This window comes from Mesoplodon bidens (genome assembly GCF_964165515.1).
Source record: "Mesoplodon bidens genome assembly, chromosome: 7".
Taxonomy (NCBI): Eukaryota; Metazoa; Chordata; class Mammalia; order Artiodactyla; family Ziphiidae; genus Mesoplodon; species Mesoplodon bidens.
Window position 1 is genome coordinate 108845181 of NC_138164.1, and position 255324 is coordinate 109100504.

The 255324-nt window shown below is 56.7% G+C and overlaps 8 protein-coding genes across 48 annotated transcripts; all 8 read right to left on the reverse strand.

The window, feature by feature from the left end:
• Positions 1–213: 213 nt before the first annotated feature.
• Positions 214–100591, reverse strand: NRXN2 (neurexin 2; the record flags this gene model as incomplete). Of its 15 annotated transcripts, none has more annotated exons than XM_081239324.1 (22): positions 214–938; positions 14014–14092; positions 16600–16925; positions 20404–20493; positions 24727–24898; positions 29462–29643; positions 42654–42773; positions 43153–43326; positions 45001–45191; positions 45799–46180; positions 46519–46638; positions 48101–48127; positions 54295–54498; positions 54662–55048; positions 58850–59288; positions 59976–60137; positions 67646–67669; positions 75850–76151; positions 80921–80989; positions 83373–83402; positions 88286–88303; positions 99868–100591. In XM_081239324.1, 22 exons carry the CDS (start codon positions 100589–100591, stop codon positions 634–636), a joined length of 4527 nt encoding a protein of 1508 aa, XP_081095450.1. In that variant the 3' UTR covers positions 214–633. The 15 variants fall into 15 exon arrangements, with proteins under 15 accessions (XP_081095450.1, XP_081095449.1, XP_081095446.1 ...); XM_081239323.1 differs by having other exon boundaries at positions 80921–80992; XM_081239320.1 differs by having other exon boundaries at positions 214–1520; positions 80921–80992.
• Positions 100592–114095: 13504 nt separating this feature from the next.
• RASGRP2 (RAS guanyl releasing protein 2) lies at positions 114096–129583 on the reverse strand. 5 transcript variants are annotated; one of them, XM_081238679.1, is made up of 17 exons: positions 129488–129583; positions 126763–126903; positions 126014–126116; positions 125406–125468; positions 124947–125078; positions 124029–124179; positions 123692–123865; positions 123416–123532; positions 121389–121670; positions 120368–120445; positions 120039–120161; positions 119593–119708; positions 116389–116530; positions 116085–116121; positions 115330–115506; positions 114387–114451; positions 114096–114223 (listed from the first exon to the last, which is right to left on the reverse strand). In XM_081238679.1, exons 2-16 carry the CDS (start codon positions 126833–126835, stop codon positions 114393–114395), a joined length of 1827 nt encoding a protein of 608 aa, XP_081094805.1. In that variant the 5' UTR covers positions 126836–126903; positions 129488–129583; the 3' UTR covers positions 114096–114223; positions 114387–114392. The 5 variants fall into 5 exon arrangements, with proteins under 5 accessions (XP_081094805.1, XP_081094804.1, XP_081094802.1 ...); XM_081238678.1 differs by lacking the exon at positions 129488–129583 and adding an exon at positions 128955–129146; XM_081238676.1 differs by lacking the exon at positions 129488–129583 and adding an exon at positions 128745–128864.
• An 897-nt stretch (positions 129584–130480) lies between these two features.
• Positions 130481–141698, reverse strand: PYGM (glycogen phosphorylase, muscle associated; the record flags this gene model as incomplete). 2 transcript variants are annotated; one of them, XM_081240639.1, is made up of 20 exons in its annotated part: positions 130481–130854; positions 130968–131034; positions 131245–131379; positions 133319–133526; positions 133968–134109; positions 134237–134295; positions 134607–134754; positions 135096–135197; positions 135755–135869; positions 136166–136329; positions 136490–136636; positions 136883–136975; positions 137310–137453; positions 137870–137952; positions 138039–138150; positions 139434–139565; positions 139943–140046; positions 140131–140209; positions 140298–140399; positions 141456–141698. In XM_081240639.1, the coding sequence occupies 20 exons, from the start codon at positions 141696–141698 to the stop codon at positions 130705–130707; spliced, it is 2529 nt and encodes an 842-aa protein (XP_081096765.1). In that variant the 3' UTR covers positions 130481–130704. The 2 variants fall into 2 exon arrangements, with proteins under 2 accessions (XP_081096765.1, XP_081096766.1); XM_081240640.1 differs by lacking the exon at positions 140298–140399.
• A 4485-nt stretch (positions 141699–146183) lies between these two features.
• On the reverse strand, positions 146184–160096 carry SF1 (splicing factor 1). 14 transcript variants are annotated; one of them, XM_081239176.1, is made up of 14 exons: positions 159322–160096; positions 157837–157965; positions 155045–155120; positions 151869–152021; positions 151581–151670; positions 151044–151227; positions 150840–150955; positions 150628–150735; positions 149723–149903; positions 149190–149463; positions 148796–148855; positions 148492–148671; positions 147544–147748; positions 146184–147110 (listed from the first exon to the last, which is right to left on the reverse strand). In XM_081239176.1, exons 1-14 carry the CDS (start codon positions 159707–159709, stop codon positions 146981–146983), a joined length of 2274 nt encoding a protein of 757 aa, XP_081095302.1. In that variant the 5' UTR covers positions 159710–160096; the 3' UTR covers positions 146184–146980. The 14 variants fall into 14 exon arrangements, with proteins under 14 accessions (XP_081095302.1, XP_081095303.1, XP_081095304.1 ...); XM_081239177.1 differs by having other exon boundaries at positions 159679–160095; XM_081239178.1 differs by lacking the exon at positions 147544–147748.
• An 8723-nt stretch (positions 160097–168819) lies between these two features.
• On the reverse strand, positions 168820–180998 carry MAP4K2 (mitogen-activated protein kinase kinase kinase kinase 2). 3 transcript variants are annotated; one of them, XM_081241184.1, is made up of 32 exons: positions 180840–180998; positions 180659–180716; positions 180343–180433; positions 180192–180256; positions 179831–179886; positions 179465–179512; positions 179336–179378; positions 178882–178954; positions 178672–178803; positions 178534–178596; positions 178115–178196; positions 177917–178024; positions 177419–177497; positions 177182–177240; positions 176504–176547; positions 176381–176419; positions 176253–176286; positions 176009–176114; positions 175830–175918; positions 175717–175752; positions 175517–175601; positions 175343–175422; positions 175196–175256; positions 174990–175107; positions 171385–171443; positions 171202–171305; positions 170938–171115; positions 170111–170179; positions 169906–169992; positions 169589–169659; positions 169434–169489; positions 168820–169330 (listed from the first exon to the last, which is right to left on the reverse strand). In XM_081241184.1, exons 1-32 carry the CDS (start codon positions 180933–180935, stop codon positions 169243–169245), a joined length of 2457 nt encoding a protein of 818 aa, XP_081097310.1. In that variant the 5' UTR covers positions 180936–180998; the 3' UTR covers positions 168820–169242. The 3 variants fall into 3 exon arrangements, with proteins under 3 accessions (XP_081097310.1, XP_081097309.1, XP_081097311.1); XM_081241183.1 differs by having other exon boundaries at positions 175711–175752; positions 180840–180997; XM_081241185.1 differs by lacking the exons at positions 179336–179378; positions 179465–179512; positions 179831–179886 and having other exon boundaries at positions 175711–175752; positions 180840–180997.
• A 209-nt stretch (positions 180999–181207) lies between these two features.
• Positions 181208–187623, reverse strand: MEN1 (menin 1). Of its 2 annotated transcripts, none has more exons than XM_081241188.1 (10): positions 187569–187622; positions 186710–187170; positions 185520–185728; positions 185197–185325; positions 184870–184910; positions 184707–184794; positions 184024–184160; positions 183463–183598; positions 182849–183013; positions 181208–182629 (listed from the first exon to the last, which is right to left on the reverse strand). In XM_081241188.1, coding segments are annotated over exons 1-10 (1851 nt in total). In that variant the 5' UTR covers positions 187571–187622; the 3' UTR covers positions 181208–182146. The 2 variants fall into 2 exon arrangements, with proteins under 2 accessions (XP_081097314.1, XP_081097315.1); XM_081241189.1 differs by having other exon boundaries at positions 181209–182629; positions 187557–187623.
• Positions 187624–196538: 8915 nt separating this feature from the next.
• On the reverse strand, positions 196539–215481 carry CDC42BPG (CDC42 binding protein kinase gamma). Of its 6 annotated transcripts, none has more exons than XM_081240130.1 (38): positions 215242–215481; positions 212606–212697; positions 212441–212524; positions 211660–211755; positions 211190–211338; positions 210575–210668; positions 210121–210321; positions 209747–209995; positions 209209–209288; positions 208292–208389; positions 208118–208198; positions 207758–207849; positions 207477–207656; positions 206968–207060; positions 206706–206830; positions 206556–206628; positions 206265–206371; positions 206064–206178; positions 205702–205850; positions 205533–205621; positions 205169–205221; positions 204986–205081; positions 204834–204893; positions 204418–204523; positions 203972–204105; positions 203750–203889; positions 203574–203655; positions 202792–203008; positions 201764–201826; positions 201041–201640; positions 199925–200022; positions 199759–199843; positions 199543–199663; positions 199288–199405; positions 199007–199130; positions 198800–198888; positions 197712–197815; positions 196539–197283 (listed from the first exon to the last, which is right to left on the reverse strand). In XM_081240130.1, exons 1-38 carry the CDS (start codon positions 215399–215401, stop codon positions 196809–196811), a joined length of 5172 nt encoding a protein of 1723 aa, XP_081096256.1. In that variant the 5' UTR covers positions 215402–215481; the 3' UTR covers positions 196539–196808. The 6 variants fall into 6 exon arrangements, with proteins under 6 accessions (XP_081096256.1, XP_081096255.1, XP_081096254.1 ...); XM_081240129.1 differs by having other exon boundaries at positions 198800–198885; positions 204986–205084; XM_081240128.1 differs by having other exon boundaries at positions 204986–205084.
• A 5860-nt stretch (positions 215482–221341) lies between these two features.
• On the reverse strand, positions 221342–242209 carry EHD1 (EH domain containing 1). The gene is made up of 5 exons (XM_081241025.1): positions 241565–242209; positions 237909–238006; positions 226302–226714; positions 223831–223995; positions 221342–223390 (listed from the first exon to the last, which is right to left on the reverse strand). The coding sequence occupies exons 1-5, from the start codon at positions 241966–241968 to the stop codon at positions 222866–222868; spliced, it is 1605 nt and encodes a 534-aa protein (XP_081097151.1). The 5' UTR covers positions 241969–242209; the 3' UTR covers positions 221342–222865.
• Between the last annotated feature and the right edge of the window lie 13115 nt (positions 242210–255324).

The following is a 255324-nucleotide window of genomic DNA, read 5'->3' on the forward strand; positions in this document are numbered from 1 at the left end:
ATGGCTCTCGGGGCCATCCAGGCCCCGCCCCCGTTGGGACGCTCCGCCCACCCTCCCGTCCTTCTCCCACCGACTCTGGAAACCCAAAGGGAGGAAAGGAAGGGGGAAACCAGACACACACAAAAAGGAGCAGTGGGGAAGGAGGGTGGGGACAGAGAGACACAGCAAGCCTGGGGTGGGGACTGGAGGGCTTGGGAGGAGAAGGAAGGCTGGGGGAACAGAGGGAGGAGGAAGAAAAATGGAGGAAAATGAACAGGACGAGTAGTTGACACTGTACAAAACCCCCAGTCTTCCTTCCCTCCCAACCCCACCAAAATAAAACTACCCCCCTTAAAAAAATAAATCAACCCAGGGCTGTGAGCACGTGCCCTGCCCGATGGGCGCAGAGCTGAGAGGGACAGACAGCCCCAGGACGCACGATGACTCCGCGCCGACGGACGGCAGGAGGAAGGGGACGAGCACGGGGTTTTCCTTTTTTTTTTTTTTTTTTCATTTTTTTGCGTTTCCTCTTCGCGAGAGAAGTCTGAGGCAGCCAGGGAGTGGGTCCCCAGGGCCCCGGCAGGGAGAGGGCCGCACCCTCCTCTCGGGCCCTCCCGGGAGGGGCAGCTGGCAGTGGGGCGCGGTGCCGGGGGCTCAGACATAATACTCCTTGTCTTTGTTCTTCTTGGCCTTGCTGGGCGTCTTGGGGGCAGCCGGGGCCTTCTCCTTCACTACCGCCCCGTTGCTCTGCGCCGAGTTACTGATGTAGTTCCGGCTCTGGTCCACCTGGTAGGAGCCCTCGTCGCGGTTGCGGTACTTGTACATGGCATAGAGGAGGATGAGGATGCAGAGCGCCGCGGCCGCCACGATGCCCACCACCATGCCCGTGGTGCTGCTGGACTCCCGGATCACCTCCACTGCGCCCGGCGGGCCCCGCTCCCCAGGCCCCGTGGGGTTGGCTGTGGGCAGACGGGGGAAGCCGGGGGCGGAGGTCACGCCGGGGCGCAGGGGAGGGGGCCTCCGCGGCTCGAAGGACGTGGGGGCCCCGGGCCCCAGGGGTGGGTTCTCCAGCAGGGGCTGCAGCGGGTCTCGGTGGTTCATTTTGCCCGCTGGCAGGTTGGGGGCCGGGGCGGAGGGGGCGAGCAGCACCCCAGGGGCGCCCGTGGCCCCATCTGTCCTGAGGTTGGGCCGGGGAGCGGGTTTGCGGGGGGAGAGGAGGGTGGTGCGGTCCGTGACCAGGGGAAAGGTGGTGTAAAAGTCCTCGTCGTCCGTCGGGGGGAGGCTGGAGTCAAAGACCTCCCCGGAGGCAAAGCCCGAGGCCTCGATAGGCTCCTCGCAGTCGCTGTCGTCCTGCTCGGCCTGGCATGGGCCCCCGGCGGGCGGGCGGCGGGCCGCGGGCGGGGGCAGGGTGTCTTGGGTGGCACCCACGCCCGTGAGGAAGGGGTAGAAGGTGGGGGGTGGGGGCACGAAGGGGGATCGGGTGGCCACGGGAGGGGGGTCTAAGGAGTCCTCCGTGATAATGGGCAATATTAACTCTCCTCCTAGAACAAGAGAGAGAAGAGAAAAGACAGGGCGTCAGCGAGGGCCGGGGTGCAGGCGGCCGGCACAGAGAGAGAAACAACAGCCTCACACACCCAAATCGGTTCCAATTGGCTTTGGCGGAGACTAGAGCGGGCTGGGCCCACCCGCCAGCCGGCCGGAGCACTGCGCTTTAAGCGGGCAGCGGCTCGGATGCCCTGGGCACCCCACGCACGGGCTCTGTGGCTCTCTGGGTTTTGGTCTTTTGTTTGTCTTAAGAAACCAAAAGGAAAAGAAAGGAAAGGAAATAGAAAAGAAATGGAAAAAAAGAAAAGAACTCTACTGGTTTAAGGCTTTAAAAACAGATACAAGAGCAGCATTTAAACAAACCTAACAACAATATCTTTTAGGGTTTTTTCTGGGTTTTTCTTTTTTTTTCTTTTGTTTTTAAAAAAGAAGATAGCATACCACGGAATTCAGGCAACTTACATCAACAAATAGGCCGTGTGATTTTAGCATGAAGAAAAAAATTACAAACAGAGCTGTGTAAGCGGGTTCTCCCGGAAAAAATAAGAAAAAAACAACTTTTCCGTACAACGTTTCCTTTCTATCTGTTTGGTATCTCCCTCCCTCACTCTTCTCTCCCTGAACAACTTGCTTCCTCCAGAATACTCTCCTCCCTCACTTGTGCCCTCTCCCCCTCATTAAACACAAAGCTGAAATCTGCACAGTGAAGGCTGGCGTTGAGGAACTGTTACCACCACTTGGTGTCAGCGTGTGGCGGGGGAGGGAGGGAGCAGTGGGAAGGAAGGCTTGGGGAGGAGGCGCGTGACAGGCAGCTGTGTAGGAATTGCCTCATGGGTGAGAGGACTTGGGAGGGGATGATCATGCAAAGGGGCTTTGAAGGCTAAGTGCAGGTTGGTCATGGGGAGAGGAGAACTGAAGGTGGGAGGTGACGAGGTCCAGGAGGAAGAGCTGGCAGGGACACACAGGCGCATTGGAGGAGGGTCCTGTCCTATAGGACTTTGGGAGTGGTGGTGAGAAGCCATGTTGAGGTAAGAGGTGAGGAAGGACAGGGAGTGAGGGAAGGAACTAGGCAGCGACACATGATTCTTGCGCTAACCCTAAACCCCCAACTTTCTCTTTCTTCACCCTCCACCTCTGACCCCCACTGACTTCCCCCCCTCCCCCTCCCCAGAACCCCCATGGGCCGCCAGGACCTGGCCAGGACTTGACGGCCTCTGGCCGTCTTATTATTGTTAAAACAATAATAAAACAACGGAAAGAAGATGAAAGCAAAAAAAGAAAAGAAAATACATACACAGCCATCTGGGAAGGATGCACTTGCTAATATAGGGCCCAGGAGAACTACTGGGGAGGGCCTTTGGGGTGGGGGTGTAGGTCTCCTCACTCCCTAGGTCGGATAACTGGGGTCCCCTGGGCCAAAACTGCAATTCCCATCGGCCCCAGAGGGTGAGAATTACAACTCCCATTAGTCCTTACAGGGGTGTGGACCACAATTCTCATCAGCCCGTGGGTCAACAACTACAACTCCCATCAGCCCCCCGGGCCCCCTCTGAAACAAAAAGCACTGCAACCCACTGGTCTGGGGTAGAAGAGAGCTGCAGCCCTGGGTCTAGGTGGCTGGTGGAAGGGCTCCCTCCTCTTGGAGGGGCAGTTCTGGTCCTGGTAGGGGCAGTAGGTTTCCTCTCTAGCTCTCCCTCCAGCACAGCTCAAGCCCCGCCCCCACCTGAGTGCAGCTCCCTGGTCTCTCTGCAGGGCTTGATCTTCAGAGATCACACCACAAGCCTCCCACCCACTCCATGGGAGGCTTCTCAGGGTTTCACTGACAGACCCCTCTGCCCCCGTGCATCCAGGCCAGCCATGTGCCACCACCACCACACCTTGGCACCTCTTCTCCTCCTCCCCCCACCCAAAGCGCTCTGGCCTCCACCCTGCTGTTCAGACACCTCTGCTGATCCTTCAGATCGCCAGCTCCAGCAGTTTGGCAGAGCTGTCCTTGGCCACACTAGCCAGCTCAGCCAAGATCTTGCTATTGAACTCACAGCCAGCCTTGCTGAGCTCCTCAGGCTGCTCTCCCCACCAGGCTCCAATCTCCCCCTGGACAGGGGCTCACCTGCCCCCCAGATTGAGAAGCCTCGGGGCACCTGGGCTTCCACCTGCTCAGCCACACTGGAAAACTGAGCCAAGAGCAGAGAAGCATGTTTTGTGGGGCTGGGACTGTCCAACCCTGGCTTTTTATGGAGGATGCTGCTGAGGCCTGGGGTGGGCAGGACTTCCAGGGTCTTCCAGGTGTCACTGTGAGACTACATGAATGAATAGACTATCCAGTCCCTTCTGTAGCTCTCAGAGGCCAGGTGAGGGCCAAGTCTCACAAGGAGCCCCGGAAGGCCTGACTCATCCTCCCCACGCCTGCAGGAATCTGCTAGGTTGCTTGACTCTTGGCTTGGATTTTAATGTGGGAGGCCAAGACCTGTTCTGTCACTAATTCCTGTGTGACTGTGGGCAAGTTTCTTTTCATTTTCTGGGCCTCAATTTCCTCATCTATAAAATTAGGATATTGGGCTCCAGGCCCAAGGTGAGGCCAAGGCCTGGATCCCAGCCTATGGATGAACATACTTTGTCCTCCCATCCCTACTGAGCCCTAGACCCACCAAGGATGGCCCAGCAACCTGGCCCCTGGGTAAGTGGCAAACTCAGCTGTTAGGTCTCAGGAGGAGGCTGGTAGCCCTCCGAGTGGTAGGATCTGGGCCCAGCCATGACAAGGCTCCCTTCCCTGTGTGGACCCTGAACACATCTGGGGTCCTCACTGCTGGCCCACACCACCTGCCCCCTTCCTGACCTTTGCCTTCTGTTCAGAACACCTTTCCCCTGCTGATATCTCATTCATCCTTTGAATCCAACCAAATACCTCCTCTTTCAGGCAGACCTCCAGAGGCTCCTCCCTGCCTTGGGTGCCTCTGACACCTTGTCCCTATTTTGTCCTGGAGGCACAGGTTTGGACTCACTGCCAGGGAAGCCCCTTGCTGGGGACACATCATGGCCCAGAGGAGCTGATCAGGCCAATCAGGGCACAGACTTTGGCTTTCTATCCTTTTGCTCACCTCCCCAGTAGATGAGGGTGTATGGGGGCTTCAGGCCTTGGACCACAGACAAATCCTGCTCAGCCTGAGCTGCCCCCCGCCCCCACCACCCACAACCATTTGCCCCAACTCACTGGTTCCTTAGGTCCTTGGGACACACAGGCTCCCAGGGTCCCCCTGTGCAGCCTCCTGCTTCCCCCAACCCTGCCTCCAGAGCCCTCCCAGTCCTGGTCACATTGACTTCTTGGCCCTGCCCTTCAACCCCGGCCAATTCCTGGCCTCCATCTCTGGGTCTCCGTCCTGTCCCTGCGTCCCCAACTCCTTTGGGGACTTTCCCTGGCCCGAGGCTTTGACAGCACCTCCTGAGGATACCCTGCCGTCACTCACATCCCCCCACACTGCCACAACTGCCCCTTGGTGTCCGCTTCTCCTGGCCCTGAACATCAGCCTCCACCTCCCACGCCACTTCCTCCCTGGGCCCTACACCCCTCACCACAAGATAACACACTACTGAGACCCCACGCTGCCTTCCTTCCCCAACTCTCACTCAAGTCGGCCTGGGCTCTGTGGCAGTGAAGTCACACACAAAGTAGGGTACCGTATTTTCCTGGGGTCATGCAGGAAGGGTCAGGCAAGCTTGTGCCAATGAGGAGTTAGTGGGGCCTGGAGGAGGGGAGGAACCCTCAGACACTTCTCACTGCAGAAGTCCAACTGGGGGCTCCCCAGGCCGCCCCTCCCGCTGGGCTTTTGGGGGTGCAAACTCATGAAGACTCATGGTGCCTGGGACCCTGGGTCCAGCTCTATGCCAAGGGTGCACATTGGGATGGGGTGCCCCTGGGGGTCTGATAAGGACCCTAGGCAGCCTCCCTCCCCTCCCCCACTTCAGGCAACTGCAGCATTTGGGAAATATTCACAAGAGCACTTATCATAGACGCCACCCACCCTCTGCTCCTAAATTGAATTTCAGTGCATGTCAGTTCCGCTTACTAAAAGGAATTCCATTCTGGCCAAGGAGACCACAAGCCATTCCCGAGCACCCTCCTCCCCCAGCTCCCCGGTCTCTGGGGGCTGCTGGACAAGCAAGCTGGAGCCCTTTCTGCCTTTAGGGCAAAGAAGGCCCTTGACTGAAAATCTACCCAAAAACCCCATTCCCACCCAAGCAAGATGTGCCCACCCCCAAAGAAGCATCTAGAACTGAGGCTGAGCGTCAGAGACTAAGCAATCATCTGCCAGTGCTGGGTGCCCTGCCCAGGCTGTGACGGCAAGGAGGCCACTAGTCCACAGGGCACTTCGTGTGGATTAGAAACACGGCAGACCCTCAGTGTGGCCACAGCCCTGCAGGTGCACCATTTGGCAAACAGTATCTCTGTGCAAAACTGGAAAAAGGCATTCTGTTCTCCTGGTGGGCACAGCCCCGCTCCAGGGCGCAGGACACACAGCTTGGCAAGCAAAGCACTGGCTAGATTTCAGCCCTTACTCACCTGTTCCAGCAGAGAACAATCTGTGCAACTGTGTGCAGTGGACTGAAGGGTACCACCCCTCCCCACCCGGAAACCCACACACAGCAAGGGCAAACGCCAAGGTGGAGTCAAGGTCAGAGACGGTGAAGCGCCTACTGTGTGCACGCACATGCACCCACCCCTTTGAGGGTCTGTTTCTGAGCACCTAGGCATGTGTCTCTAAGCGTGTGTGTGTGTGTGTGCATGTGTGCACGCGCACGAACCTCAATGGATCCAAGCACGTGAGCCTGCGTGTCAGCGAGTCTTAGGGGATGTGTGTGCATGTGAGTGAGCCTGTGCTCTGTACGTGGTTTGTGTGTGCTCCGCCTGCCTCTAAGCCTGGGTCTGAGCTCGTGTGTGCATGTGAATGCATGAATGTGTCGCTGAGAACATGTGAGCGTGCCACCATGGGTCTGAACACATGCGGTTGTGCCTCTGTGACCACCTCTTTCCCTTGGGCAGTGAGACTACATTTCCCAGCATCCGTTGCAATTAGGTGTGGCCACAGGAGTGAGCAGTGGGCAGTGCCAGTACCGCCCAGATCCTCCGCACTCCTTCTCCTCCTTCCAGTGACCTTGCAAACCACGTGTTGAAATGGAGGAGCCACAGATGGGAGGACTCTGGATTCCCCAAGCACTCCTTGGGGCAGAGCCACCTGCTGGTCAGGAGCACCCAGGTGGGGCTTCACCTGAGTCAGAAACTTCCCTTGAAGGACCCACTGAGATTCGGGGGGGAGGTTATCTGTTACAGAAACACATGTTACCTTAACTAATACAGACACAGCCAGAAGTGGGTGTCACATTAACAAAAACCTGTGGCCCTCAGGTAACAATTCAAGGAAATGGATTTGGAAGCTGGAAAGATGCAGAACCACATAATGCAGCGGCAGGACACCTGGTACCAACCGTTGCTTGGGACGGGCCACGTGCTTACCGAGGCTGAGGCACTAAGGGAAGGTGCCAGGAAAGTCAGGACAATGCCGCCTTTTACTTTCTGTGTTTGGTAACGTATTACAAGAAAGAAACAACGTTAGACAAGAATTGGTGCGTTTGCAACAGAGATGAAGGGACCAGAGAGAGCCCACAAATGCGGGGCCGGCAAGTGTCAGAAGAAGCACTGCCCCCAAACCCCAAATCTTAAGAAAGAAGACTGGAAACGGCTTTCAGGGATAGTGGCCCAGTGACACTTCCACCTGAAAAACGGGGTTCAGCCTTGCCTCAAGGATCACTCTAGGGCTTCCCTGGTGGCATAGTGGTTGAGAGTCCACCTGCCGATGCAGGGGACGTGGGTTCGTGCCCCGGTCCGGGAGGATCCCACATGCCGCGGAGCGGCTGGGCCTGTGAGCCATGGCCGCTGAGCCTGCGCATCTGGAGCCTGCGCTCCGTGACGGGAGAGGCCACAACAGTGAGAGGCCCGCATACGGCAAAAAGAAAAGGATCACTCTAAGGGTGTGGCTCCCCACCCATTGTTTCAAACGCCCTCAAGATAGTCACCACTAAATTAAGAGATAGGGCAGAGAAACAAGGAAATAAACAGGCTTGAGAATTATGTCTAGGAGAGAACTCTGCGTGTTGTTCCGTTGACCGTTTGAGCCTCAAAACCACCTTTGGGCCTTAAAACAACCTTTGGGCCCCCAAATATGCATGAGCAGGAAGAGGGCTGTCAAGGCTGTGAGACCTCCAAGGAGGTCATTTTCCCGACACCCACCCAGAGATGGCCATGGAGGATAAGGACTGGGAAGGGCCTGCCAGAGGGCAGCACCAGGGCCCCAGACAAAGCAGAGGGGAGTTTCTCCCAGACAGCAGAGGTGGGGTTTCAGGGAGAAACTTCCCCACTACTGAGGGCAGAGCCTCAAGCTGCCTGCATCTTCCCAACACTAGGAACTACAAGCTGCTGTGCACCCTCCATCCTGCCCTCTGGACGCAGGGTTTTATGGTGGTGGTTTTCTCTGGCCCATCATGGTATTCTGGGTGTGTGTTGGGCTGTATGGGCAGTGAGGTCAATTCTCCTTTTAGTTCATGGGTATCCAGACCTCTAATGGGTACCCAGGAGCCAAGTCCGGACCCAATGGAGTGGGTCCATCTCCCAGACATCCTCACCTCTGAGATGACTATCCTAACCGGGCAGGGCTTCGGGTGTCTCCCCTGGGGAGGGGTGGGTGTGTTCTGTCGGTGGGGGGAACAGTGGACTGGATCGTTGGTGACCCAAAGCCCAGACTGTGGCAAATAAATGGCTAGCTGGTCACCAAATCTGTTTTTGCTTCCTCCTGGACTGCCTGGAAGCTAGGTCGTGCCACATGACCGAGCTCTGGAGAAGAGAATCAGTAGGGCCCATGCACACCTCTTCCTCCCAGGCCTGGCCCATAAGCCCTCCCCTTCATGCCCCGCCCTGCTCATCCCCTTCCACCACAACTCGGGAAGTCACGGTGAAGACGGTGCAGCTTCAAGGTGGAGACAGACCAGCCCTGAATCAGCGCTCTCAAAAGAGATGCTCACCTAAGTGTCCATCGACAGATGAATGGATAAAGATGTGGCACATATATACAATGGAACATTACTCAGCCATAAAAAGAAATGAAATTGAGTTATTTGTAGTGAGGTGGATGGACCTAGAGTCTGTCATACAGAGTGAAGTAAGTCAGAAAGAGAAAAACAAATACCGTGTGCTAACACATATATATGGAAATCCAAAAAAAAAAAAAAAGGTTCTGATGAACATAGGGGCAGGACAGGAATAAAGACGCAGACGTACAGAATGGACTTGAGGACATGGGGAGGGGGAAGGGTAAGCTGGGACGAAGTGAGAGAGTGGCATGGACATATATACACGACCAAATGTAAAACAGATAGCTAGTGGGAAGCAGCTGTATCGCACGGGGAGATCAGCTCGGTGCTTCGTGACCACCTAGAGGGGTGGGATAGGGCGGGTGGGAGGGAGACGCAAGAGGGAGGAGATATGGGGATATATGTATACGTATAACTGATTCACTTTGTTATACAGCAGCAACTAACACACCATTGTAAAGCAATTATACTCCAATAAAGATGTTTAAAAAAAAAAAAGAGCTGCTCACCCATCAGGAACAGTGTTTATAACTTTACGTGAAGGAGAAGTCAATGTCTATGTGTTTAACCATGGGTGTTGAGAGTTTCTGTTACAACTAGTGTTACCTTAAGACACGTTGGGACCTGAACATGTTTGTGCCTCTGTGATTCTGAGCTAGATGTGTGGGTCTGAGCAAATGTGTCTGTGCCTGTGGAATTAAGCATGTGTACGCCTCTGAGGGTCCTGGGTATGTGTGCACGGGGGCAACGCCTCGGTAGGGATGTGCACATGTAGGCTGAGTGCATGAGGCTGCTTCTCTGGGTCTGAGCACACGTGGGCTTATATGAAGCCGAGCGTGTGGGTCCTTGTGGGTCTGTGTGCTCACCTGGTGAACATGGAAGCACGCATTTTACTGTGTCTGAACATGTGTGATTGGCCTGAGGGTCCACGGATATGTGGGTGTCCTTCTATGTGGAGCTGCATGTGTACCTCTAAGCATATGAGTAAGTACACCAGCAGCTGTGAGCTCCCGTGTCAGTGTTGGCCTGACTCTGTGTGTGTGTGTTCACGTGTGTGTACACCACCGTGGGACTGAATACGAGTATGCATGCCTTGAGGGGTCTGAGCACGTGTGTGTGTGTCTGAGCATAAGGCATGCACATCAGAGTGAGCCTCAGAAGGTGTGAGCTGAGGTGGGCCTCCGAAGGTCTCCTTTCCTGGGGCGGTGGGGCAGGGGTGCAGGTCTGTGAGTCTGAAGAAATGTGTGCGTGTGCGTGGACCCCTGGGTCTGGGCACACACAGCCTGCCTGAGGATGCACACACGTGCGCCCTCATGGCCCTCAGCATGAGCACACACGTCGGTACACGAGGATATGCCTTTGAGGACGTGTGTGTCTTAGAGTACGTGAACAGATGTGCAGGCGACTGTAGGTCCGAGCCCAAGTGTATGCGGGGGTGGTGCTGTGACACTCACGCACCTCTGTGAGCCTGGGCGCAGACGTGTACATCCCTGAATTCACACGCCCACGTGCGCATGTGTGTGCCTGCATCTCAGAAGGTCTGTGCATGTTGTATACGTGCCTGCTCTGAACACGCACACACGCACCTGTGATTCTGAAACATCTGTGAGCGTCTGTAAGTCTGAGCTCACGTGGAGGATTCTGTGGCCTGAGCACATGTGTGAGCATGTGTGTGATGCAAGTGGATTTGTACGCGTGTGTCTGCTTCTGTGAGCTGAGTGTGGATGTGGAATTCTGAGAGTCTGAGGATTCGTATATGCCTGGGCCTTGAGGGTCTGAGCACATAGGTGTACGTGTCTCGGGAGTGTGTGAAATATGCAAGTGCTTCTGAGCACGTGCATGCGATTCTGAACATCTGGTCTACCCCTCGATAGATGTGCGCACGTGCGCTTCAGTGGGTCTGTGTGTGCATGGATGTGCAGCTCTGAGCGCATGCAACTGCCTTGGTGGGTTGAAGACATGCTGTGTATGCACCCTTGTGCAGCTGAGCTCGTGTGTAAGTGTCTAAACAGGCAGACACCTGTGAGTCCACATCTAGGTGTGGAGCCCTAAGCCCACACATGCAGGACCGTAGCTCTGAGCACACGTGTGTACCTCTGTGAAAATGTGCACATGTGTATGGGTTTGTCTGTGTTCCTCGGACTTCCGGGGCTCTGAATACATGTGTGTCTCTTTAGATCTAAGCACCTGGTGCCTCTTTTGCTCTAGGCACAAATGGTGTGTGCCCTTTAGGTCTGAACATATGAGTACCTGCGGAAGTGGATGTGCGTGAGCTTGCTGGTAGGTCCATAAATGTTTGTGCCTGGATGTGGGTGTGCCTCTGGTCAGACACGAGTGTGCATGTAGCTGGGTACCTCTGTGGGTCTGAGTCTGCGTGTGCACTTCCTATGTGCCTCAAGGGGAGCAATTCCTACAGGGGCCAGGCCCATAACACAAGGTGTGGGACAGGCTGGCTAAGGCAGCGAGGGGCATTGGGTCACATTGCCTACTACGCAGGGCAGGTCCCCATAAAGGCACTCCCATTCAAAAGAAGTTAAACACCGTGTCCATCAACACAATACTTTTGGCTGGGCTGCCAACCTCAGGTAAAATAACTGTTAGATGATGGGCTCTCCAGGCTGGGGAGGCTGGGACCTGGGGTCTGTGGAGGGGTCCAAGTCAAGGGAAGGTGTGAAACGTTTCAGGGATGACCCGAGGCTTCACACTTGGACCCAGGAAGGAAGATCTGGCAGATGAGAGGGGTGCAAAGAGCCTGCGGTCAGCCCCTGGGTAGCTGCTGTCTCCAGCCAGGCTGCCTCCACCTCTGACACTGACCTTGGAGCCCAAGGAGTCCTGCTCGTCTGCTAGGGAAAAAGCCTCCCTGCACTGGGGGCACAAGAGGGCTCTGGCTTGAGTCCCCTCCCTCTCCAGGTGGGGTGTATCACAGTCTAAATCAGCCTGAGGGACCCTGGAGTCATCTTGGTCATTGTCTGGCCTCCCATCAAGATAAAAATCCAATTTAAGCATTTCAGGCCAGTATGAGCGTGGAGGTGCAAACATACGCGATGCACACCTGCGGGGGAGCCTGTGGGTTGCGTTGGTTTTCTCTGGGGGCTCAGGCATGCACTCTGCCCTCCCTCCCTCTTATTTTTAAAGCTGTGTGCTGGGCTGGCCCGCCAGCCTCTCCCCATCCCCCAGCTTCCATTCCTCCTCCACCCTCCTTGTCCCCTCACATACTTGGCCCTTCGATGCGGGGAGGGCAGCTGACCCGCCCACTTCAGCTCCTCCTCACTCCGTGGTCCCAACACAGCCTAAAAGAGCTCGGTCCACCTGTGCACGCGCTCAGCATCACACCCAGGACCCTGACAAGACCCTGGGCTGGGGCTGGGAGGCCAGAATTTTGGTGGACAGGATGTGGCCTTGGGGTAGCCCAGTGTGCGCTTCCCGTCCTTGCATCATGGCCTCTGCAGGGTCCAGGGAGAACAGAGGCTCCTCCTGTCACCTGGCGGTTCCCACCCCCGAGTGTGCAAACACGTGCGGTGGGGCCAGGCCGGGCCCTTTTCTCGTGACCGTACAGCCCTTTGTCCCCAGAGTCCCATCCCGGGGCTCTCAGGGGACCATTTGTCACAGGCACTCCCCGCAGGCCTGGGCTTGAGGTACTGCGTCCACCTATAGGAAAGCCCCACCAGTGACTAGGTAGGGGGAAAAGCAGGGTGCAAGGAGAGTGCTGTGTCGAAGCTGCCAGATTCCCAGAGCCTCCCAAAGCAACGGTGGGGTGTGAGGGTGCATCCCTGAGCCGAGATCACCCAGTGAGATGGAGGGGAGAGCCCCCAGAAGAGGAGACTCCCCACAGTGGAGGCTGTCTGTCCAGAAAGCACTGGTCCTTGGCTGCGGCTGAGGCGGCCTTTCCAGCCCAGCAGCCGGAGGCTCCCCCAAGGACCTCAGGGCCCAGGACTGTCAGAACAACACCCTCAGCTCTGACCTACTGGGGGGACACGGAGCAGTCAGGCTTCAGCCTCTGGGCCTGGCGGCCTGCGCCCCAGAAGCCTCTCTGCCCTCGGTCTCTGGAACCTGAGCCTCTGCTCCAAGGCTCCTCACCCTCCTTCCTTGGCTGCAGCCCACCCCCACCCTCAGCCCCAGAGTGTCTCTTCTGGGGCTGGCAGACCCCCTAGGCTCATGCCCAGGCCAGATTCACAGGATATGCCCAGGTCACACTACCCACCTCAGCTGACCCCATCACCCCCCGCCCCGACCCTGTGCACCTGCCCCAACCTCCAGCCTTCCAGTACCAACAGCCCAGGTGCCACACACTGCAGAGTAACAGAGAGAAGTCTCTGGAAACCCAAGCAAGGGATGAGGCTCCCAGGGGGCTCATCCAGGACACCACCAAGCCCACGCACTCCCACTGGGAAATCTGGCCACATCCAGTCTCCTTCCATTCCCGCTGCCAGCCTCAAGCACCAGGACCTCAGCTCCTCGGGCCCTCCATCCCCTCAGCTCCTCCCAGCCACCGCCCACCTGTTCAGAGGCACCCCCTGTGCTGTTCCACACCCCACACTTCTGAGTCAGCACCCAAGGCCCACCCCTGTCTTGCCAATCTGGTCTCTCTCTCTCTGGGGCTGCACCCTTCTCTCCAGCTGGAAGCATCAGACCCCTGGAATGCCTCCCCCAGTAAGCCTTCCCTCCCAGCTCAGCTCTCCTCTTATAGCAGCTCCCCAGCTAGAAATCTGGACCAGACCCCAATCTCCCCAGGGGACCTCATGTCTGGCTGGGGCACCTCCTACCCAGCACGCTGCCCGACACTGTGTAGTAACTGCCCCAGCTTGGCCTGGCAGCCCCGGCAGTGTCTGGCCACCTCCCTGACTCTGGGAATGAGGAGGGTTCAGGAGCCAGCAGAGACCTCCTCTTCTAGCGACCAAAAGAACACCAGGCCTCGGGGACTGATGGGAGTTGTACTTCTGGACCCAGGAGTCGATGGGAATTGTAGTTCCTAGGCCTGTGTTCCCCATCCCCATCCCCCACCCACCCCGCCCCTGACACACACACCATAAGGACTCATGGGAGCTGCAGTTACTCATCTTTCTAGGGAAAAGTCTCCCTCTTTCCCTCCCGGCATCCCTTGGCCCTCAACCCCAGGACCCCAAGCTAAGGACCTCACTATCTCTGAGGGACACCAAAACGCCAGAAACTGCCTCGCCAGGGGGCGTTTGCGGGACCTGGGGCAATGGCAGGAGGGGAAAGGAAGCTATCAGGGAAAGTTAAGGCCTGGCAGCAGGCCCCTCGGGCTTGGGCCAGGTGGCAGGGACAGTCGCCCCCCTCCCATCAGTGCTGCAGCGGGCCCGGGGCAGGGGAGGGGGGAAAGGCACTCACCAGTACTGGGCTCACACTCCTCCAGGTCCTCGTCATCACTAGGGCACTCGGCTGAGGCCACCAGGAGGTCATCTGTGTTCTTGGGGGCGAGAGGAGGGTGGGGGGAAAGAAGAGGGTTCCAGGCTGGGTCAGCAGGCCCCGCAGCCACCTCTTGAGGCACAGGGGATGAGCCCTGGGCTGAGACACACACCCTGGTCCACACCCCAGCTCTCTCATCGCTTGCTGGGTGACCATGGGCCTCCACCTCCCTTGTGCAAAGGTAGACTGAACAGCGCCTGCCCTGCAGTGGTTCCCTCGCTCCTGGGGATCAATGAAACAGCACACGCTGTGCCTTTTATTTCTGGGAAGTCTGGGAGACTGGACCCCAGAACTGGGACTGCAGGGCCAGAGCGAGGGGGCCCGGGGCAGCAGGGAGGTGAAGCACAGGGGCCTCTGGAGGCCAGCACGGGCAGACACGGAGCAGGACCTGGGAGGTTTCTTGGCTCCAGCCTCACCACCCCACCACCTTCATCTCTCTCCCAACCCCCTTCCTGGAGCCTGGAAACCGGGCTGCATACAATAATTAGGGCTGCGGTTGCCGTGACAACAGGAGTCGACTTTGTCAGCATTTTCTCTCCTCCTGCTTGCAAAGAAAGAGAATCCCCAAGATGAGTGACTGTTAAGGGGTGGGGGGAATTCTCAGGGGGTGCTAGGGAAGAAACTCAAGGAGGGAAACCCAGAATCCAAGCAGGAAGGGACTCTGAGAGACTTCGGGTGCAGGGAGAGGGCCAGGCTGAAGGCCAAGGATGGGAGGAGTCTGGGGTGGGTAGCGGGTGAAACGGTCACATCTTGCTTCTTCCCCACCCCCTAAGCTTCGGACACTGCAGCCCTCACCCAAGGGCAAGGTGGGACCTGGAAGACTAATTTTCCTTCTGCATCTCTGCCCCTCTGCGCCAGTCTCCCCTGTGCAGGCTCCACCAGCACAGCTATGACCCCTAGAACCCCACCCTCCTCTTCTACCTGGATGGTCTGCCCGTCACCTCACACTGAGACTGGACGGCCGTTCTTGCCATTGGGCACTGGGCATGGCCGGTGCCCAACCTCGGCTAGAGCCAGGCCTTTCTCCCAGGGCTCCCCGCTCCCGAGGGCAAGGCCTGGCATTCAGGTCCCCTCGATTTTCTTGGCATTGAAGGCAGAACGGAAGGGGGTCCAGGCTTGACTCTCTTGCCTGGACAAGGCTGTCAGCCAGACCCAGGCCCCTGCAGCACTGACTGGCAGGGATGAGGGGACTGGAGCTCAGAGAACCCAGCCCTCATTTACAGAGGCTGAAGGCAGGCTGGCAGTGGAGGTAGGACACGTCCCCATGGCTGACCCAGCCCCTCCCTCACCCTGGGAGGACAGAGGTCCCTCCAGGCCCAGAGGCCCACAGCCATGTGTGATGGGGGCCAGAAGTAGCTTGGGCAGAGGGAGCAGGGTGACTAAGCAAGGTCCAATGTGCCAGGTGTGAGCCCTCCCCCCGCTGGCCAGGCAGCAACAACTAGAAAACTCAGCTGCACTCCAGGGCTGCCTTGGTAAGTCACATATACTCAGTCGGCTTTGGCCACCAGAAAAGCCAGGCCTGTCCTTCCCCAGTGGAGCCTCATTCCCAGGTACAGCCCCCTCCGGTGCTCCCCTGGGTGCGAGAGAAGATAAATTCAAACCTGACACAGGGAGAGCACCTGAGCAGGTGGGGCAGGCAGTGGGGAGGGAGGGTAAAGCACCAGGGGACTGTCTGTACCAGCCCCGGCTCTGAGCCACAGGCATGGAGGACACTGAGGCCTGCTACACGGTGGCGTCTACTCAAGGTCACACGGGGAGGACGTGTGACGGCAGTGGGCCGGCAGTCTCACTGCAAGGACACCAGCCGTCAGGGAGAGGCTGCTCCTGCTTCCATCAGCCTCCGGAGAGGGGCTGCCACCATCAGGTGAGCCACTAGCCCCTCCAACGCTGTCGTCTCTGTGCCCTGCGCAGAGCGATGCCATCCTGGCTCCCTCCGTCTCTCCCTCGATGCCCACACGACACTGGGCGTGGCCTTCATTATGGGGCAGGCAGAGGGGGTCATTCCACCCTTCACCCCCAGCCCGGACTTCCTCTCTCATAAGTGGGGTGGTCTTCCCTGGTCTAGCTAGGGTACCAAACTCCCCCTCAACTCTGGGAACGGTCCCCCTAGAAATAGTAGTCACCTCCACATCTACAACATCCCTGGTCATCAGGGTGACAACCGCTTCGAGAAAGGAGACCTTGGGGACTTCCCTAGTGGTGCAGTGGTTAAGACTCCATACTCCCCATGCAGGGGGCCTGGGTTCGATCCCTGGTCAGGAAACTAGATCCCACATGCATGCCGCAACTAAGGAGCCCGCCTGCCACAACTAAGACCCGGCACAACCAAACAAACAAACAAACAAATAAATAAATATTTTTTAAAAAAGAAAGAAAGGAGACCTTGCCAGCCCCACCTAAACCATAGACCCCTCAGACCCTTCCTGAGCGCCACAGTCACTATGCAGACATCAGCCCTATTCCCCACCTGGAGCCCCGTCCCTCGTGCACCAGCGGAGGGGCCCTCACCTGGGTGGTGCTGTCCCTCAGCGTGGGGGAGCGGCCCCGGCGCGTGGTGGTGGTGGCCATGGTGGTGGTGGTCTCCATGATGGTGGTAGCCATGTCGGCCAGCAGGGTGGTGGCCGTGGTCTCCGCACTGAGCAGCACGGACGGCCCCTCCCCCACCAGGCGCAGGTGGCCCTCGGTCCGCACGTTGGGGTCGCTCTCGGCGGCCAGCGCCAGCACCTTGAGCCCATTGTAGTAGAGGCCAGACACCTGGCCCTGGAAAGGGCGGCCCTGATCCCGGCCCCCAATCTTGATGGCAGCCTGGCTGTTGAAGATGGTCAGCTGGCGGCCTGGGGGGGGAGGGAAAGGGGCAGGAGCGACAGACAGAGGGGGGACAGGCAGTGGTGTGGGGGTGGGGGGAGACCGGAAAGGAATAGGGAGAATGGAGGGAGATCCAAGGGAGGGAAGGAGGGGTGGAGGTGGAAGCCAGCAAGCGGGGGTGGGGTGGGGAGGGAGAAAGGAGCAAGGGGCAGACACCACAGGGAAAGTCCTTGTCAGCCACTAGCCCAGCCCAGCCGGGTAGGGACCCTGGACAGGAAGGGTCCCCAGGGCACACTTGGGCTGGGAAAGGGGGCCCAGCTCCCCACTCTCCCCGCCAGGCTCATGCCTCTGGCCTTCCCGTCCCCCCTCCTCTCCTGCTCCAGGGGCATCGCTCCCCTTCCCTCAGTTTGACCCCCCATCTTCCCTCTCTGCTTCCCCAAACCTCCCACACCCAGTGTCCAGCCCCAAGCCACAGAACCCTCGGAAGCAGCAGGTAGAGGAGACAAAAAGGCAGAGACCGAGCAGCGACTGCCAGGCCGCATGGTCAGTGCATGTCAGGGCTGGGATGGAGATGAGACCGAGGGGTGGACAGCGCGTGGGAGGAGCGCCAGCACGAGTGGGGCTGGGAGCAGCCGCGAGGACGTCACTCCACCCTCCCAGCCACCAGCAGGCCCTCTGACCTCTGGCCAGGCCCCCCTCTCTCCTCCGCCCCTCCAAGGCCCAGCCACTGCCTGGGGATCAGGCCCTGGAGCGCAGAGACCTTCCTTCCCCGCCAGGACGTGGAAGCACAGAGATGGAAAATGTTAAAGGGACCTTTGCTTCGCTCGCTGACAGCCAGAGAAAACCCACTCCAGCTCCAACCTCGCTCTGTACTTAGCAGTTACACCTCAGAATCCCCACCTGGGTGGGGTTTGGCTGTTCTGCTTGGTTTTAATGGATCTGGGGGTCAGTTTAACCCTCTGAGTTTGTTGCTTTGGTTTGGTTTTTAGAAAAGATATTTATTGTGTTTAAGTTTAGATTTAACTTTGGTTTTGATGTTGCTTATTTTGGGGGGAGAGGGTCAGAGGAACTACTAAGTTGCCCTCTGCTCCCCTGGACCTTCAGCTGCTGGTGCTGGGGGCGTTTAAGACCTGGCTTAGCCCTTGTTAGCCTCTGGTTAGCGCTTCGTTAAAGATCTGATTTAGAGTTACCTGCCTGTAAGCCCTGCCCCCGAAACCTGGGCTGAGGACAGTCCAACTTGTGAAACCCACACCCTCATTGGCAACACGGGTTCCCTGGGACACCCAGGCCTCTGGGGCAGCCAGCCATCTGTCTGGCCTCTGGCCAATGATCAGCCAGGGGTGTGTCTGCTCGGCCCCTCTGCTCAACCTCTGTACCTCCTCCAGCTCTCCCTCCGCCCAGCACCTCCCTCAGGCCTGGAGCAGGGTCACCATCTTACAGATGGGGGAGCCGGAGCCCTCAGAAGCGGAGAATTAGTGGGTGGCAGCTGGACGCCAGACCCAGAGAGGCCCTTGAGGAGCACTGTGTCCAGAGTTTATTCCCGCACGTGAGAATTATGAGAAAAACGAAGGGGAGAAGGCTCGCAGTGGTCAAATGAGTTTGGAAAACAAACATTTCACAATTACACAAGGGGTTTCTCTCTCACAGGACCTCTCAGAGCCTTTATTAAAATCCATGCCCATATGCATCTCCAAGAGGAAGAAACAGGATTCAGATTTCTCAAGCTCATTTCACCACAAATCTCTCTCTTTTTTTTTTTAACCACAAATCTCTTTATTGTGAAGCATCTCATGGGACTTATGCTTCACAGGACATGTTTTGGAACTGGAAAATGGATTCACTCAATAAATATTTATTGAGAACCTACCACACGCCAGGTGCTGACAGTAAAGTAATCCCTCCAAGAATGCCCAGCCTTTGTTCTCAAATACTCTCCTGCTCCTCATTTCATCTCATCCTCACAGCACCCCGTGTGAGGCAGGCTGAGCCGGGATCACCATCCCTGTCTCCCCAAGGAGGGAACTGAGACTCGGGAAGGGGAAGCCTTGAGCAAGGCCATGCAACGAGTGAGCTCCTCCAGCCACACTCTGGGAAATACTAGAGTATGTGGCCCAACCCTTCACTTTCTAGAAGAGGAAATAGAGGCCTAAAGAGAAGATGTGACCCTGCAGCTAGTAAAGGATGCCTGGGGTTCCAAACCACCAGCAGGAGCTCTTCCCTCATCTGGACCACAAGTCCCGCCACCCCCACCCCCCTACCGGGCCTGTCCGGCTCTCCCTACCCTTGGGGTCACAAGTTGTCCCAGCCTCAGCCCAAGCTGCTCCCTTGGCCTCTCTGATTCCGGGAGAAGGAGGTGGGTAATGGAGAGGAAGCTACATAGGTGAGCCAACTAGGCCCCTGGGGCCCCACCCACCATGAACTCCTCAAAGGGTTAAAGTTCACCCCGCTGGAGAGAGCAGCCCAGTGTGGCTGGGGGCTGTAGGTTTTAGCGATGTCTGTTAGTCCCTTTAACTTTTTATCCTGTTATGGATTTATCACATCTGGTTATCAGCATGTTTAGTCCCCGCTGGCCGTGTTGGGGGCTGGAAGTGACATTGGGGGTTTTAGTTGGGGCAGGCCCCAGTGGACATTTAAAAGCACAGTTATCAGCTGGTTAGGTGGAGGTTTAACAGTTCTACTTCCCCCCTAGAGTTTAGCCTTAGAGGTACAGAGCTCGCCCCCTCTCCAAAGGGAATGGGATGGCTTTGCCCTTGGCCCCAACTTCCCTTGGTGACAAGTGGCCTTCTCCCTCACACCCAGAAGCGCCTCACACATACAGCCACTTAGCCAGCCTGTTCTGTCTTCCTCATCAGCTCAGCAGGCACAAGAATCCCCATGGGATGGCCACCTCTTCCCCATCTCCTAGTCTCCCTGCAACCTCCACTGCTTCTAGGAGACCTTCTGGACCAAGGTGGGCCCGTTCCAGAGATAGCAGCCCCACAGACACTCTCTCAGGGTGGTCGTCTTTCCAGTAGGATCTGAGCCCCCGACTCTTCCCTTTGCTCCTCAGATGACCCTGGTGGACCCTTCCTACCCCCCTTTGGATCCTAGGACCAGCACTTGCTGCTTCCCAAAGCCTTCCTGCTTCTCAGTGTGCTGTGGCCCTCAGCTGGCCCTTGACAAAACCTCTGAGCCAACAGGGCAGCTCCCTCCCAACCTGCACTCCAGCCTGCTTTCCTGGAGGGGTTCCAGAATCTCCCCTATGATCCTAGTACCTTCCCAGGTCTAGAAAGAGACTGAGGACTCTCCCTCTTCTAGGAAAAGCCCCACCCCTGCCCAAACCACCACTCTAAAAGACAGGGACCCTTGACAACAGAGAGGAAGGGAACAACCTGGCCGGACAATTGTCCTTTCACTAGGGGGTGGGCGATGGGGAAGGCACGGATGGGGAAAGAGAGAGCTCTGCACCTTTAAGATAGTGTTTTTAAAGTTAATTAATTAATTAATTAATTAATTCTGGTTAATTACCTTTGTCGAGCAGCCATTCATCTACTACTCGACCAAGCCGGTAGGGGATTCTCTGTCTAGCAATCGCCAGGCGCTCGTTATCAAAGTTTCCTTGGAAAAGTTTAAAAAGACAGTAGGTTTCTCAGGCGGCGAAGTCCAAAGGAATTAGAAAAGTAATTATGCATTTCTCAGGAGACTCAGAGTAAGCAGCGACATTCAACGGAGAGGGGGCCAGGTCCACCCAAGGCGGGAGAAGAAACGCGGGTCCCTCGTCCTCCCTCCGGTCCCCCTCCCTAGGCTGCCATGCAGAGCCAGCCCCACCCTGGGGGCGGGAGTGACCCAAAGAAACAGAGAGGGACAAAGAAGAAAAGGAAAGGGGAATGGAAGGAAAGGCAGCTGGAAGGTCGAAGGTCAGAGGTTAAACAACAGGTTTGTCTGTGCTCTCCCTGTCTGCCCACTTCCTTCCCCATCCCAGAGAGGGGCAGAGGGGCGGGGAGGGGCGTTTAGCGGGTTTAAGTTAGGGGGTGGGAGGCCTCAGTGGGCCGGCTGGTTACTGCGTTTAGAGGGCTGTTTAGAAGTGGGAGGGACGGGTTAAGCGGGGGGGTTTATGCGGCATTTAAGGGGTGGCCCAGCACACGCATTTAACAGTGAGATTTAATCCACTTCTCGAAGCCCCCTCGGCTCCCTTTACCTTCCGTGCTCAACCCCCAGCTTCCCCTCACCTCCCACCCCACCCCACCCCCAGCTTCCACCTGAATCCCCCCAAGCCCCCCCGCTGCTCTCACTACAGGCACTTCCGGCCTTCTCACCCTGGTCACAGGTGCCTGCTTGTGGCAGCTGGATGTCACCCAGCTGCCTCGCCCACCCCTTGCATCTCACCTCTTCCACCCATGGCCCACCCCACAGGCACCCCAGCCCTCCTCTGCCTGGCGGCACCTTGCTCTCTTCCCCCGCTCTCTCAACTTCATTCCAAGACCCTCAGACTCCTCTCGGCTCAGGTCCCCTCTCCTTCCGGCCCTGGGGAACCCAGTCCAGCTCCCACTTGAGCCTCCCTCCTTCAGGCTCCTCCCCCTGCAATTCCTAACCTCCGCCCCTCCTCTCAATCCTGTCTGCCCATCCGGATACACACCTGTTCCTCTCTCCACTCACAGGGAGGAAGGAGGATGTGTGTGTGTGTGTGTACGTGTCTGTCTGTCTGTCTGTGTCTGTGTGTCCTGTGAGCTCTTCCCCAAGGCTGTGGGTGATCCCAAACTGCAGCCGTGGAAATGGAAATGATTTCCTTTGGGAATCTGGCCACTCTACCCACTGAAACCACTTACACGATCTTCAGTAACATGCATGCCAAGGGCATTCTCCCTCTCATCTCCCACTGCACAGCTGCACTACCTGCCCAATGAGACCTGGGTCTGGGCCTGCCTGCGTACACATCCCGCAAATGAGCCCATGGTGTGTCCACGTGAGCATGGATGGGGCCCCCCTAGGTGCTTACGAGGCAACGAGACCCTGCCTTCCCACAGATTCCCCAGGTTCTGAATCCACAGATTCAGGTCACTTGTGTTTCGGACAAAAATGGATCATCCATTTGTTTAGTCACTCAACAAACATTTCTTGAGTGCCTGTTCTGTTCCTAGTGCTGGGTACTGGAAACGCAAATATGAACGTCCGGCCCTTGACCATGGGGAGCCCCAGCCAAGCAGGAGAGACCGGCAAGTGACCAGCAGTGTCCTGTGTTCTGTTAGAGATAGCACAGCCCTGGGGACGAGGCTGAGAGGGGCCCTACAAGACACTGGAGGAGAAGTATAGTAGCCAGAAGAGTGTCAGATGGCGGAAGGGAGGGAGAGGGCACACACAGACAGAGGCAGAGAGGCAGGAGGGCAGGAGGCATTCAGGGACCTACCTGCACTAGGATAGCTGTGGGTGCATCTGTGTGTCTGTGTGTGGCATGTATTTGTGTGTGGGTCCTGAGAAGGAGGGAAGAATGTATGTGTGTCTCACTGGCACACATAACAATTCTAACAAAAGCTCCGTTTACACAGCACCTCTGAGCACCTCTGCTACACCACGCCATTCTAGCACTCTCCTTAGGTTATCTCATGGAACTCTCACAGTACGGATATGAGGTAGATATCCCCAACTTTCGCAGGTAGAAACTGAGATCCGGAGGAGCTAAATGACTTGTCCAAGGTCACACAGCTTGTCAGTTGGAGATCCAGGATTTAAAGCCAGGTCCTGCTGACTCGGAGTCCCTGGGCTGTGTCTCTGTGCTTCCTAAGAGTCTGGGCCACGCACACTGCTAACCTGGCCTGCTGGTGTTGCTCAGGGTGACTCTCAGCTTTCGTAAGGGATCTGCTGTCACAGAGCACACAGGCAGCCACCAGGTCTTCAGGTTGCTCTGCGTGGCAGGTAAGGGGGTACCCAGTGGCCTTCTGCACCCCAGCCAGGGGTCCCTGAGCAGAAGAGAGAAGGCGTGACTCCTCTAACCTCGCATCCAGCCTACTGGGCTCCAAGGGGAGGAGCTCTGGCTTGACATGGTAAAGGCTTCATGCTCCCCAAGTCCAGCCTTGTCCAGTACAGGCTGGTGCCTTCACTGCTACAAAGGTTGCCCTGGTGTGTGTGTCTAAGACAGAGCAAAGTCTGATGCCCACAGAGCCTGGCCTGTCAGTGTCTGCGCATCTGTGGTACTCAGCATGGGAGCATTTATGTGCCTGAGTTGCCCTACACATGCCCAGGCCCTGGTGTAAGCTGGCATCCCTCTGTAGGGCTTTTTTTTCCTTGTGTCTGTCTGACCATATGAATATTTGCAGTTGTCTGTGTGTCTGGGGCTGGCCTGTGTGTTCATCAGCCTCTGAGTTTCTTAGGGGGCCGTGTGGTTCTCTTTATTTCCAGGGGCGGCCTGAGAGTGTCTCTGGGTACAAGCCTACATGACTGTGAGTCGTGAGCCCACACTGGCATTTTCATCCCAGCATAAGCTGGTCCATGAGGGTTTGCACACTTGAACCTCTCACTGTCCTTCTGCCCACGGCCCTCTCAGCCAGCACGGGGCAGCTTCTCTGGGCATCACTTCTGCCAGGAGAGGGGCTGAGCCCGAAGACGCTCTCTCTGCTTCTCAGGGGCTGCTTCTCAGTCGGCACCCGCGCGTGTGACTCTGCAGTGTTGCTCAGCCTGTATCTCCACATCTCTGTGTTTCTGCGGTTCTTCTGCAGTACCTCCACTTCCCCTCCCTCTTCATCTCCCGCACTGGGGCTCTCTTCCTCTCCCTCCCAAGGCTCTGGCCACCTCCTCTCTCGCCGGCTGGGTCTGCACGACAGCGGCTCCATATATCTCCCTGCATCCCTCTGGGAGCTGCCTCCGTCTCCGCTTCTGTCTGGGTGACTATTTCCATATCTCTCCCTTGCTCCTCCTCTGGTTTCCTCTCACTCTGAGGCTCTTTCTCTGCCTCCCTCAGATTCTTGCAGAGTCTCTGCCTCCTCATTTCTTTCAGGTCCTCATTTCTGCCCCTCCCCTGTGCTCCTCAGACCTTGGTTTGTCTTCGGCCACCACAGCTGTCACACTGTTGAACTGGGTCTCTCTGCATCCCCATGCTCCCCCACCCCCCAAGACTGTGAGCTCCCTGCAAGCAGGGGCTGTATGCTGTGTCCTCAGGGCCCAGCACAGGACCTGATACTAGTAGGTTGTCAGTGAAGGTTTGTTGAAGGCACTTGACCTATTTTTCGCTCTTGTCACTTGTCGCTCTCTCCTTTTCACCATGTCCCTTACTTCTTGAGACCCTGGGGTTCCTTTTCTCTGGGTCTCCATGGTTACTTCTCTTCCTTTATCGAGATCACCTAATATGAACCTTTGACTTGCTCTTTGTAAAGACCTGGGTTCTTGCCTTGGTTCTATCCTTGGGAGCAGCCCTGCCTCCTTGCCAAGATCCGTTTTGGGTTACTTCTGGATCTTCTCTCTTTGGTTTCTGCATCTGCCTCCCCATTTCCGCCTGTCCTTCTTTTCTCAACTCATGCTTCCCTCAATTACGACAGACTCTCCCTACCTCTGCCTTCCTTCCCTCCTCTCCTCCCCCATCCACAAACTGGACCCTGGCCTTGCATCCTTCCCTGTTCAGCTGGGCCGCCTCCCTCCTAGCTGACCCACTCCCACAGTCTCGCCCCCACCCTACAAATCCCAACTTTTCCCTTTAGCCCTGCCCGGTCATCGTCCCGCCCCTACAAGCCACGCCTTTCCCGCAGCCGAAAGCCTCGCCACTGAACCCCGCCCCCGGTGCAGGCAGCTCTCCTATCAGACGCCGCCCCGCCCGCCCTGCCCCGCACCTCCCGCCGCACCTCCTCTGCGCCCGGCGCCGCCTACCTGCCGGGTACCGCTCGTTGACCGGCCAGCTGTCCACCTGCAAGGTGGCATTGCCGCCGCTTCGAGTGAAGCGCACCACGTGGTATTTGCCGTCGCTCACGATGGCGTTGGGCTCGTCGATGGTAATGTCGTCCGTGCCCACGTTAAAGATCACCCCCACGGTGCCCTGGTCCTGGGGACAGGGAGGTAGAGGTCAGAGATCCGGAGGGAGAGACCGTTCACTCCTTCTAGAACTCCACCTGTGAGCACCACCGGTCCAGCTCTGCAGCATTTAGCAGCTTTACAACACACCTCTCCCAGCCACGTCTTTACTGGACCTTTTCACCTGCCCAAGGAGGTGGGCAGGCTTGCCCCCTCACCGCCTCATATGCAAGCAAGGGAGTAACTGAGGTTCAGAGAGGTTGAGGAAGCCACCGTGGGGTGCACAGCATGGACCTGGAGCACTTCCACTGACCACACCTGCCTGTTGCTTTTTGGTTCAATCAAAATGTTCACAGGGCACCTCCTCCATGCAAGGGCCACTGAGCCTCCAGGCCCCAGACAGGGACGACCAAGAGGAACCCAGGACCAGTGGGACCACAGAAGGTGGAGGCTTCACCAAGGCACAGCCAACAGAGGAATCCACAGAAGCCAGCCCTGTGCCTGAGGAGGGTGTGGCCTCCCCACTCCTCACACCTCCAAGCTCAAGCCTCGCCTCCCCTGCATGTTCAGCACTGGGCAAGTCCCTGGGGGCTCTGGCACCAGGGCATTGGCAGGTGTCAGCCCATGGAGGTCAGGCCTGAGTGCGGGGGCAGCCCCTCTGCAGTCAAGGGGGCACAGGTGCGGGGTCTACACTGTGTGTTTTGGAGGGAGTCAGGTACAGAAAGAGATCAGGAAGACAAACCATGTTGGGCTTATTAAGGGAAGGTGAGCTTGGGGGTGTAATGGTAGAGGATAGGGCCGGCAGCTGGGAAGGAACAGGAAGAGGAAAAGACAGGGACTGAGGCCCGGAGAAGGGGAGCAAAGAGTCAGTCTGAGCAACCTCCCCCAGGCCCAGGCTCCAGAGAGGACCTGCATGGGGAAGCCTGCAGAGGCCACCCAGGATCCAGCCCAGGAAGAGTTCTGTCCATGGCGCCAGAGTGAGAGGGAGAGCCTCACTGAACCCCTAAATGGTGCCAGGTCCTCTGTGGGTACTGTACACACATGCTGTCCTCATCCCCACAGCAACCCTCTGAGGAACAGACAGCAACCCATTCTACTGAGGGGGAAACTGAGGCTCAGGGAGGCTAAGCAACCTCCCCCAGTCTCACAACTCCTAAGAAAGGAACCCCAGATTTGAACCCCAGTTGGCCTGACTCCAAAGCCAAGTGCTCTCTCCCGCTTTGCCCGCCAGTCTCAGGAGACACTGACTCAGAGTGCTGGAGGCGGGGGTGATCTGAGAGGCTACTGAGGCCAACCTTCCTTCAAGACCAAAGACGTCTAAAGAAGCCAGTGGAAGGCCCACTCGGCCCTAAACCTGAGCCCCTATTCCATTCCCCTGAACTACCCAGCAGCACCCCTGAACTCGGCCTCCTGAGTTCCTGCACCCCTCCTCCCACACAGGACAGACACTCGCACAGGCTCACACAGTCACGGGGACACTACACTCCTGGAGTCTTCCTGAAAGACTGTCGCAGTCTGGCCTGGGCATGAGGAACCATTTACTTGCCACCTCCAGCACCCAACAGGGCTGAGAGGCTTGGTGGCAGTGGGAGTGGGGATGGGGTGACTCACAGACGGGGTAGGGACTGGGGTTTTGCAGAGAGAGCTGGGGGGCAGGATGTGCAGCTGTGGCCCACTTGAAGATCCACGCCCTATCCCTTCCCCACTGTGGGTCCAGTTCTCCCCCTCCTAGAACCTGGGAAAGACACGCACACACACACACACACACACACACACACAGAGTCATACGCACACACTCACACACACACACACAGAGTCATACACATGCAGCCTCCCTCAGATGCAGCAAAGCAGGGAAACTGAGGCTGAGCTTGCCTAACAAAGGGTACTAGCAAGCCGCACTCATCCACCACCCACAGGCTGACGACATCCAGGGAGAAGGGGTGATCTCTGCTCCCCACGTGAGAGGAACAGACCTCAGTACTGTTGTTAGTAATAGAACAGCATCAGCCCCCTTGGGTGCCTCTGAGGGTTTCTCCCCACGAGGCTCAGCTGGGTGGTGATAACGGTCAAGGAGCAGAAGTGGTCTGGGAGCCGGGATGGCAGAGGGCTGTCCAGGGCAGCTGGAAGGCAGGACCCCTGCGTTTCCTAGGAGGCAGCCGAGCCCAGAGCCCAGAGCCGTGCACTCCGGGGGAGAGGCAGCTCCCAGAGCTGCTCCTGATGTGAAGTCAGTTGTCACTTCTGTTAAAGTCATTAATTCCTAATTCCCCAATTACCTCATTAGGCGGCGGTGGGAGCACGAGGCCGCTCCTACAGCAGATCATTATGGGAGTCAAAATTAATTTGGCAAAGTGGAGCGACGCTTTATTAGAAACGTCAAATTGCTTTTCTCTTATTTTGCTGCCGCCTCCCCACTCTCTGAGAGCTGCTAATGACGCTGTCGTGGGAGCGGATATATCACCAGGGGAGGAGGGGGCTTGGGGGCTGCCCCAGGGGGCTTCAGCCCGTCGGGTGCCCAGCTCTCCCCTCAGAGCTGACCTCTCTCATGGCTCCTACGCTTCCTCCAGGGCCCCCGGCCCTCGCCAGGCTCCTCATCCCAGGGGCGGCCCCGCCCCGCCGTCTACAGCACCAGGCACCAGGAGAGGGCTGTGGGCAACTGCTGGGAGGGGAAAGGGGACTCCTCCTCCCTGCACCCTGACCCCCCTGCCCCTTCTCCTCAGCACTGGGGGAACCCTGTCCCCTAAACCTACAGGCACAGAAACAGAAGTTGTCAATGAGGCAGACACCGTACACCCACAGATCGACTCACCCAGGTGGATGCTCACAGATGCTCAGGATATGAGTGGACACAGTGCTTCCTACGGGCTGGGCAATGTCCTCAGTGCTTTATATACAGGATCTCGTTTATTAAACCTGCGAGCATCTCTGTCCTCTTATCATGCCATTACACAGATGAGGACACTGAGGCTCGGAGAGACAAGGTGACTGCACTAGGACAGAGCAAGGACGGGGCAGAGCTGGGACTCAAACCCAGGCATCTGCTCCAAAGCCACACACCACCTCTCAGGACTAGGGGATGAGAAAGCGGCAGCCCTCACTCACGGAGAGGGACCCGGAAACACACTCACACCGGCCACGCAGTCAGGAGACTGAAACAGCAGCCACCACCACACTGCCAAGAAATACAAATATAGAGCGACACACCCGATCAGAGGCCACGAGACTGTCCCCCACGGCGCCCCCCCCACCAGCACTCCTGACACGATCAGCATGCACGGGGCCCACACTGTCACGTACAGTCACCGTCCGCACCGCCTCTCACGCAGGTGGAGACGCTCATACGCACGGAACTTCCAGGCCTTCTCCCCAGGCTACTCCTTACTCTGCTTTCCTTTCCCCCTCGTTTCCCTGCCCGGCCTCCCAGGCCCGGTGTCCCTCAGCTGCCACTTCTACTCCAGCTCCGCTCTGCCCATGGTCCATCTCTCCTCAGACCTCCTTCCTTCCCTCCCTCGTGTCGGGGAAGGGGTGTGCAGGCTGGGGACCCTGAAAAGCTGTCGTGTAAGGAGGGCCAGAGCCCAAACGAGCCTTCTCCCCTGGCTCCCTCGCTCCCCAGAAAGCTCAGGGCCCCCCACTCAGACCCTTCCAGCACACAGAGCCTGGCCAGCCTGTTCGACCCTCCCAGCTCGGGGTCCTGGCCAGGGTCACCATGTGGGATGCGGGCAGGGAAGGGAGGGGGCCGTAAGGGGCTGCATAGGTGGAAAATGGAGACTGAGGTCAGAGGCCCAAGGGTTAAGACAGTGGGCAGGGGGCAGGGGAGAGGCTAAGAGCAGAAATGAAATGGAGCAAGGCTTGAGGCCACAGGGATGTGTGTGGGGCCAGAGCAGAGAGGGGGAAGAAAAGCGGCCGCCCGAAGACGAGAGTTAGGATGGAAACTGTGAGAAGAGGAACCACAGGCGTGGCGGGAGGCCTCGAGGAGGCAGTGGGAAGCAGCAGAGGGCGAGGAGGGGAGCTGGGCTGAGAAAAGCAGAGCTGAGCGGGACCGGAGGTCAGAGCAGAGATGTGGGGTAGGGCCGAGGTCAGAGAGGAATGAGCAGGGCTATGGCCAGAAAGGCTGTAAGGGAGGCCGGGTAAGGGGGCGGCTGGGAGGGCAAAGGTCATGGGAACAGTAATCAAGGGCAGGGAGGCCCGAAGGAGGGGACAGGAAAAGGTGCAGGACACAGTGGGAGGCATAGGTGGTGTAGGAGTGAGCAGGCAGCAACCCAGGGCAGTCACAAGGTGGGGATGTTCCCACAGGCTGCAGGAGAATGGCCGGGAAGGACATTCCGGAAGGTCGGAGACACCGATGGCCTCAGGGTGGGGAGCTGGGGAGCTTCAGGACAGCGGAGGTGGCTCTGGGGGCCTCAGTGAACAACCGGGAGGAGAACGGGTCTCAGGAGCAGAACCACAGAGAGGAAACCCCAGCACTCAGGGAACAGAGGTTCTGAGCGCTCCACGGGAGGGAAAGATGCGAGGTGCTGGTCCCGTGGCAAGAGAGGACTGAGTGGATTCGGGGTAGAAAGCTGGGGGGTCGGGGGCGCCGGCCCCGCGTCCTTACGATGTGCAGCTGCAGGTAGTCCCCGAGGCCGGAGGCACTGTCCACCCGCACCAGCACGGCGCTCCGCTGATGCGTGCTGAAGCCCACGGCCAGGCGGTCCATCCTCGTGCTCGGCCGGTCATTGGGGGGCCATGTGTAGGTGATGAGCGCTCCCCCCTTCCCAAAGATGTATGTGGTCCCGGCTGCAGAGAGAAGGAAAGGGAGAGAGAGATAAGAGGTCAGGAGGGTGAGATTAGTGGGTCCTTGGGGCTGTGACCAGAGCACTGGGACACCAGGTTTAGGGTACGGGGCTTCAACTGTGATACCCACAGCGGCCACCAGGCCCTGCCCTCCTAGGGAACAGTTGACAGGCGGGTGCCTGGGTGGGAGCCCGTGCAATCGCACAGACAGATGTAGCTGCCTCATCAAGAATTCTAGTTTTAATTACAGCAAAACAGAGAGGTAATAGAGAGAGTGACACAGAGAGAGAGAGAGAGCCCGGAGAGAGGCTGGCTGCAAGGGGACAGAGAAGATCGCCAGGGACAGGCAGGACCCAAGGGGCCTAGGCCTGACCCACTGGGCTGCTCCCAGGGCTGGCAGAGGTGACAGGTTCGAGGTATGTGCTTCTGTGGGGCCTGAGCTGAGCAGGCACCAAGGCAAAAGGAGCCCCAGGCGATGGCGGGCGGAAGAGCAGGGGCTGTTTGCTGTGACTCACAGCCTGCAGGCTGGCCCGCTCCAGCACCTGCTCCCCACCCCCTCTCAAGCCCCTGCAAATCCTGGTCCCACTTTGCCCAGACTCCCTGCTTCTACTCCCAGCTAGGGGGCTGCCTGGGTGCCAAAACGGGGTGGGGGGGAGGGGGGTCCTGGAGCCCTGCCCAGAAAAGAAGAGACAGACAAGGGGGTGGGGGGGTAGAGATTGACAGCCAGAGGAGGAAGGAGGCAGAGAGACAGATGGACAGAGAGGGACAGAGAAGGGTGTAGGTGAGAGAAGGCGGGAGAGTGGGAGCCAGAGATGATGAAGGGATCCCTCCCTCTCCCATCCCACCCTCTCTCCCCCTCTGTCTCCTCTTTGCCATCCGGCTGCTGCCGGGGCGGGTGTGAGGTCCCTAACGATCTCAGCCCCAAAATAAACCCTATTAGTCGCCTTGTTCCCTCCTGCGGCTGCCTGGGCTCCCTGGGGGTGGGGGCAGACCGATGGCCAGGGTGGAGGCAGGGGCCAGGGCCGGTCACCCAGTTTCCGGGAAGGGAGCTTTGTCCTGGAGGCCTAGAGGACTAGTACTCTGGGGCCTTCAGAGGAGGGAAGACAACAATCTTGCATTCTTTAGAACATAAATGGAGCAGATGAGATTCATAAAACGCTTAATTAAATAATTAGCCACTAACAACTCCTCTCAAAGCACTTCTTGAGGGGAGAGGGGTTCAGGGGAGGACTTATCCAGAGAGAAAGAGAGAGGCAGATGGGGCCTGAGGGCAAAAGCCTGGAGTAGGCTGGGAGAAAAGCATGGCCTTGGGGGTGGGAGAGCTCTGGGTGGGATGGGAAGTCCTGGTCAGGGAAGGCCTGGGGTATTTCCCCGGAGCAAAACTGCTCTGCCAAGATGGCAGCCAAGCTGGTAACACTAAGGCCAGGCCTGTCAAGCACCTTGGGGTCTCTCACCTCAGGGACTGGGAACCCCACTGTAGTTTGGGCAATCGGGGATCAGGGGTCTCTATCCCAGGAAGCTCCTAGGCCCCCAAAGGAGAGGGGACTCCTGAGTGCCTTGGAGGGAGGCACCATCTGCCAGCCCAGGAGAAGCTGAGAAGGGAAGGCTGTTGCCTGGGTCCCAGAGAGGCAGTGAGGCCAGCAGGGGGTTGGGGCTGGTGGGGCAGGAGCTGTCACCCAGAGCACTTGTCATCAGTGCCCTCCGTCTCCCCAGGCAAGGCCAGAGGGGAGAGATGACTCCCGGGGGGCAAGGCAGGTGGGAAAGAACCACCTTGATGTCAATTAACTGACATCGTGCCACAGCACATTGCAGGGAAAGCCCCCCCGCACAGAAGATAGAGGGAGCTCAGCTCTGCCCCTCCAAACTGAGGTATGCTTCCTACCTGAGGGCCCCGGAGGCTCAGTGGTGAGAGCTGAACTCTCAGGATGGGGTCCCAGGATCAGGGTGGAGAGCTGGATTGGGGCAGTGAGCCACACACCCCCCTCCGGCAGGTCACTGCCTGGACAGGGCAGGGCCCGAAGGCTAGGAGCAGGGTAGGCCTCAGTCAGCAACGGTCTCTCCACTCCCAACACTGCAGCATTCTGGAAAATCGGCTGTTTCCGTGGTAACCGTAATAGCCAGGGTCCTCCCTTCCCCCTCCACTCACTCACAAGCTGCATGTACAGAATTTGGGGGGTGAGGAGGGCCAGGGGAGCTAAGATGCTGACCCCTCCCTGCTTCCCAGACCAGAGGCTGCTGCCCCTCACCCCCTGGGCTCCAGGGCCTCCCAGTCAGACGCAGGAGGGGCTTACTGGGTTTCTTGATCCCTCAGACCAGCAAAGGAAACTCCATCTACCTGGAGCCTCCCAAATCTCCCAGGTCTAGGGGAAAGGAGGCCCCTTCTCCTCACTTTCCCACCCCAGGAACCCAGACAGCACATCAGGCTGAGCCCGGAGAGGGCGCGAGGAGCGAGCACGCCCAATGCCCCATAGGGCAGTGAGGCCGGAGGGATCAGAGGCGGGGCGGGTGCTCCAAAGCCCGCAGACCCCACACCCACACACAGGCCACGACGCAGCCCGCTGCGCACAAAGAACCAGTGTGGAGAGGCAGACCCCAGCCAGGAGACAGCCGGGAAACATGGCGGTAAGCGCACAAAGACAGGCCCTGGCAGGCGGCGAGGGCAGCGGCTGGCACCGCACAGGACGGGACAGGCGCACGGGTCCCCGCCCCCGAGGCCCATGGCGCACGGGCCGCACACCCCCGCCTCAGCCTCCCCCAGTCCCCAGCCAGGGCCCTGCTCGGCCGGGCCTCCCCCGGGATTTATTACACAGCTGCTCTCCCACTGCCGCCAGCTTTTTACACGGGGCTGGCCTGTTAAAGCCTAAGGGCGTTTATTACACGGTGGGGAGATCGGGTGGAGAGACACTTGTTGGGCCTAAGAGGTGAAGGATGAATGGTTTATCGGACTGGGGCGGCAGTAATTACCCTGGGGAGACATTTCTCTCCCCAGCACCCCGCTCCAGCCCTCGGGCGCAGACGGCTCGGGCCTGGGAGAACGCGGGCGGAGGGGCGGGACTCCGCCTGGTCCCTCCCCGTCCCTCCCCGCCGCGCTGCGTAGGCGCCTCCCGCCTCTCACTCTGCAAGCCTTCCTCTGCCCTGGCCACTGGAAGCCCTGGGTCGGGGGGCGAAGGCACGTGGAGCCCAGGACACCGAACCACAGCTAGAACCTCTGAAAGGTTCCGGACAGGGCTCCAGAGAAGAAAGGGGCCAAAGCCAAGGCCCATTATGTTGCCCTAGGGTGGTCCAGACCCATTGTTTTTGACCTCCCCAGGAAAACGCTAGTGAGCTACATAGTATACAACATCGCAGGGTGGAAGGGTGGGGAGCAGCCCTGAAGCCCAAGGCAAGACAGCCTCTGGCCAGACACAAAATGCCACAGGCCCAAGTGGCCACCACCCAAAGGCCCAGGCCTGGAACCTTCTGCCCACACCCAACATAGTCCCCTCAATGCCTCCTGGACCCAGAAATTCACTGATCCAGTAGAACACTAAATGATCAAGAATCTTCTGTACAATTCCCACACACCTGCATTCTAGAAAACAAAGAAAAACCCCAACCAACCATTAATAATGGTTAGCTTACCCAGACCCAAACAGCATAATCACCCCATGTGAAAAACCACCCATGCAGTGCTGCCCTGTGGTTAAAACTACACGTGCAGACCCTCTGTCTGCCTGTCCCTGCCGCATCAGAAGCCATGACAAAAACCTTCTGGTAGATCTAGAATCATGGGAGGATAAAACGTCCTGCACAATCCAGAAAAGCTGCAGTCCTGGGTGCCCACAGCCCATACCAGCTCTTTGTATACAGACCCGCACAATCCAGGGGGTTATCTCTCCAGATCCAGAGCCATGGGCTTAGGTCTCTCTTGATCCCAGAACAATATCCCCTCAATTCTTAAGCCTATTCTTGGCCATAAGACATCCAGTCAGAAATTCAAGTGAACACACCCATATCCAGAAAACCAAATTAAATGCCAGCCCCCTTTATAAGCTGGAGTGATGAATCCAGAACCCCTGGAAGCTCCTGACTCAGAACCGAACTGGGATTGACCCCTCTATTCCTGGCCTCAGAGGGTACAAGAAATGAAGGTCAGGGGTTGTAAGGCTCGTAAAGGGCTCTGAAACTAGAATCAGGGTCAAGGATCAGGAGAGTGTCACCCCCTCAGGCCATTTTTAGGACCCAGGTGTACTGGTCCTCCCAAGCTCAGACTGACATCAGGTGCAGGAGTGTCACTGAGTGTCTGGCAGGTCAGTAGGGATATTATGTAACGGGTGGGGTTGAGGGTGGAAAGGGAAAGGCAGTAAAGAGCGAAGAGAGGAGGGAAGGAAGGCAAGGAGGAAGGCAGGAAGAACCCAAAGAGGAGGGAAGTGGAGACACAGGTGCAAGAGAGAGAGGCTTCTCACACTGCGGGAAGCCAGGGAGATGTTGGCACAGAAGGGAAGGGTCTCCCCTGGCCTACAAAGGTCTCCCAAGCTGGCCTCTTCCTCTAGCCAAGCATGGGGTCCCAGCAGAAGCCCATCCTGTCGCCTCCCCCCACATCTGAGGTGCGCCCAGGTGGGGTTCAGCCATGACAGCTGGCCTCCTCCCTCCTCTTGTATCTGTCCTTTGACCCTCTTCCTTCCTCTTAACTGCCTGACCGTTCTTGGGCTCCTCCACTCGGTCTCCCCACCACCTTCCATCACTGCGCTGCAGCGCCCTCCACCTCCTCTACTTCCATGTGGTCCTCGGCAGCCATTGGCCCTCTTGGGGCTGTTTTTCTCCTCTGCACAGCAAGGGAGTCTCTGAGGCCATCCCAACACCAACATTCCATAGGTTTCCATCCCCCAACACCACCCCCCCAAGCTCTTTCCTCCATTTTCTCTCCCTCTCCCCCAGCTCTTTGCATCCCGAGTCCAACTCCTTCACTGAGCCTTCTTCTGGCACTTTGGCTCCCAGGGCCCTCCTTCCAATCTGCTCAGCTCCCCTGGGCCAGCCCCTCTCTCCTTTCCTTTCCCCTTTCACCTCCTCTCCTCTTCCCCCCACCATGATTTCCCCCAATAGCCTTTCTTCTCTTGTCCTTTCATGCCTCTCCTCATTGCCCAGAAAGACCATGTCCTATCTGGGTGTCTCCGGGGACTGAGCCTCAAGGGAGTCAGAAGGGACGATGAAGAGGACGGTGAAAGGCAAAGAGGGCCAGATTGCTCTCGGGGAGAAAAGGGGAGTTAAAATCAGGTGCAAGGTGTGTGGGGGGAAGTGGAGCAAGGAAAAGAGCCTAGAGAGCATTGCACAGAGAGGACCCCAGCTGGGACAGAGGTTAGCCAGGGACACTCTGCTGGGCAAGGGAGAGGAAAGGAATGAAGAAGAGTGTCGGAAGAGGCCGCTCCTGGGAACTGGATGAAGAGAAAGTAGAGACATGAAGAAGATAAAGGTGAACTAGGAAAAAAGGGGGAAGGAGAGCAGAAAAGGTGTGGAAGGACTGAAAGTGATAAGGGGGAAGAAAGATTGGGAAGCAAGGATGGACAGATGTAGAACCATGATGGGGAGGCAGAGATGAGTGCAGAAATAGGAGGTCATGAGGGCAAAGATGGGAAGTGAAGATACATGAAAGATGTATCATGAAATGCATGAAAGGTTAGGGCAGAAAAAAAAATGGAGTTAAAGAAAATGAGAGGGGATGGATGAACAGACATGGAAGTGATGGGAATACAGAAATTAGAGGCAACAAGGTACAGAGTGAGAACTGGTGAAGGCACAGTGATGGGAGTCAAGATAAAAGGTGATGGAAGCATGGAGATGTCAGAGTACCAAGACGGGAGGTGATAGGGATTCAGAGAGGGGATGTGATGGGAGGACAGGTATAGGAGGTGATGAGCACATAGGGATGGGAAGTAATGGACGTACAGAAACGGTGGGCGTTGGAGGGGTGAGATGGGGACCGAAGATGAAAGGTGATGAAGTACATGGATGGGAAGTGATGGAGGTACAGAGATGGCAGGTGACGAGTTGCACCATATGGAAGGTGAAAGAGGTACAGAAACGGTGGTGCCCTATGGAAAGTGACAGCAAGGTACAGAGATGGGAGGTGATGTGGAGTAGAGAGAAGGGAAGTGGACTAAAATGGGAGGTGATGGGGGTCTCTGGGATGGTAGGTAACAGGAGCTTTGAGATGAAATGTGAAGGAGAGACTGAGATGGGAAATGATGGAGTCTGACATGGAATAAAATGTGAAGAGGGACAGGCACGGGAGGTAGTGGGGAGGGCAGAGATCGGAAGTTATGGAGATGCAATAATGGGAAGAGATGGAGGTACACATAACATGGAAGACAGAGATGGAAGGTGGCAGGTACAGAGATGGGAAGAGAGGGCATCCAGAGAACCTTAGAGGTCTAAGGTATGAGGTGATGAAGGGACTGGGCTGGGAGGGCCAGCAAACCCACCAAGGGCAGAAACCAGAAGTGACAGAGGTCAGAATGGAAGGTGATGGAGTCTGAGAGGGAAGAGGAAGTAGGTTTTGAGATGGAAGGTGATGGATGGGAGGGGGCGCTGAGATAAGAGGTGATCGTCAGTGTAAAGTGACAGAGGACTGACTCGGAGGTGATGGGGAGACTGGGATAGGGGAACAGAAATTCAAACAGTGGGAGGTGGGAGAGGCTGAGGATCAGAGGTGGAGGTAGGGCAGAAATGAAGAGGTGTGGAGAGGAGAAACCAGAGATTCAGGGAATGAGGCTGGGAGAATAATGGGACAGTGGAGCGAGTTGATTGCTTGGGAGGTGGTGGAAGGACAGTAATAGGGGAAAGACAGGACAAAGACGGGACAGTTGCTAGAGGATCAGAAGTAAAATAGAGACAGATATGAAGAGGTGAAATGAGGCAGAGACGGAACACGTCTGAGCCAGAGGTGGTAGATGGGACAGAGGTGAGAGGTTGGTGGGGGACAAAGATAAGGAAATAATGGGTACAGAGATGACGGACCAGCAGTGGGAAGGCGATGGTGAGGCAGAGGTGGAGGTAAGCCAGATGGAGAAATGATAAGGGGCAGGGACGGAGGGGGTGAAGAGCAAGAGAAACGGAAGGGAGAGCCGGGCAGAGAGGATGAAAGGACAGATGGGGAGGTGGTGAGGGGACCTAAACAGGAGGGTGATAACAAACCAGAGATAGGGATTCGGAGGTAAAGGTGAGGCGAGGAGTGAAAGTGATGAAGACAGAGATGAAGGTGATAAAGGGACGGGGTTGGGGGGACTGTGATGGAGAGGCGAGGGTGGGGCTGAGATGCTGGGAACCGAAGATGGTAGGTGAGGGGGCGCGGGCCCGCAGAGCCGAAGGGCCGGGCCTCGGCGCTCACGGGCTGGGGTGTGGCCCGCGGGGGCCAGGGCCGCGCACACGGGAGGCCCCGGGGGCCAGCCGGCCGGCCGGCCGGTATCAGCAGCGCCACTTACCGTGCCCGCCGCGGGTGAGGAAGGGCATGCGGTTGATGGCGATGGGCACGGTGCCGTGCTTGCTGTGGAAGTGGTGGACGTGGTGGGTGGTGCTGAGGCTGGAGGAGACCCGGGCCCCCTCGGCCGCCCCCAGCAGCAGCAGCAGCAGCAGTAGCGGCAGCAGAGGTGACGGCGGCGGCGGCAGGGGCCCGGCCAGGGCGGGGGGGCGGCGCGGGCACCCCCCCGGCCCGCTCCCCCCGGGGGGCATTTCGGCCCGGGGGCGGCCGCCTCACAGTCCCATGGCCGGGGGCAGGGACGCGGGGTTGCGTAGCCCCGCGAAGCCCCCCTCCGGCTCCGAGCCCCGGGAGGGGGGTAGGGGTGAAGAGAAGGAAAACCAGAACCCAAGCCTCGGTCCAGAGCCAACGAAATCAACTGGATCCCGCCGGGAAATCCGGGGTCCGCGGAGTGGCAACGCCAAGGTCCAGGACGCCTGGGTCCATCGCGAGGAGCTAAGGGTCTCCCCGCATCCCGGCGGGGTCGGAGAGGCGCAGAGGGCCGTCAGAAACCCGGGGGAGCGCCCGGGGGAGGGGGCATGGTGCCGGGTAGAGAGGTAGGGGAGGAGCGGGGGCCAAGCAGGGAGGGGAGAGCGGGGGAAATCCTGCAGAAAAACCAAGCCGGAGAGGAGGGGGACTGGAGGAGAGAAGCGGGAGACCGACGGAGGCTAGGGCCGCTGCCGCTGCCGCTGCCGCCCGACGGAGACAGGGGAGGGGAGGGAGGGGCCGGGGGAGGGGGGGCGGGAGAAGAGGAAAGGGAAGCAAATCCGGGTGAGGGGGGAATGAAAGGAGAGGAGAGGAGGGGAGAGGAGAGGAGGGGAGGGGGAGAGGAGAGGAGGGGGAGAGGAGAGGAGGGGAGCGGGGCTGAGCAGAGGAAAGGCGCGAGCCTGCTAGATTCCGGCGGAGAGATGGAGGCAGCGGAGTGTTGCTGCAGAGGCTGAGAGGGCTGGAAGGGAGAGGGAGGGAGAGAGGAGGGAGGAAAGGAGCGGAGTGGAGAAGGGAGGCGAGGGGAGGGGGAGCGCGGGAGAAGAAGGCGGCAGGGCGGAGGGACCCGGGCGGCTCCCGATCTGCGGGCGGCGCTGGGCAGCTCCGCCGCGCGGCTCCCGGCTAGCCCGCTCGGCGCTCGCCTCTCCTCTGCGCGAGCCCCGCCCCTCCCCCGCGCCCTGGCGCGCGCTCCCCTCCCGCCCCCTCCGGAGAAGGGGCCCTGCTGAATAATTGAACAGGACTGAGGCTAGCAGAAGAGGCCGCTCTCTCCCTCCCCCCACACCTGGACGAACCCCAGGAGTGCTCGCTGGTCCAATGCGCAGAGATGTGGACACCGCCACCTCTGCACGCACGCCTCGGAACACACGTGCGCGCTAGGATGTGGATGGGCTCGGGTATGGAGACACCCACGTGCCCATACAGGCATCAGTGTGCGCGCACGCACACATAGGCTCAGATACATACATGCAGACATGTGCTCATAGACACTGGCACACGAACTCACACTCAGCCGAGCGTGTACACATGCTCACGGAGGCAATACATGCACACACACATACATGTTTGGTCACAGGTAATGAATCAACAGCCAACGTACACACAGCTCCCTCCAGCTCACCCTCCAAAAACAGGGTCACCCATACGCATACAGACAACGCACCCAGAGGCTCAAAGGTACTCCAGAGTAAGACATGTCACACACACACACAGTCCCTCGCCACCTCTCCAAAAGGGTGCTCCCCTCCCCCCGCCCACCCTCCTGGACTCCTCCAATCCTTCCTCTGCACTTCCCCTGCCCCTCCCGCTGCCTCAACCTCTCCCTGTGGGGAGGGGGGTTTCCAGGATACTTATCCACTGAGTGGCCCACTTGTGACAAAACCCTTCCTGGGCCACTTATGTCCAGCTGAGGAAGTCACTTCTCCTTCTAGGGGCCCCTCCACTGAGATCTGCCCCCTCCCAGACTTTGGGACACCTCTGGGAAGCACGTGTCACAGGCCAAGAGGTAAGTGCAGGGAGGCTTTCTTCCCTTCATCTGGATGCCACCTCTGCATGGGGCCGGGAGGGGGGGGACGGGGGGGGGGAGATGCTGAAGGTAGAGAGGGAGGGAGGTAGAGATGGGACCTGGAGGGAGGCAAAGAAGGAGTGTCATAGAGTGAGAAGGAGAGGTGGTGAAGAAAGGGCAAAAGGAAGGGGGTGCGAAAGGGGAGGGAGGGGCTGGCTCCTGCTTATTGATTCTGAATTCCGTTTTGGAGCAAAAACTGCTACCAGGAGCCCCACAAGTTCTGCACCCAGGTCCTGGGTGCAGTCAGAACCTGGGACAGCTCCTCTGCCACAGCTGCCACCTCCCCAGCCCTGCTAGATGCCAGGGCCCCATTTGGCCCCCAGCCCTTCAGAAGGGAAGAAAGAGGTCCTCAGAGGCACCTGGGAGGAAGTTTCCAGGTGGTGCGTGGCCCCATGAGGGAGGAGAGATTGCAGGCTGGGGAGCAGGGCTGAGGCCCCCAAAACCTTGTCCTCCTGCCCTCTCATCCCATGCACGCTCTTGGCCCTGGCGCTGAGGTAGAGACTGACATTGCTCTGAGCAGGCAGAAAATGTATGGTCCCGGAGGGAGGAGCCGGTGGCAAGAGGAGAGGAAGGGAAACCGCCTAGAGGCCAATCAATACCAGTGAGTGGGAAGTGGAGAGCTGGAGGGGGTGATGCTGGGGATCGAGGGGGAGACACAGAGGGTAAAAAAGAAGGGAGAGACAGAGGTGTGCAAGAGATCAATAGAGGCCACGGAGCAAGTGGAGAGATGAGAAGCACACAGAGGGGCAGAGATGGGGAAGAAGTGACTGCCCTGGCGAGCCTGAGACTGAGCTGCCAAGGGGAGCTGTCCTGACCTCAGCCCTGGGACTTCAGGCCCTGCCAGGAAGCATGCCTCCTTCCAGCTTCCTTCCTCTCTCATTTCATATTCTCTTTTTCATTCTCTCTCCGCTTTCCTCTCTCCCATCCTGGAGATGACTTCTCTCCCTCTGATCTCTCTCCTGCCTTCCCAGGGCAGACTCCTGAGCCTCACAGAGGTACCTTCAGCCCCAGGTGTAATGCCCATATCCCAGATGGAGAAACTGAGGCCACACAAGGGGAAAGGATGTCCTGAAGGTCGGACTCCTCCTCATTCCAGTCTCTTTACCACCACACAGCTCCACACCCCAGGCCCAACCTTCTAAGGACACCTGGGCCATTCCCACCTGCCTCCCTCTCTTCAGGCACAGGGGCCCTTAGTGCCCAGTGGTGCCTCCGGGGCCTTCACACTTGGGGGTGAAGCAAACAGGCCTCTGGGCCAAGTTCCTGCTTGACAGTTGTGCATCAGTGGATCCTCAAGACCCGCCACAGAGAGACAGCACGAACATGAAACAGCCAAGCCTGGAGAAGCGGGAGGAGGCACAGCTTCAAGAGAAAAGGGGGTTGTGGCTTGACCCAACCTTTGGGTCAACCTTTGGGGCCAGAGATCTCAGAGGTAACCCAGGCCCAGGGTTTGGAGGCTCCCAGATTGCAACCACCTTGTCCTTACCTCCATGGCTTTGCTCAGGCTCTGCCACCAGACACACAGACCAGTGATCGGGGACAGTGACACTTCCCAAGACGTGCCCAGCCCCAACTCTCCCTGCCTCCCACCTGCCCCCAGAGAAGTTGCTCCAAGCTCCCTTCCCACCCCTGCTGAAAGATGGATTGACTCCCTAAACCACCATCCCTCTCTACACTCCCTTCCAGAAAGCTCCATCGTGTGGGAGTGTAATAGTGATGACGGGCAGCAGCTCTTCTCGGTCCTGATGCCCTGCAGCCCGGGCCAGCCATGCCCACCGTCGGCACCGTCTCCACCTCCGCCACCGCCCCCCACCCAGGGACTAAATGAGCAGCAGGGGCAGCAAGCTTTAGGGACGCCTAGGTTCTAGCACCCTGTGATTTAGGGCAGGGAACTGCCTCTTACTGAGGCTTCAACGTCCTCAGCACCTAAATCGGATGGTTGGTCTCCATCCTACTGCCTTCTCTGAGGACAAATTAAAAGGGCTTTGCAAGCTGCAAAACACGAAACAATCAGTGGGGAATGTTACTGTTAAACAGCAAAGTTACCACCGTCCCCAGATCACCCGTGCAAAGCTGAGTGAGCTGGAGAGGACGAGGCCCAGCCCCGTCTTTATTCCCCGGCAGCCAGGACTGGAGCACCCCTGAGCTGGCCATTGTCTGGGGGCTGGAAGGTACAGAGAGTGGCAGGTCGGACAAGAAAAATCCTGGGGGACAGGAGGGGATGTGGAGGTACCGAAGGACAGGCCTGCCTGAGAGCACCAGGAAAGCGCTGAGGGAGATTGGTGGGCATTCTTACAAAGTAGAAGAAAAAATCAAGATCCACGCAAGAGCCCAATCCCTGAAACCGGTAGGTTATCTATCCCATAAGAAACTCAGGACTCTGCCCAGATGACCAAGGCTCTGCGGTGTAGCACAGAGGCAAAGGCCCTGACCCCCATTCTCAGCCCAGATCTACCGTTCACTCCTCCAGAAATCCACCCACCCCTCCAGGCCTCAGCGTCCATGTTTGTAAAATGGAGAAGCCCTATCCTCCTTTGTGTGTGTGTCTGTGTGTCTGGGTGTGTCTGGGTGTTTTCCCCAGGCAGCTGACTCTTCATGTCCCTGGTCTCAGCAGGGCTACCCCAAGGAAGACCACTCAAATGACACCTGAAGAGGCTGGGTGCTCACCAGCCCGCCCCCCGCAAGCACGAGGTTGGCTCTCCCCCACTCTTGCCCCACTGCCCTCCGTCTGCCAAGCTCAACCAGCTGCTGGCCACCAACCACTAGGGACTGGAAACTGCTGCTGAAGCTGCCCTCTCTGGGAAGGGGCCTCAAACAATATGCGAGCTGGAAGCAGATACCCAGCCAGGGAGGAGAAGAACCAGGTGAGGACACTAGGGAGTGTTCTTGTGGCTCCAAGGGACACCCTGCAGCTGGGTGGAAAACCAGGGAACTGCACCACAGCTGGCTTCCAGGGAAGCCAGCTCCAGAGGCCTGCCCTCCTGAGCCCGTCCTCTGGGGCGTGGGCCTACTCTGGGCAGGAAATCCCAGGCTTCCACTGCACGTTTCTGAGGGCACCAGAGGAAAGGGGGTGCAGGTCGACAATTCCCGCCCCCCCACCCTGTGCAACAGTGTGTAGGTGTGAGCTACGACCTGTGAGACCATCGCCAGAATCGCATGGGGAGAGCGACAGAGGCTGACGCCCTTGGTGAGGGGTGAAGGGAGCGGTGTCCCACCAGCTCAGAAGGAAGAGGAGAGGCCGTCTATCAACGATCTGCCCCAGACATGCAGGCAGCAGCAGTCCTGCACAGGCCCGAGAGGGGACTCCGGGAGAGGACCGCAGCCAGCAGCTCCCTGGGTCTCTCGTGACGAGAAGGGATGAGAAGGAAGCAAGCAGCACGGCTCTCAGAGACCCTCCCTCCTCCGGAGCATCCCTGGGGCCGGGAACGGGCCAGGGTCTCCCCCCAGCACCCCGAACTCTCCCAGTCCTGCACTCACGGTCGTTGCAGACGGGGCCTCCGTAGGAGGTCATGGTGCAGTCGCAGGTGAAGCCATCCCACTGCTGTAGGCAGACACCCTGGTTGGCACAAGACTCTTCGGTGCAGGTGGTGCTGGGGCCTGGAAGAAGCAGGAGGAAGGAACACCCCCTGCTCAGCCAAGCCCCCTCCAGCCTCAGGAGGTATGGAAGCTTCGGGGCCAGGCCAAGAGGTCTTGCTCTCCGTTCTGCTGGGCAGAAAGGGCCAAGAACTGATGGGGGTGGGAGGGGGATGGAGAGGAGCTCAAGGACTGCTAGTCTTGGCCTGGAACTGTGATAAGTAGCCAGGGTGGGAGGCAACAGGGAGGGCAGGTGACCCCCCTGACTCCCCCATACACTGCCCCAGAGTGGCAGCTCCTGCGAGGCCTGGGAGGAAGGCCACTCAGCGGCCCTGGTCTGCCTCTACCGCTGGCCCCCCTGCAGCGTGCAGAGTCACACCTGACTTCTGTGCCCCACACTCACCGTCACAGCCCCTCTCCACCTGCCCGATGCGGTGCAGGGCATCAGCGATGAGGTCGGGGAGGCGCCCATTGAGGTCCACCGAGGCCAGGCAGCCCTGAAAGCCATCCCGGGAGGCCACCAGTTTGGGGAGGTTGTTGAACATATTCTTGCTCAGACCGCCAATGTACAACTCCCCTGCAAAGGGAGTGGGATCAAAACCTCGGCATCCCGCTCCCCAGGTCCCCATTGCCCTCCCAGGACATCGGCATCCAGCTGTCAGGTCCTGCAGCCCCCCAGTGTCCCATCCTGGACTCCAGTTTCCTCTCAGAGATGCAGCAGCCCGCAGATGCCCACCCCCCACTCTTCTTTCTTCCTTCTCCACTTTGCCATCTGTCTGCTCCCCTCCCAGAGAAGCCCAGATGCCCGGGAAGGGGGGAGCAGCTGGAGGAACCTGCTCCGTGCTCTCTCCCACACATCTGATTCCAGTTCCGGCCTGTAATCAGGGCCTTTCATAGATGTGCAGCCCGATCCCCTCCACCCCCGCTCCTTCCCTTCCGAAGTCTCCCATCCTCAGAACTCCTTCAGGCCTCTGCCAGCCTCTCCCGACTCTGAGTTGTCTCCTGGGGGTTCTAAGCCCAGCACCTTCCAACAACAACTAGGGCTTGGCCTGGGGACTCTGGGTGACACCAGGAAGTTCTCCGCGGGGACACATCACTGCCTGGCCACAAAGACCCTAACTCCCTGGAAATCATGGCTAGCCCACAGCAGAGCTCCAACAAGACATGGGTCAACCCTGCTGCCCTTACCCTGAACTCAGTGCAATGCAAGACCAGCCCAGACCACCCCGGGTTTGCTGCCACTGAGGATTATCCAAGACACAGCGCCCCCTTCTGGCATCAGGGAGGATTGTCAGCACCGTGCCGTTCGTCGGGCCCTGGATCTGACCAAAGCTTCTGGTTCCAACTCTGCGGCCTGCGCTCACTTTGTGACCTTGGGCAAACCGTGCAGCTTCTTGAAGCTTCCATTTCTGTCTCTCCAAGAGGGGGATGAATAGTCTCTAAGGACCCTCCCCCAGCTCGGACAGTCCGAGTCTCACTGACACCAGGGGTCCCTAAGGGACTGAGGGCTGCTTTGGGCGTGTGAGGGTCGCTCACATTACCCCAGTGGGCTCTGGAGAAGCCGCAGGCCTTGTCCTCACTCCTGTTCCAAAACCCCGGTCTCTAAGCTCATCCTCCTCTTCCCTCCTCTCTCACCCACCCATTCTGGGGTCAGGCAATGACTGTTTCATTAGCTACTGAAGAGACCCTGGGGAATGTAGGTCCCTGGTATGACGCTGAGCCCACCAGGGAGGCCCTGAGTCCAAACAAGTTCCCAGACCTAGTCCAGCCAATGCCCAAGGGCTATGACCAGGGCAGCCTGTGGGGACCCGGAGATTGTCCCTCCTTCCTCCCCACACCACTGCCCCCTCCTACCCCAGCAGGGAGGCATCTGCCAGGACACTATTCTCTCTCCAGCCCCCAACCAAGGCAGACTTCTCAACCCTGGAGGGCCAAGAGGTCTTCAGAAGGCCCAGCTGCCTACTCCTAGCTCCAGAATGAGGCCACCAAGCTCCCCATGAGACAGACACAACCTGCAACCAGGCTTTCAGTGTTGAGAGGGCAGCCTCGCAGGGGGGGCCGAGCAGAACTTTGACGGGAAGGTGTCAGGCCGGACACAGTGGAGAACAGGAAAGAGCGAGGGAAACCATGGGGGTGGGGGCGGGGGAGAATCACGCGCGTGAAAGAGCATCCCAGGTCAGGGGTGACCTTGCTGGGGCCGAGGGGGCATCTGGGGTAGGGCCAGGCCGGCTGCAGAGGCCCCAGGCCCCACCTTTGAGATCGAGGTTTCGGGCACCGTTGGAGTGCTGAGTGACGGTGCGGGAGTCAACCTGGAGCGTGTGCACATTGCCGGGGTCCCTGGACACCACCACGTCGTGCCACTGGTTGTCATTGACTGGTTTGTCTGAGTTCCCCTTCATCAAGGACGGGCCATTCCCCAGGTCAAACACGTAGTGGATGTACCTGCCCCACAGTAGGGAGGAGACACTGGGTCAAGGTGGGGCCGAGGCTGGGAAGGCGGGGAAAGGAGCTACGGCTGCTGCGGGGCTGGGAGCTGCAAGCAGAGGCGGTGGAGAGGGGGACCTCATAGTGGAGGGACCCAAGCCAACGACACGAGGACTCTGGTGTGAGGTCCCATCATGGGCGGATGCGGGCAGGGAAGGACACAGAGGACCTGGCCCTGGGGGCAGGCTCAGAAGAGAAGCTGGTGCGGGGAGAGATCTGTGAGGGTAGCAGGGTCCTCTGGGGGCAGGGACGGAGCTGCTCTAGGGCGGGGACCTCTCAGGCAAGAGGGACACAGCCCTGTCTTCTGCCTGAGCCAGGACAGCGAATGGAGGACAGATATGACTGGGAAATCCCTGGCAAGGAAGTAATGGGGGGGTCACCAGGGTGGAAGACAGGGTGCTGCTTCTCCATCTTGGCTGGTGGGGGGCGGACCTGAACCTTGACCTGTGGTCTGGGGGGATTGGACATCTCAGCCAGTGGCTGGGGGAGCTGCATCTTGGTCATGGTGGCGGGGGAGGGGGTGGGAACCACGTCCTTGACAGCGGTGTAGTGCCCAGCACCTCACCCCTTGACCAGCTCGATGACAATGAAGTCGTTGCCGTTGCCCGAGTTGAACAGGAGGAGCCCGTCGGGGGCTGTAGTCTTGAACTGGAAGAAGAGGTGCATGGAGGCGTAGGCTTGGAGCGTGGCGAGTGCCAGGTAACTGCTGCGACTCTTGAAGGTGACAGGGTCAGCCACGATGGCACGCAGGCCAAAGCGAGCATTGAGCTCGCAGTAGGTGATGTCGCCGTCCTTGCACTGGTCCATGTAGGGCTGGCCATTGAACACCAGCCCGCTCAGGTGCCCGATGAAGTTGGAGGGCACCACAGAGATGAAACGCCGCTCCGTCATGATGCCCGTCTCAATGTTGTGGAACTCCAGCCGCGTGTGAGCTCCTGCCATCTGTCCTGCTCGGGACAGGAGACAGAGATGGGGACGTGGCTTTGGAGCCCAGATCGTAGGATCATTGGGTCCCCAGGAGCCTCCCCTCCACTCAAGGGCCACATGGGAGAGACACTGGCAAACCCTCGCAGGTAGGTGCTGGCAGCAAGCACAGCTCCTGGGTCTGGGGGAGCTGTGGGACTCTTTAGGCCAGGGCCGACAGGCTTGCGGGGGCAAAGCTGCCTGCGGGGAGTTGAAATGGTCCCTGGGGTCCAGGAGCCCATGATCTCTCAATGGCACTGGCAGCTTGCCAGAATGCTGCCCCAGGTAGTGGTCACCAAGAATGGGGCCGCAGACCACCTACCCTCCACGGTCACGTTGTCCACTGACAGCTGCAGGCTCTTGCCACGCCGCACCACCCGCACCGTGTGCCACTCATTGTCATTGAGCTTGTGCCCCGCAAAGAGCGTCTCGGGGCCTTTACCTGCGGCACCAAGGGGGGAGTGAGCATGGCACCTCCACCCGCTCGCATATGGCTTCATGTACCACCCTGGGCACACAGAGCCTCACCACTGCACACACCCATGCACACAGGTACACATACCCACACACACAGAGCTTTTACACACCCAGTCATAAACACAGACATGCTCAGTATTGCCACACTTCGCGCAACTCCCAAGGGTGCTGTTCGAAAAGAATACGGTGTGAATGGCGCGGTGCCTCTGGAGCTATGCCCTAAGACTCTGCACGCAGAGACTCACACCTGCACCAACATACTCCTCCCCACATCTCCTAAGGACCTTCCGTCGTCAGTGTGTGTAGCCAGCAGCTAAAGTCCCAGCATATATACATAGGCCTAAAACTTTCAAAAATACTGAGCCTTACCACGCACCCAAATGTGAATGTGCACCCACAGACTCACTGCTGGCAGTGAAAACACACATTCACACAGCTCCCCCATCCAGAGGAATCCAACGTACCTTTCTGCACATGTCTGGTTAATTCCACACACCCAGACACGCAATCATATACACAGCACATCCAGCCTGGCCGGAGAACAGAATGTTTCTTAGGAATTAGGGCCATTTATTCAGGACCTGGATAAACCACTCCCAAGACTAAAAACATGCAGCTTTAGAATGGTGATGCAGTCCATTTGCAGCACCCCCAGGTTACACCTGGGCCCCCCAGTGCTATTGCCAGAAGGGACAGGGTTCACCACGCATGCGCACACACGTGCCAAACACACACCGGAGCCACGGTACATACACACCCACTCTGCCTGTGGCTGCCATGTCCCTGTGCTCTCTTACGTGACCTCAGGGCACGCCATGCAGAAACACTCTCAGAGACAGAGCATGGAATCCAGGCACACTGGGATGCTCAGAATTGTCCACACCCGCTCCCCATCTCACCCCTGCCGCGAGCCTGTCACCTCTGAAAAAGCCCCCATTTGGCAGAATGTCGCCCCCCACCCCAAACAGGGGCTGTGGGGGGCTGAGCTTTGAAGCCCTGGCCAAGCTCACCTCCCGCCCTCATCTTCTTTCCTGTGTGCCCCGCCCTCCCCCTTGTGGCCACCTCTGGAGGTGCAGCAGGATGTCCCAGCCCCTCTCCGGCTGCCTCCGGCCATCCTGCTGTAGGCGTGCCACCGAGCCTTTGCCCCACCCTCCAGAGGATGTGAGGTGACTTGAAGTTTCTGGGCCTATCTTCTCAGACCCTCCACCAGCTGCCCCCCTGGGTCAGCTTCCCCGGGCTCATCCTGCCCTCCAGGACCGTACCACCCTCACCCCCACCACTCCAGCTCCCCTCTCCACACCCACTGCCCAAGCCCCACACAAGCTAGCCATGAAGCCTTCTCCTCCCCCCACCATCCCTCCCCAAATCCCAGAGTCCAGAATCCCAGGCCCCTTGGGGCTCTGCAGAAGAAGAGGGAAGCCACTTACTGGGTGCGCAGCCGACGCGCAGGCAGTCTGGGGGGGCCATGGGGTGGGCAGAGGGGGAGGGGAGACAAAAAGGCAGAACAAGTTTTTTTGTTTGTTTTTTTTTTTTTTACATCCTTCACAGGGAGGGGTGTCTGCGGGCGGGGGTTCCCCCCAGGGCCACTTTCTGGGGACCACGCGTGCTGAGGTGCCTTCTCCCCCTCCTCAGTTGGACCCCTCTCCCTCCTTCCCCCAAGAGGGCTCCAACCCTCCCCAGAGCTGGGAGGCGGGGCAGCCAGGTGACGGGAAGAAGGTTTACATCTCCCTTCTTAGAGGGGCCCAGGCCTCTCATGTCTGAGGGAGATGGGCACCTTGGGAATCCCAGTCGTACAGGGGATCAGTGAGGGGGGCTGAGGGCTTGACCAACCCGACATCTCCCCATCTCTGAGAGGGAGACGGGTGGGGAGGGCCAGAGCCCCTGCACCCCCTGCTCTGGGACAACTCCCTGCTCAGAGCCCAGGCTGTGACACACCACCCCGTGTCCTCTGGGCTCTGAGCTAAATGGAGGAGTCTGCCCCAGGGCCCCCTTCCCGTGGCCACACACCTCCCAAAGTCCCAGGGGGCTAGCACCACCCCTACAGGAACCTTCTTGCTACCCTTCCTAACCTGGAGGATGCCAGGCTGTCCTTGGGGACCAGGGTGGTCCTTCACCCTGAAGAGGAACTAGTATTAATCCATTTTCCTAGGGAAGGGCCAGGGGCTCACAGGTGAAGACACCGAGGCCCCCAATGTATGACTCCTGAGGACTTCAGGGACAAGAAGTTACCATAAGCAAAGTCTCCGGCCCCCTCCCCAGCCCCAGCATTTCTATCCTGCAACTCCAGGCTCGGAGGGCCCCATGTGCTCAGAAAGCACACTGTCTACACAGAGCTGCAGCCCTGAGCCCCGGGGCCTCTGGCCACACCCCTGGTGGGATACATTACCCACCCCATGTGAGTCAGCCAGCCTTGCCGAGGAAATAGAGCACTAGAGTCCTGTGCAATTGGGGCTTAGGGCCCTTTGGACGCCTGTCCTGCTCCATCAGACCCAGACAGCTTGGGGCTGCAGAAGGTCCTGCAGGAAGAGGCAGAAATGCTGGGTCCTAATCTCATCATGTGACTGCGGGCAAACCTCTTCTCTCCGAGCCTCAGCTCCCCTCCCTGTGAGCTGAGGGGCCTGAACAAGAGGATCCTAAGCTGGGAGAAAGAAAAGGTGTCCACTGGGCTGGCCCTTGCCTCTCAGACAGGGGCAAGTTCCAGGCCTCTGTTAACAGCAATATCCTGCCATCCTGTGGCTCCTCCCGGAACAGGCCCTGCCCACAAGGCCCAGGAGGCAAAGAGGGGTGGGGGCACCTGGCATCCCCTGGGCCCTGAAGGTTCCTGCAGCGGAGGTGAAAGATTCCCCTGTGGCTCTGGGGGCATGGGCCCCTCGGGCAGTACAGCTGAGCCCCACACGCGTTGTCAACCGCAGCAGAAGAGTGGGGGGAGCAGCCGGGACCTTGAGCCACAGCCTGGCACCGAGGGAGAGGCAGAGGGAGGTCAAGGGACAGATACAGAGGCAAGTCAGAAGTCATAGGGAGAGGAAGGAAGTGGAGAGGATGCAGAGAGAAAAGAGGAAGAAAGGGCGAGCAGAGGGAGGGAGGAGCTGGACAGAGGGGGAAGGGGAGGATGTCGAGGTGAGGGCAGGGGTGCCAGGCCTGGAGTCAGGTCACGGGGGCTCTCTCAGGGCCAGCAGAGTCTTCACCAATGAAGGGTCCAAAAAAGAAAAAAGGGGGCTGGAAAGGCAGGCCGATCCCCTGTTGGAGAAGAGGCCTAGAGACGAGCACAGTTCTTCCCCTCCCCAGCAGGGGAGCACCAGGAAGGGGGGGTCCATCTGTCCAGAGAAGAGGTGTCAGCTCCAGGCCCACCCCCTTGCAGTGACCCCACCCACAGGAGCCCCTACTCCAGTGGGGCTTGAGGGGAGTCAACTCCCCTTGAAGATGGGCCCCCAGGAAGCAGCCAGCACCATCCCAGGGGAAAGCCAGGAATTACGAGTAAGTGGGAGAAACTGCCCTCTGGTGCCCACACCCACCCAGAGTGCAGCTCAGGGAGCTTTAACTGCTAACCTGTTGACTAGTAACCTACGCCTCAAGTTCAGCAAATGGACAGAAGCGATTGGTCTGCAGAGACCCACCAAGGTCCTGGCAGGACATGGAGACCAGGGTGATGGTATGAATGTGTGATATGACTGGTGGGAAAAAGTCATCTGCATGGAAAGGAGCTCAGGAAAAGCAGCCAGGCTTCTCTTTCTGCAACCCACCTGCCCCCACCCAGGCCCCGAGGACTGGAGGTGGGGGAGAGAGAACGAAGGCTCCAATGCAAGGAGCCTCAGGAGCCTGCTGGCTGGAGTCTTGGAGGTGACACCGCAGAGTGGCAGCATGCACTCCGGCGCAGCCCTCGTTCACAGCCATCTCCCCAGCAGCCCAGCCTCAGAAGGAGCTCAAGACCTACTGAACAGCCCCCCATGGGAACAAGGCACCGTCCCATGGTCCCAGAGATTAAAGGGCTTTGGAATGTAATGTGCATTTAGCCTGGCTTACAACACAAATGAGAATCAGGCTTGCTCCGTACAGCTCGAGAGGGCAGAACTAGGTCCACAAGTAGGAGTTTCAGAAAGGGGAGGTGCCACCAGGGAAGAACCCAGTGATGAGAAGCACTGAGGTGGCCATCTCAGAGATGGGACGCTCCTGACACGGAAGGCCTCTGAACAGAGGTGGAGAGCCTCCCGTTGGTGGGGGCAGGCACAGAGGATGCACCCACGGGCGCGGGGCTGAAGGAGGTGCCTTCTGAGGGCCCCTCCAGCTTGGAGATTCTTCAGTTACAATGCGCCGTTCATGTCATCCTCACTAGGAGCTGGGATTGCCGACGGGCACACCTGGAGAAAGGCAACTCCGGGGGGGTGATGAGGGGCAGGCCAGGCTGGGCACTGGCCCCAGAGGCCACGCCCAAGGTAGAAGGAACCCAGGAAGCCAGGTCACACTGGAACAGGGTGAAGAATCCAGGGACTCTACGGTCCTCTAGGGACAGAGACCAACCACCCTGCTCAGGGCCTGTAGACAGCAGAGCTCCTGGGACTGGCTCAGTGTCGGCAGAGGTGGTGGAGGCCGGGGCCGGGGCAGGAGGCACAACTGGCTCCTCTGGCATCTCTGCCTGGATGGAGGCAGCAGCCTCAGGCCTTCTCGGCCCTCTCCAGCCCAGCAAACACCCAGGCGCCTGAGCTGGCACTGAGCGCCTCCTCCCGCCACATGGCCAGGGGCAGCTCCGCTCTCTTCAGGACCAAGTCTGCGTCATTCCAGTGAGCCCCTGACATGCTGTGCAGCTGCCTGTGGGAGCCTGGCTTCCCTCACTACAGGATGGGACCACGAGGCCAAAGACCAAGCCCGCTGGGCTCCTCTCCATCCTCCAGCAGCAAGTCCGGACCAGGACCAGGGCCTCAGTGGAGCAGGCCCTGGGTAGCAAGCAGGATGGGGATCAGAATGGGGCTCCTGAGGTGGGGCCAGCTTGGGTCATGCAATGTGGAAGCAAATCCCAGGCCTGGCTCTAAGCTTAGGTCCCTGTCCCGGTACGATTTCCCTTGCAGTCGGCTGGGTCTGTCTTTATGTGTGTGTCTTGCATCTATATGACGTCTTCACTCCCACTATTCCATTTGAGCCTCAAAACCACCACAGAAAGGAAGCAGAGTGAGGATCCTTGTCCCCACTTTACAGACAAAAAAACAGAGGCTCAGAGAGGGGAAATGACTTACCCAGCAGTCTAGGAGACCAGGGCTAGAACCCAGATCTTCTGGCCCCAGGCCCAGTGCTCTTCCCATCATAGCCTGAGGCTGGTGGCTGGGTGTGTGTGTTTGTGTGGTTCACAGAGAGGTCACACACCTCCCTGTACACACATCACTTGGTGTCTGTGGACAGATGTGTCTGCAACAAGCATTTGGTCACGGCTTGTCATGCGCTGTTGGAGATGGCATCTCTGTGGATGGAGGCGGGCACAGCAGGCAGCGAGAGATGTGGGAGGACTGTCCTGCTGGCCACCTTGTTCCTTAACTTCTAAATACTTATGTGACACAGACAGAAAAGCATATCCATGGGAAGGAGAGGGTAGATCCTGAGGGTGAAAGGTCCCGAGGGCCCCCCAGAGGGCACTGTCCTGGCCAAGGCTGCCGCCTCCTGTCGAACCTGCAGGAACCCACGCTTCTTCACAGGGAAACTAAGACAGTCCAAATGAGGGAGAAGCATCTGCTTTCCCTGCAAATAGAAGGCCCCAGATTTCCCCTGCAGTGTCCCCACCAAGTACAGAGCCACGTGCTTACCACACCGAGAACACACACGTGCCAGGGTGAAGGGGTACCTCACCCTGGGTACACAAACCTGGGCAGTCTGAGAACCGCAGGGCCATGCACGGGGTCCTGGGCTGGAGCCTTCCTCCTGTGACCGTTTCAGGGGTGCCAGGGGCCGCTGTACAGACCCGTGGAGCGCTAGCCAAAGGATGTCTCCCATTCCGCTTCCCACTGCCACCCACCCCCCACCCACTCTGTAGGCTGTGATTGCGGTTAGAAGCTGAGCTTCAGGGAACCCTAAAGTTCCCCACCTCCGGGGCCCTGGCCGCCTGCACACCTCCCCACCTCCAACCCCCGCCTCACTCAGCAAATCTTTGTCCTAGGAGTACAAAGGCCAGGTGGCCAAAAGGGGAAAGGACACAGTATAAATTTATTAGCGAGGTAATGGGTCCCCAAAAGTCTGTCCCCCAAATGCCCTGGAGACCAATGTTAAGATAGACTCCAGATAAATATTTAAAGCTCAAAGCTCCGTGTTCTCTCCAGTTGAGCATTCTAACCTGCTCAGAAGAGCCCAAATTCTCTTCCAGGCCCAGGACACAAGAAGCAACCCCAGGGGCCTGAACTTCCCACATGACAGGCCCTTGGGTGCTACAGCTCTATACACTCAAAGGCTAGCCTGAAAGGGACAGATGTGACCCCAGCCTGGGCAGCTTAGGCCCTCTAGCTTCCAGGGTTCCCCTGACTGAAAGCTCCATGATGGTGGGACCTCGCCTTCGTCACTACTGTAGCCCCAGGTTCAGAACACACTAAGGGCACTAAGAAGGTGTCCCATGAATATCTGCTGAGTGAGTAGCCCTGCAGTTTTCCTTCTGACCCTGCCCACAAGAGCTGAAGCCCACGGAGAGTCCAACAGGTCTCACGGTCCCACCACAGGGATGCCCCAGGGACTGCCAGGTGAAGTGGAGCCGTGCCTCCTCTGGGCAGGGGCAGAGGCATCGAGCCTTCAGGTGGCAAGGGCCCCTGATGCCCCTCCACCCCCCAGCTCTGTTAGAGGCAATGAGGAAAGCACCGAACCTCGGGGCAAATGGCCTGCATTTGAGTCCAGGGTCTTCCCCGACCATCACTATAGCTTTCTGATGTTGGACAGGTCAGTAGATGGATCTCACAACCTATAAAACAGGGGTAGCTATGGGGACTCACATGTGAAAGCAGATAAGGGGAAGATGACATGTCCCCTTGTGCAACACACACACACACACACACACACACACACACACACACACACACACACACACACACACACACACACACACACACACACACACACACACACACACACACACACACACACACACACACACACACACACACACACACACACACACCCCCCCCCCCCCCTCTCTAAACGCAGAGCAGACGAGGGCGGCTGTGTGAGGGCTGGGTCCTCCTGTCTCCGGATCTGCCACTGCACTGAGCTTGGGCTGAGCACCAGTAGGCGTCTGCAAGTGCTTCACGAATGAATGAACCAACGTATGAGCAAGCGGATGAGTCGACAACCAGGAATGAGCTATGTCCTTACATGTGCGTGCGCGGAACAGATGCCTCCGAGACCCAGGAGCGCCCCGGGAGGGTGGCTGTCACACCCCAGACACATTCTGGGTCCCCCTCCCCACAGTGCCGCCGAGCGCGAGGCATCGCCCTACACTGTGCTTCCTCGCTGGGACGAAGTTCTCAGGGGCTCTGACCAGGGCTGGCGCCTCCCCACCACCAATCTCTCACTGGCACCACCACCAACTTCTCCAGACAGAGGGGGTGTGGCTGAGAGGCAGGGTCGGGGAAGGGGCCAGGGGCACGGGCAGGGCGGTTACCGAGGTTGACGGTGAGCTTCATCTGGCCCCCGTCCAGCTCCAGGCGCAGGGTGTCAGCTGACTCCCTGGAGGTGGTGGCCATCATGAGCCCGTAGGCCCGCTGGGACATGAAGCGCAGAGACACGTCCTCCGCCTCCGTGTGCATGGCGTTGGGCAGCATGATCTTCATGTACATGGAGCCATCGTAGCTCAGGACTGTGGCCTCTGCCCCAGGAGTCGGGGGAGGGGGAAGTGGGGGGAGGACAGGCAGAGGCCAGTGGAGGGAGAGAGAAGACCGAGAGAATCAGTGCAGGGATGGCAGGCCCAGGGCTGGTCTGCGAGGGGCACAGGGACGGGCAGGGGGCCCCGGGATGACAACCAGCCTCACCTCTCTCACAGACCCGCCCCAGAAAGCCGGTCCCGACGCAGTCACAGACGAAGCGGTTCCAGCCCTCTCGACAGACGCCACCATTGCGGCAGGGAGCGGAGGTACACTGCTTCAGCGTCTCCCGGGAGCAGAAGGGGGCGACGCCCACAGCCGCCTGCGCCTCAGCCAGGCCCCGGAGGTCTCGGCTACGCCCATCTATGAAGAGGTCCCGCACGCAGCCCACGTAGCCAGCCCGGAGCGCCGCCGTCCACACCTCCGGGGGCAGGGGCAGGTCCACCCGCCCGCCTTCAGGTAGGCCGCCCAGGTACAGCTCGCTCTCCAGGTCCAGAATCTCGCTCTCCCCGGTGGCCAAGAATGGCGTGCTGCGGCTATTCACCGAGATGGAGCCTGAAGATGGAGAGAGAGTGGGCTTCAGTGGGGAAGGCAGGACCGAGAGACCCCACAGGCCAGAAAAGGATGTCCTGCCCTCACACCGCAGGCAGCCCTGGGCTGCAGACACTGCTTGACAAAGGTGCCAAGTTCAGGAACCAGTGTGAGCCCGCCCCAGCCCAGCTACAGTGTGCAGTGGGCCTCTGTCCGGACTCCTCCTTCCCACCTGAGCAAGTCCTCAGAGGATGTACAGGAGGTGGACACACCCCCAAAGGGCTGGATCCTTCACATGTCCTTCCCCCAGCCAGCCCCTTAGACCAGGAGTCAGAGGCAGAGACCCCCAAGGAAGCTGAAAGGCTTGAATCCAAAGGGTTGCCCCCACTAACATTTATTGAGCTTTAATGACTATACGCCAGGCACTTAGCACTTCACGTATATCATATCTCTTAAGTCTCATGGTAACCCTATGAAATTGGTCCTTTACGATCCCACTTTGAAATGGCAGATGAGGCTTAGAGAGACTGGGGAAGCTGCCCAAAGTGCCGCAGTGAGTAAGGCCCAGAGCCAAAGTACCACCCAGGTGGCAGGACCCCAGAACCTGCATCTCCCACCCCCAGACCTGGAGAGATAGTCAAGCCGATCAGCTCCTGGAGCCTGTGAGACAGGATGGCAGCCAGGAAAGGGAAACCAAGCATGGCTCTTCTGAGTTGTAAGAGTTCTTTGGATGGAGAGGCTGATTATCTCAGAAAAAAGATTTGGGATCAGGTGCGAGCTTCAAACCCTTTCCTGAGATCTCAAGAAACCAAAACCTATACATCAGAAGCTTTATTCCGTTTGTAATTTTTATTCCATGCATTCTCCTTCCGCTCTCCTTTCTCAAGTTTGGAAGAATTCTTTAAAAGATAAAAATAAAAAGTCCGCCTATCTCAGAGGGGCTAATAAAGAGAGGTAAGGATGGTTTGATCCACGCTAGGCCTGATCGGGCAGAGATCGGGGGTGGGGAGTGGTAAGAGACAGAGTGCAGGCACCAAGCGTGGAACTGCAGGAGCTGGACCAGGGCCTCCTCTGCACACTTGGCTCCGCATCTGGAGCACGTGCTCCTCTGTGCAAACGCTTCCCTGTGCCAGAGAGGCCCTTCCCCTGTGCCCCATTTTAACACCATGGTCCCTGGCTTGTCCTCCCCGACAAGGTGTCAGATCCCCACTGCCCCTCCCGGCCCCCCAAATGTGGCCCCCAATCACCCACACTTCTACTTGTAGCAGGTTCCCCAGGTGCTTCCACCCACCCGCTGTGGGGCCTCCTGGACACGGACACCACCCAACTGGACTCTCCACAGACGAACAGAATATGAAAGAAGGAAGGGGGAGGAAGGCTATGGTGGGGAAAGGGTGTATAATGGAGACTCAGCAAAAGGAAATTAAAGTGAATACAGGTCTTGTTTCAAGGTCACTCTAAAACATGGAAAGGGAACAAACCAAGTGTCCCACGACAGATGGGTGGATAAACAAAAGGTGGTCTATCCATACAATGGAACGTTATTCAGCTGTGAAAAAGGAAGGAAATGCCATCACATGCTACAAGGTGGATGAACCCTGGGGACGTTATGCTAAGTGACATAAGCCACACACAAAAGGACAAATATTGTGTGATTCCACGTATAGGAGGTCCCTAGAGTAGGCAATTCATAGACAGAAAGTGGGATGGTAGTAAACAGGGGCTGGGGGACGGGGAGTTAGTATTTATGTGGACGGAATTTCAGCCTGGGAAGATGAAAACATTCTGGAGATGGAGGGTAGGGATAGTTACACAACAGTGTGAACGCCCTTAATGCCACTGAACTGTGCACTTAAACATGATTAAAATGGCAAATTTTATGTTATGTATAAATGACCACAATCAAATTTAGAAACATGGGGAAGGTCAAAGAGAGCTTTGTTGGAGTGACTGTCCCAAGTCCGTGCTGGTGTACACGAACAAATGTCGGCCATCAGAAATGGTCGAAGTGACCCAAGGACTAGCCAGGGCTGGTGTGTGGGCTCTGGAGATGGAGCGAGGCTAAGGAGACCACTTCCTGAAGACAGAGAAGAGCAGAAGGCCCTGGGGTTCTATGCAAGGCCTGAGCAGATTTCCAACCTAGAGAGTTACAGATCCCCTGTGTGGAAACCCTGGGAGGCAACGAATGCTCTGTGAAGACTCCCTGGTACCATCATGACACAAAACCAGGGGACGAAGCCATTTACCGCAAAGCCTGGGGAAGGCAACATTTCCCTGAGGAAGGGAGAGGAAGAAACAAGCAAGCCCACGAGAGGCCAACACCTCCGGGAGCCATGGCAGCCCCTTCCTCCCTGTGTGTGCGGGGACGCTCACTCCACCCAGACATGAAAGCCCCGTGCGGCAACAGCTGGGGGAGCATGAAAATTTAGCTGACGTTGATAAGAGCTTAAATTGGATAATGTGTCAGTTCTCATTTACATCAATTCTTTCTCTTATGTCCAACAAGATGGAGAAGAGTAAAGAGAAACAGGCAGAAAACAGTAAGAGGATGGGAAAGGAAGACTGAAAAAGAAGAGTGGAGGAGGGGTGGCAAGAAGCAGCAGAAGATTCAAGAACAGCACCTGCCCGGCCCCAGTGCCCTCCGCCCCGCTGCTTTATTGTGCAAGAACCTCACCACGCAGAGCGTGGTGTTTACTGTCTGTGTCTCCCCACTGGAACACGAGCTCCGGGACAGCCGAGACTCCAGCTCACCACTGCCCCATCCAGCACCCTGGACAGCGCCTGGCGCACAGTAGGCGCTTGCTAAATATTTGAGTGAGTTAATAAAGAAGGTTGGATGAATCTAGATAGAAAGGAGGCAAGGTTGGGAAGTTTTTTTAAAAGAACAAGATAGGGACTTCCCTGCTGGTCCAGTGGTTAAGAATCTGCCTTCCAGGGCTTCCCTGGTGGTGCAGTGGTTGAGAATCTGCCTGCCAATGCAGGGGACACGGGTTTGAGCCCTGGTCTGGGAAGATCCCACATGCCACGGAGCAACTGGGCCTGTGAGCCACAATTACTGAGCCTGCGCATCTGGAGCCTGTGCTCCGCAACAAGAGAGGCCGCAATAGTGAGAGGCCCGCGCACCACGATGAAGAGTGGCCCCCGCTTGCCACAGCTAGAGATAGCCCTTGCACAGAAACGAAGACCCAACACAGTCATAAATAAATAAATAAATTAAATTAAAAATAAATTAAAAAAAAAAAAAAAAAAAAAAAAAAAGAATCTGCCTTCCAGTGCAGGGGACGCGAGTTCGATCCACGCTCAGAGAACTAAGATCCCACATGCCGCAGGGCAACTAAGCCCGTGCACCACAACTACAGAGCCCATGCACCCTGGAGCCCACACGCCACTACTAGAGAGAAGCATGCACACAGCAAATAAGACCCGACGTGGCCAAAAATAAATATAAATAAATAAATAAATAAATGTTTTAAAAAGAGAGAGAGAACAGGATAAGCACTGTGTCAGGCACTGCACTAATGCTTTACGGGTGTTCTCGTGATTTTCCCTCCTGAGGACCCCAGTTTAATGACCCTTTCATAAAGAAGGAAACCGAGGCTGCAGGGGGTTGAGTGACTGCCCAGAGTCACACATGCAGGAAGTGGGAGCGTGAGGTGTGTGCCCGCGTCCGACTGACTCCATTCTTTCCACCAAGGCACCACGCAACAGGGACAACAGAGGGGCTGGGAGGGCCAGTGGAGGGTGGGAGGAGAACAGCCAGAGAGGCCGTCAGGGTGGGTGGAGGGGGGCAGTCAGGGGAAAGGGGAAGGTCCAGAGGCCTCTGACCTTTGCGCCCGTCCCTCTGGAAGTCCACATGGCACCACTCGCCGTCGTTGACCTTGCGGCTGGACGCCCGCAGCTTGATGCCCCCAGACCCCATGTCCAGCAGAAGGTAGAGGTAGCCGTCCAACAGCTCCATGGCAAAGTAGTCAGCCCGCTGGGCAGCGCTGTGGCCGCCGGCCCCGGCCCCGGCCCGCCGGCCCTGGCTGAAGAGCAGCAGCCCGTTGGGCTCGGTGGTGCGGAAGTCTAGCGAGATGGAGCCGGTGCGCTTGGCGCTCCAGCGGGGCAGCGCCACAAAGGCCTCAGGGCTCTCGAAGGTCACAGGGTCCAGGGCAGCCACATCCTCACAGCGGAACGACAGGTCCCCCTGCAGCTTCATCTTGGGGTCTCCTTCCTTTGCCAGGCGGGAGAGCTCCAGCTTGAAGTCATTATTCTTATAGACCACCTGCAGGGAGGGGCGGGGGTGGGCGGTCCAGGATGAAGAAGAGGAAGCAGTTTAGGGCCTGGCCACTGCTGCCCGGCAGCATGGGCCCCTGCCACCCAGCCCCGGGGCCCCACTCCACACCCCAGACCGTTGGTCTAGAACTGCACGAGCAGAGGCTGTGAACGGCACCTCCCTTGCCCCACTTATTTCTCTGTCCTGTCTCCCTGCCCAGCACAAGCACGGCAGCCCTCGGGGCTGCTGAATTGCAGTTCATCATAACCGCAGGACAATCGCCACTGACGTTTGGTTGACATTTACACTCTCATCTGCTCCTCACAGCCGCCTTGAGAAGTAGGTACTGACCACTCGTTTTACAGACGAGGAAACTAAGAGTCAGACAGGTCAAGGGACCAGGCCAAGGTCATGGAGCTAGTGAGTGGGCCTTAAACTCAGGTCTTTAGTGTTCACGTCCACCACTCGCCTCTGTACGCAGCTGCCTCGAGGGTCCTCTGAGAGGATGGGGGCCTTTGGGGCTCAAGGAGCCAAGAGAGGAGAAGCCGGAGTCAATGGGCCTTAGGTTTTGAAGAGAGGAGATCTCCCACCACTGACTTGAAGAAACAGAGGCCCCAGGCAGCTGGCGGGTCAGACCGAATCACACGGCAGACAGGGTTCCCGGGATGCCCCCGGCCCCCTCCTGGCCCTACTCACATCCTTGAGGCAGCCCATGAAGTTGTTGCTGACAGGCGAGCCCGGCAGGTCCGCCGTGTTGGGGCTGCCGCCAATGTAGAAGAAGTCGTCAGAGCCCAGCATGGTGTAATCCTCCTGTGTGTAGCCTGTGGTGGTCAGGATCCCGTCCACCGAGATGGTCACCTGCCCAGCCCAGGGAGGGAGGGGGAGAGACAAGGAGACAACCGGCATCAACTCCCTGGGAAGAGCCTCGGGCTGGGCGAGGGAGGGGCCGGGGGGCAGCAGCGGAGGGGGACCCCCCCATTTTTATGTCTGCTTGTCTCAGAGGAGGAACAGTGGGGGCGGGGGGAGGGAAGTGGGGGAAGGAGGCAGCACAAGATTTGATGGTTTCAGGGTGGGCTAAGGCCCAGCTCGGCAGGCAGAGGCCTGAAGGGCACTCGAAGGGCTCACTGTGAATAGCACCAAGAAGTGGCTCCGGATGGGGGTGGGAGCTTCAGGAAGGGCCCCATCAGGGCAGGATGCAAATGGCGCCCTCGATTCTCTCCTCTTGAAGGGGTCTCTGGACCCTCATGTGATTTCAGAGCATCTTTCATAAACAAGGCAGAGAACACCCATTCTCCTGGGGTTCTGGAGGCTTGGACTCCCCTGCAGCTCTCCCTGCAGGGCGGGGAGGAGTCCTTTCAGTCTTAGCCAGGAGGGAGGTGGACAACAGCAAAGGCCTGAGGAACAGGAACCCAGATATTCCTGGGGAGACTTGGAACTTCCTGGGGGACCCTTGAGGGCTGATTCCCACCAGCACCCCCTAACTGGTCCTAGCCCCCTTGCTGAGTCTGTCTCAGACTCCTCTCCCTTCCTCAGTGACTCTCCGAGTCACTCCCTTGTCCCCCAAGGAGAGGGCAGCCATTGGCCTATTCATCAGTCTGCCTGATTCATTCACCACCACCATGATCGGGGCCAGAGTAAGGAACAGAGGGGGACAGGCTAACCTCATGTTACCTTGACCCTGGGCTGAAAAGTCAGGTAAGAAAGCAAGATGGGTGGGGATGGGGGCATGCCTGGTGCTCTGAGGAGGTGAAAGGGGCTCAGTAGTGGCCTGGAGAAGGCTGAAGTGACCTTGGGGGGCAGTGACAAGTACAGGGAACTCCATGATTCCCTGCTCCCCAGGCAAATGTCCACCTAACCCCTGAAAAGCCTAGCCGTAGGAGCATCCCACACCCAGCCAGGTTGTGCGGAAGAGCCGAGGCCGGGGGACCATAAGCCCCCACTCTCTGAAGGCTGTGGATTAGGACGGTCAGGCTCCTGCAGGGGTGATCAGGAAGCTGGCTCGCGGCGAACCTAACGCTGTGCTTCTGCAGGCCACAGCTCAACCCCATTCCCACACTCCAAACATGCCTCAGCACCCCCTTTTTGGGCGAAGTCTGGAGATTGGGGCCGTCCAATCACAGCCCGTGATGTCCTCCCCACATCAGTCCATACCCACATGCCACCAGCCATCTTCCAGTGACTGGTCGCCAGGCTTCCACTGTCGCAGGGCCGCAGAGTGGGTGCTAGGAACACCTAAGGGACGTGGGCCGAACGGGGCCAAGGGGAACGTCCCTCACAGGTCCCTCAAGTCCCCCTCGTGCTGGGCTGGAGCCTCCCAGTGAGAGGGGAGGGGCCCAAGGGGCCCCCTCCTGGGAACCATCAAACCTTGTGCTGGGGGGACTAGGGTCAAGGACAGAGGTAAGGGGGTGTCTTTGTGGAAGCGGGCACTCTGAAGCTTTTGAGTCTTGTTTCGAGGGGAGGGTTGGTCATTCTTGTTTATTTCTTCTTCCCTCCACCCCACCCGAGGCTAGGAAGTGGAGATCTGGGTGGAAAAGGGAAGGGTCAAAGTATTAGTCACAAAAACATGCAGACAAGATTAGAACAGGCAGAAGGGGGCTGGGACACAGAGATGGGGGTAAGACAGGGAGGCAGGGGGAAGGGGCCTCCATCCTGCCCTCCACCTCCACTCCCGGGGCTGCTCTGAGAGACCAGGAATTGGGCCACTATTAGTTCCTGAGCCTGTGTCTGGTCACCCCAACTAGAGAGTCAGCTCCTGAAGGCCGGGCCCCTGGCCTGATGTGTCCCTGTAACCCTACTAATCCCAGTACAGTCCAGGGGACACGTCTCCATCATTAAAATGAATGTCAAGTCACCTTGCGACCCAGGGCCACACTTGGCTCTCACTTGCCTGTGTCTCATCTGTGAACCCAGCGCCTCGGGGGCCTTTGGTGGACAGAATCTCAGTCCTCCAAGACAGCTCTGATGGGATGACCCTGCTCCTGTGCATGGGGAGGGCCCTCCCGGCCCCCAAGCTCCCCCGGAAGAGGCTCTCCCTCGCTCTATATATACGTCAGCCTACCAGCAGCCTGAGCCACTCAGCTGTCTTCCCTCCCCAGCCCCAGAGGCCAGGGCACCAGCTACTGGCATCTTCCTCACTCTATGGGCCCTCTTCCGCCAGTCCGTTCAGCCAGCTCACCTGCCTTCGCCCTCAGAGTTAGAAGGACCTGACTTGGGGGGGCCCCTCCTCAACTCCCCTCCAGACTGGGCACAAATCTGACCTTGCCCGCCATGGCTTTACGCAAATCACCACCACGTGGTGCCCCCTATTGGGAAAGGGCTGACTTAATCCCTTTTGTATCTGTCCCTATTTTAGAGCCACCCTGGCCCAGGGGGTGGGGAGAGGGTAGCAGGAGGCAGGGTAACACAGGGTGCACAGAGGAAGGGGGGGTGGTCAGCCTGGGGGTGGGGGAAGAAGAGAGAGAAAGGGGGAGACGGGCACTGGGTGGAAAGGAAGCCAAGGGTCGGGGGAATGGAGGAAGGTCTCTGGGGAAGGCAAGGAGGGAGATGACTGAGATTAGTAAAACCCGACTGTTCCCTCAGACAAATCAAAGTCCAGACACAAAAATGGCAGGTTCGTTAGTAAAAGCAGGAAACAGGGGAATAATTCCCCCGGTCCCCCTCCACCCCAGGGGTTCATGATGCCCCTGCCCCCCAATCCCCCCGCGCAGCTTCTGGAAGGGGTGGGGCCGGCAGGGGAAGAGGGCAGAGCGGGGGCATGCGACACAGAACAGCCACCACAGCTAGGACGCGTGCAGGTTAGAGGGCCAGGGTGGGGGGCCTGGCCCAGCAGGACAGGCGAGAGAAAGGCAGCCACAGGTGGGAAGGCGTGCGGGACCGGGGGGCATTGGGAAGAGCCGAGATGGAGGCGAAAGAGCTGTAGGGGTGCAGGAAGGAGAAGCTTCCTTTCAACGGAGGAAGGGAGAGGAGCCACCACTAGAACAGAGACACGTACAGGTTGAGAAAGAAAGGGATGGGACATTAGACTCAGACCTTCCTCCCCAGAGGGTGACCCAGACACTCATTCCCCCCACCCATTCACCACTGATCACTGACCCCAGACACGCCTGCTCACACACCACGTCTTACTGAAGGCAGTGGGAGGGAGTCTTGAGAGGCTCATTTCCAAGCAGAATCCTTTTTGTCGTCAGGACCACGGCTAGCACCCCAAGACACAGCAGGTACTCTGCACCCAACCCACACCAATCCACGCAACACAGACAGACTGGGCCCTGAGCGGGGCCGAGTAGGACTAGAGGAATGAGCCATAGCTCTGCCCTGGAAGAGCCACGCGCAGCCAGGGATGAGGGGAAGGAGCACAGAAGACTCAGGAGCCCAGCGCCCAACCCCCGCTGTTCCCCAGGGACGGGGGGGGTGTGGAGGTGGCTGCGGGGGCAGCCTATGACCTGGGCGGGCTCTCAACCCTCCCTACCGGCCCCACCTCTCTTCTGCTCTGCCTGCTCGTCTCCCTTAGGCAGGCCGCGAGGATGTGAAAGGAGGTCTTGGCCACATGCATCTCCACTCGGGCCTTCCAGGCCCACCGCAGCCCCGGAGGGGGGCTGGGGAAGAGGAAAGTACCCCTGTGACATCGTCCAGGGCCTTTCCCAGCTCCCTGCTACGATCACAGGGCCGCTGGCCTTCCTGGGAGGGGCATTATTTGGGGGAGGATAAGACTGTTTTTAACCTGTAGGTAGGCTAGATGGGCTTTGGGGAGTCATGACAGCCCTTGGCATTGTATGCAAACTGCTTCAATGGGCTGCTTTTTCCTGTGAGAGTCCACTGCTGCCACCAAGTTCTCAAAAGGCTCCTGAGCCAAAGACGGGTAAGGACAACCAGTTTAGGAAGAAGGTCCTGGCCTGCCCTTGGGACTGTGGACGTGGAAGCATGAGGGCATGAGGGCATGAGGACGGAGGACAGCCGAGGGAGCGTGTGCAGCCCTGTTACGTATTTGAGTTTAGCCATCTGCTTGGGGTGGGGAGAAGCTGCAGAGAGAAACAGGTTGGAAAGACACACCAGGAAGATGACCGACCTAACCAGCAGTGGTAGCCCCACGGTGAATCCTGACGACTGGATTTAATAAAGCTTGGGAACAGAAACTTCAGGGCACAAATCCTGAGTTCTCCTGTGGCCTTCACCACCTTCCAGAACAATCTCTCTGACTCTCGTCTGTAAAAGGGGTTTAACAACTTCCATCACTCCTGCTTCTCCCAGGCTTACTATGAGGATCAAATGGGATCCATAAAGTGAAAGCACTGAACTCTTCCACTACTTGCTACGTGACCCCAGGCCTTCCTGGGCCTCAGTTTCCCCATCTGTTAACCGGGAATAATCTCTGCCTGCTGCCTGCAATCTAGGCATGCGTCGAGTTTAAATGATATTCAAAAGGTGAGAGCTATTTAGAAGGAGCAAAGCCTCCAGTGTCACGAGCAGAGAACACTTCTTTCAGCCTGACCACACCTGACCCAAACATCTCCACTGGTTGGCCTTTTTGATCCGGATCCACCTTCTCTCCCAAGGAGGAATACTCAAATAACAAAAAGGTCCATATAAAGAAGTTAGTAAAAATAAATACAAAACCAACCAGAGCCCGGCTGAGGAATGCTCAGGAATCAGAGCAGGTTGAGCCCTGTCTCTTTGGGTGCCCGGTTGTCTGACTCCATTCTTGGCTGAAAGAGCCGATCCCTGGGACAGGTATCTGAGGGTTTATGAGGCGACTCAGGCCCCCCACGGGCACCAGCTCTGGTTGTCAAGCAGTGGTGCTCACGCTAGAAAGCGTGGACTTTGGAGACTCAGAAATTCACAGGGACTTTCCTGGCAAGGGCTGAAACCAGACAGGGTTGTTTCCTTCTTGACCAACTTAACCAAGTCATTCCATCCTCCCCAGGCCCGATTCCTGGGGCATTCTGGGGTTTCATGTAGTTATTTTGGGACTGATTCCCCAGAAAGGACGGTAATAGGATCTCCAATGGGGCCAGATATGCTGTATTCTCCAGGGTTTGCTATGAGAAGGGAATCGCTTCTTTACAAAATATCCCCGCCCTGGAAACACGGAGATAATCAGTTAACATCTCATAAAGCTTATTAATAAAATTATAATTCCCTTTACAGAGTACAGACACTTTCACTTCCACTCCCCTTCTTGATCTTCACACTGATCCCATGACATAGGCAATGCAGGTATATCAGCAGCTCGTTTGGTAGCTGAGGAAACAGCTTTAGCCCCAGTTCACACAGTTTTTAACTGAGTTGAGACTAGAAGGAAGGGGAGGTCTGTAGGGCCCTGATTCTCAGATGGTATCCCCAGGGGTTGGCTTTACCTTGCCTCCCTTCTGTCCCCAAAGTCACAGTTCAGCTGTCTAGTGAAGCTCTGTAAAGAAAGAGCTCTAAATGCCCAGCTCCTAACAGGTACTCAGTGGCCTGGCCTGAGGTGTGGGCAGCAGCGAACTCCTAGCAGCAGCAGCTGGAGAACAAGGCCCGTGGAGGGGCCGTGCTGGGACCACCACATGGCTCCACCTAAACACTGGGATGACAGAGTGGCCCAATGAGGTCTTGGACTGGGGAGGGCTAGGCTGGCCGTGGCCACGGGCACTAGCTCAGGACAGGGCAAAGGACGGGACCACCACAGGTCTGTGGGTGCAGGGAAACACAGACCTGCAAGAGTATCAGGACAGGCCAGATGTGGCCTCAGAGGTACATCCTCCTGGGGAGGTGGGGGAGCCACTCAGACAGGGAGCCTCAGCTCTCATGCTTCCCTCCTCTGCAGACAGGCAGCTACGCAGACCTGGGAGGCTGGGAAGGCCAGGCAGCTGCCCCAAGCAGCGTGGGCCCCGTGGGAGCAGACACGTCCAACTGCAGGGTCCCCAGCCTGGTGCTCAGTCACTCTGCATTATTAATAGGCAATGACTAACCCCGCCTGCTGCTGCAGAGCCAGGACAGGGCAGGCAGGAGGGAATCCCGGGGGATGGCGCACAGCAGGGCCTGCAGGCGTACACTCCAAGGTGAGTCGAGGAGCAAAGGGCCAGCCTCAGCTCCTCCCCTGCTCCTGCCCTCCCTGTCCCCACAGCCCACCCCCTAAGAGGCCTCACCAGCTCAGAAGCACACAGTCACGCAGCCCCCAGCTCACACCGGCGTTTACACTTGTAGAATCACCAGCAGAGAATCACAAATACACAGTACAGTCTCCCACTAACACCCCCTAAATGTCACACCAACATTTACACACAGTCGCACCCACACACCAACACACACCAGCTGTGTCTACACAGACACCCACACCAACACTCACCGGGACAGAGCCCAACCCAAACAGAGGAGCTTGGCGACAAGTACCCCGACTTCACCCCAGCTGGGCCTCCTCCTCTCACCCCCTCAACAGGGAAGGGAACCAACCCCGGTCAGAGGCCATGCGGGACAGGCAGGGGGCAGACAGGGGACAGGAGATGGAAGGGAAGGAAGGAAGACAGTGTGAGACACAGTGTTAGTCACAGCAGCAGAGTGGTGGGGGAACTGGACGCTGTCCCTGGTGGGGGGAAAAGACCATTCATGCCATGCAAGATGTCGGGGGAGACGGAACCAGGACCCCTCAAGACTGAGAAGTGAGGGAGGGGATGCCGCTTCTTCCCTGGCAGCCAGCATGGGGCAGCTCCTAAACTGGTATGAATAGTGATTTGAAGGAGCTCTGGACCGGCCCCAGACGGCTCTGCATCCCCCAGGGCCACCTCCCTCGCTGCAGCCTGTGGAGCTGGCTGCCACTGGAGGCCTCACCCCCAGCCCCCTCCCCCAACTCAAGGGGCCTGTCCGGGAGCTGAGAGTCAGCAGAGCGTAGCATGTCATGGGATGGTGTTTTCCATGGATTTTCAGGAGACCAAGAAAGAAACTAAGTCAAAGAAAAGAAACAAGGGGCGGGGCAGGGGAGGAAAGGAACAAAATAAAGCAATAAAATAAGCAGCCTGGCATCAGGGCTGGTCTAACCAGAGCCGATGAACATGGGGCCTGCCCCAGGTCTCTCTGGCCAGGAATCTGAATTCAGAAGTGCGGGGGTTAAGGCAGGGACAGACCAAATTCCTCGATTTCCGTTTGTCTTTTGGATTTGAGTTTGAACCAAAAAAAAAAAAAAAAAAAAGAAAGAAAAGGGAAAGAGGAAAACTAAAAGAGAGCAGCAAAATCTAAAGATTGTCCAGGACGCAGAAAACAATTGGAAGAGCAAAACAACCAAAACCAAACGGGGAAAGGAAACGAAAGAGGCAGAATCGAACAGTTAAAAAAACCCACGGCAAACCAAACGGTAAGACAATTAGAGTGATATCTACCAGATAATGCAGTTTGTTTACCATAGCGTGTCCAATGCCTGCGTGCTTCACCGGAGATATAGGGGAGGGGGTGGGTGGGGTCAAAGAAAACAACAAAGACAACAACAAAAGAACAGAACGAAAAGAAAAGAAAAAGAAAATGACCAACTGTGAAACTCAAGGAAGGAGGAAAAATATATATCCATATATGTTTGGTTGTCTGTTCAGACCCTCCCACCTTAAGCTCAGCTGAAGTATTTTGTTTAAAGAAAATTAAATTGTAATGGGAGGGAGAAATAAAACACACACAAAAATTAAATCCCTTCTCCCAATCCCCCCCCGCCCCCCGCCCCGCAACCCTCCTCTGGATTCCTCTCCCCGCCACCATCCCCTCCGGGAAGAGCCGGCTGCAGAGAAGGGGAACAGTTAAAGACCTTGGTTAGTAGAGAAGAAAACAACAAAAGAACTGGACCAGGAAAGCAAAGACTTAAAGATGGCGACATTCCGCAGATGAGACAGAAAGGTTAGTTCGTTTTTTCACTCATACCTTGCCCCACCTGTCCCTGCCCATCCCTTGGTCCCCCAGGTTATAAGCGTGTTAGTCACACACACAGAGTTGGCAACGGGGTTTTCCAACAGAAGGTGAGAGAGGGAAGGCAGGCGGTTAAGAAGCAGACCCAATTATGCAGTATTAGTAAGTCCTACGGGCTGAAATGTTAGGGAGTTGAGGGGAAGGGAGGGAGGGGAACAGGGGTGTGAGAAAGGGATGGGCTATTGACTCAGGGAATGGACGGATGGGTTTGTTGGCTAACTGGTCAACCAGATGGCTTTCCAGAGAACTGGCTAAAGAGCAAGTTGATACTGGCCAACTGGCTGACCAGTGACCATGTCGAGTTAATGGGTTAACTGGTTGGTGATGGGCCAGCTGGCTGTCAGACTGGGAGAAGAGTGGCCAAGGCCCCCAGAGAATCCCAGGACTGGCTCAAACGAGAGGCAATTTCATTTGGAGGCAAGGAGAAGGTGTTCCCAGGGAGCATAGGAGGGGATATGGGTGTCTGCTTTTCCTGGGGATGGAGGATAGCAAATAGATCCAGGGAGTCATGGTGGGGGGAGGGGCAGCTCTGTTTTTCGCGGGGGTGGGGGGGAAGGGTTGGGTTTTTTTCTTCCCATTTCTGTTCCTTGAGAAAGTTAGAGAGAGCAAGTCACCACAAGAACAGGGAAAAGGAAACTTGCCCTCCATGGGCTGGCAGAAAGCTCACTCTCACATCAGAGCTAATCATCCCAAAACCTCCTCCCTCCCCTCCCCCCTCCCCCCTCCCACCAAGAACTGACTCCTCCTTCCTGCCTAAACTGACCTTTCAGAGCCCATATTTCCCCCAAATTTCCCCCAGTTCTTCAATCACCCCCTATTCTCTTATGCTCCTCTGGGCAGCTGTTCCCCCCAGAATGAAGTACCCCCTCACCACCACCACTCCTATAAGTCCCTGGAATTGGTCAGGCTTTCCCAGCAGCCCAGCCTCCTTCCACACACACCCACAGACCCCCGCGCCTCCGCTCCCCACAGCCAGCAGCAAAAATTCACTCCCCCCACATACCACACCATAAAAAGGAACAGAGAGGCCCACCTCCCTCTAAAATCCCTTACTCCTCTGTAAACTATAAGCCAGCTTCTTCTACCCCAGACTCTAGAGGCCCCGCCCCCATGTGGCTTTATGTTCATTTCCTCTCCTCATGGTCAAAGAACCACCTTCAGAATTACCCTTTGAGGAGGAGACGGCAAAGGGGCTGAGGCAGCTTCACTTAGTGTATCAGAGATATTGGGACACTACTGCTTGATGTCCATCAAATACTAAACTGTGCGCCCGAGAGTGTGACTGTGAGAAGGAGAGGTCTTCTAGAGACAGATCCATTAGTTAGAGAGTTACTATAACCAGTGGGCACAGGACTAATTCAGTAAGACAATTAATAAGGGCCTTGTATCATTAAAAATAACAGAATTCAATATTAAGCAGCGAGAAGAAGCGCTAAATAACCAATATTAATTATTAGTGATGCAGAAACAGTTTACATAGCAGAAGACAAGAGTCTAACTGCAGATGCAGAGACTGGAACAGGGGATAACACGTGGTACAGGATTGGTCCTATCAGCCAGTAGGACCGTTGGGAAATGAAGAGGCCAACTAGTCAGGACAAGGAACCATTAGCTTCAGGGCAGCTAAACCCATGGCACCAAAAAAGGTACAAGTGCTCTGGTATCACTGCACTAGTCAAACAAGATAGGGGGGAAAAGGCATGGGAGGTAAAAATCCAGCTACTACTCTTTTTTAATTAGAACTGGTTGTGGAGACTAAAACAAGGAAAAAATAGTTTTCGACTTTCATGGACAACTTCAATTTTTTTTTTTTCTTTTTGCGGTACGTGGGCCTCTCACTGTTGTGGCCTCTCCCATTGCGGAGCACAGGCTCCGGACGCGCAGGCTCAGCGGCCATGGCTCACGGGCCCAGCCGCCCCGCGGCATGTGGGATCTTCCCGGACCGGGGCACGAACCCACATCCCTTGCATCAGCAGGCGGACTCTCAACCACTGCGCCACCAGGGAAGCCCAACAACTTCAATTTTTAACAAGTACAAGAGTGAATTAAGAAACAAGATTGAGGGAATTCCCTGGTGGTCCAGCGGTTAGGACTCCACGCTTTCACTGCCAAAGGCACGGGTTCAATCCCTGGTCAGGGAACTAAGATCCCGCAAGCCGTGCAGCACAGCCAAATTAAAAAATAAGAAAGAAAGAAACAAGATTGAGAGGGCCTTCCACTGATGTGTCAAGAGATCTGGGCTTCCTCTGATAAATAGCAAGGTTGTGGTGGGCGAGACGGGGCCCCTCTAGACCTAGGTTGCAGATCCAGAACCCGGTCCGTGGTGATCATGCCCGAGGGGGCAATTGTGGCCAAATACTAGAGTGGAGCCTCCACTGGAACCCATCCTGGCACCTGTGACGCAGCAGCCCACGCCTTCCCGAGTGCCAATGCCGGGATCGGGAGGGCTGAGGCTTCAGACTAACAAATGAGCAAGGAAAGCTTTGCCCCACCCACAGAAACAGCTAGAGGGCTCCTGGAGCCCAGGAGCACAAGGAAGACAGTCCATGATGAGGGAGGAGGGCATCAAGTCACAGAGGGAAGAAGTCAGTCATTGTAGCAAGTATAACTTACCATGGCCAAGGGCCTTTGACAGAACTTTACCCCATCTTCACCTTGATCTATCGGCATAGCTCCAGCCCTTCAAGAAAGCCAAGAAGGGGATCAAACGCACAAATCACAAAAGTCTGATTGAAGGCATCTCTGTGGAGCTTGAGCAAGAGACGCTCAGGACAAAGAAAAGAGGATTCAGAGATAAGAGGGGCCCATTTTTCCAAGAGACAAGCAGAACATTTAGATGTTTCGAGATTTCGGAACACCCAAGAATGCGGTACCACGAGACGAACGACAGGCACCTTAGCGGTGCGCACCCAGGCCGACAGCCAGGCCCTCCAGGGAGGCAGAAAAATGGAGTCAGACTCCCGTCCTCCCACTTCCTGCGGGACAGCCTTGGACCAGCTCTTCAACCTCGCTGGTGAAATAGGAGTATCTCCCACTTCACAGGATTGTTCAAAAAGTTAGGTGAGATACAAAAGAGAAAAGAGACCCTTGAACTTGGGGGTTCCGGAGGAGGAGAGATGTGAGGGTGCAATCTGAACAATGCTGTAAGAAAGGGACAGGTCCTGAGGAGACTCTGCGGGGGGTGGGAGAGTAAAGTGAGGTGGAGCTTTTCCCAGAGGACAAGAGATATTTCTGGGCTCGTATGAAATAGATCTGCTGGATCCTCATGTCCAAAACCTCACCAACTGGCTTCAAGAAAGAGCCCAAAGGAACCAGCAAAACCACTAGAAAAACAAATAAAAACACTCAGTAGCTGCTGGTATTAAGCTCTCAAGGAGCTTACCATGTAGAAATAGAGAAAAGAGGTGAACACAAATTACTGACCATGCAGACGGAGTGTGATGATAGGGCCAGAACACAGCAAAGAGGGAGACTGGCCAGGGGACCCGGAGGATCGAGGAAGGCCTTACAGAAAAGGTGGCGGTTCAGCTGGGCCTGAAGGATTGGAAAAAAAAACCCCACAACTAACAATAAGGATGGCAGCAAGGCCTCAGCTGCTCACGCGGCGCCAGGCACAGGCCACCACCTCAGTTAGTCCTCAAAGGCCCCTCTCACTTTGCACAGAGAGGTTACGTGACTTGCCTCAAGTCACTCCAACTAGCGGCAGAGCTGGGATTTGAACCCAGTCTGTCCGACTCAAACCCCAGCTCTAGGGTTTCACCCGGTGGAAAGGAGGGTGAACGGTGGTGTTGGCGGGGGCTCTGTGGGAATGAGGTGGGCAGCTCGGGAAGCCAGTATAGACAGGCTGTGTACAGCACCACAGTTAGGCCCTAAGATGGGGCATGTGACAGGCCGGAGAGACAGGGCAGCCCGGGCCGGAAGGGGAGGGAGTCCCAAGTGCCTGCCAGGCCCCAGCCTTGGGGGATGTCCCTCCTTGGGGCCCAGGGGGGCTCCTGAAAATCTCCCCATTGAGGAACGGCCTCATGGGAGCTGGGCGGGTGGAAGCTCCACATGATATTTTGGGAGCCAGCTTGTCTTCCAGAGTTCGTGCTGGCTAGTGATGAAATGGGTTGGCACTCGGCTTGCATGGTGGGGGGAGGCATACTGGGTGTGGGAGGAGGGTGGGCCCAAGATTAAAAATAGGCCTCAGGGGGCTTCCCTGGTGGCGCAGTGGTTGGGAGTCCGCCTGCCAATGCAGGGGACACGGGTTCGTGCCCTGGTCCGGGAAGATCCTACATGCCACGGAGCGGCTGGGCCCGTGAGCCATGGCCACTGAGCCTGCGTGTCCGGAGCCTGTGCTCCGTAGCGGGAGAGGCCACGACCGTGAGAGGCCCGCGTACCGCAAAAAAAAAAAAAAAAAAAGGCCTCAGGGAATCCTCAGAGGGAATTATTCCTGCAAAGATCCCCCAACAGACACCACCAGGCACAGGGTCCTCAAGGCTGGGCTCGGAGGGAGAGGAGGGCGAGAGCGGGATGTGGTCTCAGTCAGGTGTCCTCTGGTCCTGACTGCAATGTTCTAGGGGTCTCTGGATGATTCCGGGGATCACTATCTGGTTCAGGGGAGGGGGTGAAATTCTGCCTCCTTCCAGTCTCCCAAAGCTGCAGGACCAAGAGGAAGGGAGACCCCTCAGTGCTTGTCCTGGGGCAGGCTCTCCCCAGGAGGCAGTCTCCCCGGCTGTTCTAATCACTTGGGGAAAACAACGTGGATCCCAGTGTCCTCAGATCCCAGCCATCTACCCTAAAGGCAGAAGCAGATGTCATTTCTTACCTCACCCCCCCCACCCCCGTCTTTGCTCCTGGCCACTCCCAACCCAACGTCACTCCTAAGATCATAAAAGGATCTTTCCAATCCCAGGACACCACGTGGCCCCTGTATAAATGTGTCTGCACCGGGTTTCTCCCCTTCGTCGCACTACTGACATTTGGAGCCAGATAATTCTTTGCTGTGGGGCTGCCCGGTGCATTGTGGGATGTTTCGCAGCATCGTGGCCTCTACCCACTACATGCCAGTAGCACCCTCCCCGAGTTGTGGCACCCAAAATGCTTCCAGACATTGCCAAGTGTCTCCTGGGGGGCGCTCCGCCCTCGGTTGAGAACCACTGCTCTAGGGACAACAGGACCCGATAAATTATTAGAAGCCCTGAAAGGCAGGCACTCAAAGGGCCTGGTGAGGATGGACTTGGTCACAGGCTAGGCCCTGAGCAAGGGCAATGAAGCCAGAGCACAGCCTCAGGGCTGCCCTTCCATCCCCCTGATGGTCACAATGACCAAAAAAGGGCTGCAGCTCATATTTACAGATGTGGACTGGAGTCAAATAAATCTCTCCAGAAACCCTTTCTAAGGAGACCTCTCAATCGAAGTCTTAAAGCAGACACCCTCTTTGGCCCCGAAGGCTTATGTTCAGGTCAACATGACCTGACTCTGCTCTGACCCATCCGGTACAGCAGGCCAGGGGGACGTGGTCACCAGTTACCAGCTCAGACCCAGGACTCTGTGAGCCCCGGGAAGAGGCTACTATGGGTCCCTGTCCACACTCAGTACTGATGAGGGCAGGCCTCCCCACCTCCGTATGGCGTTCCCGCCTTCCCTGGTCACAGACCTCTCCCTCCTCTCTAGGTCTCTCGAGTTCCTAGAACGTTTGAGATTCCTGCCGCTCAGTTGGCCCTTGTGTGGCTTTGCCCTGTTCACTTTTAACAGACTCATCCTGTGTCCTCAAGAGCCGAAGGGCTGGGAGGGCGGGGCCCATGTTTTTTTCCCCTCAGTACCCAGTATAGATGGACAATATATTGGCCAAAGGACACGTGGATAGGGACTCTGGGCTTGCAGTGTGTTGCCAAAGGTGGTACCAGGTGACAGCGCTGGTCCTGGGGAGGGAACATCAGCAAGAAGCCAACTCCGCCCACCCCTGCAGTAAATGTGGGTGGCACCTAAAAGTATGACAAACAGCGCAAACACTCAGGTTTGCTCAGACGGTGGTGACAACACAAGACAGCCTTCCTGCAGGGTCAGGGGATGATGCGACATGAAGGGGGCACCACCCTGCGGAGGAGTGCCGCTCTTCAGAGCTCGGGGCGCACTGAAAGCAGGTGCCTGGGTGGGAGCCCGACTGCAGCAGGGAGCAGCGGCTCGGAAAGAGCAGGCGGATTAGTCACAGTGTCCCTACAGCAAGGGGAAGGCGCCAGAGGAAGGGGACTCCCCGTTAGATCCTCATTCAGTGGGTTGAAGAAGAGCAGGTAAGAACAGTGTGAGGTCAGCCGGAATCCCGCCGCCGGCCACCACGAGCCTTTCGGGGGACGAAGGGGAGGAGGAGAGGGCAGTTGACAAAGAGGAGAGACATCGGAAGTTCAGCCACCAGGAAGCTCAGCTAGAACCAGGAAATACAGAGCAGATACCTAGTAAGAGAAGGGCTGCAAACCAGCCAAGACAGCACCTCCCAGGGCATAGAGGCTCTGTGTTCCTGGTTGCACTGAGCTTGCTGGGGGTGGAGCTGGAAAAGGGTCCCTGCCACCAGCTACAGAAACTGGTGGACCCAGAGAGAAGGACCAGCAAGAGTCTGGGCACCACCTGGGCCTCAGGTGCCAAGCGATCAGGGCACGGAGTCAGAAGGTGGAGCCAGGAGCCACTGAGGATGCACAGCGGCTTCTCCTGCTTTGGAAGAAGGGTCTGGCTTGGACTCTGCTTGAGGCGGGAACTTCTCAGGGCTGGAAACAAGCTGTGGAGGCTGCTGTCAAGCAGAAGCCCGGCCAGAGGGAATGCTTCGCCTGCCATAGCCACCCTGTGCCTTGTGAGAGGCAAAGAGGCCACGGCACTGAGAGAACAGCGCCGATGCCCAGAAGTATCAGCTCCCGGGGTGGGGGAGAGTCTGGGAGATGGAGCTGAGGGGACGCTGAGGACACTGTCCCGCCTGCAGGGGCTGCCCCAAGAGTCTCCTGAGCTCCCGCATGGGCTGGCCTCGAAGCCACGGAAAGACAGCCACCGACCCGTGGGAGAGCCTGCGCCCCTTCGGAGGGACAGGAAGGGACAGGAGAGAGAGGGTACTGCCCAGACGAGAGGCAGGACCAAGCACCTCGCCAGTCCGTTCCCCTCTCAGGCCTGCTGCCCCGACCTTGCTCTGAGCCCAGGCCTGCCTCTGCCCTAGAAAGGCCCCGTCTAAGGGCAGGCCACACCCCACCCCACATGGCCCAGTCTTCCTGCCCTAATGGGACACCGACTCAACCAGAGTCTGGCCAGAGTCTCCCCATCCCTTAGCCCCCCAGGGCCCCGCCAGTTCAGGTTCCATCTTATTCCTCCCAGCCCCCCAATCGCCCTCCTGCCAGATTACCTGATTCCTCAGCCCCAACCCTTGAACCCAGCCCCTGGCACCAATCGGAGCCAGGCTCCGGGCTCCGGCCCCGGGGCAGCCTCCTCCCTAGCGCAGCATCCTGGTCCTTGAAGCCTGCTCACTGCAGCTGCGCTCCTGGACCCTCCCAGCCCACCCACGGCCTAAACCTTCTTCAGAACCACGCCTTGCTGCTGGCCCTGACACCTCGCCCCCGCACCCCAGGCAGCCCGCTCTCCCCACTCCCGTTCTGTCCCAGATACAGCTGGCCCCTAGCCTTCTTCTTGCTCCCCCTACCTGGCGCAGGTTTCGAGTGACCCGGACGTCATGCCAGGCGTTGTCGTTGAACTTGCCGTTGACGGGTTCCACAAGGGCCTCAAAGGCTCCCGAGCCCAGGTTGATGACGAGCCAGACGGCCCCAGATTTGAGGGACAGGTTGACATAGTCGGCCGACTTGCCCGTGTGCAGCATCAGCCCGTTGCGCTGCAGGGTGCGGAAGGCCAGCGTGATCTCGTCCGTGCTGCTCTGGATCGGGTTGTGTGACAGGTCATAGCAGAAGAACTCATTGCCTTTGAAGGTCGCCACAAACTCCTCCTTGCCTGGACGCCGCGGTGGGGAAACGGGAGAGGGCTGAGTGGGGCAGGGCACTCCAGACCCTCCCTCTTCCCCTCCAGCCACCCAGGCGCAGGTCCTGGACACCGGGAGCCCCTCAATCCCAACTGCAAGCTTTAGGCTCTCTCCCCTCCCCGTGCTGTCCACCCTCCTCTCTGGACCCTGCCGTCTTTGCTGTCAGAAGTCAGCTTCCCCCACGTCTGTCTCCAAAGCAGGAGGCTGCTAAGTGGCTCTCACACTGACAGCTGACAACTAAGCTGCCACACGGCCAAGCGAAGCAGACGTTCTCACTGTCTCCTCCCGCACTGGCCCTCCATGGGCCACCCCCTTAACAAAAGGATGTGGTGGAGCAACAGGAAACTGCACCGGACGTCTTCCCGGAGTGCCCCCTATGGCGGGGCACCAAGGGTCTCCTGAGTGCAGCCCACCTCCCCCTCCCGCCTCTTCTTCAGTGATGGCCATTCTCCGTGCCTGGGGACAGTCTGAGGCCTCACCACATGGGATGGGACTAGTAGGCCTACTTCGTAGCAGTGAGCAGATGAGGAGAATGGGGTGGAGGAGGCAGGGGGAAGACACATGGGAGGGCGATGCAGGTGGCAGGGATGTGCGTCAGGGAGCAGTGGGCCACTGGGCAGGGCTGACACAGGTGGCCACCATGCCAGCTGTCACCGCCCCCCCAGCTTCCTAGTCCAACCTGAGAGGAAGCACAGACAGGTCCTAGGCAGAGAGCCTCCAAGGGTGCCCAGAGGGCAGGTGTGGGACCCTGTGTGCCAGGAGATGGCTGGGGGCAAAAGTGCACGGGCAGGTCCGGCTCTCGTGCGTGTGTGCGTGAGTGTGCGTGCACGAGTAAGCGCCCTGCATGGGGCTCCTTCCACTGGCACGCTTTAAACAGGAGTGGAAACAACTGGGAGGGCCTTAGGGACTTTTAGTGTTCTGTAAGTGGGCGACAATGGCTCCGCGGAAGGAAGGTGGGTCCCAGCCCCACACCTTCACAGGCCGGAGCCCACACAGAGGGAAGAAAACAGGCCATAGAGTCAAGGGAGCACAGAGGACCTGGACTCTGACAGTGACTCATTTCTCCTCCCAGCAGGCGGTGGCACAACGGCTGGGCCCACCCACCTTGCAGGGTGGATGGGGGGCGAACAAGACGCTGGCCAAGGGCCTTCATGGAGTGCAGAGATTCTCAGCACAGGCCCCCAGGCCCAGGAAGAAGCAGGGCACGATGCCGGTGCGGGGGGCACACGCGGCCTTCAGAGGCCCCTGCCCCACTGTGGGCCGGGCCCCAGCAGCAGGCGCCACGTGTGGAAGCCGTGGCTCTCCGGGTGCATCTCCTGCAGATGCCTCTCCCCTGCACAACGGCCCCGCTCTCCCCCTCCGGGCAGTCTGCCCACAGACTCAGTCCTCACTGCTTCCGGATGCCAAGGGACCAGCTGCTGCCCCAGAGCCTGGCACCGCACTCGCTGCAGCTGGCCAGGCCCGGTTTCCTGAGGTCACAGGGCAGCGAGGCTGGTGGGGCATGGGCCACATGGGGACAGCCACAAGCCCCACTCTGCCTACCTTGGGGCTCCAGCGGGAAGGGCCAGAAAACAAAGAGGAGGAGTCAAGGAGAAACAAGAAGGGAAAGACTGGCGATGTGGAGGGAGGCCATGTAGAGAAGGAGAAAGATGGACCATGAGGGACAGAAGGGAAATGGGAGACAGCGCAGAGCTGTGACGGAGCAAGAGGTGATGCGGGGAAGCAATCTGGATAAAGACGATGGCAAGCTGGGAGGGGACAGGTAAGGGTGATGGGAAGAGGGCCCCCAAGGAAAAGGGGACAGAGACCTCCCAGGAAAGGAAGCCAAGGGTTTCTCGGGGTCTTGCTGTTTCCATAGCAACCAGACCTGCTGCCCAGGCACTGGCAGAGCAGGGGGGGGCTCAAGGACCAGAAAAGGGAATGTGTTTGACCTTGAGTTTGCTCTGCATCCTACTCCCTCCCTGAAGCCGGGCCTCCCCTCCCACTCCCTCACCTTCACTGCAGTCAAAGAAAATATTAAAGGGAGAGTCAAACAGAAAGAAAGGAAAGAATAAGGCAACCACGTGAAAAAGTGATTGGAACAGAACAAAAGAGGCCAGTAAAAAGGAGAGAGGCGGGTCTAAGGCTGGACCACGGCTGCCAAGGCAAAGTGGAGAAATGAGGCCATTCCTCGACTCCTCTGGGCTCTGGCTCTGGTCTCCTAGGAGAGAAGGCAGAGCCAGACACTCTGGAGCCAGAGTCTCCATGTTCTCCAACGCCCGTCGCCGCCACGGACCCAGGTAGGCCCAGGGATGGAAAGAGGCTTGGAGCAGCCAGAGGGAACCTGAAAGAATTGGGGGAGAGCGACAGAAAATAGATGAGCAAATGCGAACAAGAAAACCCAAGGTGGTGGGAAGGACAGAGATAGTCCCTGAGTGGGGAGGAGGCGGTAGGACCTCTAGGGATTAGTGTGTCAGGTAAGCACGTGGCGGCTGCCCTGCCAACCGCGCTCAGAAGAGCACCAACCAGATCTAAGAGGAGCGAGACCTGAAACAGCAGGGGGCGCTCTCCCCCACCTCACCGCACGGACGACCCCGGAACTACAACTCCCAGCAGCACTTGAACAGTTACCCGCTCCCAATAGCCCCTGGCACTGGAAGGGGGTCATTGATGATACCTGTTTATCTCCCAGGGTCGGGGAACGTGGAGCCCCACAAGTGTCCGCAGTCAAGCTGAATGTGGCTAGAGACCAGTTGCTGCGGTCCTGGATCTCTAATGGCCATGGGGGCGCAGAGCAGCTGCCTCCTTTCCAGGCCCAGCTCAAAGCCCTCCTCTGGGAAGGTCTCCAGCCCCCGCAGCCCCTCCCTGCGCTGTCTGTTCAGCTCGTTTGGCATTTACTGCCTAGTAACATCTTGTACTGCTCCCTTGAGAGGAAGTGTGATGTGAGAAAGAAGACCTGGGCACTAACGCTGGCTCTTGCACCAGCTTTGTGACCTTGGCCAACAGGCAACATCTCTAAGCCCCAGCTTCCTCCTCAGGACAAAGGAACTCAGCATCGGCCTACCTCACAGGTCGCCGTGGGCATCTAGAAAGAGACCAGACCAGGTGAGGCTTCATAAACTGTAAACCATTCCACAAATAAACGACTCTCACGCTGGGATGTAACTTTCTCTGTGTGTATGTGCTGCCTCTCTCTCTAGATCAACGAATAAATTAACTCCTCTGCACAAAGTCTGCACTTTCCCTATACTTTGCACATACCACACTTTATTGTAGTTCTTTGTTAGAACATCAGTGAGCCCCTTGAGAACAGAGCCCATTCACCCATTCAAAATAAATCTGCTGAGCGCACACCTACATATGTGCCAGGAGCTGCGGAAAGCACCAGGGGTATACGAACGAAAATACCCAATCACTGTCCTCAGGGAGCTCGGTCGAGTTGGGGAGGCAAACAGGTAAAGTGACAGTTACTCGCCATGTGGCGAGTGATGTAATGGATGTGTAGACAAAGGGAACGCCGAGCAGCTTCTGGGTTTGCCTGGGGAGTTTGGGGGAGACTTCCAGTGTGGTGGCCTGGCTGCTTTTTCGAGAGTCAGCTGAAAGAGATACATACCAAATGGTTGGGGAAGAGGGCAGGGATGGAAGAAATACAGGCCAACAGAACAGCAAGTACTAAAGGATGGGACTTGATAGCCCCAGGGCTTGGCACCCACTGGAACTCCTTGAGGGGTTGCTACACTGCCCTGTAAACTTCTTAGGGAAGAGAGTCTCTTAAGAGAGGCAGCCTCACACAGGTTCGAGCCCTGGTCCGGGAAGATCCCGCATGCCGCGGGGCAACTAAGCCCACGAGTCACAACTACTGAGGCCGCGTGCCACAACTACTGAAGCCCACACGCCTAGAGCCCGTGCTCTGCAACAAGAGAAGCCACCGCAGTGAAAAGCCCGCGCACCACAACGAAGAATAGCCCCCTCTCGCCGCAACTAGAGAAAGCCCACGCACAGCAACGAAGACCCAACGCAGCCAAAAATAAATAAATTTATTTTAAAAAAGAGAGAGAGAGAGAGAGAGAGGCAGCCTCAGTGTAGAAAAAAAAAAAAAAAAAGGAGCTTGAAACCTACAGCCCTGAGATGGGATAAAGGGCCCCGGGCTGGCCTCAGGGGCATTGGCAAGCGTCAGTTTCCTCATCTGTAAACCAAGGGCAATGAGCCCTTCCACAGGGGGCTGTGAAGGGTCATTTAGATGACGCAAGTGATACATAACTTATTATAAGTGCCACATCTCCCAACCAGAATCTCCCTGGGCTGACACCTATCGTGCTTGCAGAATTTGATGGTTACATGGGGGGCTGACCCTGCTGCCTAGCCACTCTCCCAAAGAAACAGATACTTTCTAGTCATCCCTGTTCTTTGGCCTGAACAACTGCCACAAAAAGACATCTGTGGGGACTTCCCTGGTGGTCCAGTGGTTAAGACTCAGCACTTCCACCACAGGGGGCATGGGTTCAAGCCCTGGTCGGGGAACTAAGATAAGCGCGGCCAAGAAAAAAAAGACATCCATGTTCTAGAAAGAGGTCATCAGGACAACTGGGCTTTGGGAAAGAAATGGAGGTTTGTGGCCTTTTACACCGAGGCAGGTACTGCGGGTGGACCTCAGAGGGGGTTGAAGGGGACATGCCTCTGTTGACTCAGCTGCCCTCCAGAAAGTAAAGTTGGCCTACAGAGGGTGCGGGCTGCGCTCTCTGGGGACCGTGGGGCCACTGACCTTTTGTCGGCTGGTGCACATCGCTGGCTCCTCCTCTCCCGGCCCCCCCCTCGGAGAACAGTAAGGACCCTACTGGAGAAGCAGAATTGGGGAGTCAGGCACAGGGGGGCTACCCAGGCAGTCCCACCCCAGCCTTGAGGCGATGGAGGGCCCTGTCCAGGGCAGAGGGCCGGCTTGGAGGTACAGGGTCGGGGTGGGGTGCTGCTCTGGGAACTCGCTCGCTTCAGGGCCTCTGGGGTAGGAGCCAGTTGACAAACCGGGAACCATCAGCCCCACAAACCCCGTCAGACTCACGACCACTGACCTCCCCCTTCTTGCCCAGGGGTGGGGGGTGAGCGGAGGAGCAGAGGCCTCGCTGCTGGTGCAGGAGCCCCTTCTGCCCAACAATGTGCAAACAGGCCAGACCTCTGGCCCTGGGGGCCCTGACCTCCAGGCCAGATTCTCCCCCACTCTCGGCCGCGCTCTGCTGGGCCAGGTTCCTCTTCTTCGACTAGTCCAACAGCCTGACAGAGCACCCCTCTTCCAAAACCGCCCCGTTCCCGCACCAAAGCCCTCTTCTGTTTGCCCATCCTCGAGGCAAGCTGGTCTACCTCTACACCTGTTCCTTTACTGCAGTGAGTGCTCTCAACGTTGCCTTCATCCACTTCTTGGCCAGTTAGGCCGCAGGGCTTCCCAGGGGCAGGGCCACGTGCTCTGTTTGCTCCTTGTCCCTCCACTGTGCCCTCAGCAGGGCTGCGCACACCAGGAGGTCCTGCCTGGCTAAGCTCACAGTGGATGTGGGAAGGCCTTTCTCGGGGAGGACTTCCTGCTCGCCACCGCCCAGCAGCCCCAGCCCAGGCCTCCAGAGTCCCGCAGGCACGCGTCACCACGTCTGGCCTCCAGGCTGCCTTAAGTTCTCCACCCAGCCCTGACCAGCGGCTCCCAGGCACCACACCTGCTGCCAGACCCCACGAGATGGTTCTTAAGGGGAACCCAAGAATGGAGTTTAAAAGTCCTGGGGGCTTCCCTGGTGGCGCAGTGGTTTAGAGTCCGCCTGCCGATGCAGGGGACACGGGTTCATGCCCCGGTCCGGGAGGATCCCACGTGCCGCGGAGCGGCTGGGCCCGTGAGCCATGGCCGCTGGGCCTGCGCGTCCGGAGCCTGTGCTCCGCAACGGGAGAGGCCACAACAGTGAGAGGCCCACATACCGCAAAAAAAAAAAAAAAAAAAAGTCCGTGTTTGGGCCCTTACTCCAACCCCAATCCCCAGAACTGAAGCTAGAATAACACCTGGGCTGTGGCCTTTCGGGAGGTGGAGGGGTGGCTTTAGGGATCCTTCAGGGCTTCATCTAGGACAAAGGTGAGCCACAGCCAGCAAACCCAGAACCAGGCACTGAGATGCAAGAAGGATGTGAGTAAACCCACCAGGCCCTGACTCCCCACTCGGAACTTCCTCTTTCCCCACATTTCTTACCATAATTTCACATCCCTGCAAGAATCCCAGGCCTCTACCTCCCCAGACCTAAATCCATCCCAAATTCCCGATCTGAGTCTCTCCCCACAGCCCAGCCTTCATCCTGTAGGCTTCTCCTGCCTACAGGCTAAGGACACCACCCTGTCCCTATGGAAGATGAGCCCCAACAGAGGACCACCGGGGCAGGGAAGCAGTGCCTGAGGATCTGGGAGGGAGTCAGCAACAGGGAGGTCAGAGCTGGGGGATCAAGTCAGGACTCCTGGGGTCTGTCTCCAGGTTTGCCGAACACCAGGGCTTTTAAAGATGGTAAAGACTCGGTGGAAGGGAGGCTAAAAATAGATGAGCAGTCCCAACGGAACCACCAATTAAACGCTGCGTAATCACTAGCAAGTCACTTCATCTCTCTGGACCTAAATGTCCTCATCTGTCAAATAGGGTCAGGAAACATCCAAAAGACACAAGGGTGAGGGTGTACGGGGGTGGGGGGAACAGCTGTGGAAAGGGGGAATCCCACAGCGGCAGGGTGAGGGGAATGAGGCTGCCTAAAATCCACTTCCTCCAGCCCATGCTTTTCTCTTTTTATTTGGGTTCACAGAAAAGAAAGAATGAGCAGAATGAGCAGAAGGAAATAAAACACCACCATGAGAAAGAAAAAAAAAAAAAAAAGCAAGATACACTATCAGGAAAACGCAAAAAGGTGACTGGAGACAACGGCAGGAGTTCAAACATCTCTTGATGTCAGAAACCAAGGTGGGATGAGGGTGGATGGCGTGTGTCGGGGGAGGTGGGAGAGGGGAGAGCACACACGGGGACCAGCCCCCACCCACCCCAGCGCCCAAATAAAATAAAGACAAGGCAGAGGAAGGGGGTAGGAAGGCAGGAAGGAGGCGGGACAAGTGGAGGAGGGGGAAGGGGGGCAAGGGGGGGTAGACAGAAAATCCAGGTGCAGGTTGGGGGCCATCCAATCCAATCCAAACCAAGCCAGAACTTCAAACCATACCTTCGCTGTTTAACGTCAGGTGAGCCGGACCTTGGAAAGGGAAGGAGAGAAAGAAAGAAAGGAGACAATAAAAGAAGAAAAAAGAAAGAAAAGGGGAAAGAAACAAAGAAAACACAAGTCATCAAAATCAGCCAGAGAGAGGGGAGAAAAAAGCTTTTGCTGCCACAATTTAAAAACCCTTTTTAACTTGTGACAGACATCGGGGGAAAGCCCCCAGCCCAGAGCTGAGGAAAGGGGCCCGATGCCGAAACAGAGGGTGGAGGGCACGAGAAGCAGGGCGAGAGAGAGAGAGAGAGAGAGAGAGAGAAGGGGGGCGCCGGAGAGGGTGAGGGGGGTACAGGCAGAGCCAGAGGAAGGGCTGGGGCAGGGAGGCACTGCAGGGGGAGAGGAGACTTTGGTTTCTTTTTTTTTCTTCTTGCCGGAAAAAAAAAAAGGAAAAGGAGGAGAAGCATGAGGCTGGGAGGGCTGCTTTTTCCTTTTTCTTTTTTTCTTTTTTTTTTCTTCCGGGAGGCGGAGAGAAAAAAAAAAACGGTCAACGAGAAAAACGATTCAGATGGAGGAGAAAATAAAACACGACACAAAAATCAAAGCCACCTGGAGAGAGAGAGAGTGTCCTGTTAGCGCGGGATTGAGCAGACAAGAGGGATATCCAACCCCCCCCCACACCCCATCCCGTTACCCCACGAGCCTGGCAGAGACCGGGGAGACGGGGGTATGAAGAGCCTGGGCCTAGAGGGAATCTCCCACCAAAGGGGGCTGTGGAAAGGCATCTGTCCAGGTCCACCCCTCCCAACAGCCTCCGAATGGGTAACAGGCACCCTGCCCACCCGGATTCTACGAGGAAACTGGGATTCAGGAGGACAAAGTTAGAGAGACAGCAGGTTGGAGGAAACAGAATCTAGGGAAACACTGGAGCAAGGATGGGGGCCTGGATCCTTCCATAGGGAGGACTGGGGGTCCAGGCCAGCACTCTTGGACAGCAAAGACCAAAGAGGGCAGCCAAGACCCATGGGCGGGAGCCCCAGCTCTCTGAGAGGTCGACACACCTCATTCGAAACTATTCTACGGACCCCCTTTCTCTGGACAGGCCCTCTCTGAGGTGACCCAAAAGCTGAATTTTGAAAAGGGAAAACAGAAGCCCGACAGCCAAGACTGAGAGCAAGATTGTCTGGGATTTTTTTTCAGGGGTGCCTTGGTCCCTTGAGAGAGCCTGGTCAGCCCTGATTTGGGGCCCCCCTCAGCCTTAGGGGGAGAGACTTTGGCCCACTGGACCAGTACCCCAGTCCCCAGAAGGCATCAGCCAAGGAACAGTCTCCCCCAGAGAGGCTGGCAGCACCATGCCCCACAGCTGAGCTGAGACCCCAGGGCTCCCTGAGATGACCAGCCCCACTGAACCTCAGCCCTCCCTCCCCCATCCCTGCACCCGTGGTGTCTGGCCAAGAGGATGGGGAAGGAACAGCCCTGCAGCACCACCTCACCCTTGGACACCATCCCCGCTGCTGAGGCCGTGAGAGGTGGGCCCTGGGGGTAGAAAGCCGGGACCAGGACGCAAGATAGGGAAAAGCGCTCCAGGTGTCTCTGGGGCAAGGCTGAGGGCCAGGATGCCTGGGTTCCCGAAAGAAAGGCAGCAAAAAGGCCAGAAGGGCATGGCCGGGGGCCAAGGGCCTGGATCCTGTGGAAGATTTGGGTAGATGGTCCGTGTTGCCCCCTTCTTGTCTCGGGCAACACTGGTTTCTCCCCAGTGCTGGGTCTGAGGCCAGTCGGGGGAGGGGGCCACAGCTAAGGGCTGCCTCAGGACAAAACAGCTCTTGGGAAGGCACAGATTTTATCCACAAAACCCGAGGGAACCCAAGCATTTGGACCAAGTCTTATTCCTTGCTCCGAACGCCCCCCACCCTCTCCCCCAAAACTACCAGCATCTTCCAAACCCCCTAAATCCAGGACCCAGACCCAGAGCCCTAACCCCTCATCCAACTCTTCCAGGCCCAGGAGCCGAGGGACCTGTGAACCTGCCTCCTGTCCCCGCTGCCGCCTGTACCACTGCTGTGTAGGAGTGGCATCTCTGCCTCGTAGACCCTTCCACTGCCCAGCTCCCAGCCAGCCGCATTAGCATACGGCACTCTCCCTCTGTCGCCACGGCAACCAGCTGCTCAGCTCCCTCAGGAGGGACAGCACCAGCCATCCTGGGGGAGGGGAGGCCGGTTCCCTGCCCCGCCTACCCGAGGCCCAGCCCAGCCTGGCCCGGGGGTGCTCTCCCTAAAGCCTGCCTCACCCCCTGGCCTGAAATCTCTGCTCTCCCCATGCCCCGGCCCCCCTCCTTACACCCCTCCCCACCTCTACCTGTGGCATCAGTCCCTCCTCCAGCCACTGGAGAAGAGGCTGGTAGTGATGGATGGCATTACCAAGGGTCCTCTCCTAGGGCACTTTATCTGGCTGCTTCTGGGTCTTCTCTCCCCGCTACAAAAGGCTAGGGGGAAGGGGGTGGGGCTACCAGGATCCCCAAAAGGAGATGCTCGGCAGGGGCCTGTGGAGCAGGATGGCTGGGTCCCTGGGAGAAAGCTAGGCCTGAGGCACAGCGTCGAAGGGCCAGACAGGAGGGTGAAGGAACGGAGGACTCAGAGACCTGAAGAGGGACCTGCAGAGTCCAGAGCGTAATGCCACCAAGGAGTCCCCCAGCCCACCCCCCGTGAAGCCACCACCTACCAGACCCACCTCCCCACTCTCAGTCTCACACAGTGGAGGGAGGGGCAGAAAGGGGAGAAATGGGGAGGGGGAAAAGGCCAGCCCCCTTCCTCTCCTGACAAAACCCCAGGGAGGACCAACATCGAAAGAAGGAAGAAGGTTATAGGGGACAAGACTGTGAGACACACAAGCAGCCATGACACAGAGACACACAGATGCATCACATCCCTGGGTGTGTATACACACACACACACACACACACAGCCTCAGACACACAGCCCTGCACAGCCACTGACCTCAAGCACATGAAGGGCCACATCCAGACCAGCAGGCCACCATGGTGCCCCCAAGAGATGGCTAAGTGGTCTCTTTCCCCACTTGTCCCCAAAGCCCAGCTTCCCATCTTGTCCCTCTGTTCTACGATTCTACTTGTTTGGAGAAGACCTGTGTCCTTGTTCCTCCCCACAGCAGCCCTCCGGTTTTTCTTCTCCTGGGCTGGCCTTTTCCCCCTCCCCATTTCTCCCATTTCTGCCCCGCCCTCCACTGTGTCCTTCCTCTTCCCGCCTCTACTTACCCCCTCTCCTTCCTCTTGTCTGTCTGCCCCCTGTTCCCTCCCCCCGAGCCCCTTTCCTCCACCCTTTTCCCCTCTCTTTCTCCTCCATCTCTCCCTTTGTTCCGGAGGAGACATGACATCAAGAGCAAGTAAAAGTCACATCAGCACTAAATCTTATCTCCAGCCCTCAGAAGGCTGCGTCCACACAGACACGCAGACTCTCACACACGCACAGAGGTAAACACTGACGCACGGAGAGGCAGACACAGACAGGACAGATGCAGACACAGATGCAGACGCTCCTACAGAGGCACACGGAGATGTGGGCCATGCCACAGGAGACACGGTGCTGGAGGGGCACACACCTCCACACACACTCAGACACATGTACACAGGCATACGTGTACAGACGTGCACAAAGACACCCAGACACAACAGAGCAGCAGAGCTGCGTGAACAGTGTGCATGCAGATTCACACACACACACACACACACACACACACACGGGTGCCTGCCCAGAGGGATCGGGAGACCTGAGGACACCCAAGGAGAAGGGACATTAGAGAGAGAGACAAGCCAAAGCATGGACACCCCCAGGGAAAGTGGATTCCAGCCCCTTCTTTCCTTCTCCGGACTCCTGCATCCAGGGCAGGGCCAGGCCCGGGGAGCTCCCAGCCTGGGGCTGAGCACATGCTTCCCACACCCGCTATTCCAAGAAGAAAGTGTGGGGCAGGTTTGGTGACTGGGGTCCTATCTCCCTCCCAGCCCGCTGCGTGCCCGCCCTGTACGGGCCACATGAGCTCCCCTGCAGCCCAGCTGTCAAGCCTGGACCATTCAGCCCCGTCTTCCCTCCCTGACGTGGTCCACCTCAAAGAAGGAAAAGAAACAGGGAAAAGCATGGTGAGAGAAGGTTCAGACAGGAACACAGAGAGAGCCTGGGGAAGGACGGAAACAAAGAGAGAGGTCCAGGGACAGAACCCTGGAGAAAAGGAGAGGCAAAGACAAAAACCAGAAAGAGCGAGAAGGCAAATGAAGCACAAGACAGGGAAAGAATGGACAGAGAGACCCCGAAGCGAGGCACGTTCCCCGCCCTTCCCCGGGCCTGGGCTGAAGGAAGAAGCAGACCACCCCTACCTACCTAGGCCAGCCCGTGGGACAGGGGACAGGGGACTACAAGTGTGTCAAAGAGGAGAAGCTGCCACCCAGCCCACATCCCCTGACCCAGGGACCCGACCCCCCCGCCTCTGCCTGCACTCTTCAGACCCCGGAGCGGATTCCACCCAAGCACCAACCCCGACCACACCCCATCCCTTGGCAGCGTGGCCTTTCTAAGCTTCCTCAGCTGGGCTGGGCAAAAACACATCTCCTCAATCATTTCTGGACACTTCTGAAGGCTCCAGCCCCATCCCTCCAGCTCCACCCTCAGTCTGGTCTCCTCCCAGGAAAGAAGAAAGGCCAGTGGGCAGATGTGCTGAAGACAGGCAATGCAGGGACGGCCTCTACCAGGCAGTTCTCCCCAGCAAACCAGAAAGAGGGACCAGGTGAGAGGTGGGCCGAGGCAGCCAAGAGGACATCCAGACATCCTTCCCCGGGGGCCCCACACATGGGCGGGGGAGGGAACCACCAGGCCCCCCTGGCAATTGATCTGCCACCCCAGCGACCGAGAGGTACCACTCACCTTCCATGGGATGCTCCTCTACAGGCCGGCGAGGTTCAGGAAGCGGAATGCAGAAAGAGAGAAACAAAGGAGGACAGTTAGAGAGGGTACCAAGGACAGGGCTCCGGGGGGAGTGATGGAAGGTGGGCCCAAGGTCCCCTAGCACCCCCAGGCCCAGACCCAAGTCACCCAACCAGGAAGGCCCTGCGGGGATGAGACAGAGACCAAGCTGTTCCCTGAGTCAGAGCCTCACACACAGGGTCACACAGTCCAAGGGGACATGAGCCTCGAGTTACACTTCAGGAAACTGAGGCCCAGGACAGGGAGGTAACCGCTCAAGGTCACATGGGAAATCAGAGGCAGAGCCAGGAGCAGCAGTCAGGCGCCCAGACTCCCCCAGCACGCTCCCCCCACCCCCGCACTCCATCGCGTCTCAGAGACAGATGGGGACACGCTCAAGCCGGGCTCACCCTCAGTGACACACTGACACACATAGGCACTTAATGATGCAGAGACATGCATAATCTCTCACACGACTCACACCTGAAGCCTTGCACACTCGAACCCAAGCACTCCCCACCGCCACCCTGTCGGGGGAGAAAAGTCAGCGTACTCAGAAAACACAGCTTCTGCCTCAGAGTGCCGTGTGACTCCCATCCCAGTCGCCCAGTCTCTCTGAGCCCCCATTACTTCCTCTGCAAAAATGAGACGGGTGGACTAGAGCTCCTCTAAGGACCCTTCTGGCTCTGGTTCTGTGATTCTGGGATAAATGCCTTCTCAACAGCTGGGTGTGGCAAAGGGTCCCCAGGCCAGACGGGCCACTTCAGGGGGCCAGACTGGGCCCATCCCTCTGTCGTGCCACAGCCTTTGGGCAGTCAGCCCTCACCTCTCAGGGCCCTGCCTGGGCCTGTCCCTGGGGCTCACCAAAGAGATCAAGAAAGAAGGAAGGAAGGTAGGAGAGAGGGTTCCTTCAACTAAGCTCAAGCAGGCTGGGCTCCGGCCTGCTCTATAAGAGGGCCAAGAAGGCCCCTCTGCAAACATTTCTGACCTGCCCACCTACGGGGAGCCTTTAGAGGAGGCAACAGGGGGAAAAGGAACAGCACAACCTACAAACAAACAGACCCATTGGGCAAACACACACGCACGCAAGCACACCTATGTGGACCCGGGATACACACGTGTACACACAAACAGCTCTTCAGGATACACTCATGCCCGTGTGCACACACCATCTCCTACCTCCAGCCTCACTTTGTGTTCTCTTCTCATCCGCTCTTAGGGGGTTAGCTAAACTCCAGAAACACACACTGTCATTTGTCACACCTTATAGCACGCCCACAATACACACACACAGGCTGAATGCAGAATCAATACGCACGCTGTGACCTAATACATAATATGAGATGCACACACTACACCACCCCACACTCCCTCCAGGGGCTAGAGACACACCCCCCAGGAGGAACACAGCCCCCTTTTGCTATCTATCCATCTATCGGTCTCCTGTTTTCTAAACCTACACACACAAGCCTTTACATATCCATGTGTGTTACAAACACACTTCTATACAACACAGAGCTTCTTTTACCTGACAGCTGCATCCCCCAAAAGCCATGCATACAATGATTTCCTTAAATAAACTGAATCACGTGACATTTATGGTGGGGAGGGGAGCTGGCTAGGAAGGGACCCTCAAGAAAACCCTTGGGCTCCTGAGAGCAGCCCTGTGTCTGGATCTCTTTGTCGCAGTGTGCTGGGGCCCTGGTCGGTCAGCACACTCATCTCTCCAGCTCCTGCACAAACAAGGAGGCACATCACCCGACATGGCGCGGATTTCAAACCCTATTCCCACCTGCCACAAATGTGGGTCGTGCTATGCTCAGGAAGGTCAGACGACCAAGTACAGCCTGCTGCCTGCGTGAGTCTCCCCTCTCCTGGCTTCGCAGAGGGGCCCCTGGGGACTCACTGGCCTCTCTTTTTCGGCTGCCTTTCACTTTCTGCTGATTCATCTGTGCCCCTCACCTGCCATCACGGGCCCCTCCAGGCTCAGCCCCGGGCCCTCCACACTCCTCTCTCTTCTCCCGCACTCCTCCATGAGAGTGCACTTTCGTGGCTAAGGGACCCCCAAACCTGTATTTTCATCCCCGGCCTCTTCCCTGGGGGCCAGTCCTGCACCCCCAGCCGTGCGCTCTGCAATCACTCAGCTCCTGACACCCAGTCCACCACTAAAGCCGCATTTGACATCTCCACCCGCTGCAACAAAACTCCCGTTTCCCTGCCTTCAGCAAAGGCACTGCTTTCAACCAGCGCTTCTTGAACACACAGCATGTGCCCCACACTCTGTCAGGCTCCAGAGAGGCCAAGAGTTAGCCACTTGCCAGACACCGTACAGACCCTCAATGTGCGTTGTCCGCATCAGCTCCCCAGCAGCCCTCACAAGCTTGGTGTGTTACCTACCTCCTTTGCAAAGAAAAGGACACTTGCCCAGGAGCGCAAAATCACCTCTGCCTTTGTCCACTGTGCTCCTAGGTTATCAGAGCCCCCACGCTCACCCCTGACCCCCGGTTTCCTTCATTAGCCTCCTGCTGTTTGGTCCCCCGGCCCATGCCCAGCCTCGCTCTTGGGCACATGTACCAGATACACCTGACAAGTACTGCCATGATCAACACACATGCACATGCACACACACACGGTCAGAACTTTTCAGTAGCTTGGGTACAAACCTCTCTTCTGTGCTCCTGATCTGCCTTCAGAGAAGCTTGACCTGAGTGTCTCACGGGCTGAATGTCCTCATGTCCAAGATGGACCTCAAAACCCTCGCCCCTGTAAGCCCGTTCCTCCTGCCTGCACTCCCGGATCAGGTCAGACACCCAGAAATCAGCCTTGCTCTTTTTTTTTTCACACCAATCACCAGGTCCTATCAGTTCCAACTTGTAAAACTCTAAAAGCTCGACTCGACTCCTAGAAACACTTTTCATCCCTCCATCACCATCAGCAAAGCCCCAAAGGCCAGACCCTCATCAGGTCCTCTCCTCGGAACATTAATAAGCCTCTTAAAGGATCTCCCCCTACAGCCAGTCTTCTTATCCTGCAAGTCACAGTCCAAGCACCACCAAAGTGGTCCAACTGAGTCACAACCCTGCTTAGAACTCTTCAAGGCTTCCCAGGGCCTACAGGATCAAGTCCAATCTTCTCAGGAAAGTCCCTTTGGGTTTGACCATGCCTCCCTCCAACCTCCTTTCCTGCGACAGTCCGGGCTTCAGTCACACCCAATTTCTCCCCCTTTCCCTAATACGCCGCGTCTCTGCACATACTATTCCCGCGGCTTGAAACACCCTTCTCCATCCTCATTCCTCTCACCCTCAGCTGCCTGGGAAAGTCGACTCCCGCTTTCAGACCAAGTCAGTATACACTGGTCTGTGTTCTGAACTGACCTCCTAGCCATCCTTCTTTTGTGCCAGTTCTCGATATGTAGCTCGGGTTGTTATTTCACTTATCGCATCTCTATTGCGATTGTGTTTCCACGTCTGCTTCCTGGCTGGACTGTGAGATCTCCAAGAGGAAGGACAACGTCTCATTCATCTCTCTATATCCAGCTGCTTACACAGCTCCTGGCTCAGAAAAAGGCATGCCTGTGCTTGTTGAATGAATAAAACATAAGAGGTGAGCGCTTCTCACTTACCCAGCACTTCAAATGTGCCTGGCTCTTTCCGCGCTACCTCATCAACAGATACTACTGTTACTCCCTTGTAAAGACGGGGAAATCGAGGCTCAGAAAGTGGAAGAAACTTACCCAAGGTCACACTGGTGGTGACGGACAGAGTCAAAATCTGAACCAAATCTGTCTGGCTTTAAAAGTTTCAATGGGCTGCATTCTTTTTTTTTTTTTTTTTGCGGTACGCAGGCCTCTCACTGCTGTGGCCTCTCCCGTTGCGGAGCACAGGCTCCGGACACGCAGGCTCAGCAGCCATGGCTCACGGGCCCAGCCGCTCCGCGGCATGTGGGATCTTCCCGGACCGGGGCACGAACCCGTATCCCCTGCATCGGCAGGCGGACTCTCAACCACTGCGTCACCAGGGAAGCCCTCGATGGGCTGCATTCTTGGCCTGAGGTTCAGGACTTCTAGAGGCTGGCTTTAATCTACAGTTCTGATTTTATTTCCCATAAAGCACAACCACCTTGGTCTGATACACTCGACTCACACCCTCTGGACTCCTCATTTAGACCATTTTCCTGGCGGGGAAACCCTGGTCTTTCCTTTACCTCCACAAATCTCACTCAGTCATCCTTCAAGATCTATAGCCAAGCCCCACCTCCTCCTTGAAGCCTTCTCTGACCACAAGGGTTAATAATAATAGTAGCATTTATTGATCACTTAGAATAGTGCCTGGCACATTGTAAAGGATTTCCATGTATTAACTCATTTAGTCCTACAACAACACATGACCTCCATTTTACAGAGCAGGACATTGAAGAACAATGCAATTCAGCAAACTGTCCAAGTTCACACAGCTAGCAAGTAGCAAAGCCGGGATTAAACCCGTCAGCCCATGCTCTTAACCCTTCTGCCACAGGAGGCTTTCCTTGGGAGCATCTATCTCATCTCTGGGATCTACAGCAGTCGCTCTCTGCACAGCTCTCTCTCGAGCTGTCCATCCCATTCTGCCCAGAGCCGTTTCCAACAGCAGCAACTGTCAGGACCACAGGTATGAGATGTTAGAGCTGACGGAGTGAGTCCACATATGTGACTTGATTTACTCAACTTTCATACACACAGGTCTTGAGTGCCTCCCCCGAGGGCATAAATGGCATTGTCTTGGCCAACATGAACAGGGGATTCCAGCAGATTCATTATCAAGGACAGGGATGAAGACCAGAACCAAAGAAACAGTTCTGAGCAGCCAAAACTGACATGATAACAGTTATGCATTAAAAAACGGTTATTTTGGGGGCTTCCCTGGTGGCACAGTGGTTGAGCGTCCGCCTGCCGATACAGGGGACACGGGTTCGTGCCCCGGTCCGGGAAGATCCCACATGCCACGGAGAGGCTGGGCCCGTGAGCCATGGCCGCTGGGCCTGCGCGTCCGGAGCCTGTGCTCCGCAACGGGAGAGGCCACAACACTGAGAGGCCCGCGTACTGCAAAAAAAAAAAAAAAAACCAAAAAGAAAAAAAACTGTTATTTTCTCATAGGAGAGCCTCTCAGACCCAATCCAGAATCCACTCCCTCTTAGCAACATACAATTCTAACATGCTGGGAATGCTGATTTCCCAAGTTCACAAATAGAGAGAGAGAGAGGGATATGGATTGTTACCTGACAACTCCTCCTCAGGGCAGAGGTGGAAAAACTAGAAAAAGCTAACATAAGAACTCAAAAGTCAGGCATCACTTGAGCCAGGGACAAACCTCAACAAAGGAACCACTGTGTGACAGTCCGGTGCAATACCTGAGGGGAATAGCGACATCCTGAGTCACCCAGAAAAGGTTCAATCACATTCCAAATATGCTTAGGGAGGCCGAGAGGTGTGCAACATAGTTTTAAAAGATTTCCATCTGAAATGTTGTAAATGCTAGTGAGCTGTGTATTTTAATGGGATAATGCCCCCACTTTCCAGGGTGAGTTCCTCCCCGCGGGCTCCGGAAGCCTGTGAGTTTCCTGATCGATTTCCACTGCCCTCTCTCACTGCTGGGACGACAAATACAGGAACACCCTCATCACACAGTGGCTGAAAGGAGAAGCTGTGGCCCAAGGAATCTGGGGTGGTTGCTGGTTTCTAATGAAACGCTGTCCCTAGGCACCTCCAGTAAGCCAAATGCAGGTCATCCACGGACACAGCTGACTGACTGACTCTCCTTTTCGGAGGCAGCATGGAGAAGGTGGGGGGCCCCGGAGTCAGCTCGGTTCAGATCCCAGCTCTTACATCTCACGGGGTGGTCATGCCTTCAAGGCACCCAGCAAATGCCCACTAGCTGTGAGGCCCCGCTCTCTCCTCCCTTGACTGTGTATCCGATTTACTTTTTGTTCTAACTGCTCCTTCCCTGAGTCTGCAGCCACTCCTCTCCCTCCTCCTCCCAAATGAGCCCCCCTGAAGTCTCTTCACCTTCTCCTTGGCCACTTCATCTGACCCCAAAGCTTCAAATACTCTCTCTCCACACACGCGGCTCCCAGGTCTCTACCTGCAGCCCCATCTTCAACTCAAAGCTCTGGTCTCACACTTCCAACTGTCTGGATTCCTCTGTCCAGGAACACCAAGACAGGTGCATGACCTGTGGCTCAAACCTGCCCCCCCCAACTTCTCCCTCCCCGCAACTCCCACCGCCATCCTTCCGAGCAAGCAAACCTGAAACCTCATCACCTCTGCCCCTCCACGTGCGAAAGGCAGAGTCCTACAGCTTCAGTCTCAGCAACAGCTCTCAGCCACTGTTGCTGCTACTGCCACGACTGCCCCCGCCACCATTCCTTGCCAGTCCCCAAGACAGCCGAGGGTCAGGGCCCCAATATCCCTTTCCTGAACCATCTCCCACTGATCCTCCACCGCATGACTCTGCCCTCCATATTCCATTCTACCCTTCACTCCCAGCTTCCAAAACACAGTTCTTCTTACTCACGTGCCTGCTCAAAATTCTTCTGCGGCTCCATTTACCAATACTCTATACACAGCATCCAATAAATGTTGGGTGAATGATTTAAGTCAAAATTCCAAGACCTGAGGAATTCTCTGGTGGTCCACTGGTTATAACTCAGTGCTTTCACTGCCAGGGGCCCAGGTTCGATCCCCAGTTGAGGAACTAAGATCCCACGAGCCTCACGGCACGCCCCCAAAAAAGAAAAACTCCAAGACCTGGCCTCATCCTGCTTCTCCTGCTATAGATTCCACTGTTTTCCCTGTACTCCTTGGTGCCCCTCTAAGGACATGATGTACATTTCCCCCTTCCACGCCTTTGTCCTCACTAGTTCCATTGCGTAGTGTAACCTCCCCACGCCAAGTTTACTGATCAACATTCAAGGCCAGTCTTAAATAGTATGCCTTTTGCTATTAACCCCCGACTTGTAAATTCACCCCGTCTTCAAAACCCCAAGAGCACTCTGCTTATAATGACAACTACCATTTACACCACTAATTATGTACCAGACACTCATTTCATTCCCAAAACAAACCTGTGAGATAAGCATGCTTATCCCCATTTTACAGGTCAGGAAAAATTAGTCTGAAGGTTAGTACTCATCTGACTCACAGGCTGAGTGAGTAGAGAAATCAGATTTAAACTCAGATCTGAGCCTCAGGAGACTATGCTTTAATCACTAAGCTACACTGCCTCACTGCATCTCTTTGCATCTCACTGCATATGCCATGCTGTTCTTTTGTTATTATTTATTGAGCACCTTCTATGTGCTGGGAACTATTCTAAGCACTTTATATGAATTAGCCAATTTAATTTCCAAAACAACTCTGTAACGTAGGTACTATTACTGTCCCCATTTTACAGATAAGGAAACCGGGGCAGAGAGGGCTTAAGCCCAAGGTCACTGCCCAGACAGCCAGACTACAGCATCTGTGCTCTTAGCCACACCCTGGACTGCTTTTTTATCTGCTTCCCCAATTAATCAGGCAACTCCCTGGGCAGTGTCTTCTTCGTGTCTGACTCACCTTCAGCCCCCAACACAAGGCTTATCACCAAGGAGGACCTGACAACAATCTGTTGAATTAAATTGCCAACAAACCTACAAAATATGAGACCCACGCGTCTATCTCCCTGCCAACACACGCATTACCACTGATTTCATTTCTCCCCCAAGCGAGGTACGCACCTGACATTCCATCGTAGACATCTACATCCCCACTCCACTCAACGTATTCCACACACACCTGTACACTCTTCTTCCTTGATCACTTTTCAGCCCTTTCTCCCCACACATGAGTGACATGAGGCGGAGTTCACATGTAAACCAATGCAAAATCCCAGTCTACTTGATCCCCACTTTGGCAGACAATCAGCAGCAGTACACACACTCAGTGACTCATACTTAGCTCTGTCTTCAGTCACCTGTGGCCAGAGCCCCAGAGAAAAGAAACAGATTTCCTAGCATGGAGGTTCTCAGTCAGCGGGTAGGCCCATACCCAGGAAGGCACTGGCAGGGCAGGGTCGGGGGGCGGGGGGCGTGGTCCAAAGGATCCACAAATCCATATGCACGCCAAATATCTGAAGGCAGATTGGCATGTCTTGCATATAAAGCTAAAACTATTTTTCCGAATGTATATTTGATTAACCACAATGGCAAATATAACATCAAAGCCATCTAAAAGCTTTCCTGAATTCATAGTAGCCTTGAGTCATGTTTTCACAATAAACAGATATAAAAATAACTACTATTTGGAAGGGGTACTGTGAATTACTGACTTTCAAAAATGTCCCCAATCTCAGGGCTTCCCTGGTGGCGCAGTGGTTGGGAGTCCGCCTGCCGATGCAGGGGACACGGGTTCGTGCCCCGGTCCGGGAAGATCCCACATGCCGCAGAGCGGCAGGGCCCGTGAGCCATGACCACTGAGCCTGCGCGTCCGGAGCCTGTGCTCCGCAACGGGAGAGGCCACAGCAGTGAGAGGCCCGCGTACCACAAAAAAAAAAAAAAAAAATTCTTCCAACCCTAACCCCAACACCCAAGGGTGGAAGCTCATTCCTGTCCTCCCTGGCTGGATGGGAATGTACTAGACGAAGTGTAATGAGCACAGGATATTACAAAAGCTGCCCAGGAAATAAGGAACAAATATAAGGGGAGGGAATGAGGTCATGGGTGGGGAAGAGAATCAGTAGAGTTGTCACTGTGCCTGTCATCGCCAGATGTAATCAGTGTTTATCAGTGTTTATAACCACCATGGCCACCTACAACATATATCTGAAAATACACACATACATCGTTTCCTATACACATACAGCCTTACCCCAAGCCTTTATTCTATCAAATACTTGTTAATATCTCTCCAGTCATTCCACAGATCTTTATCAAACACCCACAAAGTGCCAGGTACTACATTAGGTGCAGGGAACTCAGAGATGAATATCCCTCCCTTTTTATCATAGACAAAGCACAACTCCTTCCACAGATGTCACACACACACACACATACACACACACACACAGTGGGTCAGATACGCAACTGCCTCTCACAGCTCCAACACAGCTGCCACAAACATTCAACTGATACACATCAAGCACATATACACATGATACAACCATCCCTGTCACGCACAGGGACCCAAACACATCTCAGACACAAAACCACACAATGTGCGTCCAGAAGCACACATCTTGTATGGCTTACTGGGAGCCTCTGGCCGATGAATCCTTTCAGGGAATTAATACAAAGGCTCTGGTAGACCAAGGGGGGCTCTGGTTGACCCGGGGGCCTCTGGCTGCATTTTTCATACACCCAGGCCAATTCTGCCACAGTGAGACCATGGACCAGTAGCCTCTCTGTAGCTCAAATTTCCCTTCCATCAAGTTAGGAGGGTGGTTCATCCTGTTTTCTTAGGAAGGCTTGGAGGGGAGGGGTCATAGGGACCAGAGAATCAAGTTAAAGGTCATGAAAGATTCCTCATAAAGTCCAGGTGTCTTACTGAGGTCTCACATGAAAATGCACGCACGTGGATACCTACACAAGCACCCGCACCCTTACACTTGTGTACTACTCACTCTACTAGGCACAGGACTTCTATTTGCAAACACTACTTTTCAAACAGACCATTCACACGTAACATACACACTGCCAGACTCACGCACCACTGTGTGCAAGCAAACACGCACAGACACACAATTTCACAGTTTAGGGAGCACCTGCACTCCTTGGAGAAAAGGTGAGAAGGTGTCAGATTAACTTAATACACATAGTTCCTGAAGATACATCACCGAACCCTGTACAAACAACTCCCAAGAGCCATCCAAAACCTTCATTATATATTTCTCTACCACAACTGCAGATACATAATCAAAACACAGACTTCCCAAGCCCAGAGCCACACCTGCAGATGTGGCCCCTCCCATGGCTGTAGGCAGGTCCCAGCCAGTAGGACACCATCCCCAAAGCAGTCCAAGGGCCGTGCTGCTCTGTGGGCACACACACTCCTCAAAGACCCTACCTCTTGAGGGCAGACACACACGCAACTGCTAAGTACTCCAGCTTCTAGAGGTGCCGGGGGAGCAGAACGCTCCATCTGTCTGCACACATCTGCTAGAAGACGGCTGCCACAGACCAGGAGATGCACGTGCCCCGTCCCCAAACTGATGGGGAACCTCTCCCCGACTCCCCAGCCAGACCAAAGTACAACAGGGGCCTCGAAATCCCTCCTTCCCCTACCCCCTCTAAAATCACAGCCCACCCCAGGCCTGGCGCCACCCTCGACCTTGTCCCCCCACTTCGCCCACTGCAGCCTCCTGCAGCCCGGGAGCCTGCGGAACCTCTCCCTCCCTTAACCTCCTTTTCAAGTCCCAATTCCACATCCAATTCCATATTCCAGAGTCCTCACCACCCCTCGCCAGCCCTCCAGTCACCCTTCCACACCCCACGCTCGCAAGGGCTCCAGTGTTTTAAACAGAGGCCTCCACTTCCAGTTTCTCACCCGGGAGAGACGACCAGCCATTTTTTTTGCCCGTCAACAAAACCAGCAACTCTAGTCACGAGCCTGAGAGGCCTCAGCCACCCTGTCCCTCGGGCTTCCTTCACTCTCAAAACACTCGGTTCCCGCCCTCCTGGCGCGTGCGGTCACCCTGGCGAACCCCACTCGCCCTCATCCGCCCTCGCACGCGCCGCCCTGGCCTTCTCGCCGCGCCCACCGCCCTCCATCCGGGGCCCTCATCCTCTGGTCCAGTGCCGGCCTCTCAGACAGTACTTCCCACCCACGCGCTGACCCTCAGACTGCGACCCCGCCCTCCTGGGCCGACCACGCGCCCGCCTCCTAGGCCCCGCCCATACCGACCCCACCCACGGCCCACGCAGGCCCCGCCCACCCCGTGCTGACCCTCTCCTTCACAGCCCTACACAGCTCCCAGCGGTACAAGCCCCACAGCACCGTCTTCAGGACTCCTTCACAGGACTCCCACCGTCCCCGCCCACAAGGCCCCACCCACTGCATCACATAGGCCCCGCCCACACAGATCACATCCACCAGCCCTCACGGGCGCCTCACAGTCAGTCACCCACCCGATCCACACGCCCTCAAGGGCCGGCCCTCACCCTCTCGCTAGTTGGACCTGACTACACAGCCCTACCCACAGGTCGCCACAGGACCTTCACTAGGGGACAGGGAGAGGGGCACTGGATGGGCTCACGAGGCCGCGCCCACACTGGCCGCGCCCACAAGGGACCCGCGGGCCGGCCACGCCCACGCCAAACCTCAGCACCCCTCAGCTCCTGCAGCTCACTGGCTGACCGTGCGCGCCCTCTCTTCGGGACAGGCGTCCTCACACGCCCCTCCCAACTCGCGTGCTGGTACACACTCACTCGCCCCCGTGCCTGAGCCCGCGGGCCGCAGGCGCCCCTACAGGCCCAGACAACTGTCCCGCCCCTCACTCCGCGCCCAGGCACCTAGCTGCGGCTCCCCCCAGGCTCACCTTCGCTGCAGAACTTGCCGCCGAAGCCCGTGTGGCTGCAGTCGCAGCCCACCTCGCCGGGAGCCAGCACGGTGCAGAGGCCGCCGTTGGCACAGGGGTTGCGCGCTGGCGCGCACAGCGGGTCGGCTGCGGCGCCGCGCAGGCCCTGGCTGCCCAGCAGCGCCGGGGGCCGCTCGCCCAGCTTCAGGTTGGCCAGGAGGCCGCTGAAGGGTGGCTCGTACTTGACGGTGCTGAGCGTGAGCGCCGAGAGTCGCACGTCGGGTGGGATGCCTCCCACGAACAGGTCGCTGGCCACCTGCATCTCGCGCCGCTTCGAGCGCACCTCGGCGGCGCGGGCCTCGCCGTCCACCGCCAGGGCCGTGCGGCGCGCGTCGCGGGTCAGCAGCACCATGTGCCAGCGGTCGTCGGCCACCAGCGTGTCCAGCTGCAGCGTGGCGGGCTCGGCGCACGAGAGCGTGAAGCGCAGCCGCAGGCGCCCTTCCACCAGCAGCAGCTCCAGGAAGTCGCAGTCGCCGCCGTCGTCCAGGTAGAGCAGCAGCGCGCGAGTAGCGTTGGTGCGCAGGCTGAAGCTGAGCTCGCCGCTGCTCGCCGCTCCGGCCCAGCGCGCGTAGCGCGCCCACTGCCCCGGGCCGCCGCCGAACTCCAGGCCGCCCGCAGCCGCCGCCAGCGTCAGCAGCAGCAGCAGCGGCAGCGACGGCGGCCGCCACGGGTTCCCGGGCGCCATGCCTCCGGCGGCCCCGGCCCCGCCCGGCCCCCGGCCCCGCTCAGGCTTCAGAGCCGCGGGCGCATGGGGCGGGGAGGGGGCCGGGCGCCCCCCGCGCCGAGCGGGGCTCCCTCGCCGGCTCACAGTGCCATGGGCCCGGCCGCAGGGCGAGGCGAGCAGAGGCCCAGGTGCCGGCTTCCACGGACTGAGGCGGAGGCGGAGGCGCCCCTCCCCCGCTGCGGGCTCCGACGGAAGATGGGGGAGGGATGCCTGCGGGGAAATGGAGAGGAAAGGGTTAATGAGGGGCTCGGAGGAGGGGAGGTGTCGGTGTCTGGCTCCCCCCTCACACCAGCAAGAGCTCCACTGTTTCCCTTTAGGACTGGAGGAGCCACCTGACCTGGAGAGGGTCTCAAAACAAGAGGCACCACCATGACGGGAGTACTGGGGGCTCAACCCTGGGGGTGGGAGATGACACTCGCCTGGGGCATTATTGGTTTAAGATGTAGACAGGTAGGGAGGTAACACCTTCGAGTCCAGTAGGAGCCCAACCCAGATGCCCTCACCCCCGCCTCCCATCAGGACCAGGGCCAGCTCCTGTGGATGAGGCCTAAAGACTCCTTCAGCTGGTGACCACAGCCCCTTCCTCTTTGACACCCAACCCCTGTGCGTGGCTCCCACCACCAGCCACGGCTCTCTCATCAGTTCCTGATGCTGGATAATGAAGTTGCTAAATAATTCATTAGGATCAATTAAATGCCAATTTGTCAATGGTATCACTGGATAACCTGGCTGGAAGGGGGCAAGGGAGAGAAACCAGCCAGGACCCAGGCATCCAGACCCCAAGCCCTCTCCATCCATGCAAAGAGACAGGCATCTGATTCCGTGTCTCCACTTGCCCCAAGACCACACTCACCCCTTCCTGGGCCCCAACCCCCTGCTCACCAGCCCAGGTCGTTCCTGAACCTAAATGTCTGTCACCCTCAACCTCCAGCTCCCAGTCTTCAGCCTGAGACCTGCGCCCGATACCTGGGTTCTCTTCACCCCTCAGTTCCACCCTCCTCCTCATCCAGGGCTGGGGGAGCCACCAGGAGGCAGGCAGCCTCATTTGCATAAAATTGCCTTTCTGAAATGATTACCCTTGTAACGGGCTGTCAGAGAGCAATTTATACCCCACGCCAGGGAGGGGAATTTGCATCTCGTTAAACTCTGAGTCGTAATTATTTATATCCAACAACCCTCCTGAATATTGCATTGATTTTATTTTGGGGAGGGAGGAAGGGAAAGAGGTGGGGAGAAGCCTGAGAGAGAAGCAGAGAAGGACCATAGTTTAGGAAGAGACAGGGAAAGACTGAAGGGGAGCGTGGAGAGGAAGAAGAGAAATCACATGAAAAGGAAGAGTAATGGAGGAGAAAGGTGGCCTGATGGGGAGAAAAGGAATGAGAAGATAGAGAAAATTAAATTCCAGATTCCAACAGCATTTGTCAAGGCCCTGGATGCTGAGCATTTTTACAAATGTCATTTTACTTAATCAGTCTGGGATGTCTCATTATTCCCATTAACCGTCGGGGAAGCCCACATAGAGAAGTCTAGGGACTTGCCCAAGGTCACACAGCCAGTCAGCAGGGAACTGGGACTTAGATCCACGTAGCTCTGACTCCAGCAACTCCACGAAAGAGACAAAGGGCAGGGCAGCCACAGGTGTGGTTCAGAGAGGTGTGAACCAAAAGAAGAGAAGAGGGGTGACTTGGAGAGAGAGAAGGTTGGATGGGTGTGGTTCCTCCCTACCTGGGAGGAAGCTGGAGTACGAAGGGGGAGAGAGAAACCTAGGGACCCCCTAAAAGGCCAGAGTGAGGGAGGTGAGCAGAGAGTCACGGGAGGGCAGGATGGTTGGAGTGATATGTATGCAGAAAAGACGGGGCAGAGAAGGCCTCAGGAGGCTGGCAACAAAGAGAGTTTGGGGAGCCATCTCCAAGAGACCCTCCAAATCCAGCCCTCAGGTCCTTCCATCTGGCTCCTTCTGACTGCTGCCCACCCCCAGTCCTACAGGCTCCAAGAGGGTCTCAAGTGTCCTACCCCAGCGCCCCTCCAAGGGCTGCCCCAGGGAGGGAGGTGTTCCAGGCAAGCAGCCCCTTCTCTCTCCAAACACTATTGCAGTTATATATAGCTTTGCCACTGCCTCTCCTCACTGGGTAATAGAGATAATTAACATGCGCGGGCTAATTAGCCAATCAAATTAAATGCAGCACCTGCTCCCAGCCTGATTGACGCCCTTAACCCCACACGCATGCACCCTCACCCCAGCCCAGGGCAGGGGAGAGGGACCCTCCGGCTTGGGGGAGGGAAAGGCCAAACTCCCCCTCTTCTTCAGAAGGAGCAGCCAGAGGCCCCCAGCAGAGGCACGGCTCTGGAGGCCCGGAGAATGGCATCCTCCCTCCCTCCCCGACCCAGGGTCTCAGTCTCAGTCTGGCCTTGCCTCTGAGCAAGGCCCGCACCCCCTCCTCCAGACACTATTTTGGGGAGGGATTAATTCGCTATTGATTTCTGCTGGCAGAGGGAACAGGATTTCCTGCTGCAGTCCGGTCACGCCTCCGCTCAGGAAAGGGAGGGGATTAGTTCCCCTGCCCCACCCGCAGCCCAGTCCCTCTGTCGTAGTCACATCCCCCACCCTCTAGAGGGTGGCAGAGGGGTTCCTGCCGGCAAAGCCAAGGGTCAGGGTCTCCCTCATTCAGGAAGTTGGCAGAGGACAGAAAGAGTGAAGGCTGGTGAGGCGGCCTCCAGAGGCTGGGAGGCAGACGCCCAGGTCCTAAAAGCCGGAAGGCATGTTACCTGGCTGGGGGATGGGAGCGGCAGTGGCAAAGTGGGTAAGAGTCCAGGAGGGGATGACTCTATGGGTCTTTGTGTGCCCAGATGTGGAGGAAGAGTGTGGCAAGGGAGGGGGTGCTGTGCGCAGGCACGTGCCTGCTAGCGGCTGCCAGGGCAGAGGCTGGGCTTCTGCGGTGCCTCCGGGAGGGGCCGGGGCAGGGTCTGGGCCTGCCGCCCCTCAGAGCTCATTACTCATTCTCCCCACAGCCCGCAGCTCTGCGGCACAGGCCTGCCTAGCTCAGCGCCAGGGGCACAGGGGCTGCAGAGCTGGCCAGGAGGAAGCCCCGGCCCGCCCTGCGTCCTCTCTCCAGGGACCCAGGGACCAATGAGGCAGCTTCAGGCTTGCGAGGCAGAGATAGCCCCAAGAGGAGCGTGAGCTAAGCGGACACCTGGGTCCTTTCCACCCCACGCCACCCTACAGTTCCCGGGAAACCTGCTGTCTTCACCATTCCTGTCCCCTCCCTTCAGACTGCCCCCCACCCCCAGGACCAAGCTTCTGCTGACCCAGCCTTCAACGCACCCTTCCTCCCAGGACGCAGGGGCTTCCTGCTAACCTAGGATGCTCCATCCTTCCTCAAGTCCTGGTACGCAGCTCTCTGGCCTCAGGTCTCCTCCCCGTTGGCCAGGGCCATGGCCTTGCACAATTACATCAGGTAAACCGTGTCCCTGGAGTTGCACATGGCTCCTCCCCAAGGCTCATGCAGTACAGTGGAAGCCCCCCTGCACCCACAGTGTCCAGGTGCTGCTCCCCAAGATTGATTCTTCTCCAGTGCCTACTGCCAGTGCAGGGACATTGCCAGAGCAGCCTCGGGATATCCTGCCTGCTGACTGATGTCAGTGAAGTGCACGCTGCCAGCCACTGCTGGCCCAGGGCCACTGCTCCTCTGGGGAACAGACCTCTTCCCTGTAATCGGGGATTCTGCACCCAGTCAGCTCCCTAGCATGCCCTACCCACAGGTGGACTCTGCAGCCTTGAGCCAGCAGTGATGGGAGTTAGAGAGGGTGGGAGTGGGGTGACTCAGCTGCACTCAGGACCTCAACCCACTCTCTTCCCCCACGGTATCCTGTCCCACAGATTCTTTCTGGGTCCTCCTAGGCTGACAGCTTCCTCCCCATCTTCCCATGGCCAGGCCAGTGCCAGTGTGGCATCTGGGCTGCAATTTTGGGGCTTCCCACTGTGCATCGGGTGCCAGGCTGGACCACCACATGCACTGTCTTACATATCCTCCAGTTCTAGGAGGTAGTTTTGTCACCCCAGGCTTACAAACAGGGACTCTGAGCTTCAAATGATGGATTCATTTGCCCAAGTGCAGGTAAGGGGCTGGCTGGCTGACTCCAGCATCTATGGCCTTCCTTCTACCCTGCACTGTGCACAGGCCACAGAGCTCGCCCTTCTCCGACCCAACCTTCACAGGGGCCACTGCCCTCTTCAGACAATCCAGACTCTGAGTCTGCCCTGGGGGCTGAAAGACACAGACCTCAGAGCTCATGGAGTTTACCCCTCTCGTTTTTTCTGAGGTAGAAACGGAGTCCCAGAGAGGGGCAGTGACTGACCCAGGGCCATAGAAAAGAGCAAGACTAAAATCAAGGTCGCTGGCCTCCGATTCTAGATGCTTCCCCTATATCCACTATTCCACTCCTGGGCCTTCTAGCCTGACCAAAGGCCTAGCCCCACACCACCAGCACAAACTGAGTGAATGGATGTGAATTCCAGGGTGAGATTGTCTGTACCCATCCCGGCAGAGCCCCTGGTCTGGGGTCTTCTCCCAGCATCCACTCAGCCCCTTCTCTGGCCACATCTACACCACACACACACACACACACACACACTTCCAGTCATGGGAACACCAGCCTCCCTCTGGCTCTCCTCACGCCAGCTCCCTCTCTCGCCAGCTGGGAGTGTGACAGCAGGGACCTCCCCCAGACATCAGGGAGGAAGAGCTGGGTTTACACACATTCTGGTGGCCCCAGAAGGCAGCCCGTGGACAGGTGGGAGAGTACGTGTTATGGGGAGGGAGATTTTGGCTCGAGCTAAAGAGAAACTTGCCGGCAATCCAAAACAGCCAACAGTGGAGTAGGCTGCCTCCGGGAGGTGGGGCGGCGGGGGGGGGGGGCGGTGAGTTCCCCATCTGTGGAGGTGTGTGAGCTGAGAAAGGATGACTACTGCTCAGACATGCTCAGGAGGGGGCTCTTGAATCATACGGGAGGGGGCTTCGAAGTCCTTGAGCTCTGAGGGCCCTTTCAGTTGCAGAAGGTGTTTTTTGGAGGGTCCTGTTTCCTCCCTAAAACCTCAGGCAGGATTGGTGGGCTGCGTATAGGTCCCACCCCCTCTTCCTCCTCCCTTCCTCCAGCCCTGATGACCTAGAAGTGACAAGGGAAGACCTTGGGCAAGTCCAAGTCCAGCCACACGTCGGCAGAGGGCAAAAGCAAACGTGAGATATACTACAGTGATTAGAGACACTGACTCCGGGGCCTGGGTTCCTTCCAGCTCTACCCCTTTCTAGCTGTGTGACCTCGGACCAGTTGCTTGGCTTCTCTGGGCCTCAGTTCCCTTACGTGTAAAATAGAGATGTTAGTAGTGCTGTCAAAGTTAAGAGTTAATATATGTAAAGCATTTGAAACAGTGCCTAATAGCAGAGTCTAAAGTGGAAAAGTATGTATTGTATTAATAACCACTTTTAAAACGCCTCATCTCATCATTTTACAGCTTGCAAAACTCCATGTGTCTCTTGTTTCCTTTGGTTCTCACCAAGGCCAGATGAGAGAAGTACTGCAGTCCTTATAGCCACCCCCTTTGGCAGATGAGGAAACTGACACTCAGAGACACTCTGAGTGCCCCTTTCTATGGGACAGGATTCTGTGGGGGAAGAAAGAGTTGAGACCCTGAGAGCAGCTGAGTCACTCCCACCCCGACCCCCTCCAGCTCCCATCACCACTGGCGCAAGGCTGCAGAGTCCACCTGCGGGTAGGGGGTGCTAGGGAGCTGAGTGGGTGCAGAATCCTCAAGGTCACACAGCTTGTCAGTGGCAGAGCTGGGACCCAGATTTTGCCCGCTGAGACTTCCTCCACTCTGCTGAGCACCTCCTCCTACCTAGGAAGGTGGGAAAGGGATGAATGGGTCTGGAGACTAGTGGAGAGGTCCCACAGCAGCACGGCTGGGAGTGGGCAGGTGTGTGCGAGGGTCCCCCTGAGCAGGTGTTCGTGAAGGGGGCTGAGCACAAGAGCGGCAGCTCAAGATGTGCATGACAAGGCTGTTGCCAGGTGTGGGGGGCTGAGGAGACGGGTGGGCTGGGGACCGAGGTGCAAATGAATGACTCGGCAGAGTGGGAGCCGGAGCACAGGTGCCTAGGAGCTTGGGGGTAGTCAGTGAAAGGAGTGAGCTCACCCCCCTGCCCACCCTGTGCTATGCACAGCTGAGGGATGATGCCACAGGTGGGTACACCCCAGCGATGCAGAGGGGATAGATGGTTTCCAGGGGTAGACTTGTGAGTAAGCAGGAGGTGCCTGGGAATTTTCCTAAAGGTACCCGTGACAGGTGTGTGCACGCGTGTCCTGATGATGCTGGAAATAGCTGCCGTTTACCGGGGGCATGACAAATACATGACAAAGTTCACAGAGTGCTTGGCACAGAGCCAGGCTCACAGTAGGTACAGAGTACAGGCCGACCTCGGAGACACCGCGGGTTCAGTTCCAGACCCCCACAATAATGCGAATCTTGAAATAAAGGAAGTCACACGAATTTTTTGTTTCCCAGTTACACTGTACCGTAGTCTATGATACTGTAGTCATGTGTGCAATAGCATCGTGTCTAAAAAGCCATGTACATACCTTCATTTTAAATTACTTTATTGCTAAATTACGCTAACCATCATCTGACGGCACAGTGTTGCCGCAAACCTTCAATTTGCAAAAAACACAGTATCTGTGAAGTGCAATAAAACAAGGTATGCCTGTAAATACAGTTGTTACTATTATTAGTGTCAGCATAATCATCTGGCCTACTCCTCAAAAGAACCCCAGGAGGTAGGTATGGGAACCCCCATTTTACAGATGAGGAAACTGAGGCTCACAGAGGGCAGAGCTGAGCCCAGGCAGCCTCACTCTCACCCCACTCCACCGTGACGGCAGCAGAGACAGCTTTGTAAGGATCAAGGATCAGCAAGGTGTCATGCAGATGACAGATTATTTTGTTGAATGAGTCTCTGAGAGCCATAGCCCGCCGGTGTGGACGGGGCCAGGCCGGGAGCCGCCCCAGCAGACGGAGGAGCAGGGTGGGTGGCGTGGGCTCGCACTGTGGGTCAGGGTGTCCCCACGAGGGCTGGGAATAAATGGACAGCATGGCTCTGGCACCAGGCAGGGTGTGAGTGGGAGGATTAGTGCTGAGGGGTGGAGCGCCTAGAAACGGGAAGGTTCTGAGGACGGCAGGTGTGGCTGAGTGCTGGGCCAGACCCGGAGGGGCTGTGGTCGTGCACACCAAAGCCTGGGGCAAAGAGCTTAGGACCAAGAAGAGAACTTGGTGCTTAATGATGGGGGTGGGGTGCAGCTAGGAGGAGAGGGTGTGTCCCAGGGAGTGAAGGTATGTTGCAAGCATACAGATGTGCCTGAGATGGCTGTGTGAATCTGGGGAGGTGAATGGTTGCATGGGGGGCTGTGTGCACCTGAGGGTGTGGGCTGACAGTGCAGTGTTGGGGCTCTAGGGGCAGGTAGGGGCCATGAGCGTGTCATGAACAGGAGAGCAGGGCGCCTGGGGGAGGTCTCTGAGGCAGGCAGTGAGGTGGCAGTCTCTCTGGGCGGGGAGTGTAGGCGGTGTGCAGCCGGGAGGTGTATTGTGTACGCAGGTGTGTGTGCCTGTGTAGGTGTGTGTCTGGATGGGTGCCACTGAGCATATGTATCAGTGTCAGCTTGTCTGTGTCACTGGCAAGGGCGGGCGGGAGGGAGCAGCTGGACCTGGATAGAGACTGAGGGCCTGGGAGGGGAAAGAGGTCCCCAACAGTCCCTCTGGAACACAGCCCCCTCCTCTCAGGAACCCATAGTGTGGATTCAGCCCAGGCTGAGAAGCCAGCAGAGGTCCCGGCTCCTGGAGAGAACTCCCCAGCCATCCTCTGATGGCCGGCCTCTGCCTGTCGGTCAGTCCCGCCCGCCCTGTGGGTATGAGGACAAGATGGATCTGAGAACACCTCCTCTAGCAGGAATGAAGGAACCCCCGAGCCTGACCCTTCTCCCCTGCCCCTAGAAAGATCCAGCCGAGCCTCAGATGCCAGCATCCCTGGAGGCATCCCTGGAGGCAGAAGGAGTTAGGGACCTGTGTGGCCAAAGCACCCACAAAACAGAAGGCTTTACGGTTAACAGATCAGCCGACCTCCCTCCTCTCTTTCTTCCTCTGTCTTCCTTCTCTCTGTCTACTTCTCTGGTGAAAGATAGAGAAGGCAAAGCCCTGAAGTCTACCCTGCCCCAAAAGGAATACCCAGACACTGGGAAGGTGGACAAGAGAGTGAGGCAGGAATGAATGGGAGGTCCTCACCCACCTGACCCCACCCCCCAACACATAAAAAACCAGAAGTGTATGGAAGCCCCAAGGCAGCCAAGAGGACTGGAGACCCAAGACCCACACCCTAAGATTGATTTCATCACTCCAGGTCTGGACAGCTTCCCCCTTCACCTCCAGGCACCAAGAAAGAGCCCCCTCCCAGCCCTTGCTGGTTCAATGAGGCACCGAATGCCTTCACCCAGGACTCAGGTGGGGGCTGAGAGTAAAGAAGACAAGAGCCGCCCACAGCCAATTTTTTCCTCTAAGGACCCATCAAGGCTTCAAGGGCCCATACCCCAACCCAGAGGACCCAGGGCAGATGGCTCCTTCAGCTGGGGAGGAGGCTGGGACATGGGGAATGTTCCCCTCCTCTTTGGGGGGCAGGGGAGCAAGCCCCGGGCCCTGCAGCTTCCTCTCCCTGCAGCACTCTCTGACCATAACCCTGTCACCGCCCCCAGCGCATTCCCACCCCAGCACAGCCCCCTCCTACTGATTTCCCAGTCTCCCTCTCTCATCACCTCCAACCTTCCCCCGCAAGCTTCTGCTCCTCTCCCTCGGGCCCCCCATCTTTCCCGGCTTTCCACCAACACATGCCCATCTCTGCCTCTAGCACCTGGGCGCCTTCCCCTCTGCTCCCTTCCCATAATCTCCTCTCCCCTTGGCTCCCATCCCCCAGTAAAGCCTGGTCCTCCGTGATGCCCCCCAGTATGGAGCCCTTGGCCTGGCCCTGCTCCCTGCCTTTCCACTTCTCTCCTTTCCCCTCTCCAGCCCCCTCTGCTTTTCCTAGGAAGGCCAGTTCCTCGCTGGTTTCTCCCCTGCAGACCCTTCAGAGCACAACAGCTCCTCATCCCCTCTGGACGAGCACTGCTTCCAGCCCTTGGGGCTAGCATAGGCTAGGGACCCCCCTTCAGAGCCTCCCTCACAAGCCTTCCGGATGCCCCTCCTTCTCGCCCCATTCCTTCCCCTCAACGACCATCCCTCCCACCCCCCTCCATTCACCCCAGCTCAGGGCCAGTGCCCCTTCCACAGGGAGCCTCCGACCCCCAACCCCCCAAGCCGTTTAGCCGCCTCGCTGTCACCCAGCCAGCCCTCTCAGCGCGGCAGCGCCCCCGCCCCCCAATCCGCCCTTCTTGCCTCCCCCGCCCCTCCAATCGTTCCCTCCCCCGATCTGCTCTCGCCACCCCCCGTCCATCTCCGCCGCAGCACCCCCCCCCGTACCTGGTTCTGGGGGCGCCAGGAGCAAGAGGGTGGGGATCAGAACCCCAGGGCCGCCCCGTCTCCGGCGGGCGGCAGAACCAGGGCCAGTGGTGTCTGCCGCCTCGCGCCTCTCTCGCTCCCCGCCGCGTCCCCGCCCGCCTGCCGGTCCGCCCGCCCCGCCGCGGTGCCGCTCGGAGAAGGATGCTCCGCGAGTCAGGGCGGCTGCTCCCGCCGCCGCATCCCTGCAACACCGACTGACGGCAGCATCAGCACCAGTTTCCGCCCCCCAGACGCGAGCATTGGATCACGCTGCGCTAACGGACGAGCTGCGCAGCCAATGCGAAGGCGCAGAAGCCGCCAGTCCCGCTGCTCCACAGGCCCACGCCCCGCGAGGGACCCAGGCGCCCCAGCCTCCCGGCCTCCGAGCTCTTCCCAGCTTCTCGAGGTCCTTAACCCTGGCGCCTGGGCCCCCAACCAGGCAGACCCCCAACCCAACCCCAGTGACTTTTCCGGAAACCCAGGCGCCCTAGCTTCTCGGCCTGGGATCCCGCTTCCGCCGGCCAGCGGGCCCAGGTGGCAGCGCCCAGGGCTGGGGCGAGCCGAAGGGGAGGCTGTGGGCCCAGACTTGGGGCCCCGAAGGAGCAGGACCTGTGCGGAGCCCGGGCCGCAGCGCCCTCTGCTGGCAACGCCTTGGAGCGGGCCCGGGCTGCCCGGAGCCTAGGGACGCGGGCTCCTGGGGGCCCTTTCCAGCCCTTGCCTGGCTTCCGCCTCCCACTACCCAAAGGCCGCCCCTAGAACTGAGGAGGGCTCTTTCCTGGGAAAAGAACAGAGGCGCGGTGGGGGAGGGAAAGGCAGAGGTGGGGGCGGGGTAGACCTAGGGGCTTGGGTTTTCCCAGCCCTGCCTCATGGGAATCCCAGAGTTTGAAGCCTGATTTCCAGTCCTGCCTGGAACTCTGGACTGGGATAGGAGTAGGTTGAGGGGCAGGGGCGTGGATGCACACTGCCCGGACCACAGAAGGGAAGCTGGCAGCAGCTCACTTCAACCAGAATTTTCGGAGTGAATGTGGTGCTGGGGTGAAGGTCTTCCCTGTGAGGGCGTCTGCATCACAATGCGTGGGTATGAGTTTGGAAAGAAGGGGACCCCCTTCACTCACTCATCCAACCCAAGGTGGACCTGGCACCTAGTGTGTGTATCACAAAGTTGGACACTGGGCTTCTGAATGAGGGAGGCAGTGTGTGTGTGTGTGTGTGTGTGTGTACGTGTGTGTGTGTGTGTGTGTGTGTGTGAAAGACCATTCTGCCAGCTCACTCCAGGACCCTGATTTCTGTTGCAGGGTCCGTAATCTGCACAGCCAGTGGTAGTTGGTGCTTCCCTAGCCAGAGGCAACATGCAAGAACACTCTCATTCGACCACTAATGCATGCATGGGCACTCGGAGGTGTACTCACAGCCATGCACACCTATCCATGTGCACATAGGCGTTCCCAAGGGGACACACAGGGACACCTGCAGAAATGCCCCCCCATGGCACGACACCCACAAGAAGCAAATACTTGCTCAAGAACATACACAAACTTGTGCACACAGGTGCCTGAGGCAGATGCATGTCTTCGGGGGGAACAGGTGTACACAGAGGACCTGCCCACGAGGTCATCCTGCCCCCCGAGGCACTTTGCACAGAGTGGTCAATTACTGAGTAGATGCGTGGGGACACCCCCCCCCCACCAGAGAGCTCCCTCCCGGCCTCTAAGGGGATGAGAGGGGGACCCAGGCTGTAGAACCCTAGAGGTTGGGAAGAGAGATCCCTGAGCCAGGTTCTAGACTTGGGGCGCCTACTCTGACCTTGGAGAGACCCTCAGGATGGCCCCACCAAGGCCACTAGAAGAGCCAGAGAATGGGAACTGCTGAGTCAGGGCCTGTGAATGTGAAATTGCCTCTCTGACCCCAGAGCCCACTGCCCTGCCCATCCCCCACTGCTCCTCTCCCTGCAGGCTACACACACACACACGCACACGCACAGACACACACACACAGACGTGTCCAGCCAGGCAACAGGGCATAGATGGGCACACAGACAGGCGCAGTGACTCACAGAGACTTTCTCTCAGACCATTATAGATGGGTGTGGGAAGGGGTCGGGGGAGGGTAGGGGCAGGGAGAGATGCAAGAGTGAGCACTTGTCTCTGGTCCCCACCCCCAGCTCCCTGGGCCACCTTTGCCCATCAAGGGCAGGAAAGGTCACCTGGCAGCTGCTGCACCTCCCTGCCCCTCCCCCAGCTACAGTGATGTCTCCCCCCACCCAGGTCCAGGCTTCAGAGTACCGGATGTAGGTGGGACCCACCACTTCAAGACACCCCCCCAACAGGCACCCACCCAACGTGGCCCTTCTCCCATGCGCAGTCCAGTGAGGACACACGGAGGAGGAAAAATGCAGCAAATACAGTATGCATGCCTGTGCACACACATGCACACACGCACACAATGTGAAGCTCATCTGCCAAATTCACACAGGCAACCATGAAAAGGCAGTCACACGTCACAGTCCCAGGGGGAGCAGACCTGGGCACACATTTGCAAACACACACACTGGGAAGAGGCCAGGCTGGGGCTGGGGGTGGCAGGGAGGGGAGCCAGCCGACCGGGCTGCAGGGATGGAGGCAGCGCAGGGAGCGAGCTGCTCTTCACAGCACAATCGCCCGTCTGTTGTTATAGCAACTCAGCCCCCAAATCGTGAAACGGATATTACAGCCTCCAGAGGAGGAAGGCAGGGAGGGGGCTGAAGATGGAAGGAGGGGCAGTGTGGGGGACCCAACGGGGGACAGGGCTGGGGGTGCCCAACAGGTGGCAGAGCTGCAGCTGAGAAGTAACAGGGTGGGAGGAGGAGGTACCCCAGATGAGGAGTAGGCCGGGGGGAGTGGGGTCTCAAAGGGAAAGATGGGCATGGGGTCAAGGAACTTTGAGGGAGCGGGCTGAGGCCATTGCCAGGTCCTCAGATATTGTGCTTTGCAGGTAGGAGTTGGGGTGCTCAGGCCTCCACTCCCAGGACAACCTGCAGTTGCTGTAGGACATGCCTCAGCTTGGGGGAGGGGGGCTGGGGAGGTAGCTCCCATTCTCGGACTGCTGTCCAGAGCCTCCTGACCCCAGAAGCAGCCTGGCTCAGCTTCAGAACCTTTCGAAGACTCCCAGTCCACCCTCCTCACCAAGACCAGCCTCTGAAGTGGGCTTAGCCTTCCTCAGGTAGTCGTGACCCCCAAAACCTCCATGCTGCAAACTCGGGAGGGAAGAGCTGGGTCGGGAGAGGCTGCCAGAGGCTGACAGCAGGATCAATATGCATTTCCTCTGGAAGTCCCTGTCCTTCCGGCTGGCAGCAGCGCCAGGCCAGGAGGCTGCAAGCCCAAGGAGTGTAGCCCCCCCTCGCTCCTTCCCCCACATCCAGCACTCTGGGCTGCCCCCTCCCTCCCATGATTCTCTGTAGTGAGCTCCCCGTTGCTGGAAGTATACAAGCAGAGGCTGAAAGACCACCTGTCAAGCAAGGGAAATTCAGCTGTGGGCTGAAGCCTATGGCTATACATGACCACCAGGCTCAGCAATTCTACTTTCAAGTTTTAGGCCCCCAAGATTCTGGACTCCTAGAGATTCTAGACCTCCCCCCCAAACTCTCTGTTCCACTGTTTCCTGGTTCTAAGGCTCTATCCCCCACAATTCTACCTCCCCCCAAGATTCCAGACACATGAGATTCCAGATCTCCCAAGATTCTCTGACTACAAAGTTTTCGGCTCCACAACTCTAGTCCCTGTGATTACGGACCCCTGCCCTCTGCCCCCGGCAAGGATTCTAGGCGCTGATAGTCCAGGTTAATTACTTGGGCCTTTATTCCATCTGGAAAATACAAATATTCACAAGAACCTGTACAACCTTAGGGACACCAGCCCTGGCCCTGCCCTCAGACGCATGCCACCCCCACACCCCGCCCCCCAGCCCCAGCCTGCTGCCGCAGCACCCCAGGCTCCCTGCTCTGGTCCAAGTCTTTTCTCCAAAGCAGGCATGAGTGCTTGATCCAGTCACAGCTGGGAAGAAAAAAACAGAGGTTGTGAGGAAGACCCTCCCCCCTCCCCAAAGAGCAGGATTCCACCTGGCCTGGGCCATTTGGCCAGAGCACCCGTCCCACTCATCCCCCCATTGCCCCAGCCCTGAGTGGGGAGGCTCTGCCCAGGTTGCAGGGGGGCTCACCATCAATTACAAGTGGATGTCAAACACGCCGTCCTCCACCGTCTGAACCTCCTCCTCTCGGATCTCTGCAGGGAGGGGGGTGTCACAGGACCAATTCCTGGGTCCCTGTGCCCTCAGCAGCCCTTCTCCCCATCACCGGAGGCACCCTGCCCCATCCCAGAACCAGAACCATCCACCAAAAATCAATTCACTGAATGACCAAAAGGCCCAATTTTTGAGGCTCTTTTTCTAAGTTTTCATTTTGCCACAGCTTTTTTGCAGCCACAGATTTATCGGTGCAGTTTGCTTAAATGTCAGTTTTGTGTGTGTTTTACATTTTAGACCCCAGCACTTCTGGAAGGCTCAATGCAAATGGTTTCAACTTTTCTGTATTTGAGAACTTATGCCCTGTGCCTGCCTCTATTTTTGAGGACTTATGCCAGTCTGAACAGTTGTGGTCAACTGCCTTAGACCCCAGTTTAACATGGTTGTTCAGAGTGTTCTCAGCAAAATAATCATTTGAGGAATTGTCACTCAGAAAACTGACCTAGAACCACCAATGGCCCCAGGAGAGCTGCTGGGAGCTTTGGGGGGCAAGGGACTTTTCTCAGAATAGCCTCCAAAGCAGCCAAAAAGGGAAACACAGGCAAATAGCTCGCAAAACTCCCTCTCCAATCCATCGTCAATCCCCCTAACAAAATAAGAGTGCAAATTGAATCTTGAAGTCTCTTTCACTTTTACTCTTTTTTATTTATTAGTCTCTCTCCTCCTCAGCCTCAGAGGGTTGGGGGCTCCCTGGTCACCTTCTGACACCCTTACCTGTCCAGCCCTTCTCCATCACCCTATCAAAATAAGACAATTACAAACTCTGCAATAGTTTCCATCCTGGAGAAGGTAATACTATGCCACCATGGCCTTGCCTCCCTCCCTCCACAGGCCAGAACAGAAAGAGACCCCTTCTTACCTGGAGGCCGGGAGCCTCGCCTGCCAGGGCGGGGCAGGGAGAAGCTGAAGGCGCGATGGTGGGTATGTGTGGGTGAGGGTGAGGGTGCAGACCCCTCCAGACTCACACTCTGGGCCCGGCGCCGGCACTCAACTGACAGACGATCCTTGCACTGCTTGTGGCAGTTAACACCACAGGCTGGGGAGGCAGATGGGGAGCCCAGCCAGATCAATTGATCAGAATACCCTTCACCCCATTCCGCAGGCCTGCACCTCTCCCCAGGTCCCTTTGCTCCTGAGCAGCTGCCCCACCAAGACAAGAGCCTCCTTTCCAAGTGCTCCCTTCATCCTACTTGGCAGTCTGTGCCCTCTCCAAAGCTCCCTGTTCCTGGGCAGCTGCCTCACCAAAATAAAGGCCCTGGTTTTTGTTTGTTTGTTTGTTGTTGGTTGTTTTTTGGGTTTTTTGTTTGCTTGTTTTGTTTTTTGGTTTTTGGGGGGGTTTCTTGGCAGCACTGCGAGGCAGGGGGGATCTTACTTCCCAGACCAGGGGTCGAACCCACACCCCCTGCAGTGGAAGCGCAGAGTCTTAACCACTGGATGGCCAGGGAAGTCCCAACAAAAGCCCTGTTAAAGGCTACCCCCTTCACGTCAATCAGCATGCCTCTCTGGCTCTAAGGTACTGCACTCCTTGGCAATTACCCCACCAACATAAGAATATTCACCCAGATAGTAACTTCCCAAAAAACTCAGCCCAGCAGCCTTGCAACTCCATCTCACCTCGGCATTTGAGGCCCTGCTTGTAGATGCCCAGGATCTGAAATAGAGGAGGGGGCCGTCGTAGGGGGGAGGGGTTTAGAGGGGATGACTCTACTTCCTTTCCATGGGCAGGGAGTGGGGCTGACCCTTTCTGGAGCCTTAGGGCCCCCTCAGGGTTTTGTTCAGAACAGCAAGAGGAGAGGCAGGTGGAATTAAGGTTTGCCTAGGCTGAGAAGGCTCTGGCAGGGGCGGGGCCAGAAGGGAGGGCGGGGCATGGATGGGGCGGGGCCGGTGCTGGAGGGGTGTGGCTTGGGCGGGGGCTCACCAGGGCCTTGCAGTGGCGGCAGGCGACCGGGCGCAAGGAGTTGCTCTCGTGGAAGTTGTGTACGAAGCCCATGCGGCCACCCAGCACAGAGCTGGAGCGCAGAAAGTAGGAGACCATCTCCTCCTTGCTGATGCAGCCATCCCTGTCCGGGAAGGGGGAGGGCCTCAGCTCTGGGGGCCTCCCTGGGACCACCCACCACCAGCTTAACCCATCCCACTGGGAAAAACCCCTACCAAGTTAAAGGTCCTCACCGACTCCTGATTTTGGACCCCTGGTGCAGGAAAGAGAAAGAGCACTAGACTTGGAGTCAGGCAGATGTAGTAGCTGCTACTAACTAGTTGTGTGGTCTTGGGCAAGTCACTTGCCCTGGGTTTCCTCCCTGGAAAAATGGGGATCATAATTCCTGCCCTGCTCACTTCACAGGGTTGGTGTGTAAACTAAAATTGCTCTGCACTTTCCCATGGGATTATCAGCTTCTGTTTCGCAAAGTGAGCTCTGTGGAACACCAGTCCGGAGCCCTGAGAATTAAGAGATCTCTGATGAGTTTGGGGACCAGGTAAGATTGGAAAAAGCTGCACCTGTCTCACTCTTGCATAATCCTGCCAGAAAGGTAATCCAGGGCTTCCCCACGGAGCCCTTTTTTTTCATCCATTCACATATTTTAGGGAAAGAGTGAGCACGTGCTCTGGAGACAGAACTCAGTTCAAATTTAGGCTCTAATTCTTCTCTGTGTGACTTCAGGCCCCATCCCTCGGTTTCCTCTTCTATAAATGGGGATGATGATAGTTCCTACACCTCAGAGGCCTTTGGGTAAGGATTAAATGAGATAGTGCACATGGAACATTGACAACAGCGTCTGTAATGGTTAATAGATGCTGGGCCCCTGGGAGCTATTTCCACCAGGGGTGGCCCTTGTCGGAAACGCCTGCGCATTGTATTTGGGTGATCCAGGTGGTCCTTCACATCAAGGGTACATTGGGACAACTGATGGTTTATGAAAATTTGTAAACCTAAGCTCCTATCTCACACTGTTCATGAAAACTTAATTCCCACTAAATTCAGAACACTAATGTAAAAAATAAAATTTTCAAAGTATCTGAAAAGGTATAAGGGAAGAGTTTTGTAATCTTGAGGGGATGAAGGCCTTTCTACGCATAACACAAATCCGAGAAGCCATAAAGGAAAAGACTGACATATTGAGCACACATTTTAAAAAAATTTTATATGGAAAAGGCAACATAAATGACAGACTGGGAGAAAATATTTGCAAACATATTCAACACCAAGGGTTAATATCCATTAACAGAGATTCTAGAAATCAATGAGAAAAAGACTCACAAACCCAGTGGAATAATGGACAAAGAACATGAACAGGCAATTTACAGAAGAAATAGAAGTGGCCAATAAACATATGAAGATATCCTACCCCCACTAGTGTTAAAGAAATGCAAATTTAACCAAGACACCATTTGCCAATTAGACTGGCAAAATTGTAAAGCTTATTATAGCATCCACTGTTGGCAAGGAAGTTGGGAAATGGGCACTCGTTCACTGCTGATGGGAGTGCAAGCTGGCACAACCTTGCCTGAGGTCACCTTGGCAGTCTCCCTTCTAATTTAGAATGTGCATATCTTTTGATCCAATTATCCCACTTCTAGGAATTTCTCCTACAAAAATAGTGGCCTGAGTGCATGGGTACAAAGATGTTCACAGTAGCATGGTGGATATTAATAGCGAAAAACTGGGAACAGTCTACATGTCCATCAGCAGGAGAATGGTGAGGCAAATGACGGCCCAGCCACACAGTGTAATACTCTGCAGCTGTTCTAAAGAATGAGGTAGTTCTGCATGAATCGGCCTGGAAAGATGTCCACGATGAGGGTTTAAGTGGAAAACAAAAGTAAAAAAACACAAAGCATGCAGTTCTGTCAAGACAGTGATTTAAAAACAAAAACAAAAACAAAAAACCCTGAAAACCCTACTGCCACAAATACCCAGATGCTGGTTAAAATATATCAAAAATTGCTTTAAATGCATAGGTGAGTTTGTAAGACATGGAAACCCCCAAGTTTCAGAAACAAAGAGAGATCTTCGAATTGAGGCAGTGAGCTGTGGCTGCCCCAGGAGCCGGGTGCTGGATTTTGATACCTGCCTGGGGCCTGCAGGAGGTGGGGAGTTAAGGCTGAGACGCCTGCACGAAGCTGATGCCTTGAAGGTCTCCAAGGGCTGCACCCTCCCTAAAAGTGTGGCCTGGAAAAACTCCACCCTAACGCAGGGAGGTGACAGGGAACTGTTTTCAACTCAGAGAAAACTCTGTTTTCAACTATTTGTTCCCAACGCTGGGAGGAGAAACAAAGCAACTACAATGAACGCCACTGGCGGAACTAGATTTATACCATCATCCTGTTTGTCTATGAAAGAGACACAGACAAATTCTCTAACAATTTGCAACATGCATGAAAAAAAGACTGGGAAGATACAGGCATTGCCACGCCAGTAATGTTACTAATGACAACCTCTGAGTGGGAAAGGAGGGAGGGAATTTTCACTTCTTACCTTATACACTTTGCTCACTGTAAATCTATTTTACTACCTGGATTTTTTTTTAACCATGGATTTTTATAATATGGGAAAAAACCCAGCTTTTTGAAATATGGATAACATTAAAAAGTAAATCGACCTGGGATGGACTATAAATTTTGATTGGAATTTTGTCCGCTCAGCAAAACCAGGGTGCGAACATGGTTGCAGGGGGCATGTTTAACCTACTCCAGAGAACCAGCTGTTTGTCCAAATTGTCAGCGTGTGAATTGTGAATTGTTGATAAGCAAGTGGGTGCTGCTAATTACAGGCCTTTCTTATCTATTCATTAAGACAGGCTACCCAGGAGTTCAACGTGCCCACACTTTTTGCCAGCTGTGAGCTCCACAAATAAAATGGCATTTATGTAGCAACAGTCCCCAGGCCACCGTCTTTGCAAGACTCAGGTGGAGTCCCCCCACCCCCTCTTCGGTCTGAATAAGTGAGGTAACCCTGTACCTCTGCAGCTGGCAGCCTCCCCGAAAATAAGAGCCCCTCCCCACATGGGTGGCTTCCTCCCTCAAGATCATCTGGTTCAATGTCCTCATCTTGCACGGGAGGAAACTAAAACCCAAGGGGAAGTGAGCCTGCCTTCCCTCTCCCCCTGCCCCCAGGCCTCCTCACTGGTTCTGGTCGAGGTCCCCAAAGGCGCTGAGGTAAGGAAAGTTCCCACGGATGATCTGGAACTCCTCCTGTGAGATGTGGCCGTCCCCATCGACATCGAAGTTCCGGAAGACAGACTGGAGTACATAGAGGGACACAAGGGGGAGGGGAGGATAAAAGGAGCAACGGCCCCACCCTGCCCACATTCCCAGTCCAAGTGATGATGGGCGGGCGTCTCAGCCGTGGGCAGCTATCTGTCTCCCCCACCACCTCCCTTCTCCATACCCCCATCCCAACCCCACCCATTAGCTGTGCCCCGTGCCTTCTGGAGACTGAGTGTTGGCCCTTGAACCTGGCACTGGTGGTGGCTCCCAGGGCAGTGCCCTGGCAAAACGAGCCTTGATTGACCCCTATGGACCTGTCCCCCCACCCCACAGACTCCAGAGCTGGCTGCCACGGAGTCTCACCTCCACCATCTTCTCAATGTGCTCCACCATGAGTGCCTGATCCAGCTTGGGTTTGGCCGCTGAGGTCCACTCCTCCAGCACCGGGGGCCGGGGAGGCGGCGTGCAGCTGGTGGGGCTGGTTGGCTGTGGGAATGGTCGAGGCTGAGAGAGGGCCAGCGGTGAGGAAGCCCAGGGCCCAGTGGAGGAGAGAGGGCAAGCCCTGGGGACAAGGAAGCCTGCCCAACGAGCAGGATGGGTGAGGTAGCCTCTAATCTTGGAACTCCCGGGAGGGCAGACGTGGGGGAGGAAGAGGATGGGCCGAGTGGGTAAGCAGTGATTCCGTCCCTCACCGAGGACTTGGAGCGCGGTTCCCGCTGCAGGGACAGCTGGTAGAGCTCATCCTCTGTCTGATACTGATCCAGAGACACCTGGGACACACAGGTCTGATCACGCCCACTGGCCTCCGCTGCTCTCAGGAGCCCACTGCCCAGAACTCAGACCCACAGGTCCACCTAGAGGTCGCAGCCCAGCCCCAAGCCTGGCCCAGAAGCTAGACTCAGGACAAAGGCCAGCTTAGAACACATCCCAGCAACCACACGCCAGCCTAGCACACAGACCAGAACCTGTATCTTGGCCCCAAACCTTGAACACAATGCACTGCCAAGATCTCAGCCAAGAATCCAGGTCACAACCCAGCTGAGAGCTCTGAAATTCCCCCCGAACACAGAACCCCACCCAGCAACCAGACTCCAGCTCAGATTTCAAGCCCCATCTCAGTCCAGAACCTAGAAACAGGTAAGACTTCACACCAAACCTTAAAACCTAAGCCCCAGCCCAACAATTAGAACCTAGTCCAGATCTGGACTAGAACCCAACTCCTATGCTAGGGCTCAAAACCAAGTCCAAGACCAAGCCCAGAACCTCAGAGCTCAGGGCCATGTTTAAAAGCCGCCCCTGGGGAATTCCCTGGCGGTCCAGGGGTTAGAACTTGGCCTTTTCACTGCCGAGGGTGCGGGTTCCATCCCTGGTCAGGGAACTAAGATCCCACAAGCCACGAAGCACAGCCAAAAAATAAAAATTAAAATTAAAAAAATAAAATAAAAGCCACCCCTATACCCAGAATCCAGAGTTTGACCCCAAACCTTGAACACAGCCCACTGCTAGGAACTCAACCCAGGGCCCAGGCCCAGCCTCAAGTCCACATGCCAGCCTCAGGGGCCCACAGCCCCATCTGGAGCCTAGAACCCTTCTCCAAGTTCACCCCAACCTTGGGGCCCAGGCTGGGTCTCAGTTCTTCGATCATAACTGAGAACCCAAGGCCAAGCCTGCAGGACCAGGTGCAGCTGTCGACCCTGCTGCCTGGCCCCTCACCGTCAGCAGGCTCAGCAGGTCGGGGTTGGCTTGCACTGGGGGCTGAAGGCTGGTCACCATGGCCAGCTCCTCCAGGATGCTGAAGAGCTGCTTCATCTTGGCCCCATTAAGTCGGGTCCGGGTGGGGTCCAGCCAGTCAGGCAGTGCCAGCTGCAGGGCCACCAGGTCCTTGAGGTGCACACCCAAGATGGGGAAGCGGAAACCCATGCAGGCTGCCAGCCGGCGCCGGTAGTTGCCATAGTTGCCAGTGGCCGTCACTAGTTCTGTCAGACCTTCCCAGAGCTGGGGGACAAAGGGAAGAGGATCACACACACACACACACACACACGCGCGCGCGCGCGCACACACACACACACACATCACATACACATCACATATCTCAGGCTCATCTCTCCTTCCCCTGCCCAGCCCTGGAAACGTGGGAGAGGATGTTGAGTCAGGGTCAGGGATGGGTGAAAGGTCAAAAGCCTCCCTCACTATCCCCCAACATTGGGTCCCTTAGCCCCTGGAATCAGAATTCATAGGTCATGAGTTCAAAGGGACACCCACTACCAAATACCACACCTCTACACCAGGCCTGGGCACAGATTATCATCAACATTTAACAGAAGAGGGGACTTCCCTGGTGGTCCAGTGGTAAAGAACCCACCTTCCAATGCAGGGGACACGGGTTTGATTCTTGGTCAGGGAGCTAAGATCCCACATGCCGCCGGGCATCTAAGCCCCCGTGCCGCAACTACTGAGCTCGTGTGCCTCAACAAGAGAGCCTGCGTGCCGCAAACTACAGAGCCCAGCACTCTGGAACCTGTGCGCGACAACTAGAGAGAAGCCCGCACGCCGCAATGAAGAGCCCGCGCCGCAACAAAAGATCCCGCAAGCTTCAGCGAAGACCCCACGTGCCGCAGCTAAGACCTGACGCAGCCAAATAAATAAATAAATAAATAATTTTTTAAAACCCATTTCACAGGAGAGGAAACTGAGGATCACAGAGGCAGAGCAGCACAGGACGATGATTTCGAAGAACATTCTTAGTGGTATCATTCGTAACAGCCCAAACTGGAAAAACCCCAAATGTTCAATAGTAGAGGAGATACACAAATCAGGGTGGACTAAAATATTATACAGCAACGGAAGTGAATGAACAATTGCTCCACATAACAGAACGTAAGAATGAAAGAAGCAAGAAGTAAAATCACATATACAACACAATTCCATTCATAGGAGGTTCAAAAACAGGAAACAAGAAACCCACATGGTTTTGGGATGCATGCATAGGTGGTAAAGCTATCAAGAAAAACAAGGTCAGGAATTCCCTGGTGGTCCAGTGGTTAGGATTCTGAGCTTCCACTGCAGGGAGCACGGGTTTGGGGAACTAAGATCCCACATGCCGTGCAGTACGGCCAAAATAACTGAATAAATAAATAAAAATTGTTTAAAAGAAAGAAAGAAAAGCAAGGTCATCATCCTTAGGAATGTCATGACATCGTTTGCCTCTGATGAGGAGGGAGTTATGCTCTAAGGTGCTGGGGGCTTCGGGGGCCGGCAGCGTTCTACTTCTTGACCTGAGTGGTAGTTACAGAGGCGTTTTCTAATTTTTTTTTAACTGTACATATGTTTTATAGACTTTTCTATATGTATGTCACCAGTTATGTTTTTTAAAATAAAATAGGGACTTCCCTGGTGGTCCCGTGGTTAAGACTCAGTGCTTCCACTGCAGGGGGCACGGGTTTGATCCCTGGTCAGGGAACTAAGGTCCCACATGTGTGTGGCACGGCCAAAAAAATAAAATAAAATAAAATAAGCAGGGGAAGAGTAAAGCACGAGCTTTGAAGTTCGGCAGACCTGTGAGACTCCCCTCTGCTGCTTTCACTGTGCAACTGGGAAAGGATTTAACCCCCAGACTCAGTTTCCTCATTTATCAAATGAAGAGGGAGTGCCCAGCCCCCAGCGCTGCTGGGAGTTCTCAGCGAGGCCAGCCCTGGGAAGGCTGACCAGGCCATTCCCCTGACCCCCCGAGTCTCAAGCACCTTGATGGTCTCTGGGCTCACGTGGCTGTGGGTCTCCTTGAGGCGGGAGATGGAGCTGTGGCTCAGGCCCCCGACCACCGCCATCAGCGTGTTGAAATTCTGCAGCTCCAGTAGTTTCTGGGGAATAAATGGAGAGAGATGAGGCAGTGAGCCACTGAGTGGGTCCAGAATTTGGCCCAGCTTTTCTGGAGAAGGCCTGGCAGTGGGTTAGGGGAAAGGAGGGACTCAGCCCTACTGGCAATTTGGGAGGTTGGGGGGAAGGGGAGGGGCAGGCACCTCTGCAACGTGGACGAAGTGTGTGATGACCAGGGCCCGCTGCGGGGCTGTGGGCTTGCTGAGAATCATGAGTTGCACCCACTGCGAGACACTGTTGAAGAGGGAGATGAAGCGCTCCAGGACAGGGTTGTCCACGGTGCAGCCGTGAGTCACAAAACTGTGATAGTCCTGGAACTGCAGGCAGAGTGGCCTCAGCACCCTGTGGCCCCTCCCCTCACCCTCCAGCAGCCCTTTGGTGGTTACACCCTGTGACCCCACCTACCCCAGAGACCCTGCCCCTCCTGGCACCCCCTCCCCAGCCCACACCCGCTCCCTGACGAAGGCCATCGGGCCTCACCAGGATCTTGCAAAAGGAGCGATATTCCAAGTAGGTGAGATGTGCTGCCAGCGCCATGGGGTCCAGGTGGTCAAACAACAGGGACGTCTTGCGCCTCTTCTGTTCCACAGGGTTCCTCTGGGTCACCTGCCGATTCCACTTGTAGGTGGGGCTGGGGAGTGGGGCGGGGCAGTGAGTCCTTTGCTGGAGATGCCCCACCCCTCATGGCCCTACACTCATGCCACTCACGCTGACCGCGAGACACTGTGCAGAGCACGAATGTCCCCAGTCCCAGCACCTCCTGCAATCTCCCCCCTCGTCATGCACTCAACACAGATTTATGGAAGACCTACTCTGTGCCAGGCACTGTGCTAGGCGCTGGGGGTACAGAGATGAGCAAGACACGGTTCCTGCCCCCGAGGAGCTCACAGTCTACTGAGGGAGACAGACACAGAAACAAACAATCACGAAATAGCGTGGCACAAGTGCGGAGGTCTTTGGGCAGAGGTCTGCACAAAGTGTCATGGAGGAACAGAGGCCAGAACGACAAATTCTGCCCTGAAAGAGTCCACAGACACTCCACACTTGTGCTGAGTTTTGATAACATGGAGGAGGGGGCAAGGGGACATGAGCAAAGCGCCATGGTGGGAAAGGATGCAGGGGCTGCAGAATGGTGAGTGGACCCGTGCAGCTGCAGTATGAGGTGCCTGGTATAGGGTGGTGGGCTGTGGAAGATGAGGCAGGAATGCCAAGCTGGCCTGAGACTATGAAAGGCCTTAATCCCCAGCCCAGGCGTTTTGGAGACGCTAGGAAGCCATAGAAGGTTTTTAAGCAAGAGTGACATGACCCTCACCCATTCAATTCAACAAACATTTATTAAATGCAGATGGTGTAGGATGCTGAGTGCCCTGCCCAGCCCTCCGAGCTCCCCCCACGCACACGCTCTCGATGTCGATGAGGCTGCTGTGCCTGCGGTTCCCTTCTTGGCCTAGCAGAGCCTTCAGCTCCTTGATCTGCTCAGCGAGCTCAGGATTCAAATCAAACTCCGCTGGGAATGCTGAGATCCAGTACCTGGTGGAGGTTCAGAGTCACCCAAGGCAGCCCTTCCCCCACCATCCCCTAGGACTGTAGTTCCCCAGAGAGGGGGAAAGAGCCTCAAACTGTGGTTCCCCTCACCCAGCTCTTTCCTTCCCCACCCGCACTGGGCAGATCAGAAAACAGGGACCGGGCCAGGACCAGGAAGGGGCAGGCCTGCGGCAGCACAACCACCACGGACAGAGCCGGGTTCAAACCCACATGACCAGCTTCCAGAACGAGCTATTTCCACTCCTTCAGGCCAGTCTGATGCCTGAGATAAGGGAGCAGAGAAGGGGACAGAGCCCCAGGAGGAAGACTCACCTGACCAGATGGCATGTTTTCACCTGAAGCGAGCTGGAGTTGTCCTTCCGGGATTGTTGGTAGGTGAAGCAGAGTTAAGGAAAACAAGGATGGAGACTTACTCTAGAAGAGGAGGCAGGGGATGGGACCCGAGTTCTTGGGGGAGGCTGAGGGCAGGGCCTGGTTCTAGGAGAAATTCTAGGGGTGGGGTTTGGGGTGGGCAGGGCCCAAGCTCTGGAAAGGGGCTGAAAGCAGAGGTGAGGTGTGAGCTTTGGGAGGGTGCCTGGATGGAATGGGGGCCAGATTCTGGGAGAGGCTGAGAGCAGGACCTGGGTTCTGGGAGAGAAGCAAGAGGCAGGACCTGCGCTGGGAGTAGGAACAGGTTCTAGGCTGTGGGGAGGGGAGAGCAAGGCCTAGGCTGGGGAGAGACGGGGGACGGGGGCCTTTGTTCTAAGGGGAGGAAAGGGGTGGAGCTTAGGCCCTAGCTGGAGCCTGGGCCAATCCAGATTTCTGTGATGTGGGAGTGGCCCACGCTCTAGGAGCAAAGCCCATCCTCTGCCCCCGCTGGGCAGCGGGGCTCCCTTATGGACGCGGACTGCAGGGCCCTTGGCGAGGCCGGCGAAGGATATATGTGCAGCAGTTTTGCCGCCAGCTGAGAGGAAGGGATGTACCAGGGGTGCATCATGAGGAACATGCGCACCAGCTGCGGGTCCCGCACCTTCCCGGAGTCATCTAACTCCGAGGGGTCAAGGAGAAGCGGGTTGACCCTACGTCCCGCAGCTGCGGTCCCTAAACCCTACCCCGCAGCCTGCCAGGTTTCTGGCTCCCGGCCGCCTCCGGCTTTCCCAGGGCTCCGAAACCAGGAGGCAGATTATAAAGTAAAGGTAGGGTGGAAGAGGGATAAGGCAGGATCCGAGGAACTAGAGGAGAAGAGCGTCTGAGTCGGGCCTGTAGTCTGGAGGGGAACCAGCTGGGGCGGAAGGAGACGGGTTCCGTGGGGTCAAGAATCCAGAGGTCATTTCCTGAGTGCCTGGGGAAGGGGCACCCCTTCACCAGATAAGCCACCCCCCATCAGCCGGAAACAGCTTCCAGGCCGCAATAGCGAGTTCCTCCGGATCCCCCGGGGAGACAGATAACGGTCCTCATGGGTCAGAGTCTGGGGACCCCGCCGTCCCTCCCTTCAACGCTGGTATACTAGGGAAGGGAAACCTTTTTTCTTTCTGCACCGTGTGGATCTCTCTACCCCGGGATGAAGAGGAGACTTTCGCCAAAGAGGCTGCAGGATGCGAGTTGGGCAGAGGTCTGCCCTGGGAGGCAGGGGTCAGGGTTCAGGCTCCCGGCTGGTCTCAGGCTGGGCGTGTCCTCCCGTGCCACTCACCGAAGGCTTCAATGCAACCACGGAGCAGCTCCTCCACCGTGCAGCCCTTGTCCAGGTCCAGGGTGCCCGCCATGGCCTCCGGCGCGGGTAGGCTGGGCCAAGCTGCGCTCCGAGAGCCTCCGCGGGGTTTGGACCGGACCCCTGTCCCGGGAGAGGCAGAGCGGGAGTCTGCGGAGGCGCGGGCCGGGGGAGCGGCCCGCGGACAGAAATGGGGCGGGGCAGGCACGCCCCCTGCTGGGCAGGGGCGGAGTCGTCCGCCGCGGCCACTCCTGGGGTTAACTGGCCCGGGATGTTGCAACCCACCAGTTGGGAAACGAACTGACCAAGAAGCTTCCGGCCCACCCTTGGAGTCGTGGGAGGGCTGAGGGACTCCCCGGGGATGGGGACGAGCCAGAACTCCGGGGGCTGGTTAGTGTCCCAGCCCCCCTCCCCGCAGGCCCTCTCCTCCTCACGTCCTCTCCCCAGAGGCACCTGCAGCACCCCGCAGCTCAGTTCTGCGCCCCTCCCGCTTCCCTCCCTTCACAGCTTCCCTTCCCCCGCAGGGTTATTTTGGGAACCCAGAGCCTGAGGGGACCTCGGAGGAATTTCTCCCTGGGATGAGAGGGGGGAGGAACCCAGGCGTCCTGCCCGCGTCGCCCCCTCCCGGGCTCCCCGGAAAGGGGGGCGCTGTGGCAGCCCCCAGGGGCCTGCCACTGGGGAGGCGGGCTGGAGCGGAGAGGAACATTCCTGGGGGGGGTGCGGAGAGGGCGGAGCGGGGAGCCCACTGCGGCCCGGAGGCGTCAGCGGGAAGCCTGAGCCTGGGAACCGCGCGCTCCCAAGCCACCTCCTCCGTGAAGGCCCCAAGGGTCCCGGCTCAGCCCTTCCGCAGGCTATCTTCATCCCCAGACCCTGACGCAGGTCCCCATACTGCACAGTCGAACTGAGTGCACACACAAGCCATCCACACTCGAGCACAGAGTAGGGTGCCCAGAAGGGGGCGCTAGCACCGTGCAGGGTGGAGAGTGCCTGTACGACTCCACCAGCAACTCCAGTCACTGGCGGGAATATACGCACCCATGCAGAGACAGACACTCATTCCACACCCGAGGCCAGGGACCCACATCGGGGTGCAAGAATGCCTGAGGCTCCCAAATAGCCGAGCCTCAGGCAATTACCTCCCATACTCTCTCTCACACACACAATGGCACCCACACCCCTCGCACACCTGAACGAAGGAAACCTCGGACACACATACCCAGCTCTCTACCCCAGAATGCAAACCCGTTGAAGGGGCCGGCTTCCGGCCCTGCTGCTCACTAGAGCCAGGCCAGCCTGGAGTTCCGTGGCCACAGCAGCTCGACATCCGCACACGTGTGCACACACGCAAGGCAGTGCACCTACACGCATGTACACTCTCCCACACATGCACACACCGGTGGGTACGCACACACACCCATTCCGCCCCCGCCCCCTTCATCTGCGATCCAGGGCCAGCCCTGCGGCCCCAGCGACCTGACATCCCGCACCCACGGATGCTGGCAAAGCCTTGCCCCACAGAAGGTACCCCGCCCCTACACATACTCCCCCGGGCTGCAAGCGGGGAGCGGGGGTCTCCTCTATGGAGTTCTCTGGTAGACTTTTCCTAGGAGCCACCCAGAGTCATCGCCGCCCGGCTCTCCCGCTTCCTCGCTGTGTGACCTTGAGAGTCACTTGGCCTCTCGGAGCCTCAATTTTCTCATCTGTCAAATGGGGGCTTCGCCGGGGAAGGTCCCGCTGAGACGTGGCTAGGAAGAGCCGGGTGCGCCCCGGATGCCGCCCCCTCCCGCGCTTGTCCAGGGAGCTTCGGGTCTCTCGGCAGGTCCCTCCTAGCCCGGACCCGGGCCGCAGATTCCCCACCCACCAACCCACCCCCCGCCCTCGGCCCGTCTGCGCCGCCCTCGAGGGCCCCTAGGGGCCGGGCCTCCCCTGCCCTGCACCCCCGCCCCCGCCCCGTGCTCACTCACTCACACTTGGGACCCGCAGCAAGAAGCCCGCACCCGGCCCGGCTGGCACCACCTCCGTGCTCTCCCGCCCGCCGACCTCGCTGCGGCTGCGGCTCCCGCCCGCTCTCCGCGCCGCGGCCCCGCTCCCCGCCGCCCCGCCCCCGCGCCGCGGCCGCCCCCTCCTCTCCTCTCCCCTCCCCTCCCCTCCCGCCTCTGCGCCGGGCTCCGCACCGGCGGCTGCGCCTCCCCCATCGGGGGCTCCCTCTCGCCCCGCACGCGGCGGTCCCTGCGGCAGCTTAACCCCTGCCCTGCCGCGCCGCCCGGGAGACCAGGGCCGCGGGCGGGGGGGCTGCGCCACGGGCCGCGCCGAGGGTGGGTGAGGGGAGGTCAGGCCGCGCGGGACATGGAGCGGGGGAACTAAACCACCGGTCCTCTCCCTCCATCACAGACACCCCCCTGCTCCCCGCCCTGCCTGGTGTGGGGCAGAGGAAGCCGGGAGGGGCAGGAAGCAGACTGCGGTGGGGAAGGGGCGCCCCGCCCAGCCCCCGGCCCGGGTTCCTGTTTTCGAGACAAACCGTTCCCACGGGGCTAACCCGGCCTGGGGCCGGGCGTCTTCCTGCGGGCAGCGGGGGGCACAGGTTGAGTAGAGATCGGGGGCGTGGGCGCGGCGGGTCCTTGTGATAGCCTGGGGGAGGGGCTAGGACAAGGTGGGAACACTTGGGGGAGAGGGGCTTGTGGGGAGGGAGGAATGAAAACGCGGCTACCTGGAGAAGGGGCCTCGAGGTCTGGGGATAGAGGGAGCTCCAGTTCACACAGGAGGGACTGGGGCCCCGGAAGCCTGGCTCCCCATGAGGCCAGATGAAAAGGGGCAGCTGCAAGCGACGGGTGGGTTCTCCGCAGCTAGAAAACTGGAGCCTGGAGGCCTGGCCAACCTCCCCGCCCCCTCCGGCAGAGAGGAACTTGGGAGGGGAAGCCGCAGACGGTTGGGGTCCCCACAAGCCGGGCCTAGGGGAGCCGGTAACAGTTTCCGGCTGTTCAGGTTCAAACACACTCACTGTGAAACCATCGGGCCCCAAACAAATCTTCTGAGGCTTGCCCCGCCCTGCTACCCGGCTGCGGAGGCAGGACCTCCCCCACACCTCAGTCTCGGTAAAACGAGACCTACAAACAGGCCCCTTCTGGTCCTTAGTTTCCCCAAGTGAGGAGGGGCAACACCGGCCTAGCCTAGACGGTCTGTGTGTGTCCCCCGCCCTAACACTCTCCTTACTTTGGACCTAGCGCAGCCACCTGCTGAGAGACCCTTAAACGCCGCAGTGGGGCGGGGCTAAGGGCGGAATCAAGAAGGCGCCAACCACCCAGAGGCTCCTCCCCCTTTTGAGTCCGGCCCCCCCCCCCCCCCCGACCGCGTGGATCTTCAGTAGTCCTGGAGGCCTCTGCCTAAGTCCCAGCTCCCGGCCCCGGGTGGGCCCCACCCGGGCGGATGCCACGCCCCCGGCCAGCCTAGCAGGCAGCTGACCTAGTATGGACACAGCACTGGGAAGAGAGGCGTGGAGGGTGACGCTTGGAAATGGGCAGGAGAGTCCGGGCCCCGCCCCCACAGGCCGCCCCCCCCCTTCTGAGGGGACGCACCTGACACGGGTGGGGGTAAGGCACGGTGACTGCGCAGCTGCTATGCCGCCCAGAGCTAAAAATATTTCCCAACAGAGAGAGGAGTAAGGAGGCTCCCAAGGAGAACCAGTTTATTGGGGAGTGGGTGAAGTTGGTCAGACCCATAAAATAGGAGCGGGCGGGGAGCCGAGGACAGGACGGGAGCAGTGGCCTTAGTCACGCTGAACACTGGGATCTCAAGGCTGATGGGAAATGGGGTTCCAGGAAGAGGTTTAGAGATCTAACTCCAGTACCCCACCCTCTGGATGAGGAGCTGGAGCTGGCCCAAGGGATTGCCAACAGACTCGGGCAGGTTTGGGTCTGGTCTAGAGGCTCAGATCTTCTCATCAGGTGCTGGCAGGCGCTGGCGGTTAGGCTCCACGCCCCAGATCTCCCTGGCGTACTGGGCAATGGTGCGGTCACTAGAGAACTTGCCAGAGGCGGCTATGTTCCGGATCACCATCTGCGTCCACTCTCTCGGGTTCTACAAGCCAAAAGGGAGCTCTGGGTTTGCTCTGCCAGTGGGGTCCCCACCTACCACCTCATCCCAACCAGGGCCACCAAAGCCCTGCCAACCCCTGGCCCAGGACCCCTCACCTTGTACAGCTCACTGACTCTCTCCTGGCATTTAACGTACTCTTCATAATCTGCAAAGACTTTAAACCTGGAGGGGAATGGAGAAGCAGGAAGTTTCATGAGGTCAAGGGCCAAGCCCATCCGGTCCCATTGGATTTCTGGGGACCTGAACAGTGATGCTGCTTCCAAAGGAATCTAGTCCCAACTGCCCAGAAGCCCTGTCCAGCCTCCGCACCGCATCTGAGCCCTACTGAGCCCAGCAGCCCCACGTGCGCAGTTTCCTGGCCGGCCAGCTCACCGGTCATGGTGCATGAGCATGTTGACAATGTCCTTGAACAGGTCGGGCTGTTTGGGGGAGAAGAAGCCACTGCTCAGCTGGTCAATGATGTGCCGAAGCTCTGGAATTCGGTCATAATATTCCTGGGCATTGTACCTGTTGGGGAAGAGCCGTAGTCAGTGCCCTGGAAATAGGTTCCTGGCTCCTCCTCCTCCAGCAAAAATCCAGCAAGTTCCAAGCCCCAGGGTCAAAACCCAGGCCCAGCCTGCTACTGCCCTGCCCCCAGCTGCCACACTCCCTCTGGAGGTCTTTCCAAGAGGCCCCCTCCCTTCTCAGCTCAGCTTTTCATCCCCCACTTTGTGGATGAGGAAACTGAGGCCTAGAGAGGAGAGAAAGGTAGTGTCAGAAGCAAAGGCCCCAAACCAAGCGCTCTTCTTCCCACACACCACCACTGTCTCCCAACAGGTTTCTTTCCTCCGTGAATGGCTTTTCTCCCCCACCATCCACAGCCCATCCCTGGCCTCGCTTTCAGGCCCCAGGAGGAGCGAACAGGTACATCCTGAGGAACATCCTTAAATTCAAACCATCCAGCCAAGCTCATCGCTGTGTCTGGCACCAACTTTCCTCCAGGGTCCCGCTTCCTAAGGCAGCACAATCCATTCCTGAGCCACCTGGGTTCAGATCTCTCAAGACCAGTCTCATCTCTTTCCTCCCTTTCTCTCTTCCAACCAGAAACCAAGTCTGCCTCCTCAACAATGTCCCTAATCCCCATCCCCAGCACTGGCCTGCTGCAGGGGACTCCCCCTGCCATCTGGTGTCAGCCCCACACTGGCCCCCCACCTAGATATTGTCCCCTCCAGTCAAGCCTCCCTCCTGCAGCCAAAAGTGTCCATCTGGAGCCTAGTTCTGAACGTGCTGGACTTTGCTCAAAACATTTCACACTTCCTTCCTGTCCAAAGGACCAAGTCTGCCACGCTTCCAATGCAGGGGACGCGGGTTCAATCCCTAGTCGAGGAACTAAGATCCCACGTGTCACACGGTGCAACCAAAACAACAACAACAACAACAACAACAACAAAGGACCAAGTCTAAACTTTCTAGTCAAGCCCCACAGGAGAAATTCCTATCAATATTCAGTGACAGCTCTTGTAAGCTGTTGGTGGGAGTGTACACTGGTACCAACTTTCTGGAAAACAATTTGACAATGTGTATCAGGAGCCTTAAGAACTCATACTTTTGACTCAAATATCCCCTTCTAATAATTATCTTAAGGAAATAATCAGAGATGTGGACATCAATGTAAAAGGTTAGTCATCACAGGGACGTTTATCCTAACAGACAGGGGAAATCAACCTTAATGTCCAACCATATGGAACTAGTTAAATAAGTTATGCCATGTCCATAGGATAGAATGCTATACAAACATTGAAAATATCTTGAAGACTATTTAATGACATGGAAAATGCCTCACCAATGTTAAGATAACAGGATTCAATATTGTACCTACATTATTCCCAACTTTTAAAAACTATACACACACACATATAAATACACGAAGAAAAAGAGAACCGTGGCTTTAAATCCGGGTGATGAGATTATGGATGACGGTTGTTTTATTCTTTGTGGCTTTGTGTTTTTCTAACCAGTGAGCATGTACTGCTTTTATGATAAGAAAAAATCATATTTTAAAATGTTAAAAATATAATGCCAGGAAAATGTCTTCTCTGAAGATCTATGTTTCTGACCACAAGCACAGATATAACTACTGTACTCATATTTCCCTTTTTGCCATGGCTGCCAGGGAGCTAAGAATTTCACTTTACTTCCAATTCCAGAAATAATACTATCTCTTAGGGTTGATATTATTTTCTCTTCCTTTTCCTTCAGTTCTATGTTACTTCTTTCTTTTCCCATTTCATTAACCTGATTTGTTATAAGTTACCTCAAAAGTTTTCTAGACTCGTGATGGCCGTAAATAAGACCCTTTGCAGCCTGGACCGGACTTTCCAGTCATGCCACTTGCTCCTGGCTCTACCCTCCAGCACTCGCACCTTGGTGCCTCCTGCCCACAGACTGTGAACTTTGCAGCCCATACCCTCTCTGGTCAAGCTTTTCCACGTCCTCCACCCGCATGCCGAAGATGAAGATGTTCTCCTCTCCTGCCTCTTCTGCCATCTCCACATTGGCCCCATCCATGGTGCCAATGGTCAGAGCCCCATTGAGCATGAACTTCATGTTGCCAGTGCCTGAGGCCTCAGTGCCCGCAGTAGAGATCTGCTCGGAAAGGTCAGCAGCCGGGATCACTGTGGGGGGGTGCAGCAGGGGACAAGCTCAGCTCCAGGAAGAGCCCCAGACCAGCTAGAGACTCTGGAGTTAGTGTGGCCCTAGGCCTAGCCAGATTCAGAGTCCCTTCCACCCCAACGCTCCAGTCTTAACCAACTAAGTCTCTCTCTCACTGCCCCCCACCGCCCCGCCACCTCTTGTTGATTCTTGAACATCTGGGACCTAACCTGGACTCCCCCCACCCCCCAGCTCCATCGTGTGATCTAAAGGGCACCACTGAGGCCCATCTCCCCTATAATTTCACCCCATACCACTATTAAAGGGACATCTTCATGATTTGAGTATTGTCCTCTCCAGATTCTTCCTTAAAGTGCAAGCACCCTAAGAAGAGGAGATTACTATCTCTTCCTGGGACTGAACTAATCAGAGCTTCCCTAGGGTCCCCAGTGGCGGCATTCCACCTTTCTCGGCCAGTGAGACTCGGTAGTTCTCCAGGAAGATCACGCGGAGGCGGTCTCCCACCACCGGGTCGTGGTTGACCACATCCCCAATGGCTGTAATGAGTTTGATGATCATCTTGGCCATGTGGTACCCGGGTGCAGCCTGCGGGAGCACAGTCTGGGGTCAGCTCCACAGCCTGACCTCCTACCCCCATCCTGTAACCCAGCCAAGCTGACCTCAACCTGGATATCAAAGAACCACAGCCGTGGTCTGCAGCCCGGCTTCTCACCTTCCCTCCAATCATCACAGTCCGAGGCACAAAAAACTTATTGGGATCCTTCTTGATGCCTGTGGAGAAAGAGAGGGATCCAGCGAGTGGGCCAGGTTTTCCCTCTGGGCAGTAACACCTGACAGCACCCATCCAGCCAGGGCTGGGCTGGGAGACAGTAGCCCTGACTTGGGCAATCACTTGCTTTGTGACCTCAGATCTGTCACTTCCTCCCCCTCTGAGCCTCAGTTTGTCCATCTGTGAAATGGGGATAATTCCATGTCCCAAGAGTTATCCTGAGGTCAAAGGAGAGGTTGATCAGGAAGTATATAGTATCCTGGGAGGTACACAGAGGGGGTAACCGAGAGCCAGAGGGAACCCTGCCACTCACGGTTGTACATTGTGATGACATGGAGGCAGTTGAGGAGCTGGCGTTTATATTCGTGAATCCGCTTCACCTGGATGTCGAAGAGCGAGTTGGGGTTGATGTGGACTTTGTATTCCCTCTCTAGGTACGCAGAGAACTTTAACTTGTTTTCCTGAAGGCAGGGGAGTAGAGAGAGCTCACCAATAGGCCTCAGCCTCAGGAAATCCTACAGTCTCATTTCTTTCCCAGGAAGGTGAGGATAGAAGTCTCCCTTGCCACCTTCATCCACTCCTGCATCAGGGCAGACATTGCTAATCAATGTCAGCACTCTTCCAGTGAGGTCAGATGATGCCTTCCCACCGTGGACTGACTCCAGGCAACTTCTACCAATGGCCTGAGGTTGCAGAAGAGATGAGCTCTATCGGCCATTCCTGACTCAGACATCCGGCCCCTCCAGCACACTCCACTCAAGCCCCGGCACAGGGGTCTGTCCCAGGTTGCAGCGCTCCTCACCTGCTTCACTTTGGCCACATCCCGGATAAAGGCTTCATCGTCCACATAGGAGAGCAATTTGTGCAGCTGGTCCAGGTCTGCGATGTAGTCCTCTCCGATGCGCTGTGGGAAGATAGCTCTCAGTTAGGCCCATGTCCCTCCTCCGTCCTCCCTCACAGAGGGGTCCCTTTCCAGGTCAACAAAGCCCCACCCACTGCAGACAGCTCCTTCCTCTGCAGCCTCCCAGCTGGGGGGTGGTACATGTATGTGCATCTTTCCTCCCCTCCTGACCTTGAGCTCTGATGGCTGACCCCCATCTGACCCCACAGGCCTTCCTCTTGGCCTTTTCCTCTGACAGGCATTGACCTCAGGGCCCCGCTCCCACTCTCTGCCCCCTTCTGGTCTCACTCCAGATGTGACCTGCTGATAACCCCTCCATTAGACTGTGAATTCCACCAGGTTGACCTTCACAGCCAGGGCCTCCATTTGCCCACAGGCACCCTCATGCAAGGAAGAAAATGGTTCCCCTCCTCCAGACAGATGCAAGGCTTGGGGAACGCAGTGCAGGATGGACTTCAGCCCTCAGATGGGTGCCCTACAGTGAACCACATACACAACCACACCCAGATGCTCGCTGCGGTGACCGTGTTGACCCCTACTGGCCACACGTGAACACTCACCTCAGCAATGACCTCTGCCAGCCCAGGGTTACACATAACCAGCCAGCGCCGAGGAGTGATGCCGTTGGTCTTATTCTGGAACTTATAAGGCTCTAGCTCATAGAAGTCCTTGAAGCTACAGGATGGGGTCGGGGGATCACCAATCACCCCTGTGGGATGAAGGCCTCCTCCCTGGGGCCCCTACCCTGGTTTCTTGATGAAAGGGGCCTGGAGGGGAGGGGGAGGGTGCTGTGTGTAAGAGGGGTCACCTGGGGACAGGACTGGACTGGACGGCAAGGCTATGATGCTTGTAAGAGCGGTGCCACCCGTGGAAGGGGCCAGCTGAGGGCGACTGTGAATGGCCGGTGCCGGGCAGTGAGGGGGTGAGCGGGGGTCCAGCGGGAGGGGCGGAGTCTGGGGAGCAGGTCTTACGTGGTCTTCTTGAGGATCTCGGAGTGGATGCGAGCCACGCCGTTGACAGCGTGTGAACCGGCGATGCACAGGTGCGCCATGTTGATGCGCTTCACCGCGCCCTCCTCCACCAGCGACATGCGCCTCAGCCGGTCTATATCCCCTGGGAATGCAGCCGCCACCCGCTGTGCCAGGAGAGCCCAGAGCTAGGACGGGGACCCAGGACCCAGGTTTCCAGCCCCTACCCCCAGATCTCTGTCCACAGTCCTCCCTACCAGAGTCTCAGGAGCCATGCTTTCCATGCCCTCCATGCCCCACCCTCCACCCCACGCTTCCTCCACTCACATCAAGGAAGCGCTGGTTGATCTCATAGATGATCTGGAGGTGCCGGGGCAGCAGGGTCTCTATCAGGTGCACGGGCCAGCGCTCCAGGGCCTCGGGCAGCACCGTGTGGTTGGTATAGGCACAGGTCCTCACAGTCACATCCCATGCCTGACAGATGGGATGGGGAGGAAGGACCCCCAGGCTTAAGCCGGACGGCTCTCCACACACAGTGTGCAGCCAAGAGCCCTGGCCCTGCCACTGCCATGTCAGGTTCTAGGACACCTGCCCACTGGGCCTCACACTGCCGTCTGTGCAGTGGGGGCTCCACCCACATCTTTCCACTCCCCAGACTGGGAGGGGAACCCTGAGATGCAGAGGGTGAGGCAGGGGTGGAGGAGGGGCCCTGAAGCCCACCTTGTCCCAGTCCAGCCGCTCCTGGTCCACCAGAATCCTCATCAGCTCGGGGATGGCCAAGGAGGGGTGGGTATCATTGAGCTGGATGGCCACCTGGGGGCGGAGGGGGGCACTGGAGTCAGTCTGGACTCCAAACCAAGGCTATGATCGCTGTCCTTTGCCCCTTCAGAGCACCCTCCCCCAGGGCCCCTCATGGTTCTAGGGTTGAGCTGGGGGTGGAGGCCCTCACGGGGGCAGGTATGGGGCAGGAGGAAGAGGGGAGCGAGGTTATATTGAGGACCGCGAGCAGATCCCCCCACACCCATCCCCAACGCCCAGCCTCCACTTCCTCATCTGTAAAATGGGTGGTTCAGGCTGAGACTGGAGGGAGGAGGCATGGCACCCATCACAGGAGGTGTAGAGGCCGGCCTTCCCTGGGGCCTGGTACCTTATCCGGGAAGGCGTCGAAGCTCGTGCGCACAGGGTCTAGGCAGCCGAACTTGGAGGATTTGAAGCGGCGGATGATGTCCTGGAGTGTGGCAGCCACTACGAAGTACTCCTGCTTCAGCCGCAGCTCTTTCCCCTCAAAGAACTGGGGACAGTGCCAGGCAGGGCGGAGTCAAGGTGGTGGCCTAACACTGCTGTGGGTGTGGCCAGGGGAGACTCCCACCCACACCAAGATTCCTGAGCCCTGAGCTGCCCCACCTCAGGGACCCAGGGGTCTTTCTCCCACCAAGAAGCAGCAATGTGGATGGTAGCAGGAGGCAGGGCTAAGGACCAGGAATATTGTGGGTCTTACCAGGGAGCTCATCCAAAGTGCCCCACCCTAACCTGCTGCCCCCAGGACTCAGGCATCCTCCCACTTAAAGAACTTGGGGGAAGAACAGGACACACAGGGGCCAGCAATATGCCTTGGGTGTGACTAGGGCACCGGCAGGTGTCACTCCCCTTCTCCTGCCCTCTCTCATGCACTCTGGCTTCCTGTCCCCAGCCCAGGGGGTAACATACGTTGTCGTTGGGGTACAGGACACGGGAGATATTCTCAGCCAGGTTGCGGTCCAGCACAGCCTGGATGTAGCCACCGACGTTGACTGAGGAACGAATGTGGGGACAGGGTCAGGCTTGAGTCGAGTGTGGGCAGGGGTGGGTAGGGGCTGCTGACTTTGGCTGAACTCACAGTCCTTGAGGTTGAAGTCATTGGGGGCCTTGGCAGACCACAGGCGCATGGTATTGACGATGTTGTTGCGGTAGCCGGGCACGGGTGTGTCGTAAGGCATGGCCAACACCACCTGCGGGGCACCCGGTATGGCATCAAGAGGTGGGCATCTGCCATGCCCGAGAGGCCCTGAGAGCCGGACTCCGTGCTCCGTCCCCGCACTCCCCCAGCTCCCCACGCCGGGTTCTAGTCCCAACTCTGGGTGACCACAAGCAACCCCGCCAACCTCTCTGGACCTCGTCCATAAAGAGGGGACTTCCCAGTGCCTCCCCACACTCCCTTGCCCCTTCTTGCTGGGCTGTTGTGAGGATTCCAGGAGGAGGCGGGGATGAGCTCGGAGCCCAGGGAGGGGCCCTGTTGGTAGCCACTCTGCCATGATGGCGATGAGCTGGCCGCTGGCCTGAGCACAGTCTAGAGGACACTCTGGACTCATGGAAGGGCTGGGGGGAATCATGGGGCCTGGCTGAGGGGGTCACGGAGGTCAAGGCCATCCAAAGGGCTTACGCCTGGTTGACCACAGGGCTAATTAGCAGTGACTAATGCTGGCCCCACATCCCACAATTAGCAAACATCAATAATTGCTGCCGATAGCTGCCTGCTACCACGGGGCGGGGGCACACCCACGCCTCCCTCCCCAACATTAAGTAGCCCCTGACTGGAGCAGAGTGAAAGCTGCAGCTCAGAGAGGGAAGGGACTGGCTCAAGAGCATAGAGCTAGGTGGGCAGCCAGAGCCCTGCTGGACCTTAGCGTGGATGACAGCAGAACAAACTCTCAATTCTGAAAGCCTAGAGGTTGCTGTGCAGCCATCTGGAGGCCGATGACCTGCAGCCACAGCAAGAGGACTGGCTGAGCTGGGATGTGGACACCTCGTTTAGCTTTCGGTTCCCTCTAACTTGCTCCGTGACCTTGAACAAGTCAATTGCCCTCTCCAGGCTTTAAGTTTCTCCCCTGTCCCCCTTTCTGGGCTGTGGCTTTGTTTCCCATCAAGCCCCCAGTTCAGATGTGCAGGGGAGTCAAGACCCCGTGATTATTCTTTGATGAGTCTTGTGGGTGGTGGCAAGGAGCCAGGTCAGGGGAGAAGCATTGGTACAGCAGGGGGGCCTCTCTCCTCCTCCCAGGCTCTGCACCTGGTCTGGCTGCCCTGTGACCCTGTCACCAGCCTCTCCTGGTTCTAGCTGTGTGACCTCGAATAAGTCACTTAACCTCTCTGAGCCTCGGTGGCATCCATTATAAAAGAGCACTAGGTCCAGTAGCCTCCAGGCTCTTTCCTTGTTTCTGTTTCCTCTAGAACCTCCTCCCCTCTCCCTCACTAGATTTCTCCACCACCACACCCCACTCCCTCGCTTCCCCCTCACCTGCGTGTCCACCCACTTGGCCCCCTGGCTGGTGTGCTCCACTCGGCCATAGAAGTGCACAGGCAGTGTGAACTCGGGTCGGGCCTTCTCCCAGGGGTTGCCGTAGCGAAGCCAGTCATCAGCCTCCTCCATCTGAGCCCAAGGCAGGTCAGGGGAGAAAGGAAGGCAGTGTCAGAGCCAGGCTCACACCACAGCAGGTGGTGAGTAGGGAAGGAGCAGTGGCCCTAATGTGCCCTATACAGGGAGGGTGTAAATGAAGGGCTTTCGGGTAGGTGGGCCCCTGGTCTGGTGGCATATCCATGGGGACACGGTGTGTGTATGAGAGTCTGAGACATTCCACAGGTGTGGACCTCCTATCCCCGGAGCTAACAACTGGCTTGGGGCCAGGGGGAAGGGGCAAGGATGTTTTCCACCAAGGCTGGGGCTGGTTCTGGATCTATGTGCAGATGAATGAACAAATAGGGGTCTTCTCCATCATAACTACAAGGTCAGGGCCCAAGGTCACTCACCTGCCAACCCCCAGAGATCTTCTGGTTAAAAATCCCAAACTCATAGCGGATCCCGTAGCCATAGGCAGCCAGGCCCAGTGTCGCCATGGAGTCCAGAAAGCAGGCTAGGGATGTGCATGGAGGTGGGTGTCAGAGACGCAGCACAAAGGAACCCTTCTGGCCAATCCCCTGCCACCCTGCTCACTTACCCGCCAGCCGGCCCAGGCCCCCGTTGCCCAGCCCTGCGTCCTCCTCGACTTCCTCCAGCTCCTCCATGTCCAGGCCCAGCTAGAGGCAGGAGGGTATGGCAGGCATCAGGGCCAAAGGCCAGCAGGTCAATCTCCCAAGCCCCAAGGCTTGCCCCACCCCTACACACCTGGTAGGTGGCCTCATCACAGGCATTCTCCAAGGCCAGGTTCACCATGGTGTTTTGTAGCGTCCGGCCTATGTAGAATTCCAGAGACAGGTAGTAGATCCTCTGCCCGGGGAGACAGGTGGGGAGGTGGAGGGGAGGACGTCAAGGCCACCCACTAACATTCAGCCAGGCCCAGCTGGGCCTGCACCTCTCATACTTCCTGCCCCACTCCTAGGTCCCAGCATGTTCCAGCCCTGCCTCCATTTTTCCCCCCTTCTCAGGCTTTGGGACCCAACAGGCAAGATTCTGCTCCCAGCATTTCTTCTGGCTTTGGACAAATCACTTTTCTTCTCTGAGCCTCAGTTTCCTCATCTGGAAAATGGGGCTGGCCATATCTACCTCAGGGGCCAGGAGAGGTGCCGAGGAGAGGTAGGAACTCCTTCCATTGTATGCAATCCTGCTAACAGCCCATCAGGGAGTCAGGACATAGGGAAGCCCCTCCAAGTGCTCCCCAAAAGGGAAAGCCAGGCCCAGAGAAAAACGTCATTGGCTCAAGGTCACACATGACTCAGGGCTAGAGTCGGCCACCTCCCGTCCTTGCAGAAGGCCCCCTGGCCCTCAAGCCTCAGTCCCAAGAAGGGGACGGAGAGCTGGCAGGATCCAGGACGCTGATGGTGCCTGGTCTTCTGGTTCCCTGGGTCCCCTCCCTGGCCCTCCCCCACTCCTGCCCAGAAGTGTCAGGTTGCTGACATTTACCAGTGACCCCAACAGACATTTGATCTCACCACCCCAGCTGCGCCCCATGCGCTGCACCAGCACACACACCATGCACGCATTCAATGATATGTCCTTCCACTTAGGGTCCAACCCAGGCCACAGGGGTCTTCCTGCCCCCCAGAAGCCCCTCCATTCTCTTGAGTGAGCCCTGGGCCTTTGCAACCAGCCTACCTGACCCGAGCCCCCTGACCTGCCCCCGTCCCAGATTTCTTCCCCTGGTTTGCCCCAGCAACCCATTGCACGTGGCACCCCTGGATCCTCCAACCTCAGGAACCTGGAGTGACCCTTTAGTTTGCTGCAGAAAGCCCTGACCCCAGGGAGGGGCTGCCACTTGGTCAAGATCTCCCAGCCCCCAGGCAGGGCACCCAGCCCATCCCCCTCCCGGGGTGCCCCAAGCAGCACCTTGGGGTCCGTCTCGTAGTAGTGCTGCTGCGTGCGGAGCCAGCGGCCCACGAGGTGGTCACGCACGGTGTAGGCCAGAGCAAAGTAGTAGTCTTGAGGGGTGGCCACATTGCGGTCTTTCACGAGGGTGAAGTGTAGGTGCCGGTTGAAGCTCTTCTTCAGCTCGGCCACATTCTCCACGCCGGCCAGGCCACGCACGCTGATCTGCTTTCTCTTCTCCTGGTCTGTCAGGGGCCGGGACATGGCTGCGGGAGGGTGGGCCGGACTGACCGTGTGGACGGGTGGGCGGCCTGAGCAGTGCCTCCAGCCAGGGAGTGGAGATCCCCAGCCAGCTGGTGCTTTAAAGCCTGGCTCTGGGCAACGTGCCCCGCCTCCTCCCTCAATGGGTCGGTCTTGGCTTGGCCGCTCGGGGAGCTATTTTGGGGTGAGGGGAGGAGAGGAGAGGCAGGGAGGGCCGCCCTGGCTCATTCGCAGCCCTGCGTTGACCCACTTCCTCCAGGCCTCACACACTGGGGTCTGCTGTCTTCTGTCCCCGTCCCTGCCTTTTGCAGTGTCAGAGACAAGATGCAGCAGGCAGAGCGCTGGCTTGAGAGGTCTAAAGCTTGACTGGAGCCTCTGGGCTGTGACTTTGGCTGAGGTCGCCCTGATCTGGGCCCCTCTCCTGGTTATAGATGAAGGATGCAGCCTGATTGCGGGCCCTCAATCAGGACTCCTTGGAGAGGCCAAGGGGGCTGTCAAGGAGGACAGGTGACAGGAGGCCCAGCCTCCATCGGAGCAGCTTGACTTCAGTTCTAGATCTTCACCCAAGAGGCTGCAAACCACAGGCAGGATGACCTCTGGTCAAGCTTCCACGGTGGCCCTGGACCCGGGTGGGGAGGACACATGTGGCAAGAGGGGCCAGGACTCCCCACAGGCTGAAGGCCCAGGCGCTGAGGATCAGGGTACCCCGAACATTAGAAGGGCGGCTAGCAGAGGACACTGGGTGGCTGGGAGAAGGGGGACCAGGCCCCCGGGTTCCAGGGGTGGTATGGGGAGGTTGCCTGAGGCAGGGCCCCTCCCCGCCCCACCCCCCTACAAAGTCAAGTCACTCTGAGCTCCCCCTGTTGCTGTCCCTCAAGGACCTCTGAAGTGACCTTTTGAGAGGGACGGTCAGATTACAGGCCAGCTTTGGCTAGAGGCCACCAGCCTGGAGCACGGGTCCCTGGGAACTGCAGTCCGGTGGCCCACAGGGGTAGAACTGAAGCACCCCCTACACAGACACACACACACACACAACATTGGCCAGTGGCATTAGGTCTCCCCATGACGCAGCTGCCAGGTGAGTGAGTGAAGGCCTTCTCCCATTCATCTCTCCCACCTGGGGCCACACACTGGACAGGCCTAAAGAGTGGGCCAGAAACGTATGGACACCAAGGGGGTAAAACTGTGGGAGGGGGGATGGGGATGGTGGTGTGCTGAATTGGGCGATTGGGATTGACATGTATACACTGATGTGTGTAAAATTGATGACAAATAAGAACCTGCTGTATTAAAAAAAAAAAAGAGTGGGCCAGGTTCACAAATGTGACTTCACCCGTAAAATGGGAGCCCCTGCACCCCGGGAATGTTACACCATTCCTCCTCATGGCCTGGCAGCTACAGATCCTTCCTTCTGTGGCTTTGGCTGCCCCCAATTCCCTGCTGGTGTCCTGGCCCCAGCACTGATTTGCTGTGGGAACTTAGGCTGGTTGCTTTACTTTCTAAGCCTTGAATTCCTTCAAGAAATGTATACTCTCAAGTGAGAATATAAATCCCTGCTTCCTCCAGCCACTGCCTCCTAGTCTTGTGGAGGCTGACCTCAGATCCTGCTTTGTTCTTTGAGCAAAAGGAGCCCAGGGCCTGGTGCTATTTCAAAGGAGGCCTGGGCTTCCCGGGGCAGGGCGGTGGGCCGGTGGAAGGGGAGAACTGGGTGCTCTGGTCTGAGGGCCAAGGAAGCAGGTCAGAGACCGGGACAACCGCAGGATGCTATGGAGTCTGGTTCAAGGAAGGCCAAGCTGTTTCTGAGGACTCTCTGAGCCACAGCCGACCCAGCCCTGGAATTACCACCCTAGTATGGGGGCCAAACTCCAAGTCTTCCAAAGGCCAAGCTCTGCTCTACCCCTGCTCCCAAAGGGTGTCTGTTCTGGTCTTTCATAGTGCATGCTTCAAAGCAGAGAAAAAAGACCACGAAGAGAGCACCAAAACACATCTGCACAGATGCCATGAGAACGTGGAAAACTTCCTCTTAAAGCTTGTTTGCATTTTAAGTTTTTTACACCTTGTATTTCAAAAGAATGCCTGGTGGCTCTCAGGTCTCACAGTTCCCACCCTCAACCTTTCCTCCCGGGCTGTGCATCTGGGGAGGTTCACCCCACCCTCCACCAACCACCTGGTCTCTGGGTTTGGCCAGCATCTTGGGCTGCCTGGCCTGTGGTTCCTTGTGGAGGGCCGGGTAGAGCTCAGAAGCTTCTTGGCACAGTTGTCAACAAGGTAGCACCAGTTACCCATGTTGTCACCTCATGCCCCAGCTGTGGCTGCATGCTCTGGCCATACAAACCTTTGCACGGACCCCTAATTTTCCTGCCACTATGGACCTGCTCCTAACAAGAGCATTCCTAGCTTCTTACCCTGCTGCCCAAGTCAACTCAATCCATGCCCCCTCCCTGCTCATCAACTCAGTGCTCACCCTGCCCCTGCACTCAAGGAACTTGCTGAACTGGGACACATCCTGTTTCTCTTGGGAAACAGATGTACTTTGAACTGGTTTCTCCAACTACCTTTCTTGTGGGTTCTTTTGGTCTTTGTTGCGTCACTTGCACCCACTCGAACTTTCCAGTCTTTTCCAAAGGTGACGCCACCTCAGGAGCCCATTTTGCATCCCCCAGCCCAGCATGATGGAAACTTGAAGGCTGAAACTGACCTGTTTCCCCAAGTCCTTCTCCCCTTTCACCCCCATTAGTGTTGCGTGCATAGATTTTAAAGAACCCTGAGAGCACACTTTCCCAACCTGAAATAACTCAAGGTTGTTTACGTCCGACTGGATTTCTAAACAGAAATCCTGCCTCCTTCCTGGGACCAATCTCGGGTTTCTCCAGAGCCCTTGGCTGGGTCTCAGTAACAGAGCCCTAACAGTGACCTTTCCCAACCTAGCTTTGAGGGGGTGGGGAGACACTGCTGCTGCAGCAGAACAGAAACAGGGTCAAGTAGAGGGCTCTTCTCTACCCTAGGTGTCCAAGGCAGGTGGGAGAGCACTTCTCCCTCCTGTTCCACCACAAAGGCAGGTGCTTGCTGTGGTTCCGAGGGCCAAGCCTTGTTGCTCTCTCTTCCATTTCAGGGCCTTGAGCTGCTTGGAGAAAGGCCAACGCTGATGCCTCTTCAGCCACTTGTTACCCTCCAAAACCTTCACAAAAGCTGATGGCAGGGAGCAGAAAGGGAGTGAGCACAGGAAGGGAGCTGGCCCCAGGGGAGAGAAACGGAGATAGCTGGGCTGTGGTTAAGTCATTTATTGATTTTATTTCTAAAACCCACATAGCGCCACTTTGCCTCTTCCAGAGCTTCAAAGAGCTAATTAACTGCCCAATGAGCCCACCAGGGAAACCAAGCTTGTGGGGGGAAGCAATGAGTTGAAGCCGAGGTCAAAGAGGGTTGCCAGGCCCCAGGCCCTGCCCCCATTCTGTCAGCTAAGAACAAAGAGAAAAGATCTCCCCTCTCCCTTTCAGTCAACTGAAGTTTAGGGCTTGCTTAGGAAGACCCAGGGAACAGGTCTGGGTTCTAAGGCTTCATTAACCCCCTGCGGGCCTACAGCAAACACAGGTACCCTGGATGGGGCCCAGACACCCAGGCTCTGCTCCAGATAAAACAGCAGCGGCCAGCCCCAGCCTCAAGCTGGAAAGCAGCCCAGGCCAGCGCTGTGCTGTCCCCACTGGCCAGGGGCCGTGGGCAACAGGAGCTTGCTGTCCCTCAGCCTCCTGGAAGGAAGGAAAGCTAGGGGGAAAGGGCAGGCCCCAGCACAGCTCTCCCCAGGGGAACTATAGCAAAGCAGCAGCAGCTGAACAAGACCCTCACTGCCCCATGTGATGTCCTGAGGTGGATTTTTCTGGTGTCACCACGGGCCCTATCTACTACCCCAGACACGGAAGACCGAAACAGCCTGAGACCCTCTGCGAAGTGCTTACAAAGCACAAGGTGGGGCCCCTCCTCCTACCCCACCTCTCCCCGAAGCCTGCAGTGCTGGCAGACTGCGAGTCACCGGCAGAGAGAAAAAAAGCCACTTGGCGGTTTTAACTTTAGCAGCTCTGAGCCTGACAGGCAGGATTAGTTGGCTTGACCTTTAGTGCCGATGCCTCCCTAGGCCCAGGACCTCACAGTCAGGCGGCAGCTTCCAGGCACAAATCACAACTGGAGCTCATCGCATGTGGAGGTCCAAGCCCCAGGGAAAGGCCTTCGAAAGGACAGAGACCAGGGAGGGGGTCACCAGGTTCTCAGCCATTAACTACTAAGGCAGAGGGAGGAGGTGGGGCCGCCCACACACCAGCTTCCCCCAGCGAAACTGCACATGGAGGTAGACAGGGGGCTTCCTTAATGAAGGTCCCAGAAGCTCTCCAGAAGAATAGGACAATTGCGGCCAAGAGCTGAACTCAGGTAAGGTAACTGGTTCTGGTGCTGATGGTGGCAGAGAAGATTTAAAAGAAAAGGAAATAAACAGACCCAGAAAACCACACTGGTCTTTTATTCAATGCAACATCCCCCTTTAACGCAGTGTTGATTCATACACCAAAAAAAAAAAAAAAAAAAAAAAAAAAAAAGCCCAGAGAAATTTCTGCAGATAAACCAGTGAAGAGAACGCGCATTATACATTACTGTCAACATAATCACTCCATGAAGAGGAAGGAGGAAAAAAAGGAAGCAGAACAGAAAAACAAAGGGCTCAAACCCCTAGACACTGCAAAACACTGACATTTGGGACTAAAATAAATTTGAAAAGGAAGCCTTCCAGGAAAGAGAGAGACAAATGGAATCTGAGGCAGCTCAGGTGCTCAGGGGCGTGGAAAGGGTGCTCCTGGCTGGCATACAAGCCCATGGCGGCGTAGGTGGCCCCGACTGCTGGCAGGGATGCCAGGACGGATATGGACCCTGGACCTGGGGGTCAACCTGCTAGTCTACAAAGGTGGCAGAGACAAAACCCCACGCTTAAAATTAGGAAAAAAAAAATCTCAGGGCGACTATGGCACCTTGAAAATCTTAGAACCAAAGGAACCCCCCACTAGCCTGACACTGACGGCCAAAAGCCTCTGCCTAAAAACCATTTGTTCCTCTCTCCTTAGAAAGAGAACGAGGAATAAAAAAGGGAAAGGAATCTAATTGCAGCAGAAGACCGGGGAGAGCATCTCCTTGGACGGAGTCTGAAGAAAAGAAAAGATAAGGAAATAACAAAGGAAAAAGAAAAAATTAATAAAAAATTTCACAATATGGAGCCAGCGTGTTCCGATTCCGTCCATAAAAATAACTCAGGCTGCTTTGCCGAACCATCCTGTCCACCAGGGGCGCTGCTGAGGCTGTCTGCCTGGAAGGGTCACCAATGGGCGCGGAAAGTCCTCACTCTCATGGCTCGGGCCATCGCCGCCGCGGGGAGGGATCCTGGCGGCCCGGTTTGGGGAGAGGCAAAGGGATTTGGGTGAGGAGAGAAAGAAGACAAAGAAGACACTCGATGCTACGGGGCGCCAGGAGAGCCCAAGCTGGCGCCCCTACTACCACCTGCCCGTTCCTAAGCGAGGCCTCAGTCGCTTGGCCCAGCCCGGTGCGTGCACACACACACATGCGTGCACACAATCACATGCGTGCGTCCCAATGTCTGGCTCCATATGGTGAGGTTCGGCGTGTGTTTAAACGAGACCAATTCTCTCTCTATATAATATATATTTTCTTAAAAAACCGAGTCTAGTTCTGTGGTGGAGGCGGTGGGGGAGCTGGAGGCATCCCGAAGGGTGGCATGCCCGCCACCCCCATGCCCATCATGGTGACAAAGTTAGAAGGGTCCATGGGAGGCGGAGGAGGAGGGGGCGGGGCATACATCATGCCGGCGGAACCAGGCGGCGGAGGCGGCGGAGGGGGAGGGGCCCCGGGCGGCAGAGGCGGCTGGACCCCTGGGGGCAGGGGCACCATAGTGGGGTTGCCTTGCATCTGAGGGGCTCCTGGAGAAGCTGCGGCAGCCGCCTGCTGCTGTTGCCATGGCGGGATGGACCCTGTGCCAGCGCTCGTGGTGGTAGTCGTCGTATCTGGGGTGGTAAAGAAGCCCAAGGTCACACGCGCGGGGGCACACCGCGGCTCTCTGCGGCTGCTGCCTTGGGATGGGGGGGCGAGGGACGCCTGCTCCTTGCTTGGCATGCGGTACGGTGGTGGGGGGCGGGCGGGCGGGGCTGTCCTGGCGATGGGGGTGGAGGGGTGGGCAGGACTACCCTGGGGTCAGCCTCAAGGTCTCTAGGCTTAACAGAGTAAGCCCTTTGTCACCAATGCCCCTGGAAGGGCTGAGGGGAAGGTACCAGACACAAAAACCGGCTCTGACATCCCTCCGCCCATCCGCCGCCACCACCGAACGGCACATTCAACCTCAAGGCCACAGCTACTCTCCCCGCTGCCCGATCCCATCCCCGCAGTCTCTCAGGCCCCAATCACATCCCTCTCCAGAGCAGGCATGCACCACCCCCAACCCGGGCCTAACGCATAGGCTTAGGCCAGCCAGCAGCTCACCCAGCAGAGAGCCCGGACTTCTGGCACCCTACCTATGATGGCGGCTCCCCTCCAGGCCCCCACAAACCTCTCCCCAGACACAACCACACCAAACATCAGCTCTCCTCCCTGAGGCCCCCAGGGGCCACAAGGCCCTTCTGTTTACCCTGCAGCAGAGACCAGAGTCTCACCCCAAGGTGTCTGCCTGCCTGTCTGCCAGGGTCTCTCATTCCTCTCAGCCCCCTCCCCCGCAATCCCACCCACCCCCACAGGCCTAAAATATTCCACTCACTTTGCTGCCATGGCAAAGGGGTACTGGAAGCCATACTGCTGCTGGGCGGAGGGGGTGGCGGAGGCTGCTGCTGCTGCTGCTGCCATGGGGGAAGAGGACCAGAGGGAGGGGGTGGAGGCTGCCCACTGGGAGGCGGCGGCGGCGGCGGCATCATGCCCATAGGTGGCGGCGGCATCATACCTGCAGGCAGGTGGAGACAAGGGTGAGGCCTCAGGGGAGAAGAGGGATTTGCGACAGAGCCCCCACTCACTCCCAGGCCTGGGAGGCGACACCCCAAAGTGAGCAAACGGCCAGACTCCATTACCTTTTCCTTGATGCAGGCGATAGACCCCAGAGCCCACAGGCGTACTTCCCAGGTACTGATCTTGATGGAAGGAAAGAGCAGGAACTTAGCAGGACATTGGAACTGGCCAGGGAGGATGCCGCCCCACCAGCAGCTTAGCCGCACAGCTTGCAATCACTACCCGCACAAAAGCAGTTCTGGGACTCCACCTCTAAGCAGCAGGCTTGGGCCTACCCCACACAGAAGTCCCTCCCTGAACCAGGATGGAACCTTCTTCCTGACCTGGAGCCCAAGCCTTGGCAAGAGACTCAGTACCAATACCCAACCACTCTGAGACGTGCTTCCAGTGTGCAGTGACGATACAAACCCTTGCTTATCCCAAAGCCCCAAGGTTTCTGGTCTGACACTTACTTACCCATTGGAGGAGGGCCATGGTGTCCAGGTGGGTGGGGGCCCTGGTTCATCGGTGGTGGCGGCGGCTGCATCCAAGGAGGAGGGGGTCCATTCGGGTTGTGTTGCATGGGATGTCCTCCGTGCCCGCCCGTCAGGCTGGGTAACGGGTGTGGGAAGCTGTGTGGGCCACCTCCGGGCCCACCAGGGCCACCTCCGTGCATGCCATGGTAGGGCCGACTCTCTGACGGGCCAGAATTCATCCAGGGTGGGCGGCTCTGGGTAGTGGACATGAGAGACTACGTGAGAGCATTTCCCGCCAGCGTCCCTGCCTGCTCCCCCTGGTGGCAACACTGTTCTTTCGGCTATGCCACAGGACCAGGACACAAGGACAAGATCTTCCCCAAACTGAGAGGTCCCCAAACATTTCTGACGTCCCGAAAGAACAATGTTGCCGCCCATGTCCACCTGTTCTACCCAAAGCACCTGGCCACGTTCCCCCAGTCTCTTCGGAAGACAAGGGGGGCCAGGCTGTAAGAACCAGCCCTTGAAGCTCACCGGCGGAGGTGGATTGCTGGCGGGAGCAGCGGGCCGAGGCGCACTGGCCAGGGGTGTGGTGGCAGGCCCAGAGGTGGAGCCCACAGATGCGGGCACAGGTGCCTCCCCCAGTTCGGCCATGAGGGATAAGTATTCTTTATCCATCCGTGCTTTATCCTGAGCTGACTGGGGGTCACCAGGCCTGAAGGTGGGGTGGGGGACACAAAGAGAAAAGGAAAAAAAACTCCTTAAGATAGAAACCTTTACTGTGAGAAATTTACACAGAGTAAGTTCTGAGGAATTCAGTCACCCTTTCTAACCCCTTCCTCAAAATAGTCTCATCAGCTCTTCAGTTCCATGCCCAGCTCTGCCACTGCTATTACCACATGTACCTCTGCCACAGCAGAGACCCTTAGGGCAAGAACAGAGGAGAGAGGAAGCACCAGACCAGAGCCAACCACGCCAGCCAGGAAAGCGCAGGTTTTTCCAAAATAGCAAGTTTCATCAATTTCTACATTCCAGGTTTGACAGAAGGAAAATCTATGCAAGACCGGAGCAACTGTCAGAGAACTTCCTTAACAAAGCTTTTTATATTTGCCACCCAAAGTAGAAAAATGTTGCTATCAAATGCTGGTTCTCAACTGGTCGAAACTCCACAGGACTGCTGTCTTCTTATACCCATCTTAACAAACGGCGGTTAACATTAAGCCAGTGTTTAAACACCTATACCCAGAAGGGAAGTTTTCCAGTTTCCCTGGGCTCAAGATAAGCAATAAAACAGGGATGTTCTGCATCAGCTGTTTCTAATCATCCTGGGTTTTAAACCACACCATTACAGACCACATTCACAGAAAAGAGAGCTTCTCTTGGGTCTGCAGGTTAACAGGAATTGTCCCGTATACCACGGGCTACCAGGAAACCCTCACCTTTGGAATTTGCAATCGGAAGCAATGTGGCCAGCCCCTCCACACTTGGTACACACTGTGGTATTGGTAATGCTGCGGGTCTCCGAGCTCTGCCAGGGTCTTAAGATCCTGTTGACAGAAAAAAGTCACCTGAAGGGCTATGGCCAATCACCCTTCTTCCATAGGTTCTTCAGGTCTCTGTGCACTCCCCTCTCAACTGATCACATACATACCTGTTATCGTCTTCCCGAAGGGTCCCATTCAAACGAGCCAACTCTCGAAGCTGCATCTTCCGTAGATCGTTCTGGTCCTCAGGAGTCTCAATACCCTGCTTCAGAATGTTTCTTATCTGGTAGAGATGCAACGGGCACAGTTATATAAGTCCTGGGACTACCACCTAAAATTCTGGCTAGAGGCTTCCTTTCTGGCTCCCTCACCTGTTCTACTGCTTTCTTCACATTCTCCATGGTATTGGCAGTAACCAGGGCATGAAGCGGCTCATCTTCTCCTGGCAGCATCTGGCCATCTTTGCGTCCGACTTTCCCTTCTTTCACAGAGCCTTTCCCCCGGATCATGATCTTGGCATTACACTCCTTCTCTATGTTCTTCAAGGTGTTCCCTCTGTCAAAGGCAGAAAAGACCGTTGTCATACCTGACACACAAATTCACACGCCAGAGTGGCTCGCTGGGCATTGGAAGGAAACCCATGAGTGCAAAGAATGGGATTTTCCCACCAAGAGCTCCATGATCTCTAAGTTAAGGTCACAGACAAGGCAATCCTCAAGATCTGACTTCTCTGTGGTGAAATGAGGAAGTTAAAGAGATTTTCTCACAAAAAGGCATGCACTCAGCCAAAGCGAACATCCTACCAAAAACAGGAAGATAAGCCACCAGTGGCACCCAAATAGGCACAAGACAGACACATCTCCCAGGTCCTTAGGAATTCTACATTCCAGAGGATAGTAGTTACTCACCTGGGCCCAATCAGCAGCCCCACAAAGTTGATTTCTGGATACTCATCTTGTGGAATCATTACTTTATCACTCACACGTGTTGCTGGAGGTCTAAGAAAGAAAAGACTCATAGACTCTGCACACTTCCAAGATGACACAAATCGAGAGCTCTTCTAGAACTAACCCGACACCACGTGTTAATTACAGGTGACTGGGGGTAAGGAATAAGAGGTTAGTACCAAAACTGCTCTACCAGACCACACCTAATCCGCAGCTGTCCTTGTCCCAGATCGCCTGGCCCCCGCTTACTTGTAATCTGCAGGTGGCTTGAAATCAGGGTTGAGGGCAACCATTTCCGTGATGAGGTTATGCCGCTCCTCTTCAAGCTTTTTGCGGGTGCGGAACTCACGAGTGTTAAGCCGCTTCCCCTCGCTATTGTAGATGGGCTCAGGGGAAGGGGACCTGTGGGAAACAGACCACCATCACTGTTCTGCCTTCACTTTTCTCTCATTCCCACATGGGCTAAAATAAGTCTTCCCCAGCCCCTCTGCCTCTCAGGCCCTAACTCAACACTCTTCGGAGGAACCGACCATAACGTGTGCTATTCACGATCGTGTGGAATGGGGGGGTGGAAGCTGGCTTAGCATTAGGGGGACTGGGGTGTGTGTGAGAAAGAAAAAAGTAGTTTTGCTTCTAAAAGTGATGAGACGAAAAAAAGTCTGTCCTTCTGGGGGAAAATCTCTAGACTGTAAGTGGCAAGGACAGTATCATCCTCTGGAGTCTTCTTGCCAAATATGAATTTGCTTTCATTTGAAAAAAAAATTAACATTACAACTTTATGAACCACAGAAACCCCAAGTTTAGGTAAAACGTTAACTCTTGCAGAGCTCATGTCCTATCAGGAATAGAGTCTACACCCCTACCACATAGTAAGTATGAGCTCTTTAACCCAATGCAACTGGGACTCAAGGCTACTGCAGCTACTTGGCCCCCCACAATGGAGAGAGATGGTTCAAGGCTTCGTCTCTGCTTTTCCTTCAATGGCCTGGCTGGCTGTGTCCAAGGCCCAGGAGTCAACCTGTTTTCTGGCTGTTCGAGGTTGGGGAGTCTGGGTAGAGAAAACCGTTAAATTGCTAAAGCAGCTTCTGTGAGAGGCTGCAAATGCAGATTTGGTCAAGTACTTGTCTAGGGTCTGAACCTGCAAACAGCAAGGGGAAAACCTATGATTCTCCACCAGAGTTTACAAGTCCAGAAAGCAGATTTTCTCTCTCTCTTTTTTTAAGAAGTAAAATGCTGTTGCTACAAGTAAAAAATAGTAATGATAAAATGGTCAGTTTACCACAGCTGGATTTTGCGGTAATTAAAAAAAAAAAAAGGAAAGTTACACTCCTAGAATTCTGAGTTAAGATTACAAAAAGGACCATAGCTTGATATTCTGAATGAAAATTTAGTAGCAGCTGCAAGAAGGGAAGAGACCATGTGGATCAGGTTATTTTAAAAACATCCTGAAAGTAGTCAAGACTCCTACACCCTTGGTTTAGTTGAGAGAACCTTGCCTAGATGGAGAGCAAGGACTGAACTCGGCTGCTCCCACTGTCTTCAGCCTAAAGGGAACCATGTCATACCACGTTACACACACGATGGAATAAAAGGTCAGGTTTGTTCATGGCTAATGACGGCTAAATGACACCTCCGTTTCTAGCATTTGTATAAACTGTTAGCACAATCCAATAATAGTCAACAAAAACAAACATATCCCAGCTTATTAGACTATCATCTTATACATTTAAGTCTATAAGAGATTTTAAAACATTTTTAACTGTGCAACTTGAGCAAAATCAATGGCATAAAGTGGCTTCATATTGAGAATACACCTTCTTAAGAAATAATCTTAAGTAAGAAACTCATAGCATTTCCCTCCAACCTGGGTTCTTTCAAAGCAAAACCATCAGGCATTAATTAGGGCCTCTTTCAAACTGAATACAAGGGAGAAAAAAAAAACTCTGCTCTGTTCTTATTTCTAACATGCTTGACGTTTCTAATTCCCACCTCATTCATAGCTGTCTAGAATTAAGCATTTCTGGCTAATCACCAGTTTTACCAGCACCAAAGTGGTCATTTAAAGGCCCCGCAACAGTGAACCTCTTTCCAAATTGTGGAAGTGAAAGGCAAAAGCCAATATTCTAGAGGTCAGATTGGCCCAACTTCTTCGCTTTGAATAGGCATTGTATTATAGATCATCTAGTTTCTAATGCAAATTCTCCAGGAAGCAAAGGTTTGTTAAAAATTCAACTTTTTGAGGAATTGCCTGGTAACCTGTAGACATATTATTAAAGGGAAAAAGGCCCAAAAGGCACTAACAGTTGTGGTCTACAACCTATAATTAAAATCTTAAAAAAAAAAAGTCAAAATATAAAACATAAATACAACCCTCCAACCAAAATCTACCGGTGAAAAAATAATAAATTTAATTAAATAAAATTAAAAGCGTCAATATGGAGAAATAAGTTAATTTGTTTCCTGACACAGGGCAGCAAAAAGATGCTTAAGTGAGTGGCTTCTAAAACCATTACATCATCTTCCTGATTTAACAAGTTATTAAAATGGGTAACAAAATCCAAAAACACTACTTTTTTAAAGCAAAGTGTTTTGAACTATGCTGCGTGCACTAAGAGAAATTTCACTGAGAGGGAGGCGTACTGTCCTTCTATTAAATGGACCAGATTTTAGCTGCTCAAATATCAGCCTGCCAATAAAATTCTTGTTTAAAAAGTTCATTTCCCTCAGACTTTTTTTCAGAGGTGAAAGAAATTATGAACTGAAATGAGAAGACCACAGCTGTTTGAAGACCACACTCCCTTAAAAAAAAAAGTAATTTAGGGTTGGTTGCTTGCCTTCCCAAAACAGGTGAGAATATTCTGGCCCCTCCCAACACCCCAGGCAATGGCCAAGGCTGAAAATTAACTGGCAGTGAAGGAAGTTGGTTAGAATCTTGTCTATTTTAAAACCATGTCAAAACCATGAGAAGGAGACTGCAGCAATGAGCTGACCAGAATGAATTTCTGGCCTTCTCAGATTCAGTGATGTTCAAAAATATTCTTATTCCCTACATTGTGTAGTACCTGTGAGGAAAACTTTACGCCTGGGCTCTCAGCCAAAGCAGGTACTGAAACAGCTGGTTAACGGGCCACCTCACTGTCCCTACCGGTGGGTAAATCAGGTTAAAAATCTACATGCTTACCAAATGAAAACCGGTTGTCCGTTTTCCTGTAACTTTCGATTCTGCTAGTAATTAAATTTCATTTCAATTTTCTAACTGATGACTGACCATATACTGCTAATTTACACTCTAGTTCCCAGAATGGTCACAGTACCAGTCTTCTTACTAGGATTTTATTGAACTGACACAACATGTTGCCACCAGTAAAACGTATTGAGAAAAAGGTAAAAGCGTTACTGTCAGCTGGTTAAAACTGTTTCCCAACCTGTCCTCAGGGTTAGGGGGGATGCCCAGGTCTCCTGTGCGCAGTTTACGAGTCAGGTCTTCTATCTGCAGTTGCACTGGAAGAAACCAGGTTAGGAAAGAAAAAAAAGGATGGAAAAAAGACAATGTTACCAAAAAACATCTCAAATCTCAACAACAAGCATGAAGAACTCGGAGACTTTGAAAGGGATGACTGATCAGTGAACACATTGAGGCAAAAACCCCCAACCACCTATTGGCAGGAGTTCATTTACATCTCTAAATATCTTTCACTTCAAAATGGTTATCACTTAAGGAAGCAAACAATTTGTTGGAAGAGGGGTTAGCAGTATAGACTGTTCGCTAACATCAAAGCAATTATCAGGAGGTGTTGCACCTCTCCCTCCCCACCAAGGCTCGCTATACAACTGGTACCCAGGACTAAACCACGTTATCACCAATATCCTGTTCCCACCAAATTACATTCTTGAGTGCAAGACTCTTGGAGTTTATTTTTCCTTCATTAAATATTAAACATAACCCAAAATGAGACTCAATTAACATGGGACAAGGAAAAACACCAGTTAAGCAAAGATCATTTTCATTGATACCAGGCTTAAAATTCCTTAAATAAGACATTTAATAACCAATTCAACAATCTCATACGTTTGTACATACTCTTTGTGTAAAACCAGATCCAAAGGATCTCCCAATACCTGTTGTTTTTTATTCAAATTTTATGACAATCCATATACCTTAATAAACCAGTAACCGTTAAGATGCAAGAAGTCTGTTTTTAGACTTGCCCCTTACGTGGGGAGTAAAAGTAGGGGTGCAGAGGATTTAAAGTGTGGGTGAAGGACAGTATGTGTGGCCCTCAGACCTTGACAAATGAGGCTGCATGTGAAAAAGAGAGATGAGGGTTTCACAAAAGTTCAGTGATTCCAGGGAAATATTACCCGGATGATTTCTCAAGATAATGGCACTGCAGAGCCAGACCACTTTCTTCGGCAAGCTGAAGACCACCTGTTTCTTACCTTTGTAGCATCTGAGTGTTCTAAACAGATACTTTTGAATAAGGGCAAGTTTTACTGGGTTGGGTTAAAGTTGAGTTGGCTCCAAGGATTAATGCATGTCTAACCCCAGACACCCTTCTAATTTTAAATACATCCTACAGGGATGTATCACACAGCCACTCAAACTCTGAAGAAATGAAAAGCCACATTAGTATCAAGAGAAGATATTGGGGGCATTCTGTACAAGGCAGTATGTACCATGAAAGACAGAAATGCAGTAAGACACACATGGGCCCCTAAGCTCTTTTACGCCAGAAATGTTCTGACTTGGCAGTCAAGTATTAGCTCAACAGCTCAAGGTGAAAGTCACCTTCATGGAGATAGGCAGTCATCTTAACTGGACTGTAGGGGTGTGGGATCTGATCTGAGGAAACTGCTGGCACTTAAATCAAAAGGCTGCTATCTTCCTTGGAGCAGAGACCTACAGTAGCCTAGGCTCTGATTCTCTCTACTTTGATTATAGCTACAAATAGCGCTTAGGGCCCAGAGTATTAACTCCCTCCAAAGGAAGAGAGCTGGAGATGTAAAGAATGAGTTTGTTTTTCCCATTTTCTACATCTGCTTGTGTCCTTGGGATATCACTCCACTAGGAACGTTTTTATAAGGTTATCAAGACCCAGACCAGTCGAATATGAGACATAAAGGGATGGGTGGGAGTAGACTGAACAGTGGGGAAAAAAGAATTATTAGTATTGTAAAAAAGAGATAGACAATTCCAACACCTCAAAATTCTCAGCAATCTAGAAACACAAGAGATTAAGATCCTCAAGAACAATGGCCTTGAAGTTTTTTTATTCGTGAAGGCCACAACCTCACGGGTCTAGGAGGCATCTGCCCTAATTTACTCCAAAGGGGATGTTTATTTGGTTAGTAGGAAATGTTTATCAAGTGAACTTTTTTGAAACAGCTGCACAAGTACATAAATAAAGGTAAAACTCGCATTAATAACCTTGTATTTAAAAAAAAAGGTAATTTTGAAGTTAATTTCATTTCTACTGTGGTCATTCTTACTTCTCAAAATTTCTCAACAGTTAAGATCTTTTATCCTAACCACCTCATTATTCCATATCCAAGCAGTATCCCTTTCCCTGCAGAGTTTTTTAGTAGTAAACACAAGAGCCCTCATTTCAAGACAGCTCTCCACAAAAGACCAAACCAGAAAAGATGCTAAAGGAAAGGTTAAATTCAACAAAATGGTAAAAAAGGGATGCACTGTAAACACACTTTCAGAACCACTTTTTGATTAAACTGAGCTTTTCCCTTTTAGAAAATACCTATAAAAAATAAAAGACCACATTTTAGGGAAGGGAGGAATATGAAATTATGGTGAAAGACCATGCTGTGAAAAAGGTACTTGGTTTACAATACCTGCAGTGTTCTCCACTGGGGCCGTGTCCAGAGAGGCATAAAACACTCACCTCATCAACTGGCAATGAACAGCAGCTGAAAGGGTGGGGTGGGGTGCCGGACGGGGGACTATTCTCACTCCTAAGTGGGCCCCTCTACCCTCCTGCCACTCATGGAGAACACTGCTGTTACCAACAGACCAAATCAAGAAACTACAAATGCAGGACTCACAGAGCAAAAACTGACAGGTTATACCGAAGTCGCAAGTACACCTGACCATACCTCCTCTCAAAAAAGAGAAAACTTTAAAGTCCCAAACTTTCAAGAGATAAAATGTTGCTCAGAATAGTAACAATCCGAAAATGCATTTGGGTGCAGAACGTGTATTTACCTATATAAGCTCTTTCTTGTTCCCGAGTAAGTCCAGGGGGGATAACTGTAGGCATTCCTGGAATCACCGTCTTCTGTTCCATTGTGTCTTGGTTCCACCGGCTCCTCTTCCGCTTCTTACTGGGAAAGTCTAAAAGAAATAAAGTTCATCAGATGCAAATATAAACCAGCAGAGTAACTACCAACAGAAGTTTAGAATACTTATGATTATTACACACAACCTCAGTGGACTGTGAAACTGAGAGCTTGACCTAAAATGGAAATGGCAAACAATGGAAGACAAACCTGAGAAGTCAAGAGACATGGCCACTAGAAGGGGACCTGGACCTGGGTCTGAAAAGTTAACAGTTCACATTTATAATTTTTGTCCACAGGAATTCTGTGAAGTACGTAAACAAGGTAACAAATCTCAATGCATAAAGTTTCACAAGTAGTAAAATAAAATATTGAGAAGATAATATACTACGTGGTTGTCCATAAACACCTTAACAACCCCAGGGGAGATAAGAGTAGACTAAACACTCAGACAAGCCTGTAAAGCAGTATTGGGACCTGCTGGCTCCTCCCACCTCCCCATCAGTCACCTGTCTAAGGGGGCCAAAACACAACTAAACCTATAGTTACTAAGTGAAAAAACTGGATTCTTCCGCAAGATCACTTTTTTCTCAGAAATTCAGCCAAGATCAGCATTCAATTTTCCTGGCCAGTCGGACATTTAGTGTCTAAAAGAGGTATCAAAAGTTCAACAAAGAACAAGCTATAAAAAACAGCCAAATCCTCCTTCTCCAGTACACAGGCAGAAACTCCCTAGCATTTGGTACACAAAAGTGTTCTTCTCAGGGGCCAGACCCAGGGGGAACGCCTCAAGAGAGGAAGGCATGTCACATTTCTTAGGTAGACAAAGGGAGATTAGGAAACGAACAGAATTTCCTGCCCCAAAAAGAGCCACAAAAAAATCAGACCCAACCATCCTCTGAAGACTTTCAACCTCTTTGGTTCTCTGTAGTGAAAATCCTGCCTTACTGTAGCAGTCGAGGAGCTACTCTGGGTACTCTTCTCCCTTTAGGACTCTTCTACAACCAGGAAAAGGACGCTCCACGTCATCAACTGACCCTTTCACACCCCCTCCAGACTTGCACACCCAACACCCCATCCACTCACTCGACCCCCTGCACACCTCTCCCCTACACCAGGGGTGGAGAGCAACAGAGGGTCCCCCCAACCTAGGCTTTCAGGCTGGCCGCAAAGCCCGGCCGCCACACTGCGCCTGCGCGCAACAAACTTCCTCCTGCCGGGCCCCCACCCCTAACGCGCGCGCGCACTCGAGGCCCGAGAACTCGGCCGCGCGCCCCGTGGCGCCTCCGCCCGGGTCTCCCCGTGCGCGCGCGCCCCAGCCGCGTGCAGCCGCCGTCGCCGCCGCCGCGCGCCCCTCAGCCGGCCGGGCCCATCCGCGCAGCGCCTGTCGCGCTCTCTCGGCCCGACTCACCTCCTCCGCCACCGGCCGGGCCCGGCTGCTGGTCCTGACGCGGCGGCTGGGGTGGCGGCGGCGGCTGCGGTGGCGACACGCGCTGGTAGAGCGGCGGCGGAGGGGGCGGCTGCGGCGGCGGGTACGAGGAGCCCGGGGAGGGCGGCGGCGGCTGCTGGGGAGGTGGGGGGGGCGGCGGCGGGGGCGGCGGGGGCGGCGGCGGCAGCGCCGCGAAGGGGAAGGCCGCGGTCAGGGCCCCCACCGAGCCCACGGGCGGGGGCGGCGGCGGCCCGGACACCAGCAGCCCCGTCCCAGGCCCGGGGGCAGGCGGTGGCCCCGGCTCGAAGCCCCCTTTGGGGCCAGGGAGGCCCAGCTTACCCAGCGGCGTGGCGTTCGCTCCGGTCGCCATGGCGCCCCCCAGGGACCGGCACCGGCGGCTCCTCTTCGGCGGCGGCGGCGGTTTCTCCTTCGCGAATCTTCTGGGGGAGGGGACCTGACTGTGCTGCCGCGGAGCGCGCGGAGCCCGTCCTCTCACGCGGCGGGCGGCGGCGGCGGCGCGAGACGCACAAAGAGGGAGGAGAGAGGGCGCCGCGGGGGCGGGTCGGGGGCGACGGGGCCGGAGCCTGGATTGGGCCGGGCCGAGGCAAGGGGACGAAATAGGCGGCCTCCGATTGGCGGAGCCTTAGCCCTTCTCGATGCGCGCTGGGATTGGCCGGACCGTTAGGCCAGGCGAGGAAATGGCGGCTGAGCCTGGAGAGCTGGGAGGTGTCGCAGCGCGCACTTCATTTGTTACTGCGCGAACTGAGCTCGGAGTCCAGAAGGGAGGGGATAGGGTGGGGCAAACTGTGACGTTTGAGGCTAAGAGCTCTCCCATTGGCTGGAGTTGATGGAGTCAATCAAACTCGGTTGCGTCGTAGTGTCATGGGATTGGCTGTCGCTGGTTCGATTCTTTTTTCTACTCCCTTCCCCCGAGGAGTAGTTTCGCTGGGTTTAAGCGAGAGGTAGCGGCGCAGAAGCCCGAGCCGAAGGAGATTTAGGGTCGCGGGGAACGGAGCAGCAGTGCGCATGCGTAGATGGCGCACCCCCCCCCCCCCCAACACCTGGCTTCACCTTCGACCCTCGGGTCCGACGCGGAGGCCCTTGGTGACGTCAGTCCTCGATTCCGTTGGTAACCCGGAATCGAGGGACGGGGGAGGGCCTGGTGCGGGCGGGTAAACCAGATCCGTTGACAACTCAGGTAAAAGGGGACTTCCTGTTTTTGAAAAAAATAAAAGTGGAAAAAACAAAAGCTATGAAATAGTCTTGTTGACGGATTAAGAATGATATCTGAGCCGATGGAGGTACACATATCTTACGTGGAAAGCAATATGAAGTTGTCAATTCCAAAATTAGTTTACATATATAGTGCATTTTGATTAGAATCCCAACGAGGTTGGGGTTGATTAAATCATCTTTAAGTCATATAAAATAACTGAAAATAGTGGGGAAACTTGTAAATGAGATTGAGGCGGAGCTCGCCTTTTCAGATAATACACAGTATAAAAGACACTAATGAAACAATGTGTTATTGTAGGAAAAACAGATTCGTGCAACAGAATAGAGTCTGGAAATAGATTCCCTACAATACCTGCCAAAAAGGTGGTATTTCAATTAAGTAAGGAAAAGATTTAGCTGGTAAATGGTATAGAGTCCTAAATCTAAACAATAAAACAGACACGATACAATTTAGGAGTTTATCAGGGTCAGCTAGGGGTAGAGACTTTATGAAGACAGGAAACTCAAAATATAAAGAAAAAATATACTTTATTACCAAAGAAACCTATGATAGAAGTCAACAGACAATAAATAATACATTAGGAAAATATACTTGCCATACATATAATAAAGAGGTAATATCTATAATATGCAAAGGAGTCTTGAAAACTAATTAGAAAAAAGACAAAAACAAGAGAAAATGAGCAAGCACTGAATAGGCAAGTCTCAGAAGAGCAAATCCGAACAGCCAAAAAAACATGAAAGGTACTAACAGCCCAAGCAGGGGAGTGCAAATTAAGGTGATAATGAGAAATCTTTAAATAACAATCAAATAGAAAAAAAAAAGGTGCTAACACCTACTATGAATTCTTTTTTGGAAAGCATTCTGTCACCTGTTAAAATTGTACCCCTTGCCGGAAAAATTTTTAAAAACCTTTCAATGCAGCAGTCCAAGTCCTGGGAATCTGCCCCAAAGCAAGGTCTGTGATTATATAATGTAATGAGTTCAAAGTCTTCTACTGCATTTACTGCAGCCTTGTTTGTAATGGCAAAAACCTGGAAACGAAGTAAATTACCATCAATATGTGAATGGCTGAATGAACTAGATCACGCATAACTAGGATTAGTAGGCAGCCTTGGAAAGCAGTTAATCCACCAGGTTGGTGAACATATTAATGTAACAGGAGGGTGATGCATCCTGACTCCACGGGTCAGGGTGAAGCTCCTGGGCTCAGGACTCTTGCAGACCTTGCCACCCAATGCATGTCTTCATCTAGCTGTTCATTTAAAAGTAGCCTTTAAAATAAATTGGTAATCATAAATATTGCACTTTCCTGAGTTCTGTGTGTCATTCTAGCAAATCATTGAACCTGAATGGGGCTGTGGGAACCCCCGAATTTGTAGCCAAGTTGGACAGAGATGTGGGTAGCCTGGTGACCCGGGACTTGTGATTGAACTCCTTAACTTGTGGGGTCTTCCCCAACTCAGGTAATTCATGTCAGAAGTGAATTGCGGGGGACTTCCCTGGTGGTCCAGTGGTTAAGAATCTGCTTTCCACTGCAGGGGACATGGGTTCGATCCCTGCTCGGGGAACTAAGATCGCACGTGCAGCAGGAAAACTAAGCCCACGCGCCACAACTACTGAGCCCCCAGCCCAAACTCAGACCTGACGCAGCCAAAAATAAATAAATTAATTTTTTTAAAAAGAATTGAATTGTAGGACATCCGGTTGGTATCAGAGAATTGGTGTCAGAATATAAAGAGTAAGAAGTTTCAGGATTTCTCTGGTGGTCCAGTGGTTAAGACTCTGCCCTTCCACCGCTGGAGACACTGGTTTGATCCCTGATTGGGGAAGTAAGATCCTGCATGCCGCGGAGTGCAGCCAAAAAAAAAACAGGTTTTGACCCCTACCTACTAATCCCTGGCGTTTTCTATCTTTTAACTCTAATCTGATAGTTCAGAAACCCCAGGCCCCTGGCAAGATCGGGAGGTAGTATCATGCAGCTAGCTGAGCCTAGAGGGAGCAAATCCATGGCTGTTCACCACAACCAACCCCCCTCCACCCTGCGTCCAGCCTTTGGAGAGCCCCGTCCATGATTCCATTGCCCGAATTAGGAATAATAATATCTACGATGGAGTGAGCACACATGATGCACAAAGTACTGTTCATAACTTTTTTCCCCTGGAAAACCATGTTTGTTTACAACTCCCAATTAAAGGTAATTTGAACAAGGGCAGGGGATGGGTATTGGAATTTGTGAGTTAGCTACAAATTAGAAATAATAGCAAAGTAGATATGTACAAATCACATATCTGGTAAAGGACTTTTATCCAGGGTCCCAAAACTCAACAATAATAAACAACTCCTGGGCTTCCCTGGTGGCGCAGTGGTTAAGAATCTGCCTGCCAATGCAGGGGACACAGGTTCGAGCCCTGGTCCGGGAAGATACCACATAGCGCAGAGCAACTAACCCGTGCGCCACAGCTATTGAACCTGTGCGCTAGAGCCCCCGAGCCACAACTACTGAGCCCGGGTGCCATAACTACTGAAACCCGCACGCCTGGAGCCCGTGCTCTGCAACAAGAGAAGCCACCGCAAGGAGAAGCCCGCGCACCACAACAAAGAGTAGCCCCCGCATGCTGCAACTAGAGAAAGCCCGCGCGCAGCAACGAAGACCCAACACAGCCAAAAATAAATAAAATATTTTTTTTAAAAAGAAAAGAAACAACTTGTGTGGTGATGGAGGTGTCAACTAGTTGTAATCATTTCACAGTATATATGTGTATCAAATCATCACACTGTATACCTTAAACTTACATGTTTTATGTCAATTATATCTCAATAAAGCTGGGGAAAAACCCCTATTTTTTAAAAGCAAAAGATTTTTTTAAAATTAATTTATTTATTTATTTTTGGCTACATTGGGTCTTTGTTGTTGCGCGGCTTTCTCTAGTTGCATGGGGGGGGGCTGCAGTGCGCAGTCTTCTCAATGCGGTAACTTCTCTTGTTGCAGAGCATGGGCTCTAGGCACACGGGCTTCAATAGTTGTGACACGTGGGCTCAGTAGTTGTGGCTCGCGGGCTCTAGAGCACAGGCTCAGTAGTTGTGGCACACGGGCTTAGTTGCTCCGCGACATGTGGGATCTTCCCGGACCAGGGCTTGAATCCGTGTCCCCTGCGTTGGCAGGCGGATTCTTAACCACTGTGCCACCAGGGAAGTCCCAAAGCAAAAGATTTGAATTGACACTTTACCAAAGAACTCACTTTATTGTGCTTTGCTTTACTGCACTTTGCAGATTGTGTTTACAAACTGAAGGTTTGCGGCAACAGTGTCAAGCCAGTCTGTTGGTGCCATTTCTCCAACAGCATTTGCTCCCTTTGTGTCTGTCCCATTTTGGTAGTTCTCACAATATTTCAAACGCTCAACCAGCAAAAAGATACAACTCGCTGAAGGATCAGATGATGGTTAGCAATATTTTTAACAATGAGGTATTTTTAAATTAAGTGTGTATATTTATTAAAGACATAATGCTATTGCACCTTTAATAGACTATGGTATAGTGTAAACATAACTTTCATATGCACTGGAAAACCAAAAAATTCACGGGACTCCCTTTATTGTGGTGGCCTGGAACAGAACCCGCAGTGTGTCTGAGGTGTACCTGTAGATGGTAAATAAGCACAGGAAAAGATGCTCAACATCATTAGTCATGAAGGAAATACAAATTGAAACCACTATGAGATACCACTACATATGTGTTTGAGTGGCTAAAATTAAACAAGACCGACAATACCAAGTGTTAGCAAGGACTTGGAGGAGCTAGAACTCAACTACCCTGCTGGTGGGAATGCAAAATGGTACAACCACTTTGGAACACAGCTTGGTAGTTTCTTAAAAAGTGAGGGCTTCCCTGGTGGCACAGTGGTTGAGAGTCCACCTGCCGATGCGGGGGACACAGGTTCGTGCCCCGGTCCGGGAAGATCCCACATGCCGCGGAGCGGCTGGGCCCGTGAGCCATGGCCGCTGAGCCTGCGCGTCCGGAGCCTGTGCTCCGCAACGGGAGAGGCCACAACAGTGAGAGGCCCGCGTGCTGCAACATAAATAAATAAATAAATAAGTGAAACAAGATTTAAAATAATAATTTTTTAAAATTAGAATTAAACAAAAGAGAAAAAAAAAAAACTGAAACAACACCTACCGTATGACCCAGCCCTTCCACTAGAAAGCATTTACTCAAGAGAAATGAAAGTATATATCCACACAAAGACACGTACATGAATGTTAACAGCAACTTTATTTGTAATAAATAGTCCAAAACTGGAAACAGCCCAAACGTGTATCAACAGGCAACTAGCTAAACAAACGGTGGTACATTCATATGATGGAATACTACTTGGCAATAAAAGGAATGACCATTAATACATGCAACAACATGGATGAATCTCAAAATAATGATGCTTAGTGAAAGAAGCCAAATAAAAAAAGGAGTACGTACAATATGATTCTATTTATATAAATTCTGAAAAATTCAAATTCATCTATAGTGACAGAAAACAGATCAGTGGTTACTTTGGGATGGGGAGGCAAGGAGGAACAGGAGGCCCTGATTACAAAGAGGAAGAAGTTTTGGGGGTGATGGAAATGTTTATCTTGATTGCAATAATGGTTTCACTGGTGTATATGTGTGAAAGTCATCAAATAGTACATTCTTAATATATGCAGTTCATTGTGTGCCAATTATACCTCAGTAAAGCTGTTTTAAAAGCAACAGAAGAAAGCAGCTAGAGGGACCTGCCCATAGTTTGTCACTGGAACATTGATTTCATTATCTCCACTTGATTTTATCATCTGGGAAAGGATTATGTTGCCTTTTTGGTTTTGTTTTTTAAGCCATTACAGAGTTTTTTTAGGTGGTTACTTTAAAATATCTAAACTTATGTTTTCTTACTTTTTTTTTTTTGGCTCTGCGGCGTGGCATGGGGGATCTTAGTTCCCGGATCAGGGAGCGAACCAGTGCCTCCTGCAGTGGAAGCACAGCATCCTAACCACTGAACCACCAGGGAATTCCCTCACATAGTATTTGATACATACAAAAGGGTGTGTGGAACCTTATGTGCATTAGGTGAGCTATAAATCGAATGCTCATGAACCCACCACCCAGCCTGAGAAGCAAGATATTACCAACACCTTTGCAAATTCCTGGGATCCTTCCTTACCCCATTCCCACTCCCCTCACAGGGGCCATCATGTGAATTTTGTGCTTTTTCTTCCCCTGATCTCTTAAGAGTTTTATCACACGTGCTTAAATCACCAAACAACAGATGGTTTAGTTTTGCTTATTTTTGCTATCATACTGTGTGTCATTTTATGCAATTTGCTGTTTTCACTCAGCATTACATCTCTGTTATTCATCTGGGTCACTGCATTATGTGTACTACAATACTTCTAATCCTCCCTATACCCTGCAGATAGACTTAGGACATGGTCTACCTGGGGAAAACACAGCTCAGCAAGCTCACCCAGTCCAAGGGCCCAACTCTAGGGCCTCCTCTTCACAATATCACGCTCATTCCTTCACTCAGAAAGCATGATTGAGGGCCTTCTGTGCACCTGGCAGTGACCAGGCACTGGACATACCACTGTGAGCACAGCTGATGCCCTGCTGTCTTGAAGCACACATTCTGGTTGTCACCTCTCACCTTGACCCTCACTTGACTCGGCTATGGGCCAGCTACCCGAATATCCTGGGGTGCCCTAGCCTCTTCCGCTTACCCACGGAATGGCTTACAGAGGCTGATCTGACCCATCCCAGAGGCTTCTGCCCAGGGAGGGCAGTGTGACAGTAGCTGTCACAAGGACAAAGAGCCAGCTCTGACCCAGCAAGGCCACTTCCAGGAATTAATCCTATGGGACACTTGAATACGTACACAGTGGCACTGGCATAAGAGTATTTATTGCTGCATCATTTGTAATAGCAAACTAGTAGAAACAACTGAAATTTCCATCAATAGGGATCTAACTACAGTTAATTCACATTAGTTATGGGAAACACATACAGTGGAATACCACTAGCTATAAAAGAACAAAGTGGGAGGCACTGATCATGGAAAGCTCTCAAGGATTTTTTTTTTTTTTTTTTTTTTTGGCCACTCACTCAGTTTGCGGGATCTTAGTATCCCGAGTCGGGATGGAACCCGGGCCCTCGGCAGTGAAAGCGCGGAGACCTAACCACTGAACCGCCAGGGAATTCCCTCCAGGACAGATTTTAAAGGGCAAGATTAGAACAGTGTGTGTATGTAAGAAACAGGGAAGACTAAAGCATACCATTACTGCTTAAATATGCATAAGTACTTCCAGAAGGTTTATAAGTAACTGGGACCTGAATAGGAGACTTCTCATTGTATTTACTTTGTATTTTTTAAAAAATTGTGTACCTATGGCCAAGGGCTACCTATTAAAAAACATAACAGATAAAATAACAATTTTGGTCTTTCAGTGCATATTCCCTGGCTTCTTGGCCTTTCTTTGGCTGGTGGCCAGACTTTGCTGGCAGCAAATACTTTATCAGGGGCCCCTGCTTTTCCCAGGCACCCCTGCTTTGGCGCATTACATTCTGACATCCCCCAACCCTCCTTTAGAGTGTTGGGGCAACCTGCCACAAGGTAGCACTGTCTGCCACCTGCTGCTCTGTGGGCTGAAAGTCCTCTCCCGGTACCTGGGGTCAAGGGTCAGGGGTCTCTGTCCACGGAGCAGGAGATCCCCTCCCCACCCCCGCACTCCTTAATCCTGCACCTCTGCTAAGAAATCTGGAAAAATGAAGTTAGGAATCATATCCCAGTCACCCCCTCCATCTGGCCCATCAAATGCCCCACCCGCCCACCCCCCCAGGCTGGTGCAGACAAACCTTCAGAACTTGGAAGGTGCCTCTTTCCTTCCTTTGGGTCTCAGGGAGAACACAGGCGTGCATGCCTAGTTCACAGGAGCTGTGTCTCCGCTCCTGATCTGACTCCCCATTTCAGCTGAGAGACCCTCCCTTGTCTCTAAGAGAGCAGTCAGAGCTCTGCTGAAGGGTGGAAAAGGGGACAATATGAAAACCATGATATCGCCCGGGGTCCCCTGCCAGGAGCACTGGGGACTGGCATGCCATCTACCCAGCACACCCCCACTCATCATTTCATTCATTTATCAAGTATTTACCAACAGCCCACCAGGTGTAGAGTTCTTATTCGAACACTTGCCTTGAACATCAGAAGGGAGATGATTGGGCCAAACTGACCCTGGACCTTTGCTCAAGCTCCTCCCCCAGACCCAGGCCTTCCCACCTTCCGCAGCTCTGGTCCTGCCTGTGCAACTGACCCCTCCTTTAAGGCCAGCTGCCATCCTGCCTCCTTGGCCTCACCTGCCCAAAGGATCTGGTCAAGAACAGCCTGGTCAGTGCCTGGGGCCACAGGGGGCTCCCTGGCCTGGGGGTGTGGAGCCCGCTAAGAGGGATATGTGGGAGAATGACGATGCAAAGCACAAGGCCAGCAACGGGTGGACGAATGTGCCCTCGAGATGCAGGCTCCAGCAAGGACAGCTCCCCTCACAGCTCCCCACATCTTGGTAGGGACCCCTCTGGGAGCCCAGGGATGGGGACTGAAGAGACCCTCTAGGAATTCTTGTTAAATGGACACAGGCTCATCTTCCCAGAGTCTAGTTTGGTGAGCACACCCATGTTCAGTAATCCTGGCCTGACAGAGCAACTGATATCCAGGCAGCAGGTGGGAGGCCAGGAGGCAGCCCCAGGCCTGGGTGGGGGATACAGGTCAGGGCAGGCTGTCTCCAAAGGCTGCAGCCTCCCCGGGGCTGGGTGGAGCAGCCCTTGGCGGGCCTCTCCTGGGCCCTTCCATAGGCTACCTGGTGAGATCTCATATGGGACAGGGGTGCTCGGATGAGTCCCTTGTTTAGTGCCTCCCCCAGCCCCATCTGCATGACTCCTTGGCCACAAAAGAGACCTCACACTGCAAGGCTGAGGGCTCATCCTGAGCAAGGGAGCCCAGGAAGACACAGCCACCCTGAGATGCCAATGGGGGCCGTGGCCTCCCCCTCACCTCTGCCTGGCTCCCCATGAGAGAGCCACCAGAACACTGGTGGCCTCCCTTCCGTGTTATATCCCCAGCACCTGGTGCCACAGAAAGAAAGAAAGAAAGATGTGCTGGAGAGAGAGGTAGAGGGAGATGAGGCAGGTGGGCTCAGCTCCCCCCAAACCAGAGGGACCAGTGGAATAAAATCAAACCAGCTTTAATACCAATATAGTCTCTCTTTTAAATACCATGTTCCCCAGGACAGAGCACAGGGGCAGGCTCTTGGCAGGAAGAGTGGAAAGGAAATGTGGAACCAAATGGAATGGATAGCCCCGGGCCCGCCCCCAACCAGCCCAGGGCCCCTGCCAGGGGGCACTGGGGACTGGCTGCCCACTGGAGAGGGGGCGGTGACGGCAGCTTCCTCTGGTCCAGTTATTGCAGAGGTGTGGGGTAGGCACCCCCACCCTCCCCAGCCCCCAAACTCTTCTCAGGATTTCTGCCCTTCAGACCAGCAGAGCTGGGGCCTGGGCTCCTCTGATCTGGGAGGGGTCCCTCTGCCTAAAAGAACTGCCGCTAAGGCCTGGGGCGGGCGGGGGATACCCCTGGCCAGGCTGGCCCACTGGCTCAGTAACTGCTCTGATGGCCCGTGAGAATGTAGAGGTTGCTGTGAGCCCCCGGCTTGTCGGTGGGAATGCTCTCAAGGATGATGTCTCTGGAGGGGAGAGAACCGGAGGTGAGCAAGGTGGGAAGACACTTGGGCACCTCCACCTGGCCTGGAGAGCGTCTGAAGGGGAGGCCGGGGCACTGTGTCCTACCTGTGGGCCCCAAGCACTCGGAAGATCCTTGTCTCATCTGTGATCTCCTGGGTCACCTGGGAAGAAAAGGGGCACTGAGGCCGCCCCAGCGGGTCCTCTCCTAAAAGGTGGGGACAACTGGGTGGGGAGCCACCAGGTTCCCGAGTCTCACTCACCTCATTAGTGTCCAGGCTGCGGCCTTGCATCCCATGGCTCCAGAAGGCCAGCACACTGTCCTGCAGACACACTAGGAGGCGCCAGGCAGCCATCAGCCCTGCATCTGCCCTGGGGACACTGGCTCCCCCAGCTACACCCTGGACCCAGGTCTGGGCCACAGAGGTCCTCACGGACCGGGGCGCAGGTGACCAGCATGGCTCTCGAGAGGGGCTGGGGGACCTGCCTCCTTGTCCCGCTGCCAGCCCCGGTCGCCGGGGCCACATCATGTGCTCCAGGCCAGGGGTACTCCTGCCCCCACCTCTGTCTGCTCACTTACCCACAGTCTCAATGGGGAAGTCAAAGGTCAGCACAGGCGCCAGCGTCACTGTGGGCTCGCCCAGCAGGTTGACGATCCTCACGCAGCCTGCACAGGGGGCGGGCTGGTGGGCGGGGCGGGGTGGCTCCCTTCTGGGGAGACAGACCCACCTGGCCTCCCTCACCACCCCCTTCTAGCCCCCAGCCCTGATACCAGGAACACTCACGGTCAAAGCAGACTAGGACTGTGTCCCTGTCCACCTGGATCACCTGCTGGGCTGAGCCCGGAAGCCCCTCTGCAGGCAGAGAAGGGAGACAGCCTGGCTGAGCCACCAGCCCCGCTCTGGCCCCAAGAGGAAGAGCTGGGGGTGTGCATCAGCCAGCTTGCCCCACACGTGCGTTGCACAACAGCCGGGTGGGGTCACGATGCCCAGTCTCACTGCACAGCAGGGGAACTGATGCTTGGCAGGAAAGTGACCCATCACAAGGGGCAGGGCTGAGGCCCAGGGAGGCTTTGGAGGGCAGAGGCTCTGGAGTCAGGAGAGCCAGGCTTCATGACCCAGCCACTGTGTGACCTCAGATCTCTGGGCCTCAGTTTATTCATCTGTAACCCAGGCACGACGATGCCTACCTTGCAGGGCCATTGTGAGGATCAAGAGTAAAATCCCATGAGACCCCTGGCTGGGGGTCTGGGCTACCGCAAGGACTTGGTCCAGGGCACCTTCCCCCTTCTTTACCCACTGCCACTCACTCTGCTCCCCTGAGCTGTCCCAACACCCAGTGTCCTGCTTCCTTGCTCAGAATGGAGTCCTCTGGCACCCGCCTTCCCCAGCTTGGCTCTGTCCCTGCAGCCCCTGCACAGTTGGTCAGGTTTTCTTTGCTGCTGAGCTGAAGAGAGGCTGGGAGCTTCGGGTCCCCAAGGCCTCCATGGAGCCGTAAGCTGTGAGGAACTTCCCCCTCCCCCCTCCCTCTCTCTCTCTCTATATATATATCACACGCACATGCACACACTCACACACACACTCACATACAGCAGCCTGGCCCTCCAGCTCACCGGGTGGGAGGAGGATGTCCGGCGTCAGGCCAGCCTCCAGCGGCAGGACATGGAACAGGACGCGGCAGCCGGGCCCCTCGGGGCCCTCGGCCCCCACGCACACCTGTGGTAGCTCCTTCCCATCCAGCACCAGAGGCTCCAGCATCCTTGCTGGGCTGGGCAAGGGGCTGGAGAAGTTCTGGGGGCAGCAGGGGCGCTCAGGTCTACATTTCTCTTCCCAGAAACCCTGCCACCCGCCCGGGGGTCCCCCCACTGGCCCCGCACCTTTAGCAGCAGGAACTTCTGCAGCGGCTCATACCACTGCAGCAGCAGCAGACCGGTGGGCAGTGCGGCCAGCAGGAAGGTGCTGCCTGTGTGGGGATTCCGCACTGCGAGAGAGAGGGGGGTGGGCCCGGGGCTGTGCCCACCCACGCCCACCCAGCCCCGCCCACCTCCCCCAGCTCTTACCCACGCGACACTGCAGGCAGCCTTTGGTGTCAGGAATCTTGGTGGACAGGGCAAAGCGCCTGCGGGGTGGCAACCAGGGCAGGCGTCACGGGTGCCACCCTGGGCAAGGCCCCCTGCAGAGCCCTAAGGGGCGGGTACTAACACCTTCCCCGCCTCACAGGTGGCAGACTGAGGCTCAGAGAGGTCAAGCCGCTGGCCCGAGTATCCGAGGAGCCATGAAGCTGTGAATCGCGCAGGATGTGACGCAGTACTCGTGGCTCCAGCACCCCCTATACAGCCTGGAGCGTGTACATCCAGTCCAGGGGTTTGGATCACAGAGTTACCTCTCACCGTGCGACTTGGGGCAAGGCACTGAACCTCTCCGGGTCTTAACTGCTTCACCTGCAGCCTGGGGATAACCGTGGTACCCCCCTCGCAGGGTCGCAGTGAGGCCTAAACGAGTTAACTCAGGGGAGGAGTGTGCAGCAGAGCCTGGCACATCAGGTGCCCTCACAAAAGGCTAACTTTTCTCATCCCGTTATTATTACTTTCCCACCTATTTTCAGTCATCGGAAATACTTTTTAGGCAAAGGCAGGGTGTAAATAAAGAAATAACTGAAAAAACGAGGGTGTGGGAGGGCGGCAAGCTAATGCAGCCTCCAGCTCCTCCGGCGGCCAGAGCACTCAGGGCCAGTCCCCACCCGACACACTGTAAGTCACAGGTGAGCAAGCCGGGCGGAGGAGATGAAGACTCACAAGAAAACGGCAAACGCCCCGCCCTCTCCTGCTTCAGCTCAGGCTATTCCACGGGGTGGCCAGTGGGTGCCGAGGGAGAAGTGGGGTCCCTCCTTTGGTTACTGGCTGTCCCCCAAACCCTCAGCGGACCTTCCAAACCTGCTTCTTCCTCTGGGGAACAGGGCTACATGTCAGCAGCCCTGCCACCTCCTCCCAGTGACCCAGCCCTGTCTGCACCCTCTGCTGGGATGTGGGCCCCGCCTAGGAAGCCAGCACCTCTCTCTCCGCCTCTGTCCTCCCTCTTCTCTCTCCCCTTGTTCCTTCCACTCTCTTTCCCAGCTGGCCTTCAGATGGGACAGAGGCGGATATTTTTTGTTTTTTTTCCCCCAACAGTTCGAGATCTCTGCTGTGATACTGTGATTTCCCAAACACACACCCAAAGCTGCCTGTGACTTGGGCCTGTAATGGGCCTGTTTCCTGCAGGTCCTGGGCCAAAGCAGAGGTTGGCTTCGGACTGAGGTCAGGAAGCCCCAAGGCCACGGGGCTCCCGATGTGGTCCTCAAGCGAGCCCCCTGAATAATGGCCCTGGGCCCCTCATCTCCTCACGGCCCGGCCTCCCCCGCCCTCCCCACCGGCTTCCACCACCCACCTGGTCATGACGATGTCTAAGCCCACAGCCCGCCTCCCCCCTCAGAACTCAGCGCCACCCCCCACCCCCCAGCCCCCGCCAAGGGCTGAGGCCCCACTTGCACACTTCAAACTCCACGTGACAACACTGAATTCTGCTCCACCCACAGCTGACGACAGCTCCATCCTTCCCATTGCCTAGGCCACAAGCTTGGAGTCCTCCTTGACTCCCCTTTCTCTTCCATCCACCAACTGTCCGGAAATCCTGTTGGCTCAGCTTTCAAAATAAAACTGGACTCCGACCGCTTTTCTCCTCCTTCAAGGCCTCCCTGGCCCAAGCCGCCATCATGTCCCACCTGATGGTGCCACAGCCTCCTGACGGGTCTCCGCGTCCGCCCGCGTCCCCTCCAGTCTCCCTCCCAGCTCAGCAGCCAGAGTGACCCGTGAAAACCTCAGTCACGCCACTCCTCTGCAGTGGCCCTCAGGCTGCTCTGAGTCAGGGGCAAAGCCCTCACTGTGGCTACAGAGCCCTCGGAGGCCAGCTCCCTCTCACTCCATCCATCTGGACTCACGGGCCTCCTTGCTGATCCTCATACAGGCAGGCCGGCTCCAGCCCCCCAGATACCCTCAGGACTTGCTCCATCAACCCCTCCGAGTCTTTGCTCAAAAAGCACCTTCTCAGTGAGGTCCTTCCCGACCACCCTGCTCTTTTCCACGGGGCACTTTCCCCTCCGTGTCACCACCGCACAGACTCCTTCTCATGTCCTTTGTTGTCTGTCTCAACAGGAGAGTCTGGGGAATATTAAGGGTCTCCAGTTCCCAGGTGTATCTCACGCCCAGGACACTGCCTGGCGCATACTAGGTGCTGAATGGCTGAATGAGGGACTTTACTGCCCCGTAAAGTCTGACCACACAGTCTGCTCTCTGGGGGTCTCCCAGTCCCTCCCTTTCCCTCCAGCTCACTCTGATTAGTCCCCAAATCCTGTCAATCCCACTTCCTAAATATTGCTCGAGTCCATCTAGTTCTCACTGCCCTACACTGCCTTGGGTCACTACACCGGCCTCCTTTCCAGGCCCTCTCGCCACTCTCCCCCTCCATTCCTCCTTCCCACTGTCACCAGAGCGGCCAGCAGATGCTCCTGTTTCCAGCTGCCCAGACAAGCCCCTCTCTCCTTCCCCCAGCTCCAAGAGAGGGCACGGGACGCAGGCCTGGGCCCTGGCTCCTCATCCCTTCCACAGTGACTAGCCCAGGGGTAGGCACGGACCTAAGCTAGGCCAGTGAGAACTGGCCCTGGACTTTTGTGGGAATTACTTGGAAACAGAGGTTCCAGTTCCATTGGGTTGTTAGCTAGTGGAACGCTGGCCTGGACCTGCAGGCAGCCATCAGTGGACAAGAAAGCCTGCGTGAGGATGAAGGTGACAAGAGGAAAACAGAGCCAGGAGATGCAAGAAGATGCCTGAGGATGCCATTTAAGCCTGGATCCAGCTGGACATGCAGCTGACCCTACTCCTACACGGGCCGTTAAATTCCCTTTTGTGATTAAGCCGGTGATTTGAATCACCTGCAACAGGAAGAATCCTGATTGACGTACAGAGGGATCCTTCTAAGATGCTCCAGGTCCGCTGCCAGTCAAAGCCCAGATCCTGGGCTTGGCCTCAACGGCAGGGCTCTGCTGCCTGCGCAGCTTCCTCTCGGGCTGCTCCCCCTCCTCGCTCGGGCCACACACCTTTTAACTACCCCCTCGCCCACGAGAATTCACACTTGTTCCTCCCACTGCTAGAAGGCTGTTCCCTAACTCATCTGCCTGGAAGACCCCCAACGCTCTGTCAACTCTGTGAGCTCGCCTGGCCTCTCTGAGGCCTCCCCACCCCTTCCAGCTCTCCCCCTGCCACACCTCAGTCCCAGGAGCTTACTGGCAAGAACTCATTTGATTTGTCATCCCTATGCCCAGCCTAAGACCTGCCGCATAGTAGGTACTCAGGAAACATTTGCCCCACAGCCTACCCACCGCAGCTCCCAGAGCTTGCCAGGCACGTTCACATGCCCTGTCTCCTTCCCTCCCGACAGGCCTGGGTGCAGGGGGAGGGAAGGCTACCAACTGTATTGACCTATGAGGAAACCGGGCCTCTGAGAGGCCAAGGGAAGCGTCTAAGATCCCAACAGTCTCGGTACCAGGCAAGGCTGCAGTCCAGCCCGGGCTCTGTCCCTTTGCCTCTCCCTCCTCCCTCCTCCCCGCAGGGCCAGGCTCCCCAGGGTCCCTGACCTGGGGATGATGCGCTGAGTGAGGCGATTGGTGGGGATGGAGAGGGGGACCTGTTGCTGTAGCCGCCGCTGCTCAAACAAGCCTGGGAGGTCGTGGGCCCAGATGTGCGTGGATTTCCCTGCGGAGGGATGGGACGGAGGGGAGAGGGGCTCAGAGAGTGTTGGTGGATGGGGCGCTGGCCCTGCCCCCGCCTGCCCCAACTGTACCTGAGAGCGAGAGCAGCACGTTGTTTACACAGTAGAGCCAGGCGCAGCGGTGTGAAATCAGCTGGAGGCCACAGAGCCATAGATGGACAGCGGTCAGCACCCCAGACGCCCAAGGCCCTTGGCCCTCCCCCGCCAGCCGGCCCTCACCTTCTCCAGCGTATCCTCATGCAGTTCATGCAGGTTGAGGGTGTAGATGCCTTCCTCGGCCCCCACCACCAGGAACTGGTCTGCAGGTTTGGGTATGGGGTCAGAGGTCAGCCACGTCCCCTGGCCCAAGCTGGGGATTCCCAGGCTCCTGCTGCCTCCCTGCCCCTGGCCTACCCCGGGTGACAGGGTGGATCCAGGTGACAGCAGCGTGGATCCTCAAGGGGCAGCCATTGAAGACCTTGGAGAAGCAGGCACCCATCTGGAGAGGAGGCAAGAGGCTGATGAGGAAGCACCAGGCTGGGGGGACGGGGCGGGGGGAACCGCAGGTGGTGAGGCCGCAGGCGGTGGAGCCATGTGCAAACACTCACGTGCACCTTGGGGGTCGGGGGGAGCCCACGGCACGATGACCTCTGGGAGGGAAGAAAGGAGTCAGGGCCACACCCCCAGCCTCCCGTCTCCCCGACCCCCCACTACAGCACCGCCTCACCTCATGATCTTCCCGGTGCTTCACGGTGGCCCAGGCAGTGGAGAGCAGCGGGGGGCTGCCAGGGCCTGGGAGAGGTGCAGGTGCGGTTCCTGCAGGCACAGACCTGCCGTGAATTCCCGTCCTGGACCACCCCTTACCTCCCGGGGCCTGCCTCCTGGTCCCCCGAGCCTGGGGCTCACCTGGCAGGCTGGATTGAAGGTCCTCAGCTGGAGGCTCAGTGGGGGATGGCTCCAAGAACGGGGCCCTCTTGATGGTTCCTATGGTGTCATCTGGGGAGTCCAGCTCCTGGCAGGAGGGTCAGCGGACCCAGCCCAGCTGTTAGCAGGTGACCCTGTAACCTACCCCCACCCCAACTGCACCCGCTATCGCACTGCCCCCCATCCCTATCCCCATCCCCATCCCCCACTCCCCTCCTCTCCGTACCTTGAGTTCCAAGGCTGGCCGGATGGTCAGGCTCCTGTCGGGGACAAATCAGAGGGAGACGAGGTGTGAGATGTGACTGGGTCCTGAGCCCAGCTGCCCTCCACCTCCTCCGGGCCCTGGCCCCTCACCTTTCCTCCAGGGCCTCCTGGACTGACTGCAGCAGGCTCCTGGGTAGGGAGGGGAAGGGATCAGAGGTCAGCCTTTCCTCCTGCCCCTCCCGCCCCCCCACAGCTTCCCTCCCCCTCACTCACGAGCTCAGCTCCTCCTTTCCCAGCAGTGTCCACTCCTCTTCCCACTGTGGGGAAACCGAGTCAGAAACACCGGGAGGGAGGCAGAGAGACAGACAGGCAACGTGAGAGAGTGCTGGAGACATTGTGGGAGAGAGAGATGGCAGACAGACAGACAGACAGACAGATGGAAAGTGAGATTGGTAACAAGCAAGAGGACTGTGAGAAAGACAACAAGAGGCCGAGAAAGTGTGAAAAAGGGCCAAACAGACAAACAACGAGAGAGAAGGAGACAGAGACAGTGAGAGAAAAGGGCAGGGAGGGACTGAGATTGTGGGGGTGAAGAGAGATGCCAACAGAGAGAGCAGAGATGGTGAGTCAGCCAACCCAGCAGTCACAGCGACTGAGGCAGAGAAGAACGTGCCAAAGGGGGCGGGGGCGTCCTCAGACGAGTGACAGGCCCACGTTTTAGAAAGGCGTGGTCACCCTGCCACCCCCAGCTGACTGCCCAAAACAACCTGCCCCAGGAAGGAGCCCCCAGGCTTCCGGCTCCCTGGGCGGACGGGCCTGCTTGGACAGCTCTCCCGGGCCGAGGGCCAGGCTGCTGCTGCTTCAAGGCTCCTGAGTTTGAGGTGCTCTGTCACGCGCACAGCTCCTCAGCCCAGCCCTGCGCCCCACCCTGCCACACCGCCAGCCCCTCACCGGCTCATTCAGTGGGTCTGTTTCCTTCCTTCGTGGGGCGCCAAATTTCACCTGGTGAACTGGAGGGCCCAGATCCAGGGGTTAGGGGGCCAGAGCCTCAGGACCGACCCCTAAACTCACACCAAATCCACACGCACAGCCCCCCAATCCACACAGCCCCCCACCAAATCCACACAGACCCCACCAAATCCACACACAGCTGCCAATCCACACAGCCCCCCGCCAAAGCAGACTCACACTGGATCTCCGAGGGGGTCCTCTCGGCTGGGCCATGCTGCCCCCGGGAGTGAATGGTGTCGGGAAACATGTCGTAAGTCTACGAGAGAACACAGACAGTGGACACATGTCCACGCTCACCTCACATCAGGTATTCCTTGAGCTGCTTTACACACACTGACGTGTTTGTTTTCACGAAAACGCCCTGAGATTATTGCCAGATTAAATGGCACCCTCGTTTCACAGATGAGAAAACCAGCAAAGAGAGGCAAGTAACTCGCCAAAGATCACAGAGAAAGCAGAAGATGGCTTAACTAGGGTCATGGTCACGCTGGGCCAAGGGCAAGAACCTATCACAGTGGGGCGACAAGGAGGCAAACCGGCTCAGGGAAGATTCCTGATGGGTGGGCTCGACCAGGCTGAAGCTCCATGTGCTGGAAACATACAAGCTGAAGGGACCTTCTGCATGCCTTATGGCCAGACCAGGTGAAAACCCAGTCCCCAGCTGCTCTCACTTACCTCCAGGTCACAGTCTTCTGGGGAGGGGGTTCCCAGGTGGGGGTCATTGGCCTTGTCCAACAGCTGTGTGAGGAGAGCCCGAGGCAACTGCTGGGTCGTGAAGGGGTGCTGGAGGGTGGAGGGGGTGCAGGTTGGTCCCTGGCCTCTGGGTCCCTGCTTCTGAGCACCGAGCCCCCTGCCCCACCCCCCACCTCCCACCTGCAGGAGCTTCTCTGCTGTTGGCCTCTTCTTGGGGTTCTTGGTCAAGGCAAGTTTGAGGAAGTGATGGAAATACTGGGTCCTAGTGGGTACAAGAGACCCCACCCGCAGGCCCAGGTTAGCCCTCAGGCAGGCCGTCCTGCCACCGCTCCTGAGGAGTCTGCTGGGCCTGCCCAGGACGGAGCCAGCCTGAGACCAAAGGCAGCCGGCCTGAGCAACACTGCTATTGCGACACGGCAGCGCCTCCATCATCAACCATCTGCCCTTCTTCTTTGTCCACACTGGTCCCCAGCCCAGAGGCAGGGCCCAGGCCCCTCCCACGGATGGTCTGTGGAGGCCCAGAGAGGGCAGGGCCCTCGAGGCTGCACCCTGGGGGGTGGGCTGAAAAGGGGGCCCCAGCAAGGGATGGGGGCCCTCACCAGCGCGTCTTGTCTCTCAGCTTTGGCGGCTGGAAGCTGCTCTTTGACATCAGCATCAAGGCCCTGTGGAGACCACAGGTCAGGGGTCGAGGGTCACAGGGCTCTTGGGGTCAGGCAAGGGGCAAGTATTCAGCTGACCTCATGGGGTGCAGGTGGAAGAGAGGGGGCTGCAGCTCGCCCAGCTCGATGGCGGTGATGCCCAGGGCCCAGATGTCACACAGCTCATTGTAGCCACCTTTGCGCTCCACGGCGGCCACCTCTGGGGCCATCCTAGAGGCGGGGTCACAGATGAGACGGCCGGGTGCCCCACTGTGGCCCCCACCCCCTCAGCCAGAGGTGCAGCCTCACCAGTATGGAGTCCCAATGAAAGACCTCCTCTTCGCCACAGACGCCGTCAGCTCGCCGGACACCCCAAAGTCAGCTGCAGGGAGAAAGAGCGGCTCTCATCCGACCTCTGGCTGCCACTCCCCACCCACATCCAGGGCTCAGGCTCAGGATGCACCTGGCAGGACTCAGAAAACAGGCAGCCCAGGTTCAGCCACAACTGCCACAGGCACAAGGCAAAGCCAGGTCCCCTCCTGGGAGGGGTCAACCACCAGGGGTCCCATGTTAGACTCCATACGGACCCAACCACATCCAACTTCCAGCAGGAAGGGAGAACTGTTCCACTTTCTAAATGGGGAAACTGAGGCTCAAGTGGTAAAATGACTTGCTCAAGGACAAGCTGCACTTGAAAGTAGGCTCTAAGACTCCAGGAGCTCCCATAGAACCCTCACCCTGATTGTGTCCCCAGGGTACTGACCCAGCTTGACATCTCCCTGGAGGGTGAGGAGAAGGTTGGCTCCCTGTGGGAATGGAGGAGAGAGAATCCCATCTGGTGCCCTCGAGAGCCTCCTCCTCCCTCCCACGATGCCCTTGGCCAGACCCCTACCTTGATGTCTCTGTGGATCTTCCCCTGAGAATGCAAGTGGTGCAGCCCCTGGGGACGAAGAGGAGCCCCTGAGAGCAGCTACCCAGTATATCCCACCTCTCCTGAACCCCGTCTCAGGACTGGGGCCCCCCACCCAAGCTGCTTCCTCCTCCCCTCTCCCCAAACAGGAAATGACTGAGCCAAAAGGGAAATGGGCTGCTTCCGGCAACACGGCTGGGGCCCCTTCCCTGCAGGACCCACAGCCCCTCAGGCACCTTTGCCTGAGCACTCCACCCACTCCACCCCCCAACACACACACTGGCCAACTGGGCTCCCTGCCCTGCTCCAGGGGACTGGGGGTGTGAGTAGCCCTATGGACCCAGCTACCTTCAGTGCCTCTCGGCAGACACAGGCAATCTGCCGTTCCTCCAGGGGCCCGGTGGCTGAAATGGGAGGGGTAAGGGCTGGCAGGGGGGGTCTGCGGGGATATGCTGACCCTCCCAGGCTCCACCCTGTGTGGGGTAAGCAGCAGGCATTGCTGGTGAAAGGGGAGTTGGCCACATCCCCTCCCGACATAGGCTGGGATATACAGCCCAGAAAAGGACAGCATTTCTCTCAAGGTCACACAGCTAGTGAGAAGTGGAGAGGGGCCCAAATCCAGGGCCCCAGCTCTCCCCTCCTGCCCTGCGTTGCGGTGGGGATGGGAAGAAGGCTGTGACCCTCTGTGGCCTGGAGTCCTGGCCCTCACCGTGGTAAATCTCCTGCAGGGACCCCCCTCCGCAGAACTCCATGCAGATCCACAAGCGGTCATTCCTGGGGTAACACAGAGCTGGGGTGGGCACATGGCAGGGCCATATGGGGGCTGCCTGGGGGCAGGCAAGGGGATAAAGCAGCCTCACCTGAGGTAGCTGCCAATATAGGCCACCACATTGGGGTGGCGGCACTCACGCAGGATGGTGATTTCCTGCTGAAGGGAGCTGATGTCGTCCCCTGGGAAACACAGGGCATCATGAAGGGGGCCGCCTTAACTCAATGCCCCCATCTGCAAAATGGGCACAGAGTGCCTCCTCTCTCCAGGGCAGACAGGTGCCAGCGGACAGTACCTCCCGGGGCCTGCCTCTCAGGGGGTCTCGGAAATGTCAACTCTCACACCGCGCCCGCTCTGCGGCCCTCTGCCCTCCCTCCAGCGCTGAGGCCCTGGCTCCGGGCCCTCACCTGGGTCTAGCTTGACTATCTTGACCGCGGCCAGTTCGGACGTGACCGTATCGCGGGCCTGCAGGGGCGGAGGGGGTGAAGCGAGATGAGGAGGGGCGGGGCTGGGGGCCGGATCCCGCAGCAGGGCGCGGAGCGCGTACCCTCCTCTCCTCTCTTCCGCCCGTCCCGCCGCCCGGCGCACCTTGTAGACGTCGCCATAGGTCCCGGTTCCCACGCGCTGCAGCAGCTCGAAGCGGTCCCGCGGATCCTGCAGCGACACATCCTGCAGCAGCGCCATGGCCCGGCGCCGGGCGGGCGCGAGCTGCGGAGCCGCGGAGCCGGCGCGGGGCGGCGCGGGGCGGGGCGGGGTGGGACCGCCGAGGCGGGCGCCGGTGGCTCAGAGGCCGCGGGGGCGGGGCCGGGGCCCGGGCCCGGGGCGGGGCCAGGCCGGGGATGCCCCGCCACCCGGCCGGGAGGAGGCGCCCGCGGGACCGGCCCTCGGCAGCTAGGGAAAGTCCCGAGCCCGGGAGGAGCTGATGGTGCCGAGGCTCTTCTGCCAGCCACCGGTTCCTTGCGCTCTACAGGTGGGGAGCCCGAAGCCCGGAGGGCCGGACGGCAGAGGAAAGAGGGGGAGCTCCACTCCCAAATTCCCAGATGAAACACGGACAAGTACTTTTTTTTTTTTTTTTACAAAATGTATTCATCTTCCTTGGAACTGAAAAATAAATCTATGTACAAAACAGGAAGCGATCAGGCTTCCCTCACCCACTCGCAAACCCCTGCAAATTTCCTCCAGAGTCCCCCGAGACGGGATGGACCCCGGGGAGGTTCCCAGAGGGTCGGAAGAGAGGTCTGCTCTGATCTGGGGCCAGTTTGGTCAGGAAGCGGGTGGGGCTCAGGATTCGCACACGCCGGGAGCGGAGTTTCGTGTCCCGGACTCGCGACAGGGAAGGGAGGAAGCTAGGATTTCCAAGTTCTGGAAGCGTTACTTAGGTTCTTTGCGGTAGGGGGCTTGGATTCCCAAGGAATGGAATTTTGAAGTGCGGAAATGTACTCCTAGGGGCTGAGCGGGGTCCTTGGTTCCCGGGCTGTGGGTGGGACCTGTGCTCCTAGGGTTTAGGGTGAAACAGCCCTATGGGCTGGAAGCAACCCTGAGCCAACACTGGTCAGGCCGAAGGTTAGAACCTCGGTTCTGAGATGGAGCCTGAGCTTCCCGTAGTTGGACCTTTAAAGATGGGTGAAGGACTCAGGGTAAGGTTTCAATTGGCCGGCTGGGATCCTGGGGGATGGGCTCTATATTCCAGTGACTGGGCAGAGCCCTCGGTTCGGGCGCTGGGTGGAGTCTACTCTGGGAACCTGCAGCCTGAGTTCCGGGTAGGGGTGGGGCCTAGAGGCGGGGCCTAGGCCCCTAGGCCAGGGGCGGAGCCTGGGCTCGCTAGGGGGTCTGGGTGGAACCTCATCCTGATTGAGGGCGGGCTCCGAGCGGGCCGATACTGAGACCCGGGTACTTCAGAGGCCCTTGCGCTGCCGCTTGAGGAATGAAAGAGTGTAGTCACTAGGTGTAGACACCTTCTGCTTCTTCATCTGCACTTGTGACTGCGCCGTGAGCTGCAGCTTGATGGCGCTCGAGTTGATCTTGGTGGCCACAAGCAGCTCCTTCATGCCCTTCATCTTCTCGCTCTGAAAAGTGAGCACCGGACCCTCCGGTGGCGGCGAGGCGGCGGGCGCCAGCGCCGGAGCCGCGCTGCCGCCTTCAGGGCCGCGGGCAGTGCTCGGGACGGTGCCTGGGGGCTTCCGGGGGGGTCCTGGCACCGCACCCTGGCCCGTGCCTGGGCCCTTGTCCAGCGCCGGCTTCTTAGGCGGCGGAGGCTCCTCAGGCTTGGATTCCCGCCGCGGGCCCCGCCGCCGGCCTTCTCGGGCTTCCTCGCCCCACGGCTCTTCTGCCTCGGCCGCCTCTGCCTCTCGGCTCACTATGCGTACCTTCTGCCGCACCTGGGCCGGATGGGGGGGCGGGGGCAAGCGGAGGAAGAGGTTGCAGGCCAGTGGGTGGAACCCCAAGACCCGGCCAAGCCTATCCTGTCGTGGAGCCTCGGTCTCACCCGCACCCAAAGGGGACGGACAGATCCCCTTCAGGGCTACAAAGGTTCTGACTCCGCTGTAGCTGCTGTCACCACCTGTCCTCCCCAGCCACCCTGCACAGCTGTCCCTCACCTGTCCCTCAAAACGGCCTAGGGACTGCACAAGGAAGGTGGCCCAGCCCACGTGCAGCACGGGCGTGGGACTGCCCTCTTCCCATTTGCAGATGCCATCGTAGAATCGCAGCAGATGGGCGAAGCACTCTGGGTCCTGGAGGGCAGAACCCTGGCTCTGGGTGCCCTGGGAAAGGGGGAAAGGAGGGTACAGTTCAGACCCCATTACTCACCCCTCATCAGAGGGCACAGGCCAGACCTCTCGCCTGGACAAAGAGCCCTGGCTCTGGCAGATGTGAGCATAGGTGGAGAGAATTCTTAGAACCGCCTTCGTTTTATAAAACCAGTCCTTAGCCAGGACTTGGGAGGAGGGAGGAACCATCCCTTACGTCCATCTCACCCCCTCAGCTGAATGAGTGACCCTGACAGAGAAAGAGGGGCTTCCACCCCATTTACCTCAACTCCTCAAACCCAAGCCCAGGCCCTCAGCTACTGCATAAGAGAACACAGCTGTCTGCCTGAACTGGGCCACCTGTCTCGTGACATCCCCAGTCCCATGCAGCAGTCCCACGTCCTGTGACTGGGAGCCCTGCTCAGGTGGGAAGGTGTACACAGGCTGGAGGTCCAGCCCTTCACCTGGGTCTGCTCCCCTGGCCGCTCCTCGCCGGCCTCCAACAGGCTGGCAGCCTCCTTCAGCAGGTTGGGGATGACATCATTGGCTACTTCAAAGAACTCCTTGTAGATCTCCTCATCTTCACGGCAGTAGTTGTAGCTGTGAGAGCAGCAGGGCACTGTGGGGTCTCCGCCATGGCGGTTACCCCCAGGGACCTGGCAGGGGATGGAGCCCCGGTGTCTTTTCTGGGGTCATCCAGGAACTGAGTGAACGGTTGGGGTCCTCACTCCAAAATGGTGGTGTCTGTGTCAGCCCAGAGCAAGAGTGAGGAGGGGGGTGGGGAATGCAGGTTCCATAGCTGGATGACAGTGGTTAGACATTAGGAGGAGAGGGGAGGGAAGGAAAGGCGTGAAGCTCTCATCAGGGGTCCCTACCTCTTGGGTGATGGTGGCCTTGGCTGCCTAGTGACTGGATGGAGAGGGGATAGGGCTTGGGACCCAGGCCTCCCTCCTGGACGAGGGTGGTTGGAAATTGGGTGGAAGGGGAAGAAAGGCCAGCCTGGGGCCCCGTGGGGGGATCCTCACTCCTGGATGACAGTAGCTGTGTCGGCCCAGGCCTGCAGGGCTTCACGCACGTTGCGGTTGCGACAATGGTAGCCAGCCAGGTACATGTAGGGGTAGATGTGCTCATCCCGGTAGTAGCTCTTGGCTGAGGCAATGCCCTGGGGATAGAGCAGAGGGGCCTCAGGGAGGCAGCTCCCAGCTGCCCCAGGTGGCACAAATGTCCCATTGGATCACACCCAGGAGGGGCAATAGGAAGTTCCCAGAGAGTCTCATCTCCCACGTGACCTCACCCCAGGCCGTCCTCTCTACCAGGTGTTCCTCCCTGGGTTTGTAGGTCTGCACTGGGCTGGCCTTCCAAGCCCAGCCTAATGTCCCTCCTACCCCCAGCCCCACCAAGTTAACACCCCCGCCTCGGTGCTCTCAGTGTTTGACCTCTATTATACTCCAAGAAGGACAATGATAGGCAGTAGAAAAGGTAGGGCTGAGGGGACAAATCCAGGACCTACCACTCCCAGGCAGGGAACCCAGAACACTCCTCAGACAGCCCTGACCGCCCTGAATATGCACATGGTAAATACAAAATGAGGACTGCATGGGCGGTACCCCCCAATACACACAAAGTTCTTCTTGCCTCACCTGCCCCCTCCCAGTCCCCAGAGAGAAGGGAACCCCAGCCATCGTTGCACCTCCTGAGATGTCCCCACCTTGTGGTAGAGGGTGAGTGGGTCCGGCCGGCCAGGGGTAGGCTCCAGCTCCTCCAGATCTGCCAGGTTCCCCAGCGCCATAGGGTACCTGGGAAAGGCTCATGAGTCCAGGCTGCCCCCCCGTCCACCCCGAGGCCCAGCCTGGCCACTTCCCTCTACTGACCTTTCCAGATGTCCCAGGTCATAGAGCAGCCAGAGCAGCTTCTAGGGGCCAAAGGAGAGAAGTGTGAGCTGGCAGGAGAGAGGGGGGTCCTCAGTCTACCAGGCAGACGGGGGTCCAGCACCAGTAGGGACCTCCCACCAGGTGGGAAAAGCCAGAATTCAGAACTAGCCCCTTATTGAAGTCAAAGCGCTTTCATGTCTCAATTCTCCCTTCCCAAGAGCCCCAGGAAAGTCCAGCCCAGGAATGATTCACCCACATTACAGAAGGGGGAGCTGAAGCTCAGGAAGGGAAAGTGCCCTGGCCCAGGGTCCCACAGGCACCCCTCACCTGCTGCAGCTGCAGCAGCTCCAGGGAGTCAGTGTGCAGGTCAATGGAAGGGTTGATGGCGCACACCATAAATGCCACCTCCATCTTGCGGTCACAGCGCATGTATGATCCTTTCAGGTACAGCCAGCTCTTGGGAGAGGACAAGACCAGATGTCTCACGATGGCCTACCTGTGCCTGCTCCAAGGAATGACAGCCAGGAAGGGGGCCCTCCCCTTCCTGACATATGTAGGTGGTGATAGGAAGAGGGGAGCATGGTCCAAGAAAGCAGAGCTCCTTGGGTGGCTTGGGCTAGGAGAGTATGGTGGGGGGGGGGATGCAATACCCGCTCAGCCACACCCGCGTTGACTGTCTGGCCTCTGCGGTCCTCGTTGCCCTTGCCATGCCAGGTGACCTCAGCTGTTTGTTCTCCATTGGGCCCAAACACTACCCAGGCATGGTCCTCAGACAAGGCCAGGTGGACATCTCGGAGACCCAGAGCCTGGCAGGCCCCCACCACGGCAAAGGCCACACCAGAGCTGTCCAGTTTGGTGCCTGTGGAAGGGAAAGTAATGAAAGAGGGTCCTCTGAGCTCTGCCGTGGGGGAAGGGACCAGGTAGTGACGGGCCATGTACCCTCCCACACTCACCTCCAAGCCTGTGCTCAAACCTCAGGCACTCCTGCCCATCTTCCCTCTATCCCTTTCCTCCTATGTGTTCAGAGACTCTCCTTCCCCCTTTACGTTCCCCTTCCTCAACAGGAGATCTCGGATCTTTTGTAGTTCCACCCAGCTTTTGACCCTATCTCTTCTCTTTCTCTGCAAATGTATTATATATTTCTGCTAATTTAAGAATTTCCTCGTTTTATTGTACCTACTAGATTATAACCAGGGACGGCAAAAACAGGACACTGGCCAACACTCTTTTTACACACCCACTGGCAGACACTCCCAATTTCTCTCTGTATTCTTTTCCTGCTAAGCTCAGAAGCAGCCTCAGATTCCTTCTCAATATGGCACTCCTGGACCTGACTGCCAGTCAACTGGGCTTGGATCAAAGAGGAAAGCTCTTTGCAAGCCCTGAGCCTTCAGTTTCTTGAGGTGAAGCCCTGGTCTGTTCACTTTCAAAACATGTTCATAGACATTTCATGGAATTGGCTCAAATGTAGCCCGATTTTGGCTCCTCACTCCCTAAATCTGCTGCTGCCCTCTATGCCTCAGGCTGGGCTGCAGGACTCTTGTAGCTGCTCAATGGCAGGGAGGGGGGTTCTGAGGGTGCAGAGGGTGGGCTAATGGATTTGGAGTCAAGTGACTGGGGTCCAATCCCAGCCTTGCCATTCTGTGTGACTTTAGAAGATCACTTTCCCTCTCTGGGCTTCAGTTTCCCTAGCTGCAAAGGGGGACATAACACTTGCCCCACCTCACAAGGCTTACAGGTCTCAGAAGGGCTCTGTAAACCACACAGTGTTGTGAAGAGGTGGGCCAAGGTTCACACGTGAGACAGGATTCTCGCCCCTTGCCACCTGTCGGGCTCCAACCTGTGATGAAGCTGAAGAGGGACTGGATGTGGGCCCGATCCTTGAAGTAGGAGCGGCTGAGGCTGTTCCAGATGACATCGGAGACCTTCTTTACCAGCTCGCGGCTGGAGACGCCCCCCTCTCGCGGGTAGAGAGACAGGTCGACGGCGCCGCGGATCTGGGCAGTGAAGCGGGCATAGAGCGCGGCGATGATGGACAGGTCGGCCACGGGGAAGTAGGTGAGGCCGCCAGGAGGGTCGGGCGCAGGGCTGGGCTGAAAAGTGAGCTCGGGCACGTTGGTGGGGATGACGCGGTTGACAGCTAGGAAGTGCTCCACGAAGCCCAGTACCAAGGATAGGAGCACCAGGTCCGGCTCCTCTCGGCCCAGCTCGGCAGCGAACAGGCGCACCACGTCGTCGATGGAGCGCAGCGGGAACAGCGTCTTCTGGGCGGCCTTCAGCCCCATGGCGGCGGGCCTCGGCCTGCGGGCGAGCGTGTGGAGGGAGGGTCGGGGGGGCACGGCCCAGGAGCCCCCCTCCCAGGCTCGACTAGCTTTCCACACCCCCCTACACATTCACAGACACAATCCCTTGCTTCCCCGCCCCTTCACGCTCCGCTCATCTGCTCCCCCTCTTTCGTCGAAGAGACCCCTCAGCCGAGGCTGCGGGGCCTTCTTGCCCCCCACAACCCCAGGAGCCCCGGCCCCGATGAGGGTGCGCCCCTAGAACCCCACTGAGGACTCCCAATGGCCGCCCCGCCCCCTCTCTGCGCCCATACCCCCAGGGCCCTAGAGTCCGCCCGGAAGGCGCCCCTAGGCCAGGCCCCCCAAGTCCCAAGGAGAGTCCTGGCCTCGGTCCCCCGCGCCCACCTCCGCGCTTACATCCCACACAAGGCACAGCGGCGCCCGCCGCCTGGAGACTGCTGGGAAATGGAGTTCCGCCCCCCTCAGGCCGCACTGCCTGCCGGGAAGTGGAGTCCGGGGCCCGCCCCTGTCCCTGCCAAGTCCTGAAATGGTGGCTGGGCCGGCCAGTCCGCGGTAGCTTATGGGAGTGGTAGTCCCGCTGCTCTGGGCGCCGCAGAACCCGGAGGTAGGTGAGGAGCGGAGGCAGCGCCACCTTCCTGAGGTCCTCAGGGATTGGTCATTCCATTTCACGCCTACCCAGGTAGGCAGAGGAACCGCCGTGCATTCTGGGAGTTGTAGTCCGGAGAGTGAGAAGGCATCCTCAGCACTCGCTGAGCTTCTGTAGGTCATCACGTGTCGGCAAGATGCGATGAAAACGGGTACTTTTAAGCACTGCTGGAGCACTGTAAACGCGTTCAGCCACTGTAGTTGGATATTTATCGGTATCCATTAACACGTAAATGTGCCTACTCTATGTCTAGTTTTCTGTCCATGAGAAAATCTAACACGTGTGCAAAGAGGCACATCTAAAGAACCATTGTAGTTATTTGTATACAAGAATTTGTATACAAGAAAAGTAAAGTAGCTCTATGCATCCTAAAATAGATCTTCAGGGCAAATTGTTGAGGGGAAAAAGCTACAGAGCGGTATGTATGATAGGGTAGTATTTATATTACCATTTTAAAACTTCAAAACAATACTAAATTTCTACAGAATTATTCATTCACTTATTCATTTAAGAAACAGAATTTTGGTGCCTATAATGGGCCAAGCACTCAGTCCCAGGCACTGGCTATGTAGCAGTGAATAAAACAGATTAAATTCCTGCCCTACTTCATCTCTGTGGGTTTTTTCCAGAAAAACCCGTAAGTCTAGCCTATTCATGAGAAAACATCCAGCAAACCCAAACTGAGGGACTTTCAGACTGGTCATACCTGACAGTTCCCCTCAAAAGTGTCAAGGTCATGAAAGACAAGGAAAGACTGAGAAACTGTTGCAGCTTAGAAGACACTAAGGAGACAGGACCACTAAATGCAGCGTGGTGTTCTGGATTGAATCCTGGACTAGAAAAAAAAGGACATTAGTGGAAAAACTGGTGAATAGGGTGGCTGACTGTCCCAGCTTGCCCAAGTCTGAGGGGACTTCAGGGGAATGGAATTTTCAGTTTTAAAACTAAACCAGTCAAGTCTTGGGCAACTATGAGCCCTACTTATGAAATTCAAATAAAACCTGTAGCTTCGTTTATAGTTTTCATCAGTAAGTTTTAATAAATGTACCATGTTGTGTAAGATGTTAACATTAGGGGAAATTGAGTGAGGGGTATGTGGAAATGAGATCCCCAAGGACTGAGTTCTGGGATACCCCTTCATGTAGAGGTTGGGAGACCAGGAGGAACCAGCAAAGGATTCTGAGAGGGCTCAGCCAGAGAGATAGGAGGAAAATCAGATGGGCATCTGGTTCAGAAGACCAAGGCAGAGGGGTGATTGACAGGGTCAGGTGCTGCCCGCAGGTCAGCAAGCTGAGCACCAAGGACTGACTGCATTTAGCTCTGTGAGAACCCCTGGTGACCACCTTAGGAGCAGTTTGAGAGTAAAAGCCCAGAGTTCTTGGGCTCAAGAAAAATGAGAGGAAAGAAATTGGAGACAGTGATAATACACAACTCTTTCAGTGAGCTTTGCAGCAAAGGGAAGGAAAAAATCAAGATGGCAGCTGGAGGGGGAAGAGGGTCAAAGGAAGTCATGGTGTTGTGGCTGTTATTTAATAGGAGAGAATACAGGACTGATGACCCTGAACGAGTAGAGAGGATGGGAGTTCCTGAGCGACAGGCTTGTCCTTTGCTAGGAGCGTGAACACAGTCTAGCCATAATAATTGGAGAGAAGGGGACTTCCCTGGTGGTGCAGTGGTTAAGAATCCACCTGCCAGTGAAGGGGACACGGGTTCGAGCCCTGGTTCAGGAAGATCACACGTGCCGCGGAGCAACTAAGCCCGTGCACCACAACTACTGAGCCTGTGCTCTAGAGTCCACGAGCCACAACTACTGAGTCCGTGTGTCACAACTACTGAAGCCTGCGCGCCTAGAGCCCGTACTCCACAAGAGAAGCCATCGCAATGAGAAGCCGCCACCCCACGACGAAGAGTAGCCCCCGCTCGCCGCAACTAGAGAAAGCCCGCACAGCAGCGAAGACCCAACACAGCCAAAAATAAATAAATTAAATAAATAAAATTTAAAAATAATAATAATAATTGAAGAGAAGGCAGAACACATGGGTACTTTCATTTTCACAATGAAATAGGAAGCCCAGTTGGTCTCTCTCCCAAATGCCACCTTCTCAATGAGGCCGACCCAGACCTGACCAGCCTACTTAAAGTCACACTCTCCAACCCAAATTCCTCTTTCAGTCCCTCCACCCCACTCTACTTTTTGTTTTCTTTCTTTCTAAAGTATTAACACCTTCTAGAACAGGGTTTCTCAACCTAGGCACTACTGACATTTGGGGCTGGATAATTCTTTGTAGTTGGGGGCTGTTTTGTGCCCTGTAGGATGCTTAGCAGCCTCCCTGGCTCCTACCCCTTCTAGACGCTCCTCTCCCTGTTGTGACAATAGAAATGTCTCCGGACATTGCCAAATGTCCCTGGGGGGCAAAATTGCTCCCGGTTGGGAACCACTATTCCAGCATCTAATATAATTTACTTACTTGTCTATTATATCTCTCCTACCACCAAAATATAAGCTCCACGAGGACAGGGAACATGTCTGTTTTGTTCACTGACGTGTTCCATGTGCCTAGAATAGTGTCCCGCACACAATTGATGTTCAACAATTATTTGCTGAATAAATGAACAAATACATACATACAAAGGAGTGATTATAACAATTGACTGGAATTTAGGCTGTTTGAGGGAGGAAAGTAAGGACATAAGAGGGATGAGGGGCTGCAAAAGTGTGGGAAAATCAATGGATTGTAGGTTCCAATGGGGTCAAAAGTTGATTGGAGTTGGGGTGCTAATGAGAGCTGGAAAGATAGGGGTGTTGGATAGAGAGTAGGATGCTTGGGATTGAGACGATAGGGAGGCGGTTGCTGTCATTATTGGCAGTGAAAAGATTTAGGGGACTTCTGTGGCAGTCCAGGGGTTAGGATTCCACGCTCTCACTACCGAGGGCCAGGGTTCAATCCCTGGTTGGGGAACTAAGATCCCACAAGCCATGCAGCTCGCCCCCAAAAAAGATTTAGATCAGTGCTTCCGGTAGAAACCTAACATGAGCTGCATATGTAATTTTTAAATTTCTAGTAGCTACATTTAAAAAAGTAAAAGACACAAGTGAGATTAATTTTAATAATATATATCCAAAACGTTATTTCAACTTGTAATCAATATAAAAATTATTAATGATAACATATTTTTTCCCACACTAAATCTTTGAAATCTGGTGTTTTTTTTTTTTTTTTTTTTTTGGCTGCGTTGGGTCTTCGTTACTGCCCCAGGGCTTTCTCTGGTTGCAGGGGCTACTCTTCCTTGCGGTGCACAGGCTTCTTGTTGCGGTGGCTTCTCTTGTTGCGGAGCACGGGCTCTAGGCGCGTGGGCTTCAGTAGTTGTGGTGCACGGGCTTAGTTGCTCCTTGGTATGTGGGATCTTCCCGGACCAGGGATCGAACCCGTGTCCCCTGCACTGGCAGGCAGATTCTTAACCACTGCGCCACCAGGGAAGTCCCTGGTATGTGTTTTATACTCACAGCACATGTCAATTCAGACTAGTCACATTTCTTTTTTTTTTAGTTCCCTGACCGGTGATCGAACCTGTGCCCCCTGCAGTGGAAGCGCAGAGTCCTAACCACTGGACCACCAGGGAAGTCCCCAGACTAGTCTCATTTCAAGTGGTCAGTGGCCACGTGTGACCAGTGGCTCCCATATAGGACAGTGCGGCTCTCCAGTATTGGGAGTGAGTGACTGGGATGAGATGGAAGGCAAGACAATGGGAGAAGATGGGTTCAAGGATCCGAGAGGCCTGGCAGCTGGATCATCCACATGTGTATCAAAGTCTCTAAGAACTAAAATAGGAATAGGATGGAGAGAGTGACAGCAAGCCAGGAGCTAGAATTATCAAGAAATGAGCCATGCATGGGTTGGGAGATATCTGAAGCAAAGTGGGTGGTATAAGCTAATAACTTGAGCTCAAACCTAAGTATCTGAAAGGAGGAGGGAGGAGGATGTCTACCAATGGCCATGGGGGAGCACCCCTACCCCATCTCCAGGCCCAGTGGTGGGAGGGGTGTAGAAAGCCTGTGGGACATGGGGCAGTGAGCAACAGTGACCCCAGGGAGGGCAAAGTTTCTGACAGAGCAGGAGGGTTAAGGTCCATTTGCAGAAGGGGGCGAGGACACGGGAGATTTTGCTGAATATGGACCATCAGCTCTAGAGTGCATGGTGAACAGCTACCAGGAGCTGAGGGTGGAGATGGCATCAGCTAAAGGGATGGCCAGAGCCATGGAGAACCTAGAGGCTTCAGTCCCTGCGGTGAAACTGAGCAACAGGGACAAAGAGAAGGACTGGTTCTGATGGTCTTGAGGCAGGGGTAGGGTGGTGGGCTGGCTGTGAGTGTGAGAGCATGGAGAGCAGGGCTTCCTGCCAAGGGTAGGAAGGGTTCTGAGGCTCCAACTTGATTCCCATTGACGGAGGCAAGGAGGCTGGAGGAGGGTGGTCCCTCTTGATGCCTGCCAGTAACATGTATGGGAATATATGGAACACTGACATGATTTTATGAGAGGAGGGCAGGGAGTCAAATGGGAATTCAGCCTCTAATTTACCAAAAAAAAAAGTGTATTATTGTAATTAAAATTAATTTAAAATAGCATCTGCTACGTAATATCTTGACAAAAATATTAAATCTGACTTTAATGAGGAAACAATCAGGACAAATGCAAACTGTGGGTTATTCTACCCTCTGCACTTCCACTGTAGGAGAAGAGGGTTTGATCCCTGGTCAGGGCAGTAGGATCCCATATGCTGTGTGGTATGGCCGAAAAAAAAAAAAAAGTTAATATCATGAAAGATGGCCCAAAAAGGTGGGAGGAGAAAGTTGTTGTAGATTAAAGGAGATTCAAGAGACACGAGAACCAAATGCAACATGTGATCTAAAATTGGCTGCTCAATTTTTTTTTTTAATGCTACAGAGAACATTTTTGACACAATTATATCAGAAACTGGGTGGCTTAAACAGAAGTGTATCATTTCACAGTTCTGGAGGCTGGAAGTCCAAGATCAAAATGTCAGCAGGATTTGTTACTCCTGAGAGCTATGAGAGAATCGATTCCAGGCTTCTCTCCTAGCTGCTAGTGGTTTGTTGGCAAATCTATGGCATTCCTTGGCTTGTAGAAGCATCACCCGGATCTCTGCCTTCATCATCACAGGGTGTGCTCCCTGTGTGTGTGTGTGTCTGTGTCCAAATTTCCCCTTTTTTAAAGGACACCAGTCATATTGGACTAGGGCCCACCCTAATGACCTCATCTTAACTACTTACATCTGCAATGACTCTAGTTCCGTATAAGGTCACATATTGAGGTATTTGGGAATAGGACTTCATTTTTTAGGGGTCAAAATTCAACCCATAACAGATTGATACAGAATATCAATATTAAATCTCTTGAGGGCTTCCCTGGTGGCGCAGTGGTTAAGAATCCGCCTGCCAATGCAGGGGACACGGGTTCGAGCCCTGGTCTGGGAAAATCCCACGTGCCATGGAGCAACTAAACCCGTGCACCACAGCTACTGAGCCTGTGCTCTAGAGCCCGCGAGCCACAACTACTGAGCCCGTGCGCCGCAACTGTTGAAGCCTGCGCGCCTAGAGCCCGGCTCCGCAACAAGAGAAGCCACCACAGGGAGAAGCACACGCACTGCAACGAACAGTAGCCCCCACTCACCGCAACTAGAGAAAGCCCGCACGCAGCAATGAAGACCCAACGCAGCCAAAAATAAATAAATAAAATAAATAAATTTTTAAAAATATTAAATCTCTTGAGATAATAATAGTGACTTCTGGTGATTCCTTATTATTTTTTTTCTTTTCTTTTTTTCTTTTTTTGGCCATGCCACGCAGCTTGCAGGATCTTAGTTCCCCGACCGACTGAAACTGAGCCCTCGGCAGTGAAAGCACAGAGTCCTAACCACTGGATCTGCCAGGTCAAAAAAAAAAAAAAAAAAAAGACATGGACTGCCAGGGAATTCTTGGTGGTTCCTTATACTTTTTTTTTTTAATAAATTTATTTATTTATTTATTTATTTATTTATTTATTTATTTAGGAAGGTGAGAGGGTCCCGAAATGTGGAGTGGTTAGTTTTCGTTTGTTTTATTTACTTTATTTATTACTTATTTTTGGCTGTGTTGGGTCTTCGTTGCTGTGCACCTAGTTGCAGTGAGCAGGGGCTACACTTCATTGCGGTGGCTTCTCTTGTTGAGGATCATGGGCTCTAGGCATGTGGGCTTCAGTAGTTGCAGCACATGGGCTCAGCAGTTGTGGCTCACGGGCTCTAGAGCACAGGCTCAGTAGTTACGGTGCACGGGCTTAGTTGCTCCATGGCATGATGGTTCCTTATTCTTAAGAGACGGCTGCAAAGTATTTAGGTGCAAGGTTCAGGTTGTCTGCAACTTACTTTCAAATGTTAGCAAAATACATGCTATGTATACACGTTTATATGAGTAAAGAAGTAAAGCAAAAGCAGCAAAGTGTTAACAATGATGAATCTAAGTGAAGAGTGTAGGGAGTTCATATTCTTTTTTTTTTTTAATATTTATTTATTTGGCTGTGCCAGGTCTTAGTTGCGGCACGTGGGGTCTTTTAGTTGCGGCATGCAGGCTCTTAGTTGCGGCATGTGGGATCTAGTTCCCTGACCAGGGATTGAACCCGGGCCCCCTACACTGGGAGCACAGAGTCTTAACCACTGGACCACTAGGGAAGTCCCAGGGCGTTCATATTCTTTCAATCTTTCTGTAGGTTTGAAATTTGTCAACATAAAACTTTGGGAGAAAAAAAAATTTTTAATGTAAAACTGTGAAAATCTTTTGGCTAAATTATTGAGGGGTGCCAGGGAAACAGCCATTTCTCCAATTTGGTGAGGATGGCTGGAGGCCCTAGCTTGCAAGAGGCCTCAGTGTCCCTGCCCTGGGCCCTCTCTTTGGGCTTCTGCATCTCCATAGGCAAATATTTCCTGAGTGAGCTGAAGGAATTTTACACTCATTGTCATGCCAAAGTCTCACCAGAACCTCGCATGAGATGGATTTTATGATCCCCACTTACAGATGGGGAAACTGAAGCTTAGAGAGGTAACTTGCCCATGACAGCAGAACTAAACTGGAATCAAGGCTGCACTCCTAACCAGGCCCTGGAATTTCACGGGCACCCTCCAATCCATTATCTCTAACCAGGCCCCTTTCCCTACCTTTAGGGCCTTCCACAAGCCTTAGGGCACAGCCTGCCCTGATCCCAGCACGAAGCCCTTATCCTCCTGCCTCACCCAGCCCAGCCTCAAGGCCTGGGTCCTGCCCAGTCATGGACACCCCAGATTAGAACAAGTGAGACCCCTCCCAGACCTCCCCTCCCCCTACTCCTCTCAGCAGTCTCACCTGGGTTGGGCAGCAGGATGTGCTCTTCAGATCCACTTCCTCCCATCTCCACCCTGCTCTGGGCCCCAAAGGCTGCCCTCTAGACGTGCAGAAACTCAGCTCTAGGGGCCTCTGGCTGCTGCTTGGGTTTGGACAAAAGGAAGCAGGAGATGGGAGGGAGGGAGTAGACTGAGGCGGAGGAATTAATTTCCTGGGCTGCCTTCCTGCTTGGCCATGGCCAAGTGCTTCTACTGAGAGCCACAGCTCCCGCAGGGTAACACCTGCCTTTTCCTGCCTGGCTGACCTGGGGGTGATAACAGCTCTGCACTGCGGTTGCGGCTCAGGGCACCGCCACTCCTTGGTGGGTTCCCCTGATGCTGCCCACACTTTCGTAAACCGTCCCTTCGCTTTTTTTTTTTTTTTTTAAATTAATTAATTAATCATTTGGCTGAGCTGGGTCTTCGTTGCTGCACGCGGGCTTTCTCTAGTTGCGGCGAGCGGGGTCTGCTCTTTGTTGCGGTGTGCGGGCTTCTCGTTGTGGTGGCTTCTCTTGTTGTGGAGCACAGGCTCTGGGTGTGTGGGCTTCAGTAGTTGTGGCTCTAGAGCGCAGGCTCAGTAGCTGTGGCGCAGGGGCTTAGCTGCTCCGCGGCATGTGGCATCTTCCCGGACCAGGGCTCGAACCCGTGTCCCCTGCATTGGCAGGTGGATTCTTAACCACTGCGCCACCAGGGAAGCCCCATCCCTTCGCATTGAAACTCTCCTCACTTACCCCCATGTAAACATCATCCGATTTGTGAAAATACGGGAAGACAACCTGGTCTTTAGCTGTCTCTGATGCCCCCACTCCTCCCTCCATTTTCTAAACCCCAGGAAGACAGATCCAGGCGGGGAGGCCAGCAGCTTACAAAGTTGTCTTTATTGGTTTCTTACTGCCTCACAGAGTGTCAGGGTCTATCCCTCCCGGGAATATGGCATTTGAGGAGATAAATACTTATTTTGCTCCCTACTCATCAGTAGGGGGAGGTTTAATAAAAATAGTAATATAATAACAATAATAATGACTGTGATCAATAATAAAATGCCCCTATGATCCCCTAATACACAGGTGGTTGAAGCTTTGAGAAAAAGGACCCCCCGCCTTTCTGCGAAGGGCCAGAGTGTGCCTGGAAACCCGTAGGGTGCCCATCTCCCACCAAGTAGCCCTTATAAATACCCCCCCCCCTCATCCCATCCCTGGCTCGGAGTTACCTTCCTCCTGGACAGATTAGATGACAATGTCAGTTGGCTCGCGGAGCCCCTCCCTCTTCCCACCCCCACCGACTCGCCCCAGACAGAAGGGGCCTGTGCCTGTGCTCTCCCAGCTCCCTCTTCCTCCACCCCCTCCTCTGGCCTCTCTCTTCTCCACTGCTCCTCCTTTATCCTTCTCTCCTTCTCCTCTGGCTGGCTTTCACCTCCTTCCAATCACTCTCCCCTCCTCTTGCACTTCCTTTCCTCCCCCTTGCCTCTCTCACCTCCTTCACCGACATCCTCTCCCTCCTTCTCTATCTCTTCCTCTGGATTAGAGCCTGTCTTTCCTGCCCTGAGCAAGACTGCGATATGCCCCAACTCAACCTCCTTGGGGGCTAGACAGTCCACAGCCAAGACCCCAGACGGCTCCCAGGAACCCGGCCCCTCTGTGTCCCTCTTCTGGACTCTTGCTCACAGGATTCCTGGGGCTTGGACCTGGAAGTGAGAGCTTTGGCAAAATCGCCCCTGGACACTGGTGCAGAGGGGCCCCCAGGGCAGAAGGGGGCCATCCTATTCCCCATGGCTAGCACAGGCTGGGGCTGGGAGCAGAGCGAAGGGCGGGATGAAGGCTGGGAGTCAGATCCCCGCCCCGGCCCTGTCCTAGCAACCCAGGCCATGGCTGCCCAGGCCAGGCCCACCCTGAGTCCGAATTTCCACACGTTCCGAACCAGCCGGAATATGGCGTTCCTCAAGCTCTTTGCTCTCTCGCATCTCTCGGTCCTGGGATTGGGGGTTGGGCCCCGCCGGAGGGTGTCAAGGGGAGCTGTCAGATTCAGGGGCCGGGGGGAGGCTCCGGGGCCGTTCTGAGACCTGGAGTGGAAACAGAAGGAAGTCAGGGTAGAAAGAGGAAGGCAGGGGACTTCCCTGGTGGCACAGTGGTTACGACTCCGCCTGCCAATGCAGGGGACACGGGTTGAGCCCTGGTCCGGGAAGATCCTACATGCCGCGAAGCAACTAAGCTCGTGCACCACAACTACTGAGCCCGCGAGCCACAACTACTGAGCCCGTGCACCACAACTACTGAAGCCCACGCCTAGAGCCCATGCTCTGCAACGAGGAGAGAAGCCACCGCGGTGAGAAGCCCATGCACCACAACGAAGAGTAGCCCCTGCTCGCCACAACTAGAGAAAGCCCGCGCACAGCAACGAACACCCAACGCAGCCAAAAATAAATAAATAAATAAATTTATTAAAAAAATAAAAGAAAGAAAGAAAGAGGAAGCAGGACTCTTCCCTCACCAGGTCAGTGCCTCCCAGAGGCTTCCCCAGGACACATCCCTTGCTGCAGCAGGGCCATCGGAGGAGGTCAGATGTGAGGTGGGGTAGGGGTACGTGAGAAGAGCCTGAGGAAATCCTACTGAACTCTGGAGCCCAAACCAAAGCCCCTTTGTTCATTCACTCCATTCTACGTTCAATCAACAAACAGGCTTTACTCCAGGCAGAAGACAAACTTGACCCCCACAATCAAGGAACCCAGACGAAAATCACAGCACAGCAGGATCAACAGTTAGGAGGTGGAGGGAGGAGGGTGGCAGTGACCACGTGACCAGGCAGCCAAGTGGTCTCTGGAGAAGCTGACAGTGGTGCAGAGCCTTGAAGATGGCCTGGGCCTTAATCAGGTGGACGACAGGAAAGGGCATTTCAAGAGAAGCAAGGGAGACAGCAGGGGTAAGAGCCTGGAGGTGTGAAAGAACATGGTGGTCCCAGGGCTCTGAGTGGCTTGGTGTGGCTGCAGTGGGGGCGGCAGGTGGAGACGTGGCTGGAGGGGGAGTGGGAGCCTTCCCAAGTCCTTAGATCTTCCTGGTCCCCAGCCAGAGTGGACTGCTCCCTCCTCTGACCTCTCGCCCACAGGAGTTCCTAGAGCGGGAAATCCCTGGCAGGCCAGTGGCTAGGACCCTGCACTCTCACTGCTGAGGGCCTGGGTTCAATCTCTGGTCGGGGAACTAAGATCCCGCAAGCCATGTGGCGTGGCCAAAAAAAAAATAAAAAATCCAAGAGCTCTCCTGCTGTGGTGCTCTCCCTGTGCCAGGTACTTCCTACAGGTCTCATAACAATAACCTCATTTTACAGGCGAGACAAGCTCAGGGAGGCTGGGCACCTCGCCCGGGGCCACACCGCTGGGACAGTCAGAGCCAAGACAGTCAGACCTAGGCTGACCTGCCTCCAGGCCCCTGCTGGGACCCACTAAGGGGCGAGACAGGGGAGAGTCAGCATCTCTTAGCATCCAAGGCAGGGATGGGCTCAGCTCGTTCTCTGGCCTCAGATCCCAGCACGAAATAGAAATGGCTGCCTTTGAATGGGGAAAGGGAAAGCCCCCACTGGCTCACCTGTATCAGGGAGGCCACGGGGCTCAGAGATCCCTGGGGGCAGGACACCAACTCGCTGGACAGAGACGTCCAAGGCTTCCTCTTCACTGCTCCAGAAGCAGGATGAGCAAGGGGACAAAAATCCAGGGTCAGGTTTGAAGGGTCCAAAGGGGATGGAAACATGGGGGAGGGACGCAGAGGTAGCGGAGGCTGTGAGGCTGTCCTTACTGTGGTCCGCGTCTCCAGCGAGGCCGTCACTGCCCATGGAAGCTGGGCGCCGCGAGGCCTCGGAGAAGCTGTGGGGCCGCTGCAGGCCAGAGCTGCGGGCACCTCGGCCCTTCTCTTCCGGAACCTGTTGGGGACAGCATGGAAGTCTGGAACCAGGTCAAATGAACTGCGCACAGCCTGGACGCCCTGAGGTCCCGGGTCCCAAGTAAGCAGAGGCCGGTGATGGGCTCAGCCTCACCAGGGAGGCTTGGGATTGGCTCCAGAGGAGGACTCACACTCACCGGGGGCAGGTCCCTGGCGCTGGGCCTTCCGTCTGCAGGGCCCACGTGCACCAGGTGGTTGAAGTTGGTGGGCGTTGAGATGAGCTTGGAGCGCACAAAAGGGTCCTTCAGCATCTCCCTACAGGGGTAAGGGGTGAGGGGAGGAAGGCGGCGAAGGTGACACCTCCCCGCCCTCTCCAGGACGGCGAGGCTCGTGCTTCGTCCCGCCCCCAAGAATAGGAGGCCCCGCCCAGCCACCGCACCGCGCACGCGCACCTGCGCTGCTGCTGCAGCTGCTCCTCCGACACGCGGAAGAAGAAGCGGCGCTTGCTCTTGGTGCGGAACAGCTGGCGCCGGCTGTTGTCGGTGAGGTTGGGGATGTCGAACTCGTCCTTATCTGCGGGAGAAGCAGAGAGCTGGGCGGTGCTCACAAGATCCCACCAACTGGTGCTCAGGGTCACACCCCTTCCTCCCATCTCCACTCTCCCTCACCTGCCAGCGGGTTCCTGAGGTAGGTCAGGCGGACCTTCTCGGTGCCAAAGAGGAACAGGGAGCCCTCTGGGTTCAGGGGTCGCACCTGAGGCAGCAGGCACAGAGGTCACGCCATACTACCCGACCGCACCCCAGTCCAGCCCCAGGGATCTGAGCAGGCCCCCACCTTCTTGAGTGGCACCGTCTGGACCCATTCCGCTCTCCTCACATCAAACACATCGATGGCGTTCTCGCTCAACACTGTCAGGTAGGGGGCTGCGTAACCTGTAGAGTGGGAAACTGTGCTGCGCAGCCCCAGGCAAGTGAGGCACCTCTCTGGGCTTCTTTCCCCCTCCCTGTCACAGGCAACACCCTGTGTACTGTCACCGCACTGTAACCTCCACGCCCCACCAAAGGTCCTTCTTCTCCCGGTTGCCCCACCCAACCTCCATAGCAAGTTAGAGATAACGATCAGGGAGCACTCACTCTAAGCCATGTCAGGCCTAGTTCTAACCATGTTGCATAGTTTTCCTCCTTTAATTCTCAAACAACTCCGGGCAGGTAGTAGTATTGCCCCTAACTTAAGATGAGGGAACGGAAACCCCAGAGCTAAGTCTCACTCCGTGGTGAGAGCTGGGAATTGGCCCCCAGCAGTCTGGACCCAACCCACAGGCCTCACCCCAGATGGGCGATTGTTCATGAAAGGAGCGCTGTCCCTCTCTTCAAGGCTGTAGCCCATCACACCAGCTACCTGTGGACATTTGAGACTCCCCCGCTGCCCTGTCCATTCATTCACTCATTCCGCCAAACATTCATAGCCTCTGGGGTGCGCTTGCCTGGGCTGGGTACTGGATGTGATGAAGAAGTGCAGGCCCCCCCCCCCCCCCACAGAAGGTGCACAGAGCCAGGGCAGAGGTGTGAACAGAGGTGGGGCAGCAAAAAGGAGCCAAGGATCGATTGTGGGGGGAGGGAGGGAGCGTGAAAGCTGTAATGATAACGACAGCAATCATGAGGGTCATTTCTGGAGGGCCTACCAGCTCTAGGCCCTGAGCTGCCACTGGGGCTGGACTCGGTTGAGAGTTTGCCAGGTACGAAAAGGAGAGTACTTCAGGCAGGGGAAGAGCATGAGCTGAGGCATGGGAGGAAGATCCCGTGCAAGCCACTGAGGGTGTGGTCGGGCAGGAGGACACACGCTGGCCTCCAAATCCAAGCTCAGGAGTTTGGGCAGGGCCCTGTCTTCCTCCAACGTGTGGTACACCGCAGGTGTCGGGCCCCACCCCGCCTGGCCCTCCAAAGGCCTCACCCCAACCCGTGGGCACTGCTGGCCACAGCAGCTCTTGGATGCGAGACTTGCGGCCGGCGCTGTCCACATAGACCCCGGCGGTGGTGAAGAGCAGCAGGAACTCACTGAGACTGAGCTCCACGGCACCCAGGGCCTCACCCAGGCCCCCGCGGGATGGGGGCAGCTCCTCAGGCACCAGACCGGCTCCCAGCACTAAGGGCGCAGCCTCGTTGAGCAGCGGGTGGAGGGTGAAGGCGCCAGCCGCGCCCACGCACAGCCGGTCACCCAGCAGCCCCAGGCTCTGCACAGGTGCTGGTGCCTGCAGCTCGCGGATGCGGCGCTGCCAGGGCCCCGGGCCTGGACCCAATTGGTAGCAGAGCACCTGGCGCTTGACTGCGACACAGAGCACGGGGGTGCGGGCCTGCAGGATGCGCCCGGCTGCCAGGGCCTGGCAGCCTCGAGACTCGGGGATCTTGGCACCTGATGCCTCCACGTTCTCCAGCTCGGCCAGGGCAAAGAGGCGCACGCTGGGGCCGCGGCCGCACAGCACGACCAGAAGGCCCGCGGTGGGGCTCACGGCCAGCCGCTGCACCCGCCGGCACTCACCCACCTGGAAGATGTCTGTGGGGTTGGCAAGGGAGAGTGTCACCGGCAGGTCGGTGAGAAGCGGGTCGGTGCCCAGCCTCCTCTGTCCCCTGGGGCTGATGCGCACCCACCCCCGCCCTGGCCCAGCCTGGTAGGTACCGTTGCTGTGCAGGTGGATCACAAACAGCCCCTCCTCAGTGCCCAGAGCAAGCCGTTTCTGGTCTGGTGGAGGGAGGGAGGGAGAGGGTCAGGGGTCCAAAGGCCCATGCAGAGGCAGGAGACTGGGCAGTCTGCCTGCCCTTGCTAAGCTTCAGTTTCTCCTGAGGACACTGTCCCTGCATCACTGGACCCTTCTGTCCCAGAGTCTGGACTGGCTCTAATAGGGAAGGGCCACGGGGACAGGAGTCAGGGTGAGAGGCCCCCCACCCCGAGCTGTGGGATTTGGGGTAAGTCACGTCACCTCTCGGAGCCTTGGTTTCCCCTTATGTAAAACGGGGATAATAGTGGTTAACCTTTCTCACACAGCTGCTGTGAGGCTGTGAAGAGATGAAGCAGTGCAGGGTGAGTGTTAAGCTCACAGCAATCCCTGCTCGATAAATGCCCTTGTCCCCAGGCTCCAGACTGACATAGGGGACCTGGAGGGTGCGGGCAGTGGCTCCTGTAGCTCCCGTCCGGAGGGATTGCAGGGAGAGGTCCCAGCCTGCCGGGGCAGGGCCGCTTCAGGGCCTAGCTGCTGGGGGAGGCCAGGGAGCCTCCTCTCCTGTTCCCCAGCTATCCGATACAGAGGCCCCATGGTGCACCAGGCTCCTGGCTGAATACAGCAGCCCCACAGGAGACAGTGTGAGGCTCCCCCATGGTCACCTGGCTGCTGGTAAGAGTCAGGAGCAGAACCCTCCTTTCCCTCTTCCTAAAGCCTCTGCTCTTTTCGCTCACTTGAGATTCTTTTAGAAAAAGGAAAAAGGAGGGCGCAGAGAACTGGAGTGGCAGAAGCCAGGCTCCCAACCCTCAGCCCAGGTCCCTCATCACACAGCTGTGCCCAGAGGAGTGGCGAGGAGGACACGTGTGCAGGAGAGTCCACAGCTCAGGGCTGCAGGGACTGGGCAGTGACAGCGGCCCTAGTGACCGTGGCAGGCCGGGACTCCTCCCCCGAGCCTGCCTGGGCGGCGCCCCCTCTGCGTGAGGCTCACCGATGATGGCGGCGCAGAGCGCGTGGGGCAGCAGCGGCAGCCCGTTGTCGTAGGCCTCCTTGAGCGTGTACACCGGCCGGGGCCTGGGCCGCGCGTCCAGCAGCAGCCGCTGCAGCTCGCCCAGCACCTGCAGCCAGCGCTCCCGCTCGCCCTCGCTCTCCGCCAACAGCAGCACGGTGCACGTGGCAGGCGGCACCGTCAGCTGGGAGGTCGTCACCTGCGGGCGGGGACCCAGGCTGGGGGGCAGAGGGCCAAGAGCCAGCCGTCCTTCCTCCCGTCCCTCTCTCCATGGGCTGATGCTTATTAGCACCGGTGTCGGCTTGCCCAGGGCAGTGCTAGGTGCTGTCTTGCAGCAGGTGATAAGCCAGGTGGGGTGGTCAGACAAGCATGCGGACGACTCCAGAGCCCTGGGACCAGTGCCATCGGAGGGGAAGGATGGGGCATCGTGGGACCACAGGGTGGGGCCCCTTCACCCAGGCTAAGCAGGTCAGAGATGTGGGGCCTCAAGGCTACGGTTAGGAGCACGCTGAGGGCGATGGGGAGCCGCAGAAGGGTCCTAAACGTGGCAGGACACAACCAGCTTCATACATGGAAAACCGCACTGCAGGATGAAGTGTAGCTACACGGACCAGAGCGGAAGCCACTGTAGCCGTCCATGTGGAGGCGAGGGGGGCGGGAGGAAGGGGGCAACCATGGAGATGGAGAGAAGTGGATGGAGTGGGGACAACAGAGAGGCAGACAGAGGTCTGGTCCATCACCCTCCCCCCCCACCCCGAACTCACCCTAAAGATGCGGGGCAGGTCCCTGGATTGGGCGTGGATAACATCCGAGGGCAGGACAGGGGTGGCCGAGAACTGAGGGTCCCTGGGAGGTTCATGGAGCAGGTCAGAGGTCGCACGGCCCCGGCTGCCCCCTTGACCCACACATCCCCTGCCCCAAACTACCGCTTGACACTCACCTCAGATCCAGTGCCTGCAGGAGGGCCCCGCTGGCCGGGCTGAGCCTCGGGTCTGGGGCATCAAACAGCAGCAGGCGCGAGTCACTGAGGGCAGCAAACACTCGCTGCCAGCCCCGCCGGACACCCGAGGGCCGTGGCACCTGGGGGGAGAGCAGGCGTGGGAGGGCCTGCCAGGGCCCAGCCACCCATGCCCGTCTTCCCCCTCCCCCAGTGCTGGCTCACCGACAAGAAGCCCTCGTAGGCGGTGCCCGTGCCCGTTTCAGGGTGCACTCCCAGGGCCGTGTGGAGGAGATCAGGGGGCACGGGGCAGGGTGGGGCCTGTGGGGCACAAGTCGAGTGACAGAAGTAGCCGCAAGCTGTGGGGAAAGCGGGAGCCGACGGGTGGTGTGAGGTGGGGTGCGGACGGCCCGGACCTGGGACCCTGGGCACTCCCAGCCCCAGCTCCCCTCGGGCTGTGGTGACCCGAGCTGGCACCGATTCCCCATAAAGTGAGACAAGAAAAAGAAAACGGAGCAGTGGGAAATGCTGACCGGGAGGCGCCAGTGGCCTGGGCTAAAACTGCCTGGGTGTGGCAGGCTCGGGGCCACTTCCGTTCCCTCCACCTAGGGGCTGCGGCTGGCGCGTGGGAGGCTGGTGTGCAGGGGGGGTGAAGTGGGTGAGGGTCTCACCGTCACAGCCCAGGCCCTGGCGGCCCAGGCCCAGCATCAGCGAGGTGCAGCGGAGACACTTGGTGGGGGATGGGAAGCTCCGGGGGCGCAGCGTGTGTGAGCCAGGCTGGGGAGGGGGACACGCACGTTACCCATGCCTGATCCCGGCCTCCGAGGGCCTTGCACCGCCCCGCATCCCCGCCGCTGCCACCACCACCCCGGCCACCCTGAGGTTTGCGCAAGACCAGGGAATGAGCCAGGTGGCAGTGTGAACTCTGAGCCCCAGCGAGCCTGTGGTTGTACTCAAAACTCATTGCCGCCACCGCCAGCCCCACTGCAGTGTGCCAGCCAGGACGCATGTGGGGGGAACCCAAGCGGGTCTTTGGAAACCTGGCAGAATGGCTTGGTGCCTCCGCTCCGCCCCGCCGGGCACTGACCTTTGCAGGAGGACCTTCTGCAGGGGGTGTGGTAGCAGCAGGCGTTCTGGGGAACACAGCCTGCAGGGAAGGGCGAGCAAACAGGTGGCCGTGCACAGGCAGAGGGCGGGGCCCAGCCCCCCCCCAACTGCGGGTCTCCTGTCGGTCCTCACCCCCAGGCGCAGGCTGCGGCGGCCCTCTGGCCTCAGCTCGGGCTCCAGCCCAGGCTTCAGGGTCTCTCCTGAGACGCCGGGGTCCTTGGTGGAATCCTTCTGGGGAATGGGGTGAGGCAGGGTCAAGGTCCCCGTGTCCTCCCCTGGGACTCTGCCCCCAGCCAGCCCCGCGCCCGTCCTTACCTCTGAGCTCCGGAAGGACAGGAAGGGAATCAGGGAGTTTGAGGACTTGGTGTCTGCAAACAGAGGGCACGGGTCACTGGGACCAGGGACTCCACCCTAACACTTGTCACTGAGGAAACCAGGGGCCAGGGCGGGGACCTCAGTTTCCACCTCAGTAAAATGGGGAAATGACCACAGGCCGGGAAGGGTTGGGGGGCTGGCATACAGCAGGTGCTCAGTATGTGCTAGCTAACAGATAGCGGGTTAGGCAGCAGAGTCTGGAACAAACTCTTGTCTCCACAGCCCGGCCAGGCTGTCGTGGGGCTCCTTGGTGACCTGGAGCAGAGGACTTGCTCTAGGACAAGGCACGCAGACGGCCACTCACCCCCCGGCCAGTGGGCCCGCAGCTCCTCCCGGAGGGTAGCCAGCTCCTGCTGCAGGCCCTGGTTCTGCCTCTCGACCTCCTGCAGACGGCTGGGGAGAACCAGGCAAGAGCTCGCCACAGGCCTCCACGCGGGTCCTGGGCCCCTTGCGGTGCCTGCCCGTGGTCTCACCTCTCAGCCCGCAGCTGGGCCTCCTGCACCTGCGTCAGCCGCTCCTGCAGGCCCTGCTTGGCCCGTATCTCGGCCTCCAGTGCTGACTGCAGCTCCAGCCTGGCCGACGCCTCCATCTTCTGCAGCCGCCGTGCCTTCCACTGGTGATCCTGGTGGCCAGGGGGAATCAACGTGAGATGCCCCGAGGGCCTGGCTACCTCAGAGGCCCTCTCCCACCACACCACCTGGCCAGGCTCAAAGCCCCAGCTCTGCCCCTGACCCGGTGTGAGTTTAGGCAAGTCCCTGATCTTCTGTGAGCTAGCGTCCCTACCCGTGGAGTGTGGCTCCTGGCACCCCTCCCCCTGGGTGTCCCCGGGGCTCACCAGCGGCCGGGCAGGGAGAGTCTGGGTGCCCACGTTCCGCAAGGACTCCAGCTCCTCGGCCATCTTGGAGGCCAGCGCCTGCAGGTAGCCTCTTGACACCTTCTCATCATTCACCCTGATTGGGAAGGGGGCTCAGGGTCAGGGGCTGCGCCCTCAGCCCTGCCTGGGCCCAGCCCCTGCCCACTGCCCCGGGGCACCCACCAGCTGAGGATGTCGGCAATCTGGGCCTCCCAGTTGCTCTCCGTCTCCCGCTGCTCGCCCTCCAGTCTCTGTTTGCTCTGCTGCTCCCGTTCCAGCTCCTCCGCCAGCTGGGGGCCCGGTGGGAAGGTGGGCTCAGCCCCCAGGGGCCCCAGCGCCCGAGGCCCACCCGTGTCCACCCTTGCTCACCATGGCTGGCCCGCAGCCCTGGCAGCTCTGCCCACCTGTCCTGCCGGCTCCCCGCCTCTGTCCCACCTCCTGCCTGTCTCTCCGGCCCTCTGCCTGCCCGCTCACCCGCTGCTGCTCCCGGCTCAGCTGCTGGTTCTCCTCCTGCAGCCGGCACAGAGCCTCCTCCTTCCCACTCGGCCTGCGGGCGAGGAGGATGACTCCGTGACTCCCAGCTCGGGCCCTCGCCCTGTCCCCTGCCCCGGCTGCCCAGCTCACCCGTGGCCGCGGGCCTGCTCCAGCTGCACACGCAGGGCAGCCACCTCCTGCCTCAGCTGTGCTTCCTGAGGCCTGCTGCCCTCAGGCAATCCTGTGCCGTTGGTCTCAGAGGCGGTGTGGATGGTCTGCAGGACATGGAGAGGCGTCAGCGCAGGGGCCCAAGAAGCCATGGCCCACCCTACCCCTGGGCCCTGGCCCTGAGGACCCTGAGTGGGCTCAGGCCAAGAGAAGTGCCACTTGGCAGGGGGTAAGGCCCCACCACCTTGATCTGGGGAGGCTCCTTCTCCAGGCTTCGTTCCTGCTGTCTCTGGAGCTGCGTCACCTCCTGGCTCAGGGTGGCCACCTGGGCCTGCAGCTGGGATGGGGTGCAGAGGCAGCTAGTGCTGACCCTGCCCACCCCAACTCTTTTTTTTTTTTTTTTTTTGGCCGCGGCATGTGGGCTCTTGGTTCCCCGACCAGGGATCAAACCCGCGCCCCCTGCAGTGGAAGCACAGAGTCTTAACCACTGGACCGCCAGGGAAGTCCCTGTCCACCCCAACTCTTGGCCTTGCTTCAGACTCTCAGGCTCTGCCAACTGCAGCAGGAGTGGCGGCATTGGACCCTTGCCCACCCTACCTGTTCCCTCGCTCAGGCCTCGGCCAGCCACAGAGGGGGTGCAAAGGCACTTGGTGTTCCCAGCACCCCGAACCGAGTTCCCCAGCCTTCCTCCAGCCACACCAGAGGTCCTGGGGGCAGGGCCCTGTTGCTGTCCCCACCCCCCCCATCACTCACCTCCCTCTGGGCATTCCAGGCTTCCTCCAGCTGGGAGTTCAGGGCCTGGGTCTCGCTGGCCATGGCCACTTCTCTCTCCTGGGCCTCCTGCAGCTTCCGGAGCAGCTCCTCCTGCCAGCCCTGGGCCCTGCACAGCTCCTGCTCCTGCGCCCGCAGCCCTGCCTGCGCCTCGACCAGCTCCTGGGGTCCAGGTGGCGGTGGGGAGGGCAAGGCCTGGAGTCAGGGCACGGACCTCCTTAGCATCGAACTCCGGGCCACTCAGCCACCTCCCCAAGCCCTACCTGGCGGAGCTGGTCTCTCTCCTGCTGCACGTCACTGTCCTGGCCTGGGCTACCAGCCGGGCGTCCATCCACCTTGCCCTCCCTCAGCGTCTCTGCCAGGAATTGTCACTGAGACCCGCACATGCTGAGAGCCCAGCCTCAGCCAGGAACTCTATGTGCAGTATCTCACGGAACCCTCATCCCAGCTTGGCCCATTTTCTACATGCAGACTCAAGAGGGTTTAAGATACTTCCCTAAGATCACACAGCACGTACAGAGCAGGGGCAAGACTGGAACCCAGGTTGGACTCAGGTGTGCTGGGAAAACAGCTCGGCCCCCAAGGTGAGGGTAGAGGGAAAAGAGATGGGGTGCTGGGGGTACCTGACAGCCTGTCCTGCAGAGTCTGCACTTCCTTCTGTAGCTGCTCCAGCTCCTGATGGTCTGAGGGGGTCTGCAGAGCCTCTGCGGTGGGGGGCACCCGCAGGTGAGGAGCTCGTCCTGCAGCGGCAGCCCCCGGGGCAGACCCACCCTGCCCAGCCCAGCACTCCCCGGTACCTTGGAGCTTCCGGCTCAGCTCCACCTTCTCCTGCTCCAAACAGCGGAGCTTCCGCTCCAGGGCAGCCAACTGCTCAGAACTGCTCTCAGGGCCCAGACTGGGGAGAGCAGGGCAACAAGAGTTGGCAGAGAACCACCCCCCAGCCTCCTCCATTTTTCTGCATCCAAACATTCATTCACCTAAGAAACACCCACTATGCACCAGCTCTGTAGCCAAGTCTGGGCTCTGTGCTGGGAAGAAAGGCCCCAGGCTGTTAGTGTGGGCAGCAGCCCAGAGCAGTGGTTCCAGGGTCCCCGGGCCCTGGTTCAAGCCCCAGCCCTGGCCCTTACAAGCTGTGTGACCTTGAACATATCAGAATCTCAGTTTTCTCACAGGAAAATGCAGGTGATGCTAGGGGCTCTTCCAAGGGCCGTCAAGAGAACTCAGTGATAAGGGCCCAGGGGACCCCGCGCCCAGCACATAGTGAGCACTCCACGAGTGAGGGTCAGACGCATCCGCATCTGCTTACACTTGGCAACTCCCACTCCCCCAGGACCTCGTTGCAGTCTCAGACCAGCCCCACAAACGGAACTAGGCTGAGAGCATCCTGCCCATTTTATAGGGGTACAAAGTGAGGCTCGGGAGCGGTACTAGGCCTCTGGTTCCGAGTCCAGTACTTGCCCAGCCAGCCGTGGAGGGTCCTGTGAGGGCCAAATGCTGGGGCAGGACCCATAGGAGGCATAGCCCCACCAGGACCTTGAGGGCATGGGGGATTGTCCGGCTGAGGGCTCAGAGCACACTTCCCGAGCACCTGTCTCATGCGGATACCAGGTGGGCCATTTGGTTACCTTCCCAGGGTCCTGATGGGCTACGCTCCTGGTGTTCTCCAGGCCAGCAGACCCCAGCTTCCCACCAGGTGTGTGAGGACTAGACTCACCTGCCTGAGGTATAGGTGAAACCCACGAATGGCAGGTGGTGGCCTAAGAAGGTCCCGTGGGAGGGTGGTGGCAGGGTCCCCTGCAGAAGGAGGAGAAGGAGAGGTACAGCTCTGTACCTGTAGCAGGTACAGCTCCAGGTGGAGGCTCGAGACCCAGGAGAGCCCCTGGGACTGAGTACCGACCTCCTCCTGCTCAGGTGGGAACCTAAAGGGATAACACAGCCCCCCCACCGCAAAAGACTACAACTCCCATAAGTCTTTGAGGTTCCGGCCTCCCAGGTGCTGCTGGGAGTTTCTTTCTTATATGATTTCTGATTAACAGGATGACACCTGTGGTCAAAGGACCTTCACTTGGCACAACCCACCTCAGTGCAGGTGAACCAACCCAGGTGAACCATAACTCCCATGAGCCTCTGGGGTCTGAAGGCCTCATCCCCAGCCCAGCAACTGCTTTGGGAAACTTCGTGGTGCGGGGGAGGGTCCCACAGCCACTGAGATTCAAGGCAGTTTCCCCACTGCTGTGGGTCCCTCCACTCACTGGATGGTTGAGGGTGTCGTCATCCACGTCGAAGTTGGAGGTGTCCATGGGCCCGCGAAGCTCGGGGATGTAGGGGGCAGTGCTAGTCGCCAGCCGCTCCCAGTCCACGCCTTCGAAGAAGGGGTGGTTCCGGAAGTCGTCCAGCCCTCCGTGGCCCAGACGCTCCTCCTGGCGGCACAGCAGCTGGCGGATCAGGTCTTGGGCACTGGCCGGCACATCGGGCGCATCTGGGGGGAACTGCAGGTGGTCCTGCAGGCCCGGGGGAGGGGCGCAGGTGAGTGTCCAGAATCCCACCCTTGCCTCCGGGCATCTCCAACCTCGCAGACTCAGGAGTCCCGCTGCCTTCCCAGAACCCCAGGGCCTGGTGGCCAGACCTCATGGTTCATGATCTTGCCGTAGGTTTCCACCAGGGATTCAGCATAGAAGGGCGTCTCCCCAAAGAGCAGCTCGTAGGCACAGACCCCCAGGGACCACCAGTCACACTGTGGGCCGTAGTGGCCCCTGCCCTCCTCCATGGCCTGCAGGATCTCAGGGGAGATGTAGTCGGGCGTCCCCACTGCCACCGATGAATCCACCTGTGGGTGGTGGTGTTGATGATGTCATGACCATGGCCTCAGGCTCGGCCCCTCACCATGGCCTCGGGTCTGGGCCCAGCACCCCAACTCTCTAGGGCTTGGCTGGCCCGGTGCCCACACCTGGGCCCCAGGCCTAGCCCCTCCTTCCCCTGGGAGTCTGATGCCACCTGCACTAGGCCTGGTGACTCCTGTTCCCCTGGGAGTTCTCCCAGCCAGGTTCTCCTCTGTCCCCATCTAGGGCGGGGTCCCTTACCATGCCACTGTTGTTGAGCCGTAGGCAGGAGCCAAAGTCGGCCAAGCGGATGTGCCCGTTCATGTCCAGCAGGACATTGTCCGGCTTGACGTCCCTGGGGGAGGACAGGGAGAGTGAGGGGCTTGATCTGTGCATGTGGATGTGCATTTAGGCACATGCCTGGGTGTGTGAGTGTGTGTATGCTCGCACATGTTCCTGCATCCACATGTGAGCAGTGTGCCCACGTGTGGGAGGGGGGAAGGATGGTGGCCAGGCCTCCTGGCTCCCAAGAAGGAAGGTGGTTAAGTTGGGGAGAGGGACCCATAAGGACGACCCTTGGAGGCAGCTGAGTGTACCGTGGGCGACACAGGAGTCAGACTCCCCCAGTGCAACCCACGGCTCGGCCACCCATTGGCTGAGTCACCGTGAGCCAGGTGCTTACCTGTGCTAAGCCCTGACTACCTCATCTGGAAAATGGAATGGTAGCAGCTCCCATTACACAACGTTTTGGGTGTGAGAATTCAAAGGTTCTGTGCATACAAAGCACCCAGCACAGGGCTTGGCACTTATGTGGTCAGCTGCCCCCAGAGCTGTCAACAGGGACTGAAAGTACAGCAGGGGCTTTGGGGACCCCACCTGTGGACGTAGCCCAGCTGATGCAGCGAGTGGATGGCCAGCACCATCTCGGCCAGGTAGAACTGGGCCAGCTCGGGCGGGAGACGGTCCTCAAAGCGACTCAGCAGAGTGAGGAGGTCCCCTCCAGCGTAGTAGTCCATCACCAGGTACTAGAAGGTGGTGAGCAGGGGGCAAGAATCAGATGGCGGGGGGGGGGGGGGGGCACCTGCCCCAGGGACCCATCTCCCATCCGCCTCACAGGGGTCCCACAGGGCTCTGGGAAGGCAAGGCTGTGTCTCCCAGCAGCTCTGGGGCAGCCAGCTCCCAGCCAAAGCTCAGGCAGGAGGCTCTAGGCCTGAGCTGGTGGGGAGTGGAAGCCTTTTGGTCACAGTAGGAGGGGCTCTCTCTTCCTGGATCAGTGCTTCTGGCCCCCAGAAGCCTTCTCCTTTGTCCCCAGGTAACCCCCCTCCAGCTTTGCTGAGCATCCTCACCAGGTACTCCTCATCTTGGAAGGCGTAATGCAGAGCGGTCACCCAGCGGCTGTCCCCCTTCACCAGGACGTCCCGCTCCTCCCGGAAACAGGCCGTCTGCAACAGTTTCAGGGCACAGGGGGTAAGGGAGGGGGGTGGGATCGGAGCCCAGGAACCCCATCTTGCCAGCTCAGGGGATGGAGGAAGATTCAGTAAGTCTAGGAATGTGGATCAAGGTCACCTGTGTGAGCTTGAGCCCGTGCTTTACGGCTCTGGGCCTCAGTGTTATCATAAAGAAAATGGGGGGACCTCCCTGGTGGCGCAGTGGCTAAGAATCCACCTGCCTATGCAGGGCACACAGGTTCGAGCCCTGGTCCGGGAAGATCCCACATGCCGTGGAGCGACTAAGCCCATGCATCACAACTACTGAGCTTGCGCTCTGGAGCCCGCGAGCCACAACTACTGAAGCCCACACGCCTAGAGCCCGTGCTCCACAACAAGAGAAGTCACCGCAACGAGAAGCCCGCGCACCACAACAAAGAGTAGCCCCGTTCGCCGCAACTAGAGAAAGACTGCGCACAGCAACGAAGCCCCAAGGCGGCCAAAAAAAAAAAAAAAAAAAAGGAAGAAAATGGGAACAATTCTGCTTGTTCTAAGAAAGGCTTATTGTGTGGAAGGGGTAGGAGGAATATGTGCTGCTGGGGGTGGATCCTCTTCCTGTGCGGCAGCCATGCCCGGCCGCTTCCCCTGCAGGTCTTGGAGGCCTGTAGCCACCCAAAGTTCCCCCAGACGCAACACTGACCTCGGCCCTCTTCAGCATCTCCCACTTGTGCAGCATTTTCATGGCAAAAATCTGGCCACTGTCCCTCTGCCTCACCACAGCGACCTGAGGCCACAGAGAGCACTGGGATCAGTCCAGCTGGGTGTAAACGCCCTCCTACCCGCTACCCCAAGGCCCTTTGCTCACCTCCCCGAAGGCCCCTCGGCCGATCACCTTCAAGATCTCAAAGTCATCTCTCTGCAGCTGCAGCTCTTTCACTTTTGCTATGAAGGGACTGACTGAGGGCACACAAAGTGGGGCTCAGAGAGCCTGCAGGGAGGATCTCTCTCACCTGCAGCTCCCACAAGGGCAGGGATGACCTCCCCAGGGATGGCCTCTGGCCAAGGGGTTGACAGGAGCTGCAACCCATTCAGCCACGATCAGGAAGCATGGAAGGTAGGGTCCTGACTTGGCTGACTACCTGGTCCCCCCGGAACCCATGGTTCCCTGGACCCCTGTCCCCAGATTCCAGGTGGCCTCTATCCCAGGGGCTGATGGGATTTGTAGTTCTCCCCAGCCTGGGGGCTGACCATGGCTGGCCAGGTCACCCTGGAATGATGGGGATACCATTCCCACCCCCAGCTCACAGTTCTTGGCCCTTTAGCAGGACCAGGCCAGGGCCTGTCTTGGGAAACTGGACCGGCAACATTCCTTGTCCCCAGAGAGGCTTCTCTGCCACTGAGGAGCTGTGGGTCCCTCTGTAGGCACAGAGGTACCTGGCTGGAGTGAGGCCTGGGGCGGCCCCAGAGGACAGGTAGGGCATGGTTCTGCAGGGCTCTGGGAGGGCAGGCTCTGTGCTCCCCGTGTGGTGCCTCCTCAGGCCGGAGGCACAGTGAGGTCTGCCCAGGTTCTCACAAGACTCAAAAACAGGGTCAAAACACCTTTCCCTGGCGCCTGATGCTGGCACCTGAGGGTGTGAGTGCTCAGGATCTCCTCCAGGCCTGACCAGCCCTACGACTCTGAGCCCTGCCTCGCTCTCTGGACCTGCCTCTGGCCACGAACCTCCTCCTTAGAGTCCCTGACACTCCCAGGAAGGACATGTCCAGCCACTCCCCGGCCCTTCTAGGCCTGGAGGAGCCCCAGGCCCGTGGGAGGGAACTGGGGCCTGGAAACTTAGGGAGGTGAGGGGGGGGCAGCAGGGGTTGGGGGCAGCTACAGTCTGGCTCCTTGCCTCAGTTTCCCCCTGCCAGCAGGTAAACTCCCTGCCAGCTGGGCAGGTCTGTGGTTGGGACAGAGAGCTGCTCCACAGGTTTATCAGGCAGAACCCCCCCCAGCATGGGTGGTGTGGAAACCTCATTACAGAAATTAATTGTCTTTTTCCTGGGTCCATGTGTGCAGCTGGGGAGGCACAGCTGCAGGTCTGCAAGGGGGAACCTGAGGTGAGGTGGCTACCCATCAGCCAGACAGGGGCCAAAGCCTGGGGCCCAGAGCCAGGAGGATCCAGGACCCCAGGACAGGCTGCCCAGTCCCCTTGCCTTGCTGCAGGGATGGGGGCTCTGGGCAGGGGCAGGGACAAGTTGAGGCAGGAGCAGAGTGAGTCACCGCTCTGTGAGTTACCTGGGGAGATGTCAACAGACAGGCCCCCACGCTGGGGTCCAGGGCAGAGGTGCCAGAGGCAGGCAGGGAGGAGCACACGTGTGTGTGGGTATCACAGCGGGTGATGACAACACAGTCAGACACACACGCATAAGGTGCAGGAGTACGGGGGAGACAGGTGGGCAGCAGAGGCAGGGGCCCTCTGACTGCCCTCACCCTAGAGGAAAGGGCTGGCACAGGGCCCAACTCACTGGCATGTCTCCCAGGCCCCTAACCGTGCCAGGTTGGGCCTCGTGCCTGTCCAGATCTCAGGAGTGCCAGGAATGCTAGTCGCCCACTGGGCAAACACTCGCCTCACCCCGCCCTCCAAGCCGGGCCCCCATGTCCTTCCCCCATGGCCTGGCCGGGCATGACCAGGGAGCCCTGGGGGTGGCACCAGTGCCCACACTGGATTCAGGGTCATCCCAGGCCAGCCACTCCCAGTGACTCAGATGAGTCAACGCCAGGAAGGGGTGCAGACCCACCTCCATCCAGCCCCCTTCCCCAGGCCCGGGGAGCAGCCCTCAGGAGGCCTGGCCAGCCGCTTGCGCACAAAGGGTCTGAGGTTGGTTCCTGTGTCCAGTCTTGGGTGGTCTGGTGTGCAGGGAAGAGGAAGTGTGGGGTGGAGTGGGCGGGGGGTGCCTGCAAGTGTGCACTACCAATGGATCTGTGAGCAGAAGCAGACAAGTGTGTATCAGATCCAGCGTGGGTGCGGGGGTCGGCAGGGTTCCCTGGGTCTCTCCAGGAGCTGCACGTGAGGGTCTCAGTGTGTCTGTGGAATGTGGGAGCCAGAGAAAGCATGTTTGTCAGTGGGTCACATGCACAGGGGTCTCCGTGTGAAAGGCTGTGTTCTCACAGGTCATGAGGTGACTCTGTGTGGAGCGTGTACTGTGTACATGTGTCTCGGGTCTGTACCTGGGGCCAAGTTTCTGTGTCTGAGTGAGATGTGTGTGGTGCACACGTGCCAGATTCTGGGAGTGGGAACAAGTGTGTGTGTGAGTCTGGATAAGGGTAAAGTGTGCAGGTGACCGAGAGGGCCGGCGTCTGGTGGCACGTATCAGGGCCAGTGCGGGTCGTCTGGGAGGGGGGGAAACCTGTGGGAGTGCGGCTCCCCGCGGGAGGGTCTGTGGGCGTGGAGCACGGAGGGAGAGGCTCCTGGCGCGGTGTCCCTCGGGCCACCCCCCCACGGTCCCTCCCGGGCCACTCACCCCAGCTCAGGAACTGCGCCACGTTGCGCTCCCGCCGCAGGGGGGCGCTGCTGAGCTCTTGGTGCAGCCCCAGCAGCAGATCCAGGAGGCCGTCGAGCCCCGGGCCGGTGCCGGCCTCGCCCCGCGCCAGCCGCTCGAGCGCGCGCAACCGTCGCTCCATGGCTGCGGCCGGAGTCTAGAGTCGAGCCGCCCGCATGCCCGCCCGTCGGTCCGTCCGTCTGTCGGTCCGCGCGTTCTCCCCCCACCCTCCCGCCCTCCCTGCTGTCACCTTCCTCCGGAGCCGCCTGCGCGCCCTCACCTGGGCGCCGCGCCCCACCCTCCGCCCCGCCCCCCGACGGACGGGCAGGTGTGCACCGGCCAATGGGAGACGCGACTGGAGGTGAAGGTGGGAGGGCGGAGGCGCGCGGGGGCGGGCCCAACTCCCGGCCAGGAAGTGGGGGGGCGGGCCCCGAAGAGTAACTCCTGGGCGGGGCGGAGCAAGGAAGGCGGGGTGGGGTAGGGGTAGGGGGGATGGGGGGTGGGGTGGGGATGGGAGAGGGGGCGGGGTGGGGGAGGGAGGAGAGGGGGAAGGGGTGTCCCATCGCGGCCCGGACGGCCGCACTTATCCTCTCGCGGCCCCAGGCCTAGGCCCACCATGGCCCTCGTCGGCCCCTATCCTAGGTGGGGGATGCCCAGGGCACTGCAGCTTCCCTCGCCCCCTGGAGCAGGGGCAGCCTTTCCCTCAGCGCGGGGAGAGGGGCTGGGAACTCCCGCGGCCCCGGAGCCGGATGGGAGTGGTAGTCCGCTCCCTCCCCGGGATGCCGGCCTCTCGGCACCCCCTCCAAAAAACTGGCTAGTTTCTGATTTAATGTTGTTTGCATCGTTACAGCCGACCTGGGAGACCGGTAGGTGAGGCAGGGATGGTTACACCCATTTGGCAGATGGACACACTGAGGCTTGGGAAGGACGAAGGTGAATTGAGGGACTGAGGGTGAGGAAGCCTCGCAGCTAGACCCTGGAGTGGGGCGGGGCTGGTAATGTCACCACAGGCTTTTTAAGCCTGGGAGGCCCGCCTGGAACGTGAGGGCCAAGGAGAGGTCGAGGCTGGGCTGGAGGAGGTGGGAGAGGGGAGGGACTGACTCTGTCTAGTGATATTTCTGACTTCTGTCCAGCTGTCTTCAGCTGGGCTGGACCAGACGCCATGGGGCTGTGGGGCTGTCCAAGAGGAGGGACCAAAGGGTGGGGCATTTTAGTGGCTTCAGACAACAAATTCTTCCATTAAAAAATCTCTTTGGAGATTTGCCTCCCCCCTCAGATGGGGACCTTCTTGAGTCCGTACAGGGTTAATTTGCCAGTGTTGAGGGGGGAGGCTCTCTATGAAGTTCTGAGGAGCTGAACTGAGCACCCCTAGCAGCACACTGGGGGCTTCCCCCAGGGTCTCCCATTTGATCTGCTCAGAGACTTGCGCTGTGGCAGCGCCCAAGGTCTGTGCAATGGGCTGTCTCACTCAAGTCAGTCACGTGGGGGGAGGGGAGTCAGGATTCAAACCCAAATCTGCGGATGCTGTCATTGCCTCTGTGTCTCCTGGCAGGGGTGAGGGACAAGGGTCGGGATGGTGTGTTGAGCCCTCCCTGCTCTCACCTGAAGGGTTCTAGGCCCTCCTTAAGGAGGCAGGGCAGGGAAAGGGCCCACAGGAAGGGTTCCCACCCTCTGCAGCCACAGGAGGGCGCCAGAGACCAGAGGAGGGCCAGGTGCTCAGGACAGGACCAAGTTCCATTTGCTGGGGAGTAAAGGTAGGGAGAGGGTCCAGGGTGGAAGATGGGCCATTCCTCCTCTGCCCCTCTTGGACACCCTGATCCCCCCCTCCACCCTACCATGTCCCCCAGGATCAGCAGTCAAGGGCCAACTGGTGAGGCCTCTGGGTCCCAGCTCACTCCCTGTGTGACCTTTAGCCTCTCTGAATGCCAAGTTCTCAAACAAGTCCATCATCCCCTGGCCTTTCAGACTCTGTCCCCACATAGTACAGCAGAGGGAAAACGGAGCCTCAGACAGCAAAAACTGTGTCCTGCTGGGGTCTTCATGGGGCGGAGCTGGGACTGGCCCTCGGCGCTCCACGCCCATCTGGTACATGATTCTATTTGGTCCTGTATTCATTTTTTGTCACATCCTTGTTCCAAGCCTCAGTTTCCTTGTCTATAAAAGGGGGTCGGGTCAGACTCCCTACCCATTGCTTTGCAGTTCTAAGGCCAGAACCCCCCTCAAGACTCATTCTGTTCCAGCCTCGACAAGCAGCCAGTCCTCCCCCGCTGTGAGAAACAGCTCCGGCACTTGGTCCTGCTTTGCTGAGCGGATCTGTTCTCTGATCCTGTGTGTGGGGCCCTGGACCAGCGGGTGGGTGGGTGCTCCAGGGATGAGTGAGTCTGAGCAGGAGACCTCCACCTTCCCCTTCTTCCCACCGTGTCCTTATTCACACTCCTCTGGTCACTGGTCGCTGCTTCCTGGAGGGCCACCTCCTCCATAACCTCTCTCCCCTCTGAGCCCCTTTGGCATTAGCTCTCACCCAGCCCTGAGGGCTGCAGACTTGCATTCCTACGTGCTTCTTAGCATTTCAAAGTGAATGCAGATCTGTTATCTTCACAAGGGCCCTGCCAGAAGGAGGAAGTTATTATTTCCCTCCCTTATTAACAGATTAATACCTTGAGGATGGGGAGGTGGGAGGTGGTTGGTGGGTAGTGCTGGCCTCAAGCTCCTTACCCGGGTTCCAGGCCTAGGCCAGTGCCTCGCAGCAGAAGGGCAGCGTGTGGCATCCAGACTCTGGGGACGGGACAGGGGAAGGCCAGACTGCGGTGGACTCGAGGTATGTAGGCTTCCCAGGAAGGTCTTAGACGGTGAGAAAAGGGAACTGTCAGTTTAATGACCCAGGCCTGGCAGAAGGGAAGGACGGTTCAGATGAGGGGGGCACCCCAAAGAAGAGGAAGGTGAGAGCCCAGGGGAGAGCAGGGAACCCAGGTTTTCTGACCCCCGTAGCATAGGCCTCTGGGTCTGGGAGGGGCCCAGACACAAGGCAGGCTCCAGGGTCTCTCACATCTGCACCCACATCTTAGGCCTCCAGACTCTGGTCTGTGGCTCCACTTTCCCCAAGGTCAAGGTTCAGCACAGTTGGCTGAGGATGAGCCTCTCCCAGCCCTGCCTCCCGAAGCTGTTCTCAGCATATAGTCCCGCGGGGCTAACTAGAATGGCAGGCCGCCCCTGCCCTTGGCCACACTGGAAGTGCAGCGCCCCACTCCTGGCCCAGGAGCCAGAGAACAAGGAGAAGCGGCTGTGGAATCCTACAGCCCTGCCTACTGTTGAGTGACTTCTGTCTCTCTGGGTCTCTGTCTCTGTACGCAATAGAGAACGGCCCCAGCTCAGGAGTGGGCGGCAAGTGGTACAGGGAGCGGCCTGCAGTCGTGGCTGGAGCTTGTTTCTCTAGGAGGAGCATGTGGGTGGAGGGTCGGGAGCTCATGTAGAGTTGCACTGCTGCTCAGGCCTCCAGGTTGGGCTGAAATGTGTGTATTCCCTGGCGGTCCAGTGGTTAGGACTCCGCACTTTCACTGCCGAGGGCACAGGTTCAATCCCTGGTCAGGGAACAAAGATCCCGCAAGCCGCGAAGAGAAGCAAAAAAAAAAGTGTGTCTGCTGGGGTGGCTTGCGGGGAGGGGCTGACGCAGACGGTGGGGTTGAGGGGCCCCACTCCCCATGCTAGTCCTTGGCAGCCACCCACGCCCACTCCCTGCCCACCCCAGCACACCCAAGGATGTGTCCTTTGAAAGGTCCACACTCCAGATGGGTGGACATATGGTGATTTCATCATCCTGGCTTTTCTTCCAAAAACCTCCTCTCTGCTGCTCCAACACGCCACAGGGGCTCCCAGGCTCCAGGGCCACAGCGGCTGCAGCCCCATGTGGCTTTATAATTATCAATCCCTCTGGGAGCACAGGAAGCCAGGCCCAAGCCCCCCCCGCCCGACCCCCACCCCTCTGGCCCTTGGGCGCCGCCAAGTCTGCGAGTTGCTTTAGGGAAGGGTGGGTCCCGCCTGCTTTGTTCTAGGAGTTGCGGGCTCCCTGCACCGACCCTCACCCCCACCCTGATCGGCCTCCCCGAGGTGCTCAGGAAAGGTGGCCACTGAAGTCGGGCATCCATGGGCCCTGCCTCTGGGAAGCAGGGGTCACTGTCTGCATCGGACACCTGAGGGGAGAGGAGAGGACGGCTGAGCCCCAGCAAGTGGCAGAGCTGGGATTCGAACACCTGCCTGTCTGCCCTGAGGTGCTGCTTTGAATGCTGAGGGGCAGGACTGATGGGTGGGCTTCCTAACCTTGCCACTGGTGGCCTTGAGCAAGTCCTCTGACCAGCCCACGTGAGACAATAAGAGGGCACTGGGTGCGAGTCACGATTAACCCTTGGTTTATCAAAGAGCAGAAGAAATGTTTATTGCTCTCACCTGGAACCTCCAGGTGTAAAACAGAGCTGCTGTGCGGGGGCCCGGAGGCAGTGGGTGGGCCCCCGTGTCCCCTGGGCCCTGGGATCTGAGGTCCCTGGGGCTCGCAGACTTGGTGGCGCCCAAGGGCCAGAGGGGTGGGCAGACTGCCCCCAATGTCTCTGATGCCGGGAGCGTTGGCAGCCAGGTGGGGCCCTGTCCTGACCCCAGACCAGCCTCTGAAGAGGGGGCCTTTCACCCAGGGCCCTGGCCAGCTAGGGAGCTGGGGAGGAGGCAAGGGGTGCGGGCTGGTCCCCGGGAGGGTGGTCACACCTTAGTGCACCCCACTGGCCCTCCTGAACCCCCTTACGGCCAGGAGAGGACTCCCCCACAGCCTGTAAAACCCCAACCGGGCCACGAGCTCCGGGGCTGCACAGGGGGGCAGATGCCTGCCCTCGGTCCCTCTTCCAGCCTCAGACCAGCAGTCACTTTCTGGGGCAGCCTTAGGGGGTTCACCACACCCTGCCACCCCGCGCTGGGACATGCGGGGGTGGGGGGACCGGAAGCACGGTTCTGTGTTCTCTTTGTGTTCTAACAGCTTCAACAGGGTGACCCTGGAAATTGAGGGGCTGCCCCAAGCTTTCAGGGCCCCGGGCTGAGAGTGACAGCATTTAAGCTTCTCAAACCTGCGTCCACAGCTGCAGGCTTTGGGGGACCAAGTGAGCCATCAGCGTTGTTTCCTCTGAAAGCGTGTTTCCCATCAGGAGCACAGCGGAGCACCCCAGCTGGGGTTGAGCTGACCCAGGTTTGAATCTCCTCCCGCTACACTCGCTCTTCAAGCTCTCCTGAGTCTTAGGTTCTTGGCTGTGACTTGGAGAGAATGCTGACCTCCTGGGTCACGAGGATCAGGGGGAACCATGTGAGTGGTGCCGGGAGGGTGGGGCGCCTCTGCGGCCATCAGACCAGACGCCCGCCACCTGGGCTAGGGCACTCAGCCTGGCCCTCAAACCCCGCAGGCACCTGTTCACGTCCTGCCTTTTGCCCCAAGTGTGCCTGGAGCAGTCTCCCCACCGACTGCACCTCAGATCTGCACCCTTCCACAGCGTCGGCTCCCAATTTGTCACCCTCCCCTCTGTGGGTAGGAACAGTCCCCTATCTGCCACATCTGGCCCCACTCTTTGTAGTTTTGTTGCTGGTGTTACCTGCTTGGTCCACCTTCAAAGTACTGGCTTCTCTAAACGACCCTGGGGCCAGCACGGAGCCCAGGATGTACCCTGTCTGCCTGACCCCTCCCGGTGCCCTAAGCCCCAGGGGCGCCCACCTGTCTGTCCGCAGCTAGGGCGGAGCCCAGGTTGAAGGAGAGGCTATAAAGATCACAGGGGGGGGCGCCTGCTCCCCCAACCCCTGGGGGGCACAGCCTAGTCCTTAGTCATCAGAGGCTCTCCCAACTTCTTCACCCCATCCTTCCCTCAAATAAACTATTCCTGCTCAGCCCCCATCGAGCACAAGGCAAGGGGGTCGTCAGCCCCATTCGCAGGCCTCACCCTGCCAGGCTTGCCCGTCTGTCTCCGCCGGTATCTCGGCCCCCCGAGCGCTCTGACAACGCCCCCGCAGGCCCCGTGGGGAGCAGGCCCCGGGGAGAGACATCTCAGCACCAGAAGCCAGCTTCAGCACAGGTAAACTTTTTTTAATGCAAGAAAAAAAAGTCCTGTCTTCAGTTTGCTTTTCCTTCCCACAGGCAAGCGTGGTTAAGCCACTGCACCGTAAACAGTGAATTCCCAGTGAGGACACGGTGTGGGATGGTGGGCCGAGGCTGCAGGCAACATGGCCAGTCCCTGGAGACTCAGACCCAGCAGAGGCCTAGAGAGCAGCACTAGGAGGGTGGGCCGGGGTCAGAGGTCAGAGTGGAGGAGTCCCTGAGACCCCCAAGGGCGTGCCTGGTGGGAAGCCTGCTCCCGCCCCGCCCCCCGCCACCAACCCCACCACAGTGGCTCTGTGATGACGGCTCCAGGCCCTGACGGCTGACCACTGGCCGACAGGTATGTCCAGGCCCCCGACAGCCCAGCGGAGGCAGAGCAGAGCGAGGCAGCCTCCACTGGCCGCTGGCTGGCTCGGGTTTCGAGCTGCTCAGCCGGGGGGCCACTATACTAAGGACGTCCACGTGGAGCGCCGCCCTCCTTTGCTCAACGGGAGGAAGTGAGGTGGGAGAGGGAAGGGACTGGGCTGTCCCTGGTCTGTCTGTCTGGCCACCAGGCCCGGGCTGGAGCACCAAGCCACATCAGGTTCGTGAGGACCCACCGCCCACCAATGGTGGGACAGAGAGGTGTACCAGAATGGCCTAGGAAAGTGAGAGGGTGAAGCAGGAAACACCGCCTCTGGGGTCTCTGGCAGGGTGTGCTCTGCACGCACCCCACATCTAATGGCTCCTGAGTGGAGCTGTCCCCTGGCTGGAGCGTGGGGAAGGAGACAAAAATCACAGCTTCTGAACAAGTGGTTGGGAACTTACTGGAAAATTCAGTCAAGTATGAAAGGGGTCACTTTACAGAACAAAAACTAGCTTATGTATTTCTCTGGAAGATGTTCTCTCACACACACCCGTCCCCCAGACTCCCCGAAAAACAGGCAGCTGGGCCTGGCTTCTGTGACTGCCGAGCCAGGGGACGCGAGAGCAAAGGCAGGGCCTGTGGACGGGGCCGCTGCGAACGGAAGGAGGAAGGCACAAGAAGAACCAACTGAATCTGGGAGCAGAGGGAGGGGGCAGGGCCGGGTGGAGAAGGAAGCCACGGGCCGGGCGACTCAGCCTGAAACAGACGGGACCCGCGTCCCTGTCTACACGCGGGCCGCAGCTGCAGGAGGGGCGAGCCAGGCGACTTCCCCGGCAGGAGGCGAGGACGGGGAGGACAGAGGCTGTGCGTGCGTGGGGCTGCTGGACGGAGGAGGAGGAGGCGGCAAGAAAGAACGCTGCCTCTAACGTTATATATTAAAAATATCCGTGGTTCTTATGCACAAAATTCTGTCGTTCACCTACGAGTATCACCCCTGCCTCCCCAGGAGCAGCCTTAAGATAAAGACGGTGGTTTTCTTTTGCGAGCTGAGGAAATATCGCTGTCTTTATAGTCTTGGGAACCGCTGACCCTCCCCTCCCCTGCAGCCTCTGCCTGGCCGGCCGGCCGGTGGGAGCAGGGGTCGCTCACTCGTGCCTCCGCTTGGAGGGCGGGATCAGGTGCGGGGGCAGGTCAGCGGGCAGCTCGTGGCCCTCCAGCTTGACTTTGATGAGGTGGTTGGCCAGGGCGAACTCCTCATCGTCCAGCAGCCCGTCCCGATCCACGTCGGCCAGCTTCCAGATCTTCCCCAGCACCGTGTTGGGCAGCTTGGACTTCACCATCTCCTTCTTGGCGTTGGCGCCTGTGATCTTGCCGTTGACGGGTGACAGTGTGTAGAAGATCTCGTCGTAGGTGGGCTTGTCCTTGCCCACCACCCACTCGACGTCGTCGATGCCCTCGCCGGCCCCCTCGCCGTAGCCGTGCCCAAAGGGCCCGTTCATGGTGCCATCGAAAGCACCGCCCTTCACGGCCTGGGCAGGCATCAGGGACTCCTCCTGGCGCACAATCACCATCAGCCGGGCGATGTCGTTGGCCAGCATGTCGTCCACCGTGTCCAGCAGCTTGGGCTTCAGGGCCTGGAACTTGCTGAAGTCCTGGGTCTGCAGGAGCTCCTGTGGTGGGGGTGGAGGAAGGACAGGATTGGGTCGGCCCCTCCCAGGCTCCGGCACCGAGGGTGCAGGAAGGGTTCCCGAGCAGAAAGATCTGGCTCCGCGTCACGGCCCCAACCACTTAACATCTTGGCTCCCCCTTCTCTAAGTGGGAGGTAAAAACAGTTCCCTCTGTGCAGGACTGTGGCGAGGATTAACTGGGAGGAGGCTGGGGTGCCTGGCACAGCCCCGCCCTCCCCCTCCCCCTCCGGGTGAGTCACCACATTCCCCTGTGAGGTGTCACAGGCCTGGGTCAACTTCTCCGATCGATCGGGTGGGGCGCTGGTGATTAATCGGGCCGCTTCCACTTTGGGAGGCCCCGCCCCATGGAGCCGGGGTTCCCTCCAGAACCACCGCCCCAGTGCCCCCAGCTGTCCTCATTCCCGTCCAAGGGGCAGCCGTACCTGCATCTTGCGGAGGCTGGGGAAGTCGCCGGGGGAGATCTGGTGCTCCCGTTCAATCTTCTGGTAGATCTCGCCCAGGTTGTTCATCAGCTCTTTCTTTTTGCTCTCTTTACCGAAGACATTGGGCATCTCCTTCTTGAGGGAGCTGATGATGTAGGCGTGGACCTGTGAAGACAGAGGAGGGGTGGGTGTCAGGTGCTTCCTGGACACCTTGCTGGGGGCGTGGCCTGCACCTGTGCTGCCCTGGAAAGCTGGACTGTAAGCCGGGACAGCTAACCACAGTCGCAGCCCAAAGCCCGTGTTCTTTCCATTTCTCGGCACGCACACCCCTCCCCGGTGACCCCTCTGCACATCAGAGACACCGAGCGCATTCCTACCAAGCCAAGCAGGGCTGTGCCATCCTGCTTACACAAGTCTGTGGATGCTGGTGCCATGAACTCCAACACAGCCTGAGTTATGCCCCACTTTATCATCCTGACAGCCTCGGGGATGACTAAGGATTAGGAAAATCCCACAAGGCTTTCCCCAGATGTTTCAGGCTTTACGCAGTACCTTGGGTAGACATCTGCCAATGAAGGGTGGCACATCCTTCCCTTCCCCACAGCGGGCCGGTAACTCTGGCAACCTTGCAAAGGCACAGCCCTCAAATCCCTCTGCCTTGCCAAGCAATGTCCTGCCGAGGAGGGCTGCAGCCAGCCAGCCTCACACCCCCTTCTCCCAGACTGCCAGCTCCACCCCCAAAAAACCTCTCCACTGGCCTGACCTTGTCTGCCGGGGGCTGAGACCTGGCTGAGAACTGCCCCAGGGAAGCAGGCTGGTCACAGAGTCACAGTCACAGCTCTGCCCATCACAGGCCAGCAGAGAGAGCGACTCAGTCCAGGAAAAGGAAACAGTCTCAAAACAGCAGGTGCAGGACAAGATTGGAGAGGCTGGGGCTTTCCAGGCAGGGTGACTCAATGTGCCCGAGGGCCACGCGATTACACACCATCTCTGTAGATGAGCAAGCAGGGCCTGAAGTCTGCCCTTTGTTCTGCCCTGGAAGGAGGCTGAGCGAGAGCACTGGAAGCCCTGCCAGGAGAGGGGCTGGACAGGGAAGGAGGGGTGCTGCCCCTCCCTGAGACTGAGCAGAGGCTGGACTGGAAAACAGGAGGCCAGGTCTCTCCTCCATTCACCACCTCTTCCCCTTCAGCTCAGGACATCGCTTGGCCCTTCGAGGCCAGGAGCCAGGTATGGGGATTTTCTCATGGGCTCCTTTCTCAGAAACCAGTTCCACTCATCAGGAGGCTTCCAGAAGTGAGATATCTACAGAAACGTGCAGCCCTGTACCCTCCAGAGCAGGGTGCGGGCATCTTTACTTTGCATACAGGTCACCAGGGGACTGTGTCCAAATGCAGACTATGGTTCAGTAGGGCAGAGGTGGGGCCTCAGAACCTATGCTTCTAGCAAGTTCCAATCTGCTGGTCCTGGAGCACTCTGGGTAACCAGAGAGGAGACACAGCCGGGGGTAAAGGATGCAGGGTTGCTTCTCATTACTCAGGCCAGGGAGCACCAAAAGCTACCTGACTCCAGGCCTCAAGACAGTGTAGGGTGCCCTGGGCCACTGTGTTTGGCCCACGGCAGAGTGCCAGAGCCTCTGGGCTACACAGAAGGGAGCCCCACGACGCGCTGCTGCTCAAAACCGTGTCCTGAGGGGCCGTGCTCTGCTCCTCAGTGTTTGAAGGGCCCCTGGCGGCAGTACCCTTCCTTCCCTAGCCCCAGCCACCCCGGGGGCCCGCCGAAGTGCTCGGCCAGGCACCGAGACTCCAAACTCTTGAGCAATTCAGATGCTGTCCACAGGGCCAGCAGGCCTTGTACTTCCATGGAAGAGTAGGGATGGTTTGCAAGGCCTCTGGGCCAGAGGCCATCAGCGCTCTCCCTGGGCCCGCAGGTTTGCGCCCCATCTCTCCACTAACTACCTCCTGTCTCGGCCTAAGCGTCGTCTCCCACCCGAGGCTCCCCAGTCTAGCCCGCCCTCCTGGGACAGCTCATCCCGGGCCGACCCCGAGACAATACAAATAAATCATACTTTCTTTTTCTTCATGTGTTCTGCTTTCCCCTGTACAGCTGACAAGTGCTAGGAGGGTGGGGACCTGTCAGTCCCCACTGCGTCCCCAGCACCCAGCACATGCTGCGTGCACTCCAGTGCTCAGCAGACCTGGGGGGAAACTGATGAGCCCTCGAGCAGCATCCCCACCCACTCTCCCCCACCAGGCTGCCCCCGGCACAGTGGTACCTTCTTATTTGATGTTTATATGTGTTAAAAAGAATCTCAGGAAAAGGCTGCTCCCACGGGGGCACGAGAGGACGGGTTCAGACAAGGCATGGCACAGTGCAGCCCTGGGTCTGCAGGGCTGGGTCTTGGGCATCCAATCCCGGGGCCCCGAGTGGCCATCCCAGCGCCCCCTGGGGCTGCGGCCCCGCCCTGGGTTTACCTTGGCCAGCCGCGCCCGCTTGATCAGGTCATTGAGCTTCCTGAGGGCAGCGTTGCGGGGCAGAGACTGGATGTCTTTGAAGAGGTCCTGCTCCTCGGCCTCGAAGAGCTTGCGGTTGTCGGGGATGAGGAGCGGGTGGGACCAGAAGGAGCCGATGTACACCCTGACCACCTCAGGGGTGTTGATGATCTTCCCCAGGGACCACATGAGGGCCCCATAGACCCGCATCAGCTGCTGGGTCTCGATCTGGTCGGCCTTGTTCAGCACCACACGGATCTTGTCCTCGTGGTTCTTGAGCGCCTTGATGACTTCCGAGAACTCATCGGAGATGTCCAGCTTGTGGGCGTCAAAGAGCAGGATGATGCGGTCCACCCGCTCAGCGAACCACTCGAGGACGGCCGCAAAGTCGTAACCTGCGGGAAGAGGAGGGCGAGTCAGGGGCGCCAGGGGGTCTGATGGCTCTCGTCCCTGACTTGGCCTGGTACTTCTCAGCCTGGGGTCATTTAAATTTCCAGAGTGTACTTATGTGGACAGCCCAGTGCCCTGAGGGCAGGTTCATCAGGCCTCCCCTACTTCCGTACCCACCATGGTGACACCCTCACCCACGCAGCACCTGGCGCGAAGAGGCACTTAACAAATAAATAATGCAAGGGAAGTCACAAAGTCCAAGCTCTAAAGTGGGTCGAACTAGGGCGTGAGTGAGAAGGAGACCCCAGCAGCACGGCTTAACACCGGGCGGCAAGAACAGACGTGGGGGCTGCGGGCTGGGTGCCCCTGCACAGCAGCGACAACTAACAGCAGTAAGACCTGCAGCTGCTGCTTGTCCGGTGCTACGTGCTGGGGTCCCTGTTCTGCAGGTCTCTCATTCATTCCCTACAAGCTACAGCTCGGGGGCCAGATCCGGCTCACTACCTGTTTTCATAAATAAAGCTTTACTGGAACACAGCCGGCTCATCTGTACTCTCTGGCTGCTTCTGAGCTACAAGAGCAGAGCTCAGGTGCGGCAGAGACCATGACGCCCCCAAAGCCGAAAATTTAACACTCTGACCCTTCGAGAAAACGTTTGCTGACCCCTGCTCTACAGGCCTATTAAGTGCTGCAAACCACCTCCCCTTTCTAGGTCTTAAACGCTTCTCTAAAATGAAGCGACTGGACTAAGCTCCAGCTCCCAACTCTATTCTGTGCTGTTTCCTGCCAACAATTAAGGCCGTTGGTGAACCGCGCCGTCTGCAGCAGGACTGCTGACAGAACTGTCTAGTTTTAGCTCGATTCACGGCCCCCCCAGCTTAAAACTGCATTTCCCAGCCTCTCTGCAGCAGAAATGAAGAAGCAAAGAAAAGGTGCACCAGCCCTTTGTCCTCTTCTCCCTTCCCAAGGACTGGAATGCAGGTGTGAGGGCAGGAGCTGGAATAACCACCCTGGGCTCAGGATGGCCTTGGACTGTTGTATTTCACACAAACTATCAGATACCTGATTTAAAAGGCCATGGATTTGTGGGTCTCTGCAACAGCGGTTTAATTTGTAGCCTATTTTACAATTATGCCACCTCAAAATGTTTCCACTTCTTGCACTGTCCCCAGAGGAAGCGAAAATTCTGTTTCTCATCTTTTGAGACTACTAAGGAATAGCAGACCATGTGGAAACAATGGGCCAAGAGTCTTTGGGAAGCTCGGGTCCCAGCCCCCGAGCCGCCATCTCTCTGGGTGACTCCGGGCAATCCCCTTGTTCCTCACCGGCAGGCCACAGGCCACCCCCAATGCAGGCTGGTCCTCTTAGGAACCGCTGCGTCCTTCCCAGAGCACAGTCACGCCCCTGAGAAGAAGCCAGAGAGCCACTCCTATAGAGAAGAGCCTGGGATGCTGCCCAGAAACAGGCCAAAACCAACCCCGCACCGCCACCAGGCTGGGATTTAGACATGCCTTCTCTAGATGGCAGGAAACAGAAAAGCAGCAGGTAGAGGGCAGACCAAAGAAAAGGACCAAGAGTCAACAAAAGGCCCGGAGCCTCCGGGGCTGAACGGGAGTCCACAGACAGCCCACGAGGCCGCCTCCACTCCGGCTGGAACACCCCCTTGTGGCGGGGGGTACTTTAAGATAAAGAGAGCCGTGTGGGGCGTGCCTGGGGTGAAGCTGTGCCTGGTTAGACAAACATTCCAGCCGTCCGGTCCCTAGGTTCAAGTGGGCTCCAGAGCTGTCTGCGCACCTGAAGCCGCAGCCTTGCAGGCCTCTCCCCGCACCCAAGCACTCAGAAACAACACAGGCTTTTAGTAAGAAAGCCCTGGATTTAACTCCCCGCTCCAGCCACTGACTCTGTGACCCCAAGTTCTTAACTTCTGAGTTAACACTTTTTCTTCTGTAAAAGTCAAATAATAATCCTCCCTGTGATCTTAGGAGGAGGAATTAAATGAGCTGACATGTTGTGTTCCCAGCACAGGCCCCAGCACCAGAGTGGCACCCGTTGGTCGGGCAGGCCCAGGACGGGGAGAAGAGGCGGGGCCCCCTGGAATGAGGGCTGAGGGGCCGGGGCTGCATCACTGATCAGAAACTAAGGTGACAAATGATCAGCCTGTCTCTGAGGCTGGAGGCCAGTGCTGTCCTCATGGCAAGACACCGAACCTCAAGGAAAACCCCCAATGCATGGCTTCTGTGGATCTAGCTTGCGGCCTCACCAGGGCAACCTGTTCCCTCCGCAGCACAGGGGGAAACAGCCTGCTTTTTAAAAAAAAATTATTTATTTTTGGCTGCATTGGGTCTTCGTTGCTGCGCGCGGGCTTTCTCTAGTTGTGGCAAGCGGGGGCTACTCTTCCTTGCTGTGCCTTGTCTTGTTGCAGAGCACGGGCTCTAAGCGTGTGGGCTTCAGTAGTTGTGGCACACGGGCCTAGTTGCTCTGCGGCACGTGGGATCTTCCCGGACCAGGGCTCGAACCCATGTCCCCTGCATTGACAGGCGGATTCTTAACCACTGTGCCACCAGGGAAGTCCCTAGCTTCTAAACAGCATAGCAGTGAAGTGGAGTTGGTGGCAGCAAAGCCCCTGTGAACCTGAACTTGAGCCTGGGCAGGGGAGCCATCAGTCTTCCAGAGGCCCATGCAGACAAGGGAAACGGCCGGGCTACCAGATTCTCCACACTCAGAGGACGTGGGAAGGCAAGGAGCAAAGGCCAGGTTACTCCTACGCCCGCCACCAGCCACCACCAGGCTGCTGGTTCCAAAGTACAAGGTCCCTACGTCCCCGGACACAAGGAGCAGGCCGAGGGACACGGGCAGGGAGCAGGGCCAGCGCGGCCTCGCCGCCACCGCCTTTTATGGCCGGCTCTGGGAACAGCGGCTCTGGGAACCGCAGGTCAGCGCTGAAAAAACGATGACTCAGGACTGAACCGCTGCTCTCAGCAACGATGAGGCCCAACTTCTCCCCTCGTCAGACTGTTTGCCCTCAGACCACAGATTCACACAGCTGGGGAGGCGGCAATGCTGAAACCCAGGGACTGGGAACGGGGCGCCCTGATGGGCTGGGCTCGAGGCCAAGTTAGCTTTGGCCAGGGAGTGAGGACGGCACGCAGGGAGCCGAGGTCACCCCTCCCCGACTCCACCCAGTGTGGCCTCACCCCTCCCATCCCCCAGTGGCGGCGGGAAGGGGGGCAGATGATGGGGGGAGAGGAGGAGGAGGGGGAGGAGGAGAGAGAGGAGGAGCCTATGAATGAGGCACCGGGTCCACAAGCCCCCAGCCAGAGCGAGCGCCCCGCACGGCCCTGCCTGCAAACCCAACACATCAAGTTGGAGCCAACAGAGCTAAGCCCATTTTTTTGTAGGTGAATGAAATTTCCTGTTTATAAGGAAAGTGCTCACACTTTTGGTGAGAGAGAGCCGGTGGCTGGCCAAACAGGCCCACAGGTCATGCAGAGGGCTCAGGCTCGTGCGATGTCATCACAGGTGGAGGACCATGTCCCACCACATGGCCGCAGCCTCCCCAGGCCCACCTGACACCCCTCAGCCCGCCAACCCCTCACTTAGCCCGCGTGTCTCCACAGGCAACAAGGGCTGGACTGACCCACATCTGCAGTGCCGAGAGAGCATCGACCGAGTCCCCACACTGGCCAGGCAGCCCAGCGGCCACCGTCAGCCTGGGGCTCGGCGGCAGGTGACGAGTGCAGGGACCAGGGACACATCCAGAGAGGAGCACCCCGCCCCCAGCACTGGCCCAGGCACTGGGCCTTCAGACTCTGGGACAACCTAGAGGTCGGCCTCAGCGGCAGGACAAGGCATCAGACATCCCCTAACGCACGGCAAGTCCTCAGCAGAAGCAGGAGGGCACGAGTGCCCGGTGAGGGGGACACCACGGCCCACGCACCAGGTGCGAATGCAATGCTGCAGCTTCATCCGCCTCAGGAGGGACAGTCAGGAGGTGCTGACACCCACAAAGGACACAGACAACACAGCCGGGGTGGGGGGGTGGGGTGAACTGGAAAGAAAGGGGCTGACCCTGCGACCTGAGTAAAACCCAGCACTGATAAGAGACAAGCTCTGGCTCGGAAAGTTCTGGGACCTTGAAGATATTATGAAATGATGAAATAAGGCAGTCACAGGGTATGATTCCACTGGTATGACGTGCCTAGAGTTCAAATCCAGAGACAGAAAGTAGAACGGTGGGGGGCCAGGGGCTGGGGACGGGGAGAGGAGTTGTAGTTTAATGGGGACAGAGTTCATTTTGAGAAGAGAAAAGAAGCTGTGGAGGTGATGGTGGTGATGTTTGTACAACAATGAGAATGTACTCAATGCCACTGAACCGTGCACTTAAAAATGGTTAAAATGGTAATTCTCACGTTATGCATATTTTACACGGGCTGTGTAGACAGGAGGCCCAAGCCTGCCTCTCACCTTGGCTCTGTTCCCACCAAGCCTGCTGCAGGGCCCGGGTGCTCCAGGGGTCCTGCCTCTGCAGTGCTGGCTGCCCTCCTCACCGGGTCTGCCTTCCCACCCTCCGACACCGAGGCGAAGAGGGAGCCGTTGTGAAGTGTCCTCGCCCTAGCCCAGCACCCTCCAAATACAGGTAGTTGCAGTAGCTGGGGGAAACGCTGCTTCAGACATTCCAGAAGTTTCTAGAATGCAAACAATAGAGGGTTTGTCTCCAATCGACTTTTGTTTCCTGCCATTCAACCTGCGTGGGCCTCCGCGTTTCTTGCCACGGCTCCCATCACCACGCTTAACCCGTGCCGGGGCCGGGAGGAAGGGGGGCAGGAGCACGAGAGAGATTAAAGGGCTAAGAATCTACACCGTGAGGACTTGTTCTGAGCTTCCTTAAGCTAAAGTTCTTAAGGGAAGGACCCTTCCAGTGGCACAGAGGTTGGGAGAAAGGGGCCTCCCACGTCTAGGCATTTACCCGAGAGAAACTGAGAAATTGGGACTTTCCTGGAGGTCCAGTGGTTAAGACTCCACACTTCCAATGCGGGGGAGCAGGTTCAAGCCTTGGTCAGGGAACTAAGGTCCCACATGCCACGAGGCGCGGCCAAAAAAAAAAAAAAGAAAAAAAAAACAGAAATTATAATTTGTACTCTACACGAATGTTTATAGCAGCTTTATTCAAAACTGCCCCAAACTGGAAACCCAGATGCCCCTCAATAGGAGGATGGATGACAAGTTATGGTACATCCGTATCACGGGGTACAACAGCTACAAAAAGGAATGAACTGCAGACTCTCAAAGAAATGATGAACCTCAAAAGCACATGCTAAGTGCAAGACAGACACAAAAGGCTTCACACTGTATGATTCCAGTTCTGACATTCTGGAAAGGCACAACTTTAGGGGCAAAGATCAGTGGTTGCCTGATGAGGGACTCCAAAGGGGTGCAGGGGACTTTCTGGGGTGATGGAAACTCTGTATCTTGGTCGTCGTGGTGGTTACACGACTGGTGCATTGGGTGAATTTTACCGTATATAAGACAGATCTCAATAAATCTGGCCTAGAAATCAGCAACAAAGGACGGGGGGCGGGGGGCAGCGGCAGGGGAGACCAGGGGGAAGGGCAGAAGGACTCGGGAATCAGGCCTGAACCGTCTACTCTCCGAGCCTCTGCTTCTTCAACTGCAATGTGAAGACGGCAGGTTTCCGCTGTGTGAGCGAGCGAGCGCCTGGCCCACTGTAAGCGCTTTGTAAATGTTTGCGGTCCTTTACTCACAGGATTTGTATTTGGGCCCAAGAAGCTCAGATTCCGATGGGTGTGTAGGCAACGACTGCTTCTAACGCGTGAATGCCTCGTACCCCAAATATAAACCTAGCATTTGCAGGCGCTCAGGCAGCTGCCGGGGAACAGGTGGGGCGCCAGCAGGGGCTGGTCCACTCCCCCGCGGGCAGAGCAGCCAAAAGCTGGACAGGGGCAGTGGGGGGGCTGGACGGGCTGGTGGGGAGGCGACGAGAGGAAGGCCCTGAGGAGGGGAGCTGTGCGGAGGCTGGGCCCCCACCAGAGGAGGTCCTGGAGTCTGAAGGGAAACCCCTGCTGAGTCCATGCTTCCCCCTCTTCCAGCCTCCACGGGCTGTTTATTCAGAGAAAGGTCTTCCTCATCAAAGTCTGAGAATTGCTGGGTTTTTCACTGTACTTTTATTCAGCTGACATTTGTTGGACACTGAACTGGGCAGCGGGCACTAGGGTAGGAGCTTATTAACACACGTAAATTCGCGCAATCATTGACAAGAACCAAGAGGCTGGTACTGCTATTCCTGTTCTATTGATGCGGCTCCCAGGGGTGCAGCAACTCCCTAGGGCCCCCAGCTCCTAAGTACTGATCTGGGACTCGAACCTCTGTCATCATCTGTGCTGAGGGTGCTGGGAATCCAGGAGGGACACAGGGCTCAGCCTTGTGCTTGGCCTTGTACAAGGCTTTTGAGGCAGCCTCATGGAGCCATTCTCTGGGGTGCAGAAAACCCTCGTGAAACACTGGCATGGAGGGCTTTTAGGGCTGGGGCATCTCAGGAGGTGGTCAGCAGGAAGGGACACCTGTGGGTCAGAGGGCTCCAGGTGTGGGCCAGGGAGCCCCTACCCGACTGTTGAGCCAGATGGCTCCTGAGCTTGGATGGAGCCTGGGATCCAGGGATAGTCAGCACGGGGGACAAGTGAGAACCCAGAGGAACGGCCAGCCATAGCCAGGGCTCCTAAGGCCTGTCCATGGACGGCTGGGGGGGCGGGGGTGGGAATTTCCAGCTGGAGGCAGAGAATAGGAAGAAAAAAGGCAGGTCTCAGCACTGCTGTTCAAAGCCCTGAACCTCAGGCCCATTTCTGGACTGGGAGTCTGATCTCGGGCGGGGAGAGAAGCAGTGTGGCCTCTGGGCATTCCGGGAGAGCTGAGCCCGGCACAGCACCGGCCTAGCAGGGCTAAGGGCTCGTCCGAGCCAAGCTCTCGGAGCTCCTCAGCCTGGAGCACCGGTCTTCAGCACACTGCGGCGTGAGCACGGACTCTGCTGGGTTCGAATGCCAGCGCCAACTCGTGCTAGCCTATGTCCTCTTGGGCTACTTAACTTTGCTAAGCCTCCGTTTCCTCATCTGAAGAGCAGCAGCTTCCTCACAGATGCAGCTGCTGCGATAAGTGAGTGGGGCTGGTTCCCATGGCAGAGGCCAGCAGAGAGCGAGGCGTGAGGCTGGCCGGGCTCCATCTCCTAATCCAAGCTGAAACAACTCGATCTTGCTGACTTGACTCCCACCGGGGAAAATGAGGCCCAAAAGTTACAGCTCAGCTCACAGCCTCGCAGTGACAATGGCGGGGGTGCCCTGGCCAGGCCCCTGCCCCCGGGCTGAGGCTTCCACCAAAGCACCTCCGGCCGCTGCCCACAGAGGACCCGCACGGGAAGACCCGCTCCCTCCCAGGTCCTGCCACGACTGTGCCGGCGGCCAGCAGCCTGGGAGCCCAAGGCACCAGCTCCGCCGGGCCCCAGGTGCCCTCTGGAATGCCCTTTATCAGTCACACGGGCAGCACCCAAGAATGAACACTGTCCCCGCAGGTCACCTTTCTCTGCTGACACAAGAGAACTTTATCTTTAAAGGCACTCAGGAGATTAGCACAACGGGGGAGGCGCAGCCCAAGACCCCACAGAGGCTCCTTCTCTTCCCTGGAGCAATTCTCAGGGGTCTCTTGCAGAGCCTTGGGTGTATCCCGACTGCTCTGGGCCTGCTCAGGCCTTACTTTATCTTTCCACACAGCATTTCCTGCACACGTTAGGCACCGTGGGGAAAGGGGAAAAAGTCAGGAGGGGCTGGGCAGACAGGGTGGGAACTGGAAGTAAATGTAATTAGCGACACTAATGTCTATGCAGCCTCCAGAAGGATGCTCTGCTTCCAGGGAATGAGGTCGACAGACCGCGGAAATGCATGCCGCTTGCCCAGGACACACATTTTCTGTTGGCCCAATCTTTTTGAGAGGGAAACACCTGCCTTCCACACACCGTCAGCAAAGGGAGCAGAGAAGTGGCCGCCGGGGAGCCTGGAACACACTGTCCTACTCTGACTTCCTCTGCCAGGTGACATGGGACCTTTGCAATGACAGATGAAGGGGGTCTCCAAGAAGGAGAAACCTACCCCTTCTGGGTCCACCTGGAGAACACCACCCCGGCGGCCACACCCAGCACATCTAAGAGGTACCGACTGCCCCACGGTCTTTCTTCTCCACTGATAAAACGCTGACTCCAAACACATCCCACGGTAAATCCCAACTTGGTAACTGTTAGTAGAATACTTTAAGCCAAGAGCTCTAGGGTTATGGAGGGAAAGATCTCTATTGCACAGGAGGAAAGCCCTCCTCCAATGAGAGTGATGCACTTGTCTTTAAGCCAACCTCCTTCTTCCTGCCCATGATGGGTGCGGGAGGGTCCCTGGCTGCCCAGGGACCCAGAGGGGCCACACTGTAAGGGAGCAGGGTTGCAGGGGAATACAGGCAGTCTCCTGCTGGCTTCCTCCTCCAAGTATCTGCCATCTACGTGGGTAACTTGCGGGCCAGGACTGTCTGGTCCCCACCAGTGAGATGCACGCTGTGCCTGACTGGAGAGCACGCTGACGCGCTGCTCTGGTGCCTGTCCCACAGAGAGCGAGTTTGGACACCACTGCCTACCTTTCTACTAATGCGGTGAGGAAGCAGAGGGAAGGGGAGGCAGGGGAGGGAAACACCCCAGCAGGCAGGGCCAGGATACTCTTCGCAGCAAGACAGTGTTAGACACTCCCAACTCCTCAGTCTGCTGAGACTAAGGCCCCAGGCTGAAGTGTCAAAGACAGCCCAGCAGGGGAACTTCACAGCACTGGTGGAAAACTGCTGTTTCTGAGTTCAGCAGGGGCCATAAGGACCCTAAGCCTTTCCCTCAGATACCTTTATTTATTTATTTATTTTTAATATTTATTTTTGGCTGCGCTGGGTCTTTGTTGCTGTGCGTGGCCTTTCTCCAGTTGCGGCAAGCGGGGGCTACCCTTCGTGGCGGTGCGTGGGCTTCTCATTACAGTGTCTTCTCTTGTGTGGAGCACGGGCTATAGGTGCACGAGTTTCAGTAGTTGTGGCTCGCGGGCTCTAGAGCACAGGCTCAGTAGTCGTGGAGCACGGGCTTAGATGTTCCGTGGCGTGTGGGATCTTCCCGGACCAGGGCTCGAACCCGTGTCCCCTGCATTGGCAGGCGGATTCTTAACTACTGCACCACCAGCGAAGACCTCCCTCAAACACCTTAACTGCCAGCTCTGAAGGATATGAGGAGGGTGGCATTTGGGGGAGGATAAGCCTCTTTTTATGAGCTATTATTGTCCCTTATCCAAAGATGCGTTCACATCCACTGACCTACCTCATCTGATAGCTCCCAGTTGGGAGAACTCCTCCCCAGCGTATTCCCCCAGGTCATTAAAGACATAACTCCACAGAGCCTCAAAGAAAGTCCCTCCAGGATAGCTCAATCCTGGAGGTAGATGGAGAATAAATTCCCTTTTGTGGCTCTTTCTCTTAATTCAGGGACTTCCCTTGTGGCGCAGTGGTTAAGAATCCACCTGCCAATGCAGGGGACGGACATGGGTTCGAGCCCTGGTCCGGGAAGATCCCACATGCTGTGGAGCAACGAAGCCCGTGCGCCACAACTACTGAGCCCACGCGCCACAACTACTGAAGCCCATGCGCCTAGAGCCCACTCTCCGCAACAAGAGGAGCCACCACAGTGAGAAGTCCACGCACCGCAATGAAGAGTAGCCCCTGCTTGCCGCAACTAGAGAAAGCCTGCGCGCAGCAATGAAGATCCAATGCATCCAAAAATAAATAAATAAAATAAACAAATTTATCAAAAGAAAAGAGTAACTTGTTCAGATTTTCTAGCCTTGCTCTGGCAAATGACAAGGCAAAAGCCTTGTTTATCAGGCATTTTCTTAAAACCAGGTTACAACAATAACAGCAGTAAGAAAGAAGAAACTGGCCCTTGCCTCCCCTAGAAGTGTCATGATCATCGGGGTGAAGAACATAAAAGTTTAAACCAGATTGAGAGACAGAGAGCAGTTTCAGTATGCTCTGATGCAACCCCATATTGGCAGGGGCCCACAGCCGGGGAAAAAAAGAGAAGCAGGGTTTCTCAGCACTGAAAATGGGGCCCCCATCCCCTCACAGCCTCAGCAGAGACACACTGCCTCCCAGATCTCAGGCTGCTGGCTTCAACTGCAAAGCTCACTAATGCTGGGCGGCCCGGAGGGAAAGGGGATACAGGAGAGATTTGCAAGTTAATGATAAACAAATCTGGCCACTTGTCCTCAACCCCCTCTGAGTCTGATCTTGTTTCATTTTTACAGTTGCAGCTGCAGGCTCCACTCTTAGCTGGGCCCCAAGCTCCTCCCAGAGATCATTCAGGCGCCAGGCTCCCCTCCCTTCTACAAAAAGGGGCAGCGGCAGAAATATAACCCAGTTCAGGTGCATCCTGAACCAGATCTTTCGAAAAGCTTGGCACACTCAAGACAGGAGCTTACACAACTAGAACGGGCCTGGTGCACTAATACTCCGCATGAAAACCTTACGCCACGCGCGGCACCCAGGGAGGCTACTGATGACCAATATTTAAGCAAATTTAAACACATTTCCAGGGCCCAACATGTCGAACAAATTCCTGCTGGCTTCTCCTTTTGGCTGGCTCTTTCAAGTCAACCTGTTCTCTCACAGCCCTGCTGGACCCACTAGGAATTTATACAGCTCTGGGATGCAAAGCTTTTAAACACAAACTAAGGTGGATGAGCCCCAGGGGAGCCAGGGGCTCATTCAGAACAGCAATGCTGGCTGAGGTACCTGGAGCCCAGACACGGAGCAAGCTCCTGGGACCTCACGGCCAGCCAGGATCCTGTCTTCCTTTCCAGAAGGCCCCGGGGGCTGGGAAGCTTGAAAACCACATAAACGTGGCTGCTGTCTCACCCTGACGGCTCTTGTAACCGCAGCAAAGGCAACCAAGGAAAAAGCAAGCTCCGGCCCCCACTGGGCTCAGCGTACCATGCAGATACAAGGCTGATGTAAAATGGGTTCTCACTTGGGCTGGGAGAGACTTGGGCAGCATTTGGTCCGTGTCACAGACGTCAGATGGAAGTCGTCTGACTACACCAGGTGCCCTGGGCTGTGTCAGAGCCTGTTTACCTCTGCTGATGCGCTGTTTCTCTCCAGACAGGATCCCGGGAGTGTCGATGATGCTTATGCTGTCCAAGACCGGGTTGGGCAGCTGGGCGCACATGAACCTGCACGAGAGCAAGAGCCCAGAAGAGAGATGTCAAGACTCGGGTATCGCTGCTCTAGGTGGGACAGCAGTGATTTCTGTACTCCTTCGTCTCCGCTTCTGGCTTCCTTTCCAGAAGAAAGCAACGGAAAGGAGGTTTTCTATTGTCTTAAGTTTCCAGGGGTGGGAATTCCCTGCGGTCCAGTGGTTAGGATTCTGCACTTCCACTGCAGGGGGCACGCGTTCCATCCCTGGTCGGGGAACTAAGATCCCGCAAGCCACGAGGCCAAAAAAAAAAAAAAAAAAGTTTCCAGGGGTGGCCAGCAAATTGCACATATTGTCTTAACCGGGAATCCAACCAGCAGGCTCCAACTGACCCACATCAGCACTTCCCTCACTTAGCTTTTCTCCCAGAGCTCGAGAATTCAACTTTCAAGTTGCTGACACGTTAGTGAAAACTGCACAAGCCTAGGGTCACCATTCAATTCTGGAAGGAATAGAGAAGGGTGACAACTGAGACCTTGGAATTCCATATTAAAGTTTTCAACCACTTGGCTAAATTTCCACACTGCAAGAGATGGTCCTGTCTTACTGCTGCTGGGGCCAGCCCTCCCTTCAACCCAGCTGCTCAGGTGAAGGGACTGCAGTGGGCAGTGCGCGGTGGGGCGGGCAAGTACAGACACCATTCTCTCGACGTCAAGGCAGAATGCGGAAGAACACAGAGGCTGGCAACTCACGGACCACGGCTCAGCTGTGTGTGCCTGAGTTCCCACCGAGTTTAGAACAGCCCAGAACAGCAAGGGCTGTCCCAACCGATAGCAGAGATTCTTGACAGACACAGAAAAGGCTCCTTTAAAAACTTCTCTGGAAAAGGTATTGTAAGCAAAGAAAATACTGGCCCATTGTCTAGGAATCTGCCATGATTAGCTTCCCCTTTTGGTCCCACCCCACAAGTGACCCGCGGCCCAGAGGCGGGGCAGCTGGCCAGGGTGAGAGGTACTGCCTGCAAGCACCACAGAGCAGAAGCAGCTGACCTGCAGGATGAAGAAACCTTGGACCTCATCCTCACTGTGCCAGCAGCAGAGCACACGTGCTGTAAAGAACTGCACGACCTGGGGCTCCTGCTGGGGGAGGAGTCAGCGCACGACCTGGGGCTCCTGCTGGGGGAGGAGTCAGCGGAGAGAAAACCAAAACAAGACGACTGGAAGTCGAGCTGGCTCTGAGAAGCAACATACATAAAAATGCCTTGTGAAGGGCCTTGTAAGTTAACATCTCTGCGGATCGGGCGCTCTGCAAAGCCCGGGGAGTGAGGCCGAAAATACGAGAGGGAGCAGGCAGTACAGATGCATCCTATCCTGTTTCCTCACCAACTAGGACGCACAGATTTCATCTTGAGCTACAAGTTACCAGTTACGCAATGAGCTTACGCAGGATACTCTTAGGATTCCGTGGCTGCGCCTTGCCTCCTGCTCTCTCTGACTTTAGCCTTAGAGCAGCCACTTAGGGGGAAGAGGCCGGAAAGTCCAGTCCATGATTCAATGAGTCTCTTTAAGAGTGCGGGAGAGGCTGTGTCAGCCACTGAAAAGCCCCCTTTGTGTGCCCTGGCTGGCTGGGCGGCGCTGGTGTACTACACAGGCTGACACAGCTGGGGGCCTCAGCTCCAGTGCAAACCCACACCCCAACCCTCGGCTGATGAGGCCCCTTCCGGCAGGATCATTCATTACTAGTGTTCTGGGACCCTCTGGAGATGAAGTGGTGGCAGAAGGAAATAAAAGTGTGGCTCTCGGATCCTGTGGCACTGGCATCATCGGGATGCCTCTCTTCGACCCGGCACCCCTGAACTGCTCTTTTTTTCAGGGAGAAGTAGCAGGAGGTGGTAACTGGCTGCACAAAGGCAGACAGTTGGCACTGCATTAACCGGCTCGTGAACTCGACAAATCAGCTAGGCTCTGAGAGCCGTGGTTTCCTGAATGAGGTAGGGGTTGCCTAGCTGATGTCTAAGATCCCTCCCAGCTCTGAAACTTTAGGTCTCCAAATTCAGAAAACAGGTCATACGCCCATTTCTCCTTACAAAAAAGGTCACCTCTCACAATCAAAAGTGGACACCTAAGGACAGCAGGAGATGTAGCTCCTTCCTTCAAGCTTCCCAAATTTCTCCATGAAAGCAGACCTAATAATGCTTGGAATTCCCAGCACAGGAGCCAGACTTTCCACTGGACCGTACGGCCCCCACCAGCTGACAGCCAGCCAATCGCCTACCTACAGGCACAACAATTCTCAAACCCCAGTATCCCCTGAGGCGGGCTCCTGTCTAGGAGGGCCCTGCCTCTTCAGGAGTCTCACCCAAAGGGCTTTACTCTGGCCCTGACTCACAAACGCCATCAGCCGTGAAACAGGAAGACAGGTTTAAATGCCTGAGAGAGGCAAAAAGACAACAGAAGACTGCCTGTCTTCTCCGTTAAAGGTCAGCTCTGCGCACAGAGGTAGGTCTGGCCACTGGCCTGGATCGAGGGCAAGCTGGTCTACCTTGTGTGGCTGGACAGTGTCTGGAAAGGAATGTGATCATACAGGGCGAGGACCTTCTGGAAGGCAAGAGTCAAAGATTCTTTCCTAGGCTCTTCCCCAGACGAGACTTTGAAAGGCATGTGGAGTCACTCCTTGAATGGGGTTTGGCAGAAGTGACAAATTTGTGAAGTCCTTTGGTATGTCCCCTGGGGGTGGGGGGAGGGATTTTAGAATCCCCATTGAGCAGGACCTTGGAGTTCCTTTAGAGAAAAGTGAACTTGGCTGTAGCACTCCTGAGAGAGGAGCCCAATGCATTTCATTCATAGCATCGTGAAGGTTAGAACCGCGGAGAATTACCCTCATCAGGGTTTTACCCATTTAAGTGGGGAAACTGACGCCCAAGTAGGTTAGGGAACATCCTAGTGAGTCTAAGCAGCCGGAATCTCATTCCAGGGCTCCAAGGCCCACCGCGTGGCAGCACAGACCCTTACCCCTGAAACCCCTGAAGCAGCACAGGACCTTCAGAACTGCCCCTGGGAGAAGTGCTGGTCCTCGCCCTGTCTGCTGCTTCTGCAGGCCGCCCCAAAGTCAGCAGGCCACAGCAGATCCTCTCCCACCGGTCCCTGGGGAGGCACAGCACAGCACACCAGCAAAGGGAATGGCTAAAAGTTTCACCGTAGTTTTCCGTGACAATTAAGAAACAGACCCGTGAAGGGAGGGGTGAAGGGGTTGGTTTGAATGAATTAGGTGCGTCCAGTCTGGGGGAAGGTGGTGGAGACCAAGACTGAGGGTAGTGAGTCTGGGATCTGCCAGGGGGGGTTGGCAGTTAAACCGATAACCTGGAAAATTCTGGGGGGGGGAGGAGGTGACAGAGCCGGGGGAGCCGGCGACGCCCACTCGCAGACCCCCTCGTAAGGGTTTTCTATGGGAAGCGGCAGGGGACCCAGTCCCAGAGAGTGGTCGCTAAGGGTCTCGCGGGGGCCTCGGAGACAAAGAACAGCGGGGGCGGCGGTCACAGGACGGTCGGGATCCCGGCCACACCCTCTGCCCCCCGGGTCAACGGGTGGGTGGGTACCTGTTGAGGAAGGCGTTGCCGAAGGCGTTGAGCTTGCGGAAAGGGCGCCGCGGGTCGACGACAAGAGCGTTGCCCGGCACCACGCCCTCGGTGGGGCCGTGCATGACCGCGATGAAGGAGTCGGTGGTGGGCTCGGGCCCGATGCGCATCCCGGGGAAATCCTGCTCAATCAGGTGCCGGATGAAGGTGGTCTTGCCCGTGCTGTACTGGCCCACGAGGAGCACCATAGGCTTGTTGTCGAAGTCAGCGTCCTCCAGCGCGGGCGAGTGGAACTCGTGGAAGCGGTAGTGCTCCTCCAGGGGCAGCAGCTTCTGTGCGTATAGTTGCCGCAACCCCTCGGCCACCGTCTGGAAGAGCTCCGGCTCCTTCTTGCGGCGGGCATCCTTGCTGACCCAGCTGAACATGCTGCCGGAGGCCGGGCTGGCTGCTGCAGGGCAGAAAGGTGGCTGAGAACCGGGCGAGGGCGAGGAGCCGAAGCTGGGCCGGGCCTGCCGGCTGAGGAGCGGCGGGGCAGGGGGCGGGGAGCGGCCCGCACTGCGCAGGCGTACGGCACGGCCCACGGAGCACCCTCTGCGCAGTTGAGCGCGTGCCTCGCCGTGCTCCCTTTATAAGGCCGGGCCGCGCGTTCGGGCGCGCGCACCGCAGCCACGCGGGGCCGCGGGCAGTTGTGAAAGGGTGAAGGAGGAGCCCCGCCCACGCGCTCGGCGCCACGTCTTCCCCTCCCCCACTCCCATTGGCCGATTCCAAATCTCGCGATCTCCGGTTGTTGCGCTTGCCCCGGCCCGGGTGCCGTGGCAACCGCACCTGTTTCGCCCCGCCCCTTGTGGGACGGCTCGCGGGAGTGCTGAGGTTGGGAAGGCTGGAAGTGGGAGTTCGGAGTGAGGGGGTTCCAGGGTCTGCGCGCCTTCCATACCCGGCGAGACCCCCAGTTAGACACCCCAGTACCCTGAATACGCGCCCCACCCGCAGTTCCCCCAGGAACGGTCCTCCTCCTCCCACTCGCTCAGAATCCCCAGCGCCTTCTGTCTGCACTGCCCTTCCTTGCCTCCTCCTCTCGCCCCTGCTTCTCTGACACGCCCTCTCATCCCCTCATCTTTTATCTGCTTTGGGAGGGGGAGAGACAGGAATGAAGTAGTGGAGGAAGCTGAGGGAGTAGAACATCCAAGGCGGGGTGGTGACTGGGGAAAGAAAAATGGGAAGGGAGGAGGCCGATGGGGAAAACCAACCAGCAGCAAGAGGCCTGAGTCCCCCTCAGGCCAAGAATTGGGAGATGGACACTAGCAGTGGAGGACACATATGACATATAACATGTGGGGGAAAAGAGATGGCCTCCCTAAAGAGGCTGCATCGGTGGGGGGGGATGTGAAGAGGAAGCCGAGGCCCTCCAGCACTTGAGTTTTGAGGAAGTGAAATCGGAAATTCCCTATGTGGGGTGGAGGGGAAACATGGGGCAACAGTGAAATCTTGTGGGAACTTAGGGGGAATTATAAAACCCAAATACTTCCGCTTTCCTCTCTGGGTCACCACCAGTTACCATGCTTTACTCTGACCTGTGCCTCCTGCCCTTAACTAGTTCCTGGCTGTTCCATTAGGCTCATTCCCCCACCATCATCCCCGGCCACACGTAGGCCCCCTTGGCTGTCCAAGCTGGTGAGAATCTTCAGTGGGTGATGTCAAAGCTTTGGAGACTGTGATTGTTATGTAACCAGTATCAGGACACCAAAGTGCCAGGGGTGGGGGTGGTGGGTGCTCCTGGACAGATCTAAGGTGCACCTGGGAACTTGGAGGCCTCATGTCCAACTTTCTGGCTTCCGGGAAATGTGGGAGCCTTGAGGGCTGGGTGCCTGTTATCAGGGAAGAAAGCAGGCTGGTAGTCTAAGAGGAGAGAGGCAGGAACTCAAAACTGAGAATAAGCAGAATATTAGGGGAGCTGAGCCAAGAGGGGGCGAGATGAGAGTTTTGTTGTTAATATTTTTTTAGCCGCGCCACGCAGCATGTGGGATCTTAGTTCCTGGACCAGGGATCGAACCCGCGCCCCATGCAGTGGAAGCGTGGAGTCTTAACCACTGGACTGCCAGGGAAGTCCCAGATGGGAGGTCTGATTGCCCACCCCTTGCAGGATCAGGCCTCAGTGCCTTCTGAGGGAATAAATCTCATTAAACCGATTGCCTTCCCTCCCCCTCCCTGACCACTGGAGAGCAGCTGAGTAAGTCCAGCCCTGTCTGCAGTCTTAGGTCCCTGACTTACTGCTTTTATTTGGGATTTCATTAGTATTCTTTTCATCAATCACAGCAAAACACAGAAGCCATGAGACTCTTTCTTTGGCTTTCTCCTTAAACGGGGATATTGAGACCCCTAGGCACGGCTGTCACCAGAGGCTATATGCCAGCTGATGACCAGGAGCCTCCGGCAGGCCCAGTCCAGACTTCCAGGGCCAGCCTTAGAAGCCAAAGGACTTACCTCCTACATGGCACTTTGAAGGGTCCACCCCGGAGATGTAATTTCTGGGATGTTCCAGGGAAGGGCCCGAGGCTGAGGATACTGAAAGAGGTGGTTGTCTAGTGGCCTGAATGAGGGTTCCACAAGCTTGTCCCAGCAGCTCTCATGTTGACCTGCCATGGTTTTCACATCTCCCTAGAGCCTTGTGTGCTGGGAAAACCCAGCCCTAAAAAATTGAAAACAAAATGTTCTTGGGTTATTTATAAATGAAACCCAGCCCCTGTTGGTTATGTATGGCTGCTTGAGTTTCTCCAAGGACTCAAGGATCGGAAGGAGGGATTTCTCTCCCTCCCGAGACTCCAGTGGGTGAAAATTTGTTTCCCCAATTTCGCAGAGTGGGCACTTAGGTCCTGGGCAGCTTCCATATCTAGTAATGCCCCAGCTTGTGAAAATGTCCTAACTTACTTTCTTTTTGTTTTTTTGTGTAGGATAGATTCTGTTGGGTGGGAAAGTTTCATAAAACATGAATGAACCGTTTCACTTTTGGTGTCTCCTCTTTGTTTTTGGCTGGTTCCCTGGCAAAAGGTTGAAGAAGGGTTCAAATATTTTCCTTTTCCTCAGAAATGATGCCCATTCCCCCACTCCCAGTGTTTTCTTCCTTTAAATTCGCATACATACACTGCCAAACCCTGCCTTGGGTGCCACTAAGTCTCCTTGGAGACTGCTCCCAGCTAGCAGGAGGGGGTCACCTGCTTGACCTCAAAGCAGTCTGCTCAGCCCCATAATGGCCTGGTCTAGAGAAGTGTCTACCTGCCCCTGAAAACAACTTAAAAAGAAAAGAAAAGAAAAACAGAGTTTTCCTCTAAATATGGCAGAAATATCAGGCTGGGAAAAGCCAATAACACATAGGTTTGTCCCTGGGAGGAGGAGTGGTTTCTTCTTTCCACTGAGAAAGTTTTCATATAAGCACCGTTTTCGTTCTTACAGTCATGAGTAAGAGATTTGGCCAACAGATCACTTCTGCCAGAACAAGGTAAAGAACCAGGGAGTTCTGTTCCTTTGCAGCCCAGGGGCTCCAGCACCAGCCAGAGGGCATCCCTTCCACCCCATGGGGCCTCTCTCTGGAAGATGCACAGTTGCTGGGCTCCAGAGGCCTCTGCAGGTGTCCAGCTTGGAGGTGACTGAGTGTCAGGGCTGCTCAGGATCTCTGCCTTCAGATCCCAATAAGAAAAAGCCCAAGGCCTGGGGATGTTGAGTGGCTTGCTTGAAGTCACCCAGGTTGAATGAGAAGCTGGACCTTTGGAATCTTAACACTGTGCTGTTTCCACAATCAAACCATTTGAAGTTGCAAGGTCGGGCTGGTAGCAAAGCAAGAGGGTTTGAAGAGCCTCTTTCCCAGGTACAGGCTGGGGTGAACTCTGCCCTGAAGCAGCAGCTCTAACTCTGTAGCCAGGGGGGGCCTGCCAGGGTGCTGTGTACATATAACCACATGGTGATTTGCAGAGCTGAGCTGCAGAGGCCTCTGAGCACTTTTTTGTTTGTTTGTTTGTTTGTTTTTGGGGCCTCTCACTGTTGTGGCCTCTCTCGTTGCGGAGCACAGGCTCCGGACGCGCAGGCTTAGTGGCCATGGCTCACGGGCCCAGCCGCCCCGCGGTATGTGGGATCTTCCCGGACCGGGGCACGAACCCGTGTCCCCTGCACCAGCAGGCGGACTCTCAACGACTGCGCCACCAGGGAAGTCCCGAGCACTTTTGATAGAAACTATACTGCAGGGCTGGAGGAGGCCACCCCCTGCTGGGCTTCTGAACCGCGTGTCTCAGTCCTGGTGGCCTCTGGCCCCATCTTGCAGGAGCTGCTGAGGCAGGAGCTGCAGCTGAACTCAGGGTACAGTCTTTACCTAAACTCCCTGGAGAGCTCAGGCACCATTCCAAGCCTGCCCTCCAGGCCTTTACTGTGGACAGACACATCACATATGGGGACTTCCGGGGAAATGGTTTATCATTTTCATGTGAGAATTCTGCCTTCTACAGCGATACCATTAGGGGTCCCTTGGCAGGGTCTTGGGATCCCCTTACTCTACACTGATGGAAATAGTGGGTGTAACCCCGATGTCCCTGTGGTCTCAGAAGCCTGAGAGTACACACGAGGCATGTGGATGTTGCTGCCTGAGTGACCACAATCCTAGCCCCCCGTGGGGGAGTGCAGCCACTTGCCTTCTCACATATTCTCCAAGCATGTTCTTCTGCTCCAGCTTCCTCTCCCTCCCCATAGCCTCTCTCCCCTGTTCCCCCATGACTGGCGGCTGCCCTGAGCCTCACCATGGGTCTCACAGGCTGGGGGCTGGAAGGTAAGTCTGGGGCTGGAGAGTACGTCTATCTCCAGTCGTGTGTCACACTCAGCCACCAGGGCACAGAGACCAATTCATCTTTTTTTTTTTTTTTCTTTTGGTCACGCAGCACGGCTTATGGGATCTTAGTTCCCCACTCAGGGACTGAACCCGGGCCCTCAGCAGTGAGAGCATGGAGACCTAACCACTGGACTGCCAGGGAATTCCTGAGACCAGTTCATCTTTAACAAGCCCAGCCCCTCTGGTCCCTGGCCCAGCCCCTCACACCTACACCTCATCAGGGGTCAGACATTGTGTCCAAGGCCACCCTCCAGTCCCTTTTGCTGACCTAACACCTTTCTCCTCCTTCCCCCAGATCAATCTCCAGCCAGGTCGCTTGGAGCTGGGTGGTCTATACAGCTGCCCCAGCCCACCTACCCTGCCAATAGTCAGTGTCTCACCTCCCTTTTGGCCCAGCTAGAACATTCCCCTGACCTATCCTTCACCCTGGCCTTCAGTACAGGTGATGGGGATGGGTCATCTGAAAAGGGACCAGAAGTAGGGGAGATGGGAGGGCCCATGGCTGCCCAAGCTCCACGCTCACTCCCAGAAGTACATGTTGGGGCTTCTCGAAGGGCAGGAATGCAATGGGACCCTTCCCAGGGTTGCTCATCCAGCCTGGCTTGCTACCCTTTACCTCCCAATACCTCCCCCTGAAAGACCCCCCTCTTGCCCTTTGGTAATTGTGGTAGGCAGAATCCTGAGATGTTCCCAAGATTCCCCAACCTGGTGTATACACCCTGTATAATGCCTGGGACTGTGAATATGATGAACATCACTCGTGATAAGTCATGTTTGATGGTACAGTTGACTTCAGATAGGAGATAATCCGAGTGGTCTGAGCTCTTTATTTTATTTTTATTATTTATTTATTTTTGGCCGTGCCACATAGCATGCAGGATCTTAGTTTCCTGACCAGGGACTGAACCCGTGGCCCCTGCAGTGGAAGCCCAGAGTCTTAACCACTGGACCACCGGGGAAGTGCCGCCCAAGCTAGCTAGCTAGCTAGCTATTTATTTATTTATTTATTTATTTATTTATTTATTTATTTACTTACTTACTTACTTACTTATTTATTTATTTATTTATTTATTTATTTATTTAGCAGTATGCGGGCCTCTCACTGCTGTGGCCTCTCCCATTGCGGAGCACAGGCTCCGGACGTGCAGGCTCAGCGGCCATGGCTCACGGGCCCAGCCGCTCCACAGCATGTGGGATCTTCCCGGACCAGGGCACGAACCCATGTCCCCTGCGTCGGCAGGCGGACTCTCAACCACTGCGCCACCAGGGAAGCCCCCGAGCTCTTTAAAAGCAGAGTTTTCTCTGGCTGCTGGCAGAGGAAGTCAGAGATTCAAAGCGCAAGAAGGATTTGATGTGCCATTGTTGGCTTGAAGTTGGAGGGGGACCATGTGGAGAAGAATGTGGGTGGCCTCTAGGAGCCTAGAACAGCCCCCAGCTGACAACAAGCAAGGAAATGGGGACCTCACTCCTACAGCTGCAAGGACGGAATCCTGCCAATGCCTGCCAACCAATAAGGATGAGCATGGAAGCAGATGGTTCCCAGAGCCCCCAGAAGAGAACTCAGCCTGGCCAACACCTGATTTCAGCATTCGAGACTCTGGACCTCTGACCTACAGACCCGTGAGCTAATAAGTGACTATTGTTTTAAGCCACTTAGTTTGCGGTCATTTGTTGTGCGGCAATAGAAGACTCCTACAGCAATGGATTTGCCTTTTTGTCAATCAACAATGTATTTGATTGGCAACCCCTGGCAACAGGAGATGAGAAGAAAATGAAACTAAAGTGATCGTGGACTACCAATAACCGGGAAAGCAGATTTCAGACTGCATATGATGTCACGTGGCTTGATACACACACACACACACACACACACACACACACACACACACGGGATTCTCAACTGGACGTGACTCTGCTCCCCAGGGGACACTTGGCAATGTCTGGAGACATTCCTGGTTGTCACAACTTGAGGGACCTGCTGGCATCTAGTGGGTAGAGCCTAGGGATGCTGCTAAGATCCTTCAAGGCACAGGACAGCCTCCCACAGCCAGGAAATATCTGGCCCTGGCCCAAAATGTCAGTAGGGCAGAGGTTCACACACACACACACACACACACACACACGCACACACACACGCACACGCACACATACATACACTACCAGCCACTATGGAGAGACAGTGTAGCATAAGGGCCAAGTGCACCATCAGGTTCCAGTCCTACCTGTGTGATCTTTAGCAAGACTCAGGGTCTCTGGGACCAGCTGTAAAACAGGGCTAAGGAAAGCACCTACCTCCTGGAAGTAAATGTTAACGTACGGAGTGCACAGAACGGCAAAGTCGACTAACTCGAGTGGTTATGAAACAGGAGGGAAGGGGGCAGGGCACCCTTTGAAAGAATGACACAGCCCAAGGACATGACAACCTGATTAGAACCAAATGGTTCAAGATGGCGGACAAGTCGACTTCCACTAGATGTTGAGCCTCAATATATCTCACTGTAACACATCAGCACGCTAAATGACACACCTACAGGCACCATGACAGTTCCAACGCTGACCATAAGGATCAAAAAGTGGGCAGTGGCCCAATTCCTGGAAATCCCTACCCCTTCCTGAAATAGTTGGAATACTCCTCCCACTCATTAGCTTATGAAATTACCCACCCTTATAAAATCTGACAACCCCATACCCTGGGGCCTTTTCTCACCTTCTGAGGTGGCCCACACTCTGTCCGTGGCGTGTGTTTCTCTCTAAATAAATCCACGTCCTACCTATCACTTTGTCTCTCACTGAATTCTTTCTGCATTGAGACGTCAAGAACCTGAGCTTCATTAAGTCCTGAAACCAGGTGTATGGCCTCAGTTGGAAGACTGTGGGTTTTGGCCGGGTTCCAGTCCCGGCTGTGTGGGTTCAAGTCCCAGTCAGGGTTTTGGCTGGGTTTGAGTTCCGGCCTCATGGGTTCAAGTCCCAATCTGAGGTGCACAGTTTCAGTTACAGGAAATGTCTAAAGGGTTATCCTTACGTCAAAGGAGCTGGGGCAACTTTGGTTTACTTCTCTATATTGTCCAAATTTGACATAATGGACATATTTGACTTTCTTAATTTGGGGGGAAAAGGGGAAAAAGAAACTGAGGGACATTCTACAAAGCAAGTGGCCTGTACTCTTCAAAAACGTTAAGGTCTTAAAAAACAAAGTAAGGCCGAGGATGGTTCCAGATTAAAGACTGAAGAGCCCTAACAACCAAATGTGAGGCGCGATCCCAGTTCACTGGGACAATCAGAGACACTGGAAAGGGGACAGCATATCAGATCCCAGGGTTGCATCAGTGTTGGCATCACTGTTGCCAGGCCTAAATTTGGTAACTGTACCACGGTTGTGTAAGAAATGTCATTCTTCTTAGGAGATACATGTTGAAATACTTAAGAGTGAAGGGTCATGACCTATGTAACTTCCTGTCAAATGGCTCAGAAAAAAATGCATGTGTGTGTATGTGTGTGTGAGAGAGAGAGAGAGAGGGAGAGAGAGCAAATGGAGCAAAACGTTAACTACTGGTGAATCTGAGTGAAGGGTATGTGGGGTTTTTTTTTGTTTTTTTTTGTTTTTTTGTTTTTGCGGTACGCAGGCCTCTCACCGCTGCGGCCTCTCCCGTTGCGGAGCACAGGCTCCGACGCGCAGGCCCAGCGGCCATGGTTCACGGGCCCAGCCGCTCCACGGCATGTGGGATCTTCCTGGACCAGGGCACGAACCCGTGTCCCCTGCATCAGCAGGCGGACTCTCAACCACTGCGCCACCAGGGAAGCCCTGGATTTTTTTAAAAAATTAATTAATTTATTTAATTTTGTTTTTATTTTTGGCTATGTTGGGTCTTCGTTGCTGCATGCGGGCTTTCTCTAGTTCCGGTGAGCGGGGACTACTCTTCGTTGCGGTGCGTGGGCTTCCCATTGCAGTGGCTTCTCTTGCTGCGGAGCACAGGCTCTAGGTGTACGGGCTTCAGTAGTTGCGGCTCGCGGGCTCTAGAGCACAGGCTCAGTAGTTGTGGCGCACGGGCTCAGTTGCTCTGCGGCATGTGGGATCTTCCCGGACCAGGGCTCGAACCCGTGTCCCCTGCATTGGCAGGCGGATTCTTCACCACTGAGCCACCAGAGAAGCCCCCTATATGGATGTTCATTGTACTTTTCTTGCAGCTTTTCTGAGGGTTTCCTGATTGTCAAAAACAAAAAGAAGGGAATTGCCTGGCGGACAGCCGCGGGTTCAATCCCTAGTCATCGGGGAACTAAGATCCCGCAAGCCAGCCGCCTGGTGAGGCCAAAAAAGAAAAAGGCCTCTAACAAGGTACCCCTCCTTCAAGGCACCAAGAGGCCTGGTCCAACGTTTCATCTGCTGCCTCGTTACCCAGTAGCGCCAAGGTCCATTTACAGTCTACTGGATAAATCAACTGGATTCTATTCATACAACGGGAACATCGTGGGCAGTGAACGAATGGGAACAAACCGCAGCTCCAGCAACCACCCGGAGACCTCCGGACGCAGCTGCAAGATTCCATTGATGGACTTGAGGATATGGGGAGGGGGAAGGGTGGGCTGTGACAAGGCGAAAGAGAGGCATGGACGTGTATACACTACCAAACGTAAGGTAGATAGATAGTGGGAAGCAGCCGCAGAGCACAGGGAGATCAGCTCGGTGCTTTGTGACCGCCTGGAGGGGTGGGATGGGGAGGGTGGGAGGGAGGGAGATGCATGAGGGAAGGGATGTGGGAACAGATGTATATGTATGACTGATTCACTTTGTTATAAAGCAGAAACTAATTTAAAAAATAAATAAATAAACTTTAAAAAAAAAAAAAAAAAAAAAAAAAAAAGATTCCATTGATGATTAAACAACCACAGCCCCCGGCAAAATGAACACAAACTGTTTTGGGCTACGTACCTGGGGGGTAAACCGCAGAGAAAGGCAAGGAAGTGGTTACCGTTAAGGTCAGCATTGCGCTTACCTAGGGAGGGGTCACCCGCAAGGACATATTGGGGGGCTCTGCAAGGCGGATTTTCTTACCTGGAGTGGTAGTTACGCGGGGACGCATTTTATACTTATTCAAATACACACATAACAGCTGTAAACGTCCCACCAGGAACCCCACTTCGTGTGAGGTGCGCGTTGAGCATCTGGGACCTGCTGCTGAGTGGAGGGCGCTTAACGTATTCCGCCGGCCTGGAGGGGCCGGGGCGGGGCGGGGCCGGGGTCGGGGGTGGGGGATGGCTGCAGGAATCAGGGCCGGGCGGGGAGGAGGGTGGGGAGAATCGACCCCGCCCAGCTCTGGCGGGATGCGGTCCGGGGCGTCCCCTGCTGGTGGCCACTGGGAGTAAGGCTTGCAGAAGAGCGGGCTCCCCGGCCCACCGAATGCTTACTTCCCCTTTCTGCACCTTTGTCCCTGTCACTCCATCCCCCTCCAGTGCTCAGGATCTCTTCCTGGGCTTCACCTTAGCAAAGACTGAACTCAAACTCGCCTTTCTCAGGGAGCCTTTCCCGATCCAGGCCACCCAACTCTGACCACTCCTTCCCCCATCACCCTTTCTTTGAGGTTGGAACACATTTAATTTGCATGTACTTTCAGCGGCCTCGTCAGCATCGCCTTGTTTCACGGACGTTTGGTGATGGTGATGAAGACCACGGCTGGCATTTACTGCGGGCCTCCTACCTGTGGGCACTGTACTGACAGCTCCAGGCACCTGCTGCCCCCCTCCCCCCAGGCATCTTCATTCATGGATGTGGTCAGTCCTTCGGCGTGCGTTTATTAAGCACCTACTCTGTGCCACTCTCTGAGGCCACAGGAAACAAAGTCAGTGGCCACTGCTCCCAGGGGTTCACAGTCAGGGTGGGGCGGGGGGAATAGCCAGGTGCTGGTGAGGGGGTGTGATGGGAGTTCTAAGAGGGGCCACAGAGCATCATGGGGGCCAATGAGTGGGGAAGAGGGTGAAGCCAGCTCTGGTGGTGAGCAGGGAGGTGCCCTGGAGGTCTCCGGGCTAGGCAAGATGTGCACGGGCCCAGGGCCTGACGGGAAAAGGCCACAGGTCAAGGAGCCAGTCAGAGAGAGTTGGGTCTGCCTTGCACGAGTTGTTACATGGTCTCTGAGAGCCGTCAGGGGCTCTGTAGAGGCAGATGGAGGAGGAAACCCAGAGCAGGAGGCTGCCTGCCACCCGCTTCCACCCTAAGCCAGCACTCTAGGTCTGGGGCCTGACAGCCCCGAGAGGGTCAGAGTTCAGATCCCCTCCATTCGGCCAGAGTATGTTGAAAACCTACTATGTTGGGCTGCCTGACCAGGGAGGATGAGTGAGTCCTGGACTTTGCCCTCAAGGAGTCTGGGATCAGCACAAGGATAAGATAAGCTCGCAGAGCTCTCAACCCTGCACTGAATGAGATAAGGAGGCAGTGGGAGAGGCCCACGGAGCTGGTGCAGGTAGAGGAAGGGGAGCAGATCCCTCAGTCCTGGGAGGGTCATCCCAGCTGGGCCTCAGCCGAGGGGATGGGGGCCCAGCTGCACATGGGAAGGGGCAAGGGAAAGAGCAGGGGGCTGGACGCTTGTCAGCCGCGCAGAGTCCTCGGAGGGAGAAAAGGCCGACTTGCTCTGTGACTTTCGCAAGATGCTCACCCTTTCTGAGCCTGAGTTCTCATCTTCCAAACAAGTTCACAACAGCTACCTCACAAGGTTGCCGAAAGAATTCCAGGCGATTGATGTATGCAAGTGCGCCCAGCAAGCAGAAAGGGCTCAAGAACCAGTTCCTGTTACTAAGCAATTTGGACTTTATTCCTAGGTCTGTGTTTCCAGGGTTTAAATTCTAAATTTTTAGCAGCAGAAACCTTTTTATTCAAATGAAAATGTTCCCAGAACCCCATGTTATAAAAACCAGGCAGGAGCGAGGCTATTGTGGGAAGCTGGAGCAGGGGTGGGGACTGCCGTGCTGTCCACAGCTGGGCCAGGGGAGCCTGGGGAGATGAGACTGGGAAGAGAGGAGAACGGGGTGAGCAGAGGGGAAGGCTGGCTCAGGGTCCCTGTCCGGGGGAGCGGAGGGGCTCCAGCACAGACTGGAACCCAGGGCCCTTGGCTCCCCTTGGCCGCACTGGACGTTGGTGGTGCTTCCTCAGGGTGCAAGATGGAGGCTCAGGGTCTGTTCAGACATTTATCGAGCACACACCTGGACTTGACTTGGGCTGGGGGCTGAGCCTAAGGTGGTAGGGAGAACGGAAACCCTGGGAGAATGCAGTGTTTGGGGGAAGCACAGGGCACTGGGGGTGCCCGGCCAGGCACTTACGATCAAGTGGGCTTTAAGAAGGCTTCCTGGAGGCAGCAGATGCTTGGGCAGAGCTTGGAACGGTTGGTAAGAGTGCCTGGCAAAAAAGCTGGGAAGGGTGTTCCAGGCAGAGGGAACCGCATGGACTAAGCACAGAGGCATGCTGCAGCACAGTCGGTACAGGTGGAGACCTAAAGCAGTTCATACTCACAAGAGGGAAAATGGAAAGGTGGGAACGGGACAGAAGGGAGCTGGGCCTTGAGTGTTGCACTGTGATAGCAAGTCTTCAGTGCCCACCAGACACCCCCAGCCCCACCCCTTCCCCCACAGGTCCTGAAGGCTGGCATTGAGGCGAACATACCTGTGACCTATGGAATTGGCAGCCAGAGGGGAGACAAGAGCACTGGCTGTCAATTCATAGGTCAGAGCCCTGTGCACTCGGTCTTGGCAGCCTGCTGACAGCCCACCACCCTTTGCCATCCTGGGCCTGGGAGCACGGCCATGGGGGTCTCTGCTGGTCTGTTGGGCAGCAGCTGCCTCTCCTCCTCTGTGGACACTGGCCCCCACCCCAGATAACAGCAGCCCCACTGGAACTTGTGGGCACTTCCACATGGAGTTGCTGTTACAGGGGGTGGGAACCGACCAGAGGCCTGGGCCCTACCTGCCTGGCATCTCCCCTTGGGCAGAGGTCTGGGGAGTATAGCATGACCACCCACTTGGGCCCCTTGGGTCCTCATGGCCCCAGGTCTGTGGTCTTTCTATTGAGGCTCCTTATCATCCAGGCCCACACCCGGAGTCTGATGCCAGCCCTGATTCTCTGGGCGAAGTCCAGTCTCAACCCCAGATCTGCTCATAAAGCCGGGAGTGGCTCCCATTTACAGCTCCTGGGCAGCCTTTGCCCACTCTGACACCCGCACACCCTCTCTCCCCAAGTTCCTCGTTTCCTCGTTTCTTTCCCAACCAGACCTGGGCCCCAGTTTCAGGTTTGGCCACCGTGGCCTCCATTCTCTGCCCTTTGCCCACCCTTCTTGCTGCAGCCGCAGGGCAGAGGCGCAGTGAGGGACGGCTGGGCACCTGTCCATCTCCAGGGACCTCTGAGTGCCCAGATTCCTGAGGATGGCCCCAGATACGAAGCGGAGATGAGACAGAAAGGAGAAGGGTGGTGGGAGAAGGAGAGACAGAGAAAGTGGGAGAGTGAGACAGAGAGGCCAAGAGAGAAAGAGATGAGAGGGGCAGGCAGAGAACTGGAAAGGGACAGAGGAGAGAGTGGTAGGGGGAAAAGGGCAAGAACAGGGAACTGGAAAAGATGCTGATACACAAATCTGCCACAGAATGCTAAGAACAGGGCTATAAGCAACTGCCAATCTGGAAGAGCACTTAGCACCTCACTGGCCTGAGAGCCAGCAGGGTCCTGGGAGCTGGGTGACCTTGAGCAAGTGGCTTAACCTCTCTGAGCCGCTGCTGGTTCCTCATATGCAAATCAGGGCTTGTGAGGCCATCCTGGCCTGCGCTGTTGGGAAGCCACCTTCCCTTCAACCTTTGAGTCTCTCCCCTCAGTGGGGAGAGGAAGAAGCTGTTGTCTGGGGTCCCTGAGCTGGCCCAGGACCCCTGGGGGAACAGACCTTTCTCC

Excerpts from the sequence above, each read along its gene's own strand:
- MAP4K2 (XM_081241183.1), bottom strand. The coding sequence starts at position 180,935 with ATGGCGCTGCTGCAGGATGTGTCGCTGCAGGATCCGCGGGACCGCTTC. Across the intron at positions 175,257-175,342 it reads ATGAGGATACGCTGGAGAAG|CTGATTTCACACCGCTGCGC; the intron begins GTGAGGGCCGGC and ends TGTGGCCTCCAG. Across the intron at positions 169,660-169,905 it reads CTTCCCCATTGAGACTGTGG|TGTGTCTGCAGGACAGTGTG; the intron begins GTAAGTGAGCAG and ends GGCGCCTCCTAG.
- CDC42BPG (XM_081240128.1), bottom strand. The coding sequence starts at position 215,401 with ATGGAGCGACGGTTGCGCGCGCTCGAGCGGCTGGCGCGGGGCGAGGCC. Across the intron at positions 205,851-206,063 it reads CTCTCCCTGCCCGGCCGCTG|GATCACCAGTGGAAGGCACG; the intron begins GTGAGCCCCGGG and ends CCTGGCCACCAG. Across the intron at positions 204,894-204,985 it reads GCCGCAGCCTGCGCCTGGGG|GCTGTGTTCCCCAGAACGCC; the intron begins GTGAGGACCGAC and ends CCTTCCCTGCAG.
- EHD1 (XM_081241025.1), bottom strand. The coding sequence starts at position 241,968 with ATGTTCAGCTGGGTCAGCAAGGATGCCCGCCGCAAGAAGGAGCCGGAG. Across the intron at positions 238,007-241,564 it reads GGCAACGCCTTCCTCAACAG|GTTCATGTGCGCCCAGCTGC; the intron begins GTACCCACCCAC and ends GCTCTCGTGCAG. Across the intron at positions 226,715-237,908 it reads GAAACAGCGCATCAGCAGAG|GTTACGACTTTGCGGCCGTC; the intron begins GTAAACAGGCTC and ends CTCTTCCCGCAG.
- RASGRP2 (XM_081238679.1), bottom strand. The coding sequence starts at position 126,835 with ATGGCGGGCACCCTGGACCTGGACAAGGGCTGCACGGTGGAGGAGCTG. Across the intron at positions 123,533-123,691 it reads ACTTCGTCCACGTTGCAGAG|AAACTACTGGAGCTGCAGAA; the intron begins GTGCCTGCCCCT and ends TTTATTCCCCAG. Across the intron at positions 121,671-123,415 it reads TGAGCCCAGAGACCATCAAG|CTCTGGGAAGGTCTGACAGA; the intron begins GTGCTTGAGACT and ends TTTGTCCCCCAG.
- MEN1 (XM_081241188.1), bottom strand. Across the intron at positions 185,326-185,519 it reads ACGCGGGTGTGGCTGAGCGG|AGCTGGCTGTACCTGAAAGG; the intron begins GTATTGCATCCC and ends TCCTCTCCCAAG. Across the intron at positions 184,795-184,869 it reads GACCTGGGACATCTGGAAAG|GTACCCTATGGCGCTGGGGA; the intron begins GTCAGTAGAGGG and ends AGCCTTTCCCAG.
- SF1 (XM_081239172.1), bottom strand. The coding sequence starts at position 159,709 with ATGGCGACCGGAGCGAACGCCACGCCGCTGGGTAAGCTGGGCCTCCCT. Across the intron at positions 152,022-155,044 it reads CCCCCTAACCCTGAGGACAG|GTCCCCTTCCCCTGAGCCCA; the intron begins GTTGGGAAACAG and ends TGTTTCCCACAG. Across the intron at positions 149,464-149,722 it reads CCAGCAATCCACCTCCGCCG|TCTCTCATGTCCACTACCCA; the intron begins GTGAGCTTCAAG and ends GCTCTCACGTAG.